At 37.2% G+C, this 270355-nt stretch overlaps 1 protein-coding gene across 2 annotated transcripts; it reads left to right on the forward strand.

The window, feature by feature from the left end:
- The first annotated feature begins 59117 nt into the window (after nucleotides 1-59117).
- On the forward strand, nucleotides 59118-241562 carry HIVEP1 (HIVEP zinc finger 1). 2 transcript variants are annotated; one of them, XM_036752792.1, is made up of 9 exons: nucleotides 59118-59180; nucleotides 62522-62666; nucleotides 163585-163638; nucleotides 183786-189700; nucleotides 212184-212317; nucleotides 213588-213763; nucleotides 221222-221323; nucleotides 237245-237744; nucleotides 239858-241562. In XM_036752792.1, the coding sequence occupies exons 2-9, from the start codon at nucleotides 62627-62629 to the stop codon at nucleotides 241034-241036; spliced, it is 8100 nt and encodes a 2699-aa protein (XP_036608687.1). In that variant the 5' UTR covers nucleotides 59118-59180; nucleotides 62522-62626; the 3' UTR covers nucleotides 241037-241562. The 2 variants fall into 2 exon arrangements, with proteins under 2 accessions (XP_036608687.1, XP_036608678.1); XM_036752783.1 differs by lacking the exon at nucleotides 59118-59180 and adding an exon at nucleotides 59375-59470.
- The last annotated feature ends 28793 nt before the right edge of the window (nucleotides 241563-270355 follow it).

The raw sequence follows: 270355 nt of genomic DNA on the forward strand, positions 1-270355 counted from the left end.
TGCCTTAGCCATTTAGTTAAATGACTCTCTTGGGACTCACAGTCTGTATATGTCAGATTTGAACCCATTTAGTTCTAAAGCCATGGCTGGCTTTGTATTCACGACACTAAGATAACTCTCCATTAGTAAATATAGATACAGATAATTTTCAGGAGAATTGCCTCATGTCACTCATGTTACTCATGTAACACAGACTACACCAGTCCCCAGTGCATGAAAGCCAAGTTACATTACATTTTACCCTGCCTCCAACAAAAGGAAGGCATCATTTCCCACCATGCCACCTCAGTCTCTGGGGAAAGGAAGAGGATTAGGTTCACAGCTTAGCTCAGTTCCTGTAGGTTCCCAGTTCCAAGTCCAAATCCCGCCTCAAGCTCGAGTCCGAGGCACGCTGGACTTTCAGGGCTTCATGCCAGTCTGGCTGGCTGCACCACTCTGTAATCCTGGCTCCAAGGTCACCACGGCTCAAACTCCCACTCTGGAGGGGATCACCCCCAGCACTTGAATCTGAGTACAAACAACAAAGAATAGTAACCAATACCCCCACCAGTTCAGTTCATGGCTTCCATGCTAGGTGAAACAGATAAGAACTGGGCACCGCAGATAAGGCACAGCAGCTGAAAGAGGGTGTTACAAAGGATGTCAGAGTTAAAAAATAGTAAAGTGCTTAGTTTTGTCAGTTTTAAAGACCCAGGAATCCAATCAAAGGAGGCTGCCCCCACCCATGTTGCAGCAGGTGCAGAAGATCTATGCTAACCCTAAATTCTCAGAAGGCCCTTTGAGGGCATCTCTGTGTTAGACTGGGCATGCCCAGAAAAGTCTGGGGTTACACTTAGGTATCAGTTTCACTTATTCTAGGACCCTAAGATTGAAGAGTCGTATGTGCCTAGGCTCAGGTGATTGTATAATTACACAATTTATACTTATCATGTTGCTTAGGGGCAGCATCACTCACATTTTTTAAAGTTGTGATTAGACCATCATATAAGTAACAAAAGATGAAGACTATAAATATGTGAGTAGATTTAGTTTTGTAATTAAATTAAATTTACAATAAAGTAAATCTAACATATTCTTAATTATGTTGCATGATAATTAGGCAACAGTGATAAGCAGCTTGTGTAAATGATGGTAATTCATACTTTTATACAATCTAAATCCAAACTTTTACAATTTTTATCTTCTTTTATTCTCTGGTATTTGTGTTGACAGTTTTCTCTGACATCATATGTCTCTTTCTCTGTCACATACAAGCATACATATTTATACTAGTAAAGGGATATGAATCCTGGATCTGACTTCCTGACACTCATGACTGCCCCCCGGCCACTCCCAGTCCACAGGCCAGCACTGACATTTATGTTCCATCAAATTCTATAAACCCTCTTAGAAGCTTCATTACCCATTCCACCTGAAGTGTCCTAGGACAGAGTTCAAGTTCAGAAAAGACTCTTTGAACCAACCATAAGGTGGTGCCTAGCTCAGGAGGCAATGTTTGGAATGGGAAGGAGAAAGTCAGGTGAAGTCTAAAGGTGATGTCAGGACAAAGGAGAGAGAAAACATGGAAAATTAACTCTGGAATTCTGTTATCTGAGGGTCTCATGACAAGTAGGGAAAGGGAGATGGCAAGAGGAAGAGAGGCGGGAAGGAGACATGGGTGAGGCAGCCAATAGGACAAACATACCTGCATTAATGTAGATGAACCTGGCTGAGTGGGGATCTCTTTTAAAGTCTCAACTCCAGGGATAACAATTCAGCACATTGATAATTTGGGGTTATTTTGATCTTGTGTTCACCTATTAAACCAATATACCTCATAGGCTTGTTAGTCCTCATTTGGAGGTATAAGATAAGGGTGATTGTTTCACTCTTGTTAACTCAAAATTATTTTTCATTGCCTTTTGGATGACCCTAACAAAATTGACAGTCCCTAATATCTAATCGGTTACTAACATTAAGTCTGACCACCTCACTATAGTTTCATGTTATGAATATGCTGCTGTGTTCATTCGTAATATTACTCAAAAATTTGGAAAACCAAGGAAGGAAAACTCCAGTGATGTCATTGATTAGATATTGATCTATCTGAAGGGGAAACTTGGAGGAAGACGAGAATTGGCCAGATGACTTCTTAAAATGCTAGGTTCATAATAGAACTTCATTTGTGCTCATTTTGAGCAGTTTCAAGATTTAGTGGCAAATTAAGAAAGCAAATTCACCTTGAGTTACCCTGTAGTACCAGAAGGTGCTTTTTCTTATCAATTTCAAACAGTTTAGGCAGTTGAGGTCTATTTTTGGAAAGAGATAGTCCAAGATATGTTCCTGACCAAGCTTATATAACAATTCAGTGGTATCTTCATCCCAGATTCTCAAATCCCTTAACCCCTAGTTCATATTCCTTCCCTTTCAAGACTTCAAGCATTAACCACATTGTCCTCTTGAATGTCTCCAAGAAATCAAGATCCTTAGGTAATGCTTTCTTAAGTGACAATACTTATCATCTCTGACAGAATAGGGTAATACCAGCCTATTTTTATAAATGTTTTACCACAACCTAATTCCTCATTTCAAATGCTGAAAGGATCAAGAATGAAAAGATGAGTAATGTGGTAAAATGTCTAAGATCCATTTGAATATCTTCATTCTAGAAATACTCTGGGGGCCTTTCTTCTCTCTATGTGAGTCCCATTAATGTTAATGAAACTTACATATATGACTTGAGAAGAATATGCCCCTGAAAATTGAAAGAACTTTCACATAGGATAAACTTGATAGATGGGAACATTTATACAAAAAGCAATTTGTGTTGCTGATAACTTCCTGCTCATTCTATTATTATTGCAAATATTTGTGCTGGAATATGAGACTTTTCTTAGCACCCAGGCACTCCTCCTGCTTGATTCTGTAGGAAAGACAGCATCGTATGTTTGTGGTATCAGTTTGTTGCCTTAGACTTTACCATGAGTCAATATTTTGACTTCAGTGGATGAAGGAAGGGAGGGAGAGGAAAGATTTTGAGGCATGTTTCTTGACGGCTTTTCATAAATTTGAGATTGGCTCAATAACTGTTTAAGGATGAAAAGTAAACAGATCTAATCACTTTGAAAATATTTTAAAACATTTTCCTATATATGAAGATCTTAAAGGACAGACACTTGATTCTCTTTTGAGTGTAAGGAGGTTGGTCAGAGGAGCAAATTGAGGGCCTAGATGAACATACAGGTCCCCCTGCAAGAAGAAGTGTGTCAGCATCATTCAGTTTTCAGTCTGAGCCCACAGAAGAGCCCATTGTTAAGCATTTAATAGCACACTGCTATCTATAACCCTTTGGGATTTTGATTGTCTTTCCTAATTAAAAGTTCGGATCCAATTGATCTATTCTCTAATTAGTGTGGAGGGGTTGGGAATGAATCAATTACTTCAGATTCCTGTGGGAAGAGCTATCTCTTTTGGTTGGCCCATGAAAAAGAGTTTTCATTATAGACTAACTGCTTTTTCTGTTATTCTATTTCCTATTTTTCTCTTTTCCAGAAAGATCTTGAAAGAGCAGCTTGGAACTAAGGGTATATCGTGTCTATCTTTGCCTGGGAGTGGAGAGATGGTTCTCCCCTGATAGGTCCTCAATGGCTGCAGAAACATTTGGATATTGCATACCCTTTCACCCATTCAATTTTAGAGGAGAGTTCCTGGACCCCAAACTTCTGCTACAACCTTAGAGAGGCAGTAGGTACAAAATCTCTCAGGATAAAATGTACTTGGACCCTAGATTTTTGTAGGAATGTTGAGAGTTCCTACACTACACTCCTTGGATAGAGAGGCAAGAAGGTATTGTGTTGCCCATTTCCAGAACACAACCTTCTACAAAGAAGGAGAATTTCAGGAAGGTACCAGCCTTGGAGATGCCTTATTAGCAACTCCAAGTTTGAGAGTTCTGGGAACCTTACAACAAAGAGAGAAGCAAAGTTCTCGTGTGGCACCAGCTTCTGAAGAGAAAAGAAGATTATGTTATTGGACCTCAAAACTCAAGGAGGAGCAACAGAGCCACAGCCATGATAAAGGGGCAATAAAATACCCAGGCTTTCCCCTTCACTATTATGATGAAGTCCTGTGGAAGGAGGATTGCTCAAGTGTTTCTCTACCAGGGAGAGTCCAGACACTTGAGAGAGTACCATAAAACCAGATGGATCTCCAGACTGAAAGTGAAACTCCCTAGAATGTTAGGAGTTGTCTGTCTAGCAAACTCAAGTGAGTTTCACTTCCAAGGAAAGTCTAAAACACAGTGTGATGCTCTGACTAAAAAATTGTAAAGCACTGGGGAAAAGTTAGATTTATGGAGAATTGTATGATTGCTTAGAGACTACTGTGAGTTCTTATTTTTCCCTTGTATTTTCTGAATAAAAGCTGTCCTGTACCCAATACACATTGTTATCTTACGTGCCTTTATGGAAATTAGATCCCCTTTTATTTGCATCTGTGGAAATTTGAGCTATGGTCAAGTTACATATAGATATTTGTGAGAGGTAACTTTGAGCAGAGGCAATGTGAGCCAAAGAAATATGACTAAGGAGACTGATCTATAACTGGGCCTAGTGACATATTCATCAAGGGAGTACTACTTACTTTGGATTTCAGCTCCCTGTTAATCTTTTCTATCATGCTCCTTTCTATATAAAGATCATTCTTTTTGGCAAAGAAAGAAAACTACCTTCACTCTATAACCTATCACCCTCCAATCTATCCCAAGTGTCACTCCTATCCTTTCTAGAACCATCCTCTTTTACTCAATACTGATAAAAATAATGCTACAAAATGTTGTCTTCAGCATTCCTTGCAAATTTTGGCTCATTCTGAGCTTTTAGTATTGCTGACATTATTCTCACATGACCACACTAACATTTGTATTCATGTTCTAATGCCTGACCTTGATTCCATATGCTGTACTTATCTTTTTTAAAATCTAGGTAACCCCTCCTTAGTCAATTTCCCTTTTTTGCTCCTCATCATTTTTTCTTTTTTTGTCTGTCTATATATCATTCTTGAGAGCTTCCCAACCCTCTTGTTCTCTCTTCCTCTACAAAATTTTAGGCCATGGAACCATAGCTCTCTTCTTTTTTGAATCCTATGGACTCTTCTCATTCAAAATCTAGGATGTATATCAGATTGTTCCTGAATGTTCTCTTTCTATCACGAATTCTTAGGGAGAATGGTCACTGTCTCCCAACATTCCCTCCATTTTCATTCCAGAAACTATTTCCTTCTTATTTCTAAGATTCAGAGCCAGAAGAAAATTTTCCCTTTTTACTTCCTCTACCTTTTTAAAGATGGAATGATCTTTGAGACAAGCCAGAAAATGAGCAGCCTCTGTTTTTGACCAAGTGAGAGCACTAACACATCTGGATAATTGAAGTCTTTAATCATTACTATGGCATGCCTTTTTTTGTCAGCCTTATGTCCTGTTCCCCAAACTCCTCATCTTTTTCTCTTTTCAATTAAATGGTTTTCATTGTGTTCTAATGACAATATCACTTTTCTTTTGCCTCCATTGACTTTCACTCAGATGCTGTCAATCATGTTGTCTGCTGGTTCCTAGATTTGGTCATACGAGTAAATCTTCTATACAATGCTACCATTATCACAGAATGTACCCTGTTCCCCAAAGTTATTTGTATATAACATTGTTTCATAAAAACTCAAGTACAATATTTTGAACAATTGTCTCCATATCAAATACTAATAATCTCTAAGAAATGTGGAATGAAAGACTTTCAAAATGTAGGGCTCTGGCAGAGAAGACCAAAAGCATGTGGGCACAAGAGTCCATACATATCATACCTGTTGTCTTCTCTGCTAATAGAGTTGTGTCAAAGATGCTTTCAGTGAACCTGCAGACTATATTTGAATACTTTTATTCAATTTCCAAAAGCAGTTATTTTACCCATCTTTGCAATAGTCCATAGAACATGAATTATAAAACAATAATGAAAGTATAGAAACTTGTCTCAGGACCACATGTAAATGAGTTCCCAACAAAAAGATGAGAACAGGATCATCATAGATATTGATTTAGTGTTTTAAGGTTTGTCAAGGGCTTTAAATACTTTATCTCATCTGACAGACTGGGGTTACTGTCAGGTTCTGGTACTTAATGCCGTTAGTATATCATTTGCCATTATGAACACTTGGATAACCTAGCAATCAAAAAGAAACTTTTTTGTTTATGCTTTACACATGATATTTTTCATGACACTGGCAAACACCTTGTGTAAATATTTATTTTTAAACCTTACTTGATGTGATGTCAATACTTTTTGAATCAATCAATCCAGTAGTCTGTAGTCTCACATATTTTGTATGGTTTTTGTTTACTGATTTTTATGGAAGCATTTAGCTCAGTAGAGCAAAAGATAACTCTTGAAGCCTCTCCTGAGAATGTCTCTCCCATGGGGCACTGGCTCTGTTATTCATTAGTCTTCAGAAAATACTATTTTCAGCATGCCCCTTCTTTCATAAAGAACATATAATGGATCCCTGTTGCCTATGCCAATAAGTACAAATCAATAAAAAATTAACAAGTATTTCTTAAGTGACTACTCCATCCCAGGCACTGGGCTAGGTGCCAGAGATAGAGGTACAAAGAATGAAACAATCCTTATTTGCAAAGAACTTACATTCTCATAATTTGTTTTAGATTTTTAAAACCAGCATAATTAGACCATTACTTCCTATTACCTGTTCCTCTCTATTTTTTTTTTTGCTCACCAATACTACACCACCACCCCCATTCAGAAAATCATAGAATTTCCAAGTTAGAAGGGACCTCAATGGCTACCTCTTCTAACTCACACATGAAAGGGATCCTCATTATAACATGCTGGACAATTGATCATGTAGGCTCTTATTGAATACTTCCAGTTTCTCTCAAGGCAGCACATTATACTTTTGGACCAACTAATTGTTAAGAAGTTTTTCCTGACTTTGAAGCCTTGTAGAAGTAACCATCAGGAGGAAGGTAATATACTTTCTTCTCAACAGCTTCCCTAAAGAGAGACATACATTAGAAAACTTAACCTTTTCAGATCCAGGGGCCCCTTAATCTTGATTAATGAGTATCTCTCATGGTCCACTCTACTGAGACACATCCAGCTGTTTCCCTTTACTTTCCACTATCTTTTTTGCTAGCTGTCTTACCATCACCCATGTGCCCTATAACCTACTCTACTTGATTTACAATTGGGGTTAACCACAATTAAATCAATATTGCCATTGCTACTGGAAAGGGTAGGTTAATCTACTCCCTATAGCTCCACTCCCTTTACTTTTCCAAACCAAAACTATCCCTCCCTGAATACCAGTCCTCTATATCTCCCTATTTGAATGTAAGTCCTTTGAGGGCAGAGATTTTCTTTAGTTTTGTATTTGTATCCCTAGTGCTTAGCATGTAGTCAGTGTTTAATGAATGTCATTCATTCATTCATTCATTCACTCATTCATTCAATAATTAATTCTTCCATCCATGTAGAGAAAGAGATGCATTCCTTATCTGCCAATGAAATTCATACTAAGTTTTCTCTCTCTAATTTTGGTTCCCATCCCCAAAACAAGGCAGATAAGCCCTTTAGGTTTGGGCCAGTGTTTTTCTAGGGAGGCATGTCTCCAGCAGTCTTATGTGATTGGTTTCCTACCTGTGATGTCATAGGCAGGGAATACCACGGCCCCCAAGCAAGACTGTAAGGGGCACAGAATTTCTAGGATGGAAGATTTCAAGGATAGATGATTCTAGAAAAGAGAGGTAGTTCTAGTCAGGAGAAAGAAACATATTTATAGCAGAGTCAGCCTGTCATACATAAGCTTTATGAATTTCAAAGAGCCCCCTCCCCCAAATTAGAAGTTTGTCAGACTACTACATTAGGTCATACTGTACCTTAAATATAACTTATGGTTTTATTTTCATGGGAGAATGTTCCAAGTTCAAAGTGACAGACTTAAAAAACCATTTTTGGAAAACAACTTATTTACAGACGAAGGCCTTCCTATAATTCTATAGTACATCTATTACTCCGTTGGCTAGAAGAATTATAGACTAGTTTGCAAATCCTAGTTTATAGTCAGTATCTAGCAGACATTACAACTATGCTGTGATTTGGACCATCCCTAGAATAAAGTTGGCATGATTGCCCTGAGTCCTGTGCTTTTTGTGAACTATTGTTCTAAAAGCAGCCACTAGAGGAAGAGGAGGTTGCTATCCAGCTTAAGTTAAAGACCTGGGGTTCATTCATTTACAACAGGCTATTCAGCAATAACTGGACATTAAGGGCCACTTTCAGTTTTGCTCAGAATTGTGGTGGACCTGTTAGCACTCACAGACTGCCAGTTGGGAGCCTGTCACATGACAAGAGGACCCAATAGAGCTCAGGTGATACCACATCTGGCCCAACCTTGCTGCTGAGACACAGAGTTCTGCCTAGGCAGGAACTCAACCATAAATTGGGCTACATGTTTGAAAAAGTGGATTCCAAACTGGTTAAATAACTGGGCCCAAAAAGTAGTCATTGGGAATTTGTCGTGAACTTGGGAGGAAGTCTCCAGTGCTGTACCCCAAGATCTCTGCTGTTTAACATTTTTAGTAATGACTTGGATAAATGGATAATTATCAAACATCAAATTTGTAGGTGATACAAAGCAGAGGGTGAGACTTAAAACGTATTGTATGAGTGAGTCACAATTCAAAATATCTTGACAGGTTACAACAGGAGACTGAACTTAAATTGGAATGTAATAAGGATAAATGTCAAGTCTTACACTTGGATTCAAGAAAGTCAACTTTATAAGTGAAAGATGGGGGAAGCAGAGCAAGGGGGAAGTTGGTTTAAAAATGAACTGAAGGATCCACCCCTTCATGAAGGTGGGAGGTCCACAAGTATTGCACATTGTGCTGACCTTTTTTTTTCTTTTGTTTTTAAAAATACTATTTGTTATATGAGACGGCTCTCAGGAAGGATGAAGGTAGAAAATACTGGGGAAAACTATGATGATGTAAAAAATAAAAATCATCAATACAAAACTTAGTTAAAATAAAGAGGTTTTTAGTGAACTCTATTAAATCAACCATATGCTACCAATCAATCAACAAAGATTAAGTACCTAGCACATACTATGCACTGTATTAGGTTCTGGGGATAAAAATACAAATACAATCTCTATCTTAAAATCTTGTCCTTACATTCTAACAGGGTGATACATGTATCAATGGGAAATGGCAAGAGAAAACACCTTTCATCTAAGGATTTTACAGGGAATATTAAATGGAACCAGTTGTAGGTTGCTACACCCTTTCAAATGACATGGTAATATTGATATGATTATTGATCCCTAAACAAGAAGTGGAGAGTGTGTATAGGAAGTGGCTTGAGATGGGGGGGGGGTTGGATATAGTATGTTCCTGGCATTAGAGTAGATGTCAAGCTGTCCATACATACTGGAGAGGTCCTGATGCCCTTGTCAGTGGTGGGAGGGGTTGAGGAATAGTCTAGAGTCAGCTAGATATAGAGGGTCAAGGTGAGTGGTAACTTATCTTCCATTCCAGGCTAGCTCCATGCCAGGATAAATCCTAAAGCTGGGTGGAAGGCAGGGTTTCTTTAAGGGCTTTGTACCTGGAGGGATCAGCAGCAGCAACAGGGAATATGGTGGTCAAAAAAGCTAATTTAATCTTTGACTACATTAAAAGAGGCATAGTATCTAGGCGGCACAGTGGATAGAGTGCCAGTCAGGAGGACTTGAGTTCAAATCTAGCATCAGACACTTACTAGCTGTGTGATCTTTGGCAAGTCATTTAATCCTCACTTGCCTCAGTTTTCTCATGTGTAAAATGATCTGGGGAAGGAAATGGAAAACCACTCCAGTATCTTTCTCAACAAAATCCTAAATGGAGTCACAAAGAGTCAGATACAGATGAAAAGCAACTGAACAACAAATGTCCAGGATAAATGAGACAGTCCTGCTGTATCCTATCTTGGTCAGATGATTCATGGAGCACTCTGTTTAGTGCTGGGTATCACATTTTAGGAAGAACATTGACATGCTAGACCAGGGGTCAGCAAATTACTACCCAAGGGCCAAACCATTCTGCAGCTTGCTTTTGTATAGCCCTCGAGCTAAAAATGTTTTTTTATATTTTAAAGTACAACTTTATTTTAAAATGTAAAAAAAAAAAAAAACAAAAAAAACCAACATTCTTGGTTCACTGGCCAGTACAAATCAGGCCCCAGTCAGTAATTTGCCAACTCTTGAGCTATATTGTCTAGAGGAGGGCCTCCAGTATGGTAAAAGGCCTTGTGATCAAGCCACGTGAGAACCAGCTGGAGGAACTAGAAATGTTTAGCATTGTTGCTGGTAGATAGCAAAATAGAGAGATCCCTGGGCCTGGTGTCAGGAATACTTGTGTTCAAATACAGCCAGTATTTGAACTCAGACACTTACTAGCTATGTGACCTTGAGTAAGTCATTTAACTTCTGTTTGACTCATTTTCCTCAACTGTAAAATGGGGATGATAATAATAGCACCTACCTCCCAGGGTTGTTATGAGCCTCTGTAACAACAATGCTGCTAGCAGCTGCTGTGGAGGTGTAAGACCAATAACACCAGCACACAGGAGGGCTGCTAGCACAGATTCTTTGATCTGCGTTTCTAAGGAAAGCAACTTTAACGGGTTTACAATCTCTCCTTAATTAGACATACATAGATCATTCACTTAATTCAGGGGAAAAAGTCAGCACCCTGAACTTCAGAGAAAACACAAACAGAAATTATAAGCAGAAATTATATAAACAGAGCAAATAACACAAATCAGCAGACAGGGCTTCTGTCCATAGAAATACATACATAGTTACCAGAGAGAGAAGCACCAACATCTGGATTTTCAAAGCCAGGGGCCTCCTTAACAGCTACCCTGAGTATCATCTGGCCAAATCACCTGAACCCCCTTCCAACGAGTGAGCCTCAAAACAAAATGCTAACCTCAGAGTATATATATATATATATATATATATATATATATATATATATATATATATATATATACTTTCTCAGAGTCAGCCTACAGAGAATGTCACAACCATGTGACTCAAATTGGTGTGGCTTAGCCTTTCTTGTGACTTAAGCAGGTCATCAAAGACTCTTGATTAATCAAAGACTCGATTCAAACAAAGGCATGTCTCAGTCAAAGGCACTTGATTACCTTAGTGCTGAGAACTAGAACTCCAAAAGAAAAAAAGAGGAAAACAAAAAGTCCCACTTTGCTTGCTATTACAGTCTCAAATGAGATGATTTTTAAAGTGGCTAGCACAGTGCCTGGCACATAATACGTGCGTAACAAATTCTTATTTCCTTTCTTCTTTCCATTTCATCCAAGTCATTATTCAAATGTTAGCATGGAGAAAAGATGATTTATTGGACTGTCAAACGGAAGAGGTATCACACTGGTTCTGTTTAGCACCAGGGGGTAGAGGCAGGAACAATGGGTAGAAGTTGAAAAAAAAAAGACTGGCTTAAGGAAAAATTTTCTAACAATTAGAGCTACTTAGAAATAGAATGGACTGTGTCAGAACAAAGTAAGACCAAGCCAATCAAAATACTGATAACAGAAAACTAAATAGTGAAAAAATGACCATATTCAACTAATATTGCATTCTACAGTTCAGTCTTAGTCCAATATATGAAAATAACAAATTAATGTTGAAAACAGTAATACAAAGTAGTAATATAAATTCATGTAAGAATATTAAAAAAACGAAATCTCTGGATCTAAAGTTCTGTAAGACTCCAAGTAATAACCTTTAAGGATATATACAAAGTGAGTTTTCCTGAACTGTCTCTTGAGACAGCAGATAGATGATGAAAACTCTTGGTTGTTCAGGTAATGAGGTGACAACAGCTCCAATTATAATAGAAGCAACCTATGGCACTCTGCCAAGATCCTTGGTAGATCATTTAACATCTTGGTTTCCCAGAAAAGTCTCTAAGACTGGAGGTCTCCTCACTGTTCCTCAAACAATACACTTCATCTTTAAAATTTGGGCAGTTTCACTGGCTGTCCCCTACTGCCCTCATTAGATTATAAGTTCCTTGTGAGCAGGAGCTGTCTTTTGCCTTTCTTTATATTTCCAGTAGTTAGCTTAGTGCCTGGCACATACTTAATGTTTACTGAATGAAAGACCAAAAAAAATAGTCCTGGTCAACATGAAGTTCCTTAGTTGCTCCTTATATTGATGAAATGGGCTTCCTCAAGAAGTAGTGTGATTCTTCTCTTTGGAAGTCTTCAGTCACTGGCTGGGTGACCACCTGCTGAGTATTTTATAGAAAGAATTCTTTTCTACATAACTAGAAGACTCTTCATTTAAGTAGAGGGCCCTTCCCTCTGATGGCCCTTCCAACTATCACAACTATTAGGTTAGGTTAAAAATATGTATAAAGAGTGAACCTTTTCTAATTTGATTGAGTCAAATGTGATTATAATTTTGTATTCACCAAATATGAAAGACCAAACACACACACTTTAAAAAAAAGGAAAGAAAAAAAGGAATTGAGTATTCACAAAAATGAATTACTTTATCTAAACAAGTGAATAGATTTAAAAAAATAACCTCTTGCAAATCTGAAAGCTTGACTTTTAAACCCAATTTGTTGACTGACAGATCAGATGCATAAATTTTTGGAGTTAAGCCCTCTCTTTACACCAAGTTGGGGTGTTGGTTTTTGTATGTTGCGGAGGTATTGGTGAAGAGAATAAGCCTTATATTCTCAGTTGTGTCATTACAAAAAAGGCTTGTTATTTGAAGCATGATTCTAGTGCACAGGTTTTAATATTTTCTGTTGTAAAATGTTAGTATGATTCCTGGCCCTGAAATTTTACTAAGTTGTTAGAGTACTGGGAATTATGCGGGAAGCATCTAGAATATTCAGCAACACCCACCAAACCAAAATTAAGGTGTTTTGTTTTGGTTTGTTTCTTTAACCAAAAGGAAAAAAATATCCTAGTCATTGCTGGGCATTTAACTGTCTGTGTGACCCCAATTGAGCCTTAATTTCCTCAGCTGTAAAAATGATCCTGTTGAAACATGGGACCTTTGAAGTTGCTTACAGCTCCAAAGGTTTATGATTGTATAAATTTATTCTCATCAAAGACTATAAAAGGCATTTGATTCTAGACAAGCATAAAACAAAAGGAAGGGAAACCTTAATAATTCAAAGGTAAAAGAACAATTTTATAACGCATAATATAGAACTTAGTATTGCAGATACTCAACAAATATTGTTGGTCAATTGAAACAATGGAAGACCAGTGAAGCTACTTGCCATGACACTTTTGCAACAAGAACCTATATTCTACCAATTTAACCTCACTCCCCAACTCTTCTTATTGAAATCCTTAAAAACCCAGACCAGGCACCTCTTTGAACCTCTTCCAGTCTTCCCAATCAGAAATTATCTTTTCCCTCCTCTGAACTCTAATAGCACATTGTATCTGTCTCATGTACTTTATCATACCTGTATTATATTTATGTGTCAATTAGTCAGTCAATAAACATTTATTAAAGGCATACTATGTACCAGACCCTGCACTAAATACTGGGGATGCAAAGAAAGAAAAAAGACAGTCCTTGCCCTCAGCATTATATAACTATATATATATAAAAATTATATTATATTATATTATATTATATATAAATTATGTTATATATTATATAATATAAATTATATTATATTGTATTGCATTATATTATATATATTCTATTCAATTATATATATATGTGTATGTATGTATATATATATATATATATATAGCATGGGCAGGTGGCAGGACCAACCAGACCAGGAGCTGGGCGGAATGGGCCCTAGCACCTTGAATCAGCGAGCTGTGGCAGTTGTCAGACTTCTCAACCCACAAACACCAAAGACAACAGAGAAGGTTAGTGGGAAAAGCTGCGGGGGAAAGAATGGAAGGAGTTCGAGGTTCGGCCACCACCCTGGGGGCACCGGGGGTGGTGCAGCTACAGAACTATAGTCCCAGGCCCACCTGGTGGGAGGAATTAAGTGGCAGATCAGAGCAGGAGTGCACAGCCTGCTTAAGATCCCAGTCAGGTCCTGGCTGGTAGTTCTTAGGGAAGAAGGAGTGCTGGTGTGGCAAAGCTGGCTGCATAGAAATAGCTCTGAAAACAACAGCGCATCCCCTCAAGCTTGGAACAAAGTACTCTTTACAAGCAGTCATACCCTGACAAAAAACTCAAGGGTCAAGTAAGTTGGCTAGGAACATGGCCAGGAACATGGCCAGGCAGCGAAAACACTCTCAGATTCAGACTCAGACTTTGGAATCTTTCTTTGGTGACAAAGAAGACCAAAATATACAGCCAGAAGAAGTCAACAAAGTCAAAGCGCCTACATCAAAAGCCTCCAAGAAAAACATGAACTTGTCTCAGGCCATGGAAGAGCTCAAAAAGGATTTGGAAAAGCAAGCTAGAGAAGTAGAGGAAAAATTGGGACGAGAAATGAGACTGATATGAGAAAACCATGAAAAACAAGTCAATTACTTGCTAAAGGAGACCCAAAAAAATACTGAAAAAAATATTGAAGAAAACAGCACCTTAAAAAATAGACTAACTCAAATGGCAAAAGAGCTCCAAAAAGCCAATGAGGAGAAGAATGCCTTGAAAGGCAGAATTAGCCAAATGGAAAAGGAGGTCCAAAAGAACACTGAAGAAAAACTACTTTAAAAATTAGATTGGAGCAAGTGGAAGCTAGTGACTTGATGAGAAATCAAGATATTATAAAACAGAACCAAAGGAATGGAAAAGTGGAAGACAATGTGAAATATTTCATTGGAAAAACCACTGACCTGGAAAATAGATCCAGGAGAGATAATTTCAAAATTATTGGACTACCTGAAAGCCATGATCAAAAAAAGAGCCTAGATATCATCTTTCAAGAAATTATCAAGGAGAACTGCCCTGATATTCTAGAGCCAGAGGGTAAAACAGAAATTGAAAGAATCCACTGATCGCCTCCTCAAAAAGATCCCCAAAAGAAAACTTAGGAATATTGTTGCCAAATTCCAGAGCTCCCAGGTCAAGGAGAAAATACTGCAAGCAGCCAGAAAGAAACAATTTGAGTATTGTGGAAACATAATCAGAATAACACAGGATCTAGCAGCTTCTACATTAAGGGATCAAAGGGCTTGGAATATGATATTCCGGAGATCAATGGAGCTAGGATTAAAACCAAGAATCACCTACCCAGCAAAACTGAGTATCATGCTCCAAGGCAAAATACAGATTTTCAAGAAAATAGAGGACTTTCAAGCTTTCTCAGTGAAAAGACCAGAGCTGAATAGAAAATTTGACTTTTAAACACAAGAATCAAGAGAAGCATGAAAAGGTAAACAAGAAAGAGAAATCATAAGGGACTTACTAAAGTCGAACTGTTTTGTTTACATTCCTAAATGGAAAGATGATGTGTATAATTCATGAGACCTTTCAGTAGCTGAAAGGAATATGCATTTATATGTGTATGTGTGTATATATATATATGTATATATATACATATGTGTGTATGTATGTATATATGTAGGTGTGTATATATATATATACATATATATATGGGGGGCACAGGGTGAGTTGAATATGAAGGGATGATATCTAAAAAAATAAAATCAAATTAAGGGATAATAGAGGAATATATTGAGAAAGGGAGAAAGGGAAAGATAGAATGGGGTAAATTATCTCGCATAAAAGTGGCAAGAAAAAGCTGTTCTGTAGGAAGGGAAGAGGGTGCAGGTGAGGAGGAATGAGTAAATCTTGCTCTCATCAGATTTGACCTGAGGAGGGAATACCATATACACTCAATTGGGTATCCTACCCCACAGGAAAGGAGGAAGAAGATAAAAAAGGGGGGGACAATAGAAGGGAGGGCAGATAGGGAAAGGAGGTAATCAGAAACAAACACTTTTGAAAAGCGACAGGGTCAAGGGAGAAAATTCAATAAAGGGGGATAGGTTAGGAAGGAGCAAAACATAGTCTTTCACAACATGAGTGTTGAGGAACCGTTTTACATAATGATATGCATGAGACCTATGTTGAATTGCTTGCCTTCTTGGGGAGGGTGGGTGGGGAGGGAAGAGGGGAGAGAATTTGGAACTCAAAGTTTTAAAAACAGACTTTCAAAAACAAACAAAAAAAAGTTTTTGCATGCAACTAGGAAATAAGATACACAGGCAATGGGGCATAGAAATTTATCTTGCCCTACAAGAGAAGATGGGAAAGGCCGATGGGAGGGGAGTGGGGTGACAGAAGGGATGGCTGACTGGGGAATGGGGCAACCAGAATATACGCCATCTTGGAGTGGGCGGGAGGGTAGAAATGGGGAGAAAATTCGTAATTCAAATTCTTGTGAAAATGCTGAAATTAAATATATTAAATAAATTTTAAAAAAAGAAAAGAAAAGCAGATCAAAAAAAATTTTTAAATATTGTTAATCTTCCTCTTCCTTTACACTTCCTACTGCTACCACCATGGCTTAGATCTTCAGTACCTCCATCTAAGATGATTAAATCAGCCTTCTAACTAGACTCCATAACTCCGATCTCTTTATCATTTTGTACAGTGTTGCTGGAATAATCTCCCTAATGTTCAGCTATGGCAATGTTGCTCTGCTAATCAAAAGTGCCAATGGCTGCTTATTGGTTGCCTTAATTGGCATTTAGAGCCCTTTACAATCTAGTTTAAAATTTCCTTTCCAGCCACATGCCTGAATCTTCCCCTTTATACTACTCTGCATCATAGTGTGAGCAGCCTACTTCCCTTCTGCTTTCTGGCTCTGTCTTCTCTTGCCCCTGTACTGGTTGGATACACTGTTGCCTAGTTCTGGAACGATTACTACTGAACTTTCTGCCTGGTAATCCTTCTCTTTCCTTGAGGCCCAGCTCAGATGCCAACTCCATGAAACCTTCCTTGCTGGCTCATACTACCTGGTTTGTCTGCCTAATCAAACCACATCTTCTATTATAGTTACTTGCGTATTGGAAAGAGTTGGATCATAGATTTAGATCTAAAAGACACCTTCAAAGTAACCTACTCCAACACCTTCATTTTGTAAATGAGGAACTGAGACACAGAGAGATTTTGACGTGCCCAGCATCACAGAACTGATAAATATTGGAAGTAGGATTTGAACCTAGGTCTTCCTGACTCCAAGTCCAGATCTCTATCCACTAATCCTTGCTACAAGAGTATCAACTCCTTGCAGATAGGAATGCCTTATTTCTTCTTTGTATTCCAAGCATCCAGCAAATATGTTGCACACAATAGGGACCCGATTTTTTTCTAATAAAATGGAATTATAATAATTATCTCATAAGTCAAATTTATATATCATTTTAAAGTTTACAAAGATTTTTCCTCACAACAATCCTGGGGGAGGGGGGAGTTGGTAAAAGTATTATGGTGCCCATTTTGCAGCGGAAGAAACCCAGGCTGAGTGATTGGTCACACAGCTAATACATCTTAGAGTCTGGACTTGAAATCAGGTATGCTGACTCTAAGTCTCATGTTCTTTCCTCTATTGTATGCTGAAAAACTGGAGTATTTTTGAAAGATAAATAAAAAGATTTTAAAAAATAGCAAAATCCAAGTACTTCTCATTGCCTACCACTGTGCTTAAAATAATATTTATCCTCTCATCCAATGTTAAAGCTTCCCATTCTGCCCATATCAAATAATAAGCATTCTACTATTTAAAACAAAATATACGAAGCCGACTTCATTATTGCACCAGCTTTGTTTGGAAAGATGATATAGAATTCTAATATCAATTTTAGCCACTTTGTTCTGTATTTCAAGATTCATGATTCCTTGTTTCAGACATCTAATGTGTGTGGTACCAACTCACATGTAACAAAACCTTTGTTTAATTAATTTAGCTGCAAGGCACAAAGGCACTTTAAGAAGTTGAATACAGGAGGGGAAATAAATGGTATAAATCTCTTTCGTGCATTTTATTCTCTGGAAGAGATCTGGGATGAGCAGAAGTTACCAGGGTAAAGCAGCACCTTCTCCCTACCCCCTACATACATAACTATCCCACCACCTAGAGATTCATTTGGACTAAGAAGCTCCTCATAAAATAGAAACATTCCTAGAAAAATGGTTAAACCTTATACAAACTTTAGTGTGAACATTTTTAACCCCCAAGGACGTCATAGATAGATTTCAGGGTTCTGTGAATTTGGAGAAGGAAAAAAAAAACACATTTCTATTTTTACTCACCTTTGGTTTCCTTTGTAATCTCTGTATTTTATTTAAATCTGTATTTTATTTTACACATTTAAAAACATTATTCTGATGAGTTAATAAACTTCAACCAGACTCTTGAAGGAGTCCATGGCAAAAAAAAGACTAAGGAATCCTACTTTTTAAAAAATTATTTTAACCCAGTAATTTAATCCATAAACTCCTTGAAGATAAGAACTATTTAATTTTTCTCTTTGTATTCCTTAGGAGCATAGAGCAATCTATCTCATAGTAGGTCCTGATAAAGCCATATGGATTGCCTAATTGAGAATTAGATCTACTTCTAACTGATGTCTGCATACTCTGGAAATGGGCACTTTGACTGAAGCAATAAGGAAGGGAGGGGGGAATATTTTCTTCTTTCTCCATTACCCTAGTTAGAAAAGAGGCTTTGGAAAGCCAAAGGAAGCAAAAGAACCATGACCAAAAGTTAGAACACGTGATCAATTAGCTTTTCCATTCTATTGCAGTCACACAAGTTTTGGGCAAATAGCACAATGTCCCCAGGCAGTATGACTAGAAATGTTGCTCTCCATTGCCACCCTCATACTCACAGTACCCATGTAGCTATAGAGGCATGTAGTACAGGCTAGTATGCCTGCATTCTTATGAGTCATTGAGCTATTTCTTCACCCTATGATTCTCAGTCTTGCATGACTCTTTCTTTTGTGACTCTCAATTTTTTTTGATGTGTATATTTTTATCATGTCTTATTGATTTTATTCAGCTTCTATTTGTGGGAATATTGAATTTCTGTAACTTTTGACTGTTTATAGGGCCAACTAAAGAACATACTTGAAATTGCTACTGTCCTTGGAAATCCAGAGATTGTAGTAAACATAAAGAAAGAACTGGATTTCTGGTAGAACGTGCAAGTGAGGCTGAAAAAGAGAGGAGAAAGGGCAATAAAGAGAATTAGATTCAATAAGTCTGTATTGAGTACCTCCTAAAAGACAAGAAGGGCAGCTGGATGGCACAGTGGATAGAGCGCTGGGCCTGGAGTCAGGAATACTCATCTCCCTGCGTTCAAATATGGCCTTAGATACGTACTAGCTGTATGATCCAGGGCAAGTCACTTAATCCTGTTTTCCAAAGTTTCCTTATCTATAATAGTGAGCTGGAGAAGGGAATGGCAAACCACTCCAGTATCTTTGCCAAAAAAAAGAACCCTAAATGGGGTCACAAAGAGTCGGACATGACTAAAATGAAGGAACACCACCACCAAAATACAGGAGACTGCTATGTGTAGAGAAAAACAAAAACAAAACAATCCATTCTCTCAAGGAATACACATATTACTGGAGATAAACAATGTTTTCATAGATAAACATGTACAAAAACTCTACAGAGAGAATACAAAGTATTGCCTCCCAAGGGAGATAAAGCATTAAAACTGGGGAGATCTTTAAAGACTTCCATTAGGATATAGCATCAGAGCTGTACCTTGAAAGCAACTAATGATTCTATGAGGCAGACATGTGTATGAGAGACAACCTGTACAAAGAGAGGATACTATGAGATAAAATATTATGAATCAGGGACAGCAGGTAAGTCACTGTGGAGCTCTGGCTTCAAGAGGATCCAGTAATAGGAAATCACTCCAGAAGGATAGCTTGGAGCCAGACTGTGAAAGGCTTGAAATGACAGGGTTTCTATTTCACCCTAGAGGAAACAGAGGGACACTGAAGTTTCTTGAGCAGGAGAGTGACATAATCAGATCTGCATTTTATGAATATCAATTCAGCAATTCTGTGGAAGATAAAGTAGAGAATGGAGAAACCGGAGGCTGGGACCTCAATTAGGAGTCTATCATAATCATATCTATCATCAGGTGATGAAGCCTAGGTAGAAGTAAGGGTCAGATGGGTAGCAAGGGAACCAAAGGAGGGAGATGTTGTGACAACCAAGGGCAGAAAGTGCCTAGAAGAAGGGAGTGATCAGCCAAAACATGAGAAGTCAAGAAGGATGAGTGACCAAAGATTATTGGGGTTTGCAGTTAGGAGATCACTTACACGATTGGAGAGAACTTTTTCAGTTGTGTGACAAATTATAAGCTGTGGTTTGCAATTTTGCTAGTTTGCCCCCTGCAAATTCCTATGGAATGCTTAAGATATTTCTAGTAGTCAAGAAGTCCACCAAGTTCAGCTTCCTTTATTTAATTTAGCCCTAACTCCCCACTGAGTATAGTTCAGTACAGCCTAGAATCTCCCCATCCAATCCCTGAATCTCCTTGGCAAAAAGAAGAGAGAAAAGAAAGTGGGGAAATAAGTGGACATATGTAACTAAGACACTACATCCCTGTCTCTTATTATGAATAGGGCATTAAGGTAGTCACCCTAAATATTTCATATTCAAAGGGATATTTAAATGGTAACCCTGGGAATCTGCTTACATAATGATACTTCTAAAAATTCTCCCTGTAGGTAAAGCCCTTCTACCAATGTTTAAAAAGCATTAAGTGCTAAATTTATTATTTTTCCTTTATTTTCTCCCTCCTGCAGGCTGGGAAAGAATTTCAAAAATACTTGGTGTGTTGCATATTTGAATAGACTGATCTGTCTTACTTCAGCTATGGATTTTCCATTTTTGAAGCAATCAGCTGGTAGCATTTCAGTCAGCAATATCAAATGACTAGACTTCAGCTCAACAAGAAAGTTTTTTATACTAGATTCCAGTCAATTGGATTCAATTTTTCTTGGATATAGCAAATTAATTTATAGAATGCCATAACTTCCAGAGGTAAAGCCTTTACTTTTCCATAAGTACTTACTTGCTCTTTTTTTGAATGTTCTATTTTGTCTTGGCAACAGTAAGGACAATAATCTAAAATTATAATAACAATCTTGAAATTAAAAAAAATCCTAGTCTTATATAAAAGGACCTAATTGCTTAATGGTGTCAACCAGGCGAAGCCCACCCCTCAGAATGCAGAGAAGTCAAAGCTGAATTGAAAGTAGAAAAGTTTCATCATTAGGAGGAAAGCCAGACACTAGTGGAGAGACACTCCAATACAAAGCACAAGAGACCCCACAGCCTAGGAGAGGCAGAGGTAATTTATGCTTGAAAACCACAAAGAGGAGGCTCAGAGAGGGGTTAGGGTAAAGAATGGGCAGTCTTTCCTAGGGACTGGTGGGACACAGAAGCAGAATCCTTTGCAGGAGTAGCTGCCTGCAAATTGCCTGTTTTAGGCCAGTTTGATGTGCACAGCTCAGCAAGGTCAGCCAGCGATCACCAGCAAAGTCATTTGGGAGTGAGCAAAACTTCAGCTTGCTGCAGGCTCCTAAAGGCTCCTTTTGGCAAACAGGTTTACTCTGTGTCCAGTGCACCTGCCTGGTAAGGTAACTTATTTAAAAAAGACATTAATCTTGAGGATACTCACAAAAGCATCCTCCAGATTTATTCTGAATTTACAAGAAGACAGCCTTTTTTCTCAAGATATAAGGAAATTAAAACACCTAAGGAGAGAATATTGGATTTGGAGTCCTGGATCTGGGTCTGGGTCTGGGTCTACCACTTGTAAAAATTTGGGCAAGTCATTAATGTCCATGGGATCCCTGTTTCCTCGTGTGTAAAATGAGATAGTTGTATTCAATGACACTTAAAGCCCTTTAATTCTGAGATATTACTTAACTTTAAGTTCAAATATGATCACAAAGATGTTACTTATTTGAAAACAGTAAAATTATGTTTCCTCAGTCTTCACATCAAGGTAAAATAATTTACTGACATCATGCAACAGAGTATAAAATGATTTAACTTAAGCAAAGCACTCATTGATCTTAAGAGAATAAATGAAATATAAGTTAAACTCTGAAAGGCAAATCATTTTATACTATTTCTCAGGAAGTACCAACATTTGGAGAGCTGTTCCTTGTACTACCTTAGCTAGGCTCAAAGTGCCTGAGGAATCTGACCAGAGTGATCTAACTTTTCTTCCTGTGTTTTCCATTTACATTACTCCTGGGATAAACCAAGGATGTGATAAAGAACAATAAAAACAAATGATATGCTGATTTAAGGAAACACTTCACTTCATCTGAAAAAGCAAGATACTCACTAAACCTTTTAGAAAATGTAAAAATAAATAATTATGACTACCTAGAATCCTAAGTAGTAAGGTCTTTTTCAAAGTTAACTGGAAGTTAAACCCATGTGGCAATACCCAATTTGGAGTTTATTTTTTTTAAACAAGCTTTATCCTCCCACCCATTAATTAACAATGAGAATTGAATCCCCTTCTAAGTGTGTATGTGAAGAGGTGGATACTAAGAATGTGACATTAGTATTTGTGAACCCTACACACCAACAGTATTTAAACTCATGAAAGCAAATCCCCTAAAACTCACCATTTAGTATTCGCAACTCAAGTAAAAGATGACGATGAGTTGACTCCAGAGTAAAAACTAGAACTAGAAATTGTTCAAAATCAATTGGTTTTAAGGAAATATAAGAATAAAAAGACAGGAGGCGTAGGTAGATAATGAAGGGAAAATTTTTTAAGTTATATTCTAACACCGGAAAAAAAAAAAGCCTGAAACAGGGTAAGGACAACACAATATTATGCAGAACAAGATTATCCTCCCTCTTCCCAAGTGAACAGTAGAAGGGAGTGGGGAAAGAAGAGAAGTAGAAGGGGAAGAATGTGGATGAACAGAAGACAGTAAATGAACAAAATGATTCCTTCAACTCAATTCCTTCCTAAAGGCAAAGACTAGGAAAAAATAGGAAAAGGAAAAAGAAGAAAAAGATTTAAATTTTTTGAAGTATAGTCTGGAATGTTCTAATTGAAGAAAAATTGAAAACACCCATTTTGTTTGTTTACATTCTTATTTGTATCTCTAAGCATTTCTGAATCTTTTTTTTTTTAGGATAGTAGATATTGGAGGATAAGGTTTATGCACGTTTATGTGTAATGCAGGAAAATCTGGTAAAAAGAGGGTCTGGTAGTGAGTCAAAATATTTGTTTTAGAAGAACTACCACCACTATTGGTGTGACCTTGGATAAGTTGTTTAATTTCACTGTGCCTCAGGCTTTCTATCGGCAAAATTAGTATAATAACAGCTGCTTCTGCCTAACTTACAGAGATCATGGCAGGATAAAACTGGATATAAAAGAGCTTCATAATATAATTAATATGTAAATAAATGTTTCTATGTATATAGTTATTTCCATTTGTATGTTATTTTATGGAGAAATTGGCATTATTGATACATAGTGATCAGTATTTTAAGTGCTCATTATATTGCATTGGTTAGTGCCTTTAAAATTTCACATTCATTGGCATCACACTTTTTATTCATCATTCTAACTCAATAGAAGTGCTTCCTAAATGGTACTAGCCACAAGACATTAGACACATAAATTGAGATTCTTTCCCAATTTTGCTACCTCTTTAAAAACAAAAGAGTTGAAAATATAGGAAAAATTATTGATCCAAATTTATAGCTATAATGGCCCACTACAAATGTTCTGGACTCACAAGAACTTGGTTTAGTCTTGGGGCTCCTTTTTAAAATATCTTTGGTTCATAATTCAACCTAGGGTTTTCCCTTGTACAAAGACCTTCATAACCTACTCCCCTCCTTCCTTCTTACATCTTGCCATATATTCTTCAATTCAGTGACACTGACTCTTCTAGAAGCAATATACTCCATCTCTTGGCTCCAGACATTTTCTCTGGCTGTTAGCTAGGCTCAGAATTCTTTTCTTCCTCCTCCAAGCTCAGGATTCTTTCCTTCCTTCCTTATGCTCAGAATATTTTCCTTCCTCATCTCCACCTACCAGCTTCCCTGACTTCCTTTCAGTTACAACTAAAAATCTCATCTTCTCCAGAAAGCCTTTCCCCACCCCTCTTAATTCTAGTGCCCTTCCTCTTTTAATTATTTCCTATTTATCTGTACATAGCTTGTTTGTACAAGCAATCCTCAACTTTCATGAGGGCAATACTCCTACAAAATGTTACAAAAGTAAAAAACTCAAATGTTGATATATTGAACCTATGGGATATAAGGGATTCGGTTCCCACAGCCACCAAAAACCATAATCTTTCATTACAGATTGCTGAAAATACAATTTTATGCATACAACTCTTTATGACAAAGCATTAACTCTGATAATATGCACTTTTCCTAACACAGTAGCCATGAAATAACACATAAAAATGTCATACATAAAATAAAATTGGCAACATGTAAAACATTTTTGTTACTAGTGATTCCTTAGAATTCTGTGACCTTTTGTGCTAACATCTTAATAAAAAAAAAAACCAGTGATTTCAAACAATATTCACTTTTCATAACACATGAAATACTATGCAGCAAATAAAATTCTTAAAACTAAAACATTTTTTTACCTGAATCTTACCTTCCTCTATTTCAGATGGCAGTGAGTGCATTGTACTATACTGCTGTACATACTATACTTCCATAAACCTCTTTACCTTTGCCACCTACTGAAAATCAAGGGAGAGGGTGCTGAGACTTTAGTTGCTGCCATTGGAAGGCACAAAGACTGGTGAGGTCTTGACATCACCTCTGACACTTTGCCCTTCATGGCTTCTGAATGGTGTTCTCCAACACTCAATCTTTCATGGCTGGTGGATGGCATTGTGAAGACTGCACCAGCTTGAAATCATCATTGACATTTGCTTTAAATTCCATTTGAGATTCTTAAGGGTCTCTGGGACTGACAGTGACTGCAAACATTCCTGCATGAAGTTTATCTAACACTTTTATTTTCTCACTAAGCTGCATCACTGACTGCATACTTGGGCTTAGAGCCCAAGGACTTACACTATGTTTGGGGGGCATCATTGGAATACAAAACTTGAGTTTTAAAGGCAAATAATGAAAATATGCAACAAATGTTCACTTTTTATAATAGTAGAGTGAACAAGACCAGTAAAGCACCTAGTAGGATACCACTCTTTCCATAAACTTGTGGTGCATCACACCTCTCACATTTTTTCTCTATTGTGCATAGCCATGAATGTGTGAAGTTGCCAATGGGAAAGAGAAAATGAGGTTACTAATAAAATCACACAAATGCTTTAAGTCCCAAAGTTAAACGTGAATGTTGAGGACAAACTGTATATATTTTTGGTTTGTGGTCACCTCCATTAGATTATGAACTCTTTGAGGTCAAGGACTGTGTGTGTGTGTGTATTTGCTCTTTTTATATCCCGAGCACTTAGGACAGTACCTGGCACATAGTAGTTGCTTAATAAATGTTTATTGACTGATTGGTTGTTTTGTTTCCCTGGGAACATAAGGATTTCTCATCTTTAGGTCTCCACAAAAAAGGGAAAAGGGTTTTCAATCACCTGTGCAAGTTTCAACCACTCAGGCTAATGAGACACTAAATGCAGGCTTCGTTTAATATTATATATATATATATATATATATATATATATATATATATGTGTGTGTGTGTGTGTGTGTGTGTATAATATATGTATATGTATATATGTGTTTATATATATATATATATGTGTATGCACATGCAACAAATGCATATATAACAAAAATGGAGATGAATCAAACCCAAGCATATGAAAAGTCAACTCTCCTTTCTTCTCTGGGAGACATACTAGAGAGGTCCCAGAACGTAAACACACTTCAAGATCCCTGGTAGTACTCTGGCATCCCCACTCTCCTCCCTTGCAATGAAAAAAAAACAACTTGGATTGCTGGGAAATCAAACAACTCACCCCTATAAAGAGTACCACTTTCCCCAGGGACCTGTGCCATTGCCCAAAGCTTACAGTGCCACCCTGGGGTCCAGATCTTCCCTAAGGACAGAATTCAGAGTAGTTCAGAAGTTACCCTCCCTCCCCCAGGTTGACACACTCCACATGACTCACAGTAACAGTGAGTGATAAGATTCAAGTTTGTTCCTCCTGCCTCTTTGTGATTCCATGATTCTTTGGTCCTAGGCTCTGACTCTCATAGCTCCCTGTTTGAACCAGGTCCTTGGTGGTGTATCAAAATTATCATCTACATTGTTATTATTGCCTTACTGATACAAGTGGGGCCAGGTAATCCTCTCCTTGGTTCAAGTACTCTTTTAAAACTCCATTTCTGCTCTGCTATTGCTGTTGGTTCACACTCCTACAGTTCCCAGCTTAGACCAAGAATTCCTCACCACTGTGCATTCCTGGAATCATATGGTTTCCTGAAAGGGCCAAATAGTTGCATAAGATTCTGTCCAGAAAACAAACTTCATGTCCATGCATAACCTTTCCGTACACTTTGCATGGCTTTTTCCCTACAGGTTTCCAGTCTCTGGACTCTCCTTTTGAAAATCCAAGGGTGAATAGATTATCCATGAATTGCATCATCACTATTGTCTCAATGAGCAACGAGTACCCAGAATGGAAAAAGTGAGTTCACAATTTGTCAAAGAGCTGACCCTGGTTAGTTAATTTTATACCCTGTTCAAAAGACAATACATGGGAGGTGGTAGGGAATGCTGGCTTCTCCTTAGGTATGCATACTGTAGAGAACTAAATGGCAGATTATAGTTGAAATAACTCATGTTTTGTAAAGCATTTCTAAATTTCTGTGGTACTTTTCTCTCGACAACAGTTTGAGATTCATAGTGCATTAAAAAGATAAAGACATTGAAGCACAGAAAGATTAAACGACTTTTTCACCTGGTGGGTGGTTTACAGAAGAAAGAACACTAGATTTATAAAAGGCCTGGTTGAAATCCAGCTCTGCTCCTTCCGGCTATATTACCTTAGGCAAGTCATTTCTTTTATCCTAATGTTAGTCTCCTCATCTATAAAATGACAGTTAACTAAGTGATCTCTAACACCCCATCTAACTCTAAATCTATGATCATATGATGAGTGACAGTTGTGACATTTGAACTCCATCCCCTCAAGCCTTTGAGGTGTGTGCCTTAAAGGATGCTTTCCTTAAGGGTCCATACAAGAAGACAGCATGTCACTGTATTAATTATCCAGGGAAGGAGAGCAATGTCAGAGTGATAAGTGGAGCTATATTTAAGCCACAAGCCCTGTGATTTTATTCATTTCTCTCTTGGTGTCCAGAACATTTCTAAGAAGCTGCAGTGTCTCTGCTGGCCACAAGATGGTGTTTAGACTACAAACACTTGTTGTTCCGTCACCCCCAAAGAGCACTAAGCAATTTCAGTAGAACCCCAAATGGCTCAGTCCAAATTCAATGAAAAGGATTAAATGGAATATATCTCAAAATATTAAAACATGAAATGTAATGCTTGTACTTTGCTCAAAAGCCTCTACTCTGGGCATCTGTCTTAAATCATGGCTCACTCCAATCTGTGGATTCAGATGCTTAGCTTACTGTGATCACATAGTTCATTGCACACAGAATAAAGTGAAAAAAATACATTAAGTGCTCCTGTACAAAGGTAGCCACATCTCCTAAACCTCCTCCTGGTTGCCCTCTCAGATCTTCAGATCTTTGAGAAAAGGAATAAGGGAAGAAAGCATCCTCATCCCAATGTGGGAACACAGACTAGAAATCAGGGAAAGCAGGGAAAATGCTGAAGCAAATCAACCAACCACCAGCTGAAAAGGATTCACAATGTCCCTGACTCTGTTCCAGAATTAGAACCCCTCCCCGCCGTGATGACCTCTGGTTACCTAATTCTCAGGATGGCTTTCAGACAGTGTTGGTTATGGTCTCTATACTTCCCTATATGGTCCCAGTCATTGGCTTCTTGTGTTTCTGGAAGCAACAGCCAAAATACTAGCCACTTTTGTTTCTTTCTTGGAAGCTCAGCAGACCCGAGATCAGTGGAAGAGACCACGGATATTGCAATATAGAGATTGGTTCCCCCATTCTGTTACATAGCTTCCTGCCCTAGACTATGGTTCTTAGATAAGGGAAGCAATTTAGTGCATTTCCACTTCAGAATTATCAGAAATTGTTCTGTCAATCTTTTTCTCTTCATGAATCATCTCTCTAGGCTCAGGGAAAAACAATAAAGCAAAGAGATGAAAGAACAACCAAGGGCACAGATTACACCATGGTATTATGATCCCAGGATCCTAAATGTCAGATTTAGAGCTTAAACTTTAGCCTTTTGGGTCTTTAGTCAAATTAAAGCAAGCCAAATTTGCTTTCAATTATAACAAACAATTGAAAAAGGAAGAAAGGAAATTAAGATTACTTTGAAATTTTAAGTCAAAGTGATAGATAGTTTAAGGCACAGAAAATAGTAACAAATTTGAAAATAATCCAGTGTTGTATGTATTTGGGGAAAAAATGTGAAAATATACCTATCACTAAAATCTATCTGCAAGTGGCATGAAGCTGACTGAGAATTCTCAAAGGCTTTGCCAGTTGAACTTTATGTATTTAAAAATATTATTCTGAAGATGTTAAAGACTTTACCAGACTATCACAGGGGTCCATGGGGTCCATGACACAAAAAAAGCTTAAGGATGCCTTGATAGGATGGTCTTGAAGATCCCTTTCAATTCTGAGATTCTGATTCTATGATTCCTATCTTATTTATAGTGATTCACTTTATGACATGTCTTCCAGTAATGTGTTGTAGTAAACAGTGGAGATCCCCTGTATTAGCCATACATCCGCATTGATGTTTACATAAAATTGCAACACATTTTGGCTATGTCCTGCTCTAAGAACTATTAACAGTTCAACCCATTATCTTATTTTGACTTCAAGAAAGAATTTGATGTCAAGGAGGTTGGGGGGCAGGGGAAACAGGTAAGGAGGAATAGAGAATAAGCCCTTGGAGGATACAGGGGAATAAAGATTGCATATTTCTTCTTTTTGGAAAAGTCCTGATTTCTTGAGGGTAAAACATGGCATCTAGGAGAAAGAAATGAGAAGAAAATGAAATTCATAAAGGCATGTGACTAGGCACCTTGGAATGAAGGATAACTTTCAGAACCTGGTAATATACTTCTGTATTGCTTAATTAAAAGCATCAAAGAGGAAGAGGAATATTAAGTGATACTGAATTGGAATTGAGATCCACTTACATTTATGATCATCTTTACAGGACACATCATCCCCATGTGGTATATACTTTAAATATTAACATTTTATGATGTTATTTTCTTGCTCTCATATGAAAAACATTTCTCAATATGTTCATTAAAATATACAAAAAGACCTTTATGGTTCATCTGAAAGTTGTCATTACTTTTTCTTTCCCACAGACATCAAATAAGAAGTAAGGAGACAAAAGATATTTGTGTAAATATCAAATTTAATTCTCATTTGATTTCCACTTCCTGCCCCCTGCCCCCACATACTCATTTGCAAAAAAGCCTGGAGGATCTATTCCCAAACCATTTTCAGGTTAAAAGTGGAACACTTATTTCTTGAGTTTTCTATTAATTTCCTATTCTTAGATGTGACAAGACTGACAAAGGGTGGTGACTTTTTTGATCACAGCAACTCTGAAATAAAATATACTAAAGCACAGAGAGGTTGTGATTTGTGTCAGTGCAGGGAGTTAATATTATCACTGGTGAAATTACAGATTCTTGAAATATTGAAGTCCTCTTACCCAATTACTCATTCTCACCTACCATTCTCTATACAAGTCAGACTATGCAAAATGTTGGCTCAACCAAAACCTAACCTAAAGCATATAGGAACCCACTGTAATTCCTTTGTAAGGAAGCTTGACCTGTGCCTGCCCCAATTTTTTAACATGGATGTATTATGCTTCTTAGTGTTTCCCCTACCAATGGGTAGGAGGAGCCTCCTTTGATTGACTGTATATCTGGAACAGGTTGCATCTTTTAAAATGGCCAAACTGAAAGTCTCTCTTTCTTGTACGCTTTTTCCTACTGTTTTTAGAATGTGAAGATCACAAATAGTTCATCCACAATATGGGTTCCATGAACTAAACCAGGAGTGGGGATACCTTGCCCTATTCCTCTCTCTGTTTTTCTGTTTTATTTGTCTTTCTCAGTTTCTGGTGCCAGTGGTGATCCCCACCAACCCTGGAATTCCAGTTGGTGAAGCTTGGAGCTAGAATTCCAGGCAGGATATTGTAGCCAGACTTCCAGGCAGAGAAGCCTGGGTGCCTAGATCTCTTAAACCCAAGTAGGGGTTTTGGACTTGCAAATAAGGACTGGGCCCTATAGGAACTGAGATAAACTATGGACTTAATCTTTTTCTCCTTTCCAGAGACTGAGATGTGGTGGGGTGGGAGAGGAGGAATCCCTTTCAAGTGTTGAGGCATAAGCTTGTATATGTTATTAGACCTTTTGAACTAAATATTCCTTTGTAAAAATTAGTTAAACCGTTACTGATTAAATGGAACTGAGTTAAAGAGGAGCACCCCCTATACTTGGGGGAACACCACTGGTGGAAGCTAAAGTCATTGACAGAGAGCCTACACACCCTCAATCCCCTTAAGGGTACAAGAGAACCTTAGGGAAAAGGTGAAATAAATGTATCACACCTGGTCTTCAAGCAGTGGAGCCTAGAATAGTCACTTTTTTGGCTGGTAGGCTCTCTTTACCTTTTCCTTAAAAAGTAACTACTCCCTTTCTCTATTTAATGAAGCATGATAAATCTTGCCAATGAGAAAGTTTTCTGCACTGTCCTTGGACAGTGCCAGTGAATTACATGTAATCTACCTTGCAGAATGCTACCTCATTTTTCTACCTTTTGATCTACCCCTTTCCAGAGCCTCCCACCAACAGATGCTGCTGGGGACCTGGTCACAGAATGGTGATGTGCCCAAAGGCAACCACTGCCTTCTCTTCCTAGGTGCCATTACTGGGCTCAGTTATGCATATGGACCACAGAGCTGAAGGCCTTTTGAAAGGGTTAAGGGAATGGGGACAAGGAGGATGTGAAATTGTGAGTATATGATGAGCATAGATGGACTCAGCATTGTGCCTAATACACGAATCCAGAGACCACTGCTGAATGGAGGGGGATATGGCCAAATTCACCTTCCTCTAGTTCCTAAGTAAGATATTCCCAAGTTTCTAGGATAGGAAAAATTATAGGAAAGAGTTAGAGGGTCAGTATCACCATTTTAAAATTTACATAGTTCTCTGCACCTAGTACAGGTTACCCAGGACTATATTTTTCATTTATAACATTGTTCCTATGGAACTCACTCTTTTGTTGTTTCACCTGATTTAGGGAATTAATGTGTTAGGAGGGATTGTCTATAGAGTACAGGGATAAATATAACCCCAGAGGGAAGGTGAGAACCACCAAAATTCTTTGCAGTTTGAAGAACACTGAAATAAAAATTTGTGGGCCAACAAATAATAGGTTAGAGAATAATTTCTTGGTCTGAATAACATAACATAGCATTCAGGCAATAATAAAGCATTACACAAAGGAACTGGACTTTTTTTTCAATGAGAAATATAGTTTTCCTATCCTAAAGCATATCTATGTCTGCTGGCAAGCAGGTACAGGTAATTGCCTCCAGGTGTTTGCCTGCAGGAAGTCATTGAAATTCAATGTAAGTAATAGCAGTTTCTTCAGCAGCAAAAACTAACCTGCAGGAACCTTGTAGGCACAGGCATATTTCAGAATAGAAATGCTGTACTCAGCCACAAAACAGCTGAAAGGCCATAGGCCAAAGGACCCTGTTTAACAGGTGACAGGTTAACATAAACAAGAATGAGAGATATGCTTCATAATAAGTCTGGTTTAGAATTTAGGAGTAAAGGAATTTGTTCTTGGCTTAAAAAATAATCCAGCGCTTTAAAAAAAGACCCTTTTTATTGATTTTTAAAAATATTTCTACTTTACAATGCCAATAAGTCACAAACATATTTTTTCCACACAGGTCTGAATTCTTTGAATAAATATGCATTTCAAAAATTCATATTTTAGCGTAGATGCTGAGCAGAAATCATACCCTATTTTAAAATACTCTGCATTTTTCCTTTTTTAAAAAATGGTGAACTTGGTACTTCAGTGGATCTTTGATCTTACTATTGTTAATAATCAACAGTAAAAACAAATAATCAAATAAATATTAAAAAGGAATAAAATCTTACCTAAAACTCTAGGCATTTAACAAATGGACCCAGATGATGAACAAGCAGACAAACAAGTATGCTTTTGTTCTCTGTCCTCTTCAAAGTCTGTCTCAAGTTCTGCTATGTCTGGCTTCGTTTTCTTTCCTCCCTCCCTTCTTCCCTCTCTCCCTTCCTTCTTTTCCTTTCTTCCTTCTTTTTTTACACTCTTCCTTCCTTCCTTTTTACCTCTCTCTCCTCCCTCTCTTCCTCCCTCCCTCCCACTTTCTTCCTCCTTCCCTCCCTCCATTCCTTCCTTTTTCTTTCTTTCCTTTTTCCTTCCTTTTTTCCTCTTTCCTACCTTCCTTCTTTTTTTCCTCTTTCCTATTGTAGTAAATGTACCTACAAATCTGGTTCTACTAATTTTACATTGCATATTTTCATGTATTTTCTTAAAAAAAGATGTTTTAGTGATTCCTTTAAAAAATATGACTAGCATTTCCTTCTTGCTTTTGCTCAAAACCTTCCCTTGTAGTGAAGTATAGGTAAGAAAACAAACCAATACATTGGCCAAGTCTGGCCAATATGAATCATTCTAAAACTTGAGGAAAGAATAGTACACCCCCTCTCTTCCAAGAGGACAAAGACATATTTCAATGTCAATATCTCTGGAATCAAGAATGGACATTAATAAATGTTCTGATGTCTTTCTATGGTGTTTTCTTCTGTGCTATCATGACCATTATATAGATTATTCTCTTGGTTCCTACTTTGCTTTACATCTGTTCAGACAAGTCTTCCCAAGTTGCCCCAAACTCTTCATATTGCTCATTTTTGACACTGTAATAAAGTTTCATTACTTTTATATACCACACTTTGTTCAGTCACTCACTGACTGAGGGGTACCTACTTTGTTTTCAGTTGTTTGCTACAGCATAAATATTTTGGTGCTTATGGGACCTTTCCTTCTCTTTGATCTTTCCTAGTATTTTAATTCCAAATAATTTGACAGAACCATGAGACAAATTCACAGGTCCATCAGTGGTGCATTAGTGTACTTTCCCATTGGTTCTCCAACAGTTACCCTCTTCATCTTTTGTCACCTTTCTCAATTTAATTCAAGTGAGATACAATCTTGCATTTTGTTTTTCCATTTTGAAATTGTCCCTCTAGTAACTTTGGGGAAATTATTTCATGTTTCAGTTGCCCAATATGTTACCTTGTGTGACAATACCTAAGTGTCTCTTGAGAATTATGATGTGGATTAATATAGGTTCTTCAAATAGAAGAAAAGTACAACAACAACAATAATAATGACTTAGATGATGCATAAAACCTAATGCTTCTTTAAAGCATTTTGATGTACATTATTTCATTTGGTCCTAAATACTCTGTGAGGTAGTGTATCAGGAGGGCAGAGTTTATAATCTCAAAGAGGATCATAAACATGTCTGAAAGGTTCGGAATCGCCGGATAGAAGAAACTCTCAAAGTAGAAGGCAGAAGAATCAAAACATTTATTTAGGCTCCACAGTAACCAACCCATGAACCAGAAGCCCCATTTTGATATGTTGGTCATAATCTTCCAGGCCCAATAAGTACGCCTTGAAAGAGTAACCAGGAGGCTACAGAGAAACATGATTGCGTAAAGCAAAATCATGTTTCCCCCTTGATGGTAATAAGATTACCCACTGGACTGAAGTCTTTGTTCAGCTTCCTCCCGTAGATCAGCTCTGCTGCTGGCAGCTCCTGCCTCAGCTGTGTCTGTTTCTGAAACTGAAGCTGCAACTGTAACTGACGATGTAACGGTCGCTGTAACTGACGTAACTGTCGTAACTGTCGCTGGCTCCAACCGGAAAAGGAAAGAGAAGAATCTTCAAGCTGTCCTCTCCCCTCTTATAGGGTTTTTGACATCATCAAGCTCCGCCCAAATGACCAGGGCCGATTGGTTCCTGAGTTGGCTCCTCCCCCTAGGGTAGAGGTTAACACCTCCCCTCAGCCAGCCCCATGACTCATCACACAGGAAGTTCTGGTCCTGCCCCAGAAGAGCAAGCCACAGTGTCCAGAGGCTCAATGAGGCAAGCTGAGCCATTCAAAGAAAACAAAAGCCATTATGGCTACACTCCACCCCTTGTTATAGGATACATAATCTAATCAGCCATGTATCCTAGAACATACATTGTGATCCAATTACAAAGGAAACTAAAACATATCATTCATTATAAAGCAAAACATATCATTCAGTGACATTCCCAAACATTGGTTAACGATTCAAATGCGATCCACCCCTAGATCCCAGCAAAATAATCTCTTCAATCAATCATCCCCAAAATAATTATTAATAATTCAAATGTCCACCCCTAAATCCTTGTATCCATTACATAGGATCAATAATATCATAACAATAAAACAACACAGCAAGGATAACACAAAATAAGTAAACAGAACACTATCATCATTTCCACCCCCCTTGAACGATTGGGGCTCAAAATCTTGGGGTGAGGGGTGAAGGTCTCATTTTCCATAGCTTCTTCATGCTGAAATTGGATGTAGAGATGGCCCTGCCCCCAAAAAGTCCCATTCCAGAGGTCATTTCTTTAACAAGCTGGCAGGAATTCCAAGAATGCTACATGCTTAGGCAGTCACCGGAAAGTGCAGGGTGCTTAAGCCTGAAGGAAACAAAACTAGCAACAAGGTTAGCCAAAACAAAGGACAAAAAGAATAGACAAGTATGGACTATAATTCTTCAAATAAAATCATCTCAAGTTTGGTTGAGATTTCAGTTATGCAAAGATCCAACATCAGAGCCAAACTCAGGTAGGAAATGTTTCTTTTCAAAAGGAACATAATGAGGAAGCCAAGAGGATCCCACCCTAGATAGAGACTAGGATTGTCCTCCCAGCCTTTCTCCAGATGTACAAGTTTTCATCCGTTAATCACACAAGGTCACCTTCAGTCTGAGTGGCTTGTAGGCTTGCAGGAGCAGTTCTTATTTCCCTATTTCTCGTGTTATCAAGTCCTCTATACATTCTGTATAATTCATTGGTTGGAATTCCATCTATCATTTCAAAACCTACTCCTGCTCTCAATAAAGCAGTAAACATTTCTTTCCTTGTTACTCTCCTTTGGCGCCAAGTTTGCTGGTTATTCACTCTTCTCTCTCGAGGAGATCTATCCCCTCCCCAGTCACCTAAGTCATGTAACTGTAAAATCTTATTTATCACTGTTGTAAGACGGCTCCCTACTTCTCCAAGTAATAAATTCAAAATTAGTTGTTTATAAGCAGGGGGAGCTGTCTTAATTATTAAATTCCTATGAGGCAGTTCCATTGAATCATTGTAATATTTGTCTGCAGTTCCTGTCATAATGGCAGTCTTCATTACCTCCTCCTTTAGTCTCATGATACAATCTCTAAGTGAATACCAGGGTCTGTGCTCAGTGGGCCACATAGAATCAGTAGCATATCTCTTATTGCATCCCACAGCGGCTAATGCCAACAGAGTAGTCCTGCTATCACCATCTCCTTGCTGATGATGTTCCCTAAAGCTTGTTGAACTAGAGGATCATGGCTGATACCTATGAATCTCATGCAGTCTGTCCCATCTACTGATATTCCACCGGCCCCTTGATCACTGAGTCTTACCATCCAAGATATCAATGGTTCTCCTATTCTTTGGCTGAATCTACTCAAAATATCTGTGACCTCTTGCGGTGAGAAATCTTCCTGAATTTCCCTTGTAACTGAATCTTCACCTCGGGTTTCTGTCTTCCTCCTTTGTATGGGTCGAGCCCTTGTCTGATCATTTAACCATCTCCTATTCTCTATGTGAGGCACATCCTGAACCCCAGTAGTGTTTTGTGCCTCAGCCGGCTCTTTCTGGGCTGGGTTGAAATGCACTCTGGGCTTTTTTGGTCTCCTGTTGCTCTTAGCCACATTAATAGAAAAGTTCTCATTTGAGTCAGTTTGGTCTTCTGCTATCTGAGATTTCCCTTCTTCCTGTGGGGTAGGAGTGCCCCCATGTCTTTCACTTAATCTCAATCTTTCGTATACTAGCCGGTAGGCTGATAACACTATCCAGCTTTGCCTAGATAGTGATGCCCCTGACTGAATCCCAACTTCTCGTAAACACTTTTCCAAATCCCTAGGATCTCCTTTCCGTAGCCTTGGTTCCCAGTTTTCACAGGGTCCAGCTTTTTTAGCCAATTCTTTTGCTAGGGAGGAATAAAATGGATCCTCCCATCCTGGGATATTTATCTCCTCCTCTGGAATTGTTCTGCTTCTAAATAGAGATCTTATACCTAGCGATCCTGTTCGTGACGCCAAATGTATCAGGAGGGCAGAGTTTATAATCTCAAAGAGGATCATAAACATGTCTGAAAGGTTCGGAATCGCCGGATAGAAGAAACTCTCAAAGTAGAAGGCAGAAGAATCAAAACATTTATTTAGGCTCCACAGTAACCAACCCATGAACCAGAAGCCCCATTTTGATATGTTGGTCATAATCTTCCAGGCCCAATAAGTACGCCTTGAAAGAGTAACCAGGAGGCTACAGAGAAACATGATTGCGTAAAGCAAAATCATGTTTCCCCCTTGATGGTAATAAGATTACCCACTGGACTGAAGTCTTTGTTCAGCTTCCTCCCGTAGATCAGCTCTGCTGCTGGCAGCTCCTGCCTCAGCTGTGTCTGTTTCTGAAACTGAAGCTGCAACTGTAACTGACAATGTAACGGTCGCTGTAACTGACGTAACTGTCGTAACTGTCGCTGGCTCCAACCGGAAAAGGAAAGAGAAGAATCTTCAAGCTGTCCTCTCCCCTCTTATAGGGTTTTTGACATCATCAAGCTCCGCCCAAATGACCAGGGCCGATTGGTTCCTGAGTTGGCTCCTCCCCCTAGGGTAGAGGTTAACACCTCCCCTCAGCCAGCCCCATGACTCATCACACAGGAAGTTCTGGTCCTGCCCCAGAAGAGCAAGCCACAGTGTCCAGAGGCTCAATGAGGCAAGCTGAGCCATTCAAAGAAAACAAAAGCCATTATGGCTACAGGTAGGTGGGAAAAGCAGTTTACTACCTCTAATTTACTATCTCTAATTTAGAAATGAGGGAACCCTGAATAAGAGGTTGTGATATATCAACGGTCACACAGTTATCTATATGTTGAATAGATTTGCTATGTTGTTTCAAGCATAGAGAATCTAGTTTGGCAGGCGGTAGATAGTTAATATATTTAAATGATAAAAAAACAAGTTTAACATTAAGAACAAGTGCTTGATCCAAAGGGCTAGATGATTACACCAATTTCCTTTCCCACTAACTGTACTGTCTGAATCTAGGCACAAGGTCTGGACCAATTCAGTTGTGGGGGATCCTAGTCTCTATAGAAAGGGGTTTTCTTACACTCTGGCTCCCTTTGCTTACACTCTGGGTCATTAAGTTCCCCCACCCACCCACTCACTCCAATACCAGGAAGACAAAGTATTTAGAGCTTAGGTTTTGGCTCAGGTCTAGGGATTTCCCAAAAGGGAGGAGAAAGGTACTCAACGTACATTGTAAATCAGGTGTGGGATTGGTACTTATTTCCTACGCACAAAAGAAATGCTAAAAGGCACACAGACCTACAATATATATTGACAATTACTTAAGGCAGTATTCAGTAAGTTAATATAACTTTAGTTATTATTAGGGAATTCCCTCCAGTGAAAGTAAGGCAACCTCTTGGCAGAGGTGTATTTGTGGGAGAGGGAAGGTCTGATGACTCTAAGTCAAAGATAGAAGGCCAAACTGAAAGCAAAGAAATTCATTAGTATGCTAAGATATACTGCTCTCACAGAATGGCAACCTCAGATTCCCAGGGTACAGATTTGGTTCTTATAACATTACAGGATGGCTTAGAGTCCACAATCAGTCAGCAGTATTCTGTAGCAACTTAGGAAGAAAAAGTAAAGCATCTCACAAGAGAGGGAGAGGGGAGTAGAGAAAAGAGTAGGATCAGCCAGATTTGAGCACTATATTTGTCTGAAAGTAAAGTTCTAGGGAAAAAATGCTTAACACATCTCACCTTATGTTCACAGTCATAGAGCATAGGGAATAAAGACTTAGGGTCCTTCTATGAGTCCTCCATAGTTAGGATGAACAGACCATCCAGTTGTTTCAAACCCCTCACAAATGATGCCTCAGGGAGGCAAGAACTGGGATGTGAGGTTAAATCGATTTTAAATCTGCTTTAAAGGGAAAAAGTAGTAGTATTTGGAAGGCAACTGGCAGGACTTATTATAAGAAAACATTCCTTGTTCCAGGGCAGGAGGCAAAGACAAATGATCAACTACATTTACAAGTATAAAGGAAGTCCTTTTAGACAAAACTGCAGAAACTCATCCAAGGACAGCAAGTAGTTGTTTCAACAGTGGATTAGACCATCTGTTTTACTATGTCCTTACATAGTTTGTTATATTTTATTTCTTTTTCAGTAGGGATTGGGGAACTTTCTAATATTAGGCCACCAGGTGGTTGGGGGATTATTCAATCAAGATGTTGCAAAATTACTGTGGTTCTTATTTTCCAAAAATAAATATGTTCCAGGAGGTTGATACTTAAAACTTCATCAGAAAATAAAGTAGTTTCCAGGACTGCGGATTAAGTTTTTTACATTTCACCTTGGCTCTGTACAGCCTCTCTCAAAGCAGGTTTCTTCTGGCAAGCCATACCAGCACTCAAACTTATTCTCTTGTTAGTAGTTGACTTCTCCAAGAGCAATGGAGTAGCTACCATGACTTTCTCCCAAGGGTTTCAGTTATCTCTGACCAAAAGGAGCCAGAACCTTCATACCTCTCAAAGTTGTAAGATTGCTTCCAAGCCTGGATACATCCATTTAGGGGCATATGTTCATTCAACCAGAGATCAGTAAAGAACAAGCAAAAAAGGGATAGTCAGAACTCAGTACCATATTTGTCTGAATATAAGGTAAAAGAGGTAGAAAAAAAGGTTGAAAAAATTTTAAACACATCTCACCCTACATTCATAGTCTTGGGGCATAGGGAATGAAGTCTTAGAGACCTTCTATGAATATTTCATGGCTAGGATAGACAGACTCTTGCCAATTGTTTCAAACACATTACAACAGGGGAGGGACAAGTACAAGAACTGGAGTGTGTGATTAAAGCACTTTGAAATCTGATAGACATACACACACACATATACACACACACATAAAATATATGCACATATATTTTACATATATATTTCTTCACTTTGTAAATATATTTGTGTATATACACACACATACACACTTGCTTGAGATGTATATTGTGAGAAAACTCCTTGCATCAATCTCCAGATTTGACCGGGTTTCTAGTCAGCATAACCCAGGGGCTTAGTTGAGGATCTCTAAGCAGCAGGTAGAGATGGTACAACTTCCAAGCCATGCAGGGCTAGGGTTAAACAATATAATAAGGTTTGCTCACAATTCTCACAACTGAATAAGTTTTCTTCTAATACAGAAATTGGACTAGACCCATAATTGAATAGAAAGGGAACTGAGCTAGTTCTAGAATTAAGTCACAAGATGGAGTCAGTGTGGTTCACTGAATTCCTACTACCATTTGCTGTTCCAATCCCCTCAAGTGCTTACTCTAATAGCTGCGATCTTTGGTGTTATAGAACACTGGACTACTAGGTTGGTGTGCTTCATTATGTTGTGTACCTAATCAGTTCCACTGATACACCTTTCTTTTAAAAAAAAAACTATAATAATGCTTATTTCTTTGTAATAAAATTTGAGATCTGGCACTCTTCCTTTCCACTTTTTTTCCCATTATTATGCTTGAGATTATTGATGCTTTATTCCTCCATATGAATTTTATTATTATTTCTTGGTTTATAAAATATTCTTTGGGGAGTTTGGCACAGCACTAAGTAAATTAATTTGGATAGTATTAGCATTTTTGTTATGCTGACTTGACCTGCCCATGAGTAACTGATGGCTCTCCAATTATTTGTGTCTTTATTTCTAAAAAGAGTGTTCTGTAGTTAGATTTATTTATATCCTAAATCTTCTAAGACATTCTACCAAGTATTTTACAGTTTCTGCAGTTATTTTGAATGAAATTTCTCTTTCTAGCTCTTCTAGCCTATCTTTTTAACACCAATGTTCTTTTCATGAGCATATATGGACGGGAACACTACAATCTGAAAAGAATACAAATTTCAGGTGATTCAAAAGGCATGCTGGGTTAAATAAGCTGCATTCTAACATCAACAATTACTTGCATGTGAAAAGATCCAAAAAAGACATCATCAAGGGGGTATCCATCTAGAAAAGGAGGTGGACCAATCATGAAGGAAGAGTGGGATAGAATAAACCAAAATAACCAAAGATAATCTAGGTTAGCAAGGTAACCTAAGACCTACACTGCTATTTACAAAATGCCAAAAGACCTAGAGGAAGGCTTCCAACAGAATCTATGGAATCTTTATGTAAAGACATCAACAAGCATCTTACAATATGAGCAAGTATAGATGAATTACCACCTGCACCAGGCAGAGAGCTACCCACTCTGGTGAGATCCCTGATACAATGATGTTTTGAAGCATAATTAGATATTTTTATCTTTAATATTTTTCTGCCAATTTTTTAAACTGGATGTCTTTTCTTTGAAATAAGTGATAAAGAATGGAGCTCTTTGCTACTTTATGATTTACCTTAATCATCACATTCTTACTTCAGTATTTCAAAAGATTCATGGTGTCATTAATGATGATATTCCCTCCACTGGAACAGATCATGACATTATCTATACCTTCTCATCCCTTGTGATTTTTGTCTATATTCTTAAAAAATACTCAAATAAAACAATGAAAAGCAGTGAAGGGGGAAAAATCTGCACAAAGCCTTGTTGGAGCTTCCAGGAACATTTAAGGATTAAACTGGAAGGGTGATGACATATGTAAGTGAACTACAATAGATCTGCCAATCTTTCTATAGTGGTCTATTATTATCTGTTACAGTGGAAACATCGCATGTGTGCTCTTACCACCTCAGGAGCAAGTAAACTACAGGATCATAGCTTCAGAGCTAGAGGGAATCTTAGAGTTAGACTCCTCATTTTCAGATGAAGAAACTGAAGTTCAAAGACAGGGAGACAATAATAATGTTTAACATTTACATTGCATTATAAGGCTTGTTTTAATAAAACCCTAATCTAATGTTGTATTGTGACATAGTGGTAACTCAAGTAGAGTCTCAGAAATTATACCAGAAGAGAAAAAGCTCTGGAAATTTATCCTATCCTGGAACAGACTATATCAACTTCCTTTTTTCCCTTCAAATGAAAAAAAGTTTTGTTAATACTTCTTTCATATATAGTTTTTTTATACATAGCTATGACTATAGATAGCATTTAATATATAGCTATGACATCATTAAACCCAGCAAATCATTAGCTCTGCCCCACTAGAAGCCATCCCTTGTAACAAATATGTTATAAATGAAAACAAAGGGAAGTCACAGCTAAATAGCGCACAGGTTTTCCCCAGAGAAACAAAAGACTTGGTACAATTAGTTTTAGCCTGAATTAAAGGCAACAAGGAATATCTTTTCATGGGACATTTTTTTCAATACATATTGCAGCATTCATAGTAAAGGTTTGGTTTACTAGGTTACCATGAAAATAACGGTAGCTTATGTACCAGCATCTGGTAGAAAAGGTTGAAAAGGTAGAGGAACTGTAGGAAGAAATCATTAAGACTCTCCAAATTAAATTAAAATATATTTTAATATTTGCTGATTTCAATGCATAAATAAGCACTGAGAAGATGGTGAAAAAGATATTGAAAAATATGATTCAGGAATAAGAAATGAGAAAGGAAAAAAGGCTTATGGATTATACAAAAGTCTTACAACTATATTATGAATATTTTCTTCCATAAAAGAAATAAGAGGTATTGAACATGACAGAAACAAATAGTATACAAAAAAGAAATTGATTATATTTGAACAGACAGGAAATGACTCATTATTGATGTGGGAGTCATGCCGGAATTAACTCTCTTTGCAGGCAGACCACAGACTTGTTAGGGCCAAGATCAAAGTTACCGCCAAACTAGAAGAAAGAATAAAAATAAGAAAAAAATACTCAAATGAACCTGTAATATCATTGATTTGGAAGTTCCCTACAATGATGCAGATTTCAACTCATCCATACCTGTCCATCCTGTGAGACAGCTGTCTATGTCCTCCCATAAATTTGCCATAGGAGGTCCATACAATGTTGTGGAGACCTTCCTTGCTTTCACCAAACATTATAAGGGTCCCAATGTAGCACTCTGGCTGTGCACATGTCAACCTTAACTCCTAACTCTTCTTATCATACAATTCCTTGATAACAACTTTGACTCTTCTTTGGTGTTCATAATTGGTTACATGGTGAAGCCTGGTTACATCTGTCTTCTATCACCCTCTATTTGATATTAATTTTTAATTATTCAGAGAATATTTTATTTCATTCCTGGATGTCATAAAGAAATACCAGTAAAATTTTGATATTAAAAAGATGGACCTTTGCTTTTTATGAGCAAAGTAATTTAGCAATTACCTGAAGGCAATCCATCTCATTCTTCCTCCTCATCAACTTAAGGCCCAACTCACTATCCATCCTATATAGCTTGCCCACATACGTACATACTGGTGGGCAAGCTATATAGGACACCTATGCAAATATATTTTATAATTCAGACGAGAGACATTTTTTATCTACCTGGCCTTTCTGTGTAGGCAAGATAAAGATAAACTCCTTTAGAAACTACAGATCTCTTCCAGGAGGTTCTGCGATGTTCTTGGGCTTAATGCAACAAGCACAATGTCATCTACAAACAGCAACATCTAGAGGACTTCATCATCCACAGGAACTCCCACTTTAAATTGGACTTTATGCTAGATGTCCTCCCTTACTGTGACAAGCATCTTGTTTTATGTTTCTTCTAAAATTCATGATCCTGTGTTCATTGAAAAGTGTACTTTCTACTGCTATATCTCTCAAGGAATCTTGAATAGTCTTGACATACAGATGGGAGACACTATGTTGTAAAGGAGCATGAAGGCAGCATTTTATTAAACCAAATGGGTGCAATCTTATATTCTCTAAATCTTTCAGTTAATTGTGAAATAGTAAAGATTGTTAAATATCACTTTTGAAAGCCTGCTTGTTCCTTACTAATACCCTCATTAAGGATACTCTAAATAGGTATGTATGTGTGTATATACATATACACATATATATACATACATATACATATATTTTTAAAGATTTTCTATACATGGGAGAGTAGACATATAGATCAGTAGCTACTGATGTTCTCTTGGGACCTTAATTATCTTCCCTTCTTTCAGATATCTTGTATACTGATACTTCAATGCCCTCATAATTCTATTACCTCCAGCACTCTACATATATACACAAATTGTCTGCTTTTCCATCTTTGTTCTCTTTAGTGCCATTTCTATCTCCTCTACAAGCACATCTGAGACTATAATGTTAGGGTCTAAGTGTTGTGGTTCCACTGTCCTAGATGGAGAAAGCAATTTGTTTCAATGATTTTGACAAATCTTTTCCAATTTTGTCCTGTGTGCTTTCCTTAAATGTCCTTGGGGTGATTTTTCTTACTTGGGTATCTTGCTATACTTTTTTAAAAATGGTTTTAGCCTTTACTGGTTCTCCTTACTTTATGAGACAATACTCTTCATAATCATTCATCATCCTATTCATAAGATTTTATAAATGAGTTTATGGTCTCAGTGTGGCTTTTGACAGCTATTTCTTTCCATTTGGCAAGTAAGTCAGATATCTCCTGCCTAAAGCACTTTCTGGTGTAATTTTTTCTCTTGCAAAAAAGATACTTTTTTAGTCTCCTAAAAAAAAGATCAAAAGCATTCAAATGTGTTCCAGTCTTACCTTTCCTCTTTCTCTTCCTTTTTACCCTTTGACTCTCAGAAAAACAGGTGGGTGAGGGGGCAGGTGTTTGTTTTTATTCTGTTTCATTTGTCCTCAGTTTCAGCTGCAGATAGTGAGGCCCACTAACTAGCAATCAAGACATGGCAACTTTGGAACCAGGATTCTAGGTGGATGTTTCAGTTAGCCATTCTAACACGGAAGCCCTGAGAAGGGAGAGTGCCTGAGGCTTGAGCCCAGGCGGGGTTTGGACTTGGAACTGGGATTGTGCCAAATAGGAACTGAGCTAAGCTATAACTGAATCCTCTTCCACTTCTCAGAGACTGAGGTAGTGTAGGGGAGGGATTAAGCCAACCACATGTTGCAGAGTATATCTGTGTATTTTATTATATCTTTGAAGTAAATATTCCTGTGTAAAAGCTAATATGACTGTTATTGATTAAATGGGAATGGGGTGCAGGAGATCTAACCCCTATACTTAAGGAGCACCATGGGGGGCTAGAGCTAATGGTAGAGCTTGTATATCCCTAAAACCTCCCCTAAGAGTATCACAGAATACTGGGGGAAGGGTGATATGTAACATACCTGGACTTCAAGTAATGGGAGCCAATGCTACATACATATGTATATAAATGTATACATCTATGTACATATACACTTATATGTAATATTTGTGTGTATATATATACAATAGCACATATACATACAATAGTTATCACTGCCAATAACTAATCAATGATATGTATAATAAATGTTGGCCTTCAGAGGAAGCAGAGATTATTTAAAGCTTGGGTGATCATAGAAGCAAGGCTTCATCTGGCTTTTGAAAGATGGGTAGAACTTGAATAACTGAAAAAGAGTAAAGGAGAAATTCAAGAGGGAGACTGCGGTGGTTCTAAAAATGTTGAGGAATGAAAATGTAAGGTTGTGTTAGACAATGTGTATACTAGTTTAGCTGGGGTGAGAGGTTTGTGTTTGAGATCAGTGGGAGATAGGGCTGGAAAGGTAGGTTGAGAATGCATTGTAAAGGTCCTTCAATGCCAGGCCAAGGAGTTAAGACTTTATCCTGTGGGCAGGGGGAAGTCACTGTTGATGTTTGCATCAGGGAATGACATGATCAAAGTGGTATTTAAGGAAGATTAATTTGGTGGTAGTGTGCCAGATCAAGGGAAGATAGGAATGTTTGTGCTGTAATACCTTTTGAAGTTGATGTAGCAGAAGATAGCCATACTCTCCCACAACATGTCCCTTGTTGTTACTGTCAGAAAAAGAATATTTGGGCTCCAAGCATCCTTGATCTGACCCAAAATAGCATTTCTCATATAATGTAGGAGCAGTATATTATAAAAAAAGGTCTCCATTTTCAGGAAACTTTTGAAAGTGATGCAGAAATCCATATCATTTAGGGCAGGGGTTCTTAATCTTTTTTGTGTCATGGATCGCTTTGTCTGGTGAATCCTATGGACTCCTCAGAATAATGTTTTTTAAATGCATAAAATAAAACAATAAGCTTATAAAGAAAACCAATTATAATGAAAATCAATTTTTTAAGTCATAGATTCCAGGTTAAGAATCCCTCAATTTAGGACCTTTGAATCCTAGGAACTAAAAACCCAAATGTTGCAGGTGCGACAGAAAGACAAATAGAATCACAAGGAAAAAAACTTTAAAAGAGAGAAGTGATTTAAGTGGAAGTGATATCATAAATATGTGTTGGGTTACTGATATCTTTGACGATGACAAGTCTAAATTTAATCTGCCAGAAGAGAAACAATACCAATGTTAAATGAGTAAGGTAGCACGGACAGAACAAACAGGGGGGAATGTTTGGTGCTTTTCATCCAAAGAATTCAAAGCACTTGTAAATATTAATAGTAGCAGCAATTTTAATGGAATTTAAGGGGCAAATATCCAAATTACACAGCTTCAGAGAAAGCAGAGGGGGAAACAGTCCTGGGAGTCAGAATATTCATTAATAAGAAGTTTAAAGGCAAAGGAGGAAAGGAAAAGTAGGGCAGAAGAAAAGCAAGTAGGTACAAGCCAAGAGTTTTCAAGATGAAGGAAATGAATGCTCATTTAAAATGGAATTTAATTACTATATAAGTGAAGAAAGAAATGGGGGTACCAGTAAAGAAGCATGTGAGACCAGAATAAAGGAGACTGGTTATGTATACTGGAAGGAAGGAAGGAAGGAAGGAGAAAGGGATTGGTATTTAGTCCTTTTATAGCAATTGTTATTTGCAGACACTTTAATAAATATTAATTAGTCATTTCTTAAAACATCCCTTTGAGGTACATTAGTAGTATTATTCTTTATTTTGTAGATGAGGAAACTGAAATGCTTGGCTTTTTGCTCTATACAATTGCTTATGTTCTCTATCCTTACTTAGGAACACAAAAACTACAATTTGAGAGCTTATAATAAATTTGTAATTTTACCATAGGAAAATTTAATCTATGTTCTTATTTCCTATGAACCTGTCCTCTAATACAGTTTGGCATAAAGGTTCCACAAATGTATGCGTCAGAGGATTTTTCACCGGTCCATCTTCACTTTCTAATGTCACTAGATGGTCTCAGCCTTGCTTACATCCATAGTGTTCCTACTGCATGTCCACAGCTGTCACAGGAAAATTATAATTAAAGCTTATTAAATTAAAGGGAATCCTATGATAGTGAAAAGGCAGGGCTAGGATAAGGAGGACTTCCTGTAGCTATCAGTTGGGAGAGGTTAATTCTCAAAGGCTAAGTTTCTTACAAGTGAAATCTAAGGATATCATGGCAGAGCTCCACAGAGATTATTCAAGCCTTCTACCCCAACCCCTGTTGCTTGGTATAATGCTACACAAGTTTCAGTGTAGACAAATCTCATAAACACAAAGTGAAAATTTTATTTTCCACTTAAAATTTTAAAATGAAATGACAGCTTGTTAGGATAATATGTAATCACAGACAACAGTGATGACATTTACTTGTGGAACTCCTTTGTATAAAAATGTATTTGGGATAAAAATTTTAGGAAAAATAAGAAAAGAAGCAAGCTCTAAGAGCAAAGGTACACAGAAAAATAAACTTGAAGTGGAGATTTTTAACAGAAAAAAATCCATTATTTAAAAGATATCCTTAAACAAAAGAGAATCAAGGACTGAGTTTGCAGTTATGTAAAAGGCCTGATTAGAGGCTTCACAAAAATGTTTCTTTAAAAGAGAATGAAAAAGTCAAAGAAAACTTTAGTAAGGAATTTAGACAATTAGAAAATACCATGTTTTTGTAATGAAGAAAAGAGATTAACACATTTGCTTATTAGAGGTTTTCATTTTTTTTAACCTTCAGGAAATATTTTAATTTGTGTAGAGGAGCAGATTATGGAACTTTTTGAGGGAACATAGTTACGAAACAGTTTTGTGATCAGACCTTAGGAGGGAGGGACTGTTTTGACTCTCTTGTTACTAAGGATGGAATTTTGCAACCAGAAGTTCCATAACAGTTGGGAATGACAGTTGTGTGAGTAGCTAACAGAAGACAAACGTGTGTCCTGTTACTCCTATCTCTAAGTACTACATATCATGATTAGGTTTTCCTATTTCTATCAGTAATTTAAAAACAAAACAAAACAAATAAACCTTAAGTTTGTATCTCAACAGAACTTGAATTCAGAAATAGCTGAAAATCCTACAGATTATGGTTATATCCTTTTTAAGATAAACAGCCATCTGGATATCTCACACGTGCATGTATCCCTTGGCTTAGAAACCTCATAACTTACTCTTGCTCTAAAATTTCTAGTATAAGCCAAGTTCAATGTTTTCTTGTTGACATTAGACTTCTTCAGTGCAATGCCATCTTTATTATTGCTTTTCTCTGTAAGTGGCTTCCCTTTCTCACCCTTGCTCATCTGTTCTTACTCACCTATTAATGTTATTTTCCTTTCACCCCTTCTTCTGTTACTTCACTCTGCTTGTTTCCCTCTCCAACTTTTTCCAGGTGGTAGTCATCAGTTCATCAGTTTTTTTTCCCTTAGTCTTTCATCTCTCATGACTTTTATACTTGTCACCTCTTAGTTCTTGGGTTCCACTGTTTGAATAATACATAATAGAATACACACATACATGCATGCATACATATACTGTGTATATATATATATGTGTGTGTGTGTATATATATATATATATATATATATATATATATATATATATATATATGATGGACAGCGGCTGTATCAAGATGTCTCTTAATTTTCAAGGTCTTCCAAAATAAAATCAAAGCTATGAATTTATCCAGAAAATCCAGGGACTGTATAGAGCAGGGAAAGCTCCCAGAACCAGGAAGCTATGGCATATCAAGAGGATTTATGCAACTTGCTACAGAGAGCAAGCACCTGGACATTCTTAGAAGCCAATAGAGTTACAAAGGCAGAACCTGGTAAGTTTTGGACATTGTAAGGGATAGGGTAGACATGTAAGGTGAGGGTGTGTTTCTTTGACGTGTTCCTTATAGAAAAGGGTATGGGAAATGGATTTATAGAAGTGGTTTTTTATTCTTAAGAGACAATAAGGGGAGGGTGGTTGTATTTAAGGGTCAGAGATTTGACATTAGAAATATTTTGTTGATGTTCCACACTTTGATTTTAGGTGACAGGTAAGATAACGCTTGGCCTCTAATATATCTCCCATTCGTTTATGATTCCTCAAATTCTACAATTAGAGATTCATTACTTTAGTCTCATTTAAAATATAGTTAGCCAGTTCTGGGAGATAATATCTTAGTATATTAGTATAGCTTTTTATATATAGCTTAGTATGGATATATTAATGAAGTCCTTTTTGGGTAGCAAATTTTAGTAAGAGTATGATGGTAGGGCATAACTAAAGTAGCCACCCACCCAAGAGGAGGCAGGGGCCCTAAAATAAAATCTTTCTATTGAATATAAACTGAAATTTGAATCCATGTATAATTATTATTCAAAAATTCTTATCCACAGCAATTTGCTACAAATAAAATATTCCTCCCTTTCCTCATCAACTTTTGCCAAGTCACATTTCTTTTGTTCCAAATATACATTCACAAACACTGAAGAATCTAGGCCTAAGAAAGGAAAGTTGACTGATATTGGATGATAGAAGAAATCCTAGGACTGGTATGACTTAGGGTAAGGAACAAGGGAAAGGCAAGTCAGAAGCAGGTGGGAAAATACCAAGAAAGATGTGGTTGGCTATGTAAGTGGATGAAAAGGGATTTGGTAGCTTGGAGAAGGGGCTCGATACGGCAGTAAGGACTTTGAAAATCAGATGGATGATGTTTATAGGAGAAGAAAAGCAAGTAGAACTTAGGGAGATAAGTAAAATTCTTGGGGGAGTAAATGGAGAAAAGAGAAGATGAAATCTGGAAAAGGGATAGTAATTGGGGTTTATAATTTGGGGCTGTTGGTAGTGATTAGAGGCAGCCAGAGCTATAGGTAAGAGCACTCAGTGTTTTGTCTCTGAGTGCTGACATGGAGGATATCTGTATCACTCCTTCAGTCCCTGTCAGCTCTGGATATCACACCCAGGTGCCAAGGGAAGCAATGTGGAACAATAGAAAGAATTTTGGATTTTTAGTCAATAGACTTGGGTTCAAAACTAGTTCAATTACTTATTAACTTCGAGTCACTGGCAAATTGAGTAATTTTGTAGATCTCAGTTTCTTTACCCATAAAATGAAGGGAGCAGGATGGCTGTGCTAGCTTACTCCTAAGTCTATGAATGATTCTGTCATGCATGGTGTACCTCTTTAGGTATTTGCCCTTTGCCCTATCCCTTCCCACTTTACCACTTTCTCCCTTTCTGCTGCCTTTCACTCTCTATCTCTTCCCAGTTGTTGGGCTGTTAAGAGACCAGACTCTCTGAGACATAGACTAACCTTTTTCCTAGCAAAGCTTGTCTTCCATGGACATCTCCCCCCACCCCCAACTGAGTCACTCAATCAACAAGCATTAATTAAGTGCTTTTTACATGCCAGGCACTAGGCTAAGAGCTGAGGATACAAAGAAAAAGCAGAACCAGACCCTGCCCTTAAGGTACTTACAGACAACACAGATATGTATACATATATGCATATTACATTCAAAATTAACACAAGGTAGTTTTTAGAAGGTGTAATGGACAGAGCACTGGGCTTGGAATCAGGAAGACTCATCTTCTTGAGTTCAAATATGCCTTCAAACATTTACTAGTTGTGTGACTCTGGGCAAGTCATTTAACCCTGTTTCCTTCAGTTTCCGCATCTGTAAAAGGAGCTGGAGAAGAAAATGGCAAACCTCTCCAGTAACTTTGCCAAGAAAACCCCAAATAGGGTCATGAAAAGTCAGACATGACTGAAAACGACTGAGCTTTTAGGAGGCATTCCACTAGCAGGTAGTCAGGGACCTGGAAAAGCTTCATGTAGAAGATGGCACCTGAGATAAATCTTAAAGTCAGGGATTCCAAGAGTCAAAGTTGAGAGAGAGAGAGAGAGAGAGAGAGAGAGAGAGAGAGTGTGTGTATTCCAGGCACAGGGAGCAGCCTGGCCAAGGCACATGATGGGGATATCTGACACGTGGGAGGAACAGCAGGTAGGCCAGTAGGGCTGAATCAGAATGTGGTGAGGGGAGTAGAATGTAAGAAAATTTGGAATGGCAGGAAGATCCCAGGTTGTGAAGAATCACAAATGCCAAAAAAAAAAAATATTTTTGATTCTAGAAGTAACCAGATTCAGTCAGTCAACAAGGATTTATTTATAAAGGACTCACTGATGGGGATACAAAGAAAGGCAAAAACGCAGTATTTGTCCTCAAGAGATCACATTCTTATGGTGGAAACAACATATAAATAACTAGGTCCACATAAGACATATACCAAATAGATGGAAAGATGTTGTTTGTCCTTTTGTTTTCAAAGATGACCATGACGTCAGGAAGGTGAAGTCATGACTTGCAAGTAAATTGGATTTAAGTGAGGCAGGCAGGGCTGTGCAAAGTCACCAGCCTTTCTCTTCCACAGCAGATCATCTGGGTCCAGTGACAAGATATAGATCAGGACAACTGTTGTCCCGGATGCAGTGAGAGACCTTGCCCTTTTTAAGCTAAGGTCTCTAAGAATTATTTAGTCTGCTAGCCTTATAGTAGTTTTTAGAAAGGTGTATTTATTAGGGCAGCTAGGTAGGGCAGTGGGTAGAGTGTCAGGCCTAAAGTCAGGAAGACTCATCTCTCAGTTAAAATCCCATTTCAGATACTTATTAGCTAGGTGACCTGGAAAAGTCTCTTTACCCTATTTCACTCAGTTCCTCATCTGTAAAATGAGCTAGAGAAGGAAATGGTAGATGGAAGGCAATCTAAGAGGGAAGGACCTAGAAAAGCCTCTTACAGAAGGTGAGATTTGAGCTGAGTCTTGAAGGAAACCATTAAAACCAGGAGAGAGATGTGAAGAGGCAGAACACTGCAGAAATGGGGGACAGCCTGGGCAAATTTGCAAAGTTGAGGTTTTATGTTTGAGGAATCGCAAGTAAGCCAGGGTAGCTGGATGGCAGAGCACTTGGATGGAAATAAGAACGTAAAATTAGAGAGGTAGGAAGGGTTCATGCTGTGAAGAGCCTTAAATGCCAAACAAAAGAACTGAGCTTTGATCCTGGAGATAACCTGGAGCCACTGGTGTGTATTGAGACCCAGGTAAGAGTTACTGGTTACCACTGGTTACTGGTTCAGATAGTTCTCTGAATAAAGCAAGATCAAGGAGCAGCTTGGCACTATTTAGAGGTGGATTGTAGCTGCTTATTCTGTTCACAGTCAGGTCATTACTAAGAGTGAAAACACATCAAATCCTACAGCCCTTTAAGCAAAAATTGTTAATGCAAATTGAACCAGTAAAATGTCATCATATGATTTAGAGCTGGAAGATGGGACTTCGCAAATCATCTTAGTCCATCACCCAATGACACTGGTCTCCTGGCTATTTCACAAATAAGAAACCCCCTCTGACCATTTACTTTGGCTGTTTCACAGGTCTGAAATGCTTTCCCTTATTTCTACCTACTGGCTTCCCCTAAGACTCAACTAAAATCCTTTATTCTACAGGAAGCCTTTCCCAACTGCTCTTAATTCTAGTGCCTTCCCTCTCTCGTTTATTTCCTATTTGTTCTGTATACAGCTCGTTCAATATATTTATTTGTTAATTCATTTTCTCCCATATTAGATTGTGAGCTTCTTGAGGGCAGGGACTGTCTTTTGTCACTTTTTGTAACCCCACTGGGTGCTTAGTAATTATTAAATGCCTATTGACTATATATAATGGATAAGGAAACTGGGGTTCAATCATACTGGTAATAAGTAGCAGAATCATGACTGGAACCTTGGACTTTTGGTGACAAATCCAATGCTTTACCAGTTGTGAGACTATATTACTCTATATGTAAAGATTTTTCTTTCTGGACATTTCAAATAGAAAAAGTAGACAGATATCTGTCTGGAGAGTCTTAGATGGAATTCTACCTGAAAACAAATGGATGGACTAGAATAAAGTTCCTCTCCATCCTAAGATTTAATGACATAATTATAAAATTAAGGGTGCCAACGCGAAGAAGAAAATTCAGGATTAGACAAGCCAAATCAGATTCATTTAGAGCTTTGAAATTTGGAATTGTCTCAGACCTCCATCAGTACATGTGAAAAGCAAGTTAAAATCTTTTGCAAGTACCCAGGGTCTTTAGATCAGGGCACCATCTTGTATTTTAAAAGTACTATTAATGTCTTGGATTGCTGCACTTGATTATTTCCATACTGTTGTTTCTTGAATTATATTATTATGGTGGGTGGGCTATTTAAAACTTTCCCCTAATTGTTTTTTCAGCATGTTACTTCTGGGTACTTCTAGTGAGGAATAATTGGGCTACCTTGTGGGTTATAATGTGTATTCTCTCTTAATTACTCAATAGTGCATGTTAAATATTTATGTGTACATGGCACCAAAATCATAGGCTCATAAGATTTGGAGTCAGAAGGGACCTTAATCCAAACCCCTCTCATTTTACAAATGAGGAAACAGAGGTCCAAAGAGTGAAATATCTTGAACCCAGGTCCTCTTAACTCCAAATCCATTTTACTCTGGTAGGTACTAAGGAAGGAGAGAAGACATATAATGGAGTGAATGATTTTCTTTATCCATCAGTTTGACCATATAATTCCCCTGATGAGAAGAAACCCATAGTAACTTTCAGTGGTTCCTCCTAATCAAGCCTTTTTTTTTTTTTTAGAAACCTATTGAGGAGGTAGGTGGTGGAAATGAAAGCCTTCCAGCCTATGCCTTCCCTATACCTTACTTGCTTTATAATCCATTACACACTGGCTTGGATTTTCTGTTCTTACCAGGAAAACCTACACAAATAATTCATTTGCTCCCACCTTCCAACCCTACTTAGCACATACCATCTCTCTTGCCTGGAATGCTGTGCCTACATCTCTGCTAAATCAAAAACTTTTTCTCTTTCAAAAAACCCTTCCCTTGAAGTTTTCAGAGAGCACTTAGATGATTACAACTATAGAAGAAACCTTGCAACACTCAAACTATGTAGTGTATAATTTGATATGTTCATCTGCATATTTTAATGTCTTTTTCTATACATTTTAATCATTTCCCTCATTAAATTGTAAGCTCTCTAAGACCATGGACTGTGTTATATTGTCTATATTCTCTATAGTGCTTAGCATGGTGTCTAGCACATGGGGGGATGCTCAAGGTTAACAGTAGGCCTTGAGATACTGCAAGAAAAACATAAGTTATCATTGCTCTTGACAGTACTTACTGAAAACAATCTCTCTAAAAATACATCCAGGTTTTGCTGACCTTGATGTAGCAAGGACAAATCTGGAAAAAAAAAAGAATAGAAACTCCATATAAGATTGGTGCCACAGGTGGAAGAGAACATCTCCAGTTATGGCCTACCTCAGGAGACACAGAATCAGAGGATAGAAGTGGGAAGGAACCTCAGGGTTATCCAGGCCAATCCCCTCATTTTACAGATGAGCTGAGGCCCAGATGATTTGACCATCAATGTAACTGAATCAATAGTAAATATTTAAAGCAATTTACAGTGAGGTTTTTATTGTATTCAGGAAAACATTTGTAAAGTTGCATCTTTCAGACTGCAAAATTGTCTCTAAGGAGAAATAAGATATCTTCCAAAGTGAAATATTAACAAACAAAACTTTAGAGAATATATATTAAGATATTCAGATTTGGGGATGGAGATCGAACATATTTATGATTTAGTATGTCTTTCCAGTGTCTAAATTAAAAAAAAAATCTCCTGATCTAATCATCTATACTATAAAAGGGGGGATTTAAATTTATCTATACTTAGACAACAAAGGCAAGTTAATGCTAATGCTTCTCTCTCTGCTGCTTCTGAAGGATTCCTTTTACCATTACCCACCTGCTTCTCTCAGTATGAAAGCACATAAATTAATAAATATATGTGCAGCACTCAGAGACAGAGAACTGAAGTTATACAATGTAGGCGGTGCGATAGATAGATAGCATCAAAGTCCCAGGCTAGGGCCAGAAAAGGGGGGAGCTGAGGCAGCGGAGGGAAAGAAGCACCTCCCCTTTGCATTTCCTCTCACGCCCACTTTCAACCTACTAGGCTTTTGGTTTCTGCATTTGTTGTTTTAAAAATTAAAAGTTAAACCCAGGAAGCTTTAGCTATGACTTTTGAATTGCACTTTGGGTAAGTTTTTTCTTTACTCTTTTTCTGACGTTTTGCTTTGAAAAAGCTGTAATATATGGAAGTTAGCATGTGTATTGAAGGTTTTGTCCGTGAGTTGCAGAGAGGAGGAGAGGATTAAGCTGATGAACGGGAAAACCCAGAGCCGGGGGAAGGAGGAGGGGACAAGGCATGTGTGACCCGCCAGCGGCAGCGAGCAGGAACCTCCGGGATCTCCGTGTCAGCAGCCTTACAAGCCCTAGCTCTGCACTGTGGGCAGAGAGCTTCTGAGCTGGAGGGGCCGCTGCAGGGGAAATGCGAGTCTCCTTTTTTTTACATTAAACTCGGAGATCCGTAGTTTGGGTGGCGACTAGGGGGACAGCTGAGGAGGATGCTGTTTAAAGAGAAGGATAGGGTCGTGCCTGGGACTTACAGACTGGTCTATTCTGTTTCACTTTTCCTACGGAAAGTAAATTACACAGACAATAACAATTTATAATCTTCTCCGGCCTCCCCCTTCGCTGCCCCTCGTCTCCCCCCTCCCCCGGGGAGGGGGGTTTGATTACTTTGCTTTTAGGAATGGTATTGAATAAGCTAACTCTTACCTTTTGGTTGGGGGAGGCCGGGGTTGGCAGAGGTATGAACTGTATGAATATTCTCCCCCTTCCCCGCCCCCCAACATTGTATCTGTTTCTGATGGTGAAATGTCGTCGTTAAGGAGGCCAACCGCACCTTCCCTTCCAGTAGCTTAATGAAAAATTAAGAAAATTTCCATGTTTGGTCTGTATGGTGTAAAGTTTGAGCAAAATATTTGGCTCGTTTTGTGGCAAAAAAAAAGTTTAATGCCTATTTAGTTGAGGGCTCTCGGATTACTGGAAAAATTGGCTTTTATTTCACACGTAGGTACGCTGAGAAAGGTAAACTCAAATCAGATATTATATATATATATATATATATATAATACATGTATGCATATATGTACATATATAAATCTATGAGCTACTAATAGAAAAATAAATTGTGCATTACCCCCAAAATTGCATGCTGCTCTAAGGAAATTTCAATTATTATAAGCAAAGTCTGTATGACTTAAATGTTAATTTTTAATGCAATTTTAATTGCAAGTTTGTATCACTGAATGAGTTAAAATTTTCACAGGAAAATAATCCACTGAGTAGTCCTATTGAATGTATTTATCTAGTGTCTGTTTAAAATTTGATGACACAAAGCAGAATCAATGTTAACATGATAATTTTTCTGTTTCCTGTTTTTGGTTTACTGTAAATTGTTTTAATTATTTAAAAAGTATGCTTTTGGAACTTTCAGATTATTAATTTTATATGTGCCTTTGTTACTGTATCCTACTCAACTCCATTTTGTTTCATTAAAAGATGGATTCACATATATGTATGAATGAGATAGTGATATATGTAGCTTCCAGAGACAAATAGTATTTCAAGGGAACGCCTCAGTACGTTGTATCATACATTTATGTAATTGAAATCAGCGTTGGTTTTTACCTGCTTCTAAATTCTTGTTTTAAAATAGTGTTTTCCCCCTCCCCTTATGCATTCTTACGCTTACTTGTTTATGTAATCTTTTTTCTTTTGCTTTGAGCTTCTTTTTGGTCTCTGGAGCAGTTTTTGGTTAGGGAGTCTACCTTTAGCAGGAAAAAGTCTGCACTATGAAAACTGCAGGGAACAAAATAATCCAAACAAATGTCCACAGATGGCATGCTTTAGAATTAAGTAGTGGATGTCCTAGCCCTTTACATTTGGTTAATCTTGGATTTACTTTTTAAAAGCTCTTTGGTACTTTAGGCTGCTCATTTCTCTCTTTAAGTTTGTGGTGGCAGTTATCTCTAGATCCAAATCTTTCATCCATCCATCGCTACAATCCCTGCTTCCTTGTTTAATTGTGAAACGTACTCAGAATCTTTGAAAATGATCCTCCCTCGATTGTCCACTTTAATTTTTTACACAGTGTATACACAGCTCAGTGTTCTCTCGGCTACAATCTTGCAGTTTTTTTTCCTTTACTATTTTTCTACTTTTCTCAATCCTGAACTAAGGTCAGATCCTGACTTAGTTATTCTCTTCCGCCTTCCTTCCCTCCTCCCCAAGGCTGCATTTATTGTCCAGTCTTGCTTTGGCCCCTAGAGGGTAGTGGTGACGGAGAAGCAGGCAGGTAGGGGTTAATCCCCCTTGAAGCTTCAGCCCTGGGAACCACCAGCCAGCGCTTGGAGCGGGCCTCTGGAATAACCTTGGCTTTCCTCCCTTTTAATAGGAACATCCGCCACCACCAAAACTGGTTTCATGGTTAATAATAATTCCCCTTCGTCCCTTCTACCTTCCTCTCCAGGTTTTTTTTTTAAGTTGTTTTTCAAAGTTAATGAGTTTCAAGTTTCACAATGACTTTTCCCTTCCCTCTCCACGTTGCTGAGGAAACCCCCTTGGGGTACCCCCTACTCCCTCCCTCCCCACCCCCTGTCGCTCGGCTCACCCTTACGTTCCTGCCCTACACCATCCCCCACTCTCTACCCCTCCCTCATTCAAACCGGGAAGGGGGCGGAGCCGGGAGACCCCATGACGTCACCGGCCCGGCCCACATCCTGCAATAGAAAGTAAAAAGACCTGGCATCTCATGCTGTCTCCGCCCCTTTCCCCTGAACCAACCGCCCTCAAACTCGCGCGACCCTCTCGGCCCTTCGCCCGTAGCAGCCATCGCCGCGTGACTTCACTCTGCTCCACTCCCTACCCCTCCCCTCCGGTCCCATGGGACAGCCGAGGTCACCCAGCGACCTCCCTTTCCCTTTTCGCCTTCCTCCAACTCCCGCTTCCGTGGCGTCCCTCGTCTCTACCTCCCTACTCCTCCCCCCAGCTTAACTACGTGTTTCGTAGCCAGCGAGGGGAGCCACCGCCTCCTTCCGTCACCCCCCCCCCCAGCCCAGAGTGGAGAGGGGGGAGGCGCGGCTTCCTGATTCCCGCTGGCAAGGGGGTGGTGAGGCTAGAGACCCGATCCTCAAAGTCCTCCTAGCCCCTTGACTGGGATGGGACGCGGATGCCCAGCTTCAGCCTCCTCTGTTTCCTGTACTAGGGTCTCCGTGTATAGACTCTCCACAGATGGGTCCTCTCGCCTCGGGGCTCACAGCCCCTCCGGCCCCAATCCTCTGGAACAGAGACTCGGGCTTCACCCTTCCCCCCCCCCCCCGCCGGCCCCGCCCCCGGGCAAGTGCTGGCCAATCACCGCATCCCCTCTTGCCCCTGGGGGAACCCCTGCCCGGGCGCCCCGCCCCGCCGCGGGAAAGCCTCCGGACCTTCCCCGCCCCCGCCGGGAGCCGGCTCTGCTCCTCCAGCCCCTGAGGACATTGAGCGTGTCCTCCCACCCCGCCCCTGTGGAGAGAGGAGGTAACCTCTCCTTCCCTCAGAGAGCTCACCCGCCCCGCCCCCATTCATCGCACACCCCTTCTCGGCCTCTCGCCCCACCTCCTGAGGTGGGGGGGGGGGGAATTACCCCCAGCAGTGTCAAGGCTTCCCAATGGGGAAAGCTGGTCTCACTCTCTCTGAGCTGTCTTCCCTTTCACCCGAATCGTGTCCGTTCGTCCGCCCCTGTATCACTTCCTGTGCAGCTAGTCCCTCCAGGGTGGACAGCACCCTCTCCCCTCCCCCGGCGTTTAGGTCTGTCCTCTCCCCGGGTATCTTCTCCCCCCTCCCTCCCCTTACCCCCGGCCAGGTCTCCGCTACGATCCTGTTTAGTGTTGAGAAAAGAGAAAAATGTTGGGCGCAGGCCCCCTCCGCGGTCCGGTCCTCCAGTCCCCTCTCCTCCACCCCCCTCCCCCCGGGGCCCGCTCCCCCTGTTTGATATTTCTGTGCGGGCTGTTTTAGTGTCAGTCGCCGGCGTGGAGAGTGGTTGCTGCTGGGGCGGCGGCGGCGACTGTGCTGGAGGAGGGGGAAAGAAAAGGGGGGGAGAAAGGGGGAGGGGCAGGGGGAGGGGGAGGTCATGTTTGTGTTTGAGGTTGTCAAGTGAAGGAGGGATCCCAGGCGCCGCCGCCGCCGCCGCCGCCGCCGCGCAGGGGTCGCGGTGCTTCCGAGCTGCTACGGCTGCATGTACTGCCGCCGGAGCTCCTGCTGCGGCTGCTTCCCCCAGCGGCGGCGGCGGCGGCCATCAGCAGCTCCAGCGCCGGGGCCGGGGCCGGCTTTGGCGGCGGCGGCTCCGCAGCTGCAGGTTTGAAGTGGGCTCCGCAGCGGCAGTAACGCCGCAGCCAGCCCCGGGAGGAGGCGGAGCGAGGGGCGAGGCGAGGGAGGACCCGCGGATAACGCGATCCCCGGACTGGGGGTGCGGGGAGGGGAGGGAGGAGGGAGTGCGGGTCCCCTGCGACCTGCCGGGAGAGGAGCCGAGAGGAGCGAGCGGGGAGGAGAGGGGAGGGGATGGCGGGGTGGGGGGAGACACTTCCTACTAGTGCGCGCCTCAGCCCTGCTGCAGCCGCCGGAGCTCCGGTCTCGTAGCTCGACCAGGTAAAAAAGAAATCTCACCTCCCCGCAAACCTTGTTACCGCCGCAGACGCATTTTTTTTTTGGTGGGGAGGCTGGGTTCGAGGAAGAAAGAAAAGAGGGGGGCGTGAGGAAGACCAGGCCTCAGCTTTCCCACCCCACGGCTTTGTGGGCTTCTCTTTTTCCCCTTTCTTCTCCTTTCCCCCCTCCTTCCTTAAAGTCCCTTTTTACTCTCGTCTTTCTTCTCTGGATTGTAGATAAGCGCATGCAGTAGTTGTGATTGGAAAGATGGGCTTGTAGTTGTGTTGGTTCGGGGCTTGCATTTCGGTGGTGCTTGTTAATGAGTTATTGGCTGTGGAAGGGAGAATGAAGGGGGGGGTGTGTGTGTGCTAGCGGTGGGGAGGCTCGGATGCTGCCGCTGCTTTCCCCCTTCTCTTCTTCTGGCTCCATCGCTTTCTCTTTTTCCTCCTCTTCCTCCTCCGCATCCACTCTCGGGTCTGTCCTGGGTTTGCAGTTCCATCCCCCCCCCCTCGTCCTGGCATGTGAAGCGCTTTGTTCAGTGCAGCGTTGCAGAGGGGTTTTCCCAGGCTCCGCCCTCCACATTCATTCATGTTTTTCCCTTTGCAACTGTCTTTACGCTTTTGATCATGTCATGTTTTTGCTGTATGTAGTAATTTTTTTTTCCATAAAGGAATGATCGTACTAAGCTAGTGTAAGGCTGCAGTCTTAAAAATGCCCATCTTTTGCCATAAAGATTTTTAACATGGAATGGTAGGTCCAAGAAGGGTGGGTAGGCAGTGTAGAGGTAGAAGGAAGAGATATTAACGGACTGGCAATTTGCATGTTTAAAATTTTATACTCCAAATAATTTTAAATTATGTAATTGTATTGCATTAAAATTGAAGTTCACACTTTAGAAGTCTCAAGTAGACACTGTGTATAAAAAGAAATGCAGTTCAAAGATCTGATGCTTATTTCGAACTAATTATACTTAATTCTGTATTGGATAAATGAGCAAACAAGGTTCTCTGAGTTGTGGCTTATAAACTACTATAGTACATAGAGCCTGACTATATCAGATGCCTGGCAAATCATTTAGCGTACATTATGCCATGCACTTTTTCATGATCCATTATTGTGCTTTACATTCTTCCAAATATTATTTTTCAGAGAGATTTATAAATATTTTAGTATGGCCTTTAATGACAGAGTTCAAGGAAAGGAAAAGACATTTAACAACAATAGGTAGCTTTTGCCTTCTTTCTCTTTTAGTGACTTTCAAGCACCAATCCACGCATTTCTAAAAGCTTGCTTGTATTACTGTATCAGTGTTCCAAAATATGTCTCTTTTCCCACAAATGCCAACTGACTTTCACTATTAGAATTATTTCTTAGCTACATGGTACTTGACAGTTTCGAATAATGAATTCCTAGTGACTAGCTCACTAGGAATTAAAAACATTTAATTCCCCTGTTTCTGGCTGTGGGGCCTTTGCATAGTGATCATGCTGTCCTATTAGAAACCGAAAATAATAGTACTTGGTGTTTGTTTACCAACTGTCTTTCAAAGTTGCTTAATGAAAAAAGAAAAATCTGCTTTTTTAACTGGTGTTTATTACAAGCTCTATTACAGTGCTTGGGAGAATTGATGGATTTTTGTAGTTAATCTGGGAAGGGAGAGTTGACAATTTTGGGGGGCGGGGTATTCTAGTGCTTCTTTGTGGTAGGAAGGTGACCCTGAGTTTTCCGTGGAGTTCCTGGTAGTTCCCATCCCTGGAAGGTCATTATAGGCTAGGGGTGGACTGACTCTATGTCTCTTCTGAGGAGCATCTTTAAAGGAAAAAAGAAAAGCCTCCTTACTTAATAGTTGACCATCAGGTGATTATTTTATATATACATATATTATACATACATATACATTTTATTATATATAAATGTATGTCATATGTACACACGTATGCATACACATACATACATAGCTATTCATGAAATCCCCAGCTAAGGCATAGATGCAAAGAGTACAAATACTCTTGAATCATAGATCTTTAAATTATTCTTGGAGTTGAAGATTACTATATATAGAGTAAATACATTTTATTGTATATGTACATGTACACATATATGTGTACTTTAAGGATCCAGGATTTCATTAGTATGGATGTACCTCTCACTGATGCAGATTGCAATTGTTGAATTCCCTAGTATTCTATAGTGGTGAGTTGCTGTGGTTGTAATAATCATCTATTGATGAAGTCTATTAACAGCTAATTTGATTCTTCTGTGATATAGAAGCCCAGAGTTTTAATGCATTCCATCAAGATAGGACCTCCTAGAGCTTGTATTCTTACTGATGGAGTCTTAGAGGACCTCTTCTAGTTGCCTTCATGCCAAAATGAAGGAGTGGAGGACTTTATTGAATTGTAATAATGTTTTTATGATTGGTAGAGTCATTTGAAAACTGAAGTGGGGCTGTTTTTGAGTTTTCCTGTTAAGGAATCTCAGATCTGTAAAATAATTGGATTTAATCTGCATTCAAATCCCACTTCTGACATGTTACTAGCTGCATGACCATGGGCAAGTCAATTAGCCTCTTTGAACTTCTGACCTTCAAATCAGAAAAACCTAGCTTCAAGCTCTACCACTGTTTATGTGACCCTTGGAAAAGTCACTTAACACTTCAGTATGCTAGACAGCTCTCTAAGGTATAAATTGTACCACAGATGCCAATTTATACTGCATTGGTAGAGTGAGCTTCTTCATGGGGAGTGATTTAAACCCCTGAAATCACAGGTCCTGATTAATGCCTTCACCTGCCCTACGGACCACCTCCTGAGGAGGAAGTGAAATAATGAATGCAAAGTCCTTTGTAAACTTCAAAACTTGAGATAAACATGTCTGGTCCTACTGCTGCCATTCCTACTACAGGCCAAACTTGAATGGCAGATTAGTGAGCCACGAAGAGGGAGCCCGCCCTCTTCGATGCTTGTTCCTGAATGTTGTGACTCCTGTCCTGACATTGGAGTCTCAGTATTTGTACCAATTTATCATTGAGTGGTTTTGTTTTCATTTCCACAGTACATGGATTAGCTGACACATTTTGTGAGTTTATGGAGCTACCCTTCCTTGACCTGGTTATACCACCATTTCTAAGAGGAAATCGTTGCTTGTGACTAAGAGAAGATGCCTCGGACAAAACAGATTCATCCCAGAAATCTGAGAGGTAAGAGCCTATATATTTTTTCCTTCTAAAAAATATTATCATGTTTGAGATATCTTGAGTAATGAGAATCGGTAAGATTTGTGGAATATGACATTGAGGATCAAATGGTTTTGCGTGGCAAAACGACTATGCTGTTATAGATAGACACGTTAAAGGTCTAAATGTAAGCATCTCTTAGCAGTCAAAAAAAGTCTCGTTTTGCCTTTGAGTGATCTATCTCAATGACAAAAAAGGCTTTAGTCAAAGCTTTTTTTTTTTTTTTAAATTCAGGAGTTCTATCAGTTTCTCTTGTTTCTTAGGAAATGCTTAAGAAATAATTTATTTGCCTTGATATTTGTCTTCATTATTAGTTTACAAGTCAGAATATCTGATTTAGAAGTAAAGAACAACTAGTACTGGTTTTTAAGAATTAAATTTGACATTTATTGATTGGATCTGTTACTTGCAGAACTTGAAAGCAGGACATTTGACCTGTTTTCTGTCAGGAAACAGAAAGTCAGCCAGTAGTGGGTGGTATATAATTCACATAAGTAATGGAAATGAGTGCATTTTTTCTCTATTAGAAGAAGTATAATTTTAATACCAGTAAGGTAAGCTCTTTCTGCCTTATAATTTCAAATCATTTTTTTGTCTTTAATGTATTTTTTACTCTTGTATTTTTTTCCTTTTGGCAATTAGGTAAATGCTTCACTAAATTAGACAGTGATTTGCTGAAGCAAGCAAGGAAACAATTCCAAGCAGATTCTAAAAATGATCTTAGAGAATTTTACCACCATAGATTTCTTGAGTACTTGCAAAAGTATAAAATGACTTAAAAATAGAACAGCTTCACTGAAAAGCACGTTTGGAAAAAAAATATATGCCACTACTCTTTTTTTTTTTTCTCTTTTTGGCAGGGCAGTTGGGGTTAAGTGACTTGCCTAAGGTGACATAGCCAGTACATATGTCAAGTATCTGAGGCTGAATTTGAACTCAGATCCTCCTGACTCCGGGGCCGGTGCTGTACTCACTGCGCCACCTAGCTGCCCCAGTGCCGCTGCTCTTAAGACCATAGAAACACAGATTTAGAGTTGGTGATCATCTGGTGAAGTACAGACCCCTCACTTTACAGGCAAAAGTAAATGATATTTTCCTTCATTTCTGAAAGCTATTTAATAAAAAGGCAGGGGCACTCCATCTTTCCTTCATCTGTAATGTGTCTGCTGGGTAAAAGGATATTAGAATTGTTTCATTAGCCCAAGCCAAATTGATATAACAATGCATGCGTGAGTGTTTTTTTTTTTCATTTAAAGATTCAGTATATGAGTGTGAGATTTAACAGACTTGTGAAATTCATTTTCAAAGAGATTCAGATAATATTGTAAATGATGTTTTACTTTTGCTGTGTTTCAAAAAGATTTCGAAATTGGTGGAAGTTTTTATAAAATATTTTACTTAAAATGCTTTGTGATACTGAGGTGCTAGTTATTTGAGACTGCTAACCTGGAGAGTACAAGTCACAGGTATTTTGGGGTTTTTTGTGTCAGACATACTTTAAAATTCAGAGTTTAAAAAGGGGAAAAATATTTTGTATTGTGGAGAAGTTATCAATGGTTTCAGAGCTAAAGAACATGAAAAAAATTGTTCCATCATCCTACCAATGATAAGCTACCCTATTCCTTGACTTGAATAGTTAATTGTATTCACTGTTTCAGGCACAGGAGAGCAATTTACAGTAAATTAATGAACTGAATAATATTGACGGCCTTCAGTAGGTTAATGACCTGCCAAAAGCTAAGGTTTTATTCACGAATAGGATCTGATTCAATAACTACATTCCTTTCTGGTAAATACATAATAAAGCTGTCAGAAAAGTTATTGAAAAGAAGTAACATTTTATGTTAATCAAAATGAAAAAAAACTACTGAATGCCCAATTTCCATAGGATACTGTGGCCAAGGATACAAAGAGAAAATAAAAACAGTCTTTCCCCTCTTCGACCTTATATTTCTAGTGGGAAAGTACAATATGTACATAGATACATAATAATTTTCTTAGTTTCCTCAAATTCCTAGAAACAAGAAGGAAAACATTATGAATGTTTTGTGACATGTTGATAAAATCTCTCATGAAAATTTTATGGACAAGATGGAGAGATGTGGACCAGATGTTAGTACAGTTACATGAGGTCTCAACTAGTTGAAAGGGTGGGTTCCAGTGAGTGGTGACAAATAAATAAATGTCAGTCTGGAGGGACCTCTTGAGTGGTGTGCCAAAAGGCTCTGTTTTTATGTTGTTCTGTTCAATTTTATGACATAGATGACATCCTGAATAAATTTCTTTAATGATTTGAAGCTCCAGACAGATGATAGATTAGATAATAGAAATGGATCTAAAAAGATTATAATAGAATGAAACAGTGGTTTTGAGACTAATAAGATGAAACTTAATAGCTATAGGAAATTTTAAAAAACTCTGAATTCAGGGTAAAGTGAACAGTGAAGATACTCTTCATAGGTCTGAATAATGCAGTGGTGATCGCTATTAAATGGTGTTTTAGGAATTGAAGGATTTCTAGTTTCTAAGCTGTTGATTCTGCTTATATATTACTAAATGGAAGGTACTACACTTATTATTTTGGCTTAGCAATAACTTAGATGTTTAGACCAAAAAAGTGTTTTGAGACAAACAAACCTAAAAGCTAATTTAGGGCATGATTTTGCATCATTAATATTTTAATGTGGTGACTGATTTGGATCAAAAGATTCAGAATTCATACTTGAGTTTTTTTAAATTCACAAGAACTTAACTCACCTTCATCCGTCCATGATTCACTTTGCCAAATACGGAGATTATTTCACATCAAACTAATTAACTAAAAGGGCATTATCAAAGTTGAATAAGAATGTCAGCAAGCCAGTTTGAATACAGAAGAAAGTCATTGCAAAATTTTTGGTTCTCAATACAAGAAGAGAATTTGAATTAAATTCATAGAGAGCCTGCAGAAAGTCATTAAGGAGTCTCAGGAAAAGACAAGCTATTCCTAAATGTTGAATTGGGCATGGATCCTAAGTTGGGAAATTAAAGGAGCATTTTTCCTTAGTTAAGTTGTAGCTGCAATAAAGATGGTGGTGGTGGGTATCCCTTCCTACTAGGAGTAATGATATAATGATTTGACAGAGGGATCAGAGTGAGCAGATGTCTCAGTGGTATGTTAAAGGTCAAAGGACTATTTTGATTATGAATTGTATCAAGTTTTAAAAGTGGTATTGTCTTTTCTTTTAGTCCTCATAGCCTTGTTGCTATAGAGTTTATGATCACCCCAAGAAATTATTGAAAGTTACTAATATTTTATAAAAGTACTATACTTCAACAATTAAGTTTAGCCGCCTTTTTTGTTTTTATAGGTGGTGATATGTAGTTTTTTCTTCTTTCGCAACTAAGTTTGCATACTGAGATGTCTGTTTTCCCTTATGTTATTTTTTTGGGGGGAGTCAGGAGCCATGATTTAATCTGGTCTAGAAACTTCTACTCTTTCTCCACCTCTCCAACTGATGCAGATCATCAATTTCTCTGTAACTTAAAATCTTAGAGAGTTGCCTGAGGCTCTGATAAGTTAGTGAGTTGCTGAGAAACCTGCAAAGTTTTCTAGAGGAAATTAGGTTTAGGCATAGTATATATAAAAAAGGTCATATCATAAATACACTAGTGAAAAGGGATTAGAGATGCCTTTTAGTCAGACAGACATTTATCAAATGCAGACTATGGCCAGGCCCTGTGCATTCAAAGAAAGGGAAAAATCAGTCCCTGCTTTCAAGGAGCTCACAGTCTAATAGGGAAAACAACATGAAAATAATCCGTATACAAATGGGGTATGTAATGGATAAATTGGAGATACTCGACAAACAGAAGGAGCATGAGGAGAAGTTTCTAATAGAGGGCAGTTACCTGGGATTTAAAGAAAGCTAGGAAATAGAGGTGAGGAGATAGAGAATTTCAAGCATTAGGGACAGCCAGTGAAAATGCTGGGATTCCGGAGTGTGTTGTTTGGGCAACAGAAAGGAAGGCCAGTGTCACTGGACTGGAGAGGAGTGGGGGAAAATGGGAGGAAGGTTTAAAAAGATTGGAAATGTAGGAGGAGGCCTGGTTGTAAGAGCTTTACATTTCAAAAAAGAGGATTTTACTTTTAGTCCTGAAGGCAGCTTTCACAACTTTGCATAAGGGAAGAGTTCTTTTACTAAACTAGGGATAGAGATTATCATCAAGAATAAAATGGACAATTTTGATTACATAAAATTGAAAAGCTTTTGCACAAACTCAGTATAGATAGAATCAGAAGGGAAATGATTAAGTGAGGAAAAAAAATCTTTGCAGAAATTTCTCTGATAGTGCCTGATAGCCAAGTTATATAGGGTGTTCCAAAAGTTGATTAATAGCTCAAGGCTGCACTAAGATTTTTGGGACAGACTATATAAGGACTTGGTACAAATATGTAAGAACAAGATTCAGTCTTCAAATGATTAAAAGATTTGAACAAACAGTTTTCAAAATCTGAAATGCAAGCTATCAGCAGTCCTACAAAAGTATTTTAAATTACTGCTAGTAAGAGGAATGAAAATCAAAACAACTCCAAGGTGCTACCTCACACCCGTTAGAATGACAAAAAGTTTAAAAAAAAAAAGGAAAATGACAATTATTAGAGGGGCTGTGGGAGGATAGGCACACTAATGTGTTGGTGGTGGAGCTATGTTGTAGTCAGAGCATTCTTTAAAGTAATTTTGAACTATACCTTGAAAGTTCCCAATCCATTTGGTCCAGTGACGCCACAACAAGGTATATTCCCAAAAGGGAGCTCAAAGAAAGAGCTCTTATGTGAGTTTTCTACATCCGTATGGTTATATGTACAAAATTATTTATAGCATCGCTTTTTATTGTAACAAAGTATTGGGAATAAAGTAGATACTCATCAGTCGGAGAATGGCTGAACAAATTAAGGTATTTGCATGTAATTGAATATTATTGTACAGTATGAAATGACAATAAGGACAAATTCAGAGAAATCTAGGAAGACCTGTACAAGATACAGAATATCATATACTTGATATAAGCTCAAGCAGAACCCAGAGAACAACTTAAATAATGACTACAACATTGTAAAGGAAAACAACTGCGAGAAAACTGATGAGAAAGAAACATATTTCCAGCCTCTTAAAAGAGAGATAATAGACAAGAGGTGCAGAATGAGACATATGTTTCTAGACCGAGCTAATGTATGTATTTGTTTTTGTTGACTGAACTTATTATTTCAAGGGAAAGATTCTATTTGGGAAGGAAGAGTTGTTGGAAGGTGCTTGATGAGTAGTGATCCTGTTTTTAAAGAGAAAACTTCCATGAAACATTTGAGAATATGTAAAAGTGAACAGAAAGAAATTCAGAAGGGACACAGATAAGGATGATTTTGTTACTACGACCTAAAAGCCTACTGTCCATAGTAAAAATTAGTAGTTTTCTGTCCTTTGCATGTTGAAATGTTCCTGTTTAAGTCCATTATTAAAGACGAACATTTTCAAAAACGATGAAAAAAAAGTAAATGCCTTTTTTAAGGTTAGTATACTGCTCGAATATATAAGTGGAAAAGTGAACCCCTAGCTTCTGAACTCTTAAGACCAAGCCCCTGGCCGTTACTTGATGCTTCTTTTCTGACTCGTCTGTGGTAAAATTAAAAAAAAAATGGCATTGGGCAGAGGCGATTACATCGTAACATCCTAAATTTGGAAGTGGAACAGATGTTACGTGTTATGTGGTGCATGCAGTCCCTTCATTTTACTGATGAAGCAACTGAGGCTCGAAGCATTTACTTTACTTGCCCAGGTCTTCTGACTCTAAATCCAGGGCTTGTTCTGTACTCTGTCACAATAATGAACATCTCATTCTTCCTCATTTTTTTTTTTTGCTGACCAATCCTGTTTAGTTTTCAGTAGATTGCACTTCACTAAACTTTCATTGAATGCCTATTGTATACATGGAAGTATGGTTGAGATTGGGAACACAGAGGCTAGAATAAAAATCCTTGCCCTCGAAGGTTATAACCTGATAATCAGAGAGAGAGGTTTGGTTTAGATGATTTTAATGTTTCTTCTAGTCTTGACACAGTGATTCTACAAAAAGGGGTTCAATGGGTGTGGGCATGACTTCTTACATTATTTTCCCAGCTAGTTATTGTAAAGCTGAATGAATATATAATACTGTATTTGAACTGTATCAGAAAATTTGATACATCATGGACCATAGGGAACTCACAGGAAGTAAATTTGTCTACTCTCTTGTGTTTAAGGTTTTGAAATGGTAACTTTCTTTCATGCATATGTGTTTTTATAGGAGGAAAGTTCAAACAAAAGCTTTTAAAATACGTAAAGGAATTAATCTATGATATTTCTTGTCAATATGCAAGATATGTCAGCATCAACAACTTCACAATAACTTGTGCAGAAGAGTCTGGAAAAAGTTATATTTATTCAGATTCAACCCTTAGAGGATCACAAAGTATCAAATCTGGAAGGAACCTTAAAAGTCACGTAATCAAAGCCCCATTTCAAATAAGCTACTGTGCTTATAAACCATACCTGGGTAAAATTTGTAGGGTGGTATATTGGTAAGATCAGTCTTTGATTCAGAAGACATGAGTTTGAACATTGGCTCTCACATTCACTCTTTGAGCCTTTTTCCTCCTCTGTAAAATAATAAAAATACTTTCAATACCTACCTAACATGGCTCTTTTTGTAGACCTCTAAAATATGTATACTTCTGTATAGATAAATATTGATGAATCTTGTTGAACCAAATGGATGAGCAACTTAACCTCTTTGGGACTCAGTTTCCTCCTCTGTAAAATGAAAAAGTAGAAACTGAAGATCTCTAAGGTGCCTCCCAGTCCTAACTCCTATGAGCTAATGAAATGTGAGTTTTATATTTGTAATTTTTTCATGAATTCAAAACTTGAGACTGTTGCCATCAAAATATTTATAATACAGCTTTTTGTGGTAGCCAAAAATTGGAAACAACATAAATGCCTGTCAATTGGAGAGTGGCTAAACAAATTGTGGTAGGGTATGTGAATATAATGGAATGTTACTGTATTATAAGAAAGGATGGTGATGCAGAGGAGCACTGGAAAGATTTACATGAACTGATGCAAAACGGAATAAGCAAAACCAGGAAAACAATATATATAAGGACAACCACAATAAAAATGGGAAGCACAACAACAAAAACAACAACAAATCTAAATGATGTACATAAAACATTAGATCTTTTCAATGTGTTGGTTGATTTTTTTCCTGAAATTTTGTTTTCTCTTTCTATTAAAATATTCTTTAACAGGGGATGGATTTCTATAGAGGGTAAGAGGAGTGATACGGGCAGAGGGGGAATCTAAGCAGTTTGAAAAACAATGAATAAAAAAATCTATAAAAACATTAATATAGAGTCTAAATAGTCTTATGTGATACAAATCAAATTTCCATGTTTAGTCAACATTCCCATTATAATAACACAGCCTTAAAATTTGTGATAGGTCATAGAAATCTTTACTGAGAACTTCCCCCTCTTCTAACTGATCCTTCACAATTTTAAAATAATTCAGTTTCATATTTTGTGTCACATTGTGCTCAGATATATGGGGACGGCTTTATAGTTAACAGGAAAAAAATGGAAAACTGGTTGTTGCTGGTGTTGGCATCAGTATTGTTATAATCACTGAAAGTTGTTGTGTAAAATAGCTTGTTTTCATAATAATCAAATTGAATCAAAGCATTTTATTTAAAAAGCTTCAGGTTTATAATAAATATCTGATTTTTGTGTGGTTTATTTTTTAGATTTCATGTTACAAGCTTTTAATATCTATTATTTGAATATTTGGCTACTGTAGTGTTTTTTTCTTTTTGAAAGCAAGCACAGAATACAGTAGTAAAGTAATAGTATAACTAATAAACAGCCTAGTAATTTCACTTCAGAGATAAGTATATACTTATAAGCTTTAGTTTTTGCTTTCAACATAGCAAAAATATAGTATGTGATGTATGAAATATAGTAGTAGCACAGCAATCTAGATTTGTGGTAGAGTCATAAGTCATTTATTTAGAATTCTTGGTAATTCAGACAGTACTAGGGAAAACTTACCATCATGATGCCTGTAGGGAAGGGTGATATTAACTACAGAAATTGTAATAATTTTTGTAAGAAATTAAATTATTTTTAAATACATTGGCAGCGCCATTTGTATACTGGCAAAGTGGCAATTAGAATTGATTTTTAGGTATTCGGTTAAACCAGTCTGATAAGACTTGGTAGCATTTTATTAATTTGGAAAGCAAGCTTTTTTTTTAAAGGAAAATAAGACTGCTTTCCAGAGCCAAAGTCATCGTCTTATGTGAGATGCCCATTTGCCTTATACTTAGTGAACTAAAGCATTTTACACTTTACTGAATTCTTAGAATTTTAGAAGAAAAGCGTTTTCTTTGAGTGGCAAAGACTTTGTGGGAGAACTTTGTACACAGAAGGCATTAAGGTTTGGCTGTAATGTAAATAATAAACCGTCCAAAAAGAATCGTTGTGGTCAAGAATAAATGGAGCCGTCTTGGTCTTCTAGGTATCAACCAGCATCTGTAATAATAATAAACATCTTTTGAGTTTCCATATGTGCAAGAAACTGTATTAGTTGTAAAGATGAATATCTTAGGGTCCCTGTCTTGAAGGACTTTTAGCTGTCATCTTTAAAGACTATATCATTATCATATTTAGTGTATGTTTAGCACATTGTATTTTTAAATAGTTCTTTACTTACTGTATTCTTCTCTGGAAGTTTGCGTGGACCTGTGATCTTAATGATACAGGTATGCGCCTCAACAGTGTAAAACTGAATCTATTCATACTTTCTCATCCTATGCAACTCTTATTCTTGTCCTTCTTTGCATTACCCATGAGAGGTCTCTCTTGATATTGGGTGTGTACAAATGGACCACACAGGTAGTTTATTGTTTATTTCTTGCTTGAAGTATATGACCAGTCCACCTTCTTTTCCAGTCATACATTACGCAATATTTTTACATCATTTCTGCGGTGTAATTCTTCATTTATGATATGCTAAGTCCTACTCATGTCCACTGTATGTCTCTCTGTCATCCTTCCAGTGACCTTCAACTACAGTTCTTTGGAAATTGTGGCCTTCTATACTTTGCTGCCATATGTAATAATAACAGTGATGATGATGATGATGCTAGCAGGTAACATTTATATAGTGCCTACTATGTGCCAGACACTGTACTGATCAATTTACAAATATCTTACTTGATTTTCACAATAATTCTGGGAGGTAGGTGCTTTTATTATCCCCATTTTACAGATGATGAGACTAAGGCAAACAAAGATCAAGTGAATTCCCCAGGGTCACACAGCTAACAAAGGATCTGAAGCCAGTTTTGAACTACGTCGTCTTGACTTCAGAACCCATGCTCTAACCACTGAGCTACCCAAGTGAAGACTATTTAGTGTTTTAAAAAAAAACAAAACGGACCTTTGTTTCAGAGAGAAGCTCAAGGTCATTAAAAGAACTGTATGATTTTCCAGAGGCAATTCTCTGGGAATTAACCCACTTCCTTCTCAGTTTGGATTTATTTCATTGTTTACCTTCAGTGTTTGTCTAAGATGTGTGTACTGATGGACCAGCTCTATTGCCTGTCTATCTAACTGCGTATCATAGTCTGGATGATAGACATTCTTCATCCATTTGGTTTTTCTTGTGTGGTTAGACAAGAATCTCATTTAGGAGATACATACCAGGGCTTAATTCAAGCAGCTCAGCGCCATCCACAAATAGAACTCATGAGAGTAGCAAACACCTTTATGGAGTTTCTATCTCCCTGTTTAGTATCCTTTTTGACGTATATAATAATCAGTGTCTTCAAATAAAGTTCTCAATGTTGTTTTTTTTAACGAATCTTAAATAATTTTTATGTGTGTTAGAGATAACTTGTGGAGGAGAATTACTAAGTGATGCCTGTGTTATCTATGTATTTGTATGTTAAATATGTAGGCAAGGTGCATTTCATTGTTTTAAGAAATATTGAATTTGTCCCACCCTTTCTAGTGGTTTCGATACCTATTTAGTTAGCACCTTTGGTGCTTGTTAGCACTCATAGTATACGGGGTGATATTACCTTAATGCAGTGACTTGTTTTTCTGGTTCAACACACTGTGCTGGGGACAGGGGTGGTGGTTTAGGCCATACATTTTTCATAATGAGTACATAGAAACGTCTACTTGGAATGGTGAGAGTTTGAGGTGTCTTCCTAGTCATTCAGGAAGTGTATTTTGCCAAACCACAGAACAAACAGCTCTTTTTACTTACTTAGCCCTTAATATGAAGGATTAATCGTACCTTCTCCTTCTCCCCCCTTTGCCCTCTGCCCTGTTCTTAGGGTATAAAGAACATCACTTAAAATTTTTTGTGTTTTTTATATTGCTCCAAGTTTGCAATACTTTTATTAAACAATAAGCACAAATTCCAAATTCCTAAATAAAAGTTGTTCTTTCAAAAATTTTTGGTTAGCTTCATTAAATATAGTTGAAAGAGGGACAAAGTATTCAGTGTTGTTCAGTTGTGTCCAACTCTCTGTGACCCCATTTAGGGTTTTCTTGGCAAAGATACTGGAGTGGTTTGCCATTTCCTTTTCCAGCTCATTTAATATATGAGGAAACTTAAGGCAAACAGGAAAAAGTGACTTGCCCAGGGTCACATAGCAAATGTGTCTGAGGCCAGATTTGAACTCAGAAAGATGGTATTCCTGACTCTAGGCCCAGTACTGTATCCACTGTGCTCCCTAGCTACCCAAGTATTTAGTAGGGGATCTGTTTTCAATGTCAGTATTAAATTTTGGACACAAAGGCATAGAAAACATTTTTAGCAGTCTTCTAAGCAAACTAATATGAAAGCATTTACATAGAATGTAAAGGTCCAGAGTAAAAAGTTCTCTTTTTTTCTTTTCCCAGCAGTAAGTATAATAGAGTATAGGATGTTTGCATTTCATGAAAAATGCACTTGTATTCTGGTTATATATTTGAACGGTTCAATGAACAATTGTAGATAAAGAAGGAATGGAATCTCTTAAGAAATATTTTTATCTCAGGTAATTAATAACACTTTAGTTCAGAACATTTTATCAATTGCTCCTGTAGGATTTATAGAAATAAGACTTTCTGTTGCTTTCAAAAAGTTTGCATTTCAATTGGGAATACATATTGCATTCATGGAAGAAGATTTAAGAACATTAAAAAAAATGAATCAAGGGTTTTACCTGTCTAGTCAGAAAGAAAATCAGTGGATGAAGACTGTCTATATCCAGTCTTTGATATGCAGTTGGATAGGCAACTTTTAGAGCTCATCCATCTCTGGGGTGTGTATGAGAGAGAGAGAGAGAGAGAGTGTGTGTGTGTGTGTGCGCGCGTGCGAGAATACGTATATAGGGTACATTACAAATCAGCAGAACTAGGGCCAGAATTATAAAGGAAGAAAAGGGAGGAGTAGATTGCCTTTGGGAAATTGTGAGGTTTTTTTAAAATTACTCTAAATTTCTCCTAGAAACAAAAGACTCTCTTTTGAACACCAGTAGGCTTCCAGTGCTGCTATTTGTGAATCATGGAGCACAACTGTCTCCTATGAAATGAAGCTGAGAATCATCCAAAGCACAGTAGAGAGGCTCAGGGATGGTGGGTGTGAATAGGCTGTAACACATGGTAAATAAGGAACGATGACAGAAAAGTAGCATAAGGGATGTCATCAAATATGTGTGACTAGAAAAAAGTTGGCAAGAATGAGGAAAAACTGATAGATAACTGTTCTGCTGGTATTCCTGTGATGTCAAAGAAAACTTACAGCCGACGATGAGCTTATTGTGTGAGGGACTTCTGGTGATGGGCTTGGACAGGTCCTGGGGGAGGGTTGTACTGAGTGACCAGGCATACCTGGGTTGTAATCTTCAACCCTGGAGGAAGGCCTCACATAGATGAGATCAGATATATTCATATTGGAGTACAAAATCAGTGGGCCAAATTTAATTTCTTAGTAAGCTGATTTCATGTCCTGCCAGGGGAGAATAGTAATGTACCTTTATATAGCACCTTAATGTCTACAAAGCGCTCTTGAAACAATCCTGTCAGGTAGGTAATGCAAGCATTCTTCTCCCCGTAGAGGAAAATGAAGCTCTGAGATGAAGTGACTTGTTCAAAATCATATAGCTCGTAAATGTTCCTGGATCTGAGAGTTTCCTGGGAAATGGGAAGATTAAGTGTCTTACCTATAGTCAGCCTGAATATATCAGAATTGGGTCTGAAATCTAGGTTTTCCTGACTTGCCAGACTGGGTTGCCATGCTTCTATGCTGCCTCTCTGGCATCCTTTTTTTTAAATTAACTATATTATTATTAGTTTTTGATACATATTTTCTTTCAACTGACTAATGAAGAATTTTCATAAATAATGATCTGGAAAAAGTTAATTTTTTTTATCCACTGTACACACTTTAGTTGGCCTTATCTTGGACTGTGGGCCTCAATGAAAAAGAGCATATTGGGTAACAGGTTAAACGAATGAGATTGTCGTTCCATATAGTGAACTCTGTAATATGGATGATTTTACTGGGTGAAGTTTTGAAGTTTCAAGAAATGATGGAGCTATAGGAGATATTTTGGTAATTTCTATTGGCTCCTTTACCACTTCAGAAAAATGGTTGACCTTTTCTTTCCTGCTGTAAAGAATTAACACTGCCTTATTGTTGGAGAAATGATACATTCAGACTTCAGTTCATAAGTCTCAAGTTAATGTCTCAGGCTGTTGATTGCAGACTACCTTTTCCTCTTGTGGTGCTATTCCTCACTGCTGCTCATCCACTCTTTCTTCTACCTTGCTTTTTAACATTAGGTAAAGTAGGGAGTTGGAGTTCTATTTTTTTTCAGAATCACCTTTGGAAGGTCAAAACCCAAGGATGTTCTTGCCTTCTTTGAGGACAAAGTAACATGTTCCTAGCTGTCTTCTCTCTTCATTCTCTATCACTGTAGGACCTTGTTAACTCCCATTGAATTATCTCTATGCAGATGGCACTTAACTCTGAGCAAGTCACTTAATCTCTCTTGGTCTCAGTTTCCTCATTTGTAAAATGGTGGTTGGGAGTGGATGGTGGAGTAAAGGCAGGGACTCGCATGAGTTCTCCCTCAAACCCCTCTAAATACCTTTAAAAGTGACTCTAAACAAAACCTAGAGCAGCAGAACCCACAACAAGACAGAGTGAAACAAAATTCCAATCCAAGACAACCTGGAAAGTTAGCAGGAAAGGTCTGTTGCACCAGGGTGAGAGAGGAGTGCAGGCAGCACCAGTACAGACCCCAGAAAATCCAGAGCATACCTGTGGGTGACTGAATCACTGGCAGCAACGGCAGTTTCCAGGTCTCTCAGGCCACAGATGGTAAGAGAGTCAAACAACTGGTCAGAAGGAGATTTACAGGGGTCTTTTTGCTAGTACTGAGGCAAGACTCTCTTGCTTTGCCCATACTGAGATCTGTGTTGCAGTCCTGGGTGGCAGTCCCAGGGTGAAGAGGAACACTAGCATAGCAGAACTGGTGGCAGCAGTGGAGGGGGACCCTCTTCACAATCCAGGGCAGGAAGGAGTACTTGTGGTCACTTACAGACTAGAGCACAGGCCAGGATAGTAGTAAACACCTCTCCTTAGATCGTATCACCTTGGAAGAACTGAAAACTTACAGGTCTCTAGAATATCTCTGAAAACAGCTGTCCCTGAAGCTTGGGACAGTTTGCCCTCTACCCAGGAAGCAGAGCCCTACTTTAATAAAGAGTTAAAAGTCAACTAATAGGCTGGGAAAATAAGCAAACAATGGAAAAAAACAACCTCTGAATATTAAGTTATCATGGTGGCAAGGAAGATCAAAACACACACTCAGAAGACAGCAAAGTCAAAGCTCCTACATCCAAAGCCTCCAAGAAAAATATGAATTGGTGTCAGGCCATGGAAGATCTCAAAAAGAATTTTGAAAATCAAGTAAAAGAGGTAGAGGAAAAATTAGGGAGAGAAATGAGAGTAATGCAAGAAAATCATGAGAAAAGAGTCTGCAGTTTGACAAAGGAGACATAATACTGAAGAAAATAACACCTTAAATAACAGACTAGGCCAAATGGTAAAAGAGGTCCAAAAAGCCAATGAGGAGAAGAATGCCTACAAAGCAGAATTGACCAAATGGAAAAGAAGGTCCAAAAGCTCATTGAAGAAAATAATTGTTTAAAAATTAGAGTGGAGCAAATGAAAACCAATGACTTTGCGAGAAATCAAAAAAGTTGAAAAAATAGAAGACAATGTGAAATATCTCATTGGAAAAACAAATGTCTTGGAAAATAGATCCAGGAGAGATAATTTAAAAATTATGGGGTTTCCTGAAAGCCAGGATCAAAAAAAGAGCCTAGACATCATCTTTCAAGAAATTATCAAGGAAAACTGCCCAGATAATGTAGACCCACAGGGTAAAATAGAAATCGAAAGAATCCACTGATCACCACATGAAAGAGATCCCAAAATGAAAACTCCAAGGAATATTATAGCCAAATTTGAGAGTTCCCAGGTCAAGGAGGAAATATCACAAGCAGCCAGAAACAAACAATTCAAGTATCATGGAACCACAGTCAGGATAATATAAGATTCAGCAGCTTCTACATTAAAGGGTCAGAGGGTGTAGAATATGATATGCCAGAGGGCAGAGGAGCTGGGATTACAATCAAGAATCACCCAGCAAAACTGAGTATAATCCTTCAGGGGGAAAAATGGATATTCAATAAGGTAGAGAACTTTCAAGCATTCTTGATGAAAAGACCATTTTTTTCCCCCTGAAGTATGGCCTGTTAATTGGTCTCTCTGCCTCAAGTCTCTATGTGAATTATGATCAATCCACTTTGCCGTTGTTCACTTATTCTATCTACCCCATTCAACATCCCTGTAACTTTTCAGACTAAAGTGCCCTCTCTGGTCACCAGTCCCCTAGATGTGTTATTTTCTTCACTAGAATGTAAGCTCCTTGAGGGTAGGGATTGTCTTTGTGTTCTTCTCAAGCACAGATCTAAGCTCATCATTGCTCTACTCAATAAACTCCAGTGGTTCCCTGTTACCACAGGAGTTCTTAACCTTTTTGTGTCTTGGACCCCTTTGGCAGTCTAGTGAGAACTATGGATCTCTTCTTAGAATAATGTTTTTAAATGTGTAATATGGAATACATAGAATTACAAAGGAAACCAATTATATTGAAATAGTTATCCTAACAGAAACAATAACAATTTAGGGAGAAAAAACAAACTCAGCTCATGGACCCCAAATTAAGAACCCTTGCTCTAGGATCAAATATACATTCCTCTTTTTGCCATTTAAAGACCTTTGCAACCTATTTTGAGTCTACCTTTCAGACTTATTACATGTAACACCTTTTCGTGCACACTTTGGATCAGCCAAACTGACCCTTTTGCTGTTCATCACACTGAGAATTCCATCTCTTATTTGTATAGCTTTGAATAAGCTATCCCCAATACCTATAACGGACTTCCTCTTATAATCCTTGGTTTGTTTCAGAGGTCTCAGCTCATGTATACCCTCCTAAATTCCCAGTCCACTAATAGCTTCTAGTACCTCTGTACCTCCCTCCCCCCAAATAGCTTGTATTTATTTTGTATACGTATATGTATGAGAGGTATGTGGAGTAGTGGCTAGAGAGCTGGCCTTAGATCCAGGAAGACATGGGGTCGACTCTGATCTCTGACACCTCTGGTTGTGTAACATTTGAATCACTTAATCTTTTAGTGCTCTAGGCAACTCTCCTAAGACTATAAGTAGTAGAGAAGGACCAACCTACAGGGTAGAGAGAATTTCCTTGTTTGGGAGTTCCCTATATCAATAAAATCACATAATTAGTTTCTATCCTATTTTCTCTTGCCCTAGGTTTTGTATTTACTTCTGTGTGGCTTTTGAAGCCCTTCGCAGTCTGACCCCAACCTATCTTTCCAGTTTCTATATGTTACTCCTCTTGTCATACTCTGTAGTCCAGTCAAATTGGAATACACTCACCTTTTAATGTGAAGTCTTTCCTGATTTCCCCTTGCTGCTTAAGCACATACGTAACCTGTGCATGCATATATATTCACATATATGTATGTATTTAATATGTACATTTATGCATATTTTTGTGTTCGTGTTCCCAATAGAATATATCAGGGACTGTAATTTTTTGTCTTTGTATCTCCAGTGCCTGGCACATAATAGGCAATTTAATACTTGTTGATTGCTTGAATACCATTAAAAGAGTGGTAACTCTCTACTTGCGTCAGGAGAAAAGATTACTAGTTATGTTTGTACATCAACACTTGTCTCAAAGATAGTATTAAAATAAATATTTCTTACTATGTTAATTCAAGAAAAACTCTAGTATTTACTGAGTCCATTTATGCAGAAAATGTGATTCATTCCAATCTAGTTTCATCACAGTCTTTCAGAGCCTTTATTAATGACCAAAAATGCTTGGTATTGCCACATACCATACAATGTGATGAACATAGCTATGGATATTGCCCTCTTGGACATTTTAAATTTATATTACTTACTTGGATAGAAATAAAGGTCACAAGTAGCTGAACAAACATTGGATAAGTCAAAAAATGACCAAATCCGTTATTAACATGTACAAACAATAGGGAGAGAACATTGCAAGGGAGATGTGTGTTAAAGATTTATGTGTATTGGTAGTTGATCTGAGTATCAATGGCATATAAGCTTTGTTGGTGATGAATTAATAAGTATTCCATCTGTTGTAATATCTGGGAGTAGAGTTAGGATTTTGGTTAGTAAGTTTGTATTTGGTTGAAATGTTTTTTCATGGAATGATTGCATCATGGACAGATTCCATAGGTCATTCCTTTAGGCAGTTGTTCGACTTTTAAGATCTTTCTGACACTTGTAGATTTCTGTCAAGAACTTATTTTGAGTTCTAACCTCAAAGACTGGCTTAGAGTTGATGGAAAATCACTCCATTTGTACCACTTCTGGGGTTGTATCCCAAAGAGATCACACAAGTGGGAAAAGGACTCATATGTACAAAAATATTTATAGTGACTCTTTTTGTAGTAGCAAAGAATTGGAAATCGGGGGGATGCCCATCAATTGGGGAATGGCTGAACAAGTTGTGGTATATGAAGGTAATGGAATGCTATTGTGCTATAAGAAATGGGGAAGATACGGACTTCATAATAACCCGGACAAACCTACATGATATAATGCTGAGTGAGCAGAGCAGAACCAGGAGAACATTATACACAACCACAGATATATAGATTTTTTGATGACTAATCCTGATAGACTTGGCTCTTCTCAGCAATACAAGGTTCAAAGACTCATGATGGAGGACTCATGATGGAGAGAGCTATCTACATCCAGAAAAAGAACTATGGAGTCTGAATGCAGATTGAGGCACACTGTATGCTCTCTGTTTTTTCCCTTTGTTTTTTTTTCCTCTTTTGTTTTTGTTCTTGTTTTTGGTTTTTTTTTTTCTGGTTTTCTTTCTTCTTTCTCATGATTCATTCCATTGGTCATAATTCTTCTTTACAACTTGACTATTGTGTAAATAAGTTCAATGAGAAGTTATATGTAAAAGATATATCGGATTCCATGCTGTCTTAGGGAGGAGGGTGGGAAGAGGGGAGGAAAATCTGGAACTCAAAATTTGGTGGAACTGAATGTTGTAAACCAAAAATAAAAAAAGTCTTAATTATAATAAAAAAGGACATAAAAAATAAAAAGAAAATCACTCCGTTTGTGTTGCAGAATGATGTACCAGACAGACACTATTAATAGTTAAAGCTGAATTAGTAAAAATGTTAACTCCAGAGATTTGAGTATCAGCTTTTGATATTGTTTTAAATCTTATTTTATTAGTTATATTTTTTATAACTGATTTGCATCTTTCTAAAATTCTTGACCAGTCTCAGAATTGTGTTTCTGTTTAAGAATAGAGGTTTGGGAGACTTTGGCTTCATCACATAAGCTTATGTGACGTATAGAAGTGTCCACTTGTGGAACAATTTTGCTTCCGTGAAAAATACATGTGTCCTTTGTAAAATATATTTTGATTGATTGTTATTTCTAAAAACATATAAATACTTAAATACATTTAGATCAAGCATTATTTTGAAAGATATGCAAATATTTCATAGCAGTTTTTTGAATGTTCATTTTTAACTTGTCAAAGGTATAGGTTTTATATGCAGATAGGTCTATATGAATGATTATATGGGGTTGGGCAAAAAGGAATTTAGCAGAAATTATCAGAGAGACTTTACTTTTATAGATATTCTTTGGCTTCCATTGGCGTAATTCTTGTCTAGCTAACTGCAGGATTGGTGTTTGCTTTTTATTTTTCAGCTCTGCCAGTTCTGATAATTGCCTCACCCTGCCACCCTTATGAAACATTTGCCACTGTATTATTTCAAGGATAAAACTTTTGTTATCTGGCTTGTACTTTGTGATTTATATATTTTAGGTACAGGATTTGACCTGTGGTATATCCAAAACCTTGTAGTGATGAGTTGTGTTTTAGTGTGATTTTACAGTAGACGTGCAATGAAAGTTAATGACCCATTCTTTCCACTGTAGTTTTTATGAACTCTGACAGGTTACCCTTGTATAAGAATATTTTGTAGTGATTTTTATTGAATATTCAATGATGTTTCTTCATTGGAAGCATTTAATGCTTTTATTTGATAAATTATGTACATCATAGCCGATAAACATTTAAAATGAAATATTCTGTAACTGATAAGTACTGATAAGCTAACGATAGTTCATCATAAAATGAATTTAAGAAATCCTATATTATAGGATGGAGTATAAATATATTAAAAGTTTGTAACCAGGAAAAATGGAATTTAGATTTGCAGAAATGGCCAGGGTTCTCAAGATTAGGATTTTGTTTTATTTGTTATGTGTACCAAAACAGTATCAGTGTGTCTGGTATTTCTATAATTTCTTTAAATTTTGTAGAAGTGCTGTAGTAAAGACTAAATTTTCTTTAGCATCTGTATTAGTTCATAGTATCATAGATTTAGAGCTGAAAGGTAACTTAAAGACCTTTGAATCTAAACTCCCTCATTTTACAGATAAAAAACTGATGCACAGAAGTTAAGTGATTTTTCCCAGTTACAGATCTGGTAAGTGACTGAGGAAAGGTTCAAACTCAGATCTTCCTGACTCCAGGTCCAACACTCTACCCACTATATTATGTAGCTGCCTCAGTAGATAGTTGGCAGGGGTTAAGGTAAGTACAGAGTGCTATACATGTAGACACATGTCAGTCTGAATCTTGTGCTTATAAATCACAGATGAAATGAAGATTACCGACATTTTGATTTGCAGTTTTCTCGTTGCTTAGGAGTTAAACATTCTTTTTATTCCATTGGTATAATAATATAGATTACTTCCCCCTTGCATTATGTTAAAGGCTGAGGGTAACAATAGTGGTAAAAAATTACAGAGGCAGAATACAGGAAGAACCAAGGAAAAATATCTTTGAGATACCAGACATTGTGTGTTATGTCTTTACATTGGGCTATTCCTGTATTTTCTCTGTCTCTCTCTGTCTCTCCTCCTCCACTTTTGACTCTATAATAGCCTAGGGAGGAGGTTTTAAGAGGGTTAGCTAGAGGATGTTGCTTGGGCAACTTGTGATTTCTCTGTAGCTTTGGTCTGCCCATTATCTGGCACAGACTGTGGAATTTCACTGGGAAAAAACAGTAGGTATAAGACTTCAAAAAATATAGTAAACTTTTGGGCTAGAATCATGACTTTTTAGATTCGATGAAAACATTTTACTAAATAGTGCCTTTGATATTAAATGAAGAACTACTGACACCTCATGGACATGGATTATATTTTTAGCTTAAATTGTAGAGTTTTGTATATATTATATATGTATGTGTATGTATATGTTATCTATATATGCACATATATGAATGTAGTAGGTGTATGTACTTATTTTACCATCTATATTATCAATAATAGTTTTTTGGTTAAAAGCATGGAATTTTAAAATGTGCTTTGTCATAGATTATATAAGTGAAAGATATTAAACATACTCCTTTTTAATTTTTTTATTTTTATTTTTTTTTAGAAGATGGGGCAGGGTCCAGACCTGTGAATCAGTATACGGTAATCTGGTATGGCAAGTCCCTCCATCAGTGTCAACTGGAAATTCTTTTGTGACTTTTAATTTTAGAGACTTAACTGGGACACTGCGTTAAGTGTCCTACAAGTTGCACAGCTAATATTTGTCAAAGACAGAGCTAGAACTTGGACTTTCCGACTCCCAAGTTTTGTCTCTTAGACTACATTCGTTTCATTTAAATTGAGTTGTAGTGTGAATCTTCACAATTTAATCACAGCTTAGGTTGGTTATTTTCAGAGCAATTTTTTTCTAATTCTGTCTGCTTTGTGATGATCCAAGTAGACAATATTAATGTCACAGGCACTGTAGAATTTAGCTATTGTATGGAGTGACTTGAAGGTCAAGAACAAAATGACATTTTCAACATTGACATTAAATAAATGTAAGGTGTATGGTATAGTGGAAGCACATCAGACTGGGAATCAAAGGGCCCAGGTTCTCATCTCATCTTTATTGAATTTCTGGCCTTAATTTCCTTATCTGTCACTTGAGAGGCTTGGACCCTAGATCTCTAAGGTCCCTTCAGCTCAAAGATTGTAACTATGATTATTGGTTTTTCAAATTGATTTGTATTATTAGCTGCAAAGAAAGACTAGTAAAATTGTTTTAGTAGAAATAATAAATTAAAAATATATAGATGATGGATACTTTGAGGACAGTATGTTTTAAAAATTAAAATATTAAAGTTTTTAGTTGAAACTGGTGCATTTAATGTTTTAGTAATTCCAACTGTCTTTAAAGCAGATCTTTGTAAAGTGAATCTTATTTTTTTCATTTCATTTCATTGAGTTCCATAATATTACCAAAGAGGTATTTCTAAAGAAAAAATTGCCTCAGTAGAGTGTGTTGAAAATTTTAAATTAAAAAGGGTATTTTGTTTTTAATACATTGAAGAACTTTTCAGCACTTTCCTAACTCCTACTCACATCTCTTCTTTGCTATTATTCATATGTAATAAGAATCTCTCTTATGACTGGGAATATCTTTATTCTTAATTTAACATCTTCTGGATTTTAGCTCCTTTCTTTTTGACTTTATATTTATATCCATTAACAGAAACATAGGTTCATAGAATTAAAACCAGAAGGTACTTTAGAGATTCTTATCTAGTACCTTTGATGTTGGGCAAATCAGTTAACCTCTACAGGTCTCAGTCTCCTCCTGTATAAATGAGGGGATTGGATGAGATTATTAATAAGGCTTGAAGTTTCTGTGAGCACTGGCATTTTACAGTTGAGGAAGCAGATATCAAGAGAGATTACTTGATCTGTACCAAGGCCACACATTTCTGTTAGTAGACTTGGAATTGAAACATAAATGTTCTCTTGCCTAACTTGTCCACTACCTTGCAGTAGCACATTTTACCAGTAGATGCTGCTATGTAATGCATGATGCATTCTGTCCTACAAATGACCTAAATTAGAAGCTTTGCTTCTTTCACAGTAAATTTTGGTATACTATTTTTCATTGGTTCTATCATTCACAATGCTGTAAGCTGAATTAATGGGAAACATGTTGTGATATCAAATATTTAAAATTTTAATAACAGTTTTTGAATTAAGAATTAGTTTATTTTTAATTCATTTAACAACAGTTTCTAATCTTATAAAAGTAGCAGTTATTGTTTAGAATTAGCAGTCTGTGGTTTAGAATTGTACTAGAATTCTGTTGATGTGCAAACTGTGTATCTTACAAGAGAAGGGTGTGACTTACACTTTTTCCAGAGGAGATTTGGGGTTCACACATTCTCCTCTGCTGCCCTGTGCCTCTGTGTTTGGCCCTCTGAGGAAAGAGACACCATCACATAGGACTATATTGCCTCCTTTTCTTTTGAGTTACTCCATTCTTTGAAGGTCAGAGAAATGAGTGTATCTCTGTAGACAAATGTAACAGTACTAGGCACAAAATAAGCTTTATTATCAGTATGCAAAAGACCCATCATCAGTTTTCTTCCCTGGACTGGTTTCCCCCCCCCATTTCTCTCCTCCCCCACATTTTCCAAGTGCATTTATGGAAAGTGAGACTAATTTTAATATTTTGTATTTAGCAAAGCACAGTAATGTGGATGACAGACTGGGATCAGGAGCTGTTTATTGAGGATCTAACTCTGTCACAATCTTGAGACCTTGGGAATATCACTTAATGTTGGTTGTTGAATGGAAATTGCGTCACTACTGTGTGAGGAAAAAATGAAAAGAATAATTTTGAAAGTCTTTTTGTAAGGTACAAGGCACTATTAAAAGTTACTATTAATATTAAATTATATCAGTATTAAATGAGAATAATAGCTTAGTCACAAGAGTTATTAGAGATAACTCTAGTTGGAGAAAAATCAAAATGGACATTTGACACTCATTGCAAAGCCACAAAGCCTTCTTAGGCTGTTTCCTTGTGCCTTCACTGCTCTCTTTGTTCTGGACAGTGGAGAGCACAGTGTGGAAAGTCAGAGACATATATGTTATAAGGACCATGTGTGCAAAAGACTAAAGGCGTAGAAATTACTTAAATTTGAAGCAGAATAGATTCAGTTTGGACAGAATTTCTTGGCTGTAGTAAGAAAATATTGAATTAAGTAGTAGAAAGAGCCCGAGATTTGGAGTCAGATATGCCTGGGTTTGATTCCTAGTTTTACTACTGGATGATTTTGTGTATGAGAAACTCATGTTTGTTAGACCACTTGACCTGTCTGGGCCTTAGTTTTCTTAGCTCTAGAATTATAGTCTGGGCCCAGATGGCCCCCAACACTCCTAGAGCTGAATCTATAATCTTAAGCAGAGAAGACTTAGACCTAGGCAGTTTCTTTTGGAAATTATTTAAAATATGTCCGAAGTTATTAATTATTGAGATAGTTTAGTGGAAAGGGCTCTGAATTTGGAGTCAGATGAGCTGGGGTTGAACACTGGAAAAATAAGCATAGTGAGATCTATTTTTTTAATGCCATTTTGACTGTAAAGAATGCTCTGTTACGGATTGGTTGTGTAGCCTAAGTGGTAGAGCAGTGGTATCAGGCTCAAGTAGAAATGGAGACCAATTTCTGTGGGCTGTTGTTTTATTGTATTTTTATATATTTTGTTAAATATTTCCCAATTACATTTTAATCTGGCTTGGTTGCACTTGGGAGGGTTGTGGGCCTGCTTGTGGCCTGAGGATAGTGTGGGACCCCTTTGTGGTAGAGCACTGTACTTTGTCAGGAAGACCTTGGTTCCAATCCTATCTCAGATATTTACTAGCTGCATGATGCTGGTAAGTCCCTTTAACCTTTGTTTTCTTTCTCTGTTTTCTTCATCTGTTAAAGAGAAATTGAGGGTTGGACTGGAGGCTGCTTCCGGTTTTACATCTGTGATCCTATGATTGTAAGTCATTTCAATCCTGGGCCTTAATTTCCACATCTGTACAATGACAAGGTTGGACTAGATGGTCCACAAGATCCCTTCATGTTCAATTTCTATGATCCCAGGATCTTAAATGAACTGATGCATTTCAGTGGGCTTAAAACAATAAAATAGATTTGTGGTAGAATTAAAATACTGTCTTGAGGAGTTGGAGATCTTAGAAGAAGTGAACATACAACTGTCTTTGTAGATTATTCACCTGTTCCAAGGCAGTAAAAGAGGTCGGCCGATCTCAAGGTCTCAGTCATCTCTATTATTTTAGATAGCAAAATTTCTTTGCAGAGGTTATGACCCAATGGCTTTTTGCAGGAGTATTGAGAGACACTGATTGAGGCCAGTCTCCACAATTTTAGTTATTCACAAAATGATGTGTTAGTCCAGGTCCTCTATCCCTAGAATTCTCTCCCAGCCTCTCTCAAGAGTTGTAAAGGCACTTCTGGTTGTGTGGTTACATAGTAAACAGAACAGATCTGTTTCTGTTTAGTGGGAAGGCAAATACTATTTTATGTGTATGTGTATTTGTTATAATGCTTAGCACTTTGGAGTCCCTTGAATGTTAATCTGATTTCACTGAGTCTATATGATGAGTCATTGGTAACACTTGTTGTTTTTGACTTCTAATCCAAAAGACTTTCTTACTATTCATAGTTTACTTCTGGGCTGCAGTTTGCTACTGAATATAAACATAGTTGTTGGTAATATACTTTTATGTGGTTAGGAAACAAATTTTATTATTTATTTCAAGGAGTAGAATATGTTTCTTATATGAAATAAACTGTACTAATGTTTTGTATTTTGTATTATTAAAAAGTGCAAAAGCTTAAAAGTCTCAAAGAGGAAGGGGATGAGCCCCCCCCCCCCCTTTAATATTTTTTTTTAAAGCACTGTGGCTTGTAAAAATCTGGGGAAAATTTGAATCCCTGTTTGCTAGAGATAAAGAATTACCTGTATTTTAATGACTTGTTAAAGTGGATTTGTTATCTTATCAATGTAGCATTCCCTCTTCTGCTATAATTCATCCTTGCTTCCTGCCCAGTGTGATTTTTTTTTTTTTTTTGCAGAGCCTCCATGACGGATCCATGGGGTATACTGGAGGTCTTCCTTTACATTTTTTTTTGACATTTTGCAGAATGCATCGACTCTTCACCATTCTTGCTGCATGACCAGCTTTTCACTTTTTTCTGAGCATATGTTTTCTCAGTGATTTCCCTTATGCTACGTCTTATACATGAGTCACTTTCTCAAGTGAGCCCACCATACCATATTTACAGTTCCCTTAACTCATATGTATCTACTTATAACAGCCTCAATGGACTGGCTATCCTGTTATATGTCACAGTCTGTACAATAGTATTTCTCATCCATTTAGTTTTTCTATATGAATTATTACTAGGCCAGACTCTTTTGAGTAATGATCAATTTCATTAATTTGGCCATATGATGATTTTGGGTTTGATGCAGTCAACATATCTATAAACAGGAGTATCTGAAAGACTTTACTAAAACCTTTTCCATTTGTACCTTTTTCAAGACAGCCTTCATGATGATACAATTCCCTCTTTTTTGCCTTACTTGAAGTTAATAATTACAGTAATTGAGTAAACAACTGTCTGTGTGATTTTATTTATCCAGGACTCTTTTATGATCTTAACATACACATGAGACATTCTGTTGAAAGAGAACCTTTAAAATTATATTAACTGTACTGTTAGATTATTTTTTGTGGTCCAGAAAAAAAATAAAAATTGTAGGATCTTATTATTTCTATGCCCTTTTGAGTGTAAAAAAGTATTCTCCCATAGAGAATCACTTATAAAAGCCTGCTTATTTATAGGACCATAGGATCCTGTATTTGAATGCAAAGAAATCCTAGCTGTTATCTAGATCAACTCTTGATTCCACAAATCCTTACTGAATTCCTTCAACTCTGATTGGAATTTTTCCAAAATCTGATTGAAATCATATTAACCTGACTGAATCCTTCCAGCCTCTCTGAAATACTTCTCTCTATCCTTTTTAGCAACTACCCTTTCAACCTTATTCCCCCATCCTAATTGAATCCCCCAGTTCCTGTACTGACTTTCCCCAAATTATGATTGCACTTTTTTTCAAATGGAAATACCACTCCACTGATTTTACAAAACACAGACTGAAATATTCCCAACCTGACTAAAATCCCTCCATTATGAAAAACTAATATTTACTCCCTACCTCCCAAACATGAGATCTTCCAAACTTCTTTTAAAATATTCTTCAGGGATACCCCTCAATATGCATGTAGAACATTCTCATAAAGATAATATGAAGATACACACACATATGTGTACATATATATTAATTGATGGCCACTTGATTACCTTTCTTGGTATTAATATTGCTTTATGATATTTTCCTCTTCTTTTTTATCCTGAGATAGCTTGTAAAATAATATGCAGATGTTTTCAAGATTTTGTCAACTCCAGCATAAATTTCTCACGGTTTGGTTTAGTCCTCTTTCAGGCTTCATTTTTGTAATGTACCTTTAGCATATAGCATATATAGGTTTTGTGTTAAATTGAAGATGTGTCTGTTTCTCTGTCATTGATGGTGAAAATTGAGTGCTATAGAAGTAACTGATTTGTCCCATTTTAATTTATTTTTGTTCTGCCAGTTTCAACTCCAAATTGTTTTTGTGATGATGATGACAGTGAGGCTCAGTTGGGTTTTATGACAAACAGACTTGTTTGTGCTTTCATTGCTTTTGCTATTTTGTTAGTCAATACTGCATATAGTCTTTTGATATCTTCCTCTTCAGTGTTTTATAAATTAATTTGTAGTGTTGTCCTTTCTTAGCATGTTTCTCTGCTTGGCAAGAAGATGATTCTGGGTACTGTTGGCTTCTCTTTTGTGGTGACTGTTTTAAATTGACTAAAACTTTTGTAGGAAATCATGATAATCAAGGTCAATATCTTTGCTAATTTTCTATTTTCATTTTTTTGCATTGATGGATTGATTAGGTTGATGCTGTGACAGTTGTTTGTAGTGTCATCTTCTCATTTTTAACCTTTTAGGTTGATGTTGCTTTGCTTGAACTAGTTTATGGATTAACAGCACATTGATAAATGATTCTCATTAATAAAAAGCAATTTCCTGCGTTTTTCTTTTCATTTTTATGATGTTCTCTTGCTTTATGGTAATTTCCATGTCTTATGCCTTCTGACCTTCTTTTGGAATGAACTAGACGTCTTAAAAGATGTCTCAAACTGAACTTACTAATTTATTCACCAAACCTTCCCTTCTTTCAGATTCCCCTATTACACCACCATCTTCCCATTCCCCCAAGCTTGTAATCTAGATGTCATCCTGGACTGCTTATTCTTTTTAACCCCTGTGTCCAATCTTTTGCCAATGCCTGTCTAACATGACATGATGTGACATGACATAATATAATCTCACTAATATATCCTCTTCTCTCCTCTGATGCTGTCACCATACTGATACAGCTCCTTATCATCTCACACCTGGACTATTGTAATAGCATGCTGGTTGACTTCCCTGCTGCAAGTCACATTGGGGTGTTCAGGGCTGCTAAGACTTTTTCATGGCTGCTCATCCACCTTTGGAGTCTACCTGCCACCTGTGGCTCCAAGAAGCTGTAGCATGCACAGTGGCCTCACCCCAGTAAAACTGTCTTGATAAATAAGCTAAACCAGGTTGAGGGTAACCAACAGGCTTCAAACCCATCAGTGAATTGGTGGGGTATCTACCTCAAGCATGTGAAGACTTGCCTGATGCAATTGGCAGATGTGAACATTTTGTTTCAGTGGCCCATGAAGGTGGGGAAAGCAGATGCTATGGAATGCTTAGAACTTGGTCAGATACTGGAGGTGCCAACGTCATCTACTGCATCCAGAGCCATGGCCAGTTGTCTTGACTTTTATCTTGCCACTGGGCTCCAATGACTCCTGATGAGAACGTGAGGCTGGCAATTTTGTGCAACTCTGCCTCATTTATGTCCAATCTAAGTGCAAGTCAAAAGGCATTACCAATACCATTTTATTGTTGTGTTATTTTATCATTTTACTATTCAATACTTTTATTATTTTATTATTAAACTATTTTATTATTTATTATTTTACTATCTTATTATTTTATCTACCTTGAAATCCTGTGGTGATGGGCTAATGATAAAACAGCAGGTGCAGACACACGGTGAGCTTTAGTCACAGTCCTGTACATGGGTGGTCCAGCATGGCCATCTTCTTGCTGGACTGAAGCAGCGGGCGTATTTGGCAGCCCCCTGGTTGTCTGAGCAGCCTTCTTAAAGACTACACTGCTTACCTCCTGGCATGAGGAAGAGGCTAGAAAAGGTTCCCTAAAATTGTCTGCTTCATTTACCCCTAGTTTGTTTATTGTGGCTGTCAGGGATCCCACTCTGCAATTGAAACACAAAAAAAGGTACAAAAACTTTTGTAAATATGATTCCATTCACCATTGCTCACACTTACGTACAACAAGTCCAGTACACTTGAAAGATGAACAGCTCTTGTGAGAGAACTCACCAGGTATCACATCCAAATAGCTTCTCTGAGTGAAATAAGGCTGGCAAATGAAGGCCAACTTGTCACAGTGGAAGCTGCATACACGATCTTCTTGAGTAGCTGCAGCTACAGTAGCTGGGGAGCACTGTAAAGCTGGCATAGATTGCACAATCAAATCTAATCCATTTAACAAGCTTGTATGCCTCCCCAAAGGAGTGAAAGACAGGCTCATGTCATGACAATGCAGTTGCCACTTGCAGGAAAGTGCCATACCACCATCATAAGTGTGGGTATGTTCCCACCATGACAAACCCTGATGAGGCCAAAGAAAAATTTTATGAAGATCTTTAGATCCTCAAAATTAATGTGCCAAAAGAAGACAAGCTTACAATTCTGGGTGACTTTAATGCCAGAGTAGGCACAGACTATCAGACATGGCAGGAAGTCCTTGGGAGGAATGGAGTTGGAAACAGCAACAGTCACTAACTATTGAAGACTTGTGCATCTCATGACCTCATCACCAACACTGTCTTCTGTTTACCTAGATGTAACAAAACTTCATGGATGCAGCCTCACAGCAAACAGTGGCATTTAATAGACTACATCATTCTAAGGAGATGAGGCAGACAGGATGTGAGACTGATGAAGATGATGTGTGGTGCAGAGTGCTAGACCAATCATAGACTTATGCTCTCCAGGCTAAACATTGGCATTCAGCAAAAGTGGCTTCCCTAAGGCATGATGACTATCAGAAGACTCAACTTCATCAGATTAGAATGCTTTTCCCTGTGTGAACAGTTTCTCACTGTTGGAGGGAAAACTGAGCCAATATGCCATTGGTAACAGTGGAGCAGAAAAGTAGCTTTTGGAGATTTGGTATACATCACTGCATTTAATCTCCTCAGCTACATTTACAAACATCAAGATTGGTTTGATGAAAATGATGAGGAAATTCAGAAGCTACTAAATTAAAAAAAAACAGAACTCTACAAGGTCTAGTAGAATAGTTTGTCTGTCTCTCAAAAGGCAGTGTTTAACTCCATCAAAAGTAAAGTGCAAGCAGAGTTTAGAGAGATGCTAGATTCTTAGCTCAGTAAGAAGGCAGATGAAATTCAATTTTATTCTGATAGTAACAATCCAAAGAACTTGTATGATGCCACCCTGAAGGCTATTTATCGTCAAAAGAACTTTGGTGCATCTCAGCTACTCAGCTCTGATGGAGCCACGTTGATAAGTGATAAGGTCATGATCCTGAAGAGATGGACTGAACACTTCCATAGTATTCTCAGCGCACCATCATCACACAGTGCTGAAGCCATCGATTATTTACCTCAGATTGAAGTCAGTCCCTCTCTAGCTGAATTTCTAATTGAAGAAGAGGTTTGAATGCCATGAGGCTCCTCTTGTGTGGTAAAGTGCCTGGTGCTGATTGCATTCCACAAGTAATCTGTAAGGGTGATGAAAATCTTCCAGGTTATATGGCAAGAAGAGTTTATCCCCCAGGAGATCAAGGATGCCTCTGTTGTCTGTCTACATAAAGGAAAAGTAAATAGGTTGTCTCGCAACAACCACCGAGTGCTCTTTCTCTTAGTCATTGCCAACAAGATTCTTGCCAGAGTCCTCCTTCATCAGCTGGTCCTTCGCCTGGGAGATGGTCATCTAGCTGAGAGCCAGTGTGGCTTCATAAAGGGCTGAGGAATGGTTGCCATGTGTTTACTTCTCAACAACTCCAAGAAAAATACCAGAAACAGTACAGAGGTCTGATCACAATGTTCATTGGTCTAATCAAGGCCTTTGATACTGTCAGTTGTGAGGGCTTGTGGAAGATCATGGCAAAATTTGGTTGGCCAAAGAAATTCATCAGTATTGCATGTCAGTTTCACAACAGCATGCTTGCCCGGGTTCTGGAGAATTGATAATACTCTCACGCTTCCCCAGTCAACAGTGAAATGAAGCAGGGGTGTGTGCTTGCTCCCATGCTTTTTAACATGATGTTTTTAGTGATGTTGTTGGACACGTTCAGTGAAGGCAGAAAAGGCATCAAGGTCAGGTACCACAGTGACAGTAAATTATTTAACTTGAAAAGGCTACAAATCAAGACTAACGTGGAGAGAGAGTTGGTGCGTGACTTTTTGTTTGCAGATGATTGTGCACCCAGTCTTTGAACCAGAGATGCAACAAAGTATGGATTGATTCTTTGCTGCTCGTGCTAATTTTGGCCTAACAATTAACACCAAGAAAACAGAGCCATCACTGCACCATCTGTATATGGAATCATCATTTACAGCAAAGGGAGAAATTTTGAATGCTGTGGATAAGTTCACTTACCTTGGCAGTATACTTCCCAGGGATGTCCATATAGATGATGAGGTTGATGCACTCATTGCCAGAGCCAGTTCAGTGTTTGAGAGGCCCTGAAGTAAAGTGGGAGAGAAGTTTTAGTCTGCTTAACAGATTGAAGGTCTGCAGAGCCATTGTGCTGACCTCGTTGTATACCTGTGACACCTGGACGGTCTACATTCCTATTGTATGCTTGTGAAGCCTGAACAGTACTGTGCCTCAAAATTGAACTGTTTCTACTTAAATTGGGAAAACTTCTTCTAAGAGGGTAGCATTTGAGCCAAACCTTAAAGGGAGCTTAGGGTTCCCAGAGGTGAAAGTAAGGAGGGAAAATCTTTCCAGACATAGAGCACAAAGGTGCAGTGTCTTATACCTGAAATGGCAGGAGAAGTTGTGATGAAAGTAATGTGTAATTAGCATAGAAAAAAAATTGGAGGCTGATTGTGAAGGGCTTTAAGTGAAAACAGAGAAGCTTATATCTGGTTCCAGGGGCAAGAGGGGAGTTGCTGTAACTTCTTGGTCAGAGGAGCGTCTGGGTCAAACCTGTACTTTTGGAATACCAGCTGAGCAAATGTGTAGAAGAAGGGTTGGCCAGGGAGGGAGTGACTGGATGAAAAGAGGAGACCAATTAGGACTCTGCTGCATTAGTCTAGGTAAGAGCTGATGAAAGTCTGAATTAGGGTGATAATGGTATGAGTAACCACATTTAGCTTTTTATTTGTTATTGAAATAAATATAGGCAGCATGTATTTTAGACTTGATTTCGGTAATACCACTAATTGTGTGTCATCTTGATCTTAATGTTAAAAGCATTGGGGAGAACAATATGATCATTTATAGTGATGGGAACATGATTTCAGAACTGTTTATTTATGGCAACATGTTATTCCCAGTATATAAATATTTTAGCCAGAGTTCATGGATTAAATAATTTCCCTTGCTAATTACTTAAAACACTAGCTGGTCTAATCGAATCAGTGTCACAAGACTATAGATGTAGAGCTGTAAGGGATCTCATTGGCCATCTAGTTCAACTCTTTCGTTTTAAAAATGAGAGAACAGTTTCAAGGTAGTTGTAAATTTCCCAGGTTCTCATGCTAGTGGTTATCAGGAATCTTTTTGCTCTAAACTTAGGGTAGGTGGTAGTAGTGAAAACATTTTGTTTCCTTTTGAATTTATCTAATGTTTTTTATCTATTTTGGGAGAGAGAGATGGAGTATGGAGGGATTTAACTTTGCTCTTATTGGCCTCTAAGTCAGATAATAGAATTGAGAGTTATAGGTAGAAATTATTTTAGATAACTAACAATCAGATGTTTAATTTTAGGCAAGGCTGGAGTTGAGACCTATTTTCTTTCCACTTACACCTCCAGCATCCTTATTCTGGCCTTTATCACCTCTTATGAAAGACAAAATTGCCTTTATCACCTCTTGTGAAAGACAAAATTAACCCTATTTTTGTCTTTCATAAGAGGTGATGAAGGCCAGAATAAGGATGCTGGAGGTGTGAGTGGAAAGAAAGCGATGAAAATGAGGAGGTCGAATTGACAAGACTTGGTAACTTTGAGTATTTGAGGTGAAGGGAGAGTGAGGAGTCAAGTCTGATTTCATTTCAAAATTGGGACTGTCAAATTCACACTAGAAGACTTTGCACACTCTCCAAAGCAGGGCTCCTGGTACTCTTGGTCACTTCAAACTAAAGAACACTCACTGATTACATAATCTTTGATTTTTGTAGTGCGTGCCTTGAATCAGAGAAATTTATGGCTACTATTTTATAGTACTCATATCAGATCAGACGTTAACTTTTATTCACATATATTTTACCATTCACTTTTCTTGAAAACATGATGTAGTTTGCCAAAGCAAATCATTATTGAAAAAAAGTTATGGGCCTTTCATTAGTTTTTGAACTATTAATTACTTAAACAACTTTTTTTTTAAATTAAGAGTTTTTACTTTTAGTTTACAACACTCCCTTCTGCATGATTTTGAGTTCTGGATTTTCTCCCTGCCCCTCCCCAAGACAGCATGGAATCCAGTATATCTTCTACATATAACTTTATATTAAACTTATTTACACAATAGTCAGGTAGTAAAGGAGAATTATGACCAATGGAATGAATCATGAGAAAGAAGAAACAAAAGCAAAAGAAAAAAAAGGAGAGCAAATAGTTTACCTCAATCTGCATTCAGACTCCATAGTTCTTTCTCTGGATGTAAATAGCTCTCTCCATCATGAGTCCTTTGGAGTTGTCTTTAAACCTTGTATTGTTGAGAAGAGCCAAGTCTATCAGGGCTAGTCATCACAGAATCAATATGTCTGTAGTTGTGTATAATCGCCTGGTTCTGCTTTGCTCACTCAGCATTATATCATGTAGGTTTTTCCAGGTTGTTATGAAGTCCGTATCTTCCCCATTTTTTATAGCACAATAGTATTCTATTACATTCATATACCACAACTTGTTCAGCCATTCCCCAATTGATGGGCATCCCCTTGATTTCCAATGCTTTGCTACTACAAAAAGAGCCGCTATAAATATTTTTGTACATATGAGTCCCTTTCCAACTTGTGTGATCTCTTTGGGATACAGCCCTAGAAGTCGTATTGCTGGGTCAAAGGGTATGCACATTTTAATAGCCCTTTGGGCATAGTTCCAAATTGTTCTCCAAAATGGCTGGATCAGTGCACAACTCCACCAGCAATGTAACAGTGTTCCAATGTTCCCACATTCTCTCCAGCATTTGTCATTTTCCTGTTTTGTCATGTCAGCCAATCTGACAGGAAAGATGTGGTACCTAAGAGTTGTTTTGATTTGCATTTCTCTAATCAGTAGTGATTTAGAGCATTTTTTCATATGCCTTATAGATACCTTTAATTTCTTCCTCTGAAAACTGCCTGTTCATATCCTTTGACCATTTCTCAATTGGGGAATGACTTGTATTCCTATAAATTTGGCTCAGTTCCCTGTATATTTTAGAGAGGAGGCCTTTATCAGAGGCACTAGTTGTAAAGATTTTCTCCCAATTTTCTGCTTCCCTCCTAATCTTTGTTGCATTGGCTTTGTTTATACAAAAACTTTTCAATTTAACATAATAAAAAATTATCCATTTTGCATTTTGTAATGCCCTGTATCTCTTGTTGTGTTATGAATTCTTTCCCATAAATCTCATAGGTAAACTATTCCTTGCTCTCCCAAATTGCTTATAGTATCAGCCTTTTTTCATAAATCATAAACCCATTTTGGCTTTATTTTGGTATACAATGTAAGATATTGGTCTGTGCCCAGTTTTTGCCCTACCATTTTTCAATTTTCCCAGCAGTTTTTGTGAAATAGTGAATTCTTAGCCCAGAAGCTGGATTCTTTGGGTTTATCAAAGAGTGGATTGCTATAGTCGTTGACTACTGTGTCTTGTGTACCTGACGTATTCCACTGATCCACCACTCTCTTTCTTAGCCAGTACCAAGTAGTTTTGGTGACTGCTGCTTTATAGTACAGTTTAATATCTGGTATGGCTAGATCACCTTCCCTAGCATTTCTTTTCATTAATTCCCTAGATATTCTGGACTTTTTGTTCTTCCAGATGAATTTTGTTATTATTTTAACCAGATCCGTAAAATAATTTTTTGATAGTTCGATTGGTATGGTGCTGAATAAGTAAATTAATTTTGGTTAAATTTTCTTTTTTATTATATTAGCTCAGCCTAACCACTAGCAACTGATGTTTTTACATTTATTTAGATCTGACTTTATTTGTGTGAAAAGTGTTTCATAATTATGTTCATATAGGCCCTGGGTTTGTCTTAGCAGGTAGACTCCCAAATATTTTATAGTGTCTGCAGTAACTTTAAATGGAATTTCTCTTTCTATCTCTTGCTGTTGGGCTTTGTTAGCAATGTATAGGAGTGCTGAGGACTTATGTGGGTTTATTTTATATCCTGCAACTTTGCTAAAGTTGTTTATTATTTCAAATAGTTTTTTACTTGATTCTCTAGGATTCTCTAAGTAAATCATCATATTGTCTGCAAAAAGTGATAATTTAGTTTCTTCTTGGCCTGTCCTAATTCCTTCAATTTATTTTTCTTCTTTTAATGCCACAGCTAACATTTCTAGTACCAAATTGAATAATAGGGGTGATAATGGACATCCTTGTTTCACCCCTGATCTTATTGGAATTGCATCTAGCTTATGCCCATTACAAATAATGCTTGTTGATGGTTTTAGGTAGATGCTGTTTATAACTTTAGGGAAGGCTCCACTTATTCCTATGCTTTGTAGTGTTTTTTAACAGGAATGGGTGCTGTATTTTGTCAAAGGCTGTTTCTGCATCTATTGAGATGATCATATGGTTTCTGCTAGTTTTGTTATAATGAATTATGCGACAGTTTTCCTACTATTGAGCCAGCCTTGCATTGCTGGAATAAATCCTACCTGGTTGTAGTGTATTATTCTCCTGATAAGTTGCTGCCATCTTTTTGCTAATATTTTATTTAAAATTTTTGCATCAATATTCATTAGGGAAGTTGGTCTATAATTTTCTTTCTCTGTTTTGACTCTTCCTGGTTTGGGTATTAGTACCATATTCATGTCATAAAAAGAATTTGGTTGGACTCCATCTTTATCTATTTTCCCAATAGTCTGTAAAGTATAGGAATTAATTGTTCTTTAAATGTTTGATAGAATTCACATGTAAAACCATCTGTCCCTGGAGATTTTTTCATTGTTGGCTTGTTCAACTTCTTTTTCTGAGATGGGGTTATTTACGTATTTTACTTCCTCTGCTGTTAACCTGGGTAATTTATATTTTTGTAGATATTCATCCATATCTCTAAGGTTGTCAAATTTATGGCAATACAATTGGGCAAAATAATTCCTAATTATTGTTCTAATTTCTTCTTCATTGGAGGTGAATTGACCCTTTTCATTTTTGATACTGGTAATTTGATTTTCTTCTTTCTTTTAATCAAATTGACCAAAGGTTTATCAATTTTATTGGTTTTGTCATAAAACAAGCTCTTGGTTTTATTTATTAATTTAATAGTTTTCTTGATTTCTATTTTATTAACCTCTCACTTGATTTTCAGTATTTCTAATTTGGTATTTAATTGGGGATTTTCAATTTGTTCTCTCTCTAGCTTTTTCAGTTGCATGCCCAATTCATTGATCTCCTTTTTCTCTACTTTATTCATGTAAGCATTTAGAGATAAAAAACTTCCCTTAAGAGCTGCTTTTGCTGGGTCCCATAAGTTTTGGTATGTTGTCTCATTATTGTCATATTCTTGAATGTAGTTATTAATTGCTTTTATGATTTGTTCTTTGGTCCACTCATTCTTTAGAATTAGATTATTTAGTTTCCGATTAATTTTTAGTTTATTTTCCATGGTTCTTTATGACAAATAATCTTTATTGCATCATGATCTGAAAGGGATGCTTCGAATACTTCTGCCTTCCTGCACTGGATGGTAAGGTTTTTATGCCCTAGTACATGGTCAGTTTTTGAGTATGTGCCATGTACCACTGAGAAAAAAGTATATTCCTTTTTATCCCCTTTCAGTTTTCTCCAGAGGTCTATCATATCTGCCTTTTCTAAAATTCTGTTCACCTCCTTAGCTTGTTTCTTGTTTATTTTGAGGTTAGATTTATCAAGTTCAGAGAGGGGGAAGTTCAGGTCCCCCACTATGATAATTTTGTTGTCTATTTCTTCCTGTAACTCATTTAATTTCTCCTCTAAGAATTTGCATGCCATACCACTTGGTGCATATATATATTAAATAATGATATTGCTTCATTGTTTATGGTGCCTTTTAGCAGGATATAAGGTCTTTCCTTATCTCTTTTAATTAGATCTATCTTTGCTTTTGCTTTGTCTGAGATTAGGATTGCTACCCCTGCTTTTTATTACTTTAGCTGAAGCACAATATATTCTACTCCATCCTTTTACTTTTACCTTGTGTGTATCCCCGTTTCAAATGTGTTTCTTGTAAACAGCATATTGTAGGATTGTGATTCCATTCTGCTATCTGCCTCTGTTTTATGGGAGAGTTCATCCCATTCACATTCACAGTTATGATTACTATCTGTGTCTTTTTCCCCATCCTATTCCCTCTCCACCGTTTATGCTTTGATTTCTCCCTTCTCCCTTCCACTCCTTTAACAGAGTTTTGCTTTTGACCACTACCTTCCTCAGTTTACCCTCCCTCTTGATTCCCCTGCCTTATCTTACCTTTTTCCCCTTGCTACTTCTTCCCTCCCTTCTGACCACCACTCTCCCTTTTTTTCCCCTTTCACGTCCTACTGCCTATAGGACAAGTTTGATTTCTATACTTATCAGGTTATGTTATTCCCTTCTTGAACCAAATCTGATGAGAGTAAAGCTCAAATACTGCTCTTCTCCCTCCCTTCTTTTCCTCTAGTATAATATGTTTTTGTGCCTTTTCATGTGACATAATTTACCCTTTTCTACTACCTTCTTACCTTTTCTCCTAGAACCATCCCTTAATATCTCTTAATTATATTTTTTATCATTATATCAGTTATTTTATGCTGACACCCACAGTCTATGTATATCCCTTTCAATTGTCATAATAACTGTACTATTCTCAAGATTCACATATGTATAAAACATATATAAAACAAAAAAATCCTATATAGGGATGTAACCAGTTTCCCTTATTGATTAAGTAGGGTTTTTTTCCCCCATTTACCTTTTTATGTCTCTCTTGAGTTTTGTATTTGAAGATCAACTTTTCCATTGAGCTGTGGCATTTTCATCAGGAAGGTCTGGATTTCCCTTATTTCATTGAATGTCCATCTCCTTGCCTGGAAAATTATGCTCAATTTTGCTGGGTAGTTGATCCTTGGTTGTAATCCAAGTTTCTTTGCCTTTTGGAATATCATATTCCAATTTCTCCTGTCATTTATTGTAGAAGCTGAAAGATCCTGTGTGATACTGACTGTAGTTCCATGATATTTGAATTGTTTCTTTCTAGATGCTTGCAGTATTTTTTCCTTGACCTGGTAGTTCTGTAATTTGACTGTAATATTTCTTGGAGTTTTCAATTTGGGATCTCTTGAAGGGGTGATTGGTGGATTCTTTCAATGATTATTTTCCCCTCTGGTTCTTGGACCTCTGGGCACTTTTCCTTAAGGATTTCTTGGAAGATACTGTCCAGGCTCTTTTTTTTCATCGTGGCTTTCTGGTAGACCAATAGTTCTTAGTTTGTCTCTCCTGGATCTATTTTCCTGGTCAGTTGTTTTTCCAATCAGATATTTCATGTTTTCTTCTATTTTTTCATTCTTTAGATTTTGTTTGACTGATTCTTGATGTCTCATAGAGTCATTAGCTTCTACTTGCCCAATTCTAATTTCTAATTTATTGTTTTCTTCTTTTAGCTTCTCTATCTACTTTTCCATTTGGTCGATTTTACTTTTCAATGAGACATTTTCTCCCTTTATATTCTGATTCTCATTGACCATGTTGCCAATTTTACTTTTTAAAAATTTGTTTTCATCAATAAATTTTTTCCCATTTTTTGTTTTACCTCCCTAATTTGGTTTTTAAAGTCCTTCTTGAATTCTTCCAGGAATGCTTTTTGGTCTGGAGACCAGTTCACTTTCCCTTTTGAGGTTTCAGATGTGGGTGTAGTGTCCATGCTTTTGTCTTCTGAATTGGTATTTTCATCTTCCCTGTCTCCATAATAGGAATCAATGGTCTTTGAAAGCTTCTTAGTGTTCTTTTTCATGGTGTTTTTTTTCCTCCTGGTTTCTAAAGTGGATCTCTGCTTCTGGGGCTCAGGGGGCTGGCTCTGTCCCAAGTTTCTTGTGTTGGGATCTAGCTTTATGTGCTATGGTGTCTGGTTTCATGAGGTGTGGTGTAGGGGTGGTCTGGCTGCTGGGAGTCTCTTCTTCCTCAGCACTGCTCTACAGCACGGGTGGTCTCAGCTGTTGTCTGTGCTGGTGTCTGCCACTTCTCCCTGGCTGTGCAAAGCCACATCTGGGGTCCTGGCATTGATGTTTGTTAGCTCCACCCCCCCGGGGCTCCATTACTCTTGTTCTTCTGACATGAGACCTTCTGGGACACCTCTCTTCCTGCACTAGTCTCCTTCTGCCACTACAGAAAGGGCCCTCTCCCCAACTTCTCTTGCTACTGAAGTCCCACTTCTGGCTTCTCTGTTTCTCCTGATGGTAGTATTTTCTGGGCTTATTCAAGGGAGGGATGAGAGCTGTTTTACCTGGCTATCATGGCTCCCGGAAGTTCAAGAAGGTGAGTTTCAAACCTTTAGACTGTGGATTGGAGGCCTCTGAGGCTAGCTGCTTCTACAGTTGCAGGCTCTGTGCTGGTGTCTCCCTTAGCTTCGACAGACTCTGTTCTTGGGCTGAGACGCCTGGGGTTTGATCGTGGCCATAGCCGGTGCTTCTGCATTGGGCCCATTCCTGCTCCAGGATTTCACTCACCCAGTGCTCTCCAAACTGGCATGTTGGCTGGATTCCTCTGCTGTTCCCAGTTGGTTTGGTCTGGTTCCCTTGCGCATACCCAGTGCTCCTGCCCCTCTTAGTCTACTAATAGCATCTAACTCTCTCAAATGTGCTCAGATTCACTTTTTTAGACATATCTGACAGAATTTGTGAGAGAGCTTAGTAGTTCCTTCCTTTCACAGTGCCATGTTCTAAACAACTTTTTTGAAGGCTCGTTTTAGAGTGGTCTTATTGTAGTGGCAACAATAGAAAACATATTTTTATATTTTATGTTTGTGAGTGGGTATAGTTGACCCTTCCCCAAAGGCTCTTAATATTTCATTTCAAGTTGGAACTCATTTAACAGTTGGAATTTTTTTTTTTTTGCTAGAGGTTGGTATTAAAATAATTTAGTGTTTAGAATCTTTTCTTTCCACCAGGTGGTGCAAAGTTTTTATGATACTACAATCTAACTTTTTTTTTAAAGAAAAAACTTTAATTATTTCCTTTTTTTTAAAAGAGTACTTTTACTTCTAGTAAAATTTGACTGAGTAGTTTCTAATGGATGTATATGTATTGAATATATTATATATGGATATATACATATACATGTGCATATGTACATATATACATGTATATACATATAAAATATATACACAAATAATTTTATGTGTGTGTATATATATATATGTACATATATATGTATATACATTCAACTGATTAATATTCTTTCCAAGTACAAGAAGAAATAAATATATGAATTGGAATCACAGAGTCTCATATTTGGAAGAGATATCAGCCACATGTAATCGAATCTGTACCTGAGAAAGATTCCCCTGTACACATCCCTGACAAGTGCTTATCAAGTGAACCCAGCAGGTGTTTCAGATAACTTAAAGAACTTATAACTGCTCTGGGGAAACAAAACAGGCCCAGGGAAAGTTATTGCTGCTAGGCAGTAATGATGACTGGATCCCATCCATATGTTTAGTCAATCAAGTCAATAAGCATTTACGAAGGACCTTCTATGGGCCAGGCTCTATGCTGAGAGCTGGGGATGCAAAGAAAGGGAAAAAAACAGCCTCTGTCCTCAAGGAGCTCACAGTCTAATAGGAGAAGGAACAAACAAACTACTCTATGCAGCCCAGCTATATTCGAGAGCAATAGGAAATAGTCAACAGAGGGAAGACACTAGAATTAACAGGCGTTGAGAAAGTCTTCATGTAGAGGGTGAGATTTTAGCTGAGACTTGAAAGAAGCCGGGGAAGTCAGGAGGTAAAGATGAAGAGGAAGAATGAAAATGCCCATAGCCAAGATAATGAATATCTGGTTGGAGGAACAGGAAGAAAGCCAGTGGTACTGCATTAAAGAATATGGGGACGTGTGTGTGTGTGTGGGGGGGGGGGTCATGAAGAACTTTGAATACCAAAAATAAGATTTTATATTTGATCTTGGGGATAACAGGAAACAACTGGAGTTTCCTGAGTAGGGGTGGTGGTGATGACATAATTGTACCTACATTTTAGGAAAATCACTTGGGTGGATTTGATACCTCCTTTTGGAATAGTGAGACACCTGTGGCAGGGAGACACCATTGGCAGCAATAGTCCAGGTGAGAGGGCCTGTACCAGGATGGATGGCAGTGTCAGGGGAGAAGAAGGCATGTTTAAGAGCTCTTGCAAAGATGCAATTGACAGGCATTGGCAATAGGTTGGATATGAAGGCATACAAGGAGTGAGGAATTGAGGATGATGCCCAGGTTGGGAGCCTGGGGGACTGGAAGGATGGCAGAGGCAGCTAGGTGGCGTAGTGGGTAAAGTGCTGATTCTAGAGGCAGGAAGACCTGGGTCAAATCCAGCCTCAGACAGTTACTAACTGTGTGAATCTGGCAAGCTAGTTATTTAACTGTCAGCCTCGGTATCCTCAAGTGTAAAATGGAGATAAGAATAAGAGCACTTATCTCCCAGGATTGTTATGAGGACCAAATGAGATATTTGTAAAGCATTTAACTCATCGTCTGGCACACAGAAGTAGATCCCTTGACAGTAATAGGGAAATTTGAAGGGAGGGGGAAAGCTGTTTTTTGGGGGAGTGAAATAATGAATTCAGTTTGACATGCAATTTTTAATTTTAATTTGTAAAAAACAAAAAAGTTGTATTCTGCATTCTCTCCCTCCCGCCAATTCTCCACCCACTGAAAAGGCAAGAAATTGATATCAATTTTACATATAAAGTCATGCAAAACATATTTCCATATTAGCGGTGTTGCAAAAAACAAAAAAAGTAAGGAAAATAAATGAAAAAAAATTATGCTTGTTTGCACTCGGACTCCATCAGTTCTTTCTCTGGAGGTGGATAGTTTTGGTCAAGCCATAGTTTTGGATCATTGTATTGATCAGAATAGGTAAATCGTTCACAGTTGATCATTGTATAATATTGCTGTTACTGTGTACAGTATTCTGCTTTGTCTCATTTCATTTTGTTTGAGTTCATTTAAGTCTTTACATGGAGGGAGCACTGTCCCAAGCTTACGGTATTTTGTGTTGCTGTTTTCAGAGTTAGTTCTGGAAGTCTATAAGTGTTCAGTACTTCCAAGGTAGCATGATCCAAGGAAACATGTGATCACTGCTTTCCTGACCTGTGTTCTGGTCTTTACCTAGGAAGGATCCTTGGTCCTCCACAACCACAAGTGCTAGATCTCCTCTTGGCTCTGAAACTGCAGCCCAAAGTACTAACACTCCTTTCTGCCTTGGAACTGAAACCAAGGCCCCTGCACCCTTTTGAGCAACCACAGGCACTCTTCTCCATGCTGGAGCTGTGACCAGGGCCCCCTTTCCCTGGGGCCATAGGCACTGTGTTTGTCACCTTGGAAATATGACCCAGAAATGTTTGGACAATGTAGCAGGGTCCTGCACCCAGTGCCAGCAAAGGGTCCCCTGTAAGCTTTCAGACTAGTTCTTTGACCTCTTTACTGTCTTAGGAATGAGAGCTTCTGAAGCTGCTGCTGCTGCTACCTCTATGCCTATTCCTGGTGTTGCTGAGGCATGCACTCCAGGCCAAGTCCCACTCCTGTGCCCCAGATCTCTCTTGCTAAGTTGTCTTGGGTTGGAAAAATGTCTGAATTGGACTTTTTGTTGGCTCTGCCGTGTGTATGTGTGTGTGTGTGTGTGTGTGTGTGTGTGTGTGTGTGTGAGAGAGAGAGAGAGAGAGAGAGAGAGAAAGAGACAAAGACCCTGTCAATAGGCAATCACAACTTCATGAAACTTCTTGAAAACTAGGTTTATCACAAGAGAAATGAACATGCATGTGGAACCCAGAGTTCATGATCCATACAGAAGTTTGCATATTTATGACAGTACAACACAAGGAGGAAATCTCCACCTGAGGTGGAAAATCTCCACCTAAAGGGGTGTGGCATAGGAGGGAGAAAGGTTCAGTGAAGGTGGGAAAAGGACAAAACCCCTCCCCAAGGGGAGGAGTAAGACAATAGTAAAGGTGCAATATTTTCCCTTGGGAACTGCTAGATTATGAAGATACGATGTTCTGCTTATCTATAAGTGTCCCAGATGCACAAGCAGTTTCTCAGCCTACTGTAGACTGACTGGCACCTGTCTTGACTCCCAAGGACACATGGGGAGTCCAGTTTGGGATGCAAAAAACAAATTTTGTCAGCGCGTGGGAGGGCGTGTTGTCCATGACACTTGACATTCAGGGCCTCCTACATGCTCTGGGGTCCATTATTTGTGGAAAATATGGCAACTCAAAAAGACAAGTTCAGGGGACCCCTTAACATTCCTTAACAACAAACACCAAACAGAGGATTAGAGAGAGGGAGAGACAGAGGTAGCCTTATATGTGCTCACATAACGTGAAGACGTAAACATTGATGTCAGAGAAATAACTAGGTGTTTCTGTGGCTCTAATAAGAGGGTTAAATGATTTCTGAGCTGTGCTTAGAATAATTACTTGTCCTATTAAGTTATGCTAATGCCTCTCTTTTTTTTCCAAGTATCTGGCAGTTACCGTAGTTTCTGGTAATTTTAGTAGAATTCTAGGATCATCAAATGTTTCCTGATTCCCCAAATTGTTAATCTCCTCCACCCTCCCTCATCACTGTGTAGTTATTTTGTATATGTTCTTTATTTGCTTGTGTCTGAACATGTTATTTCCCCTTAAAGTCAAGGATTGTCTCATTTTTGTATTTGTAGCAGCAGCACTTAGCATTGTATCTGGCAAATGATAGGTCCTTAATGAATGCGTGTTGATTGATTAGTCCAATTACAGCTTGAAAAATAGATAAAGCATATTATGTGTTAAGCCCTGAAGATACATATAAGAGCAATCAATACAGCCCTTGTCCTCAAGGAGCTTACCTTCTAAGGGGAAGACAATACATAAAGGGGAGCTGGAAGAGAATATAGTATACTTTGTCTGGGAAGTGTCCATGGGAGCAGTGATGTAATGATGTAATGAATGCCAAGTCCCCTTACATAACTTTTAAGTAAACATGATGTAACTTACCTATAGGGGAAATAAATTGACAGTTCAGTAAGTGATGTTTTGCCTAGGATAAAAGGAATTTTCTTATCAAAATAAGCTTTTATTTGCACTTGACTGTACATATAACTTACAGAAGTCCAAAATACCAGTTTTCTTTTTCTCAAGTCAGAAGGTCACAATAGTTCTTTCAGGACAACACAGATTAATTGGATGCTACTGGCAGTTTCATTAATCCCAGAATTACCAATTTTTCAAGGAGGGATGCAGTTCTTCACTCAGCTCAGGTGGGACATAAATTCCTTGGAGGTAGCTTTTTACTCTGCATCTGCCAGCATTGTGTCAGAAACATAGTAGGTGTTTAACAAATGCTTGTTGATTGAGTGGTCTTTAATCATGCCCTATGATCAATCAATACTAAATAATATTTATTATGTGCATGGTAAAGCAATATAAATATACATAGCCCCTTGCAATAGCTGTTGACATGGGTAAAATAGGATCAGAGATTTAGATTTAGAAGGAAAATGAAGTTCAGATGGGTTAAGTGATTTGCCCAAGGTTACATGGCAAAATGTCCCTGGTCTTTTGTTATTAATAAGCCATAACAATTCATTCTATTCTGTCACCTACTATGTTAAAGTTATTGTGCTATAGGTTCTATGGGGTATATGGTGAAAAATGAGACAGTTCTGTTCCTGAAAGTATTTACAATTTGATCAGGGAGATAAGGTGTTGCGTGTGTGTGTGTGTGTGTGTGTGTGTGTGTGTGTGTGTACATATACATGCATGCACAAATAATTATAAAGTAGAATATGATATGAGAATGAGAAATACAGAGTAGAGTGCTCATGTTTCTGTATCAGTAAGGCAAGAATCATGTTATCGATGGTGACCATGAATATGCCTGTATAGTTCGGAATCACAAAGTATAAGAGACTGTGTATAGAAGGCAGAAGAAGTAAAAAATTTTTTCAGACACCAGAGGATTAAATCCCAAAACCAATAACCCTAATTCGACAGTAAGTCTACTTCAATGTAACAGCAAGGAGATTAAAATACAGTATCACAGCAAAGAGCCAAGCCATCTTGTAACCTTCCCTTCTGCTAGGGCCTTCCCATAAACACTCACTCTTGAATCCTAACTGTCTGTTTGCCTGTGTCCTCTCCTCCCTCAGTTCTGAAAGCCCTTGCAGTTCTCAGAGCCCTTACAGTTCTCTCTCTGTCTCTCCATCTGTCCCAGTTCTCCATCCTCTCTCTTGCAGTTCTCTCTTCTTTGTCTTCTCCTTCTTGCAGCACTCTGGTCTCTCAAACTCTCTGGTCTGCAGCTCTTGAGTCTGAATCTAATGGCTACCCACAGGGTATATATATACCCTGTCTAGGTTTAGGGCTTAGTACCTAGTAGCAAAAGGATATGGGCTTGGGGCTTAACACCTACTTAGCAAATGGGTGTAGGCTGCGGCTTAGCACTTAATAGTACAAGGGTGTGGGCCTGCCTACAAGCAAGCCTCTCCTAATCAAGCTTCTCTTAACTAGCTCCACCTGAAGCCTATTGAATGGGCAGGGAAGATCTTTAATCACATCAGCACCACAGTTTCTCCGAAGAGAAAATAGAAAAAAGGAAAGCTCCCACACTTAGAAAAATATTTCTAGTAGCTCTTTTTGTGGTGGCAAAGAATTGGAAATTGAGGGGATGCCCACCAATTGGGGAATGGCTGAACAAGTTGTGGCATATGAATGTAATGGAATACTGTTGTTCTATAAGAAATGATGAGCAGGTGGATTTCAGAAATACCTGGAAAGACTTACATGGACTGATGCTGAATGAAGTCAGCAGAACCAGGAGAACATTGTACATAGGAACAGCAACACTGTGCGATGACCAAATCTGATAGACTTAGCTCTTTTCAGCAATACAGTGATCTAAGAGTGATCTAAGACAATTCCAAAAGACTCAAGGTAGAATATGCTATCCACATCCAGAGAAAGAACTATGGAGTCTGAATGCAGATAGAAGCAAACTATTTTCTCTCTTTTTTTCTTTCTTGTGTATTTTCCCTTTTGTTTTGATTCTTCTTTCACAACATGACTAATGTGGAAATATGTTCAATATGATTGTACATGTATAGCTTGTATCAGATTTCATGTCGTCTTGGGGATGGGGGAGGAAAGGGAGTGAGAAAAAATTTGGAACTGAAAATCTTATAAAAATGAATGTTGAAAACTATCTTTACATGTGATTGGAAAAAATAAGATATTATTAAAGAAAAAATAAAATAAAAAGAAGAGAGTAGAGATTAGTAATATCTAAGCTTTGGGTGTACAGAAAATACTTTTTAATGCCAAAAAATGTGTATCATTAGTATCCATTGATTGAGAAAATATCTGATGACATTTAAGCTACAATGAATTCCATGTTCTCATCCTTCTGTAGCTGACTGTTTTCTGACTGTCAGAGATGACTCCCAAGACTGTCTCCTCACTCTCTCTCGAGCTCCTTAAGGCCACTGGTGTGTGGCTGAGCCTTCAGTCAGGCAATGGCTAACCACCTTCTAATTACATTAAGTTGTTTGAGGAACTTCTCACCTCCTAAAGAAGTAAAGAAATATAAATAATTCCTTATATTTCATTTACATTGGCTACCAAAGTATGAAAGAGACATTTCATATCCTTTCTGGTCTTCTAAAAATACTCATACTCAAGGTTTCATACTCTTTTCAAACTTGAATGTGCTTATAATCTGAATGCATCAAGTGGGTTGGGGAGAATTCAAATGATCAGAGATGCTCTGATTAACTCCACCCTCCTGCCTTATTCATAAATATATACAAAGTAAGGGTGGAAGGAGCAATAATAACTGGGGAAACCAAGAAAAGCCTGTTAAAGGAGGTAGTTTTGGAGCTGAATTTTGAAGGAGCCAGGAATTCAAAGAAGTGGAGGTGAGGATTAAATAAGGTACACCTACTCTAATTAGAAGAACATAGAGTGTTGATGGACCCATCGTATTTATTCTGAAGGTTTGTGTGACAGTAGTGTTGCCAACTTGGAGAAATTTGAGACATTATAGATATCTTTCATACCTCTACATTTATATGCCTATATCTCTCCGTGTATGTATGTGTATGTGTGAAAAAAAATCTATTAAATGAGTATATGCAGAACATTTGCTTATAACAATTCATTCCTATTAAATGGCTTTCTCCAGTAAAAACAATAGTGTCAGGTGCTAAATAGATGCTTTTTGATGGTGATGAATGTTTAAATATGCTAGAAATCCAATATTTATGTCATATATCTTTTATGATTCTGGTTGCATTTGACTTTCTACAAAAAAGAGTTAATCAAATATCAATTCATTAACTAGAATTTTATAAGCTTTGTAATTTATCTCTTTAGAAAGGAATATGACTTTAAATCGAATGTTGTGCATCTTTCAAAAAACTGCTAAGTGAAGAGAGCAAGTAATTGTAATATAAATTTTACTGAATTCATTACAGAAGTCTTTGTATTGAATTGTGAGTGGTTTCAATGAAGTAGATGCAAGTGAAATTTCACTACCTTTTAATGTTTGTCACTAATTGTATAAGAACTCCATTTATGGGGTTTGTAGACTGCAATTTCATGTTAAAATGGTTTTTGATTATCTGAAAAGATATCATGATCTTGAATGACCAGAATGCTAGTCTAATTACTTGGGGAAGTAGTAGTTTTGTATCAAATACATACATAAATACATATATGTGTGTGTGTGTGTGTGTGTGTGTGTGTGTGTGTATATATATATAAAATTAGATACTCAAGTGGATCTGTTGATATCATTGATGTGGTTATTACCTACAATAATGCAAATTGTAGCCCATTCATAGCTGCTCATTCTGTTTGACTCTTAGAAATATCTGTTCTTAAGTTTGCTACAAATATTCCACGCAATGTGCTAGGAGTTTTCCTCATGTTGTCCTAGGTATTGCTTGGCCCTCTCTTTTCATGTGAGCAGCCCATCATCTTTTTTATTTGTACGTAATGATATCTTTTATTCTGGTTACAAATATCAGTGGAGGCAAGAGAGAGAATCGGGTCTTCCCAAAGGTGTTTCCCATATCATAGAGGAAACTCAGCACAGAGTTCAGTTTGAAGAAGTATTTACTTACACACGGTGAGTACCTCAAGATATTCCTGGTTTACATATAACATTGTTGTTGGTTGTGACAATTCCTGTAACAACAGAAGTCCTCCTGAAAGAGATCTGCAACTACACAAAGTTTGGTTGGCCATGTAGACAGGAAAACTTTTATCTATTGACGTGATTTATTGTCCAAATTAAGACTTATAATTATATGATAGCTGTGATAGAGCTTGTCCGTTAGCATATGTATTGGGTAAATAGTAAAAATGGTCAGTGATTTTATAGTACAGAATTAAACAGGAGGTGCAGAGCTGGATTACCTTTAGAAAATTGCAGAGCTCTTCTGATGATACTTAAATTCCCCCAGAAACAGATGTTTTTAATACCAACTTTCTACTCATATTTTTTATGACTGCAAGACATAGTGTAACATAATAGTCTCAAAAGATTTGGAATTGAGTGTCCCTCTGGAGAGGAACTTAGAGGCATGTAATGAGTCTTAGCATACTGTAGCATATAGCATTAATCAAGTATTTTTTAAAAAACTAAATATATGTTAGGCATTGTGCTGTCAGGCTTCTCCAATAATTTTAGTGGTATTAGTCTTAAATAATAGTAATATAACTATTAGTACCTATAAAATATGCATAGCCATGTTAATATGGCTTTTGGGTTGCGTTTCTAAAGTGTAAAGAATATTTGATTGATATATATATATATATCTGTTTACTATATAGCAGCTAGGTGGCACAGTGGATAGGACTCCCAGGCCTGGAGTCAAGAAGAACAGAGTGCAGATAGGGCCTCAGAACTATCTGTGTGACCCTGGGGAAGTCACTTACCCCTGTTTGCCTCAGCTTCCTCATCTGTGAAATGAACTGGAGAAGGAAGTGGCAAACCACTATAGTATGTCTGCCAAGAAAACCCCAAATAGGGTCACAAAGAGTCAAATATGACTAAACCACAAAAACAACAAAATCTGTTTACTAATGCTGGCATGTTTTCGTATATACAGTGTGTACATTCATGTAATTAAGTAATTACAATAATAGGAGTCACTTGGGTGTAAGTTTTGGTAACTATTTTGCAGTTTTAGAGGGACTAATTTTGGTGTAACCTATGCAGCATTGTTGTATTATGAATGTTGGCTTTTCTCAGTCTGTTCTAATGTAGAATAATCTTGGAGTATCACTAAAGCCTTTTTGTATTTGAATATACATTATGCATTCCCACTTGTATACTTTGAAGCAGGCTGTTTCATTGGCAGGATCTAAACATTTTCTATATTATATTTTGTGATTAGTATTTCTGTTTTATAGGTGATAAACTATGGTCATGGAAGAGACCCAGTTATTTCAGAAAGCTAATAATGCAAGTAGAAATAACAGAAAAATCTTTTCTCCCAGTGCCTGACACTACTCATTTGATGCAGAACCAGGAACCTTTTATTTTTTCTTTGTTTGGTATCTTGTACAGTTTTCTTGTAGTTTAAAGATTTCTCTCCCTACTTTAATCTACTCTCCCCACAGATAGCAAAGTGATGTTCCTAAAGTCTGCCAGTGTCACACCTGACACCCCCTGTAGTAAACCCACAGTGCCTCTGTTACCTCGAGGATAAAATATAAAGTTCTCTGTGTGGCCTTTACAGAACTTCCTAACTTGGTCTCTTCCTTGCTTTCCAATGTTCTTATACTTTACTCACCTTTGATGTCTGACCAAGATCTAAACTTATTTTAGTGCCTGCTTCAGCCACCTTCGTGGCCACAGGAACAAATTGTTCTCATTTGCCCATTCCGCCTTCACTCATTTGGGGTAGTCATTCCCCTAACTCATGGACAGGTTTGATGGACGCCTGTCTGTGATCCACTGTGATGTGCTTAGAACTTCAGGCATTGAAGTTTCCAGGATTATCCTGGGCCATCACCAGTCATTCTGGCTTTTTTCTTGGTCTGATGACTCTGGAAGAAAGCGTGAGTCTGACGACTTTGTCCAACTCTGCCTCACTTAAATTTAATTCACATGCAAGTTAAGATATTATCCCATGATGTCATTGCTCCTTTTCAGAAAGGAAGGATGAACAGCTCACCTCAACTTTACTCACCTCTGTTCATTATATAATTCAGCTAAACTGACATACTTGCTGTTTCCCACACACAGGATTTATCTCCTATATCCGTGCCTTTGCATTGGTGTCCCTCATCTGGAATGACTACAACTCTACCTCTTGGTGGAGTTGGCTTCCTTCAAGATTCAGCTTGCATCCTGCTTTCTGCAGGAGTACTTTCTCAGTCGCTCTAGCTACCTGTACCTTCCCCTTTTGGATAACCTTCTATCTACTCTATATTTGTATGTACCTCATTATTTCTGGTTGTCTCCTGCATTAAAATGTGAGCTTCTTGAGGCCCAAGGAATGTTTTGTTTTCTTCATATCTTCAGTGCTTTCCATGATTCTTGGTACCTAATGAGAACTTTAATAAATGCTCATTGACTGACTGTCTGGAAGATGTAGTGTTGCATGCATATGTAACATTTTAGAAAACTCAGTATTTTCCTTTAGGGTGTGAGTATGTATGTATATGTATATGTGTGTACTATATGTGTTATTTATATATATATATCTGATATAATGGTTAAGATGCTTATTTATCCTGTTTTATCTCTCTTTTCTTAGCTGTTGTAATATGTAACACCTTCAGTTTTAGCAAGGTCTTCTTATAGCCCATTACAACCATTCCAGGCAGAGTCGAGAAATTTGGTATCCCTCACTTTAATCATTTATGCTAGTTACTATGGTTACATAGTAATAGCCGCTAGTCTACTACATAGCATAAAATGGGTTGAGTGTGGTAAGAGGCATCAACATTGGTATTAAAGGAACATGGCCCATAGACTCAAGAATCATGGAGTAATTTATTCTTGCCCCTTTGAAAAACAGAATTAAAATTTTACTTAAATAACTATATACAAACAGCGTCCTTCTGAGGGAGTGGGAAGAGAAGAAGATGGAGAAACATAATGAGAGTCTAGTGGGAAAAGACCACTTAAACTGAATCCATCCAAACTGGTGACCAGCATTTCATAGTAAATAGTCTAAAAAAATTATTAAAACATTATCTTGAAAAATGAAATGAAATTTTTCTGAAAATAAGTAATTTATCATATAGGCAACAAAATTTAATTTATAATTACAACTGAATTTATTTTTAGAACAAGGAAAAATTGTTTTGATATAACTTTTCTGACTTTTTTATAATTAATTTTTAGTTTTCAACATTCATTGCCACAAGATTGAGTTCTAAATTTCAAATCATATAATCTATAAATAATAGTAATATTACTAAATAATTTATTAATTATTATTTAGTAATGTTCCTCTCTCAAAGCTGGATAAATCTAAAAGATTTATCCAGTTTTGGGACAGAATCATTATCTCCAACAACTATTGTGTTACTGTCTCTCTGCACTTTCAGTTGATTTAAGTTTTATGAATTTAGATGAGAGGTCACAAGCAGAAGGCCTGAAAGTGGCTTAAAAACTTCAGAGAGCTGTTGGAACCATTTTATGATATAATTGAGAAAAGTTTAACAAAATAAAGACAAATAAAATGCAATATAGAGAATGTTAATTTGTGGTTTTATAAGTCTGTTTGCAGCAGCAGGAATTCCTTTCTACTTGAGTTTGACACCACTGGTTTACATGATTCTTACCATATGTTGCTTCTATATTTAATCTTGATATAATTTCATTGTCAATGTCATCTTTATGCAGAATCTAGTTTCTGTATTCTTTTCTCTCTCATACTATCATTACAATGTTAGCTCTTTTAGAATCACTTAATGCATAGCAAATTTTGTGGTTCCCCCCATCTTTTTTTTCCAAACAGCTTTTTTTACTTTTTAGGATTATTTATTTTGCTCCATTTGGCCAGTTTAAGATTGGCTTAAGTTCCCATTACATGTTTCAAGACATATATAACTTAAGCCACTTTATGAAGTGGTGTAAAAGCAGGCCAATGTAAAAACTTATTTCATCCATCTATTCTTGTTTTCTCTTTGCTTTAGATTCCCAGGTGGCTTCTTGAAGAGAAACTTAGCTTATTTTCTAATGTGATTTTAATGTTTTTTCAAATATAGAGTCTTGATATAAAATGGAAAAAAGCTATGAGAAAGAATTTTCGGGAAGTTTCATTCCTGAGAGTGGTTGGATCTATGAAACTGATACAAGTTGGAATGTTGAACAGCAATAACTAGACGAATAGTTATCTTGTATTCACAGGCTCCCCCAAGGGTGGGTATCCTCAGCCTCTTTGAATTGAGGGGCATAGAAACCTGGCCTAGATTTCCTGCCTAGAATAGATTACCTGAAGAAGTCTGACCTCAACTAATTTCTCTTCCCTTTGACTGGCTCTGCACTGCTATTTTCTACCTCTTGTGAATTAGGGGAAGGGAAAGTTAAAGAAGGATTACTCCTACGGGAGGACCATGCACATTTCTTTATTATCTGATACTGGAACCCTGTGAGGTTGTTTTGCTGGCTTTGCCCATGGACTTGGGAGTAGGCATGGGAACTTTTGATTATTAAAGTACCTCCTGTATTATTTCATGAGGCGCTTATTTTGTAAAATGTTTCTGTCTTAATTGTGGCTTCATCTTTAAGGACTGCAGATTTGGCTTACATGTCTTTCTTTTGAGGTTGAAAGGTTGGAGTGATCTGTTGAAAACCACTTCTCATTTTTCTGCCACATTGCACCTCTCATGATTTCCCAGAAATCTTGTTTCATTTATGTAATTAGGACTGCAGTGGTATATGCAGGCATCCCCCCACCCCCACCCATGCCTCTCTCTATTGTATAATTTTGTTATTATTTCCTTTTATTTCTTGACCTAGGTTCTACATTCTATAATTGTACACCATAGAAGAGAGAGATTCAGAAAGGTGAAGTGAAGGTTGATCATTAGATATCTTTTAGGGTGGCAATGGTGGGATCATAGAATTTTAGCTATCAGGACTCTTAGAGGCCATCTGGTACAATTTCCTCATTTTATTGATGAGAACTGAGACTAGGAGAGGTTAAGTAACCTTTCTAAGGCCACACGATTAATAAGTAGCACTTTTGGGATTTGGACCCAGGTCTACTGATTCAAAATGCAGCATACTTTCTGCCTCTGTTGGTACCTTGTTGCCTCTATCTGGAACAAAATGTTGTATTTTTCTGAGATAATCCTAGACTTGTTGTCCTTCTTAGTCTAAGTCTGCTCTTTTTATACTTTGAGTTCACTACTCCATCCTACCTGATGAGGTTATGGGAGATGTACAACCCTCTTGTATTATGTTTTAAAAAAAACTCATGGCAAGGTAACAACTTCTGTAGATTTGGTGAAGAATAGCTTGAGGATGAAACTAAAAGAAAAATGTTTTTACAACTGTAGATGTCACTCTTGCCAGAGTACTATATTTAGTTATTCTAGTTGTAGGCACCATACATTATAAAATAACTTATGGCTTTCTAAAGTAAACGAGTAAGTTACTCTGAAGCAAAGTAATCCATCATTTATACTTATTAGCAGTTTAAATGGGTTTATTCTAAAATTAGAATTTACTTTAGTAAAGTTTTGATTTAACTGATGAACTCTGAGTGCAAATTGAAGTATAATCTTCTAATTTCATTTTGTGTGTATGTATGTAATATGTGTGTGAGATGTGGCTGATACGGAAATTTTGCTTGATTTCTCCTTTTGAATTGATACCATATTGCTTTCCTTTTTGGTGAGTGGGGGAGGTGATGGAGGGAGAGGGAATATTTGTAACTCAGAATTTTTTTTAAAAAAATGCTAAAAAGAAATAAATAATAAATTAACAAAAAATTAAAAAAAAATCCTGTAGCTTAATAAAGATAGAAAAAACGTTTACTAAAAAAATTACAAAATTTTGTTCTGTATGCCACTTTCTCCTATATTTTCCCTTTTCTAATTTCATTTATCCAGTAATGATATTAGGGAGGTTTTTGGAGTACTTTTTTGTTTTTCTGATCACCACTCTTTTATATAAACTAGCCCCCTGAGTTGTAGGCAGAACTGGTTTTGTCTAGTTTCAAAATAAGTTCAAATGTGGTGTTTAGTAAGTACTCTCCAAATGATTACGACATGCCATCCTATGTGGCTTGCCAATACTAATTTAAGAGTATATAACAGTTGTTACCATGTGAAACGTCTTTTTATTAAAAGAAAGTATTTGGAAATCCTGTTTTTTATATGTGTGAAAATTGAGCTATTTAAAAAACAAATTATTGTAACCATAGCAAAATAATAGTATGATCTCGTAGATCAAAGGTTTATTTTTTCTCTCCTCCATTCTGGATTATATATGTTTTGCTCAGCAAGGGAGACACATTAAAATAATGTTGTGGGTTTTTCTGGAAACAGCAAAAGCAAGCAAATTTAGGTTTTAAGAGCCACCTAGGGAAAGCTCTGTGTAGCAGTGATGTAATTATGGAGGCTCTTGCCCTAACAAATGACAATATATTCTTAAACCATAACATCATTTTTGTCTGTTATTCAAATGAATGCCCCAGATGTGCTGTCTACAATCCATTGAATGGTTCATTTACTATTATATGTGACCTAATATGTTAAGTGTATTGGTTACTTTCTTCAGTATGCAAATTATTTTCAGCTCCTGCCTTAAAGAATGGCTGAGGGCTCTACATTTCATATTAAATGAACATAAATCATATGTAGAGATTGAATTTTTGAACTTAATAGTAAATGTTCATGTAGTTTGAAGTTACGTACTAAGCACTAAAGAAATTTTCTTTAAAACTTGTAATATACACAGAGTAAGTCATTTTCTTGAGGTAAAGTGTCACTATTGGTTTTAAAATTATTTTTCAGTATTGGAAAAGTTATATTGATCTTTCTTTAATGGGCTAAATGCCTACAAAACTGTAGTTATTTTTGCCCCAATAACTTAAAAGCTGCTTATTTAATTGCTTTTATTTTTAGCAACCCATTTGGGTCCAAGTTAGAAGAATTACATGTCTCTAGTACATTGCATCTTAGTCTGAAGAATAATATTTTCTTTTTGATATGGTACGAAGGGTGGCAAACAACAAGGTATTATAAAGTGAATTTTTCTTTTACCTAGTGAGTTCTATTTAATTTAATTCAATTTCACAGAATTTTTTTTAGCTCTTAGAGATCCAAAAAATTACTTAGGCTGATGTCATCATTTTACAGATGATAAAGCCAATAAGTAGAGGACAAATGACTTGTCTAAGGTACCACAAGGATTTAATGTCAAGTTGGGACTTAGGAACTAAGTCTCCTACCTGTTCCAGCTTCTTTTCACTATACCGTACTGAATATACCGTCAGTCCCTTTGAAACTTACTTTGCAGATTGTTAATTCAAATGTTTTATTTACCTAACTTGCTTTGCTACTAATACAAAAAGATCATTTTGGCTTATGCTATATTGAGGTTAAAGGAGAGCAGAGACTCTTAAGATGATCTAGGGAACAGATAACAGTATATATTATCTTTGCTAATGAACAGTATGTATTCTAATGATACTGCAAGTTCTAGGACATCAGAGGCCTAGTCCAATCTGTATCTAATTGAACAAGAATAGCCTCTTCAATGTGCTCTGAAAGTCATTATCCAATAATCCATGCTTGTCAACCTCCAGTGAAGGTAGAGATGACAGTCTTCTACTTCCCAATCCTGACTATTCTACTTTGTAGTAGCTCTAATTGTTTAGAAATTTTTCCTCATATAACGCCCAAATTTCCTTCTTTGTAGCTTCCATTCATTGCTTCCAGATATACCCCCTTGGGACCAAGCACAATTGTTTCAATTCTCCATTTGTTTAATAATAATCACAGAAAATAAGCTCCTTGAGGAGCAGGGACCACTTTGCTTTTTGTCTTTGCTTTGTGTAAGGCTTAGCACAGTGATTTGTCCTTGAACAGAAGGTAGCTATCATGTCCCTTTGAAATTCATTTTGCAGATTGTTAATTCAATGTTTATACAAAGTCATAAGATGATATGATCAGAGATTTAGAGCTGGAAGGAATCTTAAAGGCCATTTAGTCCAACCCCCTTCTCTTATGATGGGGAAACTGAGTGACAGAGCTTATATAACTTGTCTGGGGTCACAGAGCTAGGATAAGTCCAGACTGTTTCCACTATGTGACCTAGCTGTCTTCTCTTTTCCAATCAAAACATCCCACATTTCTTCAATTGTTCCTCGTTTGGCATAAACTGATGTCCCTCTTTTGGTTGCCCTTATGATTATTACTGGTTTTCCTAAAATTTTCCTACATGAAATACAGTATTCTGGAGCAGCCAGATGGTGCAGTAGATACCTGAAGTCAGGAAGACCTGAGTTCAAATATGGCCTCAGTCACTTAATAGGTGGGTGACCCTAGGCAAGTCACTTAACAGTTTGTTTCAGTTTTCTCATCTGTAAGATGAGCTAGAGAAGGAAGTTGCAAACTGTGTTGGTAAGCAAAATGGGCTCCTTAGCACTTAGTTCAACCAAGTGCCCTTGAATAGTTTGGCTTTTGTTCCCTTTGAGTAATTCAGTGTATTTCATTGAGCCTTACCAGGTGCTAAGCCCCAGGCCCAAACCCCTATTAGGTGTAAAACCTTAGTGGGTGTGGATTGGCAACTAAGGTGGGGCCCAAGGTAGGGCTAACTCCAGGGAGGGCCTAGTTTACATGTCTGGGACAGCAGAGGCTTTTAGACCACATGGGTTTAAGTTGCTTCTTTGTGACGATTCTAGGTAACGTGGGTGAGTCGCATATGTGACTCACCCCGACCCTGAAAAAGATATAAAACCAGGGCTTGGCTGTCTCTTCTTTGGAGCTCTTACCCACAGCAGTGGTGGCGCATGTGACTCTGGGCCAGGCCTTGTTCTGAGCTCCTGGGCTGAACCTAGATGTTGGTAACTAATGAATCTGTATTTGGTCTGTCTGTTGATGTTTGTAATTTGTTTGTAATTTGCTCTGAAGTTCAGTGTGCTGGTCTGTTCCCCTGAACTAAGTGAATGCTGTCTGTATGCTGAATTAAAGTAAGCTTGTCAACCCCTTTAACCTTGCTTTCCTTATTAAAGCAGATCGAAAGAACCGGTGCTTTTGCAGCATGTTGGCAGCTTTCTGGGTGCTGGCTGTTGATGGATCTTACACCCCCACAGAAGCTGCTAGCGGGATTGTTGAAACACAAACCAGTCCAGTGGCTCTGCCACAAAAACCCTAAATAGGGTTGCAAAGAGTTGGACATGTTTGAAATGAATGAACAACAGTATTTTAGATGTAGTTTGGTTAAGGCAAAGTATATTTATACTGTTACCTTTCTAGTTCTGGGCCTTAGGCTTCTTCTGCATATAGTTTAAGGTGGTATTAGCTTTATCAGCAGCCATATCAAGCTACTTGTATTCAACTTACTGCAGAATAAAAGTAGTTCTTTTACAGATGAGCTCCTGTCTTGATGTGGTTACTTAATACAATTCAACCATATTGAAATATCTACTCTACCAAGGCATACAAGGCAAAGGAAATTGAAAACAAAAGACCCTTCCTGCCTTCATGGTGCTTACATTCTGTTGGTGTATACAAAATATAAAAGGGATAAGTAAATACAGGATAATTGGAAATCAAGGGAGAGCACTGAAAACTGGGGGAAGGGAACAGGAAAGGGTTCTTGCAGTAGTAAGTGGTATGTCAACTCTCCCATTTTGTACCTGTGAAATTAATTTTAGATGCTTGCAGTTCCATTAGTATTTCAAACTAAACATACCAGGCAAGTCATCATTATTTTCCTATATTAAACCTGTCCTCTATAAATTCTACATTTTTGTTGAAGGCACCATTTGTTTTATAAGAATTATTTTTCTCAGCATCTTTCCCCCTATTTGTATTCTTATTGGGACATGAAAGATCATTATTAATAAAAAAATTTTCTGACTTTAAGAGACCTTTGCCATTTTCAATTCTTTCCACAAAAAAACCCCAAAACAAAAAAAAAGTGATGTTTTATATCAGGAACTAAAATTTATCAGGCATAGCATTAACAATTGCATCACTTGGCTTATATGCTTTTTAAAATTTTTTTTTAGTTCCAAATTCTCTCACTCCTACCACTTCCTTTCCTACCCAATGAGAAGATAAGAAATATGATACCCAATATACATATGAAGTCCTGAAAAAAATTTCTGCATTAGCCATATTCTGGTGGAAGGGAAGCAAGAAAAATAAAGGAAAAAAATGCTTCAATCTGCGATTCTCAATTCATCAGTTCTACTGTAGGTAGATAGCATTTTTCAGCATGATTCCTTTGGAATTGTGGTAGATCATTGTAACAGTATCAGAGTTAACTCACTTCACTTTGCTTCAGTTCATGTGAGTTTCCTAGGTTTTTCTAACAACATTCCCTTCATTATTTCCTACAGCAGAGTTGTATTCCATCATATTGGTATTTTGTAAATTGTTTAGCCATTCTTCTGACTGATGGGTATCCTTTCAGTTTGCACTTTTTTTGCCTCCACCAAAAGCTGCCATAAATAATTTCGTAAATAGGAATCTTTTTTTTTTAAATCTTTTTGGGGTTACAGACTTAATAGTGGTGATCCTGAATTAAAAGGTGTGCATGGTTTTTTAAAGCCCTGTGAGCATAATTCCAAACTGTTCTGCAGAGTGACTGGACTAGTGCAGTGTAAAATAGCAGTGTGCCTATTTTGCCACATACCTTCCAGCATTTGTCATTTTCCTTTTTTGTCATCTTAGCCGATCAGATGGTTATTAGATGTTACCTTGGAGTTGTTTTAATTTGCATTATTCTAGTCATTAGTAATTTAGAATATTTTTCATGTGATTATTGATGGCTTTGATTTTTTTTTCTGAAAACTGCCCGTTCATATCCTTTGTTGTTGTTGTTTAGTCGTTTCAGTCATGTCTGACCCGTTGTGACCCCATTTGGGGTTTTCTTTTCCAACTCATTTTACAGATGAGGAAACTGATGCAAATAGGGTTAAGTGACTTGCCCAGGGTCACACAACTATTAAATGTCTTAGGCTGGATTTGAACTTGGGTCTTCCTGACTCCAGGCCTCGCTAAATTTGTTAATTAATGCAACTAGCTTTTAAATTAACTTTCTAGAACTCTTTAAGTAAACCAAATTATCTGTAAAAAGTGATATTTTACTTCTTCATTGCCTCTGCTCATTCCTTCAATTTCTTTTTCTTCTCTAATTGCTATTGCTAGCATTTTTATTGCAGTATAACATAATGATGATAATGGTCATCTTTGCTTGACTCCTGATCTTATTGGAAAGGCTTCTAGTTTATTTCTATTACAAATAATGCTTGCTCTTTGTTTTAGATAAATATGTCTCATCATTTTAAGAAAAGCTACATTTATTTTTATGCTTTCCAGTATTTTTTAAATAGCAGTGGATTTTGTCTTTTGTCAAAAAGCTTTTTCATCCTCTGTTGATAAAATAACATGATTTTTGTTGTTTTTGTTACTGATGTGGTCAGTTATTCTTATAGTTTTCTTAGTTTTGAACCAGCCCTATATTTCTGGCATAAATTTAGTCTAGACATAATATATTATCTTTATGATAATTGCTGTAGTCTCCTGGCTTGTATTTGATTAATTTTTTTCGCAGCAATGTTCATTAGGGAAGTTGGATTATAGTTTTCCTTTAGTTTTTACTTTCCATGGTTTAGGTATCAAAACCATATTTCTGCTCGAGAAGGAATTTTCTAGGACTGTTTCTTTTCCTGTTTTTTACAACAGTTTGTGAGTTTATGTAGTTTCAGAATTAATTGTTCTTTAAATATTTTGTTGAATTCATTTGTAAACCATCTGCTTCTGGATTTTTTTTTTTTAATAAGGAAGCTCATTTATGGCTTCTTCAATTTCTTTTTCTAAGGTAGGGTTATTTCAGTATTCTATTTCCTCTTCTGTCAATCTGGTCAGTTTATATGTTCTTAAGTATTCACCCATTTCGTTTAGATTGTCAAGTTTTATTGGCACATGGTTGAGCAAAATAGCTCATAATAATTGCTTTAATTTCATCTTCATTGGTTGTACATTCACCCTTTTCATTTTTGTGACTGGTAATTTAGTTTTCTTATTTTTTAAAATCCAATTGGCCAGTGATTTATCTGTTTCATTGTTTTTCCCCATAAAATCAGCCCCTACTTTTATTTATTAGCTCAGTGATTTTTTTAAACTTTTAATTTTATTAATGTGCCCTTTCAAGGATTTCTATTTTGGTGTTTAATTAGGGATTATCAATTTGTTCTTTTTCTAGTTTTTTGTTTTTTTAGTTGCATGCCCTATTCATTTAGCTATTCTTTCTCTGTTTTATTGATGAAAGTGATTAGAGAGATACATTTTACCCTAAGCACTGCTTGGACTACATCCTACAAATTTCAGTATGTTGTCCCATTATTGTCCTTATTTTAGTGAAATTATTGATTATTTCTATGATTTGATCTTTGGCCTACTTATTCTTTAGGATTAGGCTATTTAGTTTCTAATTTTTAATCTATGTTTTAAAGGACTTTTACTGAATTTCATTTTTGTTGCATTATGTTCTGAAAAGAGTATATCTAATATTTTTGCTTTTCTGTATTTGTTTTTTTAATTAATTAATTAATTAATTTTTAGTTTTTACCATTCACTCCCACAAGATTTTGAGTTCCAAATTTTCTACCCATCTCTCTCCCCTCCCCTGCCTTAATACAGCATGCATTTTGATTACTCCTTGCCCCAATCTGCCCTCTGTTCTATTATCCTCTCTCCCCACTTCCCTTCTATTTTCCTGTAGGGCAAGATAGATTTCTGTACCCCATTGCCTGTATATCTTATTTCCCAGTTGCCTGTAAAACAAATTTTTTAACATTTGTTTTTAAAACTTTGAGTTCCACATTCACTCCCTTCCTCCTCCCCACCCACCATCATTGAGAAGGCAAGCAATTCAATATAGGTTATATATGTGTAGTCATGCAAAACTCTTCCATAACAGTCATGTTATGAAAGACTAACTATATTTCCCTCCATCCTATTCTGCCCCCCCATTTATTGTTCTCTCCTTTGACCCTGTCCCTGCTCAAAACTGTTTGCTTCTGATTACCTTCCCCCTCCCATTTGCCCTCCCTTCTATCATCCCCCCCTTATCCCCTTTCCCCCATTTTCCTGTAGAGTAAGATAGATTTTCATACTCAATTGCGTGTGTATGTTATTCCTTCCTTAAGCCAAATCTAATGAGAGTAAGGTTCACTCATTCCCTCTCACCTCCTCCCTCTTCCCCTCCAATGTAAAAGCTTTTTCTTGCTTCTTTTATGCAAGATAATTTACCCCATTCCATTTCTCCCTTTCTCCCTCTCCCAGTACATTAGTCTCTCACCCCCTAATTTTATTTTTTAGATATTATCCCTTCATATTCAACTCACCCCTCCAACTACCCTAATACTGAGAAAAAAGTCTCATGAGTTATAAATATCGTTTTTCCATGTAGGAATGTAAATAGTTCAACTTTAATAAGTTCCTTGTTATTTCTCTTTCCTGTTTACCTTTTTGTGCTTCTCTTGAATCTTGTATTCGAAAGTCAAATTTTGTATTCAGCTCTGGTCTTTTCATCAAGAATGCTTGAAAGTCCTCTATTTCATTGAATGTTCATTTTTTCCCTTAAGTATTATACCCAGTTTTTCTGGGTAGGCGATTCTTGGTTTTAATCCTAGCTCCTTTGACCTCCAGAATATTGTATTCCAGGCCCTCTGATCCTTTAATGTAGAAGCTGCTAGATCTTGTGTCATCCTGATTGTGTTTTCACAATACTTGAATTGGTTCTTCCTGGCTGCTTGCAATATTTTCTCCTTGACCTGGGGATTCTGGAATTTGGCTACAGTATTCCTAGAAGTTTTCCTTTTGGAACCTCTTTCAGGAGGTGATCAGTAGATTCTTTCAATCCTTCTGGCTCTAGAATATCAGGGCAGTTTTCCTTGACAGTTTCTTGAAACTGTCTCTTTTTCTGCTCATGGCTTTCAGGCAGTCCAATAATTTTAAAATTATCTCTCCTGGATATATTTTCTAGGTCAGTTGTTTTTCCAATGAGATATTTCATTTGTCTTCTATTTTTTCATTCTGTTGGTTTTGTTTTATATTTTCTTTATTTCTCATAGAGCTATTAACTTCCATTTGCTCCATTCTAATTTTTAAGGAATTATTTTCTTCATTGAGCTTTTGGCCTTCCTTTTCCATTTGGCCAATCCGCTTTCTAAGACATTCTTCTTCTTGTTGGCTTTTTGGACCTCTCTTGCCATTAGGATTAGTCTTTTTTAAGGTATTATTTTCTTCAGTATTTTTTTGGGTTTCCTTTAGCAAGCTGTTGACTTGTTTTTCATGATTTTCTTTCATCACTCTCATTTCTTTTCCCAGTTTTTCCTTTCCTTCTCTTGATTTTCAGACTCCTTTTTGAGCTTTTCCATGGTCTGCAACCAATTCATATTTTTCTTGGAGTTTTGGTTTTGTTGTCTTCTTCTGGTTGTATGTTTTGATCTTCTTTGTCACTAAAGTAAGATTCTGTAGTCTAAGTTTTTACACTGTTTGTTCATTTTCTTAGCCAGTCACTTAACTTCTGAGCTCTTTGTTAAGGTAGGACTCTGCTTCCAGAATGGAGAGTGCATGGTCTCAAGCTTCTGGGGTTTTGTGTAGTTGTTTTCAGAGATATTTCTAGGGACCTGTAAATGTTTAGTTCTTCCAAGGTGGTATGGTCAAAAGAGAGGTGTTTACTTCTCTCCTGGCCTGCGCTCTGGTCTGTGAGTGACCATAAGCACTCTTTTCTGTCTTGCAACTGTGAGGAGGATTCCCTCTCCACAGCCACCACAAGTTATGCCACACCAGTACTCATTCTCAGCCCAGGACTGCAACTCAGATCCAAGCAGGGCAAAGCAAGAGAATCCTGTCTCAGGACCAGCAAAGGGATCCCTGCAATACCCCTCTGATCAGCAGCTTGATCCCCCCATTGCCTGTGGTCCAAGAGCTCTGGAAGCAGCCACTGCCTCTGCTGTTGCCTTTGCTGCCACTGCTGCTACCACCCTGGGGCTAGGGCTTGGGCTAGACTGTGCTCCTCTCTCACCCAGATCTGACAGACCTTTCCTACTGACCTTCTAAGTTGTCTTTTGTGTTTATGGGTTGAGAAGTCTAGAAACCACTGCAGCTGCTACTGATTCAGTCCCCTCAGGCCTGCTCCTGGTTTTCTGGGGGACCCAGTCTGTGCCGGCACGGCCCATGCCAGATTGCTGCCCTCTTTCAGACTGGTGCAACAGACCTTTCCTGTCGACCTTCCAGGTTGTCTTGCATTGGAAATTTGTTTCACTCTCTGGGTTCTGCTGCTCTAGAATTTGTTTAGAGTCATTTTTTACAGGTATTTGGAGGGGCTTGGGGGATAACTCAAGGAAGACCCTGCTTTCACTCTGCCATCTTGGCTTCAACCTGTTCTGTATTTGTTTGAAGGTTTTTTTAATGCCCTAATACACAGTCAGTTTTTATGAAGGTGCCATGTACAGCTGAGATATAGATACACTCCTTTTTATTTCCAGTCAATATTTTCCAAAGGTCTGTCATATCCAACTTTTTAAAAATTCTGTTCACCTCCCTAATTTCTTGTTTTATATGTAGATTTATCTTGGTCTGCATCCTACAGTACCTATGAACAAAGCATAGCTCCTGATTTCCAGGAGTTTTAAATCTCTAAATAGAAGAAAAGTTATATAGTATAGCATGAGCAAATAATTTATAGGCATCAGAGAGATATCATTGTAAAACGTTACACTGTTAAACCTATCTTATATGAAAACTTTTTAGTGTTTCATAAGCATCTCTTGATGTTGAATTTGAAAATGTAAATTGGTCTTGTCTTTTATTCACTGAATAACATGAATTTTTGTATCAGTTATGCAGTATGAGACAGTAAAAAATGTGTTGTTTGGGATGATAAGCAGATGTGAAGAGGGCTTATTAAGAAGTCATTAGTTGGCTTGCTCTTACATGTCATGTAAAATTCCATTTTACGTATTGTGTGGTATTGAAGGCTGAGATATGCTCATATGTGTTGAGTCATGAGATGAACATCCACTTGTAGCAAACTATACTGTTCTATTGCATGTCTGCATATTATTTGGTAAATGTCATTTGTACTCCTGTTTTCTCATGTTTTTTATTTGCAGTTGGCATGCATTAAATTTTAGTATGCATTCTCCTAAGAATTTATCTTCTGAATAATTTTTGTTATATGTGTGGTGAATTTAACTTTTAAATCTTAGAGAAGAAATTTCATTCTTTTTGCTAAGAAAGTATATGAACTCTATTTTGGGTAAAACGGTGATCAGAATACTGCTTAGGTTCCTTGCTTTTATTGTATCACTTGTATTACATTTCTTGGCTAGGTAATATAGTTTTCATCACATGCTGTTTGTGAGTCATGTGGTTTGGAGACAATAAAGAAACATTCAACTAATAACCATTTTTGCTTAACAAATATATTGGGAGTTACCTCTAAGTCAGTATACAGTACCCAGATCTACTATTAGTCAAGACTATTTTTTCTAATAATATTTGATAATTAGGTCTAAATATATATTTTATTTAAAGAGTTTTAAAATGCCTCAAATGTCTGTACATAAGAGAATTACAATGAGTCACTTTAAAAAAGTGAATTTAATTAGTTTTAAGATAATAATTATTTAAGGTATTAGTGTCTTAAAATATTAGAATTACTACGAAAGAAGCATATTAAGATGATACATACAAACTTTTTCTATAGATGTATTGAATATCTGAATACATTTTCACTCTGATTTTCTCAATTTTTTTTTCTAATCTTAACAGGTTAATAAAAATTGAAATGTACCAAAATAAGAATATGAATGTTACTTTAAGATTGAAATTCAATGGGAAATAAAAAGAGGGGATGTTTTGACTGCTGACATTTGTGGCCTCCTGGCTGTGTTTCATATTCTTTTTACTTGCGTAAGAGGTGGACTAGCTTTACTGTAGCTACTGTTGCCATGGAGAGATAGTGGGGGAGGATTCCTAGGATCTTTTAGCCTGTGAGAGATTACGTCTTAGAATTGTACTCTGAATGTAACGTGATGTGGCAGGGTAATTCAGGTGTGCCGTGGCACAGATAATGGGGAATGACCTGTCAGCTGGCTGGTAATGTGACTGTTAAAATACCCCCTTGGTTATTATACAAACATATTTTAGAGTGCATGTGAATTATCTACATGAGTAAAAGGATTATAATTGTTTTATGTATGTAACATCTTGTATTAATTTCTTGTACTCTCTTGATTGGATAAAGTGAATTTAAACATTGATCCAAATTTATGTCATTGAGGAGAAATTGACTACTAGTAGATGATTTGCTCTAAATTTAATCTGTAGAGTTGCATATAGATAAAAGAGATATACGTAACATAAAAGGAACAGTATGTGTTTGCAGTGCAAATAAATGTAGTCCCTGAGAAAAATGTAATTTGGTAGACTGTCACTGTTGTGTCACCAGAAATGATTATGTTGCTGTCTATGTTAGTAAACATTATCTCCCTACTACATGCATATTGCTGAGCAGCAGAGCTAGTACAAAGAAAAACAATTCAGCTGAAGAAATTTTCAGTGTAAATGGTAGAAAAAATCAGTGGTGTGTGGTTTTGCAGGTGAATGTGTTTATTTTGTAGAATAGATAAAACAATTTGATATTTTTTGAGGGTTGTTATTTCATGGTTTGTTAGTAGTGTCATGTGAAATAACTAATCATTGATAATCATCCAGTGATTTTTGTTGTGATTCTTTAGTTTTTTTTTGTATTTCTAAAAGCAGTTGATAAATTGAGTTTTATAGAATTTTTTGTTACTTTTTGGGAAAAAAAACATTATTTTAATGTGTATTTAAAGATATTTTACTATTATTCATTATTAACTATTAATGTTGATAAAACCTCTAAATTTAAATTGGCTATTTTAACTTTAATTCCAGATTACTATTAGGTAAAATATTTCCAAGAAGAAGTATTATTATTTTTAAGATTGAAGATGTCATTATAATTTTTCAGATTTACTGGTATTATGTAAAGATATTTGTTAAGCTTTTACTGAAGACATCTAAATGCAAACTGAACCATAATATTACTTTACATTAGGTGGGAAATGGGTTAGGTAAAATAAAATAATACTCACAGAATACTGTTTTATATATGTGTATATATATAATATATATACGTATACACACATATATAAGCTGCATATTACCATTGTTTTGTAAACTTAAAATTAATTGCTAATTTATTTCATGAAAGAATTTGCAGTCTAAGCAGATTTTCTGTAAAGGTAGTGTTTAAATCTAGGAAGCTTTGTTCTAATTTCTTAGCAAATGATCTTCAAGTACAGAGTTAATCTCTCTTTTTTTAGAGTTAATCTCTTAAAGAATTGAATTCTTGCCATGTATAAGTGACAGTTAATCTGTTATTGCAAAAGCACTTCAACAACTACATAAGTACGTAGTATGTACAAGGCAGTTATCAGTATTAGCCTTAAGTTTTTCTACAAAATTCTGTTTCTATTATAATTAAGGTATTGAATAGAAACCTTTAAAATGGCATTTCGTAAAGATAACAAAGGTGATAAATCATTCTTAGATTATATATATTACTGGTGAAATTAAGTATAACTTAAATTTTGCTCATTTTTCTTCTTGTCCTTGTTTTCTTTGTTTTCTAAATCATGAAAATATTCTTTTACAACATTTTAGTATCTGCGTGATAATTCCTAATAGAAAGGCTGTATCATAGAGTGATTGATTTTCATTGCTTTTGCTTTTTTTTGGTGGCAGGTTACAGATGAAGAAAAACCATATACAAAATGCTGCTATTTTGTCCTATACTTATTTCCAACTCTTTTTCAAAGAAATATTGAGGTTAAATGTTTTTATTGTCTTACATATTCTTGTTAAGTCTGTATAGGCAATTATGATTACGTATATACTATAAAATCGTTCCTAGTAATAAGGACAGCTTGATAAAAGGGAGAGGAGTATGAACTAACAAAAAATTGTTTTGCTGTGATTTCTTAGTGATGAATAGTAATAGACCTATGTAAAATTCTTAATACCTCTCTCTTTTTCCTGAACACATCTGCTTTTTCAGTTCTTATGCACTGCTTTGAACAGAGGAATAGAAATTGAGTAGGTTCATGGTTAGAGGGGTGGGGACTTTTGGAGGAATGAAAAGTTCTGGAGAAAAATGCTATTTAATCTTGTGCTGAAATACCTAGTCCCTAATATTCCATGTATACTTTGCCTTATGAAGTAGGTATATTAACTTCTGCTAACTGGAATTATATTTCAGAGGTACAAGGAAAGTTTAGTATTTAAAAGATTCCTTCACTGAATCAATTTTAAGACAGTCTTTTGAAAATTTTTGTTCTGAAATTATTTGTTCTGAAAGTGAATTTTCCCAATGTCAGCCTTCTTGAAGTAGTAGAGGTGATGATGGTGCCTTCCCAGAATAATCCCATGAGGAAAATGGTACAAGTGCTTGCATTCCCATTTTATCGATGAGGAAACTGAGATTTAGAGAGTTTCAGTGACTTACTGAGTTTGTCTTAGTGATGAGATGTGAATTTAATTCTTTCTTAACTCCAAGTTTAATGCATTTTCCGCTACAGCATGCTGCCTGTCATAAAATTGGAGAACACTAATATTGGATACTAATAATTTTCATGTATTTGGTAGGATTTAAATAACGAGAATTGTGGACTCTTTCTATGGCAAGCATCAGAGAAACCAAATAGAACTTCTTTCTACAAAGAGTCTATTTCATGAGACTACTTCACTGAAGAGTCATCACTAGCAGAACTTAATGATCTTTTAATAACAGCAGTGGGTAAAATCACCAAGAGAGTAATTATAACTTAAATGGTAGTAATACATGGTTCTGATGCTAGTTACCTCAGCAGTGGTGCTGAAAACTTTACTGTGTAAAATTATATTTATAAAATGTTGGTTTTATTTATACTTAGCACAGTGCACTGAAAATTCATTTCCTGGCCTAAACCTAGGCTTTCAGTATGTTTTAGACTCTAGGGGGAGAGAGAAAAAGAATATTTGTCTTCCTCATTGTTTTCTGTAGAGTCTTTCCTACCTTCATTAATCTAAAACCCTTAACTTTGCAATAGGAGGTGCTTAATAAATGTTTGTTACATTTTGTTCATTGGAAAAGGATCTCTTATCACACTTTATCATATCATTTAACTCCATTCTGATAGTGGGCTTTTCAGCCATCCTGCTTGGAATTCCCAGCACAGTGAAACCCCGTGAAGTAATCTAGCCATTTCTAGCCTGTTTATTTACTCACGCTGTTATTAATTCTGTTCAGTTGAACTATATAGAGGCTGTGGGAGATGGAGAAGAAATATGAGACAAATTCTCTGTTCTTAAGGAGCTTTCAGACTTGGGAAAATAGGATTTATACACATGACTTGCACCAATTAAGGAATAATGTAGTATGGCATACAATAAAGTACCAAATCAAATACAGTTGAGTCCTATATTACCCTGACATTGTGCAGTGGGTAGATATGGAGAAAGTTGCTGAAGGTTTGCATATATGTGAGAGACAGAGACAAAGAGAGAGGGGGAGGGAAGAGGAGTGGGGAAGAGTACCTGCAGAGCATTGAGGCAACCACAAACCTTGTGCAGCTCTCTGAAATGAGACTTAAAGGCTTGGTAAGATTATGTGGATCAAAAGGAAGGGGATGGGCATTTCTAGGCAAGGGGAAAATGAACAAAAGAATGGGGATAGGAATAATGTTCTCTATGTGGGAATGTTATGAGGAGAATATCCTGGCTCAAGCAAAAGGTGTATATTAAGTCCATGTCTATTTATCATATACTCCAGTAAGCCTAAGAAGGAATTAAATCTTAACAGACTGAGTCCCAATGATGAATTTAGCCTATTTTCATCATAATTTATTTCTTTTACACTTTGTAATGGAATTGAGCTAGAACCTATTTATAAAGTAACTGGCACTGGCTGATAAATTACTACAAACCTGTCTTTAACCAAATCCATGTCTAGACCAAATCCATGCATATAGAATTGGAAGCTTAACTACTGTTTTTTGAAAGTCTTAGAATAAAGCAGTATTTACTTTTTTAAAATAAAGATAGTAACACATGCCTTTTTAAACTTTTGAAAATTGTGGATTATTAAGATTTATATTTGAGAATTTATATGCCATCAGGATTATGACTAATATTCAGTTTAATTTAATTCAGCAAATATTTATTGATCTCTCAACTATGTTCCATACACTCTGAGAATACAAAGACAAACATTTCTAAGGTCTCTGCCCTCAAAGAGCTTGCATTTTCCTGAGAGGTATCAACATGTGCAGAGATAATAAATAAATACGGGGCAGCTAGGTGGTGCAGTGAGTAGAGCACTGGCCCTGGAGTCAGGAGGAGCTGAGTTCAAATGTGGGCTGCAACACCTGACAAAATTACTAGCTGTGTGACCTTGGGCAGGTCACTTAACCCCAATTGCCCTGCCTTCCTCCCTCCAAAAAAAAAAAGATAATAAGTAAATACGACATAAACACAAAATTTATTCCAGGGGGAGGGGGACAAGGATCCATAGCATTGTTGGGGTGGGGTAGGACTGGAACAGAATCTCTAATAACAAGAGGGATTCCAGGAGATAAAGGTGAAAAAGGAGTTATTACTGGAAACAAATTGGACCAAAATGTAGCATGCGTGAAGGAGTGCTTTATTGAATACCACCTATAAGTGAATTTAGAGACTGAAATTTTTATAATAAACAATCTCTCCCATTTGGAACTTTTATTACAAGATAATAGCATAGGAATCACACTTAATAGAAGTTAAATGTATGCGTGTGTGTATGTCTGTGTGTATGCATAATACACACACACATATGCATATAGATTATATCGTCAGATGGTGGGAATATATAAAACAAGCCAAAAAATTGTTGGGGAGCATTTTTTGCTATTCAATATAATATGCATACATTTTCATATTTATAAAATATTACTTTGCTTGCCTATGCTCGTGAAGGAGAGCATTAACATGTATAATCCAAAACAGTGGATGATTACTTCAAAAGTAATTTGTCCATTTTAAAGTTGTTTTTTAACAGACATACTTTTTTTTTTAGCAGTTTTTTTTCACTTAAACTTTAGTAATATGAAAATCAGTAAATAGCATTGACTTATGTTGTTTGTCAGAGGCACAGGATGACATAGCTAACAGAGCTAGCTGCATATTGATGTCTACATTTCTTTACTACCCACAGTCACATAGAATCACATATTTAGAGCTGGAAGGGAACCTTAGAAGCCATCTGGTCCAACCTCTTCATTTTGCAGATGAAGAAACTGAGGCCTAGAGAGGTCAAATGACTTGTTCAAGGTCACTCAGATCTTAAGTGGCAAAGACAGGATTTGAACTTAGGTCCGTCCTCTAGCCCCAAATGTGGGACACTTTGTACATGCTATTTAGCTTTTTCATTATTGAAAATATTCATGTTTTAAAATAAATTTAAAGCAATTCAGCCAACATTGTAAAACATCTATTATTTGCAGAAATCACTATCCTATCTTGTCTTCATAATGAGATCTCTGAAAGATTATGAAATTATCATTAAACATTTGTTGTATTTCCTGAATTTAAAGGTTTCAGTCAGTTACAAAAAAGGTATTGGAAATTATGCTATGAAAATGATTATCATTTATTTTCTTAAAATGTTACCATCTTTAGTAACTTTTTTGTTCAGAGTGTCTCATAAGAATTGTCCAAATGATATTAAATTTCGAACTGATTTTCTAAGGTGAACTTTTTTTATTTATCTGTTACTTAGAATTTTATCCTTTCCCTGCATTTGAGTAGCATTGGTAAGTATAGGATGTTCTGTTTTGAGTCATTTGACATTGTCTTTATTCTAATTAAAAAAAAAAAAACCTCCAAGAAATGCTCTAAAGTGATATCCTAATCAAAATAGAAAATTCTTGACATTAATTTAAAAAATATGTATACATTATATACATATTTAAATTTAAGCTGTTTGGCAGGGCCGTGTGTGTGATTGTGTGTGTGTGTGTGTGTGTGTGCGTGTGTATTTACTGGTTGAGGGAGGGCAGAGTAGCATGAAGTTTGGATGAACCTATTGCTTCCATTCTGAGTGCTGAAGTATTTGTTGACAGTGAATTGAGTGAACAAAGTCAATAAAAGTATGGAAGCAAAGGATATTATGTATAGCTCAATATTGCAAAGCACTAAATGTTAAATTGTAGAAAAATATATTAAAGTAAAATTTGGAGAGAAGGAAGAATAATAAGAAACATGGAAAATATGTGGAGTTCAAGTTGAAAAGTTGAAGAAATGATTTGGAGAGAATTAAAATTTTATTTTAGCAAAGTAAGTGAGCAGGGAGTGGTTCTGAGTTAGATATGCTATGGAGGCAATTTTTATTAAGATTCTGGCTGTACTAGATGTGGGGGAAGAAGAAGCAAACATGAAAAGATATCATTAGCTTTTCCTTATAATATTTAGAAATTAGGATCTGAGTAATGCCATTCATTTAGAAAAGTCTTGTTAGACATTTTATAGATATTGAATAATGCACTTTATCCTTTGTATGCAAAGATCCTAACATTGATCCGCCATTAATGCATTTGGAATTCTTTCTTTATATTGGTGATAGGCCTTTTAGAACTAGCTACTCTTCTTTATCCTCTTTCCCTGTTGATAAATGATGCCCAGCTTTGAGTTCTGGCTAAGAAGATAGTGAGTTGTGAAATAGGTTTTTTTTCTGTGCCAAGTTAATTGGTCTTGTTCAAAATTCTAATTTCACAACCCTCTGCCCTTATTAATGCCATGTTTTATTCTATAAATACTTCCAGCATAGCAGAAAGAACTGAGTTTGCCTTTCACTTAGCTGGGTTAGCAGAGAAACAAAAGCCATAGTTGGTACAAAAGTAATTTTTATTTCGTCTCTCTCTGTCTTTTGGCATGCATCACCTTTTGTGTTGTAGTGCTTTGTACACTTTTCTTATCTTTTCTTCATTCCCATTCCCAAACTAGATCACAAATTCTTTAAGGTGGTATGAATAATCTTTGACATGCTTTATTCCCTTCACCGTAGTGCCTTGCAGTTATGAAGTTCCCTCAAAATATTTGTTGGATTGTATCGAATTAAATGTAGTCAGATTGAAACTCTGTCATGCAAACAGGTATTGAGACACTCACTCTGTGTATGCAGCTAGCTCAGTTCCCTCACTACTCAGAGTAGTTTGAGCCTGGACTAGAGAGTGTTGGGTAAGGAGACAATGGATGATACACATCATGTATAGTCACCAGTTGATTATGTGAAACATTTGTTAATCCTGTTTAAGAAAAGATTAAGTTTTATGATTTTTTTGACTGCAACATGAAAAAGTAAACATTTTTATCATGATACTCAAAACTTTACAAAGGGAAAAGCATAAGAGAAAGAAGCAAGACATTTTATTGAATAACAGCATTATACTAAAGTTATCAACAGAAAAAAAATTGTGTTGATTAGGAGAGATTGATGTATTGATGAAATTCATTGAGTGTTCACTTGTTGTGTTATGGAGTATTGACTTATTATGTTATGGAGTGTTGCAAAGAAGATAAAAGCCCTGGTCTTTGTTGTCAGGAATTTCATGATTTAATAATGCCATGTGAAATCTGGTGTGTTATTTTTTGTTTGTTTTTTTAGCCATGGTTTGTCATGGTATTACTATTTGAGTACAGTACAGCTATTGGTAATGGTAATGATAATTATAACAATAATGTCAGTGTTAGATTCATGGGAGTCAAAAAGAAAGACTTTGTGAGTATAACTAAGAGAGTTGAGGGTCAATAGTAGTGGTCTTCTCTAATTCATTGTCTAAAGCTCTCTCTCTTTCACTCTGCCCTTCTTCCCCTATACATTTTAGCATTGTAGCCACAAAAATTCTTCCATTATTACCTCATATACATTGGGAGGCAGCATGGTACGTGGAAGGAGCATTGACTCTGGAATCAATAGGCATGGATCCATCTTCATCTCTCCTAATTACTGTATGGCAGACCTTGGGCATGTTGAGTCATCAGGCATCTATTAAGCACTTAGGATGTACCAGGCACTGCACTGAGGGTTGGGAACACTAATCCAAGCAAAAAGAAAGACAGTTCCTGTCCTCAAGGAGCTTACATTCTGATGGGAGTGGGGAGAGACAAAACAGAAGGAAGCTGAAAAGCTGGTGGCAGGGAGGTGGGGGGAAGGGAAGAAAGAAGCCAGGAGAGAGGAATAAAAGTGGGATCCTGGCCAACCTGAGCATTCTGGGCTTCACTTGCATCATCTGTATTCTGAGGAGGGCATTGGCTCAATAAAGATGATAATGATAAGTACCAACATCTAGAGTTGGAGCTGTTATCTCCATTTTAGAGAAGGGAAAACTGAAGCTTGGAGAGGGTAAACACCTTGCCCCAGGTCATGTGGGTAGTGTGTGGCCAAACTGGGATTCAAAACTGAATCCTTATGCTCCCAGTCCTTTGCCCTGTCACAGTTTTGCTGGCAAAAAAGTGAGTGGCTTTGAGCCAGAGTTCCAGGACCACCTCTGGGGAAGGTAGGACTCGTAACAAGGGCATGAATAGGAAGGCAGGTGGTGAGTTACGCATGTCCTTCTCACTGGGAATCTGTACAAAGATAGATAGCTAAGGCAATTCATTTGCCAAGGCACATGGTAATTGCTTAATAAATATTTCTTCTTGTTGTTTTTATATCCCCTTCCCTTCCCAAAATATCTCTCTATCTCCCTTCCCCTGTTCATCTATCCCTTATAACAGAATAAAAAGGAAAAAGAAGGGAAGAAAGCTCGATAAAATTAACTAGCATGTCATGTCTGACATTGTCTGAAAGACTTTGCATTCATCTCCATATCGACAAATAAAGGAAGGAAGTGCATTTTCATATATCTTCTAAAAATATTTTTATAACAAATTCCCTATACATATAGGACAGTGAAAGCACCTAACTGGAATTCCAACATCGCAGTCCTGATTGTGCTTCTAGGACAAGTAAAAATGGCACTAAAGAAAACATAGACAAGGAAAGCCTCTGGATTGGAGCAAGTGTATATTCATGAAGAAGTGATATATTTGTGAAAGGATGATGTTGAAGGCTGTATTCAGGAACCAATAGCAGATGCAGATACAGATACCAGAGATGTGGGGAAACCTTAGGAAAACTTATTAATGATGAAAAAAGTGGTCAAGAGATTAATAATTACTGACTTTTTTTGTTTTCTCTATGAAACTTGTGGACTTATCTATACACTAATCAAGAACTTGCTTAATTAGGGTTTTAGTAGGTCAAAGGCAGGCTTTTGAAAGTGAAGTTCTACGATGGACTACATCTTTACCATCTCTCAGTTACCTAAGAGATGTAGAGAGTGTAAATAAGAAAGGTGAAGTAGATTACATTTGCCTGTAGCTATTGCTCAGATTATGATATGCAATTGATCGGGCAGCCTGTAGAGCTTGGCCATAAGTACAGACAGTATAAATGGATGAGTTGGGTGTAGAAGCAACCAGGAGGAAGACAGTGACCTGGATTTCCGCTAGGAAATATAAAACCCTTTCAGAGACCCCAAACTTCTCCCATGAATAATAGCCCAACTTTTTTTAATTGTCATTTTAATATTATCTACATATCTGTTCCCTAAACCCTTCTCAGAGAACTAAACCAAACAATATGTCAAAAAATTATTACCTTGTATGAATTATTCTATACCCGTAGGCTTCTACCTCTGCAGAGAAATAAAGGATGGTGGTGATGCCTTCTCATATCTCTTCTTTGGGACTGGGCTTGATTGTTATGATTCTGTAGCATCCAGTTTCAATTTTAATTTATTTTCATTGACCCTGACGTGTATTTTGTTTTCCTGATTTTGCTCAAATAACTTTTTATTAGTTCTTTAAAATTTTTCTCTTTTTTCATCATAGTCATTTTCTATTACAGCATCATAATATTCTATTACATTAATGTACTGTAGTTTGGTCATTTCCCATCAATGGAATATTTTTAACACTAACAAATTTTACTGTTGTTACTCCATGTCTGAGACATGGAGCACATATTTCTGAAGAACTAAAAATGTTTATCATTGAGAGGGTAATGGCTAGATACATTATATGCATGTGAGCAGGCTGCAGTACATAATGAACTTTGGAGAACAGGAATAAAAAGTGTTATGAGATAAATGTGTGACAGGAAGAGCAGTTGGGCTGCTTGTAGGTTAAAGGTGAGGGATTACAGGTGGACAGCCAAGTGCTCCACGAATTATCTTCAGGATGTCAGAAGAAACTAATATATCCAACATATCACATGAACCTCTGTGGTCAATTTATGGGAGGACATGGGTAGAAATCACATAGTGTGTGCAGATATGGTGAGGGAACATTCATATCAATGAGGAAAAAGATGCAGTTGATGATTATATAATATTTGGTGAGGCTCTGATTTTCACTTCTTTTCTATCTTGGCTCCTTAGTTGGTCAGTACCATTTCACTTTTGAATCAACCCCTTTTGATCCTGTTGTCTTTAACATCCCACCATTCCTCAACACTGGTTTATGTCTACCATCCCACTTCTCTTTTACTACTCTTGAGCTGCTGAATGATGATGGATCACACAACAAATCCCTTGCCAACTAGGTGTCCCCACTGATTCACAAAAAATACATTCCGTCTTTCCTCATTTCCCCTTTTTTTGGAGGGGGAAGGCAGGGCAATTGGGGTTAAGTGACTTTCCCAAGGTCTCACAGCTAGTAAGTGCGTAAAGTGTCTGAGGCCGGCTTTGAATTCAGGTCCTCCTGACTCCAGGGCCGGTGTGCTATTCACTGCACCACCTAGCTGTCCCCATTTACTCTTTATTATCCTTATCACAGTAGCTTTTCCATATCTCTTTTTTCAGGTCTTCAAAACCTTCTTTCTTCTCTTCCCCAGCTCTGCCCTCTAGCAGTTTTACTGAGAAAATTGAAGCTACTTGTCATGATCTTACTATACTCTTATCCTGTACCTCACAATCTGTCTTACATTTTCTTCTGCCCTTTCATTCTTTCCATCAGGCTTCAAGGAAGAGATTGTTCTCACCAAGGTCAACACCTCTTCTCTTGGTCATATTCCTCCCCATCTTGTCTAGCAGTTTGCCCCATTGAATAGCTTTCCCTTTTCTTTCATCTTTAGTCTTTCTGTTGGATACTTTCTTGCTTCCTACAAACATATTTAGGACTCCTCATCCCTATAAAACCTTCATGTGATCATGCCATTCCTTAATGACTCTATGTGTGCCCTCCTTTTCTTTGCCAAACTCCTAGGAAGAATTGCCTGCTTTACCTGGCACTACTTCCTCCCCATTCATTCTATTCTCAGTCCCTTAAAATTAGACTTCTGAACACACCACACTCAATTGAATCTGCTCTCTCCAAGACTATCATCAGTTTCTAACTGTCAAGTCCAGCAGTCTTTTTTTTTTTTCATCATCCTTTACCTCAGCAGCTTTTGACACTAATTATCACCCCTTCCAAATTCATCACACTCTCTTAATTTCCATGGCACTGTTCCCTCCTAACTTTCAGACTAACCTGAACATTCTCTCTTATTCTTCTTTGATGGGTCATTATTTATTTCTTTCCTTACCTAACCACGTGCATTCTCCATGGCTTTTTCTGGGGCCTGCTTCTGTCTCCACACTTTTTTTTTCTTCATGATCTCATTAGTTCCCAAGGATTTAATGATCATTTCTATACAGACAGCTCCCAAACCTGTACACATACCCCTAATCTTTCTTCTGAACTCTGATCCTCAGTCACTAGTTGGCTTCTGGCGTCTCCAGCTGGTTGTCCCATTGGCAGCTTAAACTAAACAGCTGAAGGTAACTGAATTTCAGGGCTTGCAGGAGCAAATGGTTTTGGGGTTGCCAATATTAGAATAGGAAAAGAAGTATTATGAAGATGCTTGTCTTTCAGACCCCTACAGTGACTGGGCACGTAGTTCAGTGTGGGAAGACAGAACCAACTTTTATGGCTGGGGTTAAGGTGTAGCAGAAGATATTAGCCAAGCATTTGGGTCATTAAATTACCTGCTGATAGTATCCATTGAGTTGTACTAAGATCATAGACATAATAACCCCCTCTGTGCCATCTCATCGTTTCTGACATTTCTCTTTCCATGTAAAATTTACAAAGAGGATCTGTCTAATAACTTACTGGCCTTTTTCTTTTTTTAATATCTTGAGGTTATCAGTACACTACTCTGTCTCTCTAGTTTTCCATACATAAATGTTCATACAGACTGAATACAGGGGAAGGCCTATGCTAGAAGGGAGTGAAATCCCATAGTGTCCTTGAGCTTTAGGCACCCAGAATCCTTAGAGGTCCTGAATTTTCTCAGTAGAAATCTCTCAGATCTCAGAATAAGAAAAGGCACAGGTAAACCTCTTCATGGAGCAGACTGTGGAAACATTTGCTGCTGTTATACATTGTATTATCCTTTTTTTTAATCATTCCATCCTTTCTGCCTCATCCTTTCTATCTCAGTTACTTTTATTAATTCCATAGAGAAATTGTGTGTGTGTGTGTGTGTGTGTGTGTGTGTGTGTGTGTGTGTGAAAGAGAGAGAGAGAGAGAGAGAGAGAGAGAGAGAGAGAGAGAGAGATGGATGGACAGATAGTGACAGAAAAGAGGTGGAAATGGGATGGGTATGGTTGGGAAAAATATAGTACCTATGAAGAATAATTGCTAAGGTATAAATCTAGTGCCTTTTTTCTGTTTGGCATCTTAGTCTAGGAATCTTTCCATAGATTTTGTTGGTCCCTGGAGTGCCTGCCTCCACAGTCATATGCTGTTTTATATAACTTTATTGATTGCTAACAACTGTTGTTGACCAATTGTTTGGCTCCTGTTTCTATTTCTAACTTATTTTCTTGTTAAATTCGAATGTGACTCCAGAACATTTAACAGCATCTTTGATGCTGTTAAACTAAACGGGACAAAATCTAAAGTGAAAGAGAAGCTAAGAGAGCTAACTGAATTCCATATATATATTTAAGATGATAGAATATACCTGAAGTCTGCCTTTTGGGATCTACAAATACTTAGGTAAATAGTTGACATTTTTCCTTGTTTCTTTTAAGGCAAGGTCCTTGGAGCCTTTCACCCTACCTAGATCATTCTGAACCTTCCATAGCTATTAACTGATTTCTTCCCCTACCACTTCTCCTCTCTCTTAACTTTCTTTAGCCCTATATAGTTGGATGGTGTCTTTTCCACCTTATCCTTACTTACCTGTTCAGTATAGCTTCTTTTGTACTGTTAGTATATGGTTGTATAGTGAATATTCAACTGAGTTAATGTCCATCATTAAGTCATAGAAACTCTCTCTAGTATTCACTTTCAATTGTGATATCCATCTTTGGTGTATAAAATATACTTTTATAATTTTGTTTTTACTAGGTGAGCTTCAGGCAAAATATTTATAACTCAAGGCAGACCATGAAAAGAGGGTGAAGATTCTTTTTTTTTAATTTTAGTTACATTGACTATTGGGGATTTCATTCCCTTCTCCCTGGCAATAATCCAGCAAACTACAGAAGCTCCTTCAATTTAAGGCAGAAGAATGAATGCAATACCCTATTGGTGCTGTTTAACAAAACAGTAACTGCCCTTCATCTAGCTGACCATTAATTGAATTCAACAAATATAACAAAGCAAGCATTTATAAAATACCTACTGTGTATAGTGTACCATGTTACGCATTGGGGAAGAAAGACAAATGAAACATTGTGCTTTTCCTACTCTAGATTAAGCTAGAGAATATAGAGCCAGATAAAAATAGCTAGAATAATACCAATGATAATATAAGTGGAGATTTGCAGATGTAATAGTAGGAGAAATTCAAGGAGAAAAAGACCAATTGTACCTGGAGATGTCAGAGAATGTCTCATGAAAGAGAGATGATGTGATGTCTGAGATGAGCCTTGGAGGAAGGGCAAGATTTCAGCAAATGGAGAAGACATAATTCTTGGAATATGGGATGGCAGATTCAAAGGTACAGAAGCAGGGGAGTCAGAATAAGACCTAAAATGATTAATAAATTGAATGACCTCAAATGTATGGTATATAGTGCTGGGGAGTACTTTGCCATAATTCTAAAAAGGTTGGACCCACACTCTAATCCAAAGCCTTGTCATAGTTCATAGACTTGGAGCTGAAAGTGACCTTAGAGATCATTTAGTTCTACTCTCTGATTTTATAGACTATAAAACTAAGGGCCAGAGAGGTGAATTAACTTGCCCAAAGTCACCTAGGACACACCTCCTCTGATACCAAGAACAATGCTCTTTGCATGGTGATCTTGTCCTTGGGTTCCCTTCCCACGCTGCCCCAGTTCCACTTGCCTCTGTCCTTTTCTTCCAGGTCTAGTAGCTAATACAACAACCCTCATTGCCCTCCTCTCCCTGTCCTCCAGGATTCAGGATGGGCTAGATTTCTGTTGTTTGGGACTTTGTTAGTTATAGGGATGGAAGGGCTGTGGCCCTGTGTGTTTTAAGTATCTAGGGCTTGAATTTAAGAGTCTAGAGAGTCAGGTGGAGCCTAGAATCCTTGACCTTTCCTGAAGATCATTAGGGTCTTGACTTATCAAAATAGGGGGAAGGAAGGAAAAGAAAGAACTGTGCCAGTGGGCAGAAGCTTTAGGGAATGAAGAGAGCTTGTTTGGGGGAAAGGATGCTGTCCTGGATACTGTAAAAGCTAAGAAATAAACAATTCTCTTTAGCCCTCTTCCCTTTGGACTGCCCCCCAGTAGAGTCACCCTGCAGGAAAGTACACCTATTGATATTAGGAATAATGATGAACTACTGAGGATTCTTGTACAGAGAAAGAAAGTGGTTATGATTTCTCATTATTGGGAAACCTCATCATCCTGAATCACACCTCAGCACTACCCTCTGCGGGTGATTGGAGGGTGGAGTGATAGACTCCAAAATGTCCATTTAAGGACCTAGTACAGCCATATCCTTATTTTCCATTTGGCTATACGGCTTTTGGACTTCTCTGAATTTGCCACCGTGCCCCACTTAGGTACCTTTCTGAGGTTCCTTCTGCCTTGTGGCTTGTCTTCCCATGTTAGATTGTAAGTTCCTTCAGGACTGGGACTATCATTTTTGCTTGTATTTGGATCCCCAGTGCTTAGCATATCACTTGGCACATAGCAGGTGCATAATAAATGTTTTGTGACTGACTGGATTAGAAAAGATATGAAGGCTACAAATGTTTAAAAAAAAGAAGAGACTGGTTGGAGGGGGGGGGTTAGAAGTCTATTGAAACAAGCAAAAGGTAATAATAAAAAGCCCAAGGGCCTGAACTAGAATGGTGATAGTAGAAAGATGGCGAGGAAAGATATTGAAAACATATAATTGCTAAGATTTATCTGCTCATTGTATATGGGGACAAAGAAAGAGTCAAAGATAATCCAGAATTTTAAAGCTTGGGTAACTAACATGTTACCCAAGAGAGAATAATGGTGCTACCAACAGAAACAGGCAAATTTAAAGGAGGGTCTGGAGTTTTTAATTGTTGGAGACACTATTTATCAGCTCAGTTATAATCATTGAATTTGAAGTGGTATCAAAACAAATGAACTTGTCCAGCATATATTTGTGGACAGACTCACTGGAGAGGTAGGAGCTAGAAATTGAAGTTTAAATATTGTCTGGGGCGGGGGGTAAAACCAAGATGGTGTAGACAACTATTCAGCTGAGGTCTCCCAACATTCCCCTCCAATAAAATAATGCCTCGTATAGAATTTCAGAGTGCCAGAACCAACAAAAGGTCAGAGTGAAACATTCTTCTAGCCCAAGACAACATAGGAGGTCAGAGTCAGAAAAAGAGATCTGTGACATGGGGAGGGAAGCTGATCCAAAACCCATGTGCATAAAACATTAGTGGTAGGACTAGGTGGTGATGAATGAAGCAACAGCAGCTTTGGCAGCTCTCAAGCGAGATGGTAAGGGGACCTGGCATCTGGTCAAAAAGAGATTACAGGCTACCCCTCTGCTATCAGTGGACACTGGACCAGACTCTGCTTGGTAGCCCCCATTACCTATACCCACTTCTGGGTCATAGTTCAAAGGCAGAGAGGAGCATTTCAGTCAAGAGGGAGTAGAAACTGTTGAAAGGTAGTAACACTTGTAGCCCTAAGGGATCAGCAATCTTGAAGAACAGTATTAATTTTAGTCCCATGGGATGAGGGGCCTTGAGCAGCAGTTTGATTACCATCTCAAAGAATCAGGGGCTTTTCCTGGGTAAGGATCAGAGTGCAGACCAAAAGAACAGTGACCACATTTCTCCCCAGTTCATACCACCTAGGAAGCACTGAAAACTTCCAGCCCTTCAGAACTAGCTGAAAAGAGCAGTGTGAAAAATCTTAAAGCTTGAGACAGAACCTCTCCCCCCACTCCTATGCTGGAAATAGAGCCAAATATTAACGTGAAGTTCCAAATCAAGAAATAGAGTGGAAAAATGAGCAATCAACAAAAAAGAACCTGACCATAAAAAAGTACAGTGGTAACATGGAAGATTAAGACAAACTTAGAAGAAGATAATGAAGTCAAAAAACAGAAACAAAGCCCCTGGTGGAAAAAAGTGAATGGAACACAAGCCCAAAAAGAATTCCTAGAAGAGCTAAAAAATTATTTTCAAAGTCAAATAGGAAACATTAGGTAAGGAAATGAAACCAAAAGAAGAAAATTATGAAAAGATAATAGCGTGGTAAAAGAGGCACATAAAATACTAAAGAAAAAACAACTTAAAAAACAGAATTAGCCTGATAAAAAAAGAGACACAAAAATTCACTGATGAAAATGACTTAAAAAACAGAATTGGTGAAATGAAAAAAAGGTACAAAAGTTCAGTGAAGAAAATAATTCCTTAAAAATTAGAATTGGGCAAGTGGAATCTAATGACTCTACGAGACATGAAGAAACAGTAAAATAAAGTCAAAAGAATGAAAAAATTGAAGAAAATGTAAAATATCATAAGAAAAACAATTGACTTTGAAAATAGGTCAAGGGTAGATAATCTAAGAATTATTTGATTACCTTAAAGCCATGATCAAAAAAAGAGCCTAGATATCATGTTTCAAGAAAGTATCAAGAAAAACTGCCCTGATATCCTAGAAACAGACTAGGGTAGAAATTGAACTAATCCGTCCAACACCACCTAAAAGAGATCCCAAAATAAACTTCCAGGAATATTATAGCCAAATTGAGATCTTCCAAGTGAAAGAGAAACTACTTCAAGCAGCCAGAAAGAAACCGTTCAGATACTGTGGAACCATAGTCAGGATCATACAAAATTTAGCAGGTACCATGTGAAAGGAGTAAAGGGCTTGGAACATATTCTGGAAGACAAAAGAACTGAGATTGTAACTAAGAGTATTTATATTAGGAAGGCAGAATTTATGATTTCAAAGAGAATCTCATATGTGCCTAAAAGGTCCGGAACCTCAGGATATAAGGAATTCTCTAGGCAGAAGGCAGGAGAACTAAAGCATGTATTTACACTCCACAATAACAAGCCCACAAACCAGCATCCCCATTTTGATATTTTCATCAAAAGCTTCCAGGCCCAATAAGTCCGCCTTACAAGGGTAACCAGAAGGCCACAGAGAAGCGAGATGGTATAAGGCAAAATCGTATACATGCTTCCCCTCTACGGTAAGAAGATTACCCACTAGCCTCTAGTCAGCTCTGCTACCGGCAGCTCAGCTTCGGCTGTAGGTGTCTCTGGCTCCAACCGGAAAAGGAAAAGAGGATCTTCAAGCTGTCCTCTCCCCTCTTATAGAGTTTTTGACATCATCAAGCGCCTCCTGAACGACCAGGGCTGATTGGTTCTTGACTTGGCCCTTCCCCCTAGCATAGACCACGTTAACACACTTCCCCTCAGCCAGCCCCACGACTCATCACACAGGAAGCTCTGGTCCTGCCCTGGAAGAGCAAGCCCCAGCGTCCAGGGAAGGTCAACGAAGCAAGCTGAGTCATTCAAAGAAAACAAAGTCCATTCTGGCTACAGTATTCTGTAGAGCAAAAGTGAATATAATCTTTCTAGGAAAAAAAATAGATATTTAATGAAATGGAGAACTTTCAAGCATTCCTGATTTTAAAAAGAAAGACCAGAGCTGAATTGAAAATTTGACTTTTAAATATGAGACTCAAGAGAAATATAGAAAGGTAATCATTAAAGAGAAATAATCATAAGGGACTCAATAAGGTGTTAACCTTTTATAAGATGATATATATTTTCTAAGAACTTTATTGTTATTAGGGGAGTTAAAAGGATTCTACTTAGAGGATACAGGAGTGAACCAATTATATTGGGATTTTTTTTAATGGATAGGTAAGAAAGAAGGATTCCTCGGAGAAGGGGGAAGGGAGAGGAAGAATTGGGAAAATTATTTCACATAAAAATGATGTACAAAGTAGAGCTTTTACAGTGGAGGAGAAAATGGTGGTGCAGGGCACTACACTTCAACCTCACATCTAAATTTTTTTAAAAAAGGGAAATACATAGTCCATTGATAGTAGAAATCTATCTTACCCAAAGAGGAAGTAAGAGCAGAAGGAGATAAGAGAAATCAGTGGTTTGGGTCAGGGGGAGGGGAGGAGGAATAAAAGGAAGGGCAGATAAAAGAAGGCAATGGCTAGAAACAAAACAGATTTTAGAGAAAGGGACAGGATAAAAAAGAGAAGGATAAACAGAAGAAAATATGATAGAGAGAAATGCGCAGTTACTAATCATAACTGTGAATATGATTGGTATAAAATCACTTATGAAATGGTAGCAGATTGCAGAATGGATTAGAAAACAGAATCCAACAATATGTTTGTTATGAGAAACACACTTGAAACAGAGAGACATACACAGAGTTAAAATAAAAAGCTGTAACAGAATCTATTATGCTTCAACTGATGTAAAAAAAAAGAAATTTTAGAAAATTTAGAAAAAAAAAGTTTTAAAAATGTAAAAAAAAGCAATCATGGTCTCAGACAAAGCAAAAGCAAAAAGACAATTAAAAGGGATAAACAAGGAAACCACATCTTGCTAAAAGGAACCATAGACAACGAAGTAATATCAATACTAAACTTATATGAACCAAATGGCATAGCATCAAATTCTTAAAGCAAAAATTAAACTAATTACAGGAGGAAATAGGTAGTAAAACTATACTAGTGGGAGACCTCAACTTTCCCTTCTCAGAGCTAGATAAATCTAAGCATAAATATGAAAAAAGTCAAGGAGATGAATAGAATCTTAGAAAAGTTAGATATAGTAGACCTGGAGAAAACTTAATGGTAATGGAAAAGAGTGTACCTTTTTCTCAGGTAGATAAAGCACTGTCACAGAAATTGACTGTATTAGAGCATAAAAACCTCAAAGGAAAACAAAAAAGCAGAAATATTAAATTCACCCTTTTTAGACTTTACTGTAATAAAAATTACCTTTAATAAAGGATTATGGAAGCTTAGGTTAAAAGGTAATTAGAAACTAAAGGATTTATTCCTAAAGAATGAGTGTGTCCTAGAAGAAATGATAGAAACAACCAATAATTTCATTAAAGATATTGATAACAATTAGGCAAATATCCCCAAGTAAAAAACAAAATGAAAATCTTGAAAAGCAAGGTAGAGATTAATAAAATTCAAAGTAAAAATATAATTAGATGAATAAGTAAAATTAGGAGTTGGTCTTATGGGATAAAAACCCAAATAAATAGACCATTGATTAATTTGATTTTTAAAAAATAAAACCAAACAACTAGTATCAAAAATGAAAAAGATGAATGCATCACAAATGAAGATGAAATTAAAGCAATTATTAGGAGTTATTTTGCCCAGTTGTATTCCAGTAAACTGGACAATCCAAACGAAATGGATAAATATTTAAAAAAAAAAACTGCCCAGATTTACAGAAGAGTAAATAAGATACTTAAATAACCCTATCTTAGAAAAAGAAGTTCAGCAAGCCATCAAAATCTCCAGGGCTACATGGATTCACAAGCGAATTCTACCAAACATTTAAGGAACAATTAATTCCAATACTATATAAAGTATTTGAAAAAATAGCTAAAGAAGGAGTCCCATCAAATTCCTCTTAAGGCACAAATATGGTTTTGATACTTAAACTAGGGAGAGCAAAAACGGAGAGAGAAAACTATAGACCATTTAAAAAATGAATATTGATGCAAAAATTTTAAATACTAGTAAGGAGATTACAGCAGTATATCACAAGGATCATATGCTATGACCAGGTGGAATTTATGCCAGGAATAGAGAAGGCTGATTCAAAATTAGGAAAACTATAAGCCCAGTTGGCCATATAAGTAACAACACAATACAAATCATATGGTTATATCAATAGATAAAAAAGCCTTTGATGAAGTGTGAAATCCATTCCTATTAAAACAGTAGAAGGTATAGGAATCAATGGAACCTTTCTTAAAATCAGTAGAGCAAGCCTTATCTGTAGTAGAGGTAAACTTGAAGCTTCCCAGTAAGATCAGGAATGAAGCAAAGATGCTCACTATCACCACTTTTATTCAGTATTGTACTAGAGATGCTAGCTATAGCAATAAGACAAGAAAAAGAATTTGAAGGAATAAAAATAAGCAATGAGGAAACAAAACAATTACTCTTAACATATGATATGATGGTATATAGCCAATTTTCACTTAAGGTAAGTGGATCACTTTGCAGACCTCTCCAACTCCTCAAGGGGCTCTATGTGGCCTCTGCCCCACCACAGCTCTGATGTCCCTTTCTGCAGGAGTGGTTTTGGTACCTGGGCCAACCCCACAGCCAGAGCAACTTCAGTGCCTGAAGTAGACTGCCTCTGGTGCTTGCTACCTCCAGTGTTGCCCCTGCTGCTGCCTGCCAGAAGCAGTAGTCTAAGCCCAGGCTGGCCTGGGCTTCTGCTGCCCACCTACTGGAAAGTTGAAATGTATCTAAAGTGAGAACTGTCTGTACTTAGAGAACCCTTAGAGAATCAACTGAAAAATTGTTTGAACAGTTGACAACTTCTGCAAAGTTACAGAATATAAAATAAACACACAAATCATCAACATTTCTATATACCACCAACAAAATCTAGCAGGAAGAGATAGAAAGACAAATTCCAAAATAATGGCAGACAACATCAAATACTTTGGAGTCTGCCTGCTTAGGCAAACCCAAGGATTATATAAACACAATTACAAAACACTTTTTACACAAAGACAGATTTAAACAGTTGAAGAAATAGTAATTGCTCATGAGCAGGCTGAGCCAATGTAATAGAAATTATAGTTCTACCTAAGCTTATTCAGTGCCATATCACACTACCAAAGAATTATTTAATAGCACTAGGAAAAAAATTAATCTGGAAGAACAAAAGGTCAAGAATATCAAGGAAATCAGTGAAAAAAAATTAAGAAAAGCAGCCTGTTTCAGATTACAAGATGTCTTACAAAGCAAAAATCATTAAAACAATCTGATGTTGGTAAGAAAGAGTGGTGGATCGGTGGAATAGATTTAGGTACACAGTTGTTCAGTTGTGTCAACTAGATACTGGAGTGCTTTGCTATTTCATTCTCCAGTGAGTCCCCATTTTATAGATGAGGAACTGAGGCAAATGGAGTTAAGTGACTTGCTGAGTCACACAGCTAGTTAGTGTCTGAAGCTGAATTTGAACTCAGATTTTCTTGACTCTAGGCCCAGTGCTCTATCCACTGGTCTGTCTATTGCACCACCTAGCTGCCCCCCAGGTATACAATAGTAGTATTATGATAGTAATAAATAGTATGATATTGTAAATGGTAGTAGTAAAATAATGATAATAATCTAGTGTTTGAGAAACCTAAAGGTACAAGCATTTAGGATAAGAACTGAACATTGGACAAAAATTGCTAGAAAAACTGGAAAGTAGTTTGACAAAAACTAGGCCCAGACCAACATCTCACACTGCATACTAAGATAAGGTCAAACTTGGTAAATGATCTAGACATAAATGGTGATATAAGTAAATTGGGGGAGCATGGAAAAATGCATGTATCAGTCCTATGGATAAGGGAAGATTTTATGTCCAAACAAAAAATAGATGGGATTGCATGGAGTAAAATGGATAATTTTGATTGCATGAAATTAATAAGCTTTCGCACAAACAGAAAGCAATGCAACCAGAAGTAGAAAGAAAACAGGAAACTGTGGGAGAAAATATTTGTATCAAGTTTCTCAGAAAAAGGACTCATTTCTCAAATATATAAGAAATTGAGCCAAATATACAAATAAAAGCCATTCTCCAGTTGCTAAATGGTCAGAGGATATGAACAGAGAGTTTTCCAAAGAAGAAAGTAAAGTTATCAATAATCACATGAGAAAATGCTCTAAATCACTACAAGAAATGCAATAATACTACTGAGATATTACTTCACACCTATCAGGTTGGCTAATGTGACAGAAAAGGAAAATGACAAATGCTGGAGGGAATGTGAAAAAATTGGGATGTAGATGTACCATTGATGGAGTTGTGAACTAGTCCAGCCATTCTGGACAACAATTTGGAACTCCACCCCAAGAGCTATAAAACTGTGCCCACACTTTGACCCAATAATACGACTACTAGGTCCATATCCCAAAGAGATAAAAGAAAAGGGAAAAGGATCTTTTTGTACAAAAATATTTATAGCAGCTCTTTGTGGTAGCAAAGACTTGGAAGTTGAAATTGAAAGGATACTCATTAATTGGGGAATGGCTGAACAAGTTGTAGTTGAGGATTGGGATGGAATTCTATTGTGCTACAAGAAATAATTTTATTTTATTTTATTCTTCTGGATGATGCAGCTTTCATATTGACATAACTCTGTCTTCTTAGTACCCTCTAGTGGCAAGAAAGTTACTTAGCATAACTAAAGTTTGGCTTTGCTGTATTGTCTCCAGTACTATATATAACTAGTTCTACAATGTAACCTGTATATAAATCCATGTAGGAATTGTAATGATGGACCTTATTTTGGTGTTATAATATTATTTGAGAGGGTTGGAGGATCAGAATTATGGGCAGCATAATATAAGAGAAAAAAGATTGGACTAAGAGTGAAGAGATCTAGGTTCTTGTCTTGGCTCTACTGTTTTGTGACTTTTAGAAAATAATACGTATTTTTTCTGTCTTAGATTTCACATCTATAAAATATGTAATATGATCTCTTTTTTCCCTTCCAGTTCTAATGATTATATGATTGTATCACTATGTATGAAAAATCCCATTGAGTTCATAAGTAATATTTTTAAAAATTACAATTTTACTGGAACTTTGATCTCTTTTACTCGGAACTATTTCATGTTTTTTCTTGGTGCAATGGAAAGGATATACTTTTCAAAAATTAAAGCTCATGATGATTTTAAAATAAAGGATCTATGGTATTCAGATTTTTCAGTTATACTATTCTGTGACTTTTAGTTTGATTGGAAAAAAACTAAGCAAAGATACTAACATTTTCTTTTAGGAAATATACTCATCTATCTTATGAACCAGATAACTTGCTCATTTGATATTTGATCATATTTGTTTTATAAATTTAATTCTCTGTTCTCTTTTTAATGAGATTAGCTAAGCATCAATTTTATTGGTCTTTCCAAAGAACCAGCTTTAAATTTTATCAATTCTGTTTTTTTTTTAATTTCTGATCTGTTTGTGCTTATTCTAGATTTATTTGTTGGCTTTTTAATTTTTAAAAAAAAATACTAATTTTTTATTCAGTTTATTCTCTTTTTCTATTTTGTTAATGTTTGCTTGTAAAGACATAATATCCCCCCTCAGGACTGCTTTAGCTTCATCCCAGAAGTTGTGTTATATTGTTTCTTCATTATTATTTTCTTTTACGTAATTATTCATTGTTTATATTATTTGTTCTTTCTCCTTATGATTTCATTTTTAAGTCTCCAGTTGAGTTCATATATTTTGTTTGTGGCTTCTGAACCAATTTCTGTTTTTATTGCATTATGGTATGTAAAGGATAGATTTGCTTTTTCTGCCTTTTTTCATTTGTTTGCAGTATCTCTGTTTCCTAGTACATGGTTAAATTTTGTAAAAATTCCATGTGGTGCAGAGAAATATATATTTGTGTGTATATGTAGACACATATATATATGCGTGTGTATGTATGTATGTATGCATGTTTTTTGCTGTCCCATTTATAAAACACCATAAGTCTTTTAATTCTGGTTTTGCGGCAATTTTTTTTAGTTCCATATATTCCCTTTTGTTTATTTTTCTATTAGAATTATCCAAAACAAAGAGAGGAATGTTGAAGAAGTCTGTCACCATTGTGTTTACAGTCTGTGTCTTCTTAAAGCTCAGCTAATATTTCCTTGGTTAATTTGGATGTTAAGGCAATTAGAGCATATTAGTTTATTACTGGTAGTTTTGTTGTCTGTGATTCCTTCCAGTATAATATTGTTTTCGTATTTACCCTTTTTTGTTTTTGAATGTTTGTTTTTGCTTTGTCAAACAGCGTTATTAAAACTCCTGCTTTTTTTGATTCACTTGATACTCAGTAAACTTTCGTCTGTCCTGTCAGTTTTATTTGATGTTTGACTTTGTTTTTTAAATGTTTCTTGTAAGTGTATTGGGGATCCTTGAAGAGTTTGGCCTTTGATTCCTTTGATTAATTCAGTGTCTTTGATTGAGTCTTACTAGGTGCTAAGCCCCAGGCCCAAACCCCTATGTGTTAGGTGCTAAGCCTATGTGGGTGTGAATTGGTAACTAAGGGGGGGGCTCCAGGTGGGGCCAATGAAGGGAGGTGTTAACACCAGAGCAAATCAAAGGAGCCTAAGTTCTGGCTGTTCAGATGACGTTTGATGATGTCTGAAACTGTATAAAAAGAGAAGACGGAGCTATTTGCTTAGGGCTCTCACTCTTGGTGGCTTGATGATGTGGAGACTCTGGGCAGCTCTAGTTAAGAGCCCTCCAGCTTGCCCGGATGTTTGGATTTGGTTAAACTCTGGTAACTATGAATTGGGATTTGAATCAGGCAAGGTCTGTCTGTTGATGTTTGAATTTGTTTGTATTTGCTCTGAAGTTCAGGGTGCTGGCTTTTTCCCCTGAACTAAGTGAATGATATCTGTATGCTGGATTAAAATAAGCTTGTTAACCCCTTCAGGTTGCTTTCCTTAGTAAAGCAGATCAAAAGGACCTGGGCTTGCAGTGTTCTGTGAGCTGGTTGTTGTTGGTTTTACACCCCCACAGCAGCTGCTGGCCGAATTGTTGAAACAGTAAGCAGTAGATTTCAAGGTTTTGTTTTCTCATTTAATTTGTCACTATTTCTTTTATTGTATTGTTTAATCCATTCACATTTGAAGTTATGAGAGGTTTATATTTTCTTCTATTTGTCTCTAATATTTTTAAGTTAGAATTTTTTTTCCTTCTTCCGCTATAAAGAGTATTATATGCCTTCCATTACTTTACTTTAATATTTTTAGGTGGCCATGTTCCCATTGGCTCTTGTTCTCTCAACTTTGATCTCTTCCTCATATCTGTTAATCATTTCCCTTTGGGATTTTTATTAGTTCCTTTTTTTCCTCCTGCTTTTATCTAGTTATATTCTTTCCCTCTCCCCATTTTTCCTTAGTCAAGTAGATTTTCCCCTTCCTTTTACCCTCCTTCAGCTAGTCATCATGTTCATTAGTTTTTTAAAATTTTTATTTTTTGCAACCCTTTCCAAAAAGGAATTCTCATATTCTCTTCATTATCCATCTTCTCTTTCTATCTACACTAGAACCTCATTGTGTTTTATGACCCCTGTAGTTCATCTGGTCTTTCTCCTTTTTTTGTATTCCTCATGCAATGAAAGCTTCCAAGATATCCATTCTAGGCTTTCCCCTCTAGACACTTTCTGCCACTGCCCTATGATTTACCCCTTGGATTTCCCTTTTTCATTGTGTCTCACTCCCATGTTGTAATGTAGAACCACCAAAGAAGCAGATAGTATTTCACCTCTAGGCAAGGTGTTACCAGGTTCTGTCTAAAACACCCCATTTTCCTCTTCTCTCTTAATCTCTACTAGATTTCTGCTGACACCCCTTCTTGTATACATCTAGAAGGAAGTCTCTTGCTGGTCTCTTTGCTGTCACTCTGCTGCTATCTTTTGTTGCTGCATTCATTCACTACTCCTGCACTTCCCATGTTTGGTGTGTTTGAGAAGGAAATAATCTATTCAGTTCTCATTTTCTTTCCAAAACTCTTTTCTGTTCTTGAATTTCCATCCTTTTTTATGTATGGTTAAGCTCAGATTTGCAGGATATATCATCCTGTTCTTCATCTTCAGCTCCATTCCTCTTTGGAACACATTTTTCTATTTCCTCCTACATTGTTCACACCTACATTGTGGGTATAGAATAGTTTTGCAGTTTTCGGATGGCCTTTCCTTTGTATTTGAAGGTCTTTCTCCTGATGACTTGCAAAACTTGTCTCTGAATTGAATTGTTAAATTTAACCACTGTGTAGTAGAGTTTGCTGCCTTGGTTTTTTCTGGAGGTGATTTTTGTATTTTTTCAATTGGAATTTCATTTTCTGTGTTCAGAAGTTCTGGGCAATTTTCTTCTTTTATTTCCTTCATTAAAGTATTACGGTTTTTGTCCTGTCATCCTGCCATTTTTTTCTGGGAAACCTATGGTCCTTAGGTTATCTCATACATCCTATCTCAAGATCAGTAAGCTTTGACTGCATAGTGAACATATTCCCTTTTAATATTACCGTTTTTTTTTTATTCTCGTCTAGATTGTCGTCTTCTGTGTATTTGAATTCCTAACCTATCTGGGGAGGTTTGCCATTGCAGATTCTTTTTGTATTCTGCCCGTTATTCCTGCTTTGCAGGAATAAAATTCTCATTTCTCTTTGGAATGACTCAGGAATGGTGTATTGTGGTTCCAGGTTCTTCTCACATTCCACAAAGTACTCTGTCTCATTCAGTGCTGGCTCATTTTTCTTTGTTTTATGATACTTATTCATAGATGTCTAAACTCGTTTACTAGATATTTCTTTCTATTGTTACTGTTTTTTTCCTCCTGATTTATCTGTTTATGTCCAAGATCTTTGAGCTTTCTTCTTCCTGAAATCTTTGGTTATTTCGGTCATTATTTCCCTCAATTTTCCCCCTTGCTTCCTTTCTGACTGTCCTCTCTGACTGTGGTTTCCTTGGGTACTGGATCTCAAAACAAAGATTTCAGAGGTTTGGTAGAGTACTGCACCTCCCTCTCCGCCCCCCCCCCGGCCCCCCCGCCGGCACAGTGTCTTGCCCTGGTGTCCTGTCCCGCTCTTCTGTTCCTCAGTTGTTTGGCCCAACACCAGCGGTACTGAGTTTTATAGCAGTGGTACTATAGAGTTGTATGTCCCAGCAGTTGGAATTTAGAGCTTTGCAGTGTGGATATTTCAGGGCTGTGGATCCTGGCTATCATTTGCCACTGAAGGGCTTTGCTCACCCTACTACCTTTTGCAGCCAGGGCAAGATTCAGCAGCCTGAAGCCAGGATATCCATGACACTAGAAAGAGGGAGAGAAGACTGTATTGTAAGGGTGGGTTTTGTTTTAAGCCTGTGTCATATCCTTCGTTCTGCTAGCATGGCCTTGCTTCCAGTGGCTTGGGAAGTGGGGAGAGGTGTTAATTGGACTTGAGGTCAGTGAGTTCATAGGTTTGGGGGTTCTGTTTTTTTACCTTTCTTTGTATCTTTGGCACTTAGCATAGGGCCTGGCACATAGCAGGTGTTTAATAAATGCTTATTGACTTGATTTGATTATCTTCTTGTGTGGCCTCTGGCAAGTCACTTGACATCTCTGAGCCTTAGGTTCCTAGTCTCCGAAATGAGGATCTTGGACTCCATGGTCTATGAGATACCTTCTGGCTCTAAGTCTATGATGCTGTGATCCTGCTCTGTGCCAAGCTTTTGTGCTGCCTATGCAAATGTAAAAACAAAACAGTTCTGCTTTCAGGAGACTTAGGTTCTGTTGTTGTAGGGGAGAGAGGAGACACCATGTTCACAGATTAGAGAATTTAGGTTGTATGTAAAATAAATATGCAGTGATTTGGTATAACCAATAAGTAGGGGAAGCAAGAAAGGCCTCTGGAAGTGGTTGGCTTTTGAATTGAACCTTGAAGTATAGATAGGGATTCCAAGAAGTGGATGAAATGAGGGAGAGCATCCTAGCCATGCCAGCCCAGATGCCCCAAAAGCATGGAGCTGGGAAATAGAATGATGTGTACAGGGAATGGCAAGTCAGCTAGTTAGACTGCAGCGTAGGGAGGGAGAATAACATGTAATTAGCCTGGAAACAGTTGAAGTTGGATTGTGAAGGGCTCTAAATGGCCCCCTCCCCCCCAAAAGTTTCTGTTTTATCCAGAGGTCACTGAAGCTGAGCATGGGAGTGACATGGTTAGACCTTCATTTTAGGAATGTCAGCTGTGTACTTAGTAGAGGATAGAAGTGTTGAGATTAGCCTTTTAGGGTATGATTAGACTATTGAAATAGTTCCATGATTGCTAATATATTGTCTCAGTTGTCTTAAAATATGTAACTTGTAAGTAAAGATGGTTCCTATAAGATTTTAAATAAAGACTGAAATAAGCCTTTGAGTGTAAACTTTTAACCTTTCATTGTAAAGAGGGTCTATTTGCAACATAAGTAAATAGTTATGTGTATTTAAGCTTTTAATTTTTTTAGCATTATATCATTGTCATACATTTGGTTTTATTGATGATTAAAATATCTACTAGCAGCTAACATTAAGCTAGAAGGCTCTTGTACAGATGTATAATGAGTGAAAGTAGGAGTAATGCTTAATTCAGTGGTATAAATAGTACAGTCACATATGGTAACTTAAAAATTCAGATGGTGATTCAATAAACACTAGGATCCTTTTTACAGTTCATTTTAAAAACAGTTAATAAAAATTTTATTATATAGATTTTATATATTTGAATCACTTAAATATTACTACTAAGAAAGGAATAAAAATGAGGGTACATGGAGTAAGGAACAAGGGAGGTATCTTCAGTGATACAGTAAAAGAGAATGATGAGGTCATAGAAATCAATTAAGAAATATGTGGATGGTATCTCTTTTTGTAAGTCACATTTATTGTAATACTCTGTTCATATTTTTGTACTTTATTGCCAAATATTTTTATTGCTTCTAATTATAATTTGTGATGGAACATCATAAGATTTATATTTGGAAAGCACCTTAGGAGATCTATTAGTCATAAGAGCTTTGATTGAGATCTCGGGAGAAAGCAAGGAAATAAGCATTTATATAGCACTAGGTGAGAGGCACTGTGCTAAGCACTTTTACAAATGTCATTTCCTTTAATCCTCACAACAACCCTGCAGGTGCTATTGTTGTCTCTACTTTGTGGTTGAGGAAACTGAGGCAGACAGTGGTTAAGAGACTTATCCATGGTCACAAAGCTAGTGAGTGTCTGAGGCCAGATTTGAACACAGGTCTTACTGCTTCTAGGCCCATCAGGGACCTTAGAGGTCATCTAATCCAAACCTCTCATTTTATATTTCAGAGAATTGAGACCCAGATAGACTGTGATTTTCCCAGGGTCACATAGGTAGGATTGAAACAGACTTACTGACTCCAAATCCAGTCTTTTCATCATAATATAAATGTTTCTAAATAAAATCATGAAATACCATTTTCAACTTATTTCAAGTCATTTGTATTGTTTTTTCTCTATGAAAACTTTGTATTGTTATACTCTCACTTGAGAGACTAGAACATTAGTTTCTCCCTGTAAGAAATGTGTAATATAAAAAGTAATTAATTCAGAACATTGTATCATTAACTCAGTATTCAGCAGTGCCTACAGCAACTATGAATATGCTGGTGTAGTTCTGAATCGCAAAATATAACAGACTCTGTATGGAAGATAGAATCAAAACATTTATTCAAACACCAGAAAGCCAAATCCATCACGGCAACAAAGAAATTTATACACATTATAACTGCAGGGAGCACCACCATCCCAAAGCCTTCCCCCTGCTTGGACCTTCCCACAAACAAAAACTCACAGCAAACAAATCTCTCTCTCTCTCTCTCTCTCTCTCTCTCTCTCTCTCTCTCTCTCTCTCTCTCTCTCTCCCTCCCTCTCTCTCTCAGTACTAACTGCTCTGACCAGCTTTCTCTGTTCTGCTCCATCGGTTCAGTAAACTTCTCCCACCACAAGCTTTATGTGACTTAGGCTTCCATGTGACTTAATCAGGTCACATGGGTCTACTAATGGATGGAAAGATCTTCAAATTTACATTACCATTACAAATATAAATTTAGAATTTTCATATCTGGCAGTGGGCTGAAGTTTAGTTTTGTGATCTCTATGTTAAGTGAGTTTGTGAAGAAATTTTTAACATAAACATAATTGTGACAGACATTATGTCTGACAGTAGGTATCTTAACTTACCTATTATAATTAGCTATTTTCTGTATAATTTCTATTTAAACTATTGCTGTTTTAATTACAAATGGGGTGCTGGATCTGAGGTCAGACAGATCTGAGTTCAAATTTGGCTTCAGACACTGAGCCTCTGTGCCCCAGATCAAGTCACTTAACCTCTTTTTGCCTCAGTTTTCTCAACTGTAAAATGCAGTGTAAAATGTAAAATAGGACTTACCTTTCAGTGTTGTTAAGAGGACCAGATGTGATAAACATTTTGCAAGTGCTTTGCAAACCCTAAAACCCTTTGTAAATGCTAATTATTATAATCTACTAAATATTAGTGCACATCATTGCCATCTTTACTAGTTACTGTATTTATTTAAAAGTAAAACTTGATTTCTTTTAAAATATTCTTACAAGAGGCAGTGACTGAAACTGCGCTCTCCAAAGTCATCAGTTATCTCTTTGTTGCTAAATCTAATTGCCTTTTCTATACTATCTGACATCTTCTTTTTAGCTAACTTCTTGGATTTTTGTAACATTGTTTTTTTCTCTTCTTACCTAGCGGGCCCAGTCTTTTTTGGTCTCCTTTTCAGGATCATTGTCCATGTCCTGTAGTAATGCATGAGTGTGCTTTGATTTAGGCCCTGGACTCATCTTTCTCTTTCTTTACATATGCTCTCTCTCGTTGATCTCATCATTTCCCATGAATTCAACTATCATCTCCTTAATAAGTGATTTCTAAATCAACATGTCGGCTCCCTATTACTCTCCTGAGCTCTAGTACCACCTCTCCAACTATCCTGTTGGACATCACCTAAATTTCCGCGTGCATCATAAATGCAGCATATCTAATGAGCTGTTGTCCTTTTTTTTCTTTCTATAAGTCATTCAATGGCAGTTTATTCCCTTTAATATAAGATACTTAAACAGAAAAACACAAAAAGTTCTTCCTCTGACAGATTCAGGGAGGCAGTAGGGTAGAATAGACAATGCCCTGACTGTGTACTAGGATACATGAGTTCTGTAGTCCTGATTATACCACTAGCTACGTATGTGTGATATTGGGCAAGTCATTTTCTCATTTGTTGGCCTCAGTTTCTGCATCTGTAGAATGGCGGAAGGGGGAGTATCTGACAGTGATCTCTAAAGCTCTATTCTATTCTTGCTTTCAATATTCTATTAACAAGCTTTTATTTCCTTATTCCTCTAGCATCCTTTCACCTGCTTCACTATTCAGCCTCAGTTTATGATTTTTGTTTTGGTTTGGTTTTTTGGGGTTTTTTTGCACTTGGCCTATGAGCAGAAATCTTTTCTCTAGGGTGTAGCTTAGTCCTAACAAATCTTAAGACTAAGAACCAAATAGCATGGCCTTGTGTGTAAGATTAGTCCTGAACATTAACTCCATTGAACTCTCTGCACTAGGCTAATTTTTAAAGAAGAAAGTTTGTTAGTTTAATTTAAAGAGTGACTTGATCCTGGAAGATAGGGGACCACATCCATCCTCTTGGGTCATCTTTTGAGCTGCATCATCCAGGATTCATTTAAAAGAGAAAGGACAAAGTTTAGAATTGGATCCAATGTTGTACTTATTAAGGAACTCTACTCAGTGAAGTTAAAGTGAGTGCAAGTTGGCCGAGAAGACCCATGACCAGAAGGATGGCTACAGTCTGTCCTGCATATATTGTCTCCATTATCTCTCACCCCTCTGTCTTGCTTCTGTTGAGGCAATTATTACTATTGTTCCAAGTTTGAACCCTAGGAGTCATCCTTGACTTTTTGCTCTTACTTTACCCCATTTAGCATTTCAATTATGTCAGGTATTTGTATATTTTTATGTGTCCAAGTTGTCCCATTGTCCTAATTGTTGATTAGGTAATGCCCATTCAGTGAATAGCCCTCTTTAAGATGCCAGTTAAGGGATGACCCCTTTAATCAGGAAAAAAAATCGACCTGGGAAGGAAAGACCCTCAGGATTGCTAGTCAAAAGAGAAGCAGTTACCATTGACATTCACTCTGAGCCAGCAAGGCCCAAAATATAGAACCCTTAAGTAGAGCTTGGGCAGGGAACCTGAAAAGGCCTTAGCCTAAAAGGGCCAGGGTCTCCCAGTGCATCCTGGGCCATCTCAAGTCATCCTGGTGAGTATCAGGTCATGGGATCCAGATAGCTCTGGAGGAGAAAGTGAGGCTGCTGACCTTGCACAGCCCTCCCTCACTCAAATCAAATTTAACTGTCATCATTTTTCCTGATGTCATGATCCTCTTCAAAAATGAAGGACAAACACAGTCTGTGAGTAGTCCCAGCTACCTAAATGGGTAACTCAGCTCCTCCTCTCCTTCTCCTTCTCTCCAAAGGAAGGTAAATTTTGATAACCAGAAGTTCTCCGGTTAATTTGGGGTTTACTGGCTAGATTCCTGCATTCCTGTCTTTTCTTTCTTTCCTTCTTTCTTTTGTTCTCTTTCTTTTTCTTCCTTCCTTCCTTCCTTCCTTCCTTCCTTCCTTCCTTCCTTCCATCCATCCTTCCTTCCTTTCTTCTTTCCCTTATTCAAGGAAACACTGATTTAAAAAAAAATCTGGCAAGGCATAAAATAGGAAACTGAATCCTCAGCAGAGATGATTACTATTTTGATGGAAAAAGAGCCAGCCCAGAGTCCAGATTGAAGAGTGATTTTCCTGTGAGTGTTTAGATTTTTCAGATGCTACTGTTTATGGATGATATTGTGACTGACATCAATCCCGGGGATATTACAGAAATTCCCAGAAGACATTGTTCATTCACAAGTACTTAGCCTGACCATCCACAAAGGAAAGATGCAAAGTGAAAGAAGATGTATTTTGTCAAAGTCATGACATACATTTGGGTAGAAGATCTATAGAACTTTGTCAGTATGTATATCTGATATACAGTATAGATGAATAGACAGTTGGGTCAGGAGTTGAACAGGATGAAGAAAGAGGGTTAGATTGCCTTAATGCAAGGCTCCTTCCACGGTTCCCATGGAAAGAAAGGCCCATCTTTTTAATACTGTCATTTTATTTGTATTGCTGTTTAGTAGTGAGACATGGAGTATAATAATGTCTAAACAAATAAAAATAAACACACAAAGGACACTGAAGAAGCATATGGTGGATGTGAGCAGACTGCAACATATGACCAGTACAGATCTTCAAAGAAAGGAATAAAAGATCTTAACAAGGATATGTATGATAAGAACAGATGAGGTAGCTGGTCATGTGATGGGGATAGTGGCTGCCAGATGGATACGCAAGTGCACCATTGGCACACTAGCAATGAAGAATAAAAACTGAGGAAGACCTTGAATATATTGGAGAAAACCTAGGCAAGTCCTGTTAAGATTGGATCATTGGAGGGAAATTCCAAATTGATAAAATTGAAGATCCCCTGTTAATGCTTGTTGATGGATAGTTAATTTAACCTAACTTCTCTTGCATCTATTTCCTTCTCCCAGTACAACCTTCCTACTCTAGGGGATTATTGTAGTAGTAGCCTAATTAGTCTTTCTTCTAGCTGTTGCTCCCTCTCTCTCTCCAGCCTGTTTTCCAAAAAGGGTCAAATTGGTATTCCTGAAATGCAAGTCTGACCATGGCACTTCCTTGTTTGAGAAATTTCAATGGCTCCCCATTGCCTGTAGGGTAAAATAAGAATTTTTCTGTTGGCACGGTCTGACCCAATTTCTCTTTCCAGGCTGATTATTCGTCCTCCCTCCCCCAACTTTATAGACCTAGATAATGTGAATATAGAACCTTAAAATATACTTTCTAAACCCTAATTATGTTTGTTACCAATTTTAATTTGTACTTGACAATTCATTCTTTTTATTCTTTCTGTTAGATTAGGATAATGTTCTCCAGCATTTATTTTACAGTCAGTGTTTAAAACACTGTGCTTGGATTTTTAACCTAGGATACATGAACTTTTTTTTTTTTAATAACTTTTTTCAGTGTAATTGACTTCCTTGGTAATTCTGTGTATTTTATTTTATATATTTAAAAATATTCTGAGAAAGGTCCATAGACTTTACCAGCTTTCTAGGGGTCCATGACATGGGGAAGAAAAATAGTTTAAAATTCCTGATACAGGCTAACCTCATCTTTTGTTTGTTTATTCATCTCTGGCTCTGTTTTATGTAAATAAAATGAGAAAAAGACACCTAATTCTTTATAGTTCATTATTAAACAGATGAGGAAAATTAGATACTCCTAACAATTTATCACAAGTACTCAAATCCCTAGATTGTAAGAGATATGCTGTACAGGGTAGTTATAAGGAATAGCTTTTTTTTCTAGCTGAACTAAGACCAAAATGACTTACAGGAAAAGGGATCTTATCCCCCAAATATTATTATTAGCTGGTAGAAAGACTTTTCACACTCCTGAAAAGTACTATAAATTTTGTTATTTAAATAAATTGTATAGTGAAAATCATTCTTAACACAGTTTGACAAAGTTATACCCTTCATGCTTATTTCTCATTTGATGAAAGAATCTAGAGATTGTAATGCTGCCTTCCTTTTTTTTCTTTTCACCAAAATGCTTTGCTGTCACTCAGCCTTTGAGTGTTTTTCCCTACACAGTCAGCATTTTACGAATGAGGAAAGGTGAATTGCTTTAAGTCTTTCCCCAGGATCACAGATTCGATTAGTGGCCAAACAACGGATATAACTTTAATAACTTAACTCTCTATTGTTTTTTTTTCCTCTGGGTAGTTATGATTTCCAGGTACAATCATACTATAACACATATACTGCTGAATCGAGTCCTTCCCAAAGAATTGCTACAGACTATTTTCTATTAAAAATTGATGGTATTGTGCAAAATGGATAACAAGACCTCACAGATAAATTCTCATTAAATGACTCTTTTAGTTCCATTGAAATTTTTTTAGTTCCGTTTGAAATTGAAATTTCCCCCCAAAGTCCTCAGATTCTTTTAATCCCTTGATGTTCCTTGTTATTGTTTTGTATAGATCAAGCATTCTCCTCTCTGCCTTTTTTTATGAAAAAATAACCTGTGAATATGAGACAATTGATTTCACTACTATGTCTTCTCATGATAATTGTACTTATTTACCTTTCATGTACTGTTATTGGGTATTTGCAAGTCGAGTAATCTCTTCTCCTCTGTTTTATTTATTTATTTGTTTTTGGAATTACTCAGATACCTTTCTTTTGTCGAATATTCATCTTCTTTCATTGATGATTAGGCTGTTTTGTAAGATGTTTGATTTGGAGTTGCTGCTTGAGATCTATTGACTTTTGGATTATATTATTCAGTCCCCACTCTGATTTCCTGTGACTGCAGAATAAGCCTATGTTATTTGATTTGATTGCTTGCAAAACTTATTGTCAGTAAAATTGTTCAATTTAGCTGCTACATATATCTTGGAATTTTTTCATGCGGGGATTTAGTTTTTTGGTAATGATCTGTGAATCCTCTTAATTAGTGTCTACATGTTGTCTGTATTCAGTAATTTTAGAAAGTTTTCTGCTATTGTTTCCTGTGTTATACTGATTAAAGAATGATTCTAAAATATGAAAATGGTTATTTAACAACAAAATGTATTTTCCTAACAATGAGGGTATAGAAACAGTATTTTTTTAATTGCCAATGTTTCTCTACTTATGTATGTTGTATTGATTAATGTATCTTTTTGTTTTTCTTAGACAAAATTGAAGAAGCACAGAAAGAACTTAATGAGGCAGAAGATTCACAAAAAGGTGAGTTTAATTCAGGTGAGCACAGAAGAAACAATGGATGGATTGTACAGTGTGGCTCCCTTAGTCAGTTTTTTTAATAGTTTGTCCCTAAAACTGAAGATGAACATACCTTAAAATCACTTAATGATAACCAAAATACAGGTTTATGCTTCTGCATGTTGGGAGGCTGCACAGATTTGTAATATTACCATCTAATTTGAAAAGTAAGTTTTAGAAATCAACTCCTGTTTGATGGTAACAAACAACAATTTGCAAAACTCTCATAATCAGAACTGATGCTGATCCCTGAGGGCAGAATCTGGCTTTCCTTTCACTTCTGTTTGTATCCCTTGCACATAAGAAGACCTGATAAGTGCTTGTTAGTGGCACAATGTTGGGAGAAATAAATCTACGTTTGATATATTAGCTTTCATAATTTGACTACATTACGGGCCAGTTGTTTGGGTTTTTGGTCATACATTTCTCTAATGATATCATTTATCCCACTTTCCTTGTATTACTATGTCAGTTTGCTCATGCCTATCATGGGCCTTTCTATTGCCCTTTGGGTATTCTCTTGTTACTATAGGAGTCTCTGATGTGTAGCTGTAACATCATTAGAAGAATATTGGTGATAGATGATTAGTTTCAGAGAGAAGTTTGAGGCTATTAAAAGGTGTGTATTTTTCGCAGAGGCAACATAGGCTGGTCTCCTTTTCCATTCTGGGCCTTGTTCATTGTCCACCTGTGATGTTTGTATCATATTTATGTATTGATGGATGGCCAATGTGTGTATCTGTTTGGCTTGACTATACTTATTTGTTATAAGAGTTTTGTTTTTCTTTTTCTCCTAGTTTTCTATAGTATGTACTTTAACATATTCAGTTAACCATAATGTTATCTTATTATTTATTATGCCGTTGTAATATTTTATAGCACCTTGATAAATATTTTAGGAAAATTATTTGTAGATTTCATAAACCAAATTTGACCAAAAGCAGATATTAGGAATATAGCACTGGAATATTTAAAGATGAAAATGGGGATTATATCTCAATTAATAAGTGTTTGAGTCTTTGTAAATTCCAGGTCTCTCCTTAGGAATCTCTAAATGTAATATTTATTTTGCAAAACCAATTAATTTTCTAAAGCTCTTTTCACCTTATTACTAATACTATAGCATTTTGGTGTAAATGTCAATACTTCTCTTTTCTAACAATCTCCACCTCTTGAAGAGGAAAGAATAATTCCACCAGTCCTGGGCAGCCTCAACATCCAGGCTTGGCACGATACCCTCTGCCAAAAAAGGACAGAGCTCCATCAGTGACACTGACCCAGCACCCTTCCCCTTCCCTCCCCAGGCCACTCTAGAAGAACAGCAGCAGCAGTAGGCCAGAATTTTCCCAGACCCAGGGCCCTCTGCCAGTGGAGTAGGTTCTAGCTGCAGCACTTCTCCCTCCCTGCTAACAGGTAGAGTGACTAAGTCCAATATACTAACACTCACCCAGCAAAAATACCACATGGAGACTGTACTTTTATTTTTCATCTGTCTTTACTACTCTTTTAGCTAATAATTCCTCTTCATTTGAGATCCAGTGTATTACCATCTCTATGTGTGGCTGAAGTGGGGTGGAGAAGGATTTAAAGAAGCAGAGAAGTGGGAAGTTAGGGAGTTTAATCAACATTGGGTGTTGAAATTCCCCAGTATAAGTGCAGGATTTGTGGAGGAGAGAAAAACTTATCTTTCTGTAGTCTCTCTCAAAGATATCACCAGCTGCTAAAGGTTTAACTATTGTCTCTATGCCAGTGACTCCAAAATCCATATATCTAGCCCTGTCATCTTCTCCAAGTTTTAATCTAGAACATCAGTTGCCTTTCAGCCATTTCAAACTGGATATTCTAGAGACACCCCAGACTCAACTTGTCCAAAACAGGGAGTCTTTTTCTTTCTTTCCAAACCCACCCTTTTTTTCAAACCTTCCCGTTTCTATTGAAGGCACCATCATTCTTCCAGGCTCCTAGGTTCATAACCTCTGTTATTCTGAATTCATAACTTTCTTTCAATCTACATATCCAGTCATTTGTCAAATCTTGGCTTTTCTACCTTCACACTTCCTCTGAGTTGTATCTTTCTGAATTTTCTGATAGTAGCATTACCAGTCTTCCATATTAATAATTTGACAGTTATCTTTGATTCTTGTCTCTCTTTAGTCTTACATACTCAATCTTTTATTAGGTCTTGTCTATTCTTCCTACAAAATATTTTTTTGCATTCGTCTCTCTTTCATACTACAGTCATTCTAGTCTCAATTCTCATTTCTTCTTCTCATGACCATTTTAGTAGCTTCCTATCTGGTTTTTCCTCCTAATTGGTTTCTTATATTTCTCCCATTCATCTTTCATATCTAGCATTCTTATCATGTCACCACTGTACTACAAAGAAAAATCATTTAGGGGTTTCCTATTGCGAATTCTGAATAAATATGAACATTTTATCTTAGCATGTCTTCATTGTCTGGTTCTAGCTTACATTTCCAAATTTATCTCAGACAAATCTTCATGTAGTTCATTTTCCAGTCAAACTGAATCACTCTCTATCACACACCTTCATGATATCCTCTTCTATCTCCATTTCTATGCACATACAGACTCCCCTGACTTTTGGAACTTTTCCTAACATCTCTGCCATTTGAAGCAAAGCTCAGCTTAGTTTCAGTATCTCACTTGAGCATTTCCTTGATCCCTTTGCCCAGCTAAAAATATTTTTTCCCTACTAAAATTTCCTAGAGCATTTTGGCCCATTCCTTAGCACTTGACATTCATTCTTGAATCAAAGCTGTCTGGGTACATATCTTGCGTCTGTTAATTCCAATTTCAACTGATAGGATCAGAATTAGGTTTTATTGTATTTGTGGGTTGACAGCAGTATCTCTAGCAAATTATCATGAGGATAAGGTGGAATTGGGAGAGAAGCCAGATGTACCATTTCTTGTAGGAAACAAACACTTTGGTTTTCCTTAACTGTTACTAGTTCATTGTTTAAATGGCTATGTTTCAAGAAGTCCAAAAATTAAGGTGCACTTAATAATAAATAGTACCATGGTTTTGTAATCTAGGGGGAATGATAAAGAGGCAATTTAATGTTATTTAAATACCCAGTGCAAGTGAGGTTAAAAGGTATGCTGTCAAGCCTAGGAATTTTTGTAAGCTTAGAAATATCAAAGATCGGAGATGAGCTTGGGGGAGTTTTGATAGTCTGTACCCACATTATGACAACAGTAATAATAACAATAATAATAGCTGACATTTATATTGTGCTTTACGATTTACAATGCATTTTGCATACATTATTTCTTATAGCCCTTACAACAACGCTGTGAGGCAGGATTTTACAGATGAGGACGTGATAGCTGATTTAAATATTTCTTACTATGTGCTTATTTTTGAAAAATGTTATTTGTACAGATGAATCTTTAGCTGTTCCATGATCTATATCCATGGATCCATATGCATGATTTTTTCCATTTAAAATGTTTAACTATGTTTCTTTTATTTTTCCTTTTTTTTCCTCTTCTTATATGGCTCCTTTGCATTTCCTGGTGTTTCCTCATCCAAGATAATCCTTTCTGAGCTGAACATAATTGAAGGTGGTACCATTTGTCTTGGACTAGAAGAGAAACAGAAATGCCCAATATTTGTTAAATTTTAATGAGCTCTGGAGTTAAAAATGGATTATATAGGATGAGATAGCAAAAAACAGTTGTTTTTATTTTATTATTTTTATATTGTCCTATTCTATTTGTGTCCCTGGATTTATTAAAAAAGAGAAAGTGGGTGTTATATAATAATGTCTGAGATGGGTAGCTCTGACAATTATTAAAACAGCTAGTTGGATTCATGGATGAATGATAAGAGAGAAAAAAATCAAATAAATTTATTTAACTTTTTCTATTTATTTTTTAAAGAAGTTCACATTCTTGTTCTCTTCTGCATCAATCAAGGATATGACTTGAGGGATGTTCTGGGGGGGTGGAGCCAAGATGGCGGCTGAAAAGCAGGGACTAGTGTGAGCTCCCCGCCGAGTCCCTCCAAAAACCTATAAAAATGGCTCTGAACCAATTCTAGAACTGCAGAACCCACAAAAGAGCGGAGGGAAGCAGGGCTCCAGCCCAGGACAGCCTAGATCGTCTCTGGGTGAGGTCTATCCCGCACGGAGCTGGGAGTGGAGGGGAGCTGAGGGGAGCCGAGCCCAGCGTGAGCAGTGCGGACCAACCAGACCAGGAGCCGGGTGGAACAGGCCCTAGTGCCCTGAATCAGTGAGCTGCAGCAGTTACCAGACTTCTCAACCCACAAACACCAAAGAAAACAGAGAAGGTTAGTGGGAAAAGCTTTGGGAGTGGAAGGAGTTTACAGTTTGGCTACCGCCCCGGGGGCAGCAGAGGTGGGGCAGCTACAGAACTACAGCTGCATTTGCTTCCAGCCCCAGGCGGATCAGAGCAGGAATGCACAGCCTGCTGAAGATCTAAGTCCAGTCCAGGTTGGGGGTTCTTGGGGAAGGAGGAGTACTGGTGTGGCAGAGCTGGCACATCCCCCCAAGCGTGGAACATAGAACTCGTTAGTCTACGAGCAGTCATACCTCGCTGAAAAACTCAAGGGTCAAGTTAGTTGGTTGGGAATATGGCCAGGCAGCGAAAACACACCCAGATTCAGTCTCAGACTTTGGAATCTTACTTTGGTGACAAAGAAGACCAAAACATACAGCCAGAAGAAGTCAACAAAGTCAAAGAGCCTACAACAAAAGCCTCCAAGAAAAACATGAACTGGTCCCAGGCCATGGAAGAGCTCAAAAAGGATTTGGAAAAGCAAGTTAGAGAAGTAGAGGAAAAATTGGGAAGAGAAATGAGAAGGATGCGAGAAAACCATGAAAAACAAGTCAATGACTTGCTAAAGGAGACCCAAAAAAATACCGAAAAATACACTGAAGAAAACAGCACCTTAGAAAATAGACTAACTCAAATGGCAAAAGAGCTCCAAAAAGCCAATGAGGAGAAGAATGCCTTGAAAGGCAGAATTAGCCAAATAGAAAAGGAGGCCCAAAAGACCACTGAAGAAAATACTACCTTAAAAATGAGATTGGAGCAAGTGGAAGCTAGTGACTTTATGAGAAATCAAGATATTATAAAACAGAACCAAAGGAATGAAAAAGTGGAAGACAGTGTCAAATATCTCATTAGAAAAACCACTGACCTGGAAAATACATCCAGGAGAGAGAATTCAAAAATTATTGGACTACCTGAAAGGCATTATCAAAAAAAGAGCCTAGATATCATCTTTCAAGAAATAATCAAGGAGAACTGCCCTGATATTCTAGAGCCACAGGGCAAAATAGAAATTGAAAGAATCCACTGATCGCCTCCTCAAATAGATCCCAAAAAGAAATCTCCTAGGAATATTGTTGCCAAATTCCAGAGCTCCCAGATCAAGGAGAAAATACTGCAAGCAGCCAGAAAGAAACAATTTGAGTATTGTGGAAACACAATCAGAATAATCCAAGATCTAGCAGCTTCTACATTAAGAGATCGAAGGGCTTGGAATATGATATTCCAGAGGTCAATGGAGCTAGGATTAAAACCAAGAATCACCTACCCAGCAAAACTGAGTATCATGCTCCAAGGCAAAATATGGATTTTCAATAAAATAGAGGACTTTCAAGCTTTCTCAGTGAAAAGACCAGAGCTGAATAGAATATTTGACTTTCAAACACAAGAATCAAGAGAAGCATGAAAAGGTAATCAAGAAAAAGAACAAGAAAAAGAAATTGCAAGGGACTTACTAAAGTGAACTGTTTTGTTTACATTCCTTCATGGAAAGATGATATGTGTGATTCATGAGACCTCAGTATTAGGGTAGCTGAAGGGAATATGGATATACATATATATATGTGTATATATATATATATATATATATGTGTGTGTGTGTGTGTGTGTGTTTGTGTATATATATGTATGTGGGGCGGAGAGAGAGGGAGGGCACAGGGTGAGTTGAAGATGAAGGGATGATATCTAAAAGAAATAAAATCAAGGGATGAGAGAAGAATATATTGAGAGAGGGAGAAAGGGAGAGATAGAATGGGGTAAATTATCTCACATAAAAGTGGCAAGAAAAAACAGTTCTGTAGGAAGAGAAGAGAAGGCCCGTAAGGGGGAATGAGTGAATCTTGCTCTCATCAGATTTGACCTGAGGAGGGAATACCATACACATTCAATTGGGTATCTTACCCAACAAGAAAGAAGGAGGAAGAAGATAAAAAAGGGGGGATGATAGAAGGGAGGGCAGATGGGGGAGGAGGTAATCCAAAACAAACACTTTCGAAAAGGTACAGGGTCAAGAGAGAAAATTGGATAAAGGGGGATAGGTTAGGAAGGAGCAAAATATAGTTAGTCTTTCACAACCTGAGTATTGTGGAAGGGTTATACATAATGATACGCATATGGCCTATGTTGAATTGCTTGACTTCTTAGGGAGGGTGGGTGGGAAGGGAAGAGGGGAGAAAATCTGGAACTCAAAGTTTTAAAAACATGTTCAAAAACAAAAAAAAAAAAATTTTTTTTGCATGCAACTAGAAAATAAGATACACAGGCAATGGGGCATAGAAATTTATCTTGCCCTACAAGAAAGGAAGGGAAAAGGGGATGGGAGGGGAATGGGGTGACAGAAGGGAGGGCTGATTGGGGAACAGGGCAACCAGAATATACATCATCTTGGAGTGGGTGGGAGGGTAGAAATGGGGAGAAAATTTGTAATTCAAACTCTTGTGAAAATCAATGCTGAAAACTAAATATATTAAATATATTAAATTTAAAAGGAAAAGAAAAGAATCCATGTCCCATTCTATGACAAAATAAAGCAACTCAGTAAGATTTTCCTTGGGAAAAAAAATATACTTAAAAAACATTATGTTAAGAAATAATTTCCTCCTAGCCAGCCTTAATGATTGACTTTTAACAAATTCCCAGCATTGTCTTTGAAGCTATATTTCTAATGTTATAACAAGATTGGAAATCATGGATAATGCCTTCATGGTGCATTATTTCTTATTTAATAATATTTAATATTATAAATTACAACTTGGTTTGTAAGTTGGACCTTTGAGATAATATTCATATGTAAAAAAAAATTTTAAAACTCCAGATAATTTAACCTTATTTCATAAGGGTAAGCTTTATGCTTAAGTTAATCAGTAGAATAATTTTACCATCCTTAATTAAGTCAGTGGCTTTTACTGTTTATTTCACTGAAAGTGATAGTACTTATACTGTATTTTCCTTGAGAGCAGCAACTAAGACTTTTTTTGTTCTTTTACTTTGCACTTAGCTCAGTGCCTGGCACACAGGAGGCTATAATATAATAAATGCTAGTTAACTAAGTTGACCAAAAGTTAAAAAAAATTTTTGATGGGACAGTCGTGAGAATTTCAAGCCAATCATATGGACCCTTTTAAGCAACATGATTAAACCTAACCATGAATTTACTACATTTGAAATAAATGTAAATGACACTTTTTACATATCCACAGTATATAAAAGAGTGTAACATTTTCCACATTCCAACGCTTTCATTTTATGAAACCAAAAAGCCAGCATTGACACATGCAAAAACATGGCACTCTGTCTTTCCTCAGTATGCTTAAACCTCAGTATGCTAGTTTACTGGTAGATTTGAGGATATAATTTGGCAAGCATGCCAGATTCCATTATCAGCATTATATGGTTCTACAGTGAGGACACAAAAAGTAAAACAGACAAGCATTTAGTAAGCATTTAAATATGGAAGGAACTAGTAAGTGGGGACAACGGAAAAGACTAACTTAAGAAGTTTTGATTTGAGGTAAGTCTTAAAGAAAGAGATTCTAGGAGTTGCAGGTAAGGAGAGAATGATGATTCAGCCAGTACAGAGGCTTGAGTATTGAGCAAGTATAGCTGGATTCTGTAGAATACACTCAGATACAATGATCAGTCGGAAGGATAACCAAGAGAGAGCAGGGTCATGAAAGACCAGAGAAGCAAGGATCCAGGGGAGGTGGTCATCAGTGTCAGATGCAACAGAGAGGTCAGCAAGGATGAAGATTGAGAAAAAGCCATTAGATTAGACAAATAAGAGATGACTGGTAACTGAAGAGAACAATTTCACTAGAATGATGAAGTTGAAGCTAGATTGCAGAGGTTTTAGAAGTGAATGAGAGGAGAACAATGGAAACAGGGATTACAGATAGTTTTTTCAAGGAGTTTAGCTGAGGAGAGGACACAAGATAATAGCCTATATTTTTGTAGGCAGCAGGGAAGGAACCAGTAGATGGGGGGGCGGAGATTGAAGATTAAAGGAAGGGTCATAGTTGGATCAGTCTACTGAAAAAGATGGGAAGGAGGGGGATCCCAGGATATACACAGGAGAGTTGGTCTTGATGGAGAGAAAAACCATCTCTTCATTAGAAATTAGATTGAAGGAATAGATGGTAGAATTTTATGGAAAGATTTGAGATGAGTAGAAAGAATGAAGAGGGAGCTCACAGCAAATCCATCTTTTTTTTTTCAGTGAAGTGTAAGTTGAACTTTCTAACTGTGATGTTGGGAATGGAGGTATTATTGTTAGTTTGAAGGAAAAGGAAAGGATTTGAAAAACCCACTATCAGAAATGGTATTGAGAATCAATTAGGGAGGAGCAAAATAACTTTCTTACTCTAGTGAAGGCTTAGTTGAGATTAGATAACCTAAATTTTAGTAGACATGGCACAGTTGTAGGACTTTATCTCAATTCAGGTACATATGAGTAGGAATAGATGGGATAAATGGTGAGAATAAATCTAGGGTTGAGATTTGACAAAGTGTCACTCAAGGAAGGGATATGACAGTATTTTCATTTTTTAAAAAATTATATATTTTTTTCAATCAGCAAAAATCTCCCTTATCACCCTCCCACCCCCTATTGAGAATGGAAGAAAAGCCAAACTTCTGTTGCAAATGTGTATAGTCAAGCAAAACAAATTTTTGCATTTGCTTTGTCCAAAAAAAATCTAGTTGTTACTCTGTTTTCCAAGACCTTCACCTCTCAGGAAATGGTATTCAGAAGAACTATGATGTTGAGACTCTCCTTTTGGTTATGGCATTCTTAATTTTTCATCTCGTTGATCTGTTTTTTCCTTGCTATGAGATATTTTATATTTTCTTCTGGTTTTTTTAAGACTTTAATATTTCTTGTCTTATGGAGTCATTAACTTCTCCTTGGTCAATTCTAGTTTTCAAGGAGTTTGTTGTTTGTCAGGGTGTTAATTCACTTTCCAAGTTTTCCATGACTCATTTTTTTCCATTTTTCCTCTGTCACTCTAAATTTTATTTACAAAAAATATTTTAAAAATTTTTTATGCATTTTAAACTTAAATACAAAATGAGGAAGAAAGAACATTTCCTTGTACACAGCAGAACATAGAGGATTCAATAGGAAACCATAAATTTCCACTTTAGGCAATTTACTTTTCTTTTGAAAAAGTACATAATTCTACACATTATTTTCAAAGCTACCCAGCTTGTCTTTGTTTTTTTTTCCTAAATTTTCTTTTGTTCTCTGCTGTGCGCTTTTTAAATTTTATTTTTCTCCCTCCCCACCCCACCCTGGAGAGGGCTGCAATTAAACATGTATACACATATATACACGTATGTAAAGACCATACCCTGCATATTTCTGTTTGTCAGTTCTTTCTCTGGAGGGGGATTGCATCTTCCTTCATAGATCCAGTCTTTCCATATTTTTTCTAAAATCAGCCAGCTCATCATTTCTTATAACACAGTAATATTGCATCATAATCATATACTGCCACTTGTTTAACCATTCCCAAATTGAAGGACATCTACCATTTTAGCCAGTCTGATAGGTGTAAAATGATATCTCAAAGTTGTTTTAATTTGAATTTCTCTTATCAATAATGATTTAGAGCATTTTCATATGACTATATATAGTTTTGATTTCTTTATTGAAAAACTGCCTGTTCATATCCTTTGACCATTTATCAATTGGGGAATGACTCATTCTTTTAAATTTGTCAAAGTTCTTTATATTTTTGAGAAATGAAACCTTTATCTGAGAGACTGCCTATGAAATTTTTTTTCCTATTTTCTGCTTTCCTTCTAATCTTGGCTTGATTTCCTTCTAATGTTGTACAAGAACTTTTTAATTTAGTATAATTGAAAATTATCCATTTTACATCTCACAGCGCTCTTATCTCTTGTTTTCATAAATTGTTCTCCTGTCCGTGAGTCTGATAGGTAATATGCTCCATGTTCTTCTAATTTTCTTGTGATATCTCCCTTATAACTAGATCATGTATCCATTTTGACCTTATCTTAGTACATGGTTTAAGATATTTGTCTATGCCAAATTTCTGGCGGACTGCTTTCTAGTTTTTCAAGCAATTTTTTTTTTCACCAATTAATGAATTCTTATCTCCAAAACTTAAATCCTTAAATTTGTCAAACACAAGGTTACTATAATCTTCTGTTACTAAAGAACATTTTTAATATCTTGCTTCATCTTTTCTAGGAACTTAGTTGAATTGGTGCCCAAGCTTTGTGTGTTGTTTTTTACCCCCTTTGAGGCTTTGCTTGTAGACGTTTTAGAGTCATTCTCTTCTTCTATGTTTGTCCCTTAAGCATCCATGTCACCATAATAGCTTTTTATGAGGGGTTCCTTGTTCTGTTTGTTCAGTCTTCCAGCCTACTTCTTGATTTTGGACTTGGTTTTATAGTTGGGCTCTGCACACTTCCGGAGGGAAAGTCTAGCCTAGTCCTGGTGCTGCTTTCTTGGGGATATTGTGTTATTTCTGTTGTTGTATTGTGGTGTTCTAGCCTTTGAGGTACAGCTCTGATTAGAGACCTGCTAATACTCCAAGAATGTTCTGATACAGAGTAAAGCTTGATTTTTCCTCTCTCCTCTACCTTTGCAAGTATTTGACCAGTGTTGGGATCTGAACCACAGTAGAGTGATAGACTGGCAGACTCCCCTTTTATTTTAGGATTTCTGCCTTGATTATTCTTCTGTAGGCTTCAGGATGAGTGAAAAGCTAGAACTGAGACCTTGCTCTGCTCCTGGGATCTGAGGCTGTTACTGGCTTTTCTCTTCTCTTGGTACATAGCCTAAGGAGCTGTGCCCTGACTCAGAACACCGTTCCTGGGCTCAGGTCCATTCCTTAGTCTTACCAGGATATGTGGATAAGCCCAGCACCCAGTGCTGGGTGGTGGCTGATAAAGCTGCTGTTTCTGTGCCCTGGCATGGGCCTGAGACTCCTTGCTCTGGTGCTCAGCTTCTTCCTGCATGGGAGTTCTCTGTGTGTAGTGTCTTCCTGTCTAGATCCTCTCCCCACCATCCACAGATCTCTCTATTTTACTGTAGCATGTAAACTCAGGTCTTACTGAAATCCCTTCCAATTCTGATATTTCTCAGAGTCTGTGATAAAAATTCAACAAAAGATGAATAAGGATTGCCTGTCAGCAAACAATGAAGGCCCTCCCATGTTTAAATATTGTAAATAATCTAGTTCAACATTTCTTTTGTGTGATCTTTCTTCAGCAGTACTATCAGAGTGGAGAAATAAATAGAAGGAATGACCGACATTTGAGGGTGGAAAACTATCAGAAAGTTGAGTAATTAGGAGTAATTAGAGGTTGGTGGTGAGCATATTTTGAAATGGTTGATTGTATTGTCTCTAGACTAAGTAAGGTGATGCTAGGTTAGGGGTGGTGGAACAAGAGAGGGGCAAAGGGTAGAAACAACACACTCAGGAGACAAGTAGAGAGAACTTTGAGTTGGTTGCTAAACACATTTATCTTTTCTGGTACCTAAAAAACTGTGTTCTGCTAGTTAATGTTTCTTGTCTTTCATCTTCTCTACATGTTTCTTCTTTATCAGCGGCTCTGTTTTTACCTGATTTATTGCTACAAGCACCTCATACTTCTTCTCTTGTCCGCTCTTCCAGTTATTCAGCATTTTGTTCTTCTGACCACTTTTCTTTTTGTCTACGACTCTGCACCCTGCATTTCCTTTCCCATCTCTTTTTTAGATTGATTTCCCCTGATATTTGGTATTGGAGCCAGCAGACTCAGGTCTTGTTGACAATGAGAAAACTTTCTGGTCTTTTTTTTTGTTTTGTTTTTTTGGTCACTGAATGGATCAGATACTTCAAGTAATATTTAATATTCAACTCTTGGTTTCTTCTTGACAATGTCTGTTGTGCCTGTTGCCACAGATCTTCCTCTGTTTACTTTTGGGTTGGCTGAAATGCTGGATAGAAATTCCGGACATCTGAGTGAAGTTTTCCCTACAAGTACAGATCAGGAGACATGACACTTTTCCTGATTCCCCTCCTTGTTTGGACTCCTCTTCTACCTCAGATTTCCTTGCATTAACTAATCTGAATATATGTTGTATTCCCTCCAGGAAAATGTCAGCTTTCTAAAAAGAGCTCCTACTTTCTTTTCATATCCCTACCTCCTGGTAGATACATAACAAATGAGTAAATTAAGGTTATATGGAATATTATAAATATTAGCATCACCCAGACAATGAACATTTTTAAAGCATCTATTATGTACCAGGCACTTTGCTAAGCACTGGGGATACAAAAAAGGTAGAAGATAGTTCTGCCTTCAAGGAGTTCACAATCCAATGGGAAAGACAAAAAGGAAACAAATATGTAGAAATATGCTATATACAGGATAAATAGAAAATAATTGAGAGTGACAACACTAGGATTAAAAGCATGTTCTTTAGTCTAAAAATAAAATGTTTACGACCCTTGAATTTCTGTATTAAAAATGAAGAATGACTCTTTGAATAAGAGTTTTTCTGTACAATAAGTTAGTGATTATGTCACCTTTACTCATTAAGTGAATTCAGTAAACATTTTTTAAAGTCCCTACTCTATACTTGGCATGTATTCATAAGACACCTGGGTAGTACAATGCATAGATCTCTGAACTTGAGCTTAAGAAGACTTGAACTCAAAACTTGCCTCAGACACTTACCAGCTGTGTGACCCTGGGAAAGTCGCTAAACCTCTGTCTGCCTGTAGCAACAATTTGCTAACAGCTACTGTAGCTGTGTAAAACCAACAACCCAGCACACAGAAGGCCACTAACACAGGTTCTTTTGATCTGCTTTACTAAGGAAAGTAACTATAAGGGGTTAACAATCTCAGTTTAATCAAACATTACGCATATCAATCACTTAGTTCAGGCAAATACAAACAAATTATAAACATTGACAGACAGACCTTGTCTGATTCAAATTACAATTCATAGTTACCAGAAAATCACCAACGTCTATCTGGGTTACAAAGCCGGGGCGGGGCAGTTACGGCTTGCTCAGAGTCTCAACACTCCTTCCATGGGTGTGCCCCAAAAGTCAAACCCCAACCTTGCATCTTATATACCCGTTTCAGGGCCCTGGGGCACTTGATTACCTCAGTGCTGAAAAGCACTCAAAGAACAGTGAAAAATTCCATTTAGGGTGTGGGAGAGTTAATCTCCAGTACCACCATATACTAGTCAGTGACTCCCAATTGTCTTAGTACTGACAAAGATTCCAAGACAAGATCCCATTTTATCTGTCCTACTCAAACAAACTGATACACTGCCTCATTTTCCTCATCTGTAAAATGGAGATATTTAATAACACCTACTTCTGCAAGGATCAAATGAGATATGTGAAGTGCTTTGCAAACTTTAAGGCACTATATACATGCTATCCCTATTATTGTTATGATTATCATATTCACATATTCTGCTTCACATTCGGATTGAATTACCATGCCCAGAGAAAACTTGAAAATATGTACCTTTCCTCCTTTGTCACCCATGCTGGGGGACATGAATATAGAAGGCTGGATATGCTGTCATAAGGCCACTGTGTTGGTTGGTATGGCTGAGCTGCTTTGTTTTTGCAAAGGAAGGCTTACTGGGGACAAGAATGATAGGGGATATACTCAGAAATGATGTATGTTTAAAAACAAGCATAAATAAAATAAAGCAAAGTAATAAATTTTATTAATATATTTATGCATTCACAGTATTGAAAACGAATGTTTTATTAGAGATACCTTTTGCAGTAATCATTAAATATTATCTTGGTAGTACTATGATTTCTGTTATATATTTCAGGCATTAACTAATTCGATTAATATGGCTAGCATCCATGTTTTGAGTGAAAAAAGAGAAACAGATAATTTAATAGAACTTATTGCATACTCTTGTAGAAGTCTTCTAACTGGTCTCTCTCTGTCGAGGCTCATCACCTCTGATGTGTCGTGAATAACATTTTTTCTCTTTAAGCCTAATCACCATATACAGTTGGTGTCTTTTCTACTCTAGTTCTCCACAAATGCTATGTAGCATTTGACACTATTGGCTACTCCTTCCTTGTATTCTATTTATTTATGACTGTACCTCATGAGGTCATTCAGGAAAAAAGAATTATGTTTTAGTAAGCTTTATAACTTATTTTATTTTTGAAGATACAAAGCTATATTTTTTCTTTTAAAATTTATTTATTTTTACATGCATTAATAATCTGCCATTCCCTCTACCTATTTGTTGAATCAAAAATTGAAAGAGAAAAGAAAAACTGTCCTCATAAACATGTGTAGTCCAGCAGTACGAATTTCCACGTTAGGTATGTATGAAAATATATCTCTCTATGCATTTTAAGTTTAGCATCTTTCTGATAGGAGCTGTATAGCATGTCTTTTCTTCAGTCTTCTGAACTCCTTGCATTGATTAATGTTCTAAGTTCATTCGGTGGTGTTTTCTGTTCATGTAACATAATTTGTTTAACTACTCTCCAACAGCAGGATAGACCCTTAGCTTCCAAATGTTGTCGGCTATGAAAAGAGTTTCTCTAAAGATTTTTGTACATATTGTTCCTTTTCTAGGCCTACTGGTGTTATGGGTGCCGCAAAGAACATGCATGATTTAGTGAGTTGAGGGTTATAGTTACAAATGTTTTTTCACAATGGCTGTACTAATTCACTGTTGTACTAGTAATGTATTCATGCGCCTGTTTTCCCAAAAGCTCCTCCAGCATTTCGTTTTCATTTTTTGTTGAATTTGCTAGTTGTATGGATCTGAGGTAAAACTGCAGGGTAGCTTTAATTTTGCATCTCTAATGTGAACACTTGTGAACTGAAGCGAAGTAAAGCAGAGCCAAAAACCAAACCCCGGTATACATAATAACCCTAACAATGTAAATAGAGGAAAAAAGGAAACTGAACATTGTAATGCTCATTACATGAACATTGTAGTGTTAATTATAATAACCAAGAAGTTTGATTCCACAGAAGACAAGAAAATGTACCGTCTTCCCTTCATTGCAGTTAAAAGGGAATATAAGTGTGAAATATTGGACATCCTTTCAGACATGATGTGTTACTTGGTTTTGCTACACTGCTTTTGTGTTCCCTCTTAATCTTTGTTACAAGACATGGGTTGCCAGGTGAGGGGAAGGGTATATACTTAGAAATTAATATAAAACAAAAGATCAATAAAATAACATTTTTAAAAAGTGAGACTTAGCGAAGTACTAAGGAAAAAAATTCTGAAGAAGGAAAGAGCATTTTGGGTATGCTGAAATCAATGAAGACATCATTTGAACTGGACCTTGAAAGATAAATGGGTTGTTAAGTAGATGAGAAGAGGGACTTGATGAGAGAGGAAGATTGAAGGTACAATAAAGAGATGGGTTAATTATCCTTTGGTGGTTTCAGGTGGTTGCTGGTGAAATCAGGAAGGTGTAGAATTGAGCTCAAGGGAAAGGACTGAACTTTGAAACTAAGAGGTGGATTAGCCTCGGGAAGGAAGAGGAAGATACTTCCCCTGAGATAGGAGTGAAGGAGGAAAAAGCGTAGTGAAAAGACAGAGGTAGAAGAGGAATCTGATTGAACTCATAAAACTTTCAATCAAATAAGGGAAGCCATCTAATAAGTGTGATGGGATCTAGGACAGGGCTGTCCAACCATAGGTTTTTATTGAAACAATAGACAGTATGTTTTGATTTGCCATTTTAATGAGACCTCTGAGGTAGCTTGGGCTTCGTTTACTAAAGCATTTATGTAAATTTCTATGCTTGTAGGCGGGCCACATGTGGCCCAGCAATAAAGATAAATAACATCATATTTTAGTGGATCTAGTTAAATGTGACTAGATCACTCTAGTGATGATTGCTCTGTGGAGAGAATGGAGAAAACAGATGAGCATTTCCCAGTAATGGAAATTTGTGGGATGGCCACAATAGTAAATTAAGGGAGCAAATCTGTGGGTTGTGAGCACAAATATTGTTGAAATGGCTATTGCTATACTGCCAATTTGGATCTGGAGCCATGTGACTTTGAGTGATTGAGTATGGGAATGAGGAAGAGTCAGAGGACTAGAGGTTATGATAAAGGCTGTACAATTGAGGTATTGGAAAGGTGACATAATTGTTTAGGATTGTGGAGGTAGAGAGGTGTTAACTTTTATAGTTCAAGATCTTAGAGGCAGAAAAATTCTGAGGGATAATGAAGTGTGGTCTTGCTGGGAGGTGGTTAGGGAGAAGGCTAAAATGGGGCTGTCTGTGAGGCTATGGTTTCTTTAGAACACTGAAATCATTGAGACTAATGCTAAGGAGCTGGAATAGAGGAGACTATATACCAGGTGCTGACATTGGGAACAGTAGGGATGGATGAACACAAGGTTGTAGATAACAAAGAGAAGGAAGGAGGAAGGAAGAGTCTTTTGGGGTTAGGACTCAATTAATCAATTAAATTTATTCCACAACACCTAACACGTAGGTGTTTAAGAAATGATTGTTGACTGAATGATCGAACTATCTGTACCTCTAAGAATGATTGAAATCTGCAGATAGGTGAAATATTGGATAGAATTCTAAACCTGAAGTCGGGAAGACATGAGTTCAAATTCTGCTTCTGATACTTACTAGTCAGGGCAAGTCACTTAACCTCTCTTCTTCTATTTTCTTATCTGTAAAATGGGGATGATAATCCCCATATACTCCATCTTCTATGCCCTTGCCTTTGTGCTTGCTTTCCTGCTCTTCTCTCTCATCTTTTGCTTCTTAAATTCCCTGACTTTAGTGCTCTGCCCAGATCTCAGTATACATACATATGTATGTATGTATACACATGTGTAAATACACACCCACATACATATATCTTATATTATTTCTATTTAAGTAACCAATTCCTTCTTGTTGGTCCAGAATTTGCAATTCACCCCTCTGCTTTCTCTTGCTTTTGAAGGATAATGCTGTCACTGAGGTATGTTACAAATTTAGCCGCATTGCTTTTTGATAGGTAAAAAAGTTTCTCTAGAAGATATTCAGATAATTAGCATCTTCCTTTACTACAATATCATGTTTTCTTGCTGGGTTAATGGCCTGTTTCCCAAACTCATCTAAATTTGTTTCTTTTCTCCAAATTACATTATGTCTTCAGTTTCTTCCTTTACTGATCCTCATTTAATTTCTTCTTTACCATATTTTCCCTTCGATGCCTAGGGTGTCAACTCTCATGAGTATGCCTTGTTCATATACTCTGCATTTCTTTTATCAAGTCTCTCCCTTTTTCTTTTCTTAACTAGCTGTACTGCTTTAGGACTTCTCTGACTTACGCACTGTGCACCAAGAAAGCCCTGCAAGATCCTATCAGCCTTGGTACTCTGCCTCATCACCACTTTCTGTCACTTCTATCCCTCTGATTGGAGAGTGGAGCCATGGATTACAAAGCCTTCATTTAAGGAAAGAGCTCAGTTCAGCTGCCCTTATTTTCACCGGGCTGTACTACTTTGGGATTTCTCTGACTTTTCCACCATGTCACTGTGTCGGGTCTCTCCTCTACCCCCCACTTTTCAGCTGCCTTTTGTGTGTCATCTTCCACCATTAGACTGTAAGCTCCTTGAGGACAGGGATAGTCTTTTTGAATTTGTGTTCCTAGAACTTAGCAAAGTGTCTGGTATATGGTATATGCTTAATAAATATTTATTGACTTTTTAAATAAATACACTAATCTAGAGCCATGTTGTAGTCATGCCTGCCATACCACCAATTTTCAGAGATACCTGTAATGTCACATTTTCCTCCTTGCATTGCCAATTCTGTTCATTCCATTTATTTTTGAAACATTTTTAAAATTTGCATAGCTGAGGAAGTGGATTTTATTGCTCTTTCTTCATGAGTAGTATCTTGTGTGAATATTCAGTCCCACGTTCTCCTATTCTTATTATGTACTTGCTACTCTCTCCCACCGCAATGTGGAAAATTTTTCCCTTTCTCTTTAATTTTCAATTAAAGCCCTCTTGATCAGATTTACAAGATGCTAGGAAAATGTATTTATCAGCTTTTTAAAAGATGAATGCCTTCTTTGATCAAGAACTCATCATTTCTAGATTTTAAACAATACTATAGAAGTCTAAAACTTATCAGATTCATCTTTGCCAGTTGGTCACTTCCCAAATCTCCCTCTTTCCTCTGATTTCCCTACCTTTAAGCAGCAATAGTGATGAAATCTCTACAGAAGTCTTCAGTTTTTGCCTGAGAACACATATCCTTGGCAGTATTTTCTGTGTTCTTTGAGAGGCATCATTTGTGCCCAAATGAATCATCAGATATTAGTAGTGGTTATTAGATCTGACTCATCTTGGGAGGGTCTTTACCACATTCCCATGAAGATATCAAATCTGCAAAAAGAAAGTTGGATCTGGAGTCAAAAAGACATAGTTTGATTCCCACCTCTAATACTTTATAGCTTTGTGTCCATGAGCAAGTTACTTAACCTCTCTGATCCTCAGTCACCTGCTTTATAAAATGGGGGCAGTTGTAAGACTTAAATAAGATAATGCATAGGCATTTTATCCCTTAACAAAGACAAGATAGTATTATGAAATAAATTAGCATTTTAAAATTACTACCTTAGCAAAAAATGGACTCATCCTGAATTAGTATCTATTCTGACCTGATTGGTTAAATAAGCTTAAAAAGGAATTCAGGATGCATTGCTAACTTAAAAAAAAAACATTTATTTTCACATCATTCCCTTGAGATAAGTAATAGATAGGCACATGTTAATCTTTTTTTTTTCTTTCTAAGTGAATAAAGTGAAGTATAAAGAGATGGTTGTCTGTACCTTGGAATTCCAGAATCCATGCCTCTGATGCATGGGGAAGTTAATTTCTTTACCTTTGGAGCTCAGACTTTAGAGTTCAACCCAGGAGATCGGTGACTGAGTACATATTAGCCCATTTAGCCCCCTGTATCTACTAGCTGGCACTAGATACAATGCTTTATCTCCACATCCCATCCAGCCATCCACGAAAGCTACTATACCATTTTCCTGCCTCTTTGTACTCTTCCCCCTTTACTGCACCCTTCCTCCTCCTCTGAACTTCCTTATTACTATTGAAGGCACCTCCAATCTTCAAGTCATCCAGCCTTGCAATTTCAGTGTCATTCTCCAGCATCTCACTCTCATCCTACATGCCAGATGCCAGACATTTGCCAAATCTTGTTATTTCTCCCTCCACAAAATCTCATGCATCTGTATTTTTCTCTACACAGCCACCACCTAAGTCCTTATCACTTCTAATTGGTCTCCCCTCCTTTCTAATCCATCCTCTACAGAGCAACCAAAGTGATACTGCTTAAGGTATAGATCTGATTATGTCACTCCCTCCTTACACAAAAAATCCTTGGGCTCTTTAGGATCAAACATTTATCTTTATCCCTTTTAAAATTTCAATTTTTGTATTCATTTTATAACATACAGGATAATCTGATGCTAAATGTATATGATTCATGTTAAGGCTATATATTCATTTTTTTAACTGATAAGTGGGTCCAATCAAAAATTATATGGAGTTCACTGCAGTAGCACAGTAATTCTGTCTGCAAAGATCCTAAGAATACTCTAAGTGTTAAGAATTGTCCAGAATATTAAGAACTAGTATCATTTGCATTTTACTTGAATTTTGTCTCATTTTTCACAATTCTATTGTGTTCTTCATTTTTGTTGTTATTATAGGAGGGTATTTTAAAGTTATTCCAATTAAAAAAATTTTTTTTCCGTTTCCCCCCCACAGACATTTTAGAGACTGGTGTTAAAGGAACAACAGACACAGTTAAAGGTGTGAAACGGAAAAAGATTGTAACTGAAAACCATCTGAAAAAAATACCAAAATCACCCCTGAGAAATCCTCTTCAAACAAAGCTTAAGGAAAACACAGAGCAATCTTTTAATGTGCTTCATAGGACTTCAGAATACCAAAAGGAAGAGAATCACCTTCCAGTAGAAAATGGGAAACAATTTACCAAACAAAATGGGGAAACACTTGTAGTGACAACCAAAGCCTCAAAAGCTGAAACATCAGTGCCCCCAAAGAAGTTGTCTTTATCACAGCATTCCTTGGAATTATGCAAGTGGAGATCAGAAGGCTCTGATTCAGGAGAGTTCAATTTGCCCGATGAACAGTGTGTCTCTAGTTCTATGTCAAGTATGACTAAGACTGACAACAGTGAATGTATTACTTTTAATTGTAGTACTACTTCATCTTCATACACAAGCACTGCATTTGATGTCTTATTGAAAGCCATGGAGCCAGAACTGAGTACCTTATCACAAAAGGGGCCTTCCTGTGCTATAAAGGTAGAAAAACTGAGACCAAATAAAGTTGCCCGATCTCCTTCTAAACTAAAACACAGTCAGAGTACTCCAAATCACTCTTTGTCACACCAAGAATTTGTTCCTGATTCACAGGTTTCTCCTTGTACCTTACAAACTGTACATGTGTCTGCTGCTGGCAAGGATGAACAAGCACCAGTTCAGTCAGTTTCTCCTTCATATACTATCCATGAACAATTTGTTTCCAAATCTAGCCAACATAATCAGCAACTTTCCGTATGTCCAGGATTTACTAGATCGCTTACCCATCAGCAAAGTCAAGATAATCCCCAAATCCCACAAGTATACAATATAGCAGTCACGTCTTCTATAAATCATACCCCATCTTCTAATGTATCTCAGGTTATTCCTCAAAACCAGCCAATGGATTCTTCTTCACCAATGTCAGTAAGTCCAACCAATTCCACACAGTTACCTATAGCCCCAATGTATAATTCAGCTCAAGTCGCTTCCATTGTTAATCACAGTGTGGAACAAATGTATAATCTAATTTTGAAAGATCAGAAGCCCAAAAAGCAAGGAAAATATATTTGTGAATATTGCAGTAGGGCATGTGCAAAACCTAGTGTTCTTCTAAAGCATATCCGCTCCCATACAGGAGAAAGGCCCTATCCTTGTGTGACTTGTGGATTTTCATTTAAGACTAAAAGCAATTTATATAAGCACAAAAAATCTCATGCACATGCTATCAAACTGGGACTTGTCTTACAGCCAGATTCAAGTGGTTTATTTCTATCACATGAATCAGCTAAAGCACTTAATATTCATTCAGATGTTGAAGAAAGTGGTGAAAGTGAGGATGAAGGTATTGCTGTTGAAAGACAAGATGATCAAGGTTCCATAGAACTGGAGTCTACACAAATAATGAAAATTATATCAAATTCTGAAACTTTACAGAAATCAAGTTCTATTCCAAGCAATCCAGATCATGTATTAGGTGACTTTTCAATACAGGAAAAATCTTCAGAATCACAAGGAAGAACAGCATTACCTAAAGTAGTAGTTCACCCAGTGAACATTTCCCCTTTAAGAGCAGATAGTCCAAAAGTTATAGATTCCACTCCTGAACTTCCTAATACACAAAAATCAAGGGACATTCAAGTCACAAATACAAAGTCAAATTTAAATAATGTGTCTTCTTCAGAGACTGATGATAAGTCCCACCAGAAAGGGGATGTCTCACAGTCGGAAGAAAGGCAAGAGTCTCATGTAGGACCAATACATGCACAACTACAAAGGCAGCAGGCTACTGATTGTTCCCAAGAGCAACAAGGAAAGCATTTGCTGAGTCCTCGAAGTTTAGGAAGTACAGATTCAGGTTACTTTTCACGTTCTGAAAGTACTGATCAGACAATGAGTCCACCTCCTCCCTTTGTAAGAGTGTTACCCACCACTGAAAAAGATCCAAGTAAAAATAATGGACCCTATACAGTTCCTGTCAGTACAACACCACCTTCTGCTCCACAAACAGCCTCTGGTGAAAAAGCATTGATTTTATCTGGTCAAATGCGTCCACCAATGGCCACAAAAACACTGGAAGAACGCATATCAAAGTTAATATCAGATAATGAAGCCTTGGTAGATGACAAGCAGCTAGATAGTGTGAAACCAAGAAGAACCTCTCTCTCTAGACGAGGCAGTATAGATTCACCAAAATCATATATATTTAAAGATTCTTTCCAGTTTGACCTAAAACCCATGGGAAGGAGAACTAGCTCAAGTTCTGATATACCAAAGTCCCCTTTTACACCTACTGAGAAATCTAAACAAGTTTTTCTTTTGTCTGTACCTTCCCTTGATTGTTTACCTATAACCAGAAGTAATTCTATGCCTACTACAGGTTATTCAGCTATACCTGCAAGTATAATACCACCTCCTCATCCACTAAGAGGAAGTCAATCATTTGATGACAAAATTGGCTCTTTTTATGATGATGTCTTTGTATCAGGACCTAATTCTTCAGTACAACAAAGTGGACATCCTCGTACTCTTGTGAGACAGACAGCAATAGAAGATTCTTCTTCAAATGAAAATCATGTTCTTGGAACAACACATGCTTCAGATGAAGGCTATCTTGGATGTAATGTTTCTAATGAAACTTTATTGCCAAGAAGTAAGTCATTTGCACAAGGATCAAATTTGGAAAAAAAGAAATCCCACCAAGGCCGAGGAACAATGTTTGAGTGTGAAACCTGTCGAAACAGATATAGAAAACTGGAAAATTTTGAAAATCACAAGAAATTTTACTGTTCAGAGTTACATGGACCAAAAACAAAGGTAGCTATGCGAGAAGCTGAACACAGTCCAGTGTCTAGTAGTACACAACCTCCAATCCTGCACTATAGAATGGCCGGTTCATCTGGAGTCTGGGAACAGACACCCCAGATAAGAAAAAGAAGGAAAATGAAAAGTGTTGGAGATGATGATGAGCTTCAACAAAATGAAAGTGGAATTGCTTCAAAAAGTTTAGAAGGTATACAGTGTCAGAATATTTCAGGAAGTGCTAGTTTGTCTAAACATAATGTTGACACAAGTGGAAAACAGTCTGGATGTGTAACATTGCAAAAATCTCAAATTCAGCTTGTTACTAGGAGCACAGAACAGACTATTGAACCCAAACTCTCTCCCATTGTGGAAAAGCAAATAAATTCGATTACCCCGGAAAAGATAGAGCTGAAAAGGCAAGGGACTGGAATTTCAGTGATACAGCACACCAATTCACTAAGCAGACCTACTTCCTTTGAAAAATCTGAACCTTTTGAAAGAAGTTCCCCAATTTCTTTGCAAGAGTGTAATAGATCAATGAAGCATGGGCCTTTGAAGACAATTAGAATTATTCAAGAGGATGGATGTATTCCTGGGAGTGCTGTTTACCATCCCCAACTTGTGTTGTCAGATTCACCTAGAGTAGAATTTCAAGAAAGTCCTAGAGTGGTTTCAAATGAAAGAAATGTGCTGATACAGTCAAGACTGGTTCGCCAACATAATATACAAGTCCCTGAAATATTGGTCACAGAAGAACCAGATCGTGACCATGAAGCCCAAAGTAATGATCAAGAAAAAACAGAAAAATTTAATTGGCCTCAACGGAGTGAAACTTTGGCAAAATTGCCAACAGAGAAACTGCCACCCAAAAAGAAAAGGATCCGTCTAGCTGAGATGGACCACTCTTCTGCCGAATCAAGCTTTGATTCTACCCTTTCTAGGAGCCTAAGTAGAGAGAGCAGTTTATCACATGCTTCAAGTTTCTCAGCTTCTTTAGATATAGATGAAGGTTCTAAAATTGAGACTACCTCCAAAATTGAAATTATAAATAAATCAGAGCTCCTTATGATTCCAGCTGGTTCACAAACATTGAGTGTGCCAGGAACTTCTTACAGGGAAATGAGACGAGCTGCTTCAGAACAAATTAATTGCACACAGCCATCTATGGAGGTCTCTGACTTTAGAAGTAAGTCTTTTGACTGTGGCAACACATCTCCATCCAAATCTATTCCACTTGCGGAGATACAGACTCTGAAGTCTCCTACTGGCATTGGAATTACAGGACATGTGCCTCTTTTAGAAAGAAGGAGGGGACCTCTTGTACGTCAAATATCTCTAAACATAGCTCCAGATAGTCATCTGCCTCCTGTAATACCATCACCTTTCCCATATACGCTTGTATCAGATGTAAACGCAGTGACATTTCATAGATCTCAGATCTCTAGTAAATCTCCTTCAAAATCCTTGCATTCCCAGATTCAAGTTGAAGACTCGGAACCAGTAATCTCAAATTCTGTTTCTACAGACCCCCAGCAACTTGTAGGTATCAACTTAACAAATCAAATTTATCTTACCCCTGAACACCCAAATATGCAAACTTCTTTTGAAGTGACCACACAAAGTAAAAAATCAGACACTGTCTCCGCCACACATTTGTCTTCTGAAAGTGAGGATTGCTTTGCCCCAAAGTATCAACTTCACTTTAAAACTCTGCATTCAAATCAGTCACATTCAAATTCCATAAATGCCTTGTCAAACCAAGTTCATCCAAATTTAGTTAGTATGGACCAAAGTGTAACTTCATTAAAAATACCTAGTACATCTGCTTCTTGCCCTTTGCCACCTCTAAAACCTGGACATTTGTGCAGTCAAATACAGAAGACATCACCTTTTGTGATTCCTGTTCATATTCAGGGTAATGTACCACCCTATAATCTTGCTACTGTTACATCCCTTCCACAAATTTTAGTAACCCAGGATCAATCAAATCAGCCAGTTTGCAAGACAAATATGGTTACAGTGCCAACATCAGAAAGTGCAATTCAGATGCCAAAATCCCACCAGGATCCCCAGAATCCTTTGCCAAACTCACAAAAACAGCTTGTTAGTGAAAATGTGTTTTCTGAGATAGGCCGAGTCTCATCACTATCAGAATCTTCGACTATAATTCAGAAAATCCCCGTCAGTGGTCTTTTTCCTCACCCAGAAGCATCAGCATCAAGTAAAAGAATGCTTTCCCCAGCCAATAGTTTAGATATTGCCATGGAGAAACAACAGAAGCGAGCTAAGGATGAAAATGGTGCTGTTTGTATAACAGACATGCGATCATTACAATTGTTGAATGTGAAAAGTAGTGATTCTAATAAACATAAAAAACCTGTTTTGGTGAGACAGGTTTGTACTACAGAGCCCCTTGAAGGTGTTTTATTGGATCAAGAAATTATTTCACAACCTGGAAGTAGCAGTGACCCGGACAGTTGGACAGATAGTTTGCCAGTCAGTACCTCTTCAACGAATTTGAAATCTGAAATTGTAGAACATATGAAAGAATTGCCAGAATTAGGAAACATTGAATCTTCTATATCTCTAAATCTTGCAGCTAGAAATTCACCTTCATCTTCACCAGAAAATATTCAAATTTCTCCTTTGAAAAGCGCAAACAGTAACCAAGAAAGTATATCCCCAGTGGTTAAGAACAAGTGTAACAAACTGAGTGTCCAGGAGCTAACTACTTCTTCAGCATTTCATTCAGGAGATGTACAGCAGCTATCCTTTCCAAGCCTAAAGACTACAACAAGTTTTACATGGTGTTACCTTGTAAAACGGAAGCCATTACATTTGCCTCAAAATGACCAAAAAACTTCAGCATATTCAATGTGGAACATTAGTTCCAGTAATCCAAATCCACTTGGTTTGCCTACAAAAGTTGCACTTTCTCTCCTTAATTCAAAACAGAAGTTTGGAAAATCCCTATATAGTCAAGCAATAACTTCTCATTCTAAATCAGATGTACTGGTCTATTCAAGCAAATGGAAAAACAACTTAAGCAAGGTACTTCACATGTAATTATTTTCTAAAAACAGTTCATATAATTAATTTCTTTGTACTTCTAAAGTGTTTAACTGGAAAATAATGTGTTTACATTTAAACTACTGAAACCTGCCCTAATTATGTAGGTAATTATCTAAGCAAAAGGATAACATTTGTCATAATGTACTATACTAAGTAACTTCAGGCCTTTCAATAAGTCTATCTTGTTAGATTTTCTGATACTGATAATTTGGAGAAGCTAATATCTTAGTCTGGTGAGTGATGTTGAAGACTTGAACTAGGGCAGTGGTAGTAGAGTGGCACAGATAAGAGACATTGTGAAGGTAGAATCAGTAGCTAGGTAACTGGATATGTGTGTGTGAAATGAAGGAGGAAGTCAAAGGTGATTCCGGTTGATGTTAAAGGGTGGCCGATGAGAAGAACTGATTGGGGTAGTAAAGGAGGTGGGCACCCAGGGACAATTGCGAGTTCAGGTGAAATATGTAGAGTGTGGATCCTGGTTGGTCTTTCAAGTAGAGCTATGCAGCAGAAGCTTTGGAAGTGTGAGTCTGGAGCTTGGGGAAGGAAGTCTAGGCTATAGCTAAAGATTTGGGAAATTATCCACATAAAGGTGATAGCGTAATCTTTACAAGAGAAAAGAAGATGATCTAGAAAAAGATTGTAGAAAGAAAAGAGGACCAAAGACAGAACCTTAAAGAAAGAGCACATTTAACAGGCAGGATAAGGAGAAGTAGACATGAATGATAACTTTCTAATAGGAGAAGTTTATGAAAATCTTGAATGTCAGAACTTGCATGGATGAGATGTGAGGGCTTCTCCCCTTAGACGCAGGTCATTTCCCTTTAGAATTATCCCTCATTTAGGCAGAGTACTCTAAGGACGTTTGCTATCAGAGTAAGACATATTCAGGTTTATGTTTATGTATGTCTTTTGTTGTTGTTGCATATTTGACTTTAGTCTTAAGTTGTTGTTGAATAGCTTAGTAAAATTGTTGGTCACAAATATGAGACACCTCAGATAAAGACATTTCAGAACCAAACCATAGGATGACTACTTTTGAGAGAATTTGCATACCCTTTATCTTGTGCCTATCTCTGAAAATCAGATGTGACACTTTTTAAAGCCTTTCTCTTGGACATTTTTAAAAAATATGTGTCTATAGAACTGAATTCTGACATATACAGTACCTCAAATTGATTTTTTATGTTGGCTTTGCATTTTTGAAGGTATTTATAATCTTTTGTTTTCTAACACTGTAGTGAATTTATCAGATTTGCTTTGTGGGGAAGGGATGTGAGATAGCGTCTAGAAAATTGCTCATCATGAATATACTTCATTTTTTCTTTTTTAATAGTCCCCCTGTGGATAGGAAACTATAGTTGTTTCCACACTGTCATTCATGCTTTTAGAACAAGAATTTTGACTCTGAAGGTATCAGAAATTGAAAGACACTCTTTTAATAACCCTATTTCTTAGACATTTTCAGCTTAAAGGTGTTTATATACCTCTCATGTTCAACAATATGATTTATTGGGCAAGAGCTATAGATTGACGATTGAGAAACAACATTTTCTTTAAATTTGAACAGAGAGAATTGTGAAGCCCTTATTTAGCTAATTGTTTTTCTTTTAAAAAATTAAACATTGTTCAAAAAAGAGAGAGACAATTGTTTAAAGTCAGCAATTCTAAATTGGGAGACTGCAAAGAGGTGGCTTTGGATTTTTCCTGGCTGGGTTCAAGCCCTGTATCAGTCATGTGACCCTAGGCAAATCACTTGCTCTCTCATTCTCTCAGTGCCCCTCAGGCCTTGAAGACCTTGAGTTCCTTAGCAGTTGATGACCTGTATTGTTGGAAATGACATGCCTGGTACCTTCCCTCTTCCCCTCAAACATTCTAAAATATTTTTAGTAATTAATATTAGTTGCTTGCTGCAGAGTTATTGGTACCAGATATTAAAACAAATATACTCCTACACACTCACAAACACAGACCTAGCAGAGTGGTACAGTGAAAAGAGCAGTGGATTTGTTGTTAGAAGTCCTCAATTCAAATCCCATCTCTTGCATGTGATCTTAACTAAGTTGCTGAATATTTCTGGGCCCCAGTTTAGTAAGTTTGGAGCTTGGGGCAATGGAGGTTGAACTGGTGGCCTCTGAGGTCCTTTCCATTTCTAAATCAATGATCATATGATCTATTGATCATATGTGTGCACATTTACTGTATTCTGAGCAGTGAAAATAAATGCCGAATTTTTACCCCTTTTTTTCCTTTTTCATTTTGTACAGGAAACAGAATCTGTAAATAGTTCATATGATAGACGTGCCTGTTTACCCTAAATGTTTTTTAATGACTCACCTTCAAATCATATCAGATTATGAAACTATTGTCTTGAAATCGTCATCCTTCTTCCTTTAAGGGGAATAAGTCTTTATTAAGTACCAACTATGTGCCAAGCACTAGAGCACTTTACACATATTATCTCATGTAATCCTCATAACAACTCTGTGAGCTTTTGTTATCCCCACTTTACACTTCAGGAAACTGAGACACACAATGGTTAAGTGACTTGCAAAGGTCTAAGAAGTATATTCAAACAGCTAAGAAGTATCTGAGTCTGGATTTGAACTAGGGTCTTCCTGACTCCAGGCCCAGCACTCTATCCTATAGGCCATCGTGCTGCCTTAGCCTTCTTTAATAAAGAAACTGTTGAAATTTATTATTATATTCAAGAAGAAAATTATTCAAATGTATGATTATCTGCAGAAGAATGTGTAGCAGAAGTAGTTTCTTGGGAGGAAATATTTGGTTGTACTGTTTTCCTAACAAAAGTCCTATTTTCCCTCTTTCTTACCAAAGCTTTTTTCTTTATTTACAATCCAAAGTCCCTTGACAGCATTTCCTATATTCTCCTTCTTCTTTACTTAAGTCTTTCAATTTAAGAGGCGGTAATTGTCCATGCCAAGGCCAATCACTTTCTTCTCCAGATTACTTCCCCTAACATCCCTTTCTTTTCTGGGGAATCTTTCTGTCTGTCTTTTTTCTCTGTCTCGCTGTTTCAGAAGCTGTCTTTTCTCATTGCCTTCACTTCCTATCTACTCATTCTTCATGCCTTTGAAATCTGACCTCATCATTCACTGTTTTTTACAGTTACCAATGAGCTCTTAATTGCCAAATCTAAGAGCCTTTGCTCAATCCTCATTGTTCTTGATCTCTCTCTAGCATTTGAAACTCCACCACCTTCTCTTCCTGTATACTTTTTCCTCTTTGCATTTTCATGATACAGTTCTCACTCAGTTCTCCTCCTGCCTACTAACTACTCATTATGAGTCTTTTTTGCTGGATCATCAACCATATACTACCCCCTAACTGTGGATGTGCTCTATGGCTATGTCCTGGGTCCTTTTCTTTCTGTATATTGTCTCTCTTTTGGTGACTTCATTAGCTTGAGTGAATTCAGTTATCATTTGTATGTAGATTGACTACACGATCTATCTATCTACCCTTATTCCATCTTCTGAGTTCCATCTGAATGTTTCATAGGTGTCTCCAACCAAACATGTTCAAAACCGAATTAAACATCTTTCCCCATGAAGCCAACTCTCTTCCTAGCTTCTCTTTTTCTGTCAAGGCTACCACCATCCTTCTAGTCACCAAGATATATATCATTGGAGTCCTTTTTGACTCTTCTCCTTAACTACTTATGTCCACCCGGTTGCCAAATCTTGTCAATTCTATTCCTACGTTTCTCACGCTGGATTCATTCTCTCCTTTCACTTATACTGTTGTAGTTCAGGCCCCCATCACTTCTCACGTGGATTATTTAAAAGTAATATTGTAATAAGTCTTCTTCCTTCCAGTCCATCCTGAGCTGTCAAAATAATTTTCCCAAAATATCATTCAGTATCTCCTCTAAGACTGAATATAAATTCCTCTGTTTGCCATTTAAATGCCTGGGCAGCCTGTTTCCAAGACACATACATATTTGCTCATATACATTTGTATTTACATATACATATATAGGCATATATATATATATTAAACTCCTTCTTGTGCACTATTTTCTAGACAAACTGGCCTTCTCACTAGGCATTCTCTCTTCTGACTCTGCCTTTGGATTGGCTGTCCCTTATTCCTGGAATACAGTTTCTCCTCACATCTGTCTCTTAGATTGTCCTGTTTCCTTCAAGGTTTAGGTCAACCACCACCCTGATTCATCAGCTGCTTGTGCCAGAGAGAGAAAGGAGAGAGAGAGAAAAAAAAAGGAAGAAGGAGAAGAAGAAGAAGAAGAAGAAGAAGAAGAAGAAGAAGAAGAAGAAGAAGAAGAAGAAGTTGTTGATGATGAAAATGATGATGATGATGATGATAAACTACTCAAGGGCAGGGGAAAGTTCACTCTAGCCTTTTTATTTCCAGTGTTAGCACAGTGCTTGCCACATAGGTTCTTAAAAGGTTCCCCCTTCAAGGAATTTATTATTTATTTTCAACATTCTTTTTGAAAAATTGAATTCCAAATTCTCTCTCCTTCCAGCCCCTCCCCCACCTATTAAGAAGGCATAAACACTCACATACACACATATTTTTTTTCTTCCTTCTAAGAATCAATTCTGATAAAAGTGATATTCAAATGTTACCCAAAACCCCCGCCCCCATTTTCCACTCCACTGTAAAAGCTCCTCCTTGTGCTCCTCTTTTGTGAGATAATTTTCCTGATTCTTGTCCCTTCCCTCTTCTCCCAATGCATCCCTCTTTATTTTCCCTTCATATTTTTTTTACATCATACCAACATAATTGACTTACACCTGTGTCCTCTATGTAGAATTTCTAACTGCCCTAATAATGATAAAGTTTTTCAGAGTTACATGTATCATCTTCCCATACAGGAATATAAACAATTTAACCATATTAAATCCCTTATAATTTCTCTTTCATGTTTACCTTTTTATGCTTGTTTTGAGTCTTAAGTTTGAATGTCAGATTTTCTATTCAGCTCTAGTTTTTTCATTAGAAATGGTTGAAAATCTTCTATTTCATTGAATACCCATTTTTTTTTCTCCTGAAGGATTACAGTCAGTTTTGCTGGGTAGGTTATTCTTGTTTTTAATCCTAACTCCTTTGCCCTCCACTCCTTTAACATGGAAGCAGCTAAATGTTGTGTGATACTGACTGTGGCTCCATGATATTTAAATGGTTTCTTTCTGGCTGCTTACAATATTTTCTCCTTGAGCTGGGAGGTCTTGAATTTGGTACTAACATTTCTGAGAGTTTTCATTTTGGGATATCTTTTGGGAGGTGACTGGTGGATTTTTCAATTTCTGTTTTACTCTCTGGTTCTGGGTTATCAGAGCAGTTTTCCTAGATAGTTTCTTGAAATATGATGTCTAGGCTTTTTTTTTCCATTATGGCTTTCCAGTAGTCTACTAATTCTTAAATTATCTCTCCTTGATCCATTTTCTGATGAGGTTCACATTTTCTTTTCATTTTTTGACTTTGTTTTATTGTTTCTTGATGTTTCATGGAATCATTAGCTTCTACTTGTCCAGTTCTCATATTTAAAGAATTATTTTCTTCAGTGAGCTTTTGTACCTATTTTTTTCCATTTAGCTAATTCTGAAGTTGTTCCTTTCTTCATTGAATTTTATGCCTCTTTTACCATTTGGCAAATTCTGTTTTCTAAAATGTTTTCTTCAGTATTTTTTGTGCCTCTTTTACCAAGCTGTTAAGTCTCTTTTCATAATTTTCTTGCATTACTTTCCTTTCTTTGTCCATTTTTCTGTCTTATGGCTTTTTTTAACCCTTCCATGAATTCTTGTTGGGCTTGCGTCTATTTTGCATTATTTCTTTGAGGCTTTGCTTGTAGCTGTTTTGCCATTGTAGTTTTCTTCTAGATTTGTATCTTGATCTTCCCCGCAACCATAGCAGCTTTTTATAGTCAGGTTCTTTTGTTGTTGTTTGCTCATTTTTCCAGCCTGTTTCTTGACTTTGAATTTTTTGTTATAGCTGGGCTCTATGCATCTGGGGGTGGGGAGGCACTGTCCCAAGCTTCAGTTTTGGTCTCTGTTCTGGTCTTTACCCAGGAAAGGCCCATGCTCCCTTGAAGCAGCAAGTACTAGTCTCCTCTCTGCCCTACAACTGCAACCAGGGCCCCTGCTCCCTTGTGTTAGAACACAAGTGTAGGCCTTGTACCCAGTGCAAGCAAATGGTTCACTGTAATCTCTTTCTGACCAGTTGCCTAATCCCCTTACCATTTCTGGGTGGAGACACCCCAAAGCTGCTGTTGCTGCTGCTGTTGCTGCTGCTGTGGCAGCTACCTCCAAACCCACCATTGGTGCTGATGCTGCTTGTGCTGCAGGCCAGCCCCCACCATAGTGTTAGACCTCTCCCACTGACCTCCTAAGTTGTTTTGGGCTGGAAATATGTCTCATCATGACCTTTTGTTGGCTGTGACAGTCCAAAATTCTTTTTGATGCATTATTTTAAAATTGTTTGGAAGGGGATGTTGGGAGAGTTCACTTAGGTTGTTACCTGTCCTTTGCCATCTTGGTTCCTTAAAAGTTTCTTATTGATTGCAACATACATATTGATTACCTCTCTCCCACCACCTATACAAAAAAGGAAAAAGGGGCAGTTTTTCATCTCTTTCTGATCAAATTTGGCAATATAATTACACAACATTTAGGTTTTTTTTCATTCTTTCTACTTACCTTATTGCAGTAATTGTGTATGTTGTTTTCTTGGTTCTGCTTCCTTCACTTTGAGACAGTTAGTACAAGTCTTCCATGTTTTGCTATTTTCATATTCATTCATTGTTTTAGAAAATAATATCCCTTCACATTCATGTACCATGATTTGTTTAGCAGTTCCATAATGCTTGACATCTTACTTTGTTTTCAGTTCTTTTTACTCCTCTGAAAAGCTTTATTATAAATAATTTGGTACATTTAGGAACTTCCTAAAGTAAATGCCAGCAGTAGGATATGCAGGCCAAAGAACATGTGCATTTTAGTCACTTTAATTCCAAATTGTTTTCCAGAATGGTTGGCCTAGCTCACAGTTATACTCTGAGTGTATTGTGTACACAGCGCTTCTAATATTGATTATTGTCCTGTTTTTAAAATATTTTCCAGTTTGATGGTTATGAGGTGAAACTTGATAATTATTTTGGATTACATTTCTCTATCATTGGTAATTTGGATCAAACTTCCATATGATTGTTAATAGTTTCCATTTCTTGTTGTTGTTGTTGTTGTTGTTTTGGTGGGGGAAGGTAGGGCAGTTGGGGTTAAGTGACTTGCCCAGGGTCACACAGCTAGTAAGTGTGTCAAATGTCTGGATCTGAATTTGAACTCAGGTCCTCCTGACTCCAGGGCCACTGGAGTTTGCACTTCTTTGGACAACTGTTCGTTGCTGTTATATTTGACCACTTACCCATTAGGAAATAGCTTTTGGTCATATATGTCTGCATTTGTTCCCTATATTCCTATGCATCTTCAATATTAGAACTATGACTCACTTTTTTGATCCAGTTTTTCAGCAGTCCACAGCTTCTCTTCTAATATTAGGGTGCATTGATTTTATTCCTACATTATATATCGCATCATATTCCTATAAAAGCTTTTCAGTTTCAGATTTATCATCAGAGTTGTCTTTTTTATCTTTTGTGATCATGTCTATCCTTTTATAAGAAGATAGGATCATAGAATTTATTGGAAGAGAGTTTAGAGGTCATAGAGTTCAAGTTCCTCATTTTTCACATTTAGAAACTGAGAACCAGCGAAACTAAGTGACTTTCTAGGGTCTTATAGCAAGTAAGTGCTGGATTCAAACAAAGGACTTTTTGATTCCAGGTTCAACGCACTCTAACCGTCTTTGTTTTTTGAAGGGGGAAGGCAGGGCAGTTGGGGTTAAGTGACTTGCCCAAGGTCACACAGCTAGTAAGTGTGTCAAGTGTCTGAATCTGGATTTGAACTCAGGTTCTCCTGACTCCAGGGCTGGTGCTCTATTCACTGTGCCACCTAGCTGTCCATATCTAACCATCTTTGAATAAGAACTTCCCAACTGTAGCAGTGAAAATTGCTGTATTTCATTCTTTTCTCTTTTTAAAAGTAGCGTGACCTTTAATATTTAGATTCGGCATCCTTTTTGAACTGCTTGTGGTATATGATGTAAGATGTTATTCTAAACGTAAGTTCTACTAAAGTGTTTTCTAATTTTCCTGTCAGTCCTAGTCAAATAGAGTCCTTCCCCCAAGCAATTTATATTCTCAATTTTTATCAACCACTGAGTGTTGCTTCCCTTGTTTCTGATTTTTCCTTTTCTTATCTGTTCTACATTTTTTAAAAAAATTAATAATATTAAATAGTTTTTATAATTTCTACTTTGTGGTAAATACAGTCTTGAGCCTAGACATGCTGTTTCCCATTTTTTCCCTCAAGAGTCTAGATATTTTTGTTCTCCATAAAAAGGCGTATTTTATTTTGCTCCATAAAGTAAACCTTGAGTAGTTTGATTAATATATCAACAGCAACCACAAAAATCAACAAGTTAACAAGTTGATTTGATTCCATTGATATATTGCCACTACCAAAAATCTGTACCATTGATGGCACCCAACCAAGAGTACTGAAGGGCACTCTAGTTATTTAAGTTATTTTTTTCTTTAAATAGTGTTTTATGATTTTATCTATGGAAGTCCTGGCTATGTCCTGCTAGATTGATCATTTGGTATTTTTTTGCAATTGGTAGTTGTTTTGGGGGATTTCCCTTTATATTTAACTTTATCTCATGTTTTGTTATTATCATATCGAAATCCTCCTGATTATTGTGAATTTCTTTTAAATCTTAATACTTTACTGAAACTATTGCCACAATTAGCTTCTTTATTGATTCTTTGGGGGCATTTATTTTTAATATCATTATTTATGTTTTTTTTCCTAATGTAGAACCATCCTTCTATTCCCATTATAAGTTCATCTTGATCATAGTGGGTAATTTTTTAGATTAATATTATCTTTCTTGCTAGGATTTTATTTAGTTTTTGAAGCAATACTCATTAATGATAATATGATCTTCCTTTTCTTTGCTTTTTATTTCTCTAGTTTAAGTATTAGGACAAGATTCATCTCATAAAAGGAGATAAATAGCTAAGTTTTTCATTAATTTGTGCTTCTTTTATTCTGCCTAAGACCCTCCTCTTGTGAAAAGAATAGAGAAATTGCCATGCTTTCACTGTTCACCCATGGACTTAGTAGGGGTGCATCTCTTGTTCTCCTCTGTCCTCCACCTTCACTCTTCATTTATGATACTCTCACTTGTCTTGTTCACTCTCACAAAAGACGTTAGTTCTAGGAGTCTCAAAAGATGCTCTGTTCAACACTTCTACTGTAACTTCTCCTGATTCTTTAATTTCCTTTTCAATTTTTAGCCCCGTAGGCCATCTGTCCTTTGATGGTACTTTTTTCTTCTTTCTGTTACCCCCACAGTTCATACTTCCTCTTTAAAAAACAACCACCTTTAAGCATGAGATAATTGTTTAGACTTTTCTTGATAATATGTTTATTTACTTTTCTTGCAAATGACATGTTATACTCACCTCTTGTGAGTTGTTTTTTTTAACCTACAAGAATCTCTCATGCATCTTTTTATGTGAAATGAGGGAGTTGAACATCCAATCTTTTCCCTGCTTACTATAATGGCTCAGTTTTCAGGATGTCATTTTGTGTTGCAGTTTGAGGGCCTTTGCTTTGTGGAATGTACTGTTCCACTCTTTCCTCTGATTTCTCTTGAATGGGGAATAATCGTATGTTATTTGAATTGCCTTTCCTTCAAATCTGAAGTTTTTTCTTGCCACTTAAAAATTTAGTTATATGTCATTGAAATTCTTAAGTGTCACCACTACATGTCTTGAAGTTTGATGTGCTTGATATTTTTATTTTGGTGATGTGGATTCTCTCATTTTATCCTTGGTTGTCTATATTTTAAAGTTCTAGACAGTTTTAGTTCATTGTGGTATTTAGATTTTTTGATTTGTAACGTTCTTCTAGGAAACCTGTAATACTTAATTTCTTTCTGTACCATTGTCTTCAAGGTCAGTCTCTTTGGCTTGTATAAAATTCATATATTTTAAAATAATCTTTTGCTTATCTTCTGCCAAATTTTCTTGCATTTCCACAAATTTGTCTTTTAAATGTTATTCTCTCCTACATGGCTTCTACATTGGATAGATTCCTCTGTCATACATTTGGTTTTTCCTACTATACTATGTTCTTAAATTTGCATTTGGAGCTCTAATAACTGACCTTAATTCTTTATTAATTGCTTCTTTTGTAACATTTATTTCTCTTTTGAATCATTCTGGAATTTCTTATTGTTCCATGATTCCTTGGAAGTCCACAGGATTTTGTCCTTTACCAGGCAATATTGTTTCACTTTTATTGATATTGTAATATTTGTTTAAAGTATTTTCTTTTTACCTCTTATTCTTTTTGTTTTTAGGATCCTCCGTTGGCTTATCTGCCTGTGAGCTAGGCTTTTATTCAAATTTTTTTCTCCTGCTCTTGTCTTTGAGCTGTTCTTTTAAGGGCTAGGGTCTCCCATTGCATCTTGGTCATCTCCAGTCATCCTGATGAATATCTGGTCACTAGATCCAGATGGCTCTGGAGGAGAAAGTGAGGCCGGTGACCTTGCACAACACTCCCTAACTCTAATACAAGTCAACTGCGAGTCATGTCATCATTTCCTTGATGTCATCCTCCTTTTCAAAAACGAAGGACAAACATACAACAACCTATATTTCTAGTCCTTCTCTCCTTAACCTCCCTCCTTCCGTGATTGCGCAGTACCCCAGTCATGGGCTCTTGGATGGCCTAACAGTTCTTGCATTAAGTGAAGTGATAGCTAACTGGACCAGATCTCTGCTCTTAATAATATCCAACAGGAGAAGAGTAACTCCTGGCTGGTTTCCCAGCCCCCTTTCCTTAGGGTTCCATGCCCTGCTCCCCTTTAGATTCTAGCTCTGAAAACCAGCATATTTCTAACCTAGTCAGTTGCCTTCATCCTCCTTCCTTTCCTTCATGTGGTTGGGCAGAATCTGTGTCTCTGTGTATGCTTGTTTTTTAATGGGTGGGGTTAGGGGTGAAGTGTGTTTGGGCTGAGCCACCTACATAATGGATTCCCTAAACTTTTTTAAAGGTTTTTTTATGCTCATTGATATAAGAGCTTGATTTGGGGAGGGGTATGCTGAGTTAGAGATCTAAGTAGTTAAGTTCTCTAGTGTTAATTCATGCTTTTTGTTTGTTTTCTACCTTATGTATGTGTGTTAGAGGGAGAGGAATTAGTTTCTTGTGGAATCAGCTTGTATGTATCTGGTACATAATTACTTTTTTTAAGTTTAGGGTTTTAAAGAGTTTGAAAAAAAATACCAATTATTTCACTATCATTTTTATCCTGCCCCTGTCTTTTGAAGAAAGGTGTTCAATGTTCACGTCTACCTTTTCTCTTCTGAGGCTCATAACTTTAATCAGTAGCAGGGGTAGAAGAAAAAAAAAACTGTCTTCTGATCAGGATTTCAAAATCACCTTTTTTCAGGCCATTTCTCAATCTCTCATGGTGATGACGTTTGCTCCTATATGAATCATTAGGATTATATTTTTGTTATTAGATTTGACAGATCTTTGTCAACATCATCATTGTTCCACCAAAGAGAGATAGCTACTCAGTCTTCAGAAGTTGTAGCCTTATCCCTTGGATAAGAGCTTTGAAAATCTTAAAAATCTAGACTAGCAAGTCTGTATTCTTTCCTTCTTAATAACAATAGGTGGCATTTATATGGAGTGTTAAGATTTACTAAATATTTTTGCCTCATCCTCACAATCACCCTGTGAGTTTGGTACAACAAGTATTACTGTCCTCATCTTATAGATGAGAAAACTGACATTCATAGAGTTGTTAATAGTCACACAGCTGAGAATTCTTGCATTTGTTCCTAAATGTCTCTTGGCTCCATTTCTAAAGCTCTTTGTTGTATGCCATACTAACTCTCCCAGAATCTTAGACATGGAAAGTATCTTACAAGGCATCTAGTAAAAACCCTCATCCAATGCATCTCCGACAAAGGGCTACCCAGCCTCTTATTAAAATCCACGGAGCTTAATAAACATCAAGATGGTCCATTCAGGCCTTAAGAAAATAAGTGATCTCAGTATAATGGAACTTTAAATTCAATTCTCTTTCTATATAAAAGGACACTATATAAAGTGCATAGTGGAACTTTTCTGTTGAATTAGTGTACTGGGAGATAACTCATTTTCATTTGACCTTTGTGGCAAATAATTAACTAAAAGTAGCAGTGAGCCCAACTCTTAACCACAGCCTGATCAGTGAGTAGTATTCTTAGACCCCCTATTAAAATTATAGGAATCTTGATCATTCATTTAAGAAACATTATATATATATATATGTGTGTGTGTGCGCGCGCGTGCATGTATACATATATACGTATATATGTATATATACATATATGTATATATATACACATATATATACATATATATATAACATAAAACAAATTAATATCAGGCAGTGATAATATTCCAGTACAAGCTGAAGAGGTTTGAGAAAGATTTAAGGAGGAAGTGGGACTTAAGCTGGTCTCATGACTTAGAGAGGAGAAAGGAGAGAATTTTGTACCAGAAAAACAGTGTGAACGAAAGTAAGAAGGTTGAAATGTTCATGGCTTATTAGGGGAATAGTGGATCAGCCTTAAATAGAGTTGTTTTGGAGAAATGGGAATTAGGGAAGTAAAAGCATATTTTGGCTAACTTTGATTACTAAGCTACAAAATTTTTACATTATTCACCAGGATATGCCTTTTAAAGGATTTTAAACAGAGAAGTGACAAGATCTAAGCAAATGTTTTAGGAAGATTAGGCCATATACATGTTGGCAGGAGTTATAGAATGTTGAAGTGTTTTGAACTCATCCCTCTAATTCACACATATACACATAAACCGTTATAGCCAAATGCTGCTTTTGTTGTCAGGGCCCTTTCCCCGCTTCAGTTCCCTCTCTCCCTCCTACTCCATATCAAAAAGACTGGGACTGAAAACTATGTCAGTCAGATATTTATACCTGCCAGGACTTTATCATGGTCTCCAAAAATGCTGTTATTATTTCACGAACATTATTAATAGGAGCCTCACAGCTCATACATAACAAATCCAAATCCTTACTCCTTCCATATTTCCCCAGAGCCAAACGTTCTATTCAAAATCCTCTAGGTTCCTCTCCAGCTATTCCACACGGAGTCATTTTCCCTCATGTTTATGCATTGATTCTCCCCACCAAAATCTCTGCCTTCTCCTAAGATTTTTCAACCTCAGTATACCATACCTCTTGGAAGAAGAATTGAGACACCATTTAGAGTAAGGATACTCATATTTTAGAGGCATCTAGGTGGCACAATGCATAGAGTACTGGGCCTGGCATCTGGGAGACCTGATAAATTCCCTTCTTTTCCCTTCCCTTTCTTTCCTTTCCATCTTTTGCCCTGCCCTTCTCCCTCCCCTCCTTCCTCCCCTCCTTAGAGATGTGATAATCAAAGCTGTTAAAAAGAAAAAGAGTGGATCAATCCTCTGAGGAGAAGTGTAAAGAGAGTGTAACAGAGTCAGTGTTACACTGAGAACACTTACAGTATAGATACTAGACTATACAAGTAAGAGAAGAGTCAAGGAAAGAGAGGTCAGAAAAAATGGGAGAACTAGAATAATATGTGGTTCTGAATTTGCCTTCAGACATTCTATAGCCATTGAACAGTAGATATTGGAGACAAAAGGAGGACTGGAATGATGGCAAGGTAGAGTTAAGGTAGTGGCAGGCGGGGGGGGGGGGGTATAGAATAGCTGACCGTGGATCCCTGATAGCTAATACTTGGTGAAAACAAACACATAAAACAACTAAAATTCTCATTCAGCCTGAAGAAGTTTGTTCACTAAGTTCAAATTAATTAGAAGTAAGGATAGTAGGAAGGTTGCAGCCATAGAGAAGAAGGCCTAAATTTGAAGTCATAGAAGGAAACCAATGCTAAGTGATGATTTATTTCAGGATATAGTCATCTTGGTGTGTGATTGATGTGGATTAGAGATTAAGGTCAATTGAGTCCTCAAAGGGAAAAAACTGTGATGGTAAAGGAGTCAGGTGAGTCATCACTTTGAGTGCTGATGACCCTAACGAACTGAGAATTGCAAGAGAAAACTATAAACCAGGTAGTAATATCATCTAGAAGTTGAAAAATGCTTAATAATAGTAGTAGCTTTCATGTAACACTTTATAGTTTGCACATTACTTTCCAAATACTCATTTATCTTCACAACAATCCTGGGAAGTAGGCACTATTATTCTCTCTATTGTATAGATGAGGAGTCTGAGGCAGACTGTAGTTAAGTTTCTTGCCAATAGTCTCAACACTAGTGAGGATCTAAGGCCAAATTTGAATTTAGATTTCCTGACTCCAGGTCCAGCACTTTTTCTACTGGTTCACCCAGCTCCCTTGATATCTTCATCCTAAAAATAGTTAATTCACTTAGGAAAATATTCACATGCATGAATTATGCCTCAAACTTACTTTGAAACATTCAGATATAATAAATATGTTAACTGTGTTCTCTGTAGATGTTATCCTTTGTTCCTGATGCCATGTCACTTGACTCTCTCCTTTTTCTTTGTTTCTTCAACCTTTAAAATATTTAACTTTTATTTAAATTTTATCCTTCCAACTATTGGCACACAGAACTTCCAGAAAAAATCTCTTCTCCTTTAGATAAATGCTTGATATAACTCTAGTGTGAAACTTACAGTGATTCCTCTTTTCTTAGCCTGCTGTTAAAACTCTATCAAATGCAATATTCTTATCTAGTGTTTTCTTAACTCATGTAAAATTGTTGTATTTATGTTTTTAATTAAATTCATTTTAATTAACAAAAATCTCTGTCATTTCCTACACACTTTAAAAAAAAAGAAAAACACAATCCTTGTAAATATATTATCATAAAGCAAAACAAATTGCTGCATTTTCCATGACCAAAAAATGTTTTATTCTGTATCCTTAGTCTATTTCCTCCATGTTCAGGAGGTAGGTAGTGTGCTTCATCATCAGTCCTCCTGATTTGTGCTGGTCTTTGTGTTGATCAGAATTCTTAAATCTTTCAAAGTTGTTTATTATTGTTATGTTCTGATTTCTGGAATATCACAATACAAGTTATCTTCTTCGTAATAGTGGCTGCTAATTCTTGTGTGATCCTGATTGTGGCTCTCCAGTACTGGAATTCTTTCTGGCTGCTTACAGTATTTTTTGTTTGACCTTGAAGCTCTGGATATCACATGGTGTTCTTGGGAGTTTTCATTTTAGAGTTTCCCTCAAGAGGTTGCCAGTGGACTCTTTCTATTTCTACCTTACCCTAAGTTTTCTTTTAGGATTTATCTGAGATATGTTGTCTAGGCTCTTTTTCTGGTCATGGGTCTCAGATGGTACAATTTTAAAATTATCTCGCTTTGATTTATTTTCCAGGTTAATTATCTTTGCTGTGAGATATTTTTTCCCCAGGCTTTTGACTTTGTTTTACTATTTTTTTCACACAGAATCATTAATTTCTTTTTGGTCAGTTGCCATTTTCAGAGAATTTGTTGCTTGGGTGAAGTTTTATGTTTCTTGTGCCAAGTTGCTAATTCTTCAGATTATTTCTTCCATAGCTCTCATTTCTTTTTCATTTTTTAAGTCGAGTGTTCTCATTTCATTTACAAATAAATTTTTAGCTTTTTTCATTTTTTTGTTAACTTTTGCTTCATCTCTTTCAGGAATTCTAGTTCAGCTTGTGCCCAAGCTGTGTTTTAATTTGAGGCTTTGCTTGTAGTTGTTTTGAAGTCATTGCCTTCTTAGTTTTTGTATTGAACGTCTTTGTCACCATAATATCTGTTTATGGCAATATTCTTTTTTTGTTTTTTTTTTCTTTATTCATTCCTTTAATCCACTTCCTGACTTTGTATTTGTTGTTAGGGCTGGACTCTGCACACTTATAGAGTGTATAGAAAGAATATCCAAGCTGAGTTTGTGACCTCTTAGATCCTACTGCTTCTTTCTTGGGGAACTATGTTTTTCCAGGATCTCAGTGACAGTTTAGACTGGAGACCTCCATGTTTTTAGTGCTCCCAAACTGTTCTGATCCAGAAGTGGAGTCTGATTACTACTGTCCTGGTTTGAGTTCTGCATATTTGTGGGCTTGCTCCTCTTTAGAATTCCAGTAGACTACTACTGGACTTAGCTACTATCAGTCAGATGAAAAATTCTGGTTCAGACTGACAGAACTGCATGTTTCCCTTTATTCTTGGTTTCTAGCCATGGATATTCTGCTTTAGGCTTCAGACTTGGCTGAATGCTGGAGCTGAGACTCCCCTCAGCTCCTGCCATCTGAGCCACACTGCCACTACTTGCTTCTAAACTTGCTCCCGACTCATTACGTAACAGTGCCTGGGATCACCTCTCACTGTAGAATACCAGCCCTAGACTCTGGTTCCCTCTCAGTTCCACTTTGGATCTATCATCAGGAACACCTATTTCTCCATCTTGCACAGGGTTGAACCCATCTTTGTGGGTCCAGAATCTCTTCTCGCCTGGTGCACTGCATCAGCCCTCTCTCAGTCCCGGTGCTGGAATGGTCCAGAATATTCCTGGCTCGATCCAGTCCCCGGTATCCACAGACCTTTCTTTCACTTCCCTTTGTCAACCTGGGCTGGAAAAAACCTAACTTGCTGTGATTTTTTTTCTTGGATTTACTGGTTAGGACCTGGTCTGATGTGTATTTTAGATCTTTGTGGAGGAATTTTGTGCTTGAGAGATCGGCTTTACCTCACTATTTCCCCATTCTGGATCTTCCTCCTGCACGATGACTCCTCTGTACCTGCTTTCTCTCTGTGTCTCTCTTTCTCTTCCTTTTCAGCATTTTTGCATCTCTTTGAAGTATAAAATAATTTTGATCATACTCTTTTGTTTTAAATGCACATAAGAGCTGAATTTTTACTTTGAAGGCAGAAGAATTGAAATTAGATCATTGATGTAGAGTTGGGAAGGACCTTATAGGCCATATAAGCCAACTTGTTCATTTTTCTTAGGAGACCACTGAGACCCCAGGAAATTAGGTGACTTGTCCACGGTCACATGGGTCGTGTCAGAGGAACAAGTTTAATCCCAGGTCTTCTGATTCCAGGGCAACAACTTTTCCTCTTGGTCACTGACATTGTCTATGATCCCAAGGACCAGATTATAATCCTAGTTCAGCTCTTTTTTCTTTTTTTATTAACTACATGACCTTAGGCAAGTCCCTTAAGTTCCCTGAGCCTCAGCTTTCTGACCCACAAAATGGGGCTAATAATTTCCCTCGCTTGCCTACTTCATAGGATTTAAGGTAAAGATGGTGAAGAATGTGGGAGTGGTTTGAAAACTGTGAAGTGCTGAATTGATTCAACTTTGGGAATATTGTTATTTTAGCTTCCTAACATCCGGGACGCCTTTTTGTTTTTTTGTTTTTTAAACAAGGGCTATTCTAACCAAGGCCACTGATCCACAGGAGCATAATCAGTTGGTTACATAAGTAAAAAGAGCTTATTTTGTTTAATGTTCTTTTTGCTTGTTAAAGAAGGAAATATGAAATTGTCATTCACTTTTAATTAAAATCAGGCAGGGAACATAAAATCTATTGTAAATAAATCCTGGGTTATAAACAACAGTCCATCAACCAGAGCTTAATATTAAATATCTAGGCATTTATGTTAATGAAATGTTTTTTGGAAAAATCCAAGAGAGAGAACCTGGCATAAAGGATAAGAGAGCTGGCTCAGAACTTGGAACACCTTGGCTCCATTCCTGCCTCTGACACATACTGGATCTGTGGCCTTGGGCAAGCTGCTTGATCTCTGAGAGTTCTAAGCAGTTCTCCAACACTGCAAGTTGAAAAAAAAAAAAGGTGTTGATCTGCATTGGTTGAAGGCGTTTCCTCATCTAGGACTTCCTTTATCAGTGAAATTACATGTCCAGTATCTATCTTTATCCCCATTGGAAAAACTATACTGAAATAATCAAGGTCATAGTCACTAAAACTATGGGAAGCATGTTGAATTTATATGATAAAGTATGACCACGTAATTGAGATTACTTTAAAATTTCTACAAAAATATGCCTACACTCCACATTCCTTATTGCATAGGGGTATGGGGCCCAGACAAACATGCAGATTGAAAAATTGAAACATTATAAAAGTTTCCTAAATATATTTCTCCTTTTGCTCTCTAGTATCCTGGCAGCTTTGGTCTGGGCAGAAGTTGGACTCCCCTCAGTTAGAGCATGTGTTCTTTGGCCATAATAAAATATAATAAACAAATAAACAAACAAAAGATTCCCCGGAGAACCAGCTATCAAAATTGTGCTATACCCAGCTACAGAAATGTAAGGACTGAATTTATAATTGTCATAGGCTGTGTCAACATTTTTGATGAGTCGTAGTTAATATCGTAGGAAGGTACCAATCTCTCTAACTGTATCTTCTTTCTGAGTACACCATTGATTGCTGCCTACCTTTTGCAAATGTGCAACATTTCACATGTGATAGAAAATAATTAAAAGTAACCACAAGTGATCTCTCAGCCTAACTCCATCTTGCTTTTCCCAAGCTGAGACAGGCCTTTACAAGGGAAAGATAGAAGGACACAATGGGAAAAGGGCACTACTAGGAAAGGTGTATAGAATGAGAGGCAGAGACACAAACACAAACATGAGCAGAGAGAAGCACACAAGCAGAGAGATGAAATTTCATTCAACAGACATTGGTTACATACCTAGTATCCAAGGTATGGTTATATCCAAGCACTGGGGATGCAGAAATGGTGAAGTCACACAGTCCTTCTTGAAGATTTTACAGTCTAATAGTGATTATAATATGACCATACCAGTTATTGTGGTATAAAAGAAGATGTGATATGGGCGAAGTAGGAATTTAAACAACTTTTTCTAAGTATGTAATGTGGTTTAATGGAAGAGGTAGTATTTGAACTAAGTCTTTCACAGACATAGATAGGGAAGGAAATAATTCTGGGTGTTGGTGTTAATCTATACAAACACGGGAAAAGACAGAATTAGACGAAGGAATGGCTTACATTAATTTGCCTAGAATTGTAGAGGGCATAAAGATGATTGAAATGAAATGACATTGGAAATCTAGGTTGAAGCTAGATTGTAGAGGTCCTCACATGTCCAGCTAAGGAGATCTATTTTATCTTAAAAACGTTGGAGGAATCATCCAGTTTTGTGTGTTACAAATTGTGTTTTGCCAGATCCGTGAATGCAAGATTAGAGAATGTAAAAGGTAGAGGCAGGGGAACTCAGATTTGGAGATGCCCACAAGAGTCTGTCACAGAAGCCATAGAATTTCAACTATGGTGGTGCTGTCATTGTGAGTGAATGAAGAGAATATATATGAAGGAGATTGGGAAGGCTGCCTCAACAGACCTAGGCAACTGGAAAAACGGCATATAGAATTAGAGAATTTGCAAGGAGAGAGGTTTTAGGAAAAAGATGATTAGTTTACTTTTCAACACATTGGCAAGAAATCCAAGAGAGGTTTCGTAGGTTGTTGGTGATGTGGGACTGGAGGTCAGGAGAGAAAGGGGAATTAGATATGGAATTCATTTGTATCACATAGTAGCTTTTTGAGTACTTGGAGACAGAAGTCTAACTCCCTATCCCAAGTCTTCTCTTTTCTAGTCTAAACATCTCCACTTCCTTTAAACTGATCCTCATGGCATGAAGTCAAGGCCACTCAAGAGCTAGATTTCCTTGTGTCAATGTTCTTCATAAAGTAAGGTACCCAGAATTGAAATACAATACTTTAGATGTGATCTCTTTTGCTTCTCGTTCTCCTTTCTTCCTTGGCCAAGATACTACATCTTTCTTAACACAGCCCAAGCTTATTTTAGACGATTGTATCACAACATTAACTCATAATGAGATTGTAGGCCGTTAACTCTCCTAGGTCTTTTTTTTTCCAAACATACTGCTTTCTGGCTACATCTTCCCATCTTGCATTTTTGAAGTTGATATTTTGAAGTCCAATGGAAGATTCTTTTGCTTACTTCCCATTTTCTCCTTTCCAAAGTCTCAACTCTCAATTTGATGAGGTGATGAAACCTCACCTCTTCTCCAAAAGCCTTCAGTTTCCAGCCTAAGGTTTACTTAATCAATAAGTGTTTACTAAACTTAGCTTACTGTTCTCCAGGCACTGTGCTGAGTGCTGGGGGTGTCAGGTAAAGAAGTTGATTTAATTTTAGACTTCATTAAGAGAGGCATATAATGTCTGTTCGGAATGTTCTGAATACTGTATTTTTCTGTCCTAGTCAGACTAAATCTGGAGTATCATGCTTAGTTCTGGGTTCCACGTTGTAGGAATGACATTGATAAGCTAGAAAAGTCAACCAGAAGGTGAAGGATCTTAAGATCATGCCACATGAGAATCAGTTGAAATTGGAAATGTTTAGTCTTGAGAAGAGCAAAAAACAGGATAGCAGTGTTCATGTGTTTGAAGGACTAGCATCAGCACAGTGCCTGGCATATAGTATGTGATTAATAAATGTTGATTGATTGTTTGCATGTGAAAAAGGGATTTGATTTCTTAGGCTTGACCCCCAAAGGATAGAACTAAAATTAATGAGTATAATTTGTAAAAGGGTGGATTTGGGCCCTGTGGAAGGCCAGATTTCTCAAGAGTTAGAATATCTGCCCAAAAAAATGATGCCTTTGGGGCTTGTTGGTTTTTGTGGCCTGGGGATCTTCAGGATCTTCAAGCACAGGATCAGTGCTCACTTGTTAGAGATGTTACAGGCTAGATTTTTATTCAGGTATAGGGTAGACTGTGTGACCTGAGGTCTCTTAGAATGGAGATTCTGACTGCAGTCACCAAAGGATCTCCATGACAAAGCCTCAGAGCCATCCCTTCTGAAATCATCTCATCAGTTACCTGCTGAACAATCTTTAATTGGCACAAGTTTTTCAAATCCACTAGCTGAAAACACTAGTCAGATTAGAATGATTTAATCTCTCAATTGTACTTATAGCAGGCAATACACGGATTGCTTTGTCTGTCAATTCACCTTCTGACATGCCTCAGTACATATGACCCCATGGATTACTCTGAACCTCAGGTAGCCTTTCTATAGCACCCCTCAGAGTTCACTGTCTGCTGTCCTTAGTAGAGGCCCTTTCCCAAATTTCTTCTATTTCCGCATGCAGTCATATTCACTTGCCCAGAGTTTTCTTAAAGGATAACTTCATTGGGGTGGTGGAGGAGGGAACTAAGAGATAATATCAACCCACTTGCTTTTGTTTTATTGATCGTGTCATGTCACCTAGAGACAAGTCATGTCTCCCTGACTTGTCCAAAGTCACAGCTACCTAATAGACAGCTAGTATGTAAACTCAGGTCTCATGCTTTTTCTACTACACCGCATTATAGCTATAAATTTAATAAAAACATGTCATAGTTATTATATTTTCCTCTTTAATGTATATACTTCATAATACTTTATACTGCATAGCATCTAAATATTTTGTTTTTACTGTGGTATCTGTGACCATTTCCATGACTTGTGGCAGTTGGCATTTGTTGAGGAATGTAACCCCTGCTATAAGTGTTTCCATGAGAAAGTGAGAGCTGACTTACATTATTCCTATACCTTTATTTACAGCCCTTTTTCAGGAATGTAACTCATCACAAGTTTGAAGACTGCCTATATTGGTTTTACAACTCAAACTATATGTCAGACTTGGAAAGGGTTCCTTACAGTGCTGGAAAAATAGAACTTACTGTGAAACTTCAAATTTGCTGAAATTATTTAACGGGTGATTGGGAGGGCAAGCGGGAGTATTCATGGGAAAAGTTTAATTGTATGAAAGATTTTAGCTTGACTCAAACTACATGTTAAAATTTAAAGTTAGATGTAATGAAGAACTTTCTTAAGAATGTTATCATATAGCACCTAACCCAGGGGTGGGAAACCTAGGGCCTTGAGGCCACATGTGGCCCTCTAGGTCCTCAAGTGCAGCCCTTTTACTGAATCATGTGTACAAGGACTTGAGGACCTAGAGGGCCACATGTGGGTTCAAGGCTGCAAGTTCCCCACTTCTGAGTCCTAACTTATATATACTTTGAAGGAAGTTGTGGAATCTTTATTTTAAGAACAAGGAAGTATTATGGGATACCAATCTTTATTATGGGTGATTAGGTATAAATTTTTCTTAATGACAAGATAGTTAAATGTGATTATGTGAAATTAAGTTTATTTACAGTCATGCGCCTCTTTACACTAACTACTTGTAAATTATAGTCTCCATTGAACATTAAAGGGCATTGTTTTCAATTCCTTTAAGGTTGAATTTCTCTATTTCTTTCAGAGAGCATTAGGTAGTCAAAAATCCAAAGTAGTTGAATTCAGCAATAAAGACACCTCTGAAATTAGCAATGAACAAGATAAAGAAAATTCCATAATGAAAAATGAACCAAGAAGAGTTAAGATATTTGATGGAGGGCAAGTACCAATTTTATTTTTTGAACTAGCATTTTAAAAATTAATATTCCTTGTTTTGATATTTTAAAAGATGATCATTATTTTCTAATTTTATGTTATTAGCATATATAAATCCAGAGATTTAATATAATGTTTATGTAGAATACAGCCCTTGCTGCAAAATTAGCATAGAAAAATAAATATTCAGTTTACTAATTCTGTTTAGCAAGGGATCAGAATTATAATTGTTTATAGTTGTAAGAGAAAAGGACAATGCTAATTATTAAATAACAGTGAGGCACTTGTGAGTGAGGTCTCTTTGAAGTTCTGGGTTTCACATCTAGTTATACAGCAATAGACTATATCTTTCAGTATCTTAAAAATGCAATTTATTAAACTTGCCTAGTCTGAGAAAGATATATTTGAGACATATATTTTGTTATACAGTATGTTGCTTTATGAGCTGTGGTATCATACTGGTATGGAGCTGGCCTTAGAGCCACAGAGACTTCATTTTAGGTCCATCCTCTGACACCTGCTAGCTATATGACTCTAGACGGTGAATTTGTCAGTACCCCAGGTTTACAGAGAAGAGTTGCTCTAAAATTGGTAGAGGAATTTTTCTCACTAGAAGTTCCCTATTCCAAAGGCATCCTAGACCTAGATAAATACACACATGCACACACACACATGCATATGTGTGTGCATGTATATGTACACACACCTATATATGCATCTAAATAAAGCCAGCTTGAACTTTAAGTTGTAGTGAAGTACAAAGTGAGAGGAACACACAGTGAAAAACTAGCTAATCTTGAAAGGAGGATTTGAATTCTCCCTCATTCATCTTCTACCTAAGTGACCTTGGCCAAGTTACCTCTTCGAGCCTCCATTTTCTCATCTGTAAAATAGGGACAGTAGTAATTGCATTAGTTACTCTAAGGGTTGCTGTGAGGAAAGTACTGTGTAAAACTTAAGGCGCAATATACATGTAAGCTATTATTTTATAATACCGTTTTTGTGTGTGTGGATGTGGATGTTAAGAAAGAGCACTGAAATCAATACTGAAGAAAAAAGGGATGATACCTTTAATAGGAGAGTTAGAGAGGATTTCAAGTTGAGCTAGTATTAGCTTCTAGTTTATTAGATGTTTCTTAATGTAAAAGTAGAATGATTACAAATGCACAAAAGCCTTGTTTTGAATACTCTGTTTGTGCCATCATTTGTTTTATTTCTTTGAGGATTGTGTTTAATCATTACTTTCCTATTCATATTTTCTTCTTTAAATTAGATATAAATCAAATGAAGATTATGTCTATGTTCGGGGCAGAGGAAGAGGAAAGTACATTTGTGAGGAATGTGGAATACGTTGTAAGAAACCTAGTATGCTGAAGAAACATATTCGCACTCACACAGATGTCCGTCCTTACCACTGCAACTACTGTAATTTCTCCTTCAAAACTAAAGGTAGAAGAACATAATGTTTTTTTTTTTATTTACCTTCTCTTTATATGTAATTAAAGTTACTATACATTATACTTTGCATATTCTTACACATAGATACCGGGCTATCAGGCTAAAGCATATATATATATGCTTAATAAGTATAAATTGACTTAGAGATTATATCTGCTTACTCTCTTTATTAAACATTTATATTGGAAACAGTCATATTAGAAAATCATCTCTATAAAAGAACAATATGGACCTTAAATATACAGGGATGTTACATTATTAAGGAAATATTTGTTATTAGTTTCTCCTCTTACAATATTCATTTTATCTTTTCAGAACTGGTTTTATCTATTTTTAAAGTAAAATATTTGTTTTCTTCTTTAGAAGTTTTACTTTTTCAGTGATATTTAATATCTCACAATTTGAACTTCATTATTTCAGTGGTAATCATTTTAATTATAGTTTGCCATGGGGATACATGAGATGAACAAAAACACATGGGCCTCAAGGCTTGTTTGGGTTTGCTTATGGTACCCAAGTGACAGTGATGGACTGGCAGAAAGTGAACTAAGAGTTGCCTGGACTATCAATAAATATTATAGAATTTCAGCCCATATTTAAAGAACTCATAGGAGGAGGAGGGGCTCACTGACTCTGGAGACAGCCAGTTACACTTTTGGAGAGCTCCAGTGGTTAGGAAGGCTTTCTTTATATGATTTCTCAGTCTTTTTGTCTTCAACTTCTACCTTTTATTCCTAATTCCTAACCACAGTCTGGCTAGTACAGCAAGTCTCTCACTTGTCCCATTTTGGATGCTATGCACTTTTAAACCTATCATTTTTCCCCTAAGTCTTCTGTCCTCACTAAAAATCCTTACTTTCATAAAAAATTATCACATGACATGCTATTGAGTCTTCATTCGCTTGGTCTCAGTTTACAAAATGACATAGAATTGTCCACAGTACTCCAGCTGGCAAACTAACTGTATAGTTACATCTGATGGTATCTGATACCATACTTCTGTTAACGTGAGGGTTTCCATGTCACACTACTAACTCAAATTGAATTTACAGTCTACTTAAATCCCCAGGTATTTTTCACATGGACTCCTTTCTAGCCAATTCTCTATCTTTTGCTTGTACAGTTGATTAAAAAACAAAAAACCAAAACACTGCAATTGAATGTGGTTTAATAGAAAAAATGTTGGGTAGGGAGTCAGAGGACCTGTTTCTGACACTAACTCTCTTTATAACCTTGAGCCAAGTAACTTTTCCTCTGGACCTTAATTTTCCTATCTCTAAATGAAAGGAGTTGGCTAAAATATCGAAGCCCTCTTCTATTTCCAAATCCATTTATGCATACTTCTCCTTCTGACTTGTTATTTCTGTTGGAAAAAAAAATTTTCCTTTTCTCCCATGATTATAATCTTGTGGTTATCTTTGCCTTTCCCTCTTTTTTGATCTTTCATATCCATTCACTTATCAAGCCTGATTAGTAGCAGCTTTGCAACATGACATACTTCCATCCCTTTCTCTCTTCCCACTGCTACCTCTCATAGTTTACACTCTTAAAAGCACCCATCTAGACCACTGCGGTAGCCTCTTAAGTATTCCCATTGATTACCACACCGTATTCCAGTTCATCCTTCATACTGCAATATAATCTTTCTTATACTTAGATATAGTTTTATCACTCTTCTCTTCAAAAATTTAAATTGCTTTTCTATGTACTAAGTTCTATGTACCAAGAAAATGCTTTAGCCTGATACTCAAGGTTCACTGTAGTTAGGCACCACATTACTCTTTCCACACTTATCTCACGTACTCCCTTCAATATACCCTTAATGCTATAGTCAAACTAGACTATTCTTGGCCTGACAAACACTCCCTACACTCCCCCATTGCTTTGTGCTCACATAGTTCCATATGTCTAGAATGTCTTCTCCCTCCTTCTTATTTAATTCCAACATATCCTTATAGGCCACCTCAAAGATCACTTCTTCTCGAAAGCTTTCCCTTGTTCTCCTCCACCTTGTAATCATTCCTCCCCACATACCCTTTGATCTCATGTAGCATTTTGTTCAGCAGCTGTAAAGCATTTAATATGAAAGATTGTACAGCATAGTCACCAATATCCATGTCATTCTTCCTCACCCCACAGCCTTTTAGCTTATAGAGAAGCATGTGGCATGGTGTAAAGAGTTTGGAAGACCTGGTTCAAGACCCCCTCTGACACATACTGGCTGTGTGATACTAGACGAGTCACTTAGCTCATCAGTACTGCCACAACTCTCTAACACTATAAGTTGCAAGGGAGTTGCTGATCTGCATTGGTAGAGAGGGAGTTTCCTCATTGGAATTTTCCTATACAAAGTCACAGGACTGGTTAAAAAAACAAGTAAAATGAGCACACTCCTTTCTAGCTTGTAAGCTCTAAAAAGAGTAAGGACCACATCTTATTTGAACTGTTTTATCCCATACGGTTCCTACCATGGATGTCTGTGCACAGTTGGCACTTCAATATTTATTGAATGAATTTATCCCAATTGCATCTTACTGTTTTTTTGTCCCTCTATCAATGTCCTCTTCCACTGCCTTATGATGGCCTGGATATAGCACTGGATTCCCAAGGGCTATGCCACCAGCAGAAGTTATGGCAGGCTTTACTAAATTACAGAGACTGTTCCAGGAGCAGTTTATCATGCAAGGGATCACCATTTGAAATTTGGTCAGTAAATGGTCAATTCTTTGACTCTGGCGACCAGTGGAACAAACAAAAAGACGAAGTGGCTCCGAGTCCTGGACAGCCTCCTTCTGCTTCTGCTTCTGTTTCTGCAGTGGTAGGTGAAGAGCAATGGAAAAGGAAGAAGAAAATGCTAAGAATTACACAGTGTTTATACTGGTCACAAGTTGATTCTACTCCTAGGAACACTGAATGGTGATAGTGACATTCTCAACTCTAAATGATGTCAAAAGACATAATGAAGTTGCCACTAAACAGAATATCGACTCAGGTTCTTCTTGGAAAGGCAAATAAATGAATTTGCAGAGCTGATTACAGAATGTACTCTAAGGCAATGAGAAAAATCATTTCATGGGATTCTTTATCATCTAACCTTGAAGTACTTGTGATGTATATATGCAAAAAAGATCATAAGGAGATAATTGCAGCTTACATACTATCATCTGATGTCAAGATGGAAGAGATCGAGAAAATCTATGAAAAACTCAAAAGCATTCTTCAGACCACATAAGAGTATACAGTGGCATTCAGTGACTTCAGGGTGAAGCTAGACTAAAGGAAGGACAGACTACTTGGGAGCCTCATGTCTTTATGTCTTGAATGTTTTCACAAATAGTAGAAGGCACTGGGATTAGTGAGTATTGAACAACAGTACAAAAATAACATTGAGTGTATTTTTATAGACAAAAATGACTGTACCCAGGAGGTCATTCAGTAAGCACTTCTAAAGGACTTACTGTTTCTGAATCAGCTCTTTGTACAGTTAGGCCATCTACTTGCCTCCCTATACTTTTTAGAGCAAAAATTAGAATCAACACTAAATCAGAAAAGTACAAATGAAAAGATAAGACATGCAAGTAAATGTACCCAATTTAATTAAACTACTAATGGCTAACTTGGGAAGTGGATAAATGAACTGAAATCAGTATGTATTGTCATCATTTCCTCTGTACATTTAACTAATATCAGTACATAAAGGAGACTAAAAGAGCCCCAGAAGCACCTCACCTAGGAAATGCTTGAGCTCCATGTTAAATAGGAATATATGGTAACTAAAGACAATACCTATGTAGAATAAAAACACATATAAAATCATATGTAAGGAAATATTGAGAGACTTTGCACAGTATTACATTACAAAACAATGAGGAATGGAAGAAAGGAAAATGGGTCTGCAAAAAGCCTCTCATGGGACCACACTTAAAGAGTTAGTTTACTATAAAGCAGTTTATAGATGAAGTTGGAAGGAAGTCAACAAACAGACAAAAATTGAAACCTATTCTCCAGTGTTTCCTTAATGATCTATTTTCATTACTAATGACAGTGGATTCAATGCATTTGTACTCAACAACTCAGTCCTAAATGTGCCATATTGGCATGTGTAAATGTCATGCAGGAAGATTCAGTGAAGGATAGCTGCTAGACCAGACAAAGTATGTACAAAAGAAAAACATAAAAAAGATCCGTGCAGAAGGTTATACAAATTTGAAAGAGTGGAAGAAGTAAATTTAAAGATACCTGAAACATGGGAAGAAAACAAACAGTAGGGCTGGGATTGGGGGAGGAAGATACATCTACTATTATTGTCAGAAAAAAAAGTAGGCTGGAAGACTTCAGTAACTACTAACTCATATGCCTATTTTCTCATCACTGTAAAATCTTTGAAAATGATCTTTATATTTAATAAGCTTACCCTCGTTGAGGTTATGGAAAAGGGACCCAAAAGGGTTTTGCAAATTATTTTCTATGGTAAACCACATCTTTAAAATCAATAGATTGAAGAATAAAGAGGATATAAAAATCTGTAGTGTCCGTTGCTTTTAAAAATAACTTGACTACTCGTCCTTTGTAGTAAAACTGAGCTTTAAAGGTCTCCCCTACGTACCTTAATATCAAGCACAGTGCCCTTGTAGATGGAATCACAGAGACGTTATCAGTCTTCTCAATACTAACTCTTTCAGTAAACAGAGATAATACAAGACTATATCCTGCATAGAGTCCAAGTTGAAGAGGATTTCCCCATAAATGGAGAGGACCTCTAAGTGTTTCCTTTTACAGATAGCATTTTCCTGATTGTATCATATCTTAGCATGTTATATTGCAGGGCCCTCGCAATAAGCTCCGTTGAGATCGGTTGATGTACAGAGAGGAAACACTATTTGGATAGAGGTCCCATTGTCCTGACTATAGTATGTAGTTTGATGGACAGCCAGTTGAGCTGGTGTGTGTGTGTGTGTGTGTGTGTGTGTGTCTTGGGTACACATGCAAATGGACAATGAACTGGGCTCAAAATTGAAAAAGAAGCAGAATGGAATGCATTTTGGAAATAATGTAGAACTCTTAGTAATGTCAAGCCTTTCCCTGCAACAAAAAACTCATTTAAAAATTCAATATTTTCACATTGAAGTTATATGGCTATGAATCATGGAATATCAAGGTCTCCAAAGATTCAAATTGTGGTCATCCAAAGGGAAATGGAGAAACATATGGTGTTAAATGGGTTATAGCATAATACCAGTGGTGATTTATGCAGAAGAAATGGTGTGAAAACCAGGAAACATGATCAGAAAAGGTGAGTCTGTCATAGCAAGAAGGAATACCACAGAAGTGCTACAATGGAACCCATAATATCAATTCAAAGATCCTAAGAAAACTTTCATCACATTAGATAGCTCTTCTGTGATCTACAAGAATGGAATAAGTATCTGTGTTGATAAAATCATCAACCTATGGAGGCTTCTTTTTTGGACCCTAATTTTTTAACCCATTGTCTTAGCTGTCCCTGTCAGCTTTCTATCATCTGTAAATTTGATAAGCATTTCATCTATGCTTTTTCCAAATTCTTTGTACCTTGCACGTTCTTTCATACCTTATTTCATATTAATATCTAATGATGTCTCTCGCTCTGTCTCATTACATTAAGTTCCTTGAGAGAAGGAAATGGATCTTAATTCAATTCAACATTTTGTAAGCACTTGTTTTGTGCAAACATAATTTATTTTATTTTATTTGTTTTATGCCTCACTTGAGATGTTCACCACTGTCATAGAAGAGATCCAGCAGAGTCCAAGTTGAAGAAGGATTCCTTATAGATGGTGAGGTCCTTCAGATGATCCTGTTTGTGGATGCTCTTGTGTTGATTTCATCAAGCTCCAAAATATTGCAGAACCTCCTAAATGAGATTCATAATTACTCAAAAGAGTTTGGCCTAACCATTCAACAAGCATTTATTAAGCGCCTACTATATATTCTGGCACTGGGAAAACTGGCTGGGAAAACAAAGACAAAAACAAAACAGTCCCTGCCTTCAAAAAGCTTACATTTGATTAGAGGAAATAATATGAACACTTATAAATAAATACATGTAATTTCCAGAAGGGAGGACACTAGCAACTGGGGGGTATCATCCTAGCCCTTGAGTAGCAGGTGGCATGTAAGCTGGGCCACACAGGAAAAACTAAGAGATTGAAGAAGGCCTGTTGTCTAGATTATGACACAGAATTGGATAGGCAGCTTGTAGAATTATAGAACTCATCCATCAATTCAGTAACTAAAAAGTGGTCTTGGCTGCCTTTAGAAAATTACAAACTTCTTTTGAGGACCTCAGCTTTTCCCTGAAACAAGTCCATTTTTTTAACATCAATATACTTCCAGTAACGATGTGTGGCTGGGTATCTTGGAACATTATAGTCCCAGATGAAGTGAAGTTGAAGATCCCAAAGAATGTCGAAAGGTGCATGGTGGGCATAAACAAGAGACAACAAATTGCTAACAAGAAGGTACAAAGGAGAAGTGGTGTAAAGGGTTTTGTCTGAACCTGTGATTTCATTGGTATAGAGAGCTCCTGGTGAAGAAATTCCCTCGACCAGTATGGATCAGCAGCTATTCTACTTAGAGAGTAATTTGGAGAATTGTTTGAGGGCCCCACAAGTTTAAGTGGCTTCCCCAGGGTCATACAGCCAGTAGATATAAGAGATGGAACTTGGACCCAGATCATCCTGACTAACCACAAGCCTCTAACCACCAGCCTATGATGCTTCTCAGTATAAAGGATTTGATCAAAGAAATGTATGATTGAAAAAGTAAATTTATTGGCAAAAATGAGTGACACGACAACCTCAAGTTGGTCCCTGTGATGAATCATATGAGGACCTGGATAGCCATGAATGGGTTGAAATCCACATCTTCGTAGAGAATAACCACATCAAGGAGAGCACAGATTGAATACAGCAAACAAGCATCTGTGCTGGCTGCTTTGTATCCTTTTTAGGGTTTAGTATGGTGCTTTGCATAGAGTAGGCACTCAATAAATGTTTGATTTGAATTGGCAGGCTTTACCTAGTCAATTCTAAATAATCATTGGCTCGATAAGTATAGTAATATTGCTAAATATTGAAGGTAAAACTTGCTTTTTCACCTGCAGTCTGAAAGTAAAAGTTCTTCTACAGCTTCTATTCAGCCCAGGGGCAGTTTTTAGTAACTAGGTTTATGTATATAATAGAAACCTGTATTTCCTTAAAAATATATTTGTTGCTGCTAGACTTAGTTTTTTTGTATAATTTTACCATCACAAAGGTTCTTTAAATCTCTGTCAAATGAGGTAGAAAAAGACCGGAAGAATGGAGTTCCATTTTGGTATGCACCGTCTATATTTCTATTTGAAAATAGCTACTTTTTGTAATAAATATATCAGCATAATGTCAGTTTAACAAATTTTTCCCTTTTAAGGAAATTTGACAAAACATATGAAGTCTAAGGCACATAGCAAGAAATGTATGGATTTAGGAGTGTCTGTAGGTGTAATAGATGATCAAGACCCAGAAGAATCAGGTAAGATTTTTGTTTATCTCATGTTTTATTCTCATATATGATTTTTAATGCCATTGTTCATCTTTACAAATAGTTCTGTTTTTTTTAAATAACTTTTGATTCAAATTGAATTGAATTCCACCATCTGGATGGCAGAAAGTCAGTCAAGAAAAAACATCATTAATACTATCTGATTCACCAGGAATATTAAACAAGTGTTTGGCATTGGCAAGCTATCCGTTAACCATTTTTTAAACTTTTTTCCCAAGGGTTTGATCTTAAACAAAAAAATGAGGCTTCCTTATTATTGTTGAGTTTTCTTTATCTCTTTGGTAAAATTCTCTGAATAAAAACTTTATTGTATTGAATGTACTTGAATTTGTTATATACACAATTTGCAAGAAGAAAATGGTAAGGAAATTATTTAAAGTGGGAGAAAGATTAATGGTTTTTACTTCCACTTGACAACCAATAACAGATGAAGTATTTAAATAGAATTTAATTCCAAATATACTGGAGGAATGACTTTCAGGTGTTACAATTGATATGATTCATTATTTTAAGCTGAAGAAATATCTGCCTTTATCCTTTTTTGAAGTACAGACTAATTTCTGGTTTCCTTGAATGTGAAATAAAAATATAGTCATGTAGTCAATAACTAAATCTGAGACAATTATGTAGCATTTTCTTCATGGTTATTGGATGTTTGGATGCTTTTTAAAAATTCCGTGTGGGGCTGGGATTAGAAAAGTCTGCTGTATATCAATTGTGATAGCTCCTTTATCATAGAAGGACCTTTGGGTATTCATGGCCCAAATTTTAGGAACACCAGATCTAGGCAGGCTCCAGATGACCATACTCTAGTAATTACAATGGCACAAATACCTTGTATTTGCTTAGCTCTTTACAGTTTACCAAATGTTTCCATGTACATTTTCACATTTGATTCTCTCAACTGCTGTGAGAAAATCTGTCCAAAAATTAGATCAGAACTCCAAGAAAGGCCTACATAACCACAGAAAACTGACTATGCTTTCTCATCTTGGGCTTTTTCATTCTGTTATTTGGCATCCTTCCATGGATATGCTCCAATGTGTAACTCTTACTTTAGGAATTATTTTACTAGAGTTAGCAGAATTATAGAGTTCTTCCTTATAAATACCTTAATGACAGTGAAATAAATCTAAGGTCAATGCATTTCCTTAACAACGTTCAGAGATTTTATAAAACAAAATGGCATATAATTTTGTATTTAAATAGTTAAAAATCAGTTTGATGAATTACAATTAAATTAAATTTTATGTGAAACTGAAGTTCTTTTTAGTATTCTAGGAATTTATTTAAAAGTGATATATTAGGAAAAATGTGTAACAGATTCAACAAGAATGTCATTGATTTTAATAACCTGTCATCCAGAAAAGGCACATTTTGAAAACTATAGCTTAAGAAATAGTAAGCACACTAAGGCATTATTAATCTATAGTACATTATTACATTTCTTCAAGATAAGAATATTTAAGATGTTATAACTGACATTGACATAGTGCTTTGAGGTTTGTAGTACATTTTACATATATTTTTATGTGTGATACTACAACAGTTCTTTTCTACCTAACTCTGATTTTAGAAGGAGTCTGCAGTTAATAGTTCAGTTCAGTTCTTGGCATAGGAGAATAGTGACACAAAGAAGAATTGATTTCTTCCATATTGATTAGGGAATTAGGAAAACTACCTGACCTTTTGTGCCTCAACTAAACTTGATGTTTTGGTTTCTGCCTTCCCTCCAGAAAGTTTCAATTTCATCTTGGTATACAAGTCAAGATTATTTCATGTCCACAGCATAGAGTTGTGAAGAATGAAATATATGTAAATTTCTGAATAGGTCTGACTAAAATGAGAATCTTAGAAATATTTATTTTTCTAATAAAGACATAATTTTTTTTCTATTTGCGAGTTCCAAAATCATTTCATCTATATGATAGTTGTAATTTTTTTCTTTTTTGATTGTGATAAGGCTGATTTAATTTGGTATGTTCTTGGCTTATGAAAACTGAATCTCCTTCCCATTTACAAACACCTTTTTGAAGGCTAACTATATTTCCTTCCATACTATCCTGTCCCCCTTTATTCAGTTTTCTCCCTTGACCCTGTCCCTTTTCAAATGTGTTTGCTTTTGATTACCTCCTCCCCCTATCTTCCCTCCCTTCTATCATCCCCCCCTTTTTGTCCCTTTCCTCTTACTTTCCTGTGGAGTAAGATACCCAATTGAGTGTGTATGTTATTCCCTCCTCAAGTTGAATCCCATGAGAGTAAGATTCACTTATTCCCCCTCACCTGCCCCTCTTCCCTTCCGACAGAACTGCTTTTTCTTGCCACTTTTATGTGAGATAATTTACCCTACTCTATCTCTCCCTTTCTCTCTTTCTCAATATATTCCTCTCTCACCCCTTAAATTTATTTCATTTTTTTTAGATATCATCCCTTCATATTCAACTTATCCTGTGCCCTCTGTCTATGTTCCCTTCAACTCCCCTAATACTGAGAATGGTCTTCTGAATTACATACATAATCTTTCCATGTAGGAATGTAAACATAACAGTTCAACTTTAGTAAGTCCTGTATGAATTCTCTTGCTTGTTTACTTTTTCATGCTTCTCTTGATTCTTGTATTTGAAAGTTAGATTTTCTATTCAGCTCTGGTCTTTTCATTGAGAAAGCTTGAAAGTCCTCTATTTTATTGAAAGTTCCTATTTTGCCTTGGAGCATTATACTTAATTTTTCTGGGTAGGTGATTCTTGGTTTTAATCCTAGCTCCTTTGACCTCCAGAATATAATATTCCAAGCCCTTCAATACCTTAATGCAGAAGTTGCTAGATCTTGTGTTATTCTGATTCTGTTTCCACAATATTCAAATTGTTTCTTTCTGGCTGCTTGCAATATTTTCTCCTTGACCTGGAAACTCTGGAATTTGGTGGCAACATTCCTAGGAGTTTTCTTTTGGGGATCTTTTTGAGGAGGCGATCTGTGGATTCTTTCAATTTCTATTTTACCCTCTGGTTCTAGAATATCAGGACAGTTTTCCTTGATAATTTCTTGAAAGATGATGTCTAGGCCCTTTTTTTGATCATGGCTTTCAGGTAGTCCAATAATTTTTAAATTATCTCTCCTGCATCTATTCTCCAGGTTAGTGGTTTTTCCAATGAGATATTTCACATTGTCTTCCATTTTTTTCATTCCTTTGGTTCTGTTTTATAATATCTTGGTTTCTCATAAAGCCACTAGCTTCCACTTGCTCCAATCTAATTTTTAAGGTGGTATTTTCTTCAGTGGTCTTTTGGACCTCCTTTTCCATTTGGCTAATTCTGCCTTTCAAGGCCTTCTTCTCCTCATTGGCTTTTTGGAGGTCTTTTGACATTTGGGTTAGTCTATTGTTTAAGGTGTTATTTTCTTCAGTATTTTTTGGGTTTCCTTTAGCAAGTCATTGACTTGTTTTTCATGATTTTCTCGCATCACTCTCATTTCTCTTCCCAATTTTCCTCTACTTCTCTTACTTGCTGTTCCAAATCCTTTTTGAGCTCTTCCATGGCCTGAGACCAGTTCATGTTTTTCTTGGAGGCTTTTGATGTAGGCTCTTTGACTTTGTTGACTTCTTCTGGCTGTATGATTTGATCTTCTTTGTCACCACAAAAAGGAATCTAGAGTTTGAGTTTGAGTCTGAGTTTGTTTTCGCTGCCTGTTCATGTTGTTCCCAGCCAACTACTTGACCCTTGAGCTTTTTGTCAGGATATAACTGCTTGTAGAGTAGAGAGTACTTTGTCCCAAGCTTTAGGGTCCAAGCACTGCTGTTTTCAGAGCTACTTCTACTCCAGTGTCACCCCAGGCTCTGTCACAGCAGCGCTCCTCCTCCCCAAGAACCGCCAACCAGGACCGCAATTCAGATCCAAACAGGGCACAGCAAGAGAATCTGCCTTTGTGCCCACAAAGCACTCCTTCCTTTGCCACTCTGATCTGCTGCTAGATTCCTCCCACCGTGTGAGCCAGGGACTCAGGAAGCTGCTGATGCTGGCACTCTGGAGGCAGCCTCAGGAGCTTCTTGCTGCTGCTATCGCCACCTCTGCACCACCTTGCCCACCCCCATAGCTGGTGGCCAGACCACTCTTAACTTGATCCTGCAGTTTCCCCCTAACCTGCTCTTTGGCGTTTGGCGGTTAAGAAGTCTCCCACTGCTCACTGTTTCATGGCCCCAAGACCTGTTCCAGTTGGCTGATTCTGGGTCTGGTCTGTCCCAGTGCAGCCCATGCTGGGCTGCCCTCCGTTCTCAGCACCGTGTGATAGACCCTTCCTGATGACCATCCAGGCTCTCCTGGGCTGGAGATCTGTTTCCCTCTGCTATTTTGTGGATTCCACAGCTCTAGAATTTGTTCAGAGCCATTTTTACAGGTGTTTGGAGGGATTTGGGGGGAGCATAAGCAAGTCCCTGCTTTCTTGCCACCATCTTGGCTCTGCCCCACTAATTTTATTCTTTCTATTACTAATCTTCAGGGTGTTTTCCATTATTAGGCAGCTAGGTGGCCCAGTGGATAGAATGCTGGGGCAAGAGTTAGGAATACCTGAATTCAAATCCAACTGCAGACACTAATTAGCTGTGTGATCCTAGGCAAGTAACTTAAACTCTGTTTGCTTCTATTTACTAAGCCTTTGTGATGATGATGATGAAGATGAAGATATTAGATACATCCTTGACTTTTTTATAAATATTCTTTAAATTTTCATCAGTTGGGTAGAAAAAGCCCAGAAAAGTGCAATCTATTTCTGTAAGCTGTACTTTTAGTGCACTGTACTTTTAGTACACAGTAAGTACACTGTACTTTTAGCTCAGAAAAGATGGCAAAAACAAAATCATTTAGTCAACATGCATTTAGTACCTACTATATGCCAGGCACCGTGCCAAATTCCAGGAATACAGAAAAAAAGCAAAGACATGGCCCCTGCTCTTATGGAGCTCCCATTCTAATGGGGATGCAACATGCAAAAAAAAATTGTATGAACAAGTCAAAAGCACATACTATGGGCCAAGTGCTTAGGGATACAAAAAAAAAGACAGAAAACCTTTTCTGTTCTTCAGGGAGCTCAGTGTGATGGGAAAGACAACATACAAACTACTAGGTATAAACAAGATACAGGATAAATTGGAGAAAATCTGTAGCATTAAGGACCATCAGAAAGGCTTCCTATAGGAGGTAAGATTTTGTCTAGGATTAAAAGGAAGTCAGGGAAGTAAGGAAGTAGAGATGAGGAGGGAGACCATTCCAGGCATGGGTCCTAGACAGTGAAAATGCCCAGAGCTGGGAGATGGAGTATCTTGTTTGTGAAACAGTAAAAAGGCCAGTGGATTGCTGAGTACATGGGGGAGAAGGGTGGAAGGGATAAGGAGACTGGAAAGGTAGAAAGGGGCCAGGTTATTAAAGGAATCTGAAAGCCAAACAGAAGATTTTGTATTTGATCCAGGGTGATTGGGAGCCACTAGAGTTTACTGAGTAAGGACAGTGGGTGGGGGGAATGATCAGACCTGTGCTTTAGGAAGATCAGTTTGGTAACTGAATGGACAGTGGATTAGAATGGGAGAGACCTGAGGAAGGTAGACCAGTGAACAGGCTGTCACAATAGTCCAGGTGTAAGGGGATCAAGGTCTTCACCAGAGTGGTAGATTCAGAGGAGAGAAAGGGATATAGACAAGAACTGTTACAAAAGCAGAATCGATGGGATTGAACAGATTGAATGGGGGAAGGGAAAGGGTATTTAGAGTGAACAGTTAAGGATGACATCCACACCGCAAGCCTGGGTGACTGGGAGAGGATGGGGTGTCTTCTATGGTAGTAAGAAATTAGGAAGAAAAGAGAGTTTTGAGGAAAAGATAATGAGTATTGTTTTGGAGATGTTGAATTTAAAATGTCTCCAAGATAGCTAGTGTGAGGTGTCCAGTAAGCCCTTGGAATTGTGAGACTAGCAGTCAGAAGAAAGAGCTGGGTAAGTTGATCACCCTAGAGATGATAATTCAATCAGTGGGAATTGATGAGATTACCAAGAAAAACAATATAGAAGAAGAAAAGAGGGCCTAGGAAGAAGATAATAAACTTATTCGGGCTTTCCCTTAGCCAGGATGGGAGTTAATTCTAAGGGGTAACTCAAGAATATAAACCGATTCTGAGGCTAAAAGGGTGTGTGTGTGTGTGTGTGTGTGTGTGTGTGTGTGTGTGTGTTTGTGTGTGTAGTACTTTGCCACTTTTGAAATGCTAACTTCAAACTTAACTGTTTATATGACTTCTAACCTCACTGGAATGTTAGTCTAATGCCCCACACTCTGTTACTTACTGGTTACCCTTACTTCCTCTCAAGGACCAGGCTTTCTAGCAGGATGACCACCACAAATTTGTGTATTCACACCCTTGGACTTTTGCTCCTTTGCATTCATTCCTTGGGTTCCTCTTAATGCATTTCCCTTCTCCTTGGTCCATAGAAATGGAAAGATTTAATAAAATTGTAAAGTATGTGTTATTTAGAGGTATCCCTCTAACTTTACACCTATCTACTTTGCATATGGTAGGGTATGCAGTGGTATCAAATGCTTTTCTGATTAGCATAATGAATAACAAAGAGTCTGACTGTTATTTTTGGCACTTTTCTTAACTTGAATCCAAGAGCATAGGTAGATGTTATTTTGTTTCATGGCATAAAGCTTCAGTGTGATTATAGAAATAAGTTTGCAGTCATATTTTTTGGAGAGTCATACTACAGTCATTGAGAATTGGCTTCAGTGGCTGTACTCCTAGAGATGGTGGTAACTTTGCAATTTTTTGGTATTCCATCTGTATTCCATTTGTCAAAGCAAAGTATGCTTAAATGTCTGGAAATGATTGAGGTCATAAAGTAGATTAACACCAGCAAAACCTCAAACATAAAAATTTTTGTATGGAAGAAATACAAAGTTAAAATTTGTCACCAAATTTGTAAATGATTCACTGATACAGAGGTAGAAAACTGAATCTAGGAGCTCGGAAGTCCCACATGACAAAAAGCACCAGACCACTTTACAAAGGTCTGTCCGCCATGCCTGAAATGCCCTCCCTTCTCATCTCCAGAGCCCCAGCTTCTCAAAGCCTTCTGGATGAGGCTTTTCATAAGGTGCCCACCACCTTGCTGCTGGTCTCTTCCCCTTCATTCTCTCCTACCCATTTGTTTATTTGAGATATGTTTTATATTTACTTTATATTCCTTCTTCCCAATAGAATGTAAACCCCTGGAGTACAAGAACTATTTCATATTTGCCTTTGTGTGCCAAGCGCCTCACACCGTGTGTGGTACCTAATAGATGCTTGATGAATGTTTATTGATTGACAATTTATCATAATATCAAACAGGAGTTTTTAAAAAAAATTATACATGATAACAAATGTGTCTTGAAATATAACAAAGAAGAGTATTCAGTATAACATTTCACTGGGACACCTCTATATGAAAAATAAATAATAATGAAATAACTAAATAACTGTTATTTACACATAAACATTTGTTACTGTAGCACTAGAATTCTGTACAAATGGAATGAGATCAGCAATGGGATGGCTCTTCATTTGGAACAAGTTGAAATTCATAAACAGTGCTATTTGTCCAAAGAATAGTGCGACTGCAAACCCAGGAGCCACATGGTGTGCAAAGGACATTTATTTATGACCTTGTTCTTCATGATAGAAGTGGACAGTGATCAACCTAAGTGTTATCTTTTAGTATTAAAGACAACTGTATGGGGCAACAGATAGAGTACCAGCCCTGGAGTCAGGAGGTCTTGAGTTCAAATGTGACCTAACATACTTGGCACTTAATATTGTGTGATCCTGGGCAAGTCACTTAATGCTGATTACCTCACCAGAAAAAAAAAAAGGCAACTGTATGTATATTTGCATACTAGCCTTTTGAACAGCCATGCTCTCTTGGACAGCTTGTGAATTTCTATGACACCCAGACCTAAACCATTTTTTTTCTGAATAGTCATTTCCAATTCTTAAAATCTTGTATTTTTCTATATATACACACATGTATTAATCTTCATTTGCCTCAATGGAATTTATTTTGTGTTTAATATCACTACTGTGTATTTTAAAATCTAACTCTGCTATACTGGATACCTTACCCAGCTTGATCAGCTCAAACCTCATTGTACCCATATTCAACAACTTCAATAAGTGTATTCTCTATGATCACCATTAAATAGTATTTACTAAAGGTTCACGTGAAAATGGTGAATCAACAATCCAATTAAGGATTAACTTTCTAATCCCCTACTACTCTTATTATCAGTTTGTTGCATGTTGGGTTCTTGAATTCTTACAATTCTCTATTGATTTAATCCTTTAAGGGCATAGATTTAGGAGTGTTAGAATTTGTCACTTTTGTCCTAATCTGAGAGATTTTTCATGTATTTGTCCTATTAACTTTGTAAAATATGCTCCTTTAAAATAGGTTTTAATATATCTAATATTTAATAATTTAAATTAAATTAATTTTATTTAATTAACTAAATTTAATTTAATAATATAATATAACTAAGAATTTAACATGTCAGTCTGAATGTATAGCACCAACCATGATATATAATAAACATTGATTGGTAGCAATTACAATCCTGTTTTTTTTTCTTTCAGGAATGAAGTACATTCTTTCTCTGTAAGATTATATGTTTGGGGGCTTTTTATCACTCTTTGTATTGGGTTTGTCATCATTGGGTATTAGTAAATACTTTTTAGTTTTCATCTTTTGTGTCAAAAATTACCCCTCTAGCTATTTGCTCTTCATGTCCTGATACAAGGAATGTTTTTGTCACCAAAATGCTGCTTACAATGTAAGGAATGTTAATATGTTCCTTAAAGTGCCGGACCTGGTAAAGTATTTGGCATGATAAAATGCATCTGGGAAACATTGTTTTCAGTTATATCGTTCTTACTGTGAAGACAGCTTGAGCGCAGAATCTTAACATTCTTGTATTTTTAAAAAAAAAACCTTCAGAAAAAGTATAAGTTTAAAGATTTTTTTGTATTCCACTGAAATAAGTAGACTTTAAAAAAACAATGAAATTAAATAGTATTCATGTATCTAAATAATTAGATACCAGTAGGACAGGTTTGATAGCTTTTATGTTTAAATCACAGAGTAAGCAAATATTAAGCCCTCACCTTTGTAACATTTTTCAGCAAGTTCTCTCTCTCCTGTCTGTGTCTGTCTGTCTGTCTCTCTCTCTCTCTCTCTCTCTCTCTCTCTCTGTGATACTTTTTGTTGAATAGCTTTTAAAAATACTTTATACATATAATTTTAATGTATCTTAGAAAATTTCTGATCTCTTGATAAAGAGGAGTTATATGTGTTTAAAGAAAAAGTAATATGGATATCAGGTATATTGCAAAAGACTATCTAATACCAGTGGAGCAACATCCTTAATTGTATTTAGGTTGAGCTCCCCCCAGTAGGTGTCACTGTTTAGCAGTGCTGATAAGACTAGTTTGAACTGCAATGAAAATTGTTCTTTAAGATAACCTATGGACTTCAAAAATCATATAGTATATTATTCTATTGAAGCATACTTTCTGCCTTTGTAAAACTATGTTGTTTAAATATGCACAATTCAGTTTCCTTCATTAAAATCCAAAGCAACTTTCTTGCTAGATTAGTCCAGCCATTTAGTGAGCTGTAGTTCTATAAATATGTAAAATTGGATTGAATATTTTTGGAAAACTTTAATATGAAATTAACAGATGAAGTGTTAAATATGCAGATTCATCTGAGCTTTGTAGACTGGCTTTTTTCTTTCAAAATTCAGCAAGTATTGAACAGCTATTATGTGTTCTAGGCAGTATTATAGGCTGATTGGGAGAAACAAGTTAAAAAACAGTAAAAAACAAATACACAGCAATAATACAAGAGGTATGACATGAGAGATAATGTGTTAAATAAGTGATACAGAAGCTAAGTACTATGAGTTTAAGGAGGGAGAGATCAAAGGAAGGCTTTATTGACTTAAGATTGAGCTGGGCTTTGAAGGATGAGAAGTTGCTTGGTGTAGGAGAAACAACCCTGCCTGGGTTCTAGTTCTCATTTCACATTGACTAGTTATTTCTAACTGTAGATAAGTCATGTGCCTTTTAGGACTTTTAGTTGCCTCATTTACAAAATGATCATAATTCAGAAGCAACATGGTATAGCAGAAAGACTGCTGGACTTAAAGCCAGAAGGCCTAGGTTGAAAATCCATCTCTGACTCTTACTAACTTTGTCGCCTTGGGAAACTTTCTCTGAGCTTCAGTTATCTTATCTGAAAAAGGGGGATATTATAATACTTGTACTAACTACCTCACAAAATTGTACAAAAATAAGTTGTAAACTTCATAGCACTACATTAATGTAAGTTATAATTCCTTATTTGCCTGATAGCAGAAGTTTTTCCCATGTTGTCTTTGAGATCCTTTCCACCTCTAAGATGTATGATTTTATTAAGGAGAGATGCCTAGAGGAAGAGCACTCCATGTCGAAAGATGGCAGTAAGTAATCTAGCTGAGTTAGAGGGTTTCTTTAAGAGTATAGAGGGTAATGTTGGAAAGAAATTTGGGGCCAGAATCAGGAAAGCCTTAAGGCTAAGGAATTTGTCACCTGTAGTTACACTATAGTTAGCAGAGATAGAGCCTTCTTCCCTAGTTAGGACCTGTCTACCTGGTTAAGTGGTATGGGAATGGAAGAGGAAACAGACAGTCCTGTCTTTGATATAATTATATATTGTTTCTATGATTTGCTTTTTGATATACTAATCCTTTAGAATGAAACAATTTAGTTTTCAAAGTTGAATCCTTTCTTCAAAGGCCATTTATTGATTATAGTTTTTATTGTGTGGTAGTTAATAAAAAAAATTGATAATTTTGCTTTCCTGTATTTGTTACATATCTATCAGGATGTGCTGCCCGTGTAGCTTACATATGTACACTTACATTGTCTAAAAATGGCTCATGGAAGGCATTAATAGGCTTCTCACTTCCAGAATCAAATACAGAATCATCTGTTTGATGTTCAGAACCCTTCAACTCCCCACCACTACCTCATTGTTTCATAAAGGCTCAGGTTGACCTAGCATTTTACAAAGGTTGTGGCAACACATCATGTGCTGTGATGTTTACCATGCAAAGTTTGATTAAGTGAACATGCTCAAATTCTACTGTTATTTACTGTCATGGCAAAAAAAAGTTTCATTTAAAATTTATCATAATCGAAACATTTGGTAGTAGTAGTGGTAAAAAATACCCATTTCCACGAATCAAATGCTGATATGGAAGGAATAACGTCTAATTCTAAATTATTCAATGACTAGCAAACTAGTTTGTACATTACATATACCCCACTCTTTCTTTTTGACTGTTTTTTAAAAAAATCTATTAGGGTTTGTAGTTTTTTGTTAGGCTGACCCAACCAAAGAAAAAAAGTAGCTAGGCAGTACAGTAGATAAAAAGCTTTGTGTAGAGTCAGGAAGATGTGAGTTCAAATCTAACCTCAGACAATAGTTCTACAAGCATTCCTCTCTATTTTGAAATCCTTTCCAGCTGCAAATTGAATGAGATTGGAAAATCTGTTATTAAACTATACACGTTTGTATTTGTTGATCAATACCAATGCAACATATTGTTTCAAAGGCTAATGCCTATGAGTAGGACGATGGCTGTGAGGTGATAATGTTTTTGGCCATGGCAACTGTAACATGTAAGGCTTACTATCTGAATGAGTGGCTGAAGCACCGTGTTAATGAAATCACAGGTCTTTGGAGATATTGAAGTATTGTTTTATTCAAGAAATGAATAAGTTGTTTCAAAGAGCACAGACTGAGAAAAGAGGAATCTGAACTTTTGGCAAAACATCATAAGTAAAGTCCAGACTTGTTCTGTTTCAAATAAGAGATCATCCTTCTAACTTTATTATATTTGTTATCAGAAGCATCTGTTTATTAAATATTGATTTGCATGTGCCATTATTAAAAACTAGGTACCAAATAGAGCAAATTATGTGTTAACCTTTTTGACAAGGAGCTTATAAGATAAAAAAAGTAATCTGAAACAGAATTATAAGGAGAATATACAGACAACTAAATTTTTAAACTCAAAACTGAACAAAAGTAGGTATTGACATTTCATATAAGTAATGCGCAAAGGCACTTTATAGGACTCTTGGCTGTTGTTGTAAAGCTGGAAGGGTTCTTGGGTCATCTAGTTCAACTCTTAATTTAATACATTAGGAAACTGAGGCCCAGAATCGTTAAGTGACTTAACCCAAAGTCACACAAGTACTAAGTGGCAATTCAGACTGAAATCCGGCCTTCCAAGTTTAACACCTTTATTTTGCTGTACTGGTAACTTAAAAGTTTTTAGGCAAGGGCTGTTGGGAGAAACCATAATTTTCCTGTTGGAGTTAATTTCAGGAACCACTTGAACAATGAAAGAGAAGTGGATTAGCTAGCTGTAGCTATGAAAGGATTGCTTTATAGAACCAGAAAAAAAGATAATAAAATTCATAAGAAGGAAGGGGAAATTTTTTTAATCTCAAGGGAAATAATAAAAAAGAAGTGAGAGGGGGCCTAGCAGTGCCAGATCTCAAACTATACTGCAGAACAGCAGTTCTCAAAACAATTTGATACTGGTTTAAAAAAATTTATCCATCAGTGGAACAAGTTAGGTATGCAACATATAGAAGTAAATATACCTAGTACCCTAGTTCAATAAATACCAAGACCCAAGCTACTGGGACAAGAACTTGTATGGAAAAAATTAGACTTAGACCAGCATGTCATGCCTTTTACCATGGTAAGTGCCGAGTGGAAAGGTCACATTATAAAGGAATTAGAGAAACATTGGAAAAAATGACCTATCAGAGCTATGGATAGGAGAAACATTTGTGACCTAACAAAAGATAGGGAGGCTCACAGGAAAGAAAGTGGGTAATTTTGATTTTTTAAAATTTTTGCAGAAACACATCTAATAAAGCTACGATTAAAAGGGAAATAATTAACTGGGGAAAGAGTCTTTGTAGCAAGTTTCTCAGATAATGGTCTCATTTCTAAGATATATAAGGAATTGATTTGGATTTGTAAGAATAAAAGCCATTCCCCAATTGATAGAGCACAGATATGAACAGACAGTTCTCAAGGGGAAAAAATCGAGGCTATCTATAGACATATGAAAAAAAAAATGCTGCAAATCATGAGTAATTAGAGATATGCAAATTAAAGCAATTCTGAGATTCCACTTCACACCCAGCAGATTGGCAAAGATGATAGGAGAGGGAAATTATAATTGTTGGAGGGGCTGTGGAAAAAAACAGGCAAATCGATGTCCTCTTGGTGGACCTGTGAATGGGTACAACTATTCTGGAAAGAAATTTACAATTAAATACAAGAAGTTGCAATGCATGCCCTTTGATCCAGCTGTACCATTGCTAGTCCTATGCCCAAAAGAGATCAAAAAAGTAGGAAAAGTTCCAACATAGCCAAAAATATTTATAGTAGTTCTTTTTGTGATAGTAAAAACAAAACAAAACTGCACTAAAGGGATGATCAGATGATGAATGGCTGAATAAACTGTGGTTATATGAATATGATGGAACACTGTCATACTGTAAGAAATGAGGAAATAGATGATTTCTTAGAGATTTAGAAATATTTTTATGAATTGGTGTAAAGCAAGCAGAGCCAAAAGAACAGCTTATCCTATAACATTAGTAACAGGAAAGTGAACAATTTTGAGGACTTTTATAACCTGATGAAGAATGAAACGAGCAGAACCTGGAAAACAATATCAATAATGTGAGGACAAACAACTTTGAAAGCTGTAAGAACTATGATGATTACCAATGGTTGCAGAGGATCCATGATGAAACATACTGTCAACCTCCTGACAGAGGTGGTAGATTTAGGGGGCAGAATGAAACATATATATTATATATATAGCCGGTGAGGAAATTTGTTTTGCTTGTTTTTCATCTTTTCAATGGAGTTAGGGTCAGAAGGAGAGCAAATAGATTTCTGTTCCTTAAAAGAAAAGAGAAGTGCTAAAGTAGGCACTTTCAGTTGAGGTCACTGTCTTGTTAGTTTTACTTTGTTAAATGAGAGCCCTTCTGGAATCATGGTAGTCTGGAAAGGTTTGTAATGTAAAAATAAAACACATCAATAAAACTTTCTTTAAAAATAGTAACTAGGAGGAGGAAGCTTAAGTGATGAGAAGTGTGGAGATTGGAATAAGAAGGGTCCTGCATAGGTTCTCATGAATGGTTCAGAGATCAGAAGAGAGTGGAATAGTCCTGGATGCCTTGGTGATGAGTGTTGAAGTAGGACAAGAGTTATCTATACCAACATAAATGTGGCTTTAAGGTTTTTATTTTTCTGGCTTCTGTTCTTGTAATTTCTGTCTCCCCCTGCCTACCTACCCCACCCCTCTCACCCCACTTCAATACCCCCTTGTTTTGTCTTTGAAAGGATCTACTAAAACTCATTCAGACTAAACAAGTTTCAATGGATGGTTCTCTCCCTTTACTATTTGTATTTTTAACTAAAGGTGAAAAGAAAAACTAGAGTAATAAAATCTCTTACTTGCCAAATTTGTTGCATTATCCATCCAGTAGATCCAAGAGGTGATGGAGGAAGGGGAAAAAGTCTTTCCACTGACTCTGAAATTATGTCACATATGTTAGCCATATATTCTTAATACCAATCCTAAATCATAAGGTAAGAATTTCCATCCACTTTGACATTCTTAATCTTGCAGGAAATACTTATTTTGGTTTTACTGTGGTTCTTCTATGGAGGATTTATTGAAAGATGGTTAAGAATGGCACATGTGAGTAAGTGCAATTCCTTGAATGCTTCAGAAGCTGAATGCTAAATTTCTGTTCATTTACTTTCTGAATTGCTTTCACTGATTATCAGAGGATTGTAGGTTTTGTTTTGTTTTTTAAAGAGTGCTACAGTTGAGTACAAAGCAGGCCTTCAGTAAATATTTGATTGAGTCCTGTAGCATAAGTGTTAGTTACAGCACTTGAAAAAAAAAAGATTGTAAAAATCCAAATGGTAGCCTTAGATCCAGTGCTTTATGATGTAAAGGTTATATTGAACAAAAATGTAACAATTTTCAGGCAATTTAGTCATCCAAGAAAAAATACTTTTTGCTTGTTTTTAAAATGATTTTTCTTTACCTTCCTCTCCCTTTTAAATACATGTTCCATAACATGCCACTGTTAAAGATTGAAACAAACTGACTCGTTTGCCTGTATTCTGATGTTTTAGTGTCAAGGGATTTTATATATACATACATACGTGTGTGTGTGTGTGTGTGTGTGTGTGTAGAAAGTTGCACTGTTTTAAAAACTCTTGGTTGTTATGAGCTTAAAAGAAAGTCAAACCAGTTCAACAAACAGTTATTCAGCACCTGCTCTCTGTGTGTGAGAGAGTTTGTGTTAGGCTCTGGAGATGCCGCATAAAAATTAATGCAGTCTCTGTCCTCAGGCAGCTTATCATAAGACAGACTTCATTTAATCTTTGCAGGTTCTTCTTTTTGCAGAAAAATAGTATATGAGTTTATATAAATGCTGTGCTTTAGAAGAGTTCTCTGGCAACAAATTTTACGGTTATCCTTGATTAAATTAGCCTATACTGATCCCTTTTCTGAATTCTGAATGTTTTTAGTTCCATACACTTGTTCTCCAGTTGTTTCATGCATGTGTCTTATGTCCTCACCTATGTTGCATTGGGAGCTACATTCACATTTCCACAGAGAGGAAACACACAACATGTGCTTAAATATTGATTAGTTATTTACACTCTATTCTCAAAGCACTTTTATAGCTTATCAATTTTGGGCTTTTTTAACAGGTGAAAAGCAAAGGTTTAGTTATGAGATTGAAGATTCTGATGGTCCCGATGATGATGAGAATGAAAATGAAGAAGATGATGAAGACAGCCAAAGTGAATCGGTTCTATCTGCAGCACCTTCAGTTACAGCCAGCCCTCAGCACCATCTGTCCAGAAGTGGTCTTCAGGAGTCTCTAAGTGCTGATGAGGAAAGTAGAATAACGGAGTGTTTTTCTGGGGTACACTCAGATCCTATGGATGCTCTGCCTAAAGCCCTGCTCACAAAGATGACCATACTTAGCTCAGTACAGTCAGATGGTAGGAGCTCAAGATCACCAGTGATAACGAGGCAGCACAGTACAAAAGATGAGACTGCACAGGAGAAGGTGACTAGTGGAGACGTGACTCAGTCCCCTGAAGCTGCTCCCAGATCACCGTGCCATCAAATGTCCATAGACTATCCTGATGCAGAAGAAGTAGCAGGAAGTGCTACAATAGGAAAGCCTACTAGTGGAACACAGGTAAATAGATTCTTTTTGTTTTCTGATTATATATTGAGTTTCTAAAATATATCTTAAGCATAGAGGAGCAAGAGCCTCAAAATAATGAATATGCTATCCAAGTTAATTACTGATGGTAACACTGGATCAGCTGTGCAGCTTCAGTGAAAGCATTTATTATAGCTAGATGCAGGTTATTGATTTTATTTGTTCCCTCATTTTTCTCATCTGTTTTAATTATGTTTCGCATCCTTTATTTTCTTTATTCTTATGTCTAAACAAATACCAAACAGTTCTTCAGAAGTTATATTGGTTTGCTATGTTTGTCATTGTTCTTTGATTTTATATATGTCACATTGTAGGAAAAAAACTGGAGTCACTGTGTGACTTTGGGCATGTCACTTATATAGCCTGTGGAAGCCTGTCTCCTTACTTGTAGAATGGAGATACTGTTACTTGCACTACTTATATATTGCTTTGAAAAAAAATTTTAAAGTGTTAATGAGAGTTATTGATGATAATCATTTAAATGAAGACTCGGAAACTATCTCCTTTGCTAGTTTCTCAAGCTCCTCTCGCTCCTTGAGTTTGTGCTCTAGAATTCTAATCTTGTCTTACTTGAAGATCTCTTTTACTCCAATGACATCCTTTTTCACCTCTTCAGCCCCTGCCTGTAACATTCTTATTCAGACCTTCATCTTTGATCACTTAGATGATCACTTAGGCAATCACTTAGTTTTCCTGCGTTGTCTTTTCCTTCTCCAGCCCATTCTCATATTTCTATCTGAATAATCTTAGTAACATGCTGCTTCTTCCTGTCACTCTATTATCAAAAAAACCCAACTCTCCATAGTTCCTCCTTGTCCATCAAATAGTGTAAAAACTACTGCCTGGCACTGACAGTCTTAACCAATATTGCTACAGTCTCTGCCTGGGAAATCTTATCTCACACTCTTCCACTTAATAAATTCCAGTCCAACTTGGATTTCTCTAGCCTCCATTCTCAACCTCTTCTCCTTCCTGTATCTGACTCATCTCAGTTAACCAACAAGCATTTGTTAAGTTCTACTACACAAGGAACTCTTCCAGGTGCTAGGGATACAAATACAGAGAATAAGCAGTTCCTGTTCACAAGGAGGTTACATGCTAAAAGAAAAGAAAATAAGGAGCAGTATTTTTAGAATAAAGATAAATAGAGCCAAAGGTGCTGGTGGGAAGGGTTCTGCATAAATGTGGTTTGGACCAAATGGCTTGCACTTTCAGTTCTAAAATTCTGTGATTCTAAGTCACATGAAGTTCCACAATTTGTGATTAGCCCACTTTAAAGTTATTGTATAGTGATTATCCCTATGAAGAATCTGCGATGCTATTGTCACTGACACAGAACCTGGCTGTCTTTGGAATATATAAGTACCACAGTGAGACTAATTGGAAATTTGAGCTTAAAACATATTTTAGTCTATGTTAGGTTAACACTGAATAAAAAGAATTGTTCTTTCAGAATTTGGTTCTCCAGAGATCTTTTAAGCCAACTAGTATATCCTTCAGTTATACTCAAGAGAGTATTGATGCCCAGAAAACAATTGAGAAACAATAAGACATAATGAGAAAATCCATGCATTTGTAGTCAGGGGACCTGAATTCGGGTCTTGACTTTGCTACTTTGTACCTCTTTGACTTGTGCAAGTCACCTCAACTATTTGGGCCTCAGTTTACTCACCTGTAAAATTGAGAAGGTAGATTTAAATTACCTTTAAGGTCTCTTGTAGCTCTAAATCTATGAATAGATCTATAATGTTCTGAGGGAGATAGGACCAGATTGCCCTTCACTCTGAGACTTTTTCCATGATTTTATGATCTATCCCCAAACTTTTTATTTTCTTGAAGTCTCTTATGCCCATATAGTTATATCCTTGGGACAATAAATCTGTTAAAATTTTTCGATGAAAGATTTCATTGCAATTTGGAAATTAATTCACCAAATTAACTCTTTGCCCTGTGTAAATTTGTGGTTAGAAAAAAAATAGAATCCATATTATCATTTTGCAAAATTTGAGTCCCTTGCCACACAAAACATTACAAAAAAGTGAAGTTTTATTTCTCCATCTCTCTTTCTCTCTCTTTTTTTCCTTAGAATATACCCTCTCTGCAACTTCCTTCTCCAGCAGTGGACCATGGCACCCAGACAACACTGGTGGTCCCTTCAGTGGCTTCACCTTATCCTAAGATACAAGAACAGAAACAGCAAATACCTCTGCAGCATATTACAGAATTGATGCCTCCTCAGACTCATTTGTTTAGCCATCTTCCTCTGCATTCACAGCAACAAACCAGGACACCCTTTAGCATGATTCCAGTCGGGGGAATCCATGTGGTTCCTGCTGGCCTAACTGCATACTCCACATTTGTACCAATTCAAGCCGGTCCCATGCAACTTACTATTCCAGCTGTTGGGGTGATTCACAGAACTACAGGTCCTCCTGGGGATCCGGCCATGCAAGTTTCTGGCACTACAAATCCAGCTAGAGTTGCTGAATTAAACAGTGTCATGCCATGTATTCCCATTGGTCAGATTGGTGTCCCAGGCCTTCAAAATCTCAGTGCGCCAAGCTTGCAAACTCTTCCACCATTAAGCATGGAAACTGTGAATATTTTAGGCCTAGCCAACACAAACATTACGCCTCAAGTACATCCTTCAGGACTTGCACTAAATGCTGTAGGTCTTCAAGTTCTGACTGCAAACCCTTCTGCCCAAAGCAATCCTAGCCCTCACACACACATTCCAGGCCTACAAATATTGAACATAGCACTGCCTACCTTAATTCCTTCAGTTAGTCCAGTAACTGTGGATGGACAGGGAGTACCTGAAACACCAGCTTCCCAAAACAAAGCATGTGAAACTCAACCAGAACAGACTCTTGCAGCGGATCTCAGTCAGAATGCCGTTGCTGTATCTCCTCAGGGGTCACCTAAAGCCCATCGGTACAATGGAAAAGACTCATCCGAGCCCACTCTTCCAAGAGAACATGGAAAGCTTGATGGCACAGGTAAAACTGACACTGAAACAACTGACTTGGCAAATCATGGGACGCCAAAGCATGAAGCCACTTCTCAGCAGGGCAGACAGGGCTGCAGCTCAGAGCCCCCCCTGAGAGTGCAGGCTGAGGGTGCAGCGGCGTCACCGGGCCATCGGGCACTCTCTCCAGAGAGGCAGGTGCACAGGCCCCCCAGCCTACCCCGCAGACAGAACACAGTGCAGTTTAGTGATGTCAGTAGCGATGATGATGAGGACAGGCTTGTAATAGCAACCTAGATTTTTTTATAACACTTAAAGGTTTCTTTGCAAACCTCTCTTTCCTTAAAGCACATTTTTTCTGACACAAATTCATTATTAATCTTTGTGCAATCATGAAATTTTGACCAATAATTGTTGTTTCTTGTCAGCTCCAACCATTTTTGTACATGTTGTATAGACAATTGTGCCTTTTTGGAGTTTTATGTTTAGAAACTTGTACAGATTGTTGAAAAAAATCTATATATAAAAATACATATTATATATGTATATGAAAACCAGGTAGCTGCTTGTGTTTAGTAAGTAAAACATCTTATGTCAAATCAAATGATTAAATTATATGTTGCACTGTTAAATGTAAATTTTTATGGTTGTAGGGGAAAGTTTCTGTGTACAGATTGGTATGTAAAACTCCATATTTATTGTATCCATATTAGTCTTGGAAATGGGTCTCTCCATCTTCTCGTGTAAGACAGTAGCTTTACACTTCAGACAGAATTTCTCTGTGTTATGAAATGTTCCAGTAAAATTTTGTTTACTGACTTTACCATTGTTCACGTTGTGCCTTCTTTATGCCATCCAGGGATTAGGGAGCAGCAGACTCACCTCATGCTTAGGTCTAGTATGCTGCCACCCTCTTTTTTTGAGTAGCAAAGTGGGGAGGGATGTAATAGAATTATTGTTTTTGCCATTTGGGACTAAAGTTAATACCATCAAGAGATTTTTTTTTTAATCATGGGCAGTATTATGCTTGGTTATTTTGATAAAAATGTTTCTTAACATCTTGGCACTAAATAAAAAGGCAAAGGGGATTTAGTTTAAAATGGGCATTTCAGTTGTAATTTCAAAATGTGAACATAAAGATGTTTTATAAAAAATAATAAAACATAGTACAAAAAAAATTTGTATCTTGAGAGCATGGTTTGGATGCAACCAATGAAAAGTAGTTCACTGACAGTAATGTGTACATGTGATTTATTATTTAGCAAGTTTCCCATTGTCCTGAAGAATCTTTTCCACCTGTAATCCACCTTTGTCAGCTTTCTGCTAAATTAGGAAGACATACCAGGCTTTAAGAATACTAAATACTACTTCCCAATAGTCTCTTTTAACAACTTTGTTTCAGGAAATGTTAACTGCCAGCTTTAAGAAATTTAATTTCACCATGTTCTTTCAGGAAAATAAAATAAGGATTTGTTGTTCAAAATACCTCTGAACAAAGAAGTTGCAGGAATTTGTCACAATGCCTCCATGAGATAGGTAGTCTTCGAAGAAAAGAATTTTTAAATACCATAATTGAAAGAAGTTTGATTCATGGATAGGGCAGGCTTACTTGAATTCTCTAGAAAGCCCTAAAATGCTTACTCCTTGAAGGTTATTGGCAATTTGAAGTTGATGTGATATTTAATGTGCAAATTTAACTTTTTCAGGATTTAATGTAATGTAGCATGAATTATAGTCAACATTTTTAAAATCAGTTAAACTTCAGCAAATTAAGGATCAGATTTTATCAAAATAATAAAAACTGGCATTCCACAATTATGTGTTTTGTTTATTATATGCTAAAATCAGTGACTGAAAGATTTTTAAATATTCCTAAACTGTAATGGGACTGCATTGCCTTATAAATGTATTCCTTAAATAATCCTAAAAATTTCTAAAAAGCCACATTTAACAATATGTATTGCCTATATATCAACCTTTTATGCTTTGTCTGGATTTTCAAAAAAGTTAACAATACCATAAATGTGCCCGGGCATAGTGGCACATTCTCATAACCCTAAGCTTTTGGAGAGACTAAGGCTGATGAATCTCAAGCTCTGGAGTTCTGATCTGCAGTTGGTCATGCACTAAATTCAGAATCAGTATCATGAACCCCAAGAAGCAGCGGAAGTCACCAGATTACCTGAGGAGGGAACTGGCCCATGTCAGAAACTGATCAGTGGTGAAATCAAGTCTGTGAGCATCTTCTGCACTTCCAGACTGGGTGAGATGGGGAGACCTATTCTTTAAAAAAGATAGATAGATAGAGATATTGTATATATTATATATACGTGTGGGGTGTATATATGCATGTATATGTGTATATATATGCCTATGTATTGCATGAATATGTCTGAAAAAATAAGATTTCTCCAAATTTGAAAGTAGTGTGATGTATGTAGCTTATAAGATGATGCCTAATAATTCAGAGTTGAATCTTCACGTTCATTTTTTATTGAACTTTCTTAATGTGAAATATTTAATATGTTTATATATTCCTTTGCAAATTGTTTTAAATATACAAGGTCCAATTAGTGTGAATAATGACCATTAAATGGTCACATTATTTGAATTTGCACTATCCAAAGATATAATTATATGGAAAATATGGTGATTGGTTCCAACCCAATGGAAATATGCAGTCAATTTTTAAAATAACTTCTTTATTAATATAACAAAGAGTAATAAAAATGTGTTTCCTAATTCAGTTAGTCCAAAGTAATAAAGTACTTATTTAAAGTAAATTTTTAAAATGTTAATGTTACTTAATCTAATTACTGAAGATACAGCTACATTGATGTGACAAAAATATCATTATTGATGTCTAAAATATTTCAGCAGTGTATATTTAACTGCCTTCTCTTTAAATCTTCATACATATGCTGGCAGGTGCAGAGAACTTTATGCACATCTTGGTGAAATTTGCCTTCCTCAATTGACAGGATCAGCATCCGTAATTTTTGGTTTCATGACTTATGCAGCTCAAAAAAAATCTTCAAATTGAGAGTGAACTCCTTTTTTGCATGTTATCTGTTTCTTCAGCATCCTTGTCAATTTCTTAAACACTTTTACATCTTCATACAGTGAATCAAGTGTAATTGGATCACCTGAGACATTAGCTAAAATTAGTAATTCACTGTTGTGATCTATCCAGTATTTTTCAGCATCTGTACTAAAATAACTTGAAAACCAGTCTTCAGAAACAGTTTTAGACACCCAGGCTTTCTTATTTGGTTGCTAAAGTACTAGAAACAATCAGTGGTTGTAGCCTCTCAGAGCAGGAGAATTTCAAGGCTGATAAACAAGCATTGGTTGTCATTTAAAATCCCTTCTGTATTACTTCCCAATAAAAATATCAGGTCATCCTTAGACACTTTAAATCTAAGTTGAGTTTTTTTTTTTTCCCTAGAGATGTGTGTTTTGTAAAGTATCCTTTTCCAGAATAAACCCATTTCATCAACATTATCACTATCTACCTTTGATTATTTTCTTCCAAATATCAAGATATGTAACTGCCATGCCCTCATCTACACTGGTTACTTCTCCAGTAATTTTAACAGTTGGCAATGGAACTCGATTTTTAACGTGATTTACCAGCCAAAATTTACGATAAAAGTTACTTTAGTGTCCACTCCATTTCCATTTCCTTCCAGTGTCCTAAATAATTTTAAAACTTTTGTCTTAATTGTGTGTTTTTTATTGTAGTCTTCATACAACTAAAAGAAATTTCATTTCAATCATTGCAACACTTCCATTCCTCCTAATTGTTTGCAAACCAAAAAAAAAAGATAATGCAAATTTTCCTTTATTCTTTTATTTCTCCTGCACGTTTCATAATATTTTGTGCCATAGATTCAGGTACTCCAACATCTTGTCTTCTTTCAGAGTTACCTGAACCTGTTCATGCTGTTCAGTAACATCAGATTTTTATTCTAAAGTTAAAAGCTTCTCGTTTCCATCTGAAGTATTCCTCCTGCTATCCATTTTTAAGTGTTCTTTAAAAAGAATTAATGTAACTTTTGGCAGTAGGGTACATAGCAGTATGTCACATCCACAGGAGACTTCAGGCAAGTATGCAATGATGATATACTGGTATGTTAAAACCCTTGAGTAGCTCGTGTGTGGTACGTTCATTTATTCTTGGCTCACTTTAAATGGAACTTGATGTGATTTTATAATTCAGATAATCGCTGCATTTTTCAAACTCAACCTAACTACTTTTATTAAGGATTCTTGTTTCTGGTGGGATTGATAATGGCAGTACCCTTAAGCATTATCATATGAATAAACTTTTAAAATTGATTATTTTTATTGCTTTAGAAATATTAACTATTAGCTTTTAATTTGTTTAGATGTTGGTATTGAAATAAGAAAATATGTTAATTATGTATTGTAGCATATTATCTATTAGAAATGTAAGCAGTATAAACATTTGAGCCATCACTTTTTAAATGAAAAAATCATTTGCAAAGTAGCTTTTAGAATTACTATAATTAATTTTAACCTGCTGCTTTAGAAGTTGACTTTTCTTCAGAAAGCATTGCTTTTTCTTGATCTTTCATTCCCAATGTGAATAACTCACAAATAATGAAATACAGAGAACTGCCAAATCAGACCAAAATGTTATTTTGTTCCAGGTGTCATAAAATGTCAAGGTCAGGGAATAATCACATCCTAGAGAAGTACAGTGCAAATTTATTAAGTGCCAACTATGTGACAGGCACTGTGCAAGGAACTTACTAACAGGGAGATAACATGCAAACAACCATGAACAAACAAACTCTACAAGATAAATTGGAAACAGTCAACAGAGGGAAGATATTGGAATTAAGGGGGCTCAGGAAAGGCTTCCAGTATAAGGTGGGGTTTTAGCTGGGCCTTTACAAGAAGCCAAGAGGCAGAGATGAGAGAATAGTCCTAGGCATGAGGGAAAAGCCAGTGAACTTGCACTGAGAGATGGAGTGTCATATGGGAGGAATCATATGAAAGTCAATGAAAAGTAAGGGGTGGGGGGGGGCGTGGTGAAGTAGGGCAGTTTATAAAAGGTTGGAATGTCAAAAAGGGATTTTTAAAAATTAGATCCCCTGGAGTTTATTGAGTAGGGAAGGTGATACTTTAGAAATATCCCTTTGATAGCTGAGCACAGAATGGACTGGGCTAGGGAGAGGTGGGGCAGAGACAGACTATTGTTAATAGTTGAGGTGTAAGATTATGAGAACCTTCATCATGGTGGTGGCAGTGACATAAGTCTCTCACTTGTCAAGTCTATTGGCAAGAATGGAGATTGGGAAAAAAATAGGCATTACCAGATTGAATAATTGGACAAGCAGTGGGGTAATAATCATTTATAATTTCTTCCTACAAGTATATGTTGTAATGTCACAAATATGCCTAAATTTAATTATTTATACAAGGAGAGGGATCGTAACTAGCACCAGAAGGACCTCAGGCCATATAGTTTAGTTCCTCATTTTACAGATGAGGAAATGAAGCTCACATCAGTTAAATAACTTGCTAGAAAACACAGTAGTAGTGAAATTTGAATCCAAGTCCTCTGACAACAGCAAGGTTAAATAACTTTCCCATGTCCATATAGTTAATAAGTCCCGCAGCAATCCCATTCCACTTTTGGAAAATCCTTAAGTTTTGGGGAAAAAATTTTTCCTACATAGCAAGCAAAAAACATGCCTCTGCAAATTCTACACAATGCTCCAAATTCTGTCTGGGACAGGGATTCTCAACTTAGAGCATGTAAACTTACAATAGGGAGACAGCCAGATTTAGATAGATTGATAGATAGATGATAGATAACTTGCAATATAATTTCTTTGCTTTGTAACCCTATGTATTTTATGAATTACAAAATATTCTTAGAAAAGGTCCACAGGCTTTACCAAGGGTCCATGACACCCAGAATGTTAGAAACTCTTGTCCACTGCCAAGAATAAGAAGTCCAATCCTTTTTCTGCATGAAAGCCCTCCAGATGCATAGATAACTCTTTGTCCAGCCTGTGTCTTTTCCTCCCCTCCTCCAGCCTAAATATTACCAGTTCCTTAATCTAATTCTCTTGTAGTATGGCCTCCAGTCCTCTCGCCATCCTGTTTACCCTCCCCACTGGACATGCTCCAACTTGAAAATATGGCAGCCAGTACTGAAGACGCTACTCCTGACATGGTCTGATCAGAACAGAGCGCAGAAGGACTGTAATCTCATTTTGTATACAATGCCTTTTTTAGCATAGCTTGGAATAACATTACCTTTTCTTTCTGTTCATACTACCCTAGTGATTCACAATCAGCTTACAATTCAGTGAAACTCCCAGATCTCTTTAAACACAACTTTGTCTTGCTCACATGCTCCTTTTCTAGTACTTGCGGACTAGATTCTTTTTATTATTTATTTTATTCTGAATATTTTTATTATTATTATTTATTTATTAAAGAAATAAAAAGCATTTCCATAACATTAGAATAGAAAAAAAGATGATTGTACATGAAAGTGCAAATCTATCATGTACAACTTGCTATTCCTTTTAAATATATGTTAAAGTTACCATGTAACTTTCTTTTTTATCTTTTTTTTCTTCCCTCCATTCTCCCTGCCCTAGAGCTGGCTACCATTAGATACAAAGGTGTGTATGTATACACACACATAAATTCATTCTATACAGACTTCTATTTATCAGTTCTTTCTCTGGATGCAGATAGTGTCTTCCTTCATAGGTCCTTCGTAGTTAATTTGGGATTTTTTTAACCCAATGTATGCCTTTGCATTGATTACATTAGATTCAGAGCACTTTTCTAGTCTATGATAAATTTCCTTGCATATCTCCCCAAGCTTCACACCAGTAAGTTTAATGATATCATCTATAATTTTATCCAAGTCAATAAGAAAACTTGCAAACTGCGCAGTCAGAGATAAATCGTTGAGGCACAATGTTAAACCCCTTTCTCCACAATGGCAGTGATCCATTGGTGAATATTCTTTGTGTCCGGTCATTCAACAAAGTTCTCAGTTTACTGTTATCATGCAGACCAGAGGTGTCAAACACATGGCCCAACAGCAATGCCAGCTGTGGCCCATACCAAATTAAAATGTAATTGGAAAGTATTTAGCCAATAAAGATACAATAAATATTGATAACATTTCACTTTAAAACTAAGTCAATATGTTGCCCACAAAGATCCTTATGTAGTGGCCCCTGGTTCTGTTTGAAGTTGACACCATTGAACTGGACCACAACCATGTTGTCCGTAGACAACACATGAAAGACTTTATCAAATGCTTTGGTGAAATCTAGGAATATGTCTACTGCATTCTCCTTGACCTACTGGTCTACTAATACCATCCAAAAAGGAAATGAAATTGTCATATGACCCAATCTTGATGAAGCCATGGTGTCCCTTAGTGATTACTGCTTCCCCTTCTGAATGTTCACATGTCATCCTCTTAAAATATTTTATGATTCTGCTATGAAACAAAATCAAGCTTGTAGTTTTCATAATCTACTCTCTTACCTCTTGAAAATTTTGAAAATACTTCCCCTTGTCTCATTCTGAGCACCTCTCCTATCACCTGTAGTGACTCAGCAATCACAGCTGTTCTTTCAGGAACTTAGAATATACTTCAAACAGGTGGTGCCGTGGATAGAACACCAGGCTAGGAGTCTAGAAGACTCATCTTCCTGAGTGCAAATCTGGCCTCAGACACTTAGTAGCTGCGTGACCCTGAGCAAGTCACTTAACTCTGCCTCAGCTTCCTCATCTGTAAAATGAAGCTGGAGAAGGAAATGGCAAACCGCTCCAGTATCTTTGCCAAGGAAACCCCCAATGGAGTCACGAAGAGTCAGATACAACTGAAAAATAACACAACAAAGAATATGGTTCATCTGGACCTCTTTCCTCTTCTCATTTCCTTACTCTTAAAGCCTTGATAGCCACTTTTATTCTAGCCTCCTGAGGCTGAAGGCTATATCATCATTGCTGTCATCATCATTATAGATGCGGTTGCTGCTGTTTTTCTTTTATTTTTACGTAGTGAAATAACCCTTATTAAGGAATGATATTTTAAAGGTGGATTCTCCTTCAGAGGCTTCTGGGGTCCTTTTTAATTTTAAGATACTCCAATTTTATTACACATACACCCTTTTTATTTTTATTTCATAACAAGGGGAGAGACAGTATGTATGAATACTAAATATATGAATAGTATTATGAAATTAATTATCATTGTAAATATTCACTGGCCTAAAGATAATAGCTTTCCCTTTCTTAAAGTTATATAAATTATTTTAAACATAATTCCTATTGTGTTTGCACTTTGAGATTATGCATAATTAGTATGATAATAAGAAATGATTAGTTCATAATATAATATGTGCATTTTAGAGGAGTTTGTATTTACATCCTCAAAATATCTCATTTGTTTTCTTCTGAAATCAGAATGGGTTGTCTGATAGCATGCATATTTGGAGAGATAATATGATGATGATGATACACGCATTTCTAAATGATGTCCTGAGAATTGAGATGAAAACAAATGTTCAGTAGGTAATATTCTAAGTACAAACACTGTAGATAAAAGCGGAAATCCTAAAACTATAATTTTAATTGGTTATAATTTGTATTTGATACCTATATTAAGTAAACTTCCACAATTCATTTTAACAAAATCCTGATGTTCCATTTCTGATCTTTTGGTGAAAATAGCTAGATTACTGGAAAAAGAGTAGAGTGATGTTAGATTTTTATCATTCTTGGAACAATTCCAACTTAACATAATGAAATGAAAGTCCCTAAATTTCTATCTTAGGAATTTATTTCCTAAAAGAATGCCCTCAGCTTTCACATATCTTTGATAAATAAGATAATTATTTGAAGAGTCCTCCCATAAAAGGGAAAGAAATATTAGGATTTTATGCTTTCCCTACATTTGAGAAATAAATAGAATTTAGAAAAGCAATAGTATGAATTCAGGAGGAAAATGAAACATTTGTATATTCTACTTTACATAAGATGGAGTTGGTTACAAATGAAAATTGTAAGATTTTCCATATTTCAGAAACAACTTTCAAAAAATGGTACTCACCTTTATCATTTTCCCCTTAATTTCCTGTTAATTCCTGAATAACTGAGGTAGAAAATGAGGTATCATTGACATGTCAGTATTTCACAATACATTTAAAATTACTTAGTGAATGTTAATAGCCACTAATGGAATTTGGTAACTAATGTCTTTTGTTTATTCATTTTTAGTTATTTGAAAGGGAGTGTTTTCAGTTAGCTAATCTTATGAGTTCTGCTAAATGAGATGTAAGGAACCTGTGTTAGATGCAAAATTAAAAGGCTGTCCATTCCTAGTGTTCAGTCATGGAAAGAAACTTTCTTGAGATCAGTCAATTAGCCAGGCATGGTTAACTTTCTTTGACAATAGCAAGTATATTTTACCCAGCAAGGTCAAATGTTAAGACTGATTTTGATTCAAACGTTGCTTCCTTTGAGCTATTTGAATTCAGTTCCTTTTCATCATGGCACGTTTAGGCTTTTCCTCTTTAAGTACACCCCTATTACTAGAAGTTTATATTTGTAAATTGCAACTGGGACCTTGTACATCCTCATTAGCAGACTTTAAGTCCCCATTTGTTATTTATAAATATAGTTTAAAACTTGTTTATATGATCTAAATATATTTAAAATATAAATATATTAAAGTATGGTTTAAATATATTTAAAATATAATGAGGATGTATTTATAGATAACCAGTCGGGCAGTAGACAAGATAAGACAAGGCAAGAAGCATTTATTAAGCATTTACTATGTGCCAGGCACTGTGCTAGCTCCTAGGGATACAAATATGAGCAAAAAGAAAAATAGTCCCTGCCCTCTAGGAGCTTATATTCTAGTAGGGGAAGACAACACATAGAAGAGTGCAAAAAATCAGAGAAGAGAGAAGAATTGATGAAGATAACTACTCAAGATGTCAGGAGCAGAGCAATATATGTGAAAATAACCATAATTACAAAGCAAAAAGAAGTTTCGCTTCATTTTCTCATCAAAAAATCATCTTTATGTAGAAACCGTCAATTTATAGATATGCTTATTTTGCTAGTCTTTTGAATTCTTATTACTATTTTAGGTTAAAAATTATACATAACATATTTTTACTGTTAAGTCATTTAATTACTTTTAAAAAGGAGGAACAGGGAGTAGTCATAGCTAATGTACATAGCGTTAATGGCTTGTAAAGCACAGTGTATATATAATTTCCTTTGATGTTGACAACATCCCTATGATCAAAGTGCTGTTTTTATCCCCATTTTACAGATGAGGAAATTGAGACTAAGAGGTTAATTGACCTTTTCCCAAGGTTACATAGGAAGTAAGTGTCTAAAGCAGGATTCAAACTCACATCTTCTTTATTCCAAGTCTATCTCTCTGTCCACTTTGGTGCTTTTAGTCCTACCCATGTCCCCTAAGTGAAGTATCACTGTATTGTCCACCCTAAACCAGAGGGGCTTATGGGCAGAGTAACATAAAGGAAGGAAAGGCAGCTGCCTCAGGCACCCCCAAATTCCATTTGGAGCATCACTGTATGATAGTTTCTGCCTCTGAGCTTCCTTCCTCAAGATCCCCCTCTGCTCTTCCTGCTACCTGCTTCTTCATCAGCCTAATAATTTATATATTTAGGGTCCCCTATATGACCTACAATTTGGAGTCCATGCTTCATAGAGAGAATCAGAGTGCTTGGGTCAAAGAAGGAATAAAGACTTCTACTTTTGTAGGTGGGACAAGAGATAGGGACTGACCCTGTGGTTTCATAAATATAGGGAACTCTCACTTGAGGAACTACCCTCCACCAATGCAAGTTGGCATTTTCTCTAGGGTGTTGCCTAGAGTACTGAGAGGTTACATGCCCATGGCCCCCACAACCAGTATATGACAAATGTAGGACTTGAATCCAAGACTTCTTAGGTTCATAACCAGCTTGCCATGCTGCCTTTCAGAACGGGAGTTGTGGGTAGTTCATTCTAGGAGGCAGTTGATGGGTATTTTTAGGAATGGGGTTGTATGATGAGACTTTTTTAACATAGCCCATATGGGGAATTTTTTTTTTTTTGCTTGACTTAACATTTCTTGTAAGGGTTTTTCTTTTTCTGTTTCTTTTTCCTCAGTGGTGTGAATTAAGGGTTTTAGGAGAAAGAGAAAGTCAATTTCTGTTCAAAGAGAAAGAGCCCCAAGTCCTCCTTAACAAGTAGACCCTAAGTTGAATACCAGACTTTTAAGAAACTAGGAACCTGCAAGCATACCCAGGCCAGACCAAAATTAAGCATCAGTTTGCTCATCTGTAAAATGAGCTAGAGAAGTAAATGATAAACCATTCTAGTATCTTTTCCAAGAAAACTCCAAATGGGGTCATGAAGAGTCAGACATGACTGAAATGACTGAAACAGAGTACTGCTATGAATCAGTTGAAGAATTTCTCTTAAACTCCTTTGCAAATCTTTCCAAAGATGAACAGAAGACTCTTCTAGAGAAGACTGAGACATTTCCAAGGAAATAGACTGACCAACATGCAGCGGGATGTCGACCTTAATTCTCACAATTCCTCATGTGATGACATTTTTGCCAACCAGACTTCTAAATGAATCTGGCTCTCTGCCTAGTTCCCTTCCCCATCTTGAATATTTGAGCCTGCGTTCACTTCCCTCTCTCTCATGATTAATTTTCATCTGTGTTTTCATCACCTAGCCTCACTGTAGCCTAATCCCACCCCTACTACTAAGACAGGCTACTTATCCTTTTTATCTGGCTGATTTCTTACGAAGCCCTTCCCTTTTTCAATGAAGTTCTCCACCCGCCTCCCTGGTTTCTTCCTCCACCCTCCACTAGAAGGAACTGGACAGTGTTACTTCATGTCTTCCTTCATGGGTTAGACGTGCCCACTTTTGGTGGTGTTATTAACAGAGTGCAACAATGAAATTGCACAACTCTGGCCTCCAAACAATGAGAGCTTGCATTTTTTTTTCAATACTGAGGGCATTTTGAGAACTTCTTAAAGGACTAAAAATCCTCTCTTGGTATGTGCTAAGATGGGGAAATCCAAACTAGAATGTTATTTTCTCCCAGGATAACTGCCTAGAGAAAGAGAAAAATTTCTAACCTGATATTTATCACCACAGTCTAATGATGCTAAATGGAAAGCTGAGTGTTTAACCTAGAACTAATTTCACTTACATTGTTAAGGTCCAAATCATTGGTTATTTAATGATCTAGACTAGATTGAAAGTGATTGCTTTCTTTTGATACTCACTCTACCCATGAATATCACTGTCTTTTCACATAACTGGAATGTTCAAACACGAAGTATACACCAGGACAAGGTTAATATATGTAGTGAGGCTCTTTGCACTCTATGAGTAACCATACTGAATATTAAAAAAAATTATAGAATGGCTTCTAGGAGAGGGATCTCCCAGAGGGACTTAAACACCAGTAAGTTATAGACGAGTTGAACTTGACCTGTCTTCCCTGTGCTAGGCAACTATAAGATTAACTATCTTACTTCTAAATGTAATAAAGGTTATTTAAAAGCCAACAAAATTCTGATGTCATTGAGACATTCAAATGGAACTGAAAATCCCAGACTTAAATTCAAATTATCCTTTTCAGCAATTTATCCTTCAAACAATGACTTTTAAAATATATCCAACAGAAGCTTTGTGCTCAGCCATCAGAACCACTAACAAAAGCATCTTTGAATACATTATGGTTCATCACTTGCCTTTTGTAACATTCAACAAACATCTGTTAAGCACCTACTGACCTCAAGGCACTGAGCCTATGTATGCTGAGGTTACAAACCTGACCACTGCTTCCAAGAAAAGTACATTTAACTTCAGGGAGTATTCATAGTAATACTTTGTTTAAGTCGTGTCCAACTCTTTGTGACCCCATTTGGAGTTTTCTTGGCAAAGATACTGGACTGGTTTCCCATTTCCTTCTCCAACCCATTTTACAGATGCGGAAACTGAGGCAAACAGGGTTAAGTGACTTGCCCAGGGTCACACAGCTAAGTGTCTAAGGCTGGATTTGAATTCAGGAAGAGGAATCTTCCTGACTCCAGGACCAGAGCTCTATCCACTGTGCCACACATAGCTGCCTTCATAGCAGTACAGATTGCTATTAATAATGAGACAGGTTATTTTGCTAAATTTTATACGTTTGTGATTCTATCTCAATGTTATTTATATGTGTACCTATATGTTGATTATAGTGCCATTCACAGAATTCATGACATATTAGGACTTGAAGGTAAGTTATACTCAAAGAGTGGGACTTGGACCTGAGAGATTTGGTTTGGACTCTTGGCTCTAATACGTAACAAGTGGTCAAGTCCCTTACACCCTCCAAGATGGTATTTCATCTTGTGAAATAGGGAAAATGTTATTTCCACTTCCGATCCCACAGAGTTGTTATGAGGCAAGTGCTTTGTGAATTTTAAGTTGTATTTAAATACAGACTATTATTATTGTGGTGATCTAATTTAACCACTATGGCAGTGTAAGGTTAATGGGGAGTAAGATCTTCCCTGCCCATCAATAGGCCTCATGTGGAGCCCATTAAGGGAAGCTTGCTTGTCTGTAGGAAGACTTCCTCACCTTTTGCTCTTTTCTAATCGGGCACTGAGCCTACTAGCTGAAAGAGTATATATTTTGAGAGGTGAGCTTTTGCTTTGGGGGCTCATTTATGAGAAAGATGTTGTGATTCTCTGGTCAAGACTCTGAGTGGCGGTATATTCAGAGTTCCCCTACTCCACAGAGGTAAAGGCTCTCTCAATTCAGTGGTAGATGTAAAGCTTTGATTCAGGCAGTAGAGCCCTGTCTGTTGGTCTTTATTTCTCTTCTCTGTATTTTTTCTGTTTAATTAAATAAGATCATTGACCCCTTTTAAGTTGCTTTCCTTGTAAAGCAGATAAAAGGACCTGCACTAGCAGCCATCCTAGATGTGCCAGTGTAGTTGCTGTTACAGGCAGGCAGATGGTACAGTAGATACAGTGCTGGGCCTGGAGTCACGAAGAATGTCCTGAGTTCAAATCTGGCTTCAGACTCTTACTATTGGTGTAACCCTGGGCAAGTCATTTAACACTGTTTGCCTCAGTTTCCTTATCTGTAAAATGAGCTGGAGAAGGAAATGGCAAACCATATAGGATCTTTGCTAAGAAAACCCCAAATAGGGTCATGAAGGGTCAGACACATCTGAAATGACTGAACAACAATAACAAAATCTAATCTTTTCATTTTATAGATAAGGAAATTATGGCATAGGAAGATTGAGTGACTTGTCTAAAGTCATCTAGCTAGTTAGTGACAGGTCTCCTGACTTCTCTGATTCCTTCTTCTTTGCCTGGAAACCAAGGGGATTTGTTCTATAAAGTTTGGATTCAGTCAAAGGGCTGCCCTTGAGGACCTAAAGGGCCACATGTGGCCTCAAGGGTGCAGGTTCCCTATACCTGATTTAATCTATTACCCGAGACCCAAAGAATACCCCATGTTTGTCTGGAATTGTTTAGGTTAGGGATTCCTTTTTTGTCATAGACACTTTGTGCAGCATGGTGAAGTCTATGGACCCCATTCTCAAGTTTTTAAAATGCATAAAATAAAATATATAATATTTTAAAGGAAGAAAACCAATTCTACTGAGTTATCAAAACATTAAAAGAGCAAATTCACAGGTGCCAGTTTATGAACCTCTGGCTTAGGTCCTGTCATGAATGGTAATCCCCAATCTCTGACAAATTCTTTCACCTAATTTATTCCACAGGTAAGGCTGCCTCAGAATGGACAACTTCAAAAAGGTAAACCTTCCAGTTCCTTGAAATTGCTAGCCAATTAGTTGATAGGATATCCTTTCTAACCCCTTTGCCAACTTCTCTGGCAGCTAGATGGCTCAGTGGATGGAGTCAGGAGTCAGGAAGACCTGAGTTCAAATTTGGTCTCAGATACGTATTAGCTTTATGACCCTGGGCAACTCACTTAACCTTGGTTTGCCTTGGAAGAAGCTAGATGGCTCAGTGGGTAGAGTGCTGGGCCTGGAGTCAGGAAGACCCGAGTTCAAATGTAGCCTTAGATACTTACTACCTACGTGATCCTGGGTGAGTCACTTAACTTCAGTCTGCCTCAGTTTCCTCAACTATTAAGTTGCCGATAATAATAGCACCTACCTCCCAAGGTTACTTTGAGGATATAAAATGAAATAATATTTATAAAGCACTTAGCACAGTGCCTGAGGCTCTATATAACTGTTTGCTATTATTATTATTATTAATTTATGGGTCCATCAGCCAGATTAGCACTGCTAGACTCTAGTTTGATCTCATTGAGGACATGGTGGTGAACAACGTAAAGACTTCTCGCTGGACTTATCAGTCTCTTGACAACCTTTGATCCTATCGACAGGAACTACCAGTGGACAAAACTGTACCTTCTCTGTATGGTTGACAGGCTAGTCAAGTTTCTTTAAAGCCTTATCAGAACAAGTATCCTGGTATCAGAGGCTGTAGAAACAACATCTTTATGTTGAGAACATAATCTTGTTATCACAAACTATGAAACACAGAATCATTTAGAATATTAGGGCTGTAAGGAACTTAAGACATCATCTTCTCAAATCTCTTAAATGGGCAGATGAAGAAACTGTGGCTGATAGGAGTAAAGTGTTTTCCTCAAGTTCAACAGTTTTAACAGAAGACAACCTATTGACTAGTGTCAAAAGAGATGCCATAGTATCACCTATATTAATATATTAGCTATTATTTATTTATAAAGCAATTAAAACTTTGCAAACACTTTTGAACATTTTATCTCATTTGATTTAAACCAGAATCACCATATTCTCTCACAGGCATTCTCACACACTGAAATATGATTTTCTTTATGACCATAAAACTCATCTACTCAACAAACTCTAATTCTTCCTTATTGCTCCTACAATACCTGACTACCAAACTGAAGGTCTACAGAGCCATTGTGCTGACCTCATTGTCGTACGCCTGTGAAACCAGTCTACTGGCACCATGCCAGGAAATTGAATTGCTTTCATTTGAATTGTCTTAGGAAGATTATGAAGATCACCTGGCAAGATAAGATACGAGACACTGAGGTCCTTTCTCAAACTAAACTCCAAGCATGCAAACTCTGCTTTAGAGAGCACAATTCCAATAGGCTGGCCACATTGTTTGAGTGCAAAATGTACACTTGCCAAAAAGACTTTTAGGGAGAACCCACACACGGCAAGTGTTCACATGGTGGTCAGAAGAAGTGATACAAGGACACTCTCAAAGTCTCTCTCAAGAACTTTGGAACTGATTGTGTGATATGGGAGACACTGGAGACCAGTCACCATGGCGTACTCGCATCAGAGAAGGTGCTGTGCTCTATCAGCACAGCAGAATTGAAACAGCTCAAAGGAAATGCAGGATGCGCATATTTAGAGTATTTGCCCCAAATATTCACACAGGCTATATGTGCCTGACCTGTGGTAGAGCATCCTGAGCTCATATTGGTCTAATCAGCGACAATTGGACATGGTGAAACTTGACTCTAGTACAGTGATGTTCTTTTGGTCCTCTTTGAGAAGGAAGGACAATAACTCACCTCCTACAAACAAATATAAGCTCCTCTGTTGAGCTTTTAAAGTTCTTCACAGTCTAGTTCCCAGTCTATTTGCTGAGCCTCATTCTACATTAATCTTTCTCCCAAACTCTATTATCCACCCAAACGGGCTGTTCCCCTCACGTAATACTCCATCTCCCATATCAAATCTTTGTACTGCTGGTCTAGTACACCTGGAATGCACTTCCCCTTCACCACTACCAGATAGAATCCTTGTCTTTCTTTAAAAGATAGCTCAAGTACCACCCCACCATTATCATTGTCATCATCATTGTCGTCATCAATAGTTATAATAATAGCTAGCATTTATATCGCACTTCGAAGTTTGCAAAGTACTTTACGTATGGGCCTTCCCTTCCAAACTTCTTTGTATTTATTCTCTTTATGTTTATATATTTACATAAATTCCTATTATTTCCTCTGTTAGCATGAAAATCCTTGCAAGCAGAGATTGTACACACACACCCATATGGCTATGTGTATGTATCTATGTATATATGTGTGTATATGTATACATATATATGTGTGTGTCTCCTCAGGGCTTTTCACAGTCCCTGACACATAATAGGCACTTAATCCATTTTTATTAATTAATTCGAATGGACAGTGTTTGCCCAAATAATGATATCCAAAGTCAATTCAGCTTCTCTGGGAATATGTTTTGGAGTTAATTCCTCCTACAACTTCAGAATCTTTACATATGTAATTCTCAATGCCTTAGATGTTTTAGAATCATTGGCTTATGATTTAAGGCTGGAAGAAACAAGAAATCTTCTTTTTTTACTTCCTTGTTTTATATATGAGGAATCCTGACCATCTCACTATCCATACATGTTATGGCCCCCACATATGTAAAGTGCCTTATCAGGATCATACATATAGTATGTAGCAGAACTAGTGTCTGAGGTCCTATTTCTTCGTCCTTGTCTGTTGAAGGCCTACCCATCAAAGGAGCCAACTCCTCCATAAGCCTTCTGTAATGTACCCAAGTTGATCTTTCCTTACTGTGTTCTTAATCTTAATCATGTTCTGTTTGGTATTATGGTTTCTTATGGATATGTCTAATCTCAGCTAAGCGATGAGGTCCTTGAAGACAGAGACTATTTTTAATTCATTGTGTCTTCTGAGAGAAATGATTATTAAATAACCAATTATTGGGGAGATTCAAGGTTTTTTCCCTTCCTAGATCCTCAGTTCTCTACTATGTCAAGCTAGCATCTAAAGGGATCATAAGACGGGATTAACTTTCTCCTCACTCTTGTTCAGACCCCACTCAAGTTGGGAAGCATTTTGTGTTCTGCTCAGGTTTGGGTGGGAATAGATCCTTTGTCTAGATTGCCCAAGGCTAGGGGTGATTCAGAAGTAAATGACATAATCAAAGTCACATCCTCCAGCCCCTCATTAGAATAGGTCCACCTCTCATTATAAAATTCATTATCTCATTAGTTGTTAACCAATCAGAGTTGATTGCCACCCTCAGGAACATCTACCCTTCCAAGGGCATATAAGTGTTGAGGGGGTCCCATGAGGGTCTTTGGCATTGGAGAGTGCCACTGACTCCTTTTATTAATTATATGCTAGCATGATTAATAAAGTGATTAATTACCCAGAAATGATGTCTCTTGAATTTTTTTATACTCACACTACAATACTTTGTACATAGTAGACACTTAACTGTTTATTGAATTGAATCGGCAGACAGTGACATATCTAGATCTTATCCTCTTAGCTCCTCACTCTCTCCTTTAAATCCCTTCAACTAGTTAATATTTAAATATTATACCCTCATCCTTCAGAGAGTGGTGACACAGAGGCGGCTTGGTATAGTATAGAAAGTGTGGGACTTGGAATTAGGAAGGCCTGGATTCAAATCCCACCTCTGACAATTGCTAACTGTGTGAGCCTGGACGAGTCACTTGACCTCTAACAGTGATGCTTGGTACTTCAGTAGGTTGTTATAAGGATCAAGTGAAGCAATGAATTTAAATTACTTTGCAAACCTTAAAACTACATAAGTATCACCGTTGTTTTTCACTTGAAGAATGTTTCTGCACCCCTGTCTGAATGTCTGGATATACTGACTCAGTATTCCTTTCCCATCCAACTTCACTCATCTTTGACGTCTCTAACTTACCCATCCTTCTCCCACCAGGTAACGCTTCATAGCTTTCTCTAAGGTGTTATCCTCCCCCCTGTTAGATGGTAAGGTCCTTCAGGGCAGAGACTGTCTTTCTTCTTGTATTTGTATCCCCAGAACTTAGCACAGTGTATGGCACATGATAGGTGCTTCATAAATGTTTATTTACTGGCTGGGCAACTATGAACAAGTCACTTAATGTCTCAGTGCTCTAGGCTAGTGATGTCAAACTCAAATAGAAAAGGGGGCCATTAAATCATATATTGAGGTTCCTTGCTGGCACATACTGACTTAGAAAATAATGTTAATATTATATTATTCCAACGTTATATTATGTTGCATTATATTTTTATTATTTTGGTAACTATTTTCCAATTACATTTTAATCTGGCTCAGGCTACACTCGAGTGTATTGTGGGCTGCCAAGTGTCCTGCGAGCCACATATCTGACACTGCTGTTCTAGGTAACTCTTTAATACTGTAAGTTGCCAAGGTTCCTACTTGCATCCCTCACCTGGGAGTTCTCTTTACCAATGGAATCACAAATACAAGCCCTATCCCTATCTCTTCTATAGCTTTTGCAAAATCATAAATTGAAAACATTGTTCATTATGTTACCTTCCCTTAAAGAGAAGGATCTATACCACAATTTGCTTCTAGAATTTTGTGCTAGAAAAATATCTCTCTCCAAATTGGTCTGTATTCTTCAATAAGAACTCTTTTGTCTTAACCACCATTAAAGTCAGAGATAAATTCCATGTTCAACTTTAGAAATTACCTCATCCTAAATGTTCGATCCATCTATTTCTCTGCTTCCTGAAATATTTTTTGGTTCGGTTTTCATTTTTAATTGCACTTTTTATGGGTTTTATAACTTTAAATAGAACCTCAAATCTTTTTTGAAAGCAGGCAGAATACAAATCATAAATAGATTAACTTTGAGTTCATTGTCACCCACAAGAGTTCCATCATCATGATCTAGAACTCCAAAATTCCTCTTTGACTGCAATCTCTTATCCTTCTATCTCTCACTGTGATTCTCCTTCCCTAAAACTACTCTCTCTCCTTATTGTAAGTTCTAGACACTCTAACACATCCCTCCTTTCTGCTCTCTGCTCTGGCCTCCCTGCCATCCCTTCAAAATCCTGACTCTATAGTTAGCCAGCTTAACCTTGCAAAAGTCTTCTGCCCTGGATTTCTTATTTCCACAGTTGTATCATCATGTGTCTTTTTCCAACTCCCAGCCCAGGATTGTGCCAACTATCTACCCACTGGAAAAAGTATACTGAATACGCTAAAACTTCATGTTACCTTATCTGACTGGAACCTCATTGCTATGTCACAATCATTTTAATTTTCTGTGATCAACATTCTATGGCACTGCCTAAGGTTTCTCATCCAAACCTTTGCTCTCCTCAAATCACCTATGCACCCCCTCCACTCTTTCAGCAGTACTTTACTGAAAAAATAAAGGCCATTCATTCCAAAATCCCTCTCCTCTCCAATTCTAAGCTTCAGATCCCCTTAATATCACCTCCCCATTATCTTCTCCTTGGCTGTACTCTCGTAAGAAGAAGTGGTTCTTCTATTTCCTAAGGCTTGTTCTATTGATTCCAGACCCTCTTGTCTTCTCCAGGAGCTTTTTCTTTCAGCCATCTCCCATCTCTCCCCCTACTTGTCATTTTTTCCTTATCCATTGATTCCTGCTGTCTACAAACATAATGGCCTTTTCTCCAAACCCATTACTCTTCTGGACTACTTCTCAACCTCCACCCTATTGGTATTCTCATGCTGGTAATGCCTTTACCTCTACAGTCTCTTCCTCTGATTGGTGCAAATAAATAAGGGCACGAATTAGGATGATGGTTGTGGGAATAAAGAGGAAGAGACTTAGGCAAGAGATGTGATAGAGACAGATTCAAAAAAATTGGCAACTGTTTGGATAATGGAGTAAAAGCAAAGAATAATATAAGTTTTGTAAACCTAGGTGACTGGAGTGATGATGATGCCTTTGACAGAAATGTTATTTGTCCTTCATTCTCAAAGAGGATGATACCATGACATCAGGGAGGTGATGCCATGACATCCAAGTGAATTGGATTTTTTTGGAGGGGGGAAAGCAGGCCAATTGGGGTCAAGTGACTTGCCCAAGGTCACACATCTAGTGAGTGTGTCAAGTGTCTGAGGCTGGATTTGAATTCAGGTCATCCTGACTCTAGGGGCACCTAGCTGCCCCAAGGGAATTAGTATTGAGTGAGGGAGGGCTGTGCAAAGTGACCAGCCTCACTTCCTCCTCCTGAGCCATCTGGATCCAGTGGCAAGATATAGATCAGAATGACTGGAGATGGCCCTGGATGAAGTGGGATACCTTGACATTTTTAGGCTAAAGTCTTTACCAGGTCTCAGTTTGACTGAAATAGGGACTTTTCAAGGACATATAGGTTTGAAAGAAAAGATAATGAGTTCTATTTTGAAATGTTGGGTATGAGATATCTACAAGACGTCTATTGTGATATGTCTAAAAGACAGTGATACAGATTTGGAGCTCAGGTTAAAGAATAAGTGTGGCTGCATAAACCTGGAAGTTATCTGCTTAGAAATATTAATTGAACCCATAGCTGCTGCTGAGGTCACCAATTAAGACTGTATAGAAAGAAAAGATGGCTCTATTCTGAGCCCTAGAGACTATCTATGGTTAGTGAACATGACATGATGATGAATCAGTCAAAGAAACTGAAAAGGAGCTGTCAGTCTCAAAAAAAGAGAACTGAGGAAAAGGAGTTTCCCAAGAACACAGAGAAAAGAGACCATAAAGGAGAAAGGGATCCAAAAATAAAGGATAGCATAGAGTTAGTTCAACTATAAGGAGATGAGATTAGGAAGGGAGGAGAGTACAGTGTCAAGTGCTACATTGGGGTTCAAGGAGGATGTGGCTTGAGAAGAGGTAATTAGATTTGGTTATTAAGAGATCCTTGGAAACTTTGGAGAGAGTAGTTTCTGTTGAGTGATGCGAATGGAAATCAGACTGTGTTTAAACACAGTGTTAAGAGAGTGCAACTGATGGGCTGGCCACATTGTTTGAATGCAAAATGTACGCTTGCCAAAAAGACTATTTTATGGAGAACTTACACAGGGCGAGCGTTCATGTGGTGGTCAGAAGAAGTGATACAAGGACACTCTTAAGGTCTCTCTAAAGGACTATGGAATTGATTATGTGACATGGGAGACACTGGCACAGGACCATTCAGCATGGCATTCCCACATCAGAGAAGGTGCTGTGCTCTATGAGCAAAGCAGAATTGAAACAGCTCAAAAGAAATGCAGGATGCACAAATTTAGAATATCCACCCCAAATATTCACATGAACCATTTGTGCCTGACCTGTGGTAGAGCATTCTGAGTTCATATTGGTCTGCTCAGCCACAGTTGGACACATGGAAACCTGACTCTAGCATGGTGATGTCATTTTGGTCTTCTTTGAGAATGAAGGACAACAATCAACCAACCAACTAAGAGAAGAGTAAGAGAAGTGGAGATATTATTATAGATGGCCTTTTTAAGGAGTATTCAAAGAAAGGGGGGAGAGATCTAGGACAATAGTTTGTGGGGATGGTGGGACTAGTAAGGATGTTTTAAGGACGAGGGAGAACTGGGCATGTTTGTAGGTCTCATGGATAAAACCAATAGATAAGCAAAGATTGAATATTAGAGAAAGAGGAAATGGTTATGAGTGCAGCCTTCTGGAGAAGACAGGAAGGGATGGGACTGTCTGTGTGTAGAGGGTTTAGACTCAGTGAAAAGGCCCACCTCTTCATTAGACATTGGAGTAAAGGAGGAAAAGATAGGGAATGATGTCAAGGGTCAATAAGATGAAGAAGAGGGGAGAAGAGGGTATTCTCTGAAAATAGTCACAGTTGTTTAGGCAAAGTCTGAAGCAAGGGCTTCAGTTGGTCTAGTTGCAGGAAGGGTGCTATTGCAGCCTTGAGGAGATGAGAAGATTTGTAATAGCTGATGTCAACAGTGGGAGGAGTGAAAAGGATTGCCTTGCTGTTGTGAGGACTTAGTCAAGCTTAGATAACATAAATTTGTAATGGACAGCATAGCAGCATAGCTTCCTTTCACTCTGTCCAATAGCACATGAATAGGAATAGAGGAGGCAGAAGGTGGGAGTGACCGAGGAATGGGGTTTAGCAAGGCCAGAGCTGAGATAACACAAGAGAGCAAAGGAGTAAAAAATAGGGGATAGCACAGAATTGGTTCAACTAAATGAGGGTTAGGGTTGACAAAGATTTTTTTGAGAACTAAAGCATAAAGAGAGGTGGAATAAATGATAAGAGATTGTGATGAAACAAAGGAACTTCAGAGTTCTTGATCATGGAACTCAAGCAGTTGTGGGGAATGGCAAGAGCCATGGTATAAGCATCTCTGTGTGTGGCTGAGATAGAAAAGAGGAGGTCATAGGAGCTGAAAAGATTGAGAAACTCAGGAATGAGTGTGTTTGAAGGAATATCAGCATTTAGGATGAAGGTCCATAGTATGAGGACAGGACTTGGGCTAGAGTGGGATACTGTGAGCCAGGGAATGAACTCTGAGAAACTTATTGAGAATGGAGGGAAAATATCTACTAGGGTTGATATATTTGGTTGATAAATTTGGATAGACTGAACCTCAATGGAGGTAAAGAGAAGGCTGGATGTGGCTGGATCCTCTACTGCCTCTAGGATCAATGATTCAGGAATATGAGAGAAGGTACAAACATTACTGCCTGGAGTGCAATGTCATCTGGGAGAAGCCAGCTTCTAGCGAGAGATGGAAGCTATCTCTTCATGAAAAGCCTAAAATGAAGGGAAGTTTGTTGATTGTAAAGCAGAAGTTACAGAAGCCACAAAGAAAGGAGCAGTTATGTATGGAGCGGGACATGGAACTAGTGTTGAAGTTAACAGGAACAAAAGAAGAGGCAGCAGGGTCAGGGACTGAAGGGGAAATGCTTCTCTTTGGTAGTCTAAGATGCAGTATCATAGTAATGGGGAGAATAAAAGGGAATATGAGTTTGCTAAGCATTCTGGAATGAGTTTAAACAGAGTATCAAGATGGGAGGAGCTCTGCTGATGGATGTTGATATGTTGGATATTATGTCTTTGACTGTGGATGTGCCTCAAGGCTCTTTCCTAGGGTCTCTTCTCTTTTCTCAGCATATCCAAAAAATAACTCATTACCTTCCTTCGTTCTTTCCTACCTCCCTTCCTTCCTTTCGCAACCAGGGTTAAATGACTTGCCCAAGGTCACACAGCTATTAAGTGTCTGATGCCAGATTTGAACTCAGTTCCTCATCTCTCTAGGGCCAGTGCTCTATCCACTGCACCACCTAGCTACCCCCAACTCATTATCTTTCTACCCAAATCCGTCCATCTTCTGAACACCTTTGTTTCTGTCAAGTGTACTACCATACTTCCAGAATCACAACTTCAGCGTCATGCTCGGTTGTTCACTCTTACTCACCCTCCCATACCCAGTCAGTTACCAAATGTTGTCACTTCTATCTTTACAACATCTCTTACATATGCGCCCTTCTCTTTGTTTACATAGCAGCACCTAGTTAAGACCCCCATCCCCTTTTAGGTGGACAATTTCAATAGCCTCCTGACTGGCCCCGTTCCCTTAAGTCTTTCCCCACCCCAATCTGTCTTCCATATAGTCACCAAAGTGATTTTCCTAAAGCATGTCATGTGGCTGACACAATAATTTCCAATTGCTTTTTATTGCCTCTAGGATCAAATATTAATTCCTCTGTTTGGCAATTAAAGTTCTTCACAGCCTGGCCTTATTCTGTATTTCTAGCCTAATTCCACCTTATTCTCCTCCCCACACTCTCTGGTTTAACTGAATTTGCCTTTTTTGCCCTTCGTTATACATGATACTCCATCTCCCATCTCCATTTTTTTTTTTGCAGTCTTTCCCCCCATACTTAGAATGTTGTCCCTTCTCACCTCCTGGAATCCCTGGGTTCCTTCAAGAAACTCAGTTCAAGTCCCACCTTCTACATGAAGCTTTTCCTGGTCCTGCCTGCCTTCTAGTGCCTTCCTCCATGAGATTACCTTGTCTCTGCTTCAAATGTGTTGTATGTACCTAATATACATTCAGGTTGTCTCTCCCATCAGAATGTAAACTCCTTGAGGGCAAGGACTGTTTAGGGTTTTTTTTTTCCTTTTGTATCCTATGCACCTAGCATAGTGTCTAACACAAGATAAGCACTTAATAAATGTTTGTCAATTGTCGGTGTAATATCAGTATAAAAAGGTAGAACTGAGATCAGAAATTCCCCAGACTATTAGGGTAAGAGAAAACCATAGAAATTTTCATTTTTCAGTGATGGTGGATTGCATTTTATATTATACCCTTTCAGAACCCAGCAGTTAGTGAGGGTTTCTGTTTCCCCAACTCATGGGACTGCCTGCTTATGTGCTTAGAAAGAAGTTTTTGCATATGTGCCAATAGAATCTCCTGGGCCAGGGGCTAGCGAAGCACCCCAGCTCACAGGAGAAAGCATAAGCCTTTTCTGATTCATGGTAAAGTGATACCTTGTCTGTCTGTCTGTCTGTCTGTCTGTCTGTCTATCTGTGTGTCTGTCTGTCTGTCTGTCCGTGTGTCTGTCTGTCCGTCTGTCCGTGTGTCTGTCAACTTACAGAAGGGAAGACACAAATGTATGCCTGCTACTACAGCTACTGCAGTACCTCAGCTGTCTGTTACCTGCAATACCCACCAAGTACACACACAATTTGCACCTGTGTCTGAAAGGATGGTTATTTCTTTTCAGTTATTGTGGATGTGTTTTTTTTTTAATGAATAGCCATTAGTTTCTAACTTATTTCCAAAAAATAGAGAGCTATGAATCCATCAGATGAACTTTTTTAAAAATAAAATAAGAGCATTTCTCTAAAACGTCTTTTCGTAATTTCTCAGTATAATTTCAATGGCATTAGTATTCACTCAAGAAATTTAAGGCTGTTTTTCCAGGCTATAAGGCCATCACTTCCTTATACTGCAGACGTGCATTTTTAATTTACATAAACCAAATTATTGTGTCTTTGCATAAAAATTTTCAGCAATTCAAAATTGTGGATCATCATCAACAGAAGAAAAATAAATTCTATCTTTATGAAAACCTAGTAAACAATGATGATCAACATCCTCTTTTTTTGTGGAAATAAATATCTATTTACACAAGACATTTAATGATCAGTCACTGGTCCCCTGAAATTGTTAGTCTCTGAAAAAATTACCACAGCTTTCCTTAGCTGATAATTATAAATTTACAATGATAAAAACATCTAGGATTTAATAAGCATCATCAAATTTTCAATTCACCAGGGAGATAACCCTATAGTGTACTTTGTACATGTGGTTGAAAAAAAAGCATCTTTTGGGATAGTTTCATGTGTTCTGTACCCCTCGGTATTACTCTGTAGTAAAGAGAATTTAGCAAAATAAGAAATATGAAATACATGAACTCAATGTTGATTTTCAATTCCAGCAAAAGAAATTTTCATTATAGGCACTATATAATGCTAAATAGATTTGAAGTAACATGTCAGGAAGAGCATAAGTATCATTTGGCATCACTAGAATATATGTAACATACTTAGTGTTAAGGCAGAACTGAAATCTTTTTTATGTTTTTGTAGCTTCTAAGAGCCAGCAGCGATATGGGTGAGTTAATAATAATTGACATTTACATAGCAATTTAAAGTTGGCAAGGCACTTCCTACACATTATCTTCTAGTAGTTTTATAAAATCCCTGTGAGGTAGATACTACAGATATTATTATCCTCATTTTACCAATGAAATTAAGGCCCATAGAGGTTAATTTACCTGACACTGGCTAACTGTCCAATGTCATATTTGAATCACAGCCTTCTGGGGGAAATCGTTTGTACTAGTTGTTGCTATTATAGCACATTGGTCTTCCTGATTACATGTCCAGCACTCTAATCACCATGCCAAGATGACGGAAGGTTGAGTCCTTCTGATTATGCTAGGTACTTCACATTTGACTTCAGTCTGACTAAGAAAGACAATTTGGATGCTGATGTATAAAGCTCTTAATGCAACATGCTGATATAGCAAAGAAATGTGCCCAATTGATATGCTAAGCTCCACCATTGAGGTTAATGTACTTAAAATCCTAATGCCCATGACCCAAGGCATCATTATCATGAAGTACATTGGAAGGTGAAAAGAAAGCCTCTATGGGTTAAGGTGGTACTGTAAAAAACAATTGGTACAAAATAGTCTTGCAAAGCTCTGACAGTCTCTCTCACACAAGTACACACAGAAGGCAGAGGAAAATGAATTAACTTAGAAAACACGTGTAGAAAAGGGTGACTCAAAGCTAAGGCTTTTTGGAATTCTTTTTATCCTGTCTGTGGGGGATCAAGAAAATCTCCTTAAACATGGTAGAGTTTCCTTTCTGGGCTTCTTGTGGAGCTCTGAATCTGCATCGATTCTACCCTCGGCAACCAATGCAAACACCACCATCAGCTGATCTAGGGACATTGCTAGGACAGGAATGGGATGATGGGAAATATAACATCTTTTAAACCCTCTGAAGTTCACAAGGTCCTCCTCTGGATAAAGGGGAGAAGGAGGAAACCTAGACAGTTGCTGAATCCAAGGCCTTTCCTTCCCTCCCATCCACACAATTTCTCTTCAGGAGTTTTACTGGAAAGCCATGCTTGCTCCAACGTCTTGAATGATTCAGGTTCTAAACCAACTTGATAGTTTATAAACAATTCCATAAGACTTACATCAACTGATGCTGAGTGAAGTAAGCAGAACCAGGAGAACATTGTATGCAACAGCAACTTTGTGAGATGATTAACTATAATAGACTTAGCTCTTCTCAGCTGATCCAAGATAATTCCAAAAGACTCGTGATAGAAAATGTCATCCACATGCAGAGAAAGAACTCTGCAGTCTGAATGCAGATTGAAGCATACTATTTTCACTTTTTTTGTTTGTTTTTCCTTGTGGTTTTTTCCATTTTGTTCTTATTCTTCTTTCACAACATGACTAATGTGAAAATATGTTTAACATGATTGTACATGTATAACCTATATCAGATTGCTTGCTGTCTTGGGGAGCGAAGAGAGAGAGGAAGAAAAATTTGGAACTCAAAATTTTACCAAAATGATGTTGAAAACTATCTTTAGGTGTAATTGGAAAAAAAACTATTAAGGAAAACAATGACAATTCTGGAGTGTGTTTTTCCTGGCATATCCAAAGCCCAGACAATTGCAGGATGAATTTTCCTTGGCCTGTCCAAATACAATTTCTGTGCAATGTCACTCCAGTTTCAAGGATTTTCCCCACTTATTCTCAATTCTATGAGTGCAGAATACCATGCTAGGCCCTGAGAGAGATGCAAGGTTTAATTACAAAATGATCACAGTTATCATGCACTTACTAGGAGACAGGTCACAGAAGGAGATAAAAAAGAGAAATGGGACAAGAACAGTATCTTGGACACAGTGGGGTTCCGAAGCCAGCTTCAGTGTAAGCATTTATACCTTGGAAAACAGAAAATACTATATGCTCCCACAGGGCTTGATTTAATAAAGTGATGGAGAACATATTAATAAAGCAGGTTAAACTTAAAAGTCTGTCATACACACATTCCTCTCGTCCCCCAATTATTGGTTGTTAAATGTTTATCAGCACACCTGTGCTTGGAGGCCACCGATCTTGAGAGGTCAGGAGATGGAAATGAAGCCATTGAATGAGAAAGGGAAGCAGTTCAGACGTAGGAGAAGAACTTGGAGAGTATGGGGTCTTTGATAGTAATAGAGAAGAGACTATTGATTGACTGGGGGAGGGGGAGGTGGTCAGAAGTAGCAAAGAGTATATGAAATTTTTAGTCTTCTTTTCAACCCAGTTGTCAATGCTTTCCAACAATGAAGAAGGTGCCATAGCATTATGAAGTTTATTTATCTGGGATATTGAGTTTTTTGGGGGGAAGAGGTTATGGAATGTTTTGAAGCATCAAAATTTTGTCCCACTTGTAGGACTCTATGACTGATCACTGACCAATAAAATTAGTCTATTTGGGAAGACTTAAGAGCTAGTAGAAGATATTAGCTCCATTTTTGCAAATTTCTTAGGCAGCACTAGACTTCCAATCCAGAAAATGGAATAGAGTATCAGATGGCAATAGTAAACCAGCATGAGGATCAGCAAGTCAGGAGATCAAAGGTGGTAGATACTCAAGTGACAAATATTCAAGTGACAAATCATGGGATTGCACAGTCTGAGCAAGGAGGCAAGTGAAACCAATATGGAGGAGGTGGACTGGGAGAAAAGGAATGGTTCAGGGGACTAACATGATAAGAAGGGTGAAGAAGAGGCTTAGTGTGGGCAGAAAGTAGAAGAAGTGAAAGGAGCAGTTGGTGATCAGAAAGTAGAATTTCAAATGTCTAGGTCATAGAGGTGATAGAAGTCAGAGAGATAATAAGTTTTAAGATGAAGCTGGTCTGAAGCTCAAGTTGGGGGCAGAAGGAGATCATTAGATTTCAGGAGGTGGAGAAAATGTGTAATTATATTATCAGATCATTGTCATGAGTTGTCAAGATACGCGTATACTAAAGTCCCCAGGAAGAAGATGGGGAGAAGGGAGAGGAAGAAGAAGGTAGGGAAGGTAGACCTTGAATTAGCTGTCAAAGTCATTGACAAAGTTCTGACAGCATCTAAAAGGGGGATAGAAGATGGCAGGTAA

This window comes from Trichosurus vulpecula, chromosome 1 (assembly GCF_011100635.1).
Source record: "Trichosurus vulpecula isolate mTriVul1 chromosome 1, mTriVul1.pri, whole genome shotgun sequence".
Taxonomy (NCBI): Eukaryota; Metazoa; Chordata; class Mammalia; order Diprotodontia; family Phalangeridae; genus Trichosurus; species Trichosurus vulpecula.

What these genes read in the sequence shown, in the direction of transcription:
- HIVEP1 (XM_036752792.1), top strand. Translation starts at nt 62,627, where the DNA reads ATGCCTCGGACAAAACAGATTCATCCCAGAAATCTGAGAG. An exon ending in GGAAAAACAACTTAAGCAAG is followed by an intron (nt 189,701 to 212,183) that starts GTACTTCACATG and finishes TATTTCTTTCAG; the next exon opens with AGAGCATTAGGTAGTCAAAA. An exon ending in GTTAAGATATTTGATGGAGG is followed by an intron (nt 212,318 to 213,587) that starts GCAAGTACCAAT and finishes TCTTTAAATTAG; the next exon opens with ATATAAATCAAATGAAGATT.